Source organism: Camelus dromedarius, unplaced genomic scaffold (assembly GCF_036321535.1).
Source record: "Camelus dromedarius isolate mCamDro1 unplaced genomic scaffold, mCamDro1.pat HAP1_SCAFFOLD_35, whole genome shotgun sequence".
NCBI classification, from domain to species: Eukaryota; Metazoa; Chordata; class Mammalia; order Artiodactyla; family Camelidae; genus Camelus; species Camelus dromedarius.
The window spans coordinates 644752-933109 of record NW_026989813.1 but is presented as its reverse complement, the minus strand read 5'-3'; positions in this window follow the sequence as shown (position 1 = coordinate 933109).

Genomic DNA, 288358 nt, shown 5'->3' with positions numbered 1-288358 from the left:
AAAAGATGCGAACTCAAAATAAATATTTCTAGATGTTTATATGCCTTGAATGGTGTTCGAAAGTTCGGTTATCTGCATGCTCACTACTCAGGAATGAGTGATTTTCGAATCCGTGTTGTGTTTAACGTGATCGGAAGACGGAATGACACAATCAGTTAAGCTATGTAAATTACATATCTATCGGGAAGAACTCGCTACAAGAGCATTTTTCCACGAAATAGGCCTCATTTCCGAAACTGGTGTTAGGAAAAGCTGCGAAACCTGAGTAAATGCTTCTAGGTGACAATATGCCTTTTATGGTGGATGAAAGATCGGTAATCCACATGCACATAACTCAGTAAGTAATGTTTGTCAAATCCGTCATGCATGTAGCGTGCTCGGAACACGGAATAACATGGTGAGGAAAACTATGTAAATAAAAATACTATTTGATAGGACTCGCCCCAAGAGAATTTTTCTGTGAAATCTTCATGATTTTTGAACCTGGCGTTAGGAAAATTCTGCCAATACTGGTTAAATTTTCTAGGTATAAATATGCCTTGCATGGTGGATGAAAGATCACAATACACATACTCACATCTCAGTAATAAATGCTTGTGAAATCCTTGATGCTTGTAGAATGTTCGGAACACGGAATATCACGGTGAGGGAAATTATGTAAATTACATTTCTATTGGGTAGAACTCGCTCCAAGAGCATTTGTCTGCGAAATCTCCCTCATTTTCGAAACTGTCATTATGAAAGAACTGTGAACTAAGAGTAAATGTTTCTTGGTGTAAATATGCCCTGTATGGTGTTGAAAGATTGTTAATCCACATGTTCTCACCTCTGTAATGCATGTTTCTCTTATAAAAGATGCAGGTAACGTGATTGGAACATGGAATATCACGCTGGGAAAATTATGTAAATTATATGCTGATTGGGTAGTACTCGATCCAAGAGAATTTTTCTGTTATATCTACCTCATTTTTGAAAATGGTGTTAGGAAAATGCTGGGAAATCAGAGAAAAATATTCTAGGAGTAACTCTCCCATGTATGGGGATGAAAGTACAGTAATCCACATGCTCACAACTCAGTCATGAATGTTTATTCGAATCCGTGTTTCATGTAGCGTGTTCGTAACATGGAATGTCACGGTGGAGGGAGAAATTTAAATTACATGTCTATTGGTTAGAACTCGCTCCAAGATGTTTTTTTTGAGAAAACTGCCTAATTTTGGAATCCGGCGTTATGAATAACCTGCAAACTGAGAATAAAAATATCTAGGTGTTATTATGCCTTGTATGGTGGATGAAAGTTCGGTAATTCATGAAAAATTCTCACAACTCATTAAATGTTTGTCGAATCCGTGTTGCATGTATCGTGTTCAGATCAAGGATAGTCACGGTGAGTGAAACAATTTAAATAAAAGGTCTAGTGGATACAACACACTCAAAGAGGATTTTTCTGCGCATTATGCCTCATTTTATAAACTGGAGTTAAGAAAATGCTGCGAAATAAGATTAAATGCTTCTCGGTGTAAATATGCCTTACATAGTAGGTGAAAGTTCAGTAATCCACATGCTAACAACTCAGTAGTGAATATGTGTTGGATCCGTGTTGCATGTAGCTTATACGGAACATGGAATTACACTGTGAGGGAATGTATGTCAATTACATTTCTGTTAGATAGAACTCGATCTAAGATGATTTTTGTGTGTTAACTGCCTGTTTTACAAAACTGGCATTAGAAGATAGCTGGAGACTCAGAGTAAATAATTCTAAGTGTTAATATTCCTTGAACGGTGAATGAAAGCTCGGTAATCCACATACTCACAAATCAGTAATAACTGTTTGTCGAATCAATGATGCATGTAATGCGTTCGGAGCACAGAATTTCACGGTCAGGTAAACTATGTAAATTACATGTCTATCGGGTAGAAGTCGATAAAAGAGCATTTTTCTGCAAAATATGCCTCATTTCCGCAACTGGCTTTTGGAAAATCTGTGAAAACAGGGTAAATGTTTCTTGGTGTAAATATACCCTGTATGGTTTTGAAAGTTTGGTAATCCACATGTTCTCACCTCAGTAATGAATGTTTGTCGTATCCTTGATGTATGGAACAGGTTCGGAACGCGGAATATCACGGTGAGGAAACTATGTAAATACAATGTCGATTGGGATGAACTCGCCCCAAGAGAATTTTCCTGTGAAATCTACCTCAATTTCAAAACTGGTGTTAGGAAAAACCTGGGAAATAAGAGTAAAATTTCTTCGGTGTCAATATGCCCATTTTGGTGATGAATGCACATTAATCCTCGTGCTCACAACTCAGTAATGAATGTTTTTTCGAATCCGTGATGCATGTAACGTGTTCGGAACACAGAATATCATGGTGAGGAAACTATGTATACTAGATATCTAGTGGGTACATCAAGCTCAAAGTGTATTTTACTGAGCCATCCTGCTCAATTTTAAACTGGCATTAGAAAAAGCTGCAAAATCAGAGTACATACTGTAGGTGCACATATGCCTTTAATGGTGAGTGAGATTTCGGTAATCCACATGCTCACAACTCAGTAATGAATTTTTTTCAAGTCTGTGATGCAATTAATGTGTTTGGAAGATGGAATGACACGGTCAGGTAAGCTATGGAAATTACATATCTGTCGGGTATTATTTGCTATAAGACATTTTAACTGTGAAATTTTCCTCATATCCAAAACTGGCATTAGGAAAAGCTGCGAAATCTGAGTAAATGCTTCTAGGTGACAATATGCCTTTTATGGTGGATGAAAGTTCGGTACTCCACATGATCACAACTCATTAAAGAATGTGCAATCCGTCATGCATGTAGCGTGTTCGAAACACAGAATATCATGGTTAGGGAAACTGTGTAAATTAAATTTCTATTTGGTAGAACTGGCACCAAGAGTATTTTACTGCAAAAACTTCATGATTTCTGAAACAGGCGTTATGAAAACCTGCGAAATCTGAGTAAATATTTCTAGGAATAAATATGCCATGCATGGTGAATGAAAGTTTGTAATACACATGCTCACATCTCAGTAATGAATTTGTGTCGAATCCGTGATGCTTGTATTGTGTTGGGAACACGGATGTCACGTTCTGGAAAACAATGTAATTTACATGTCTCATGTGTAGAACTCACTCAAAGAGGATTTTTCTGCACAATCTTTCTCATTTTCTAACCTGGTGATAAGAATAAGCTGCAAAATTAAGGTAAATACTTCTATGTGTAAGGATTCTTTTTATGGTGAATGAAAGTTCGGTAATCCACATGCTCACAGCTCAGAAACCATTGTTTGTCGAATCCATAATGCATGTAGCATTTTCGGAACACCGAAAATCACGGTGAGGGAAATAAATTATATTACATGTCTATTGGGTAGAACAAGCTCCAAGAGTATTTTTCTATGAAAACTGCCTGATTTTCGAATCTGACATTAGGGAAAATCTGCGCACACAGACTAAATGTTTCTATGTGTAAATATGCCTTCTATGGTGGATGAAAGTTCAGTAATCCACATGCTCACAACTCAGTAAGTAATGTTTGTCAAATCCGTCATGCATGTAGCATGCTCGGAACACGGAATATCATGGTGAGGGAAACTATGTAAATTAAAATAGTATTTCATGGGTCTCGACCAAGAGAAACTTTCTGCGAAATCTTCATGATTTTTGAAACTGGCGTTAGGAAATTTCTGCGAAATCTGGTAAAAATTTCTAGGTATAAATATGCCTTGCTTGGTGGATGAAAGATCGCAATACACATACTCACATCTCAGTAATGAATGCTTGTGAAATCCTTGATGCTTGTAGAATTTTTGGATCACGGAATGTCACGGTGAGGGAAATTATGTGAATTAGATTTCTATTAGGTAGATGTCACTCCAAAAGCATTTGTCTGTGAAGTCTCCTTCATTTTCGAAACTGTCATTAGGAAAAAACTGTGAACTCAGAGTAAATGTTTCTTGATGTTTATATGCCCTGTAAGGTGTTGAAAGTATGTTTATCCACATGTACTCACCTCTGTAATGCATGTTTGTCTTATCCGTGATGCATGTAACGTGTTCAAAACACAGAATATCACGATGAGGAAACTATGTATACTACATGCTGATTGGGTAGAACTCGCTCCAAGAGTAATTTTCTGTGATATCTACCTAATTTTCAAAAACTGGTGTTAGGAAAAAGCTGGGAAATCAGAGAAAAATTTTCTAGGTGTAACTCTGCCATGTATGGCGATGAAAGTTCTGTAATCCACATGCTCACAACTCAGTCATGAATGTTTTTTCGAATCCGTGTTGCATGTTGCGTGTTCGTAACATGGAATGTCACGGTGGTGGAAGAAATGTAAATTACATGTCTATTGGTTCGAACTCACTCCAAGAGAATTTTTTTGAGAAAACTGCCTGATTTTGTAATCTGGCGTTATGAATAACATGCGAAATGAGAATAAATATATCTAGGTTTAAATATGCCTTGTATGTTGGATGAAATCGGTAATTCATGAAAAATGCTCACAACTCATTAAAAATGTTTGTAGAATCCGTGATGCATGTATCGTGTTCAGAACATGGAAATTCACGTTGAGTGAAACAATTTAAATAAAAGGTCTAGTGGATACAACACACTCAAAGAGGATTTTTCTGCGCAATATGGCTCATTTTCTAAACTGGAGTTAAGAAAATGCTGCGAAATAAGATTAAATGCTTTTCAGTGTAAATATGCCTATCATAGTAGGTGAAAATTCCATAATCCACATGCTAACAACTCAGTAGTGAATATGGGCCGAATCCGTGATGCATGTAGCATATACGGAACATGGAATTACAGGGTGAGTGAATCTCTGTCAATTACATTTCTGTTTGATAAAACTCGATATAAGATGGTTTTTCTGTCAAAACTGACTCTTTTCAAAACTGGCATTAGAAAATAGCTGGGAACTCAGAGTATTTAATTCTAAGTGTTAATATTCCTTGAATGGTGAATGAAAGCTCAGTAATCCACATGCTCACAAATCAGTAATAACTGTTTGTCGAATCTGTGATGCATTTAATGTGTTCGGAGCACAGAATGTCACGGTCAGGTAAACAATGTAAATTGCATGTCTATCAGGTAGAACTCGATAAAAGAGCATTTTTCTGCAAAATATGCCTCATTTCCGAAACTGGCTTTTGGAAAAAACTGTGAAATTAGGGTAAATGTTTCTTGGTGTAAATATGAAGTGAACTGTGTTGAAAGTTTGGTAATCCACATGCTCACTACTCAGGAATGAATGTTTTTCGAATCCGTGTTGTATTTAACGTGTTCGGAAGACGGAATGACACAATCAGTTAAGCTATGTAAACTACATATCTATCGGGAAGAACTCCCTACAAGAGCATTTTTCCACGAAATATGCCTCATTTCCGAAACTGGTGTTAGGGAAAGTGTGAAATCTGAGTAAATGCTTCTAGGTGACAATATGCCTTTTATGGTGGATGAAAGATCAGTAATCCAAATGCTCACAACTCAGTAAGTAATGTTTGTCAAATCTGTCATGCATGTAGCGTGCTCGGAACACGGAATATCATGGTGAGGGAAAGTTTGTAAATTAAAATAGTATTTCATAGGTCTCGCACAAGAGAATTTTTTTGCGAAAACTTCATGATTTTTGAAACTGGCGTTAGGAAATTTCTGCGAAATCTGGTAAAAATTTCTAGGTATAAATATGCCTTGCTTGGTGGATGAAAGATCGCAATACACATACCCCCATCTCAGTAATGAATGCTTGTGAAATCCTTGATGCTTGTAGAATTTTCGGATCACGGAAAGTCACGGTGAGGGAAATTATGTGAATTACATTTCTATTGGGTAGATGTCACTCCAAAAGCATTTGTCTGTGAAATCTCCTTCATTTTCGAAACTGTCATTAGGAAAAAACTGTGAACTCAGAGTAAATGTTTCTTGGTGTAAATATGCACTGTAAGGTGTTGAAAGTATTTTTATCCACATGTTCTCACCTCGGTAATGCATGTTTGTCTTATCCGTGATGAATATATCGTGTTCGAAACACGGAATATCACGCTGAGGAAAGTATGTAAATTACATGCCGATTGGGTAGAACTCGCTCCAAGAGAAATTTTCTGTAATATCTACCTCATTTTCAAAACCTGGTGTTAGGAAAAAGCTGGGAAATCAGAGAAAAATTTTCTAGGTGTAACTCTGCCATGTATGGGGATGAAAGTTCAGTAATCCACATGCTCACAACTCCTTCATGAATGTTTTTTCGAATCCGTGTTGCATGTAGCATGTTCGTAACACGGAATGTCACGGTGGAGGAAGAAATGTAAATTACATGTCTATAGGTTCGAACTCACTCCAAGAGGTTTTTTTTGTGAAAACTGCCTAATTTTGGAATCCGGCGTTATGAATAACCTGCAAAATGAGAATAAAAACTTCTAGGTGTTATTATGCCTTGTATGGTGAATGAAAGTTCGGTAATTCATGAAAAATGCTCACAACTCATTAAATGTTTGTCGAATCCGTGATGCATGTATCGTGTTCAGATCAAGGAAAGTCACGGTGAGTGAAACAATTTAAATAAAAGGTCTAGTGGATACAACACACTCAAAGAGGAATTTACTGCGCATTATGCCTCATTTTATAAACTGGAGTTAAGAAAATGCTGAAAATAAGATTAAATGCTTCTCGGTGTAAATATGCCTTTCATAGTAGGTGAAAGTTCAGTAATCCACACGCTAACAACTCAGTAGTGAATATGTGTTGGATCCGTGTTGCATGTAGCTTATACGGAACACGGAATTTCAGGGTGAGGGAATCTATGTCAATTACATTTCTGTTAGATAGAACTCGATGTAAGACGGTTTTTCTGTGAAAACTGCCTGTTTTTCAAAACTGGCATTAGAAAATAGCTGGGAACTCAGAGTATTTAATTCTAAGTGTTAATATTCCTTGAATGGTGAGTGAAAGCTCAGTAATCCACATGCTCACAAATCAGTAATAACTCTTTTTCGAATCCACGATGCATGTAATGTGTTCGGAGCACAGAATGTCACGGTCAGGTAAACTATGTAAATTACATGTCTATCGGGTAGAACTCGATGAAAGAGCATTTTTCTGCAAAATATGCCTCATTTCCGAAACTGGCTTTTGGAAAAGACTGTGAAATCAGGGTAAATGTTTCTTGGTGTAAATATGCCCTGTATAGTGTTGAAAGTTTGTAAATCCACATGTTCTCACCTCTGTAATGCAAGTTCGTCGTATCCGTAATGCATGTAACGTGTACAGTACACAGAATATCACGCTGAGAAAACTAAGTAAATTACACGCCAATTGGGTAGAACTCGCTCCAAGAGAATTTTTCTGTGATATCTACCTCATTTTCGAAACTGGTGCTAGGAAAAAGCTGGGAAATCAGAGAAAAATTTTCTAGGTGTAACTCTGCCATGTATGGGGATGAAAGTTCAGTAATCCACAGGCTCACAACTCAGTCATGAATGAATTTTCGAATCCGTGTTGCACGTAGCGTGTTCGTAACACGGAATGTCACGGTGGAGGAAGAAATGTAAATTACATGTCTATTGGTTAGAACTCGCTCCAAGAGGATTTTTTTGAGAAAACTGCCTGATTTTGGATTCTGGCTTTATGAATAACCTGCGAACTGAGAATAAATATATCTAGGTGTAAATATGCCTTGTATGGTGGATGAAAGTTCGGTAATTCCTGAAAAATGCTCACAACTCATTAAAAATGTTTGTCGAATCCGTGATGCATGTATCGTTTTCAGAACATGGAAATTCACGTTGAATGAAACAATTTAAATAAAAGGTCTAGTGGAATGCAACACACTCAAAGAGGATTTTTCTGCGCAATATGCCTCATTTTCTAAACTGGAGTTAAGAAAATGCTGCGAAATAACATTAAATACTTCTCAGTGTAAATATGCCTTTCATAGTAGGTGAAAGTTCAGTAATCCACATGCTAACATCTCAGAAGAGAATACGTGTCGAATCCAGGATGCACGTAACATATACGGAACATGGAATTTCAGGTTGAGGGAATCTATGTCAATTACATTTCTGTTGGATAGAACTCGATGTAAGACGGTTTTTCTGTGAAAACTGCCTGTATTTCAAAACTGGCATTAGAAAATAGCTGGGAACTCAGAGTAAATAATTCTAAGTGTTAATATTCCTTGAATGGTGAATGAAAGCTCGGTAATCCACATGCTCACAAATCAGTAATAACTGTTTGTCGAATCCGTGATGCATGTAATGTGTTTAGAGCACAGAATGTCACGGTCAAGTAAACTATGTAAATTACATGTCTATCGGGTAGAACTCGATGAAAGAGCATTTTTCTGCAAAATATGCCTCATTTCCGAAACTGGCTTTTGGAAAAGACTGTGAAATCAGGGTAAATGTTTCTTGGTGTAAATATGCCCTGTATAGTGTTGAAAGTTTGGTAATCCACATGTTCTCACCTCAGTAATGAATGTTTGTCGTAACCTTGATGTATGTAACAGGATTGGAACGCAGAATATCACGGTGAGGAAACTATGTAAATTCAATGTCGATTGGGAAGAACTCGCTCCAAGAGAATTTTTCTGTGAAATCAACCTCAATTTCTAAACTAGTTTTAGGGAAAAGCTGGGAAATAAGAGTAAATATTCTTCGGTGTCAATATGCCCATTTTGGTGATGAATGTTCATTAATCCTCGTGCTCACAACTCAGTAATGAATGTTTTTTTGAAATCGTGATATATGTAACGTGTTCGGAACACAGAATATCATGGTGAGGAGACTATGTAAACTAGATGTCTAGTGGGTACATCAAGCTCAAAGTGTCTTTTACTGAGCCATCTGCCTCATTTTTAAACTGGCATTAGAAAAAGCTGCAAAATCAGAGTAAATGCTGTAGGTGCAAATATGCCTTTAATGGTGAATGAGAATTCGGTAATCCACATTCTCACAATTCTGTAAATAATGTTTGTCAAATCCGTCATGTATGTAGTGTGCTCGGAACACGGAATATCAAAGGTGAGGGAAACTATGTAAAGTAAAATACTATTTGATAGGACTCACCCCAAGAGAATTTTTCTGAGAAATCTTCATGATTTTTGAAACTGGCGTTAGGAAATTTCTGCGAAATCTGGTAAAAATTTCTAGGTATAAATATGCCTTGCATGGTGGATGAAAGATCGCAATACACATACTCACATCTCAGTAATGAATGCTTGTGAAATCCTTGATGCTTGTAGAATTTTCGGAACACGAAATGTCACGGTGATGTAAATTATTTACATTACATTTCTATTGGGTAGAACTCGCTCCAAGAGCATTTATCTGCGAAATCTCCCTCATTTTAGAAACTGTCATTAGGAAAAGCTGTGAACTCAGTGTAAATGTTTCTTGGTGTAAATATGCCCAGTATGGTGTTGAAAGTTTGTTAATCCACATGTTCTCACCTCTGTAATGCATGTTTGTCGTATCCGTAATGCATGTAACGTGTTCGGAACACAGAATATCACGCTGAGGAAACTAAGTAAATTATATGCCGATTGGGTAGAACTCGCTCCAAGAAAATTTTTCTGTGATATCTACCTCATTTTCGAAACTGGTGTTAGGAAATATCTGGGAAATCAGAGAAAAATTTTCTAGGTGTAACTCTGCCATGTATGGGGATGAAAGTTCAATAATCCACATGCTCACAACTCAGTCATGAATGAATTTTCGAATCCGTGTTGCATGTAGCGTGTTCGTAACACGGAATGTCACGGTGGAGGAAGAAATGTAAATTACATGTCTATTGGTTAGAACTCTCTCCAAGAGAATTTTTTTGAGAAAACTGCCTGATTTTGGATTCTGGCGTTATGAATAACCTGCGAACTGATAATAAATATATCTAAGTGTAAATATGCCTTGTATGGTGGATGAAAGTTCGGTAATTCCTGAAAAATGCTCACAACTCATTAAAAATGTTTGTCGAATCCGTGAATCATGTATCGTGTTCAGAACTTGGAAATTCACGGTGAGTGAAACAATTTAAATAAAAAGTCTAGTGGATACAACACACTCAAAGAGGATTTTTCTGCACAATATGGCTCATTTTCTAAACTGGAGTTAAGAAAAAGCTGCGAAATAAGATTATATGCTTCTCGGTGTAAATATGCCTTTCATAGTAGTTGAAAGTTCCGTAATCCACATGCTAACATCTCAGAAGAGAATACGTGTCGAATCCAGGATGCACGTAGCATATACGGAACATGGAATTTCAGGGTGAGGGAATCTATGTGAATTACATTTCTGTTGGATAAAACTCGATGTAAGATGGTTTTTCTGTCAAAAATGCCTGTTTTCAGAACTGGCATTAGAAAAAAGCTGGGAACTCAGAGTAAATACTACTAAGTGTTAATATTCCTTGAATGGTGAATGAAAGCTCGGTAATCCACATGCTCACAAATCAGTAATAACTGTTTCTCGAATCCGTGATGCATGTAATGTGTTCGGAACACAGAATATCATGGTGAGGAGACTATATATACTAGATATCTAGTGGGTACATCAAGATCAAAGTGTATTTTACTGAGCCATCTGCCTCTTTTTTAAACTGGCATTAGAAAAAACTGCAAAATTAGAGTACATACTGTAGGTGCACATATGCGTTTAATGGTGAATGAGATTTCGGTAATCCACATGCTCCCAACTCAGTAATGAATTTTCTTCAAGACTGTGATGCAATTAATGTGTTTGGAAGATGGAATGACACGGTCAGGTAATCTACGAAAATTACATATCTGTCGGGTAGAACTCGCAAAAGACCATTTATCTGTGAAATATTCCTCATATGCAAAACTGGCGTTATCAAAAGCTGTGATATCTGAGTCAATGTTTCTAGGTGACAATATGCCTTTATGGTGGATGAAAGTTCGGTACCCCACATGCTCACAACTCATTAAAGAATGTTTGTGCAATCCGTCATGCATGTAGCGTGTTCGAAACACAGAATATCATGGTTAGGGATACTGTGTAAATTAAATTTCTATTTGGTAGAACACGCACCAAGAGTATTTTACTGTACAAACTTCATGATTTTTGAAACAGGCGTTATGAAAAACCTGCAAAACCTGAGTAAATATTTCTAGGAATAAATATGCCATGCATGGTGAATGAAAGTTTGTATTACACATGCTCACATATCAGTAACGAATTTGTGTCGAATCCGTGATGCTTGTATTGTGTTGGGAACACAGATATCACATTCTGGGAAACAATGTAATTTACATGTCTCGTGTGTAGAACTCACTCAAAGAGGATTTTTCTGCACAATCTTTCTCATTTTCTAACCTGGCGATAAGAATAAGCAGCAAAATCAAGGTAAATACTTCTCTGTGTAAGGATTCCTTTTATGGTGAATGAAAGTTCGGTAATCCACATGCTCACAGCTCAGAAACCATTGTTTGTCGAATCCATAATGCGTGTAGCATTTTCGGAACACCGAATGTCATGGTGAGGGAAACAAATTATATTATATGTCTTTTGGGTAGAACAAGCTCCAAGAGTATTTTTCAATGTAAACTGCCTGATTTTCGAATCTGACATTAGGGAAAATCTGCGCACACAGACTAAATGTTTCTAAGTGTAAAATGCCTTGTATAGTGGATGAAAGTTCTCTAATCCACATTCTCAGAACTCAGTAATGATTGTTTGTCGAATCCGTGATACATAAAGCCTGTACTGAACACGGAAATTCATGGTGAGGGAAACTGTGTACATTACATATCTATTGGTTATAAATCGCTCCAAGAGGATTTTTCTGTGAAATCTACCTCATTTTCTTATGTGGCATTAGGAAAAACCTGCGACACCAGATTAAGTGTTTCTATGTGTAAATATGCCTTCTATGGTGGATGAAAGTTCAGTAATCCACATGTTCACAACTCAGAAATAAATGTTTGACGAATCCGTCATGCATGTAGTGTGTTCAGAACACGGATATTCACGGTGAAGGCAACTATGTAAATTACATGTCTATTGTGTATAACTTCCTCCACAAGGATATTTCTGTGGAAACTGCCTGATTTTTGATACTGGCATTAGGAAAAAGATGCAAACTCAAAATAAATATTTCTAGATGTTTATATGCCTTGAATGGTGTTCGAAAGTTCGGTTATCCGCATGCTCACTACTCAGGAATGAGTGATTTTCGAATCCGTGTTGTGTTTAACGTGATCGGAAGATGGAATGACACAATCAGTTAAGCTATGTAAATTACATATCTATCGGGAAGAACTCGCTACAAGAGCATTTTTCCACGAAATAGGCCTCATTTCCGAAACTGGTGTTAGGAAAAGCTGCGAAACCTGAGTAAATGCTTCTAGGTGACAATATGCCTTTTATGGTGGATGAAAGATCGGTAATCCACATGCACATAACTCAGTAAGTAATGTTTGTCAAATCCGTCATGCATGTAGCGTGCTCGGAACACGGAATAACATGGTGAGGAAAACTATGTAAATAAAAATACTATTTGATAGGACTCGCCCCAAGAGTATTTTTCTGTGAAATCTTCATGAATTTTGAACCTGGCGTTAGGAAAATTCTGCCAATACTGGTTAAATTTTCTAGGTATAAATATGCCTTGCATGGTGGATGAAAGATCACAATACACATACTCACATCTCAGTAATAAATGCTTGTGAAATCCTTGATGCTTGTAGAATGTTCGGAACACGGAATATCACGGTGAGGGAAATTATGTAAATTACATTTCTATTGGGTAGAACTCGCTCCAAGAGCATTTGTCTGCGAAATCTCCCTCATTTTCGAAACTGTCATTATGAAAGAACTGTGAACTAAGAGTAAATGTTTCTTGGTGTAAATATGCCCTGTATGGTGTTGAAAGATTGTTAATCCACATGTTCTCACCTCTGTAATGCATGTTTCTCTTATAAAAGATGCAGGTAACGTGATTGGAACATGGAATATAACGCTGAGAAAATTATGTAAATTATATGCTGATTGGGTAGTACTCGCTCCAAGAGAATTTTTCTGTGATATCTACCTCATTTTTGAAAATGGTGTTAGGAAAATGCTGGGAAATCAGAGAAAAATTTTCTAGGATTAACTCTCCCATGTATGGGGATGAAAGTTCAGTAATCCACATGCTCACAACTCAGTCATGAATGTTTATTTGAATCCGTGTTTCATGTAGCGTGTTCGTAACATGGAATGTCACGGTGGAGGGAGAAATTTAAATTACATGTCTATTGGTTAGAACTCGCTCCAAGAGGTTTTTTTTGAGAAAACTGCCTAATTTTGGAATCCGGCGTTATGAATAACCTGCAAACTGAGAATAAAAATATCTAGGTGTTATTATGCCTTGTATGGTGGATGAAAGTTCGGTAATTCATGAAAAATTCTCACAACTCATTAAATGTTTGTCGAATCCGTGTTGCATGTATCGTGTTCAGATCAAGGATAGTCACGGTGAGTGAAACAATTTAAATAAAAGGTCTAGTGGATACAACACACTCAAAGAGGATTCTTCTGCGCATTATGCCTCATTTTATAAACTGGAGTTAAGAAAATGCTGCGAAATAAGATTAAATGCTTCTCGGTGTAAATATGCCTTTCATACTAGGTGAAAGTTCAGTAATCCACATGCTAACAACTCAGTAGTGAATATGTGTTGGATCCGTGTTGCATGTAGCTTATACGGAACATGGAATTACACTGTGAGGGAATGTATGTCAATTACATTTCTGTTAGATAGAACTCGATCTAAGATGATTTTTGTGTGTTAACTGCCTGTTTTACAAAACTGGCATTAGAAGATAGCTGGAGACTCAGAGTAAATAATTCTAAGTGTTAATATTCCTTGAACGGTGAATGAAAGCTCGGTAATCCACATACTCACAAATCAGTAATAACTGTCGAATCAATGATGCATGTAATGCGTTCGGAGCACAGAATTTCACGGTCAGGTAAACTATGTAAATTACATGTCTATCGGGTAGAAGTCGATAAAAGAGCATTTTTCTGCAAAATATGCCTCATTTCCGCAACTGGCTTTTGGAAAATCTGTGAAAACAGGGTAAATGTTTCTTGGTGTAAATATACCCTGTATGGTTTTGAAAGTTTGGTAATCCACATGTTCTCACCTCAGTAATGAATGTTTGTCGTATCCTTGATGTATGGAACAGGTTCGGAACGCGGAATATCACGGTGAGGAAACTATGTAAATACAATGTCGATTGGGATGAACTCGCCCCAAGAGAATTTTCCTGTGAAATCTACCTCAATTTCAAAACTGGTGTTAGGAAAAACCTGGGAAATAAGAGTAAAATTTCTTCGGTGTCAATATGCCCATTTTGGTGATGAATGCACATTAATCCTCGTGCTCACAACTCAGTAATGAATGTTTTTTCGAATCCGTGATGCATGTAACGTGTTCGGAACACAGAATATCATGGTGAGGAAACTATGTATACTAGATATCTAGTGGGTACATCAAGCTCAAAGTGTATTTTACTGAGCCATCCTGCTCAATTTTAAACTGGCATTAGAAAAAGCTGCAAAATCAGAGTACATACTGTAGGTGCACATATGCCTTTAATGGTGAGTGAGATTTCGGTAATCCACATGCTCACAACTCAGTAATGAATTTTTTTCAAGTCTGTGATGCAATTAATGTGTTTGGAAGATGGAATGACACGGTCAGGTAAGCTATGGAAATTACATATCTGTCGGGTATTATTCGCTATAAGACATTTTAACTGTGAAATTTTCCTCATATCCAAAACTGGCTTTAGGAAAAGCTGCGAAATCTGAGTAAATGCTTCTAGGTGACAATATGCCTTTTATGGTGGATGAAAGTTCGGTACTCCACATGATCACAACTCATTAAAGAATGTGCAATCCGTCATGCATGTAGCATGTTCGAAACACAGAATATCATGGTTAGGGAAACTGTGTAAATTAAATTTCTATTTGGTAGAACTGGCACCAAGAGTATTTTACTGCAAAAACTTCATGATTTCTGAAACAGGCGTTATGAAAACCTGCGAAATCTGAGTAAATATTTCTAGGAATAAATATGCCATGCATGGTGAATGAAAGTTTGTAATACACATGCTCACATCTCAGTAATGAATTTGTGTCGAAACCGTGATGCTTGTATTGTGTTGGGAACACGGATGTCACGTTCTGGAAAACAATGTAATTTACATGTCTCATGTGTAGAACTCACTCAAAGAGGATTTTTCTGCACAATCTTTCTCATTTTCTAACCTGGCGATAAGAATAAGCTGCAAAATTAAGGTAAATACTTCTATGTGTAAGGATTCTTTTTATGGTGAATGAAAGTTCGGTAATCCACATGCTCACAGCTCAGAAACCATTGTTTGTCGAATCCATAATGCATGTAGCATTTTCGGAACACCGAAAATCACGGTGAGGGAAATAAATTATATTACATGTCTATTGGGTAAAACAAGCTCCAAGAGTATTTTTCTATGAAAACTGCCTGATTTTCGAATCTGACATTAGGGATAATCTGCGCACACAGACTAAATGTTTCTATGTGTAAATATGCCTTCTATGGTGGATGAAAGTTCAGTAATCCACATGCTCACAACTCAGTAAGTAATGTTTGTCAAATCCGTCATGCATGTAGCATGCTCGGAACAGGGAATATCATGGTGAGGGAAACTATGTAAATTAAAATAGTATTTCATAGGTCTCGACCAAGAGAAACTTTCTGCGAAATCTTCATGATTTTTGAAACTGGCGTTAGGAAATTTCTGCGAAATCTGGTAAAAATTTCTAGGTATAAATATGCCTTGCTTGGTGGATGAAAGATCGCAATACACATACTCACATCTCAGTAATGAATGCTTGTGAAATCCTTGATGCTTGTAGAATTTTTGGATCACGGAATGTCACGGTGAGGGAAATTATGTGAATTAGATTTCTATTAGGTAGATGTCACTCCAAAAGCATTTGTCTGTGAAGTCTCCTTCATTTTCGAAACTGTCATTAGGAAAAAACTGTGAACTCAGAGTAAATGTTTCTTGATGTTTATATGCCCTGTAAGGTGTTGAAAGTATGTTTATCCACATGTACTCACCTCTGTAATGCATGTTTGTCTTATCCGTGATGCATGTAACGTGTTCAAAACACAGAATATCACGATGAGGAAACTATGTATACTACATGCTGATTGGGTAGAACTCGCTCCAAGAGTAATTTTCTGTGATATCTACCTAATTTTCAAAAACTGGTGTTAGGAAAAAGCTGGGAAATCAGAGAAAAATTTTCTAGGTGTAACTCTGCCATGTATGGCGATGAAAGTTCTGTAATCCACATGCTCACAACTCAGTCATGAATGTTTTTTCGAATCCGTGTTGCATGTTGCGTGTTCGTAACATGGAATGTCACGGTGGTGGAAGAAATGTAAATTACATGTCTATTGGTTCGAACTCACTCCAAGAGAATTTTTTTGAGAAAACTGCCTGATTTTGTAATCTGGCGTTATGAATAACATGCGAAATGAGAATAAATATATCTAGGTTTAAATATGCCTTGTATGTTGGATGAAATCGGTAATTCATGAAAAATGCTCACAACTCATTAAAAATGTTTGTAGAATCCGTGATGCATGTATCGTGTTCAGAACATGGAAATTCACGTTGAGTGAAACAATTTAAATAAAAGGTCTAGTGGATACAACACACTCAAAGAGGATTTTTCTGCGCAATATGGCTCATTTTCTAAACTGGAGTTAAGAAAATGCTGCGAAATAAGATTAAATGCTTTTCAGTGTAAATATGCCTATCATAGTAGGTGAAAATTCCATAATCCACATGCTAACAACTCAGTAGTGAATATGGGCCGAATCCGTGATGCATGTAGCATATACGGAACATGGAATTACAGGGTGAGTGAATCTCTGTCAATTACATTTCTGTTTGATAAAACTCGATATAAGATGGTTTTTCTGTCAAAACTGACTCTTTTCAAAACTGGCATTAGAAAATAGCTGGGAACTCAGAGTATTTAATTCTAAGTGTTAATATTCCTTGAATGGTGAATGAAAGCTCAGTAATCCACATGCTCACAAATCAGTAATAACTGTTTGTCGAATCTGTGATGCATTTAATGTGTTCGGAGCACAGAATGTCACGGTCAGGTAAACAATGTAAATTGCATGTCTATCAGGTAGAACTCGATAAAAGAGCATTTTTCTGCAAAATATGCCTCATTTCCGAAACTGGCTTTTGGAAAAAACTGTGAAATTAGGGTAAATGTTTCTTGGTGTAAATATGAAGTGAACTGTGTTGAAAGTTTGGTAATCCACATGCTCACTACTCAGGAATGAATGTTTTTCGAATCCGTGTTGTATTTAACGTGTTCGGAAGACGGAATGACACAATCAGTTAAGCTATGTAAACTACATATCTATCGGGAAGAACTCCCTACAAGAGCATTTTTCCACGAAATATGCCTCATTTCCGAAACTGGTGTTAGGGAAAGTGTGAAATCTGAGTAAATGCTTCTAGGTGACAATATGCCTTTTATGGTGGATGAAAGATCAGTAATCCAAATGCTCACAACTCAGTAAGTAATGTTTGTCAAATCTGTCATGCATGTAGCGTGCTCGGAACACGGAATATCATGGTGAGGGAAAGTTTGTAAATTAAAATAGTATTTCATAGGTCTCGCACAAGAGAATTTTTTTGCGAAAACTTCATGATTTTTGAAACTGGCGTTAGGAAATTTCTGCGAAATCTGGTAAAAATTTCTAGGTATAAATATGCCTTGCTTGGTGGATGAAAGATCGCAATACACATACCCCCATCTCAGTAATGAATGCTTGTGAAATCCTTGATGCTTGTAGAATTTTCGGATCACGGAAAGTCACGGTGAGGGAAATTATGTGAATTACATTTCTATTGGGTAGATGTCACTCCAAAAGCATTTGTCTGTGAAATCTCCTTCATTTTCGAAACTGTCATTAGGAAAAAACTGTGAACTCAGAGTAAATGTTTCTTGGTGTAAATATGCACTGTAAGGTGTTGAAAGTATTTTTATCCACATGTTCTCACCTCGGTAATGCATGTTTGTCTTATCCGTGATGAATATATCGTGTTCGAAACACGGAATATCACGCTGAGGAAAGTATGTAAATTACATGCCGATTGGGTAGAACTCGCTCCAAGAGAAATTTTCTGTAATATCTACCTCATTTTCAAAACCTGGTGTTAGGAAAAAGCTGGGAAATCAGAGAAAAATTTTCTAGGTGTAACTCTGCCATGTATGGGGATGAAAGTTCAGTAATCCACATGCTCACAACTCCTTCATGAATGTTTTTTCGAATCCGTGTTGCATGTAGCATGTTCGTAACACGGAATGTCACGGTGGAGGAAGAAATGTAAATTACATGTCTATAGGTTCGAACTCACTCCAAGAGGTTTTTTTTGTGAAAACTGCCTAATTTTGGAATCCGGCGTTATGAATAACCTGCAAAATGAGAATAAAAACTTCTAGGTGTTATTATGCCTTGTATGGTGAATGAAAGTTCGGTAATTCATGAAAAATGCTCACAACTCAATAAATGTTTGTCGAATCCGTGATGCATGTATCGTGTTCAGATCAAGGAAAGTCACGGTGAGTGAAACAATTTAAATAAAAGGTCTAGTGGATACAACACACTCAAAGAGGAATTTACTGCACATTATGCCTCATTTTATAAACTGGAGTTAAGAAAATGCTGCGAAATAAGATTAAATGCTTCTCGGTGTAAATATGCCTTTCATAGTAGGTGAAAGTTCAGTAATCCACACGCTAACAACTCAGTAGTGAATATGTGTTGGATCCGTTTTGCATGTAGCTTATACGGAACACGGAATTTCAGGGTGAGGGAATCTATGTCAATTACATTTCTGTTAGATAGAACTCGATGTAAGACGGTTTTTCTGTGAAAACTGCCTGTTTTTCAAAACTGGCATTAGAAAATAGCTGGGAACTCAGAGTATTTAATTCTAAGTGTTAATATTCCTTGAATGGTGAGTGAAAGCTCAGTAATCCACATGCTCACAAATCAGTAATAACTCTTTTTCGAATCAGTGATGCATGTAATGTGTTCGGAGCACAGAATGTCACGGTCAGGTAAACTATGTAAATTACATGTCTATCGGGTAGAACTCGATGAAAGAGCATTTTTCTGCAAAATATGCCTCATTTCCGAAACTGGCTTTTGGAAAAGACTGTGAAATCAGGGTAAATGTTTCTTGGTGTAAATATGCCCTGTATAGTGTTGAAAGTTTGGTAATCCACATGTTCTCACCTCAGTAATGAATGTTTGTCGTAACCTTGATGTATGTAACAGGATTGGAACGCAGAATATCACGGTGAGGAAACTATGTAAATTCAATATCGATTGGGAAGAACTCGCTCCAAGAGAATTTTTCTGTGAAATCTACCTCAATTTCTAAACTGGTTTTAGGGAAAAGCTGGGAAATAAGAGTAAATATTCTTCGGTGTCAATATGCCCATTACGGTGATGAATGATCATTAATCCTCGTGCTCACAACTCAGTAATGAATGTATTTTCGAAACCGTGATGCATGTAACGTGTTCGGAACACAGAATATCATGGTGAGGAGACTATGTAAACTAGATGTCTAGTGGGTACATCAAGCTCAAAGTGTATTTTACTGAGCCATCTGCCTCATTTTTAAACTGGCATTAGAAAAACCTGCAAAATCAGAGTAAATGCTGTAGGTGCAAATATGACTTTAATGGTGAATGAGATTTCGGTAATCCATATTCTCACAAATCTGTAAGTAATGTTTGTCAAATCCGTCATGCATGTAGTGTGCTCGGAACACGGAATATCATGGTGTGGGAAACTACGTAAAGTAAAATACTATTTGATAGACCTCGCCCCAAGAGAGTTTTTCTGCGAAATCTTCATGATTTTTGAAACTAGCGTTAGGAAATTTCTGCGAATACCGGTAAAATTTCTAGTTATATATATGCCTTGCATGGTGGATGAAAGATTGCAATACACATACTCACATCTCAGTAATGATTGGTTGTGAAATCCTTAATGCTTGTAGAATATTCGGAACACAAAATGTCACGGTGAGCTAAATTATTTAAATTACATTTCTATTGGGTAGAACTCGCTCCAAGAGCATTTATCTGCGAAATCTCCATCATTTTAGAAACTGTCATTAGGAAAAACTGTGAACTCAGTGTAAATGTTTCTTGGTGTAAATATGCCCAGTATGGTGTTGAAAGTTTGTTAATCCACATGTTCTCACCTCTGTAATGCATGTTTGTCGTATCCGTAATGCATGTAACGTGTTCGGAACACAGAATATCACGCTGAGAAAACTAAGTAAATTATATGCCGATTGGGTAGAACTCGCTCCAAGAAAATTTTTCTGTGATATCTACCTCATTTTCGAAACTGGTGTTAGGAAATATCTGGGAAATCAGAGAAAAATTTTCTAGGTGTAACTCTGCCATGTATGGGGATGAAAGTTTAATAATCCACATGCTCACAACTCAGTCATGAATGAATTTTCGAATCCGTGTTGCATGTAGCGTGTTCGTAACACGGAATGTCACGGTGGAGGAAGAAATGTAAATTACATGTCTATTGGTTAGAACTCTCTCCAAGAGAATTTTTTTGAGAAAACTGCCTGATTTTGGATTCTGGCGTTATGAATAACCTGCGAACTGATAATAAATATATCTAAGTGTAAATATGCCTTGTATGGTGGATGAAAGTTCGGTAATTCCTGAAAAATGCTCACAACTCATTAAAAATGTTTGTCGAATCCGTGAATCATGTATCGTGTTCAGAACTTGGAAATTCACGGTGAGTGAAACAATTTAAATAAAAAGTCTAGTGGATACAACACACTCAAAGAGGATTTTTCTGCACAATATGGCTCATTTTCTAAACTGGAGTTAAGAAAAAGCTGCGAAATAAGATTATATGCTTCTCGGTGTAAATATGCCTTTCATAGTAGTTGAAAGTTCCGTAATCCACATGCTAACATCTCAGAAGAGAATACGTGTCGAATCCAGGATGCACGTAGCATATACGGAACATGGAATTTCAGGGTGAGGGAATCTATGTGAATTACATTTCTGTTGGATAAAACTCGATGTAAGATGGTTTTTCTGTCAAAAATGCCTGTTTTCAGAACTGGCATTAGAAAAAAGCTGGGAACTCAGAGTAAATACTACTAAGTGTTAATATTCCTTGAATGGTGAATGAAAGCTCGGTAATCCACATGCTCACAAATCAGTAATAACTGTTTCTCGAATCCGTGATGCATGTAATGTGTTCGGAACACAGAATATCATGGTGAGGAGACTATATATACTAGATATCTAGTGGGTACATCAAGATCAAAGTGTATTTTACTGAGCCATCTGCCTCTTTTTTAAACTGGCATTAGAAAAAACTGCAAAATTAGAGTACATACTGTAGGTGCACATATGCGTTTAATGGTGAATGAGATTTCGGTAATCCACATGCTCCCAACTCAGTAATGAATTTTCTTCAAGACTGTGATGCAATTAATGTGTTTGGAAGATGGAATGACACGGTCAGGTAATCTACGAAAATTACATATCTGTCGGGTAGAACTCGCAAAAGACCATTTATCTGTGAAATATTCCTCATATGCAAAACTGGCGTTATCAAAAGCTGTGATATCTGAGTCAATGTTTCTAGGTGACAATATGCCTTTATGGTGGATGAAAGTTCGGTACCCCACATGCTCACAACTCATTAAAGAATGTTTGTGCAATCCGTCATGCATGTAGCGTGTTCGAAACACAGAATATCATGGTTAGGGATACTGTGTAAATTAAATTTCTATTTGGTAGAACACGCACCAAGAGTATTTTACTGTAAAAACTTCATGATTTTTGAAACAGGCGTTATGAAAAACCTGCAAAACCTGAGTAAATATTTCTAGGAATAAATATGCCATGCATGGTGAATGAAAGTTTGTATTACACATGCTCACATATCAGTAACGAATTTGTGTCGAATCCGTGATGCTTGTATTGTGTTGGGAACACAGATATCACATTCTGGGAAACAATGTAATTTACATGTCTCGTGTGTAGAACTCACTCAAAGAGGATTTTTCTGCACAATCTTTCTCATTTTCTAACCTGGCGATAAGAATAAGCAGCAAAATCAAGGTAAATACTTCTCTGTGTAAGGATTCCTTTTATGGTGAATGAAAGTTCGGTAATCCACATGCTCACAGCTCAGAAACCATTGTTTGTCGAATCCATAATGCGTGTAGCATTTTCGGAACACCGAATGTCATGGTGAGGGAAACAAATTATATTATATGTCTTTTGGGTAGAACAAGCTCCAAGAGTATTTTTCAATGAAAACTGCCTGATTTTCGAATCTGACATTAGGGAAAATCTGCGCACACAGACTAAATGTTTCTAAGTGTAAAATGCCTTGTATGGTGGATGAAAGTTCTCTAATCCACATTCTCAGAACTCAGTAATGATTGTTTGTCGAATCCGTGATACATAAAGCCTGTACTGAACACGGAAATTCATGGTGAGGGAAACTGTGTACATTACATATCTATTGGTTATAAATCGCTCCAAGAGGATTTTTCTGTGAAATCTACCTCATTTTCTTATGTGGCATTAGGAAAAACCTGCGACACCAGATTAAGTGTTTCTATGTGTAAATATGCCTTCTATGGTGGATGAAAGTTCAGTAATCCACATGTTCACAACTCAGAAATAAATGTTTGACGAATCCGTCATGCATGTAGTGTGTTCAGAACACGGATATTCACGGTGAGGGCAACTATGTAAATTACATGTCTATTGTGTATAACTTCCTCCACAAGGATATTTCTGTGGAAACTGCCTGATTTTTGATACTGGCATTAGAAAAAAGATGCGAACTCAAAATAAATATTTCTAGATGTTTATATGCCTTGAATGGTGTTCGAAAGTTCGGTTATCTGCATGCTCACTACTCAGGAATGAGTGATTTTCGAATCCGTGTTGTGTTTAACGTGATCGGAAGACGGAATGACACAATCAGTTAAGCTATGTAAATTACATATCTATCGGGAAGAACTCGCTACAAGAGCATTTTTCCACGAAATAGGCCTCATTTCCGAAACTGGTGTTAGGAAAAGCTGCGAAACCTGAGTAAATGCTTCTAGGTGACAATATGCCTTTTATGGTGGATGAAAGATCGGTAATCCACATGCACATAACTCAGTAAGTAATGTTTGTCAAATCCGTCATGCATGTAGCGTGCTCGGAACACGGAATAACATGGTGAGGAAAACTATGTAAATAAAAATACTATTTGATAGGACTCGCCCCAAGAGAATTTTTCTGTGAAATCTTCATGATTTTTGAACCTGGCGTTAGGAAAATTCTGCCAATACTGGTTAAATTTTCTAGGTATAAATATGCCTTGCATGGTGGATGAAAGATCACAATACACATACTCACATCTCAGTAATAAATGCTTGTGAAATCCTTGATGCTTGTAGAATGTTCGGAACACGGAATATCACGGTGAGGGAAATTATGTAAATTACATTTCTATTGGGTAGAACTCGCTCCAAGAGCATTTGTCTGCGAAATCTCCCTCATTTTCGAAACTGTCATTATGAAAGAACTGTGAACTAAGAGTAAATGTTTCTTGGTGTAAATATGCCCTGTATGGTGTTGAAAGATTGTTAATCCACATGTTCTCACCTCTGTAATGCATGTTTCTCTTATAAAAGATGCAGGTAACGTGATTGGAACATGGAATATAACGCTGAGAAAATTATGTAAATTATATGCTGATTGGGTAGTACTCGCTCCAAGAGAATTTTTCTGTGATATCTACCTCATTTTTGAAAATGGTGTTAGGAAAATGCTGGGAAATCAGAGAAAAATTTTCTAGGATTAACTCTCCCATGTATGGGGATGAAAGTTCAGTAATCCACATGCTCACAACTCAGTCATGAATGTTTATTTGAATCCGTGTTTCATGTAGCGTGTTCGTAACATGGAATGTCACGGTGGAGGGAGAAATTTAAATTACATGTCTATTGGTTAGAACTCGCTCCAAGAGGTTTTTTTTGAGAAAACTGCCTAATTTTGGAATCCGGCGTTATGAATAACCTGCAAACTGAGAATAAAAATATCTAGGTGTTATTATGCCTTGTATGGTGGATGAAAGTTCGGTAATTCATGAAAAATTCTCACAACTCATTAAATGTTTGTCGAATCCGTGTTGCATGTATCGTGTTCAGATCAAGGATAGTCACGGTGAGTGAAACAATTTAAATAAAAGGTCTAGTGGATACAACACACTCAAAGAGGATTCTTCTGCGCATTATGCCTCATTTTATAAACTGGAGTTAAGAAAATGCTGCGAAATAAGATTAAATGCTTCTCGGTGTAAATATGCCTTTCATACTAGGTGAAAGTTCAGTAATCCACATGCTAACAACTCAGTAGTGAATATGTGTTGGATCCGTGTTGCATGTAGCTTATACGGAACATGGAATTACACTGTGAGGGAATGTATGTCAATTACATTTCTATTAGATAGAACTCGATCTAAGATGATTTTTGTGTGTTAACTGCCTGTTTTACAAAACTGGCATTAGAAGATAGCTGGAGACTCAGAGTAAATAATTCTAAGTGTTAATATTCCTTGAACGGTGAATGAAAGCTCGGTAATCCACATACTCACAAATCAGTAATAACTGTCGAATCAATGATGCATGTAATGCGTTCGGAGCACAGAATTTCACGGTCAGGTAAACTATGTAAATTACATGTCTATCGGGTAGAAGTCGAAAAAAGAGCATTTTTCTGCAAAATATGCCTCATTTCCGCAACTGGCTTTTGGAAAATCTGTGAAAACAGGGTAAATGTTTCTTGGTGTAAATATACCCTGTATGGTTTTGAAAGTTTGGTAATCCACATGTTCTCACCTCAGTAATGAATGTTTGTCGTATCCTTGATGTATGGAACAGGTTCGGAACGCGGAATATCACGGTGAGGAAACTATGTAAATACAATGTCGATTGGGATGAACTCGCCCCAAGAGAATTTTCCTGTGAAATCTACCTCAATTTCAAAACTGGTGTTAGGAAAAACCTGGGAAATAAGAGTAAAATTTCTTCGGTGTCAATATGCCCATTTTGGTGATGAATGCACATTAATCCTCGTGCTCACAACTCAGTAATGAATGTTTTTTCGAATCCGTGATGCATGTAACGTGTTCGGAACACAGAATATCATGGTGAGGAAACTATGTATACTAGATATCTAGTGGGTACATCAAGCTCAAAGTGTATTTTACTGAGCCATCCTGCTCAATTTTAAACTGGCATTAGAAAAAGCTGCAAAATCAGAGTACATACTGTAGGTGCACATATGCCTTTAATGGTGAGTGAGATTTCGGTAATCCACATGCTCAAAACTCAGTAATGAATTTTTTTCAAGTCTGTGATGCAATTAATGTGTTTGGAAGATGGAATGACACGGTCAGGTAAGCTATGGAAATTACATATCTGTCGGGTATTATTCGCTATAAGACATTTTAACTGTGAAATTTTCCTCATATCCAAAACTGGCTTTAGGAAAAGCTGCGAAATCTGAGTAAATGCTTCTAGGTGACAATATGCCTTTTATGGTGGATGAAAGTTCGGTACTCCACATGATCACAACTCATTAAAGAATGTGCAATCCGTCATGCATGTAGCATGTTCGAAACACAGAATATCATGGTTAGGGAAACTGTGTAAATTAAATTTCTATTTGGTAGAACTGGCACCAAGAGTATTTTACTGCAAAAACTTCATGATTTCTGAAACAGGCGTTATGAAAACCTGCGAAATCTGAGTAAATATTTCTAGGAATAAATATGCCATGCATGGTGAATGAAAGTTTGTAATACACATGCTCACATCTCAGTAATGAATTTGTGTCGAAACCGTGATGCTTGTATTGTGTTGGGAACACGGATGTCACGTTCTGGAAAACAATGTAATTTACATGTCTCATGTGTAGAACTCACTCAAAGAGGATTTTTCTGCACAATCTTTCTCATTTTCTAACCTGGCGATAAGAATAAGCTGCAAAATTAAGGTAAATACTTCTATGTGTAAGGATTCTTTTTATGGTGAATGAAAGTTCGGTAATCCACATGCTCACAGCTCAGAAACCATTGTTTGTCGAATCCATAATGCATGTAGCATTTTCGGAACACCGAAAATCACGGTGAGGGAAATAAATTATATTACATGTCTATTGGGTAGAACAAGCTCCAAGAGTATTTTTCTATGAAAACTGCCTGATTTTCGAATCTGACATTAGGGATAATCTGCGCACACAGACTAAATGTTTCTATGTGTAAATATGCCTTCTATGGTGGATGAAAGTTCAGTAATCCACATGCTCACAACTCAGTAAGTAATGTTTGTCAAATCCGTCATGCATGTAGCATGCTCGGAACACGGAATATCATGGTGAGGGAAACTATGTAAATTAAAATAGTATTTCATAGGTCTCGACCAAGAGAAACTTTCTGCGAAATCTTCATGATTTTTGAAACTGGCGTTAGGAAATTTCTGCGAAATCTGGTAAAAATTTCTAGGTATAAATATGCCTTGCTTGGTGGATGAAAGATCGCAATACACATACTCACATCTCAGTAATGAATGCTTGTGAAATCCTTGATGCTTGTAGAATTTTTGGATCACGGAATGTCACGGTGAGGGAAATTATGTGAATTAGATTTCTATTAGGTAGATGTCACTCCAAAAGCATTTGTCTGTGAAGTCTCCTTCATTTTCGAAACTGTCATTAGGAAAAAACTGTGAACTCAGAGTAAATGTTTCTTGATGTTTATATGCCCTGTAAGGTGTTGAAAGTATGTTTATCCACATGTACTCACCTCTGTAATGCATGTTTGTCTTATCCGTGATGCATGTAACGTGTTCAAAACACAGAATATCACGATGAGGAAACTATGTATACTACATGCTGATTGGGTAGAACTCGCTCCAAGAGTAATTTTCTGTGATATCTACCTAATTTTCAAAAACTGGTGTTAGGAAAAAGCTGGGAAATCAGAGAAAAATTTTCTAGGTGTAACTCTGCCATGTATGGCGATGAAAGTTCTGTAATCCACATGCTCACAACTCAGTCATGAATGTTTTTTCGAATCCGTGTTGCATGTTGCGTGTTCGTAACATGGAATGTCACGGTGGTGGAAGAAATGTAAATTACATGTCTATTGGTTCGAACTCACTCCAAGAGAATTTTTTTGAGAAAACTGCCTGATTTTGTAATCTGGCGTTATGAATAACATGCGAAATGAGAATAAATATATCTAGGTTTAAATATGCCTTGTATGTTGGATGAAATCGGTAATTCATGAAAAATGCTCACAACTCATTAAAAATGTTTGTAGAATCCGTGATGCATGTATCGTGTTCAGAACATGGAAATTCACGTTGAGTGAAACAATTTAAATAAAAGGTCTAGTGGATACAACACACTCAAAGAGGATTTTTCTGCGCAATATGGCTCATTTTCTAAACTGGAGTTAAGAAAATGCTGCGAAATAAGATTAAATGCTTTTCAGTGTAAATATGCCTATCATAGTAGGTGAAAATTCCATAATCCACATGCTAACAACTCAGTAGTGAATATGGGCCGAATCCGTGATGCATGTAGCATATACGGAACATGGAATTACAGGGTGAGTGAATCTCTGTCAATTACATTTCTGTTTGATAAAACTCGATATAAGATGGTTTTTCTGTCAAAACTGACTCTTTTCAAAACTGGCATTAGAAAATAGCTGGGAACTCAGAGTATTTAATTCTAAGTGTTAATATTCCTTGAATGGTGAATGAAAGCTCAGTAATCCACATGCTCACAAATCAGTAATAACTGTTTGTCGAATCTGTGATGCATTTAATGTGTTCGGAGCACAGAATGTCACGGTCAGGTAAACAATGTAAATTGCATGTCTATCAGGTAGAACTCGATAAAAGAGCATTTTTCTGCAAAATATGCCTCATTTCCGAAACTGGCTTTTGGAAAAAACTGTGAAATTAGGGTAAATGTTTCTTGGTGTAAATATGAAGTGAACTGTGTTGAAAGTTTGGTAATCCACATGCTCACTACTCAGGAATGAATGTTTTTCGAATCCGTGTTGTATTTAACGTGTTCGGAAGACGGAATGACACAATCAGTTAAGCTATGTAAACTACATATCTATCGGGAAGAACTCCCTACAAGAGCATTTTTCCACGAAATATGCCTCATTTCCGAAACTGGTGTTAGGGAAAGTGTGAAATCTGAGTAAATGCTTCTAGGTGACAATATGCCTTTTATGGTGGATGAAAGATCAGTAATCCAAATGCTCACAACTCAGTAAGTAATGTTTGTCAAATCTGTCATGCATGTAGCGTGCTCGGAACACGGAATATCATGGTGAGGGAAAGTTTGTAAATTAAAATAGTATTTCATAGGTCTCGCACAAGAGAATTTTTTTGCGAAAACTTCATGATTTTTGAAACTGGCGTTAGGAAATTTCTGCGAAATCTGGTAAAAATTTCTAGGTATAAATATGCCTTGCTTGGTGGATGAAAGATCGCAATACACATACCCCCATCTCAGTAATGAATGCTTGTGAAATCCTTGATGCTTGTAGAATTTTCGGATCACGGAAAGTCACGGTGAGGGAAATTATGTGAATTACATTTCTATTGGGTAGATGTCACTCCAAAAGCATTTGTCTGTGAAATCTCCTTCATTTTCGAAACTGTCATTAGGAAAAAACTGTGAACTCAGAGTAAATGTTTCTTGGTGTAAATATGCACTGTAAGGTGTTGAAAGTATTTTTATCCACATGTTCTCACCTCGGTAATGCATGTTTGTCTTATCCGTGATGAATATATCGTGTTCGAAACACGGAATATCACGCTGAGGAAAGTATGTAAATTACATGCCGATTGGGTAGAACTCGCTCCAAGAGAAATTTTCTGTAATATCTACCTCATTTTCAAAACCTGGTGTTAGGAAAAAGCTGGGAAATCAGAGAAAAATTTTCTAGGTGTAACTCTGCCATGTATGGGGATGAAAGTTCAGTAATCCACATGCTCACAACTCCTTCATGAATGTTTTTTCGAATCCGTGTTGCATGTAGCATGTTCGTAACACGGAATGTCACGGTGGAGGAAGAAATGTAAATTACATGTCTATAGGTTCGAACTCACTCCAAGAGGTTTTTTTTGTGAAAACTGCCTAATTTTGGAATCCGGCGTTATGAATAACCTGCAAAATGAGAATAAAAACTTCTAGGTGTTATTATGCCTTGTATGGTGAATGAAAGTTCGGTAATTCATGAAAAATGCTCACAACTCATTAAATGTTTGTCGAATCCGTGATGCATGTATCGTGTTCAGATCAAGGAAAGTCACGGTGAGTGAAACAATTTAAATAAAAGGTCTAGTGGATACAACACACTCAAAGAGGAATTTACTGCGCATTATGCCTCATTTTATAAACTGGAGTTAAGAAAATGCTGAAAATAAGATTAAATGCTTCTCGGTGTAAATATGCCTTTCATAGTAGGTGAAAGTTCAGTAATCCACACGCTAACAACTCAGTAGTGAATATGTGTTGGATCCGTGTTGCATGTAGCTTATACGGAACACGGAATTTCAGGGTGAGGGAATCTATGTCAATTACATTTCTGTTAGATAGAACTCGATGTAAGACGGTTTTTCTGTGAAAACTGCCTGTTTTTCAAAACTGGCATTAGAAAATAGCTGGGAACTCAGAGTATTTAATTCTAAGTGTTAATATTCCTTGAATGGTGAGTGAAAGCTCAGTAATCCACATGCTCACAAATCAGTAATAACTCTTTTTCGAATCAGTGATGCATGTAATGTGTTCGGAGCACAGAATGTCACGGTCAGGTAAACTATGTAAATTACATGTCTATCGGGTAGAACTCGATGAAAGAGCATTTTTCTGCAAAATATGCCTCATTTCCGAAACTGGCTTTTGGAAAAGACTGTGAAATCAGGGTAAATGTTTCTTGGTGTAAATATGCCCTGTATAGTGTTGAAAGTTTGGTAATCCACATGTTCTCACCTCAGTAATGAATGTTTGTCGTAACCTTGATGTATGTAACAGGATTGGAACGCAGAATATCACGGTGAGGAAACTATGTAAATTCAATGTCGATTGGGAAGAACTCGCTCCAAGAGAATTTTTCTGTGAAATCTACCTCAATTTCTAAACTGGTTTTAGGGAAAAGCTGGGAAATAAGAGTAAATATTCTTCGGTGTCAATATGCCCATTACGGTGATGAATGATCATTAATCCTCGTGCTCACAACTCAGTAATGAATGTTTTTTCGAAACCGTGATGCATGTAACGTGTTCGGAACACAGAATATCATGGTGAGGAGACTATGTAAACTAGATGTCTAGTGGGTACATCAAGCTCAAAGTGTATTTTACTGAGCCATCTGCCTCATTTTTAAACTGGCATTAGAAAAACCTGCAAAATCAGAGTAAATGCTGTAGGTGCAAATATGACTTTAATGGTGAATGAGATTTCGGTAATCCATATTCTCACAAATCTGTAAGTAATGTTTGTCAAATCCGTCATGCATGTAGTGTGCTCGGAACACGGAATATCATGGTGTGGGAAACTATGTAAAGTAAAATACTATTTGATAGACCTCACCCCAAGAGAATTTTTCTGCGAAATCTTCATGATTTTTGAAACTAGCGTTAGGAAATTTCTGCGAATACCGGTAAAATTTCTAGTTATATATATGCCTTGCATGGTGGATGAAAGATTGCAATACACATACTCACATCTCAGTAATGATTGCTTGTGAAATCCTTAATGCTTGTAGAATATTCGGAACACAAAATGTCACGGTGAGCTAAATTATTTAAATTACATTTCTATTGGGTAGAACTCGCTCCAAGAGCATTTATCTGCGAAATCTCCCTCATTTTAGAAACTGTCATTAGGAAAAACTGTGAACTCAGTGTAAATGTTTCTTGGTGTAAATATGCCCAGTATGGTGTTGAAAGTTTGTTAATCCACATGTTCTCACCTCTGTAATGCATGTTTGTCGTATCCGTAATGCATGTAACGTGTTCGGAACACAGAATATCACGCTGAGAAAACTAAGTAAATTATATGCCGATTGGGTAGAACTCGCTCCAAGAAAATTTTTCTGTGATATCTACCTCATTTTTGAAACTGGTGTTAGGAAATATCTGGGAAATCAGAGAAAAATTTTCTAGGTGTAACTCTGCCATGTATGGGGATGAAAGTTCAATAATCCACATGCTCACAACTCAGTCATGAATGAATTTTCGAATCCGTGTTGCATGTAGCGTGTTCGTAAGACGGACTGTCACGGTGGAGGAAGAAATATAAATTACATGTCTATTGGTTAGAACTCTCTCCAAGAGAATTTTTTTGAGAAAACTGCCTGATTTTGGATTCTGGCGTTATGAATAACCTGCGAACTGATAATAAATATATCTAAGTGTAAATATGCCTTGTATGGTGGATGAAAGTTCGGTAATTCCTGAAAAATGCTCACAACTCATTAAAAATGTTTGTCGAATCCGTGAATCATGTATCGTTTTCAGAACTTGGAAATTCACGGTGAGTGAAACAATTTAAATAAAAAGTCTAGTGGATACAACACACTCAAAGAGGATTTTTCTGCACAATATGCCTCATTTTCTAAACTGGATTTAAGAAAAAGCTGCAAAATAAGATTATATGCTTCTCGGTGTAAATATGCCTTTCATAGTAGTTGAAAGTTCCGTAATCCACATGCTAACATCTCAGAAGAGAATATGTGTCGAATCCAGGATGCACGTAGCATATACGGAACATGGAATTTCAGGGTGAGGGAATCTATGTGAATTACATTTCTGTTGGATAAAACTCGATGTAAGATGGTTTTTCTGTCAAAAATGCCTGTTTTCAGAACTGGCATTAGAAAAAAGCTGGGAACTCAGAGTAAATACTACTAAGTGTTAATATTCCTTGAATGGTGAATGAAAGCTCGGTAATCCACATGCTCACAAATCAGTAATAACTGTTTCTCGAATCCGTGATGCATGTAATGTGTTCGGAACACAGAATATCATGGTGAGGAGACTATATATACTAGATATCTAGTGGGTACATCAAGATCAAAGTGTATTTTACTGAGCCATCTGCCTCTTTTTTAAACTGGCATTAGAAAAAACTGCAAAATTAGAGTACATACTGTAGGTGCACATATGCGTTTAATGGTGAATGAGATTTCGGTAATCCACATGCTCCCAACTCAGTAATGAATTTTCTTCAAGACTGTGATGCAATTAATGTGTTTGGAAGATGGAATGACACGGTCAGGTAATCTACGAAAATTACATATCTGTCGGGTAGAACTCGCAAAAGACCATTTATCTGTGAAATATTCCTCATATGCAAAACTGGCGTTATCAAAAGCTGTGATATCTGAGTCAATGTTTCTAGGTGACAATATGCCTTTATGGTGGATGAAAGTTCGGTACCCCACATGCTCACAACTCATTAAAGAATGTTTGTGCAATCCGTCATGCATGTAGCGTGTTCGAAACACAGAATATCATGGTTAGGGATACTGTGTAAATTAAATTTCTACTTGGTAGAACACGCACCAAGAGTATTTTACTGTAAAAACTTCATGATTTTTGAAACAGGCGTTATGAAAAACCTGCAAAACCTGAGTAAATATTTCTAGGAATAAATATGCCATGCATGGTGAATGAAAGTTTGTATTACACATGCTCACATATCAGTAACGAATTTGTGTCGAATCCGTGATGCTTGTATTGTGTTGGGAACACAGATATCACATTCTGGGAAACAATGTAATTTACATGTCTCGTGTGTAGAACTCACTCAAAGAGGATTTTTCTGCACAATCTTTCTCATTTTCTAACCTGGCGATAAGAATAAGCAGCAAAATCAAGGTAAATACTTCTCTGTGTAAGGATTCCTTTTATGGTGAATGAAAGTTCGGTAATCCACATGCTCACAGCTCAGAAACCATTGTTTGTCGAATCCATAATGCGTGTAGCATTTTCGGAACACCGAATGTCATGGTGAGGGAAACAAATTATATTATATGTCTTTTGGGTAGAACAAGCTCCAAGAGTATTTTTCAATGAAAACTGCCTGATTTTCGAATCTGACATTAGGGAAAATCTGCGCACACAGACTAAATGTTTCTAAGTGTAAAATGCCTTGTATGGTGGATGAAAGTTCTCTAATCCACATTCTCAGAACTCAGTAATGATTGTTTGTCGAATCCGTGATACATAAAGCCTGTACTGAACACGGAAATTCATGGTGAGGGAAACTGTGTACATTACATATCTATTGGTTATAAATCGCTCCAAGAGGATTTTTCTGTGAAATCTACCTCATTTTCTTATGTGGCATTAGGAAAAACCTGCGACACCAGATTAAGTGTTTCTATGTGTAAATATGCCTTCTATGGTGGATGAAAGTTCAGTAATCCACATGTTCACAACTCAGAAATAAATGTTTGACGAATCCGTCATGCATGTAGTGTGTTCAGAACACGGATATTCACGGTGAGGGCAACTATGTAAATTACATGTCTATTGTGTATAACTTCCTCCACAAGGATATTTCTGTGGAAACTGCCTGATTTTTGATACTGGCATTAGAAAAAAGATGCGAACTCAAAATAAATATTTCTAGATGTTTATATGCCTTGAATGGTGTTCGAAAGTTCGGTTATCTGCATGCTCACTACTCAGGAATGAGTGATTTTCGAATCCGTGTTGTGTTTAACGTGATCGGAAGACGGAATGACACAATCAGTTAAGCTATGTAAATTACATATCTATCGGGAAGAACTCGCTACAAGAGCATTTTTCCACGAAATAGGCCTCATTTCCGAAACTGGTGTTAGGAAAAGCTGCGAAACCTGAGTAAATGCTTCTAGGTGACAATATGCCTTTTATGGTGGATGAAAGATCGGTAATCCACATGCACATAACTCAGTAAGTAATGTTTGTCAAATCCGTCATGCATGTAGCGTGCTCGGAACACGGAATAACATGGTGAGGAAAACTATGTAAATAAAAATACTATTTGATAGGACTCGCCCCAAGAGAATTTTTCTGTGAAATCTTCATGATTTTTGAACCTGGCGTTAGGAAAATTCTGCCAATACTGGTTAAATTTTCTAGGTATAAATATGCCTTGCTTGGTGGATGAAAGATCACAATACACATACTCACATCTCAGTAATAAATGCTTGTGAAATCCTTGATGCTTGTAGAATGTTCGGAACACGGAATATCACGGTGAGGGAAATTATGTAAATTACATTTCTATTGGGTAGAACTCGCTCCAAGAGCATTTGTCTACGAAATCTCCCTCATTTTCGAAACTGTCATTATGAAAGAACTGTGAACTAAGAGTAAATGTTTCTTGGTGTAAATATGCCCTGTATGGTGTTGAAAGATTGTTAATCCACATGTTCTCACCTCTGTAATGCATGTTTCTCTTATAAAAGATGCAGGTAACGTGATTGGAACATGGAATATAACGCTGAGAAAATTATGTAAATTATATGCTGATTGGGTAGTACTCGCTCCAAGAGAATTTTTCTGTGATATCTACCTCATTTTTGAAAATGGTGTTAGGAAAATGCTGGGAAATCAGAGAAAAATTTTCTAGGATTAACTCTCCCATGTATGGGGATGAAAGTTCAGTAATCCACATGCTCACAACTCAGTCATGAATGTTTATTTGAATCCGTGTTTCATGTAGCGTGTTCGTAACATGGAATGTCACGGTGGAGGGAGAAATTTAAATTACATGTCTATTGGTTAGAACTCGCTCCAAGAGGTTTTTTTTTGAGAAAACTGCCTAATTTTGGAATCCGGCGTTATGAATAACCTGCAAACTGAGAATAAAAATATCTAGGTGTTATTATGCCTTGTATGGTGGATGAAAGTTCGGTAATTCATGAAAAATTCTCACAACTCATTAAATGTTTGTCGAATCCGTGTTGCATGTATCGTGTTCAGATCAAGGATAGTCACGGTGAGTGAAACAATTTAAATAAAAGGTCTAGTGGATACAACACACTCAAAGAGGATTCTTCTGCGCATTATGCCTCATTTTATAAACTGGAGTTAAGAAAATGCTGCGAAATAAGATTAAATGCTTCTCGGTGTAAATATGCCTTTCATACTAGGTGAAAGTTCAGTAATCCACATGCTAACAACTCAGTAGTGAATATGTGTTGGATCCGTGTTGCATGTAGCTTATACGGAACATGGAATTACACTGTGAGGGAATGTATGTCAATTACATTTCTATTAGATAGAACTCGATCTAAGATGATTTTTGTGTGTTAACTGCCTGTTTTACAAAACTGGCATTAGAAGATAGCTGGAGACTCAGAGTAAATAATTCTAAGTGTTAATATTCCTTGAACGGTGAATGAAAGCTCGGTAATCCACATACTCACAAATCAGTAATAACTGTCGAATCAATGATGCATGTAATGCGTTCGGAGCACAGAATTTCACGGTCAGGTAAACTATGTAAATTACATGTCTATCGGGTAGAAGTCGAAAAAAGAGCATTTTTCTGCAAAATATGCCTCATTTCCGCAACTGGCTTTTGGAAAATCTGTGAAAACAGGGTAAATGTTTCTTGGTGTAAATATACCCTGTATGGTTTTGAAAGTTTGGTAATCCACATGTTCTCACCTCAGTAATGAATGTTTGTCGTATCCTTGATGTATGGAACAGGTTCGGAACGCGGAATATCACGGTGAGGAAACTATGTAAATACAATGTCGATTGGGATGAACTCGCCCCAAGAGAATTTTCCTGTGAAATCTACCTCAATTTCAAAACTGGTGTTAGGAAAAACCTGGGAAATAAGAGTAAAATTTCTTCGGTGTCAATATGCCCATTTTGGTGATGAATGCACATTAATCCTCGTGCTCACAACTCAGTAATGAATGTTTTTTCGAATCCGTGATGCATGTAACGTGTTCGGAACACAGAATATCATGGTGAGGAAACTATGTATACTAGATATCTAGTGGGTACATCAAGCTCAAAGTGTATTTTACTGAGCCATCCTGCTCAATTTTAAACTGGCATTAGAAAAAGCTGCAAAATCAGAGTACATACTGTAGGTGCACATATGCCTTTAATGGTGAGTGAGATTTCGGTAATCCACATGCTCACAACTCAGTAATGAATTTTTTTCAAGTCTGTGATGCAATTAATGTGTTTGGAAGATGGAATGACACGGTCAGGTAAGCTATGGAAATTACATATCTGTCGGGTATTATTCGCTATAAGACATTTTAACTGTGAAATTTTCCTCATATCCAAAACTGGCTTTAGGAAAAGCTGCGAAATCTGAGTAAATGCTTCTAGGTGACAATATGCCTTTTATGGTGGATGAAAGTTCGGTACTCCACATGATCACAACTCATTAAAGAATGTGCAATCCGTCATGCATGTAGCATGTTCGAAACACAGAATATCATGGTTAGGGAAACTGTGTAAATTAAATTTCTATTTGGTAGAACTGGCACCAAGAGTATTTTACTGCAAAAACTTCATGATTTCTGAAACAGGCGTTATGAAAACCTGCGAAATCTGAGTAAATATTTCTAGGAATAAATATGCCATGCATGGTGAATGAAAGTTTGTAATACACATGCTCACATCTCAGTAATGAATTTGTGTCGAAACCGTGATGCTTGTATTGTGTTGGGAACACGGATGTCACGTTCTGGAAAACAATGTAATTTACATGTCTCATGTGTAGAACTCACTCAAAGAGTATTTTTCTGCACAATCTTTCTCATTTTCTAACCTGGCGATAAGAATAAGCTGCAAAATTAAGGTAAATACTTCTATGTGTAAGGATTCTTTTTATGGTGAATGAAAGTTCGGTAATCCACATGCTCACAGCTCAGAAACCATTGTTTGTCGAATCCATAATGCATGTAGCATTTTCGGAACACCGAAAATCACGGTGAGGGAAATAAATTATATTACATGTCTATTGGGTAGAACAAGCTCCAAGAGTATTTTTCTATGAAAACTGCCTGATTTTCGAATCTGACATTAGGGATAATCTGCGCACACAGACTAAATGTTTCTATGTGTAAATATGCCTTCTATGGTGGATGAAAGTTCAGTAATCCACATGCTCACAACTCAGTAAGTAATGTTTGTCAAATCCGTCATGCATGTAGCATGCTCGGAACACGGAATATCATGGTGAGGGAAACTATGTAAATTAAAATAGTATTTCATAGGTCTCGACCAAGAGAAACTTTCTGCGAAATCTTCATGATTTTTGAAACTGGCGTTAGGAAATTTCTGCGAAATCTGGTAAAAATTTCTAGGTATAAATATGCCTTGCTTGGTGGATGAAAGATCGCAATACACATACTCACATCTCAGTAATGAATGCTTGTGAAATCCTTGATGCTTGTAGAATTTTTGGATCACGGAATGTCACGGTGAGGGAAATTATGTGAATTAGATTTCTATTAGGTAGATGTCACTCCAAAAGCATTTGTCTGTGAAGTCTCCTTCATTTTCGAAACTGTCATTAGGAAAAAACTGTGAACTCAGAGTAAATGTTTCTTGATGTTTATATGCCCTGTAAGGTGTTGAAAGTATGTTTATCCACATGTACTCACCTCTGTAATGCATGTTTGTCTTATCCGTGATGCATGTAACGTGTTCAAAACACAGAATATCACGATGAGGAAACTATGTATACTACATGCTGATTGGGTAGAACTCGCTCCAAGAGTAATTTTCTGTGATATCTACCTAATTTTCAAAAACTGGTGTTAGGAAAAAGCTGGGAAATCAGAGAAAAATTTTCTAGGTGTAACTCTGCCATGTATGGCGATGAAAGTTCTGTAATCCACATGCTCACAACTCAGTCATGAATGTTTTTTCGAATCCGTGTTGCATGTTGCGTGTTCGTAACATGGAATGTCACGGTGGTGGAAGAAATGTAAATTACATGTCTATTGGTTCGAACTCACTCCAAGAGAATTTTTTTGAGAAAACTGCCTGATTTTGTAATCTGGCGTTATGAATAACATGCGAAATGAGAATAAATATATCTAGGTTTAAATATGCCTTGTATGTTGGATGAAATCGGTAATTCATGAAAAATGCTCACAACTCATTAAAAATGTTTGTAGAATCCGTGATGCATGTATCGTGTTCAGAACATGGAAATTCACGTTGAGTGAAACAATTTAAATAAAAGGTCTAGTGGATACAACACACTCAAAGAGGATTTTTCTGCGCAATATGGCTCATTTTCTAAACTGGAGTTAAGAAAATGCTGCGAAATAAGATTAAATGCCTTTCAGTGTAAATATGCCTATCATAGTAGGTGAAAATTCCATAATCCACATGCTAACAACTCAGTAGTGAATATGGGCCGAATCCGTGATGCATGTAGCATATACAGAACATGGAATTACAGGGTGAGTGAATCTCTGTCAATTACATTTCTGTTTGATAAAACTCGATATAAGATGGTTTTTCTGTCAAAACTGACTCTTTTCAAAACTGGCATTAGAAAATAGCTGGGAACTCAGAGTATTTAATTCTAAGTGTTAATATTCCTTGAATGGTGAATGAAAGCTCAGTAATCCACATGCTCACAAATCAGTAATAACTGTTTGTCGAATCTGTGATGCATTTAATGTGTTCGGAGCACAGAATGTCACGGTCAGGTAAACAATGTAAATTGCATGTCTATCAGGTAGAACTCGATAAAAGAGCATTTTTCTGCAAAATATGCCTCATTTCCGAAACTGGCTTTTGGAAAAAACTGTGAAATTAGGGTAAATGTTTCTTGGTGTAAATATGAAGTGAACTGTGTTGAAAGTTTGGTAATCCACATGCTCACTACTCAGGAATGAATGTTTTTCGAATCCGTGTTGTATTTAACGTGTTCGGAAGACGGAATGACACAATCAGTTAAGCTATGTAAACTACATATCTATCGGGAAGAACTCCCTACAAGAGCATTTTTCCACGAAATATGCCTCATTTCCGAAACTGGTGTTAGGGAAAGTGTGAAATCTGAGTAAATGCTTCTAGGTGACAATATGCCTTTTATGGTGGATGAAAGATCAGTAATCCAAATGCTCACAACTCAGTAAGTAATGTTTGTCAAATCTGTCATGCATGTAGCGTGCTCGGAACACGGAATATCATGGTGAGGGAAAGTTTGTAAATTAAAATAGTATTTCATAGGTCTCGCACAAGAGAATTTTTTTGCGAAAACTTCATGATTTTTGAAACTGGCGTTAGGAAATTTCTGCGAAATCTGGTAAAAATTTCTAGGTATAAATATGCCTTGCTTGGTGGATGAAAGATCGCAATACACATACCCCCATCTCAGTAATGAATGCTTGTGAAATCCTTGATGCTTGTAGAATTTTCGGATCACGGAAAGTCACGGTGAGGGAAATTATGTGAATTACATTTCTATTGGGTAGATGTCACTCCAAAAGCATTTGTCTGTGAAATCTCCTTCATTTTCGAAACTGTCATTAGGAAAAAACTGTGAACTCAGAGTAAATGTTTCTTGGTGTAAATATGCACTGTAAGGTGTTGAAAGTATTTTTATCCACATGTTCTCACCTCGGTAATGCATGTTTGTCTTATCCGTGATGAATATATCGTGTTCGAAACACGGAATATCACGCTGAGGAAAGTATGTAAATTACATGCCGATTGGGTAGAACTCGCTCCAAGAGAAATTTTCTGTAATATCTACCTCATTTTCAAAACCTGGTGTTAGGAAAAAGCTGGGAAATCAGAGAAAAATTTTCTAGGTGTAACTCTGCCATGTATGGGGATGAAAGTTCAGTAATCCACATGCTCACAACTCCTTCATGAATGTTTTTTCGAATCCGTGTTGCATGTAGCATGTTCGTAACACGGAATGTCACGGTGGAGGAAGAAATGTAAATTACATGTCTATAGGTTCGAACTCACTCCAAGAGGTTTTTTTTTGTGAAAACTGCCTAATTTTGGAATCCGGCGTTATGAATAACCTGCAAAATGAGAATAAAAACTTCTAGGTGTTATTATGCCTTGTATGGTGAATGAAAGTTCGGTAATTCATGAAAAATGCTCACAACTCATTAAATGTTTGTCGAATCCGTGATGCATGTATCGTGTTCAGATCAAGGAAAGTCACGGTGAGTGAAACAATTTAAATAAAAGGTCTAGTGGATACAACACACTCAAAGAGGAATTTACTGCGCATTATGCCTCATTTTATAAACTGGAGTTAAGAAAATGCTGAAAATAAGATTAAATGCTTCTCGGTGTAAATATGCCTTTCATAGTAGGTGAAAGTTCAGTAATCCACACGCTAACAACTCAGTAGTGAATATGTGTTGGATCCGTGTTGCATGTAGCTTATACGGAACACGGAATTTCAGGGTGAGGGAATCTATGTCAATTACATTTCTGTTAGATAGAACTCGATGTAAGACGGTTTTTCTGTGAAAACTGCCTGTTTTTCAAAACTGGCATTAGAAAATAGCTGGGAACTCAGAGTATTTAATTCTAAGTGTTAATATTCCTTGAATGGTGAGTGAAAGCTCAGTAATCCACATGCTCACAAATCAGTAATAACTCTTTTTCGAATCCGCGATGCATGTAATGTGTTCGGAGCACAGAATGTCACGGTCAGGTAAACTATGTAAATTACATGTCTATCGGGTAGAACTCGATGAAAGAGCATTTTTCTGCAAAATATGCCTCATTTCCGAAACTGGCTTTTGGAAAAGACTGTGAAATCAGGGTAAATGTTTCTTGGTGTAAATATGCCCTGTATAGTGTTGAAAGTTTGGTAATCCACATGTTCTCACCTCAGTAATGAACGTTTGTCGTAACCTTGATGTATGTAACAGGATTGGAACGCAGAATATCACGGTGAGGAAACTATGTAAATTCAATGTCGATTGGGAAGAACTCGCTCCAAGAGAATTTTTCTGTGAAATCTACCTCAATTTCTAAACTGGTTTTAGGGAAAAGCTGGGAAATAAGAGTAAATATTCTTCGGTGTCAATATGCCCATTACGGTGATGAATGATCATTAATCCTCGTGCTCACAACTCAGTAATGAATGTTTTTTCGAAACTGTGATGCATGTAACGTGTTCGGAACACAGAATATCATGGTGAGGAGACTATGTAAACTAGATGTCTAGTGGGTACATCAAGCTCAAAGTGTATTTTACTGAGCCATCTGCCTCATTTTTAAACTGGCATTAGAAAAACCTGCAAAATCAGAGTAAATGCTGTAGGTGCAAATATGACTTTAATGGTGAATGAGTTTTCGGTAATCCATATTCTCACAAATCTGTAAGTAATGTTTGTCAAATCCGTCATGCATGTAGTGTGCTCGGAACACGGAATATCATGGTGTGGGAAACTATGTAAAGTAAAATACTATTTGATAGACCTCGCCCCAAGAGAGTTTTTCTGCGAAATCTTCATGATTTTTGAAACTAGCGTTAGGAAATTTCTGCGAATACCGGTAAAATTTCTAGTTATATATATGCCTTGCATGGTGGATGAAAGATTGCAATACACATACTCACATCTCAGTAATGATTGCTTGTGAAATCCTTAATGCTTGTAGAATATTCGGAACACAAAATGTCACGGTGAGCTAAATTATTTAAATTACATTTCTATTGGGTAGAACTCGCTCCAAGAGCATTTATCTGCGAAATCTCCCTCATTTTAGAAACTGTCATTAGGAAAAACTGTGAACTCAGTGTAAATGTTTCTTGGTGTAAATATGCCCAGTATGGTGTTGAAAGTTTGTTAATCCACATGTTCTCACCTCTGTAATGCATGTTTGTCGTATCCGTAATGCATGTAACGTGTTCGGAACACAGAATATCACGCTGAGAAAACTAAGTAAATTATATGCCGATTGGGTAGAACTCGCTCCAAGAAAATTTTTCTGTGATATCTACCTCATTTTCGAAACTGGTGTTAGGAAATATCTGGGAAATCAGAGAAAAATTTTCTAGGTGTAACTCTGCCATGTATGGGGATGAAAGTTCAATAATCCACATGCTCACAACTCAGTCATGAATGAATTTTCGAATCCGTGTTGCATGTAGCGTGTTCGTAACACGGAATGTCACGGTGGAGGAAGAAATGTAAATTACATGTCTATTGGTTAGAACTCTCTCCAAGAGAATTTTTTTGAGAAAACTGCCTGATTTTGGATTCTGGCGTTATGAATAACCTGCGAACTGATAATAAATATATCTAAGTGTAAATATGCCTTGTATGGTGGATGAAAGTTCGGTAATTCCTGAAAAATGCTCACAACTCATTAAAAATGTTTGTCGAATCCGTGAATCATGTATCGTTTTCAGAACTTGGAAATTCACGGTGAGTGAAACAATTTAAATAAAAAGTCTAGTGGATACAACACACTCAAAGAGGATTTTTCTGCACAATATGCCTCATTTTCTAAACTGGATTTAAGAAAAAGCTGCGAAATAAGATTATATGCTTCTCGGTGTAAATATGCCTTTCATAGTTGTTGAAAGTTCCGTAATCCACATGCTAACATCTCAGAAGAGAATACGTGTCGAATCCAGGATGCACGTAGCATATACGGAACATGGAATTTCAGGGTGAGGGAATCTATGTGAATTACATTTCTGTTGGATAAAACTCGATGTAAGATGGTTTTTCTGTCAAAAATGCCTGTTTTCAGAACTGGCATTAGAAAAAAGCTGGGAACTCAGAGTAAATACTACTAAGTGTTAATATTCCTTGAATGGTGAATGAAAGCTCGGTAATCCACATGCTCACAAATCAGTAATAACTGTTTCTCGAATCCGTGATGCATGTAATGTGTTCAGAACACAGAATATCATGGTGAGGAGACTATATATACTAGATATCTAGTGGGTACATCAAGATCAAAGTGTATTTTACTGAGCCATCTGCCTCTTTTTTAAACTGGCATTAGAAAAAACTGCAAAATTAGAGTACATACTGTAGGTGCACATATGCGTTTAATGGTGAATGAGATTTCGGTAATCCACATGCTCCCAACTCAGTAATGAATTTTCTTCAAGACTGTGATGCAATTAATGTGTTTGGAAGATGGAATGACACGGTCAGGTAATCTACGAAAATTACATATCTGTCGGGTAGAACTCGCAAAAGACCATTTATCTGTGAAATATTCCTCATATGCAAAACTGGCGTTATCAAAAGCTGTGATATCTGAGTCAATGTTTCTAGGTGACAATATGCCTTTATGGTGGATGAAAGTTCGGTACCCCACATGCTCACAACTCATTAAAGAATGTTTGTGCAATCCGTCATGCATGTAGCGTGTTCGAAACACAGAATATCATGGTTAGGGATACTGTGTAAATTAAATTTCTATTTGGTAGAACACGCACCAAGAGTATTTTACTGTAAAAACTTCATGATTTTTGAAACAGGCGTTATGAAAAACCTGCAAAACCTGAGTAAATATTTCTAGGAATAAATATGCCATGCATGGTGAATGAAAGTTTGTATTACACATGCTCACATATCAGTAACGAATTTGTGTCGAATCCGTGATGCTTGTATTGTGTTGGGAACACAGATATCACATTCTGGGAAACAATGTAATTTACATGTCTCGTGTGTAGAACTCACTCAAAGAGGATTTTTCTGCACAATCTTTCTCATTTTCTAACCTGGCGATAAGAATAAGCAGCAAAATCAAGGTAAATACTTCTCTGTGTAAGGATTCCTTTTATGGTGAATGAAAGTTCGGTAATCCACATGCTCACAGCTCAGAAACCATTGTTTGTCGAATCCATAATGCGTGTAGCATTTTCGGAACACCGAATGTCATGGTGAGGGAAACAAATTATATTATATGTCTTTTGGGTAGAACAAGCTCCAAGAGTATTTTTCAATGAAAACTGCCTGATTTTCGAATCTGACATTAGGGAAAATCTGCGCACACAGACTAAATGTTTCTAAGTGTAAAATGCCTTGTATAGTGGATGAAAGTTCTCTAATCCACATTCTCAGAACTCAGTAATGATTGTTTGTCGAATCCGTGATACATAAAGCCTGTACTGAACACGGAAATTCATGGTGAGGGAAACTGTGTACATTACATATCTATTGGTTATAAATCGCTCCAAGAGGATTTTTCTGTGAAATCTACCTCATTTTCTTATGTGGCATTAGGAAAAACCTGCGACACCAGATTAAGTGTTTCTATGTGTAAATATGCCTTCTATGGTGGATGAAAGTTCAGTAATCCACATGTTCACAACTCAGAAATAAATGTTTGACGAATCCGTCATGCATGTAGTGTGTTCAGAACACGGATATTCACGGTGAGGGCAACTATGTAAATTACATGTCTATTGTGTATAACTTCCTCCACAAGGATATTTCTGTGGAAACTGCCTGATTTTTGATACTGGCATTAGAAAAAAGATGCGAACTCAAAATAAATATTTCTAGATGTTTATATGCCTTGAATGGTGTTCGAAAGTTCGGTTATCTGCATGCTCACTACTCAGGAATGAGTGATTTTCGAATCCGTGTTGTGTTTAACGTGATCGGAAGACGGAATGACACAATCAGTTAAGCTATGTAAATTACATATCTATCGGGAAGAACTCGCTACAAGAGCATTTTTCCACGAAATAGGCCTCATTTCCGAAACTGGTGTTAGGAAAAGCTGCGAAACCTGAGTAAATGCTTCTAGGTGACAATATGCCTTTTATGGTGGATGAAAGATCGGTAATCCACATGCACATAACTCAGTAAGTAATGTTTGTCAAATCCGTCATGCATGTAGCGTGCTCGGAACACGGAATAACATGGTGAGGAAAACTATGTAAATAAAAATACTATTTGATAGGACTCGCCCCAAGAGAATTTTTCTGTGAAATCTTCATGATTTTTGAACCTGGCGTTAGGAAAATTCTGCCAATACTGGTTAAATTTTCTAGGTATAAATATGCCTTGCTTGGTGGATGAAAGATCACAATACACATACTCACATCTCAGTAATAAATGCTTGTGAAATCCTTGATGCTTGTAGAATGTTCGGAACACGGAATATCACGGTGAGGGAAATTATGTAAATTACATTTCTATTGGGTAGAACTCGCTCCAAGAGCATTTGTCTGCGAAATCTCCCTCATTTTCGAAACTGTCATTATGAAAGAACTGTGAACTAAGAGTAAATGTTTCTTGGTGTAAATATGCCCTGTATGGTGTTGAAAGATTGTTAATCCACATGTTCTCACCTCTGTAATGCAAGTTCGTCGTATCCGTAATGCATGTAACGTGTACACTACACAGAATATCACGCTGAGAAAACTAAGTAAATTACACGCCAATTGGGTAGAACTCGCTCCAAGAGAATTTTTCTGTGATATCTACCTCATTTTTGAAACTGGTGTTAGGAAAAAGCTGGGAAATCAGAGAAAAATTTTCTAGGTGTAACTCTGCCATGTATGGGGATGAAAGTTCAGTAATCCACACGCTCACAACTCAGTCATGAATGAATTTTCGAATCCGTGTTGCACGTAGCGTGTTCGTAACACGGAATGTCACGGTGGAGGAAGAAATGTAAATTACATGTCTATTGGTTAGAACTCGCTCCAAGAGGATTTTTTTGAGAAAACTGCCTGATTTTGGATTCTGGTTTATGAATAACCTACGAACTGAGAATAAATATATCTAGGTGTAAATATGCCTTGTATGGTGGATGAAAGTTCGTTAATTCCTGAATAATGCTCACAACTCATTAAAAATGTTTGTCGAATCCGTGATGCATGTATCGTGTTCAGAACATGGAAATTCACGTTGAGTGAAACAATTTAAATAAAAGGTCTAGTGGAATGCAACACACTCAAAGAGGATTTTTCTGCGCAATATGCCTCATTTTCTAAACTGGAGTTAAGAAAATGCTGCGAAATAAGATTAAATACTTCTCAGTGTAAATATGCCTTTCATAGTAGGTGAAAGTTCAGTAATCCACATGCTAACATCTCACAAGAGAATACGTGTCGAATCCAGGATGCACGTAACATATACGGAACATGGAATTTCAGGGTGAGGGAATCTATGTCAATTACATTTCTGTTGGATAGAACTCGATGTAAGACGGTTTTTCTGTGAAAACTGCCTGTTTTTCAAACCTGGCATTAGAAAATAGCTGGGAACTCAGATTAAATAATTCTAAGTGTTAATATTCCTTGAATGGTGAATGAAAGCTCGGTAATCCACATGCTCACAAATCAGTAACAACTGTTTGTCGAATCCGTGATGCATGTAATGTGTTCGGAGCACAGAATGTCACGGTCAAGTAAACTATGTAAATTACATGTCTATCGGGAAGAACTCGGTGAAAGAGCATTTTTCTGCAAAATATGCCTCATTTCCGAAACTGGCTTTTGGAAAAGACTGTGAAATCAGGGTAAATGTTTCCTGGTGTAAATATGCCCTGTATAGTGTTGAAAGATTGGTAATCCACATGTTCTCACCTCAGTAATGAATGTTTGTCGTAACCTTGATGTATGTAACAGGATTGGAACGCAGAATATCACGGTGAGGAATCTATGTAAATTAAATTTCGATTGGGAAGAACTCGCTCCAAGAGGATTTTTCTGTGAAATCTACCTCAATTTCTAAACTGGTTTTAGGGAAAAGCTGGGAAATAAGAGTAAATATTCTTCGGTGTCAATATGCCCATTTCGGTGATGAATGTTCATTAATCCTCGTGCTCACAACTCAGTAATAAATGTTTTTTCGAAACCGTGATGCATGTAACGTGTTCGGAACACAGAATATCATGGTGAGGATACTATGTAAACTAGATGTCTAGTGGGTACATCAAGCTCTGTGTATTTTAATGAGCCATCTGCCTAATTTTTAAACTGTCATTAGAAAAAGCTGAAAAATCAGAGTAAATGTTGTAGGTGCAAATATGCCTTTAATGGTGAATGAGAATTCAGTAATCCACATTCTCACAATTATGTAAGTAATGTTTGACAAATCCGTCATGCATGTAGTGTGCTCGGAACACGGAATATCATGGTGTGGGAAACTATGTAAAGTAAAATACTATTTGATAGGACTCGCCCCAAGAGAGTTTTTCTGCAAAATCTTCATGATTTTGAAACTGGCGTTAGGAAATTTCTGCAAAATCCGGTAAATATTTCTAGGTATATATATGCCTTGCATGGTGGATGAAAGATTGCAATACACATACTCACATCTCAGAAATGATTGCTTGTGAAATCCTTGATGCTTGTAGAATATTCGGAACATGAAATGTCACGGTGAGCTAAATTATTTAAATTACATTTCTATTGGGTAGAACTCACTCCAAGTGCATTTGTCTGCGAAATCTCCCTCATTTTAGAAACAGTCATTAGGAAAAACTGTGAACTCAGAGTAAATGTATCTTGGTGTAAATATGCCCAGTATGGTGTTGAAAGTTTGTTAATCCACATGTTCTCACCTCTGTAATGCATGTTTGTCGTATCCTTAATGCATGTAACGTGTACAGAACACAGAATATCACGCTGAGAATTCTAACTAAATTATATGCCGATTGGGTAGAACTCGCTCCAAGAGAATATTTCTGTGATATCTACCTCATTTTCAAAACTGGAGTTAGGAAATATCTGGGAAATCAGAGAAAAATTTTCTAGGTGTAACTTTGCCATGTATGGGGATGAAAGTTCAGTAATCCACATGCTCACAACTCAGTCATGAATGAATTTTCGAATCCGTGTTGCACGTAGCGTGTTCGTAACACGGAATATCACGGCTGAGGAAGAAATGTAAATTACATGTCTATTGGTTAGAATTCGCTCCAAGAGAATTTTTTTGAGAAAACTGCGTGATTTTGGAATCTGGCGTTATGAATAACCTGCGAACTGAGAATAAATATATCTATGAGTTAATATGCCTTTATGGTGGATGAAAGTTCGTTAATTCCTGAATAATGCTCACAACTCATTAAAAATGTTTCTCGAATCCGTGAATAATGTATCGTGCTCATAACATTGAAAGTCACGGTGAATGAATCAATTTAAATAAAATGTCTAGTGGATACAACACACTTAAAGAGTATTTTTCTGCGCAATATGCCTCATTTTCTAAACTGGAGTTAAGAAAATGCTTCGAAATAAGATTAAAAGCTTCTCGGTGTAAATATGACTTTCACAGTAGGTGAAATTTCCGTAATCCACATGCTAACAACTCAGTAGTGAATATGTGCCGAATCCGTGATTCACGTAACATATACGGAAAATGGAATTACAGGGTGAGGGAATCTATGTCAATTACATTTCTGTTGGGTACAACTCGATGTAAGACGTTTTTTCTGTGAAAACTGCCTCTTTTTCAAAACTGGCATTAGAAAATATCTGGGAACTCAGGGTAAATAATCCTAACTGTTAATATTCCTTGAATGGTTAATGAAAGTTCGGTAATCCACATGCTCACAAATCAGTAATAACTGTTTGTCGAATCCGTGATGCATGTAATGTGTTCGGAGCACAGAATGTCACGGTCAGGTAAACTATGTAAATTGCATGTCTATCAGGTAGAACTCGATAAAAGAGCATTTTTCTGCAAAATATGCCTCATTTCCGAAACTGGCTTTTGGAAAAAACTGTGAAAATAGGGTAAATGTTTCTTGGTATAAATATGAACTGTACGGTGTTGAAAGTTTGGTAATCCACATGCTCACAACTCAGGAATGAATGTTTTTCGAATCCGTGTTTTATTTAACGTGTTCGGAAGACGGAATGACACAATCAGTTAAGCTATGTAAACTAAAAATCTATGGGGAAAAACTCCCTACAAGAGCATTTTTCCACGAAATATGCCTCATTTCCGAAACTGCTGTTAGGAAAAGTGTGAAATCTGAGTAAATGCTTCTAGGTGACATTATGCCTGTTATGGTGGATGAAAGATCAATAATCCAAATGCTCACAACTCAGTAAGTAATGTTTGTCAAAACCGTCATGCATGTAGCGTGCTCGGAACACGGAATATCATGGTGAGGGAAAGTATGTAAATTAAAATATTATTTCATAGGTCTCGCACAAGAGAATTTTTCTGCAAAATATTCATGATTTTTGAAACTGGCTTTAGGAAATTTCTGCAAAATCTGGTAAAAATTTCTACTTATAAATATGCCTTGCTTGGTGGATGAAAGATCGCAATACACATAATCACATCTCAGTAATGAATGCTTGTGCAATCCTTGATGCTTGTAGAATGTTCGCATCACGGAATGTCACGGTGAGGGAAATTATGTGAATTAAATTTCTATTGCGTAGATGTCACTCCAAAAGCATTTGTCTGTGAAATCTCCTTCATTTTTGAAAGTGTCATTAGGGAAAAACTGTGAACACAGAGTAAATGTATCTTGGTGTAAATAAGCCCTGTAAGGTGTTGAAAGTATGTTTATCCACATGTTCTCACCTCGGTAATGCATGTTTGTCTTATCCGTGATGCATGTAACGTGTTCGGAACATGGAATATCACGCTGAGGAAACTATGTAAATTACATGCCGATTGGGTAGATCTCGCTACAAGATAATTTTTCTGTGATATCTACCACATTTTCAAAACCTGGTGTAAGGAAAAAGTTGGGAAATCAGAGAAAAATTTTCTAGGTGTAACTCTGCCATGTATGGGGATGAAATTTCAGTAATCCTCATGCTCACAACTCCTTCATGAATGTTTTTTCGAATCCGTGTTGTATGTAGCGTGTTCGTAACACGGAATGTCACGGTGGAGGAAGAAATGTAAATTACATATCTATTGGTTCGAACTAGCTCCAAGAGGATTTTTTTGAGAAAACTGCCTGATTTTGGATTCTGGCGTTATGAATAACCTGAAAACTGAGAATAAATATATCTAGGTGTAAATATGCCTTGTATGGTGGATGAAATCTGTAATTCATGAAAAATGATCACAACTCATTAAAAATGTTTGTCGAATCCGTGATGCATGTAACGTGTTCGGAACACAGAATATCATGGTGAGGAGACTATGTAAACTAGATGTCTAGTGGGTACATCAAGCTCAAAGTGTCTTTTACTGAGCCATCTGCCTCATTTTTAAACTGGCATTAGAAAAAGCTGCAAAATCAGAGTAAATGCTGTAGGTGCAAATATGCCTTTAATGGTGAATGAGAATTCGGTAATCCACATTCTCACAATTCTGTAAGTAATGTTTGTCAAATCCGTCATGCATGTAGTGTGCTCGGAACACGGAATATCATGGTGAGGGAAACTATGTAAAGTAAAATACTATTTGATAGGACTCGCCCCAAGACAATTTTTCTGCGAAATCTTCATGATTTTTGAAACTGGCGTTAGGAAATTTCTGTGAAATCTGGTAAAAATTTCTAGGTATAAATATGCCTTGCATGGTGGATGAAAGATCGCAATACACATACTCACATCTCAGTAATGAATGCTTTAAAATTCTTTATGCTTGTAGAATTTTCGGAACACGAAATGTCACGGTGAGGTAAATAATTTAAATTACATTTCTATTGGGTAGAACTCGCTCCAAAGCATTTATCTGCCAAATCTCCCTTATTTTATAAACTGTCATTAGGAAAAACTGTGAACTCAGAGTAAATGTTTCTTGGTGTAAATATGCCCAGTATGGTGTTGAAAGTTTGTTAATCCACATGTTCTCACCTGTGTAATGCATGTTTGTCGTATCCGTAATGCATGTAACGTGTTCGGAACACAGAATATCACGCTGAGAAAACTAAGTAAATAACACGCCGATTGGGTAGAACTCGCTCCAAGAGAATTTTTCTGTGATATCTACCTCATTTTCAAAACTGGTGTTAGGAAATATCTGGGAAATCAGAGAAAAATTTTCTAGGTGTAACTCTGCCATGTATGGGGATGAAAGTTCAGTAATCCACATGCTCACAACTCAGTCATGAATGTTTTTTCCAATCCGTGTTGCATGTAGCGTGTTCGTAACACGGAATGTCACGGTGGAGGAAGAAATGTAAATTACATGTCTATAGGTTCGAACTCGCTCCAAGAGTTTTTTTTGAGAAAACTGCCTCATTTTGGAATCCGGCGTTATGAATAACCTGCAAACAGAGAATAAATATATCTAGGTATTAATATGCCTTGTATGGTGGATGAAAGTTCGGTAATTCATGAAAAATGCTCACAACTCATTAAATGTTTGTCGAATCCGTGATGCATGTATCGTGTTCAGATCAAGGAAAGTCACGGTGAGTGAAACAATTTAAAGAAAAGGTCTAGTGGATACAACACACTCAAAGAGGATTTTTCTGCGCATTATACCACATTTTATAAACTGGAGTTAAGAAAATGCTGCGAAATATGATTAAATGCTTCTCGGTGTAAATATGCCTTTCATAGTAGGTGAAAGTTCAGTAATCCACATGCTAACAACTCAGTAGTGAATATGTGTTGGATCCGTGTTGCATGTAGCTTATACAGAACATGGAATTTCAGGGTGTGGGAATCTATGTCAATTACATTTCTGTTAGATAGAACTCGATGTAAGACTGTTTTCTGTGAAAAATGCCTGTTTTTCAAAACTGGCATTAGAAAATAGCTGGGAACTCAGAGTATTTAATTCTAAGTGTTAATATTCCTTGAATGGTGAATGAAAGCTCGGTAATCCACATGCTCACAAATCAGTAACAACTGTTTGTCGAATCCGTGATGCATGTATTGTGTTCGGAGCACAGAATGTCACGGTCACGTAAACTATGTAAATTACATGTCTATCGGGTAGAACTCGATGAAAGAGCATTTTTCTGCAAAATATGCCTCATTTATGAAACTGGCTTTTGGAAAAGTCTGTGAAATCAGGGTAAATGTTTCTTGGTGTAAATATGCCCTGTATAGTGTTGAAAGTTTGGTAATCCACATGTTCTCACCTTAGTAATGTATGTTTATCGTAACCTTGATGTATGTAACAGGACTGGAACGCAGAATATCACGGTGAGGAATCTATGTAAATTCATTGTCAATTGGGTAGAACTCGCTCCAAGAGAATTTTTCTGTGAAATCTACCTCAATTTCTAAACTGGTTTTAGGGAAAAGCTGGGAAATAAGAGTAAATATTCTTCAGTGTCAATATGCCCATTTCGGTGATGAATGTTCATTAATCCTCGTGCTCACAACTCAGTAATGAATGATTTTTCGAAACCGTGATGCATGTAACGTGTTCGGAACACAGAATATCATGGTGAGGAGACTATGTAAACTAGATGTCTAGTGGGTACATCAAGCTCTAAGTGTATTTTACTGAGCCATCTGCCTCATTTTTAAACTGGCATTAGAAAAAGCTGCAAAATCAGAGTAAATGCTATAGGTGCAAATATGCCTTTAATGGTGAATGAGAATTCGGTAATCCACATTCTCACAAATCTGTAAGTAATGTTTGTCAAATCCTTCATGCATGTAGTGTGCTCGGAACACGGAATATCATGGTGTGGGAAACTATGTAAAGTAAAATACTATTTGATAGGACTCGCCCCAAGAGAATTTTTCTGCAAAATCTTCATGATTTTTGAAACTGGCATTAGGAAATTTCTGCGAAATCCGCTAAAATTTCTAGTTATATATATGCCTTGCATGGTGGATGAAAGATTGCAATACACATACTCACATCTCAGTAATGATTGCTTGTGAAATCCTTGATGCTTCTAGAATATTCGGAACACGAAATGTCACGGTGAGCTAAATTATTTAAATTACATTTCTATTGGGTAGAACTCGCTCCAAGAGCATTTATCTGCGAAATCTCCCTCATTTTAGAAACAGTCATTAGGAAAAACTGTGAACTCAGAGTAAATGTATCTTGGTGTAAATATGCCCAGTATGGTGTTGAAAGTTTGTTAATCCACATGTTCTCACCTGTGTAATGCATGTTTTTCGTATCCGTAATGCATGTAACGTGTTCGGAACACAGAATATCACGCTGAGAAAACTAAGTAAATTACAGGCCGATTGGGTAGAACTCGCTCCAAGGGAATATTTCTGTGATATCTACCTCATTTTCAAAACTGGTGTTAGGAAATATCTGGGAAATCAGAGAAAAATTTCCTAGGTGTAACTCTGCCATGTTTCGGGATGAAAGTTCAGTAATCCACATGCTCACAACTCAGTCATGAATGAATTTTCGAATCCGTGTTGCACGTAGCGTGTTCGTAACACGGACTGTCACGGTGGAGGAAGAAATATAAATTACATGTCTATTGGTTAGAATTCCCTCCAAGAGTATTTTTTTGAGAAATCTGCGTGATTATGGAATCTGGCGTTATGAATAACCTGCGAACTGAGAATAAATATATCTAGGTGTAAATATGCCTTTACGGTGGATGAAAGTTCGGTAATTCCTGAAAAATGCTCACAACTCATTAAAAATGTTTGTCGAATCCGTGAATAATGTATCGTGTTCAGAACATGGAAAGTCACGGTGAATGAAACAATTTAAATAAAATGTCTATTGGATACAACACACTCAAAGAGTATTTTTCTGCGCAATATGCCTCATTTTCTAAACTGGAGTTAAGGAAATGCTTCGAAATAAGATTAAAAGCTTCTCGGTGTAAATATGCCTTTCACAGTAGGTGAAAGTTCCGTAATCCACATGCTAACAACTCAGTAGTGAATATGTGCCGAATCCGTGATTCACGTAGCATATACGGAAAATGGAATTACAGGGTGAGGGAATCTATGTGAATTACATTTCTGTTGGGTACAACTCGATGTAAGACGATTTTTCTGTGAAAAATGCCTCTTTTTCAAAACTGGCATTAGAAAATAGCTGGGAACTCAGGGTAAATAATCCTAACTGTTAATATTCCTTGAATGGTTAATGAAAGCTCGGTAATCCACATGCTCACAAATCAGTAATAACTGTTTGTCGAATCCGTGATGCATGTAATGTGTTCGGAGCACAGAATGTCACGGTCAGGTAAACTATGTTAATTGCATGTCTATCAGGTAGAACTCGATAAAAGAGCATTTTTCTGCAAAATATGCCTCATTTCCGAAACTGGCTTTTGGAAAAATCTGTGAAATTCGGGTAAATATTTTTTGGTGTAAATATGAACTGTACGGTGTTGAAAGTTTGGTAATCCACATGCTCACAACTCAGGAATGAAAGTTTTTCGAATCCTTGTTGTATTTAACGTGTACGGAAGACGGAATGACACAATCAGTTAAGCTATGTAAACTACAAATCTATCGGGAAGAACTCCCTACAAGAGCATTTTTCCACGAAATATGCCTCATTTCAGAAACTGCTTTTAGGAAAAGGTGTGAAATCTGAGTAAATGCTTCTAGGTGACAATATGCCTCTTATGGTGGATGAAAGATCAGTAATCCAAATGCTCACAACTCAGTAAGTAATGTTTGTCAAATCCGTCATGCATGTAGCGTGCTCGGAACACGGAAAATCATGGTGAGGGAAAGTATGTAAATTAAAATAGCATTTCATAGGTCTCGCACAAGAGAATTTTTCTGCGAAATATTCATGATTTTTGAAACTGGCTTTAGGAAATTTCTGCAAAATCCGGTAAAAATTTCTAGGTATAAATATTCCTTGCATGGTGGATGAAAGATCGCAATACACATACTCCCATCTCAGTAATGAATGCTTGTGAAATCCTTGATGCTTCTAGAATGTTCGCATTACGGAATGTCACGGTGAGGGAAATTATGTGAATTACATTTCTATTGGGTAGATGTCTCTCCAAAAGCATTTGTCTGTGAATTCTCCTTCATTTTCGAAACTGTCATTATGAAAATACTGTGAACTCAGAGTAAATGTTTCTTGGTGTAAATATGCCCTGTAAGTTGTTGAAAGTATGTTTATCCACATGTTCTCACCTCGGTAATGCATGTTTGTCTTATCCGTGATGCATGTAATGTGTTCGGAACACAGAATATCACGCTGAGGAAACTATGTAAATTACATGCCGATTGGGTAGAACTCGCTCCAAGAGAATTTTTCTGTGATATCTACCTAATTTTCGAAACCTGGTGTTAGGAAAAAGCTGGGAAATCAGAGAAAAATTTTCTAGGTGTAACTCTGCCATGTATGGGGATGAAAGTTCAGTAATCCACATGCTCACAACTCAGTCATGAATGAATTTTCGAATCCGTGTTGCATGTAGCGTGTTCGTAACACAGAATGTCACGGTATAGGAAGAAATGTAAATTAAATTTCTATTCATTCGAACTCGCTCCAAGAGGATATTTTTGAGAAAACTGCCTGATTTTGTATTCTGGGGTTATGAATAACCTGCGAAATGAGAATATATATATCTAGGTGTAAATATGCCTTGTATGGTGGATGAAATCTGTAATTCATGAAAAATGATCACAACTCATTAAAAATGTTTGTCGAATCCATGATGCATGTATCGTGTTCAGAACATGGAAATTGACGTTGAGTGAAACAATCTAAATAAAAAGTCTATTGAATACAACACACTCAAAGAGGATTTTTCTGCGCAATATGCCTCATTTTCAAATCTGGAGTTAAGAAAATGCTGCGAAATAAGATTAAATGCTTCTCAGTGTAAATATGCCTTTCATAGTAGGTGAAAGTTCAGTAATCCACATGCTAACATCTCAGAAGAGAATACGTTTCGAATCCAGGATGCACGTAGCATATACGGAACATGGAATATCAGGGTGAGGGAATCTATGTCAATTACATTTCTGTTGGCTAGAACTCGATGTAAGACGGTTTTTCTGTGAAAACTGCCTGTTTTTCAAAACTGGCATTAGAAAATAGCTGGGAACTCAGAGTAAATAATTCTAAGTGTTAATATTCCTTGAATGGAGAATGAAAGCTCGGTAATCCACATGCTCACAAATCAGTAACAACTGTTTGTCGAATCCATGATGCATGTAATGTGTTCGGAGCACAGAATGTCACGGTCAAGTAAACTATGGAAATTTCATGTCTATTGGGTAGAACTCGATGAAAGAGCATTTTTCTGCAAAATATGCCTCATTTCCGAAGTTGGCTTTTGGAAAAGTCTGTGAAATCTTTGAAAATGTTTCTTGGTGTAAATATGCCCTGTATAGTGTTGAAAGTTTGGTAATCCACATGTTCTCACCTCAGTAATGAATGTTTGTCGTAACCTTGATGTATGTAACAGGACTGGAACGCAGAATATCACGGTGAGGAAACTATGTAAATTCAATGTTGATTGGGAAGAACTCGCTCCAAGAGAATTTTTCTGTGAAATCTACCTCAATTTCTAAACTGGTTTTAGGGAAAAGCTGGGAAATAAGAGTAAATATTCTTCGGTGTCAATATGCCCATTTCGGTGATGAATGTTCATTAATCCTCGTGCTCTCAACTCAGTAATGAATGTTTTTTCGAAACCGTGATGCATGTAACGTGTTCGGAACACAGAATATCATGGTGAGGAGACTATGTAAACTAGATGTCTAGTGGGTACATCAAGCTCAAAGTGTCTTTTACTGAGCCATCTGCCTCATTTTTAAACTGGCATTAGAAAAAGCTGCAAAATCAGAGTAAATGCTGTAGGTGCATATATGCCTTTAATGGTGAATGAGAATTCGGTAATCCACATTCTCACAATTCTGTAAGTAATGTTTGTCAAATCTGTCATGCATGTAGCGTGCTCGGAACACGGAATATCATGGTGAGGGAAACTATGTAAAGTAAAATACTATTTGATAGGACTCGCCCCAAGACAATTTTTCTGCGAAATCTTCATGATTTTTGAAACTGGCGTTAGGAAATTTCTGTGAAATCTGGTAAAAATTTCTAGGTATAAATATGCCTTGCATGGTGGATGAAAGATCGCAATACACATACTCACATCTCAGTAATGATTGCTTGTGATATCTTTAATGCTTGTAGAATATTCGGAACACAAAATGTCACGGTGATCTAAATTATTTAAATTACATTTCTATTGGGTAGGACTCGCTCCAATAGCATTTATCTGCGAAATCTCCCTCATTTTAGAAACTGTCATTAGGAAAAACTGTGAACTCAGAGTAAATGTATCTTGGTGTATATATGCCCAGTATGGTGTTGAAAGTTTGTTAATCCACATGTTCTCACCTCTGTAATGTAAGTTCGTCATATCCGTAATGCATGTAACGTGTACAGAACACAGAATATCACGCTGAGAAAACTAAGTAAATTACACGCCAATTGAGTAGACCTCGCTCCAAGAGAATTTTTCTGTGATATCTACCTCATTTTCGAAACTGGTGTTAGGAAAAAGCTGGGAAATCAGAGAAAAATTTTCTAGGTGTAACTCTGCCATGTATGGGGATGAAAGTTCAGTAAGCCACATGCTCACAACTCCTTCATGAATGTTTTTTCGAATCCGTGTTGCATGTAGCGTGTTCGTAACACGGAATGTCACGGTGGAGGAAGAAATGTAAATTACATGTCTATTGGTTCGAACTCGCTCCAAGAGGATTTTTTTGAGAAAACTGCCTGATTTTGGATTCTGGCTTTATGAATAACCTGCGAACTGAGAATAAATATATCTAGGTGTAAATATGCCTTGTATGTTGGATGAAATCGGTAATTCATGAAAAATGCTCACAACTCATTAAAAATGTTTGTAGAATCTGTGATGCATGTATCGTGTTCAGAACATGGAGATTCACGTTGAGTGAAACAATTTAAATAAAAGGCCTAGTGGATACAACACACTCAAAGAGGATTTTTCTGCGCAATATGGCTCATTTTCTAAACTGGAGTTAAGAAAATGCTGCGAAATAAGATTAAATTCTTTTCAGTGTAAATATGCCTATCATAGTAGGTGAAAATTCCGTAATCCACATGCTAACAACTCAGTAGTGAATATGGGCCGAATCCGTGATGCATGTAGCATATACGGAACATGGAATTACAGGGTGAGTGAATCTCTGTCAATTACATTTCTGTTGGATAAAACTCGATATAAGATGGTTTTTCTGTCAAAACTGACTCTTTTCAATACTGGCATTAGAAAATAGCTGGGAACTCAGAGTATTTAATTCTAAGTGTTAATATTCCTTGAATGGTGAATGAAAGCTCAGTAATCCACATGCTCACAAAGCAGTAATAACTGTTTGTCGAATCTGTGATGCATTTAATGTGTTCGGAGCACAGAATGTCACGGTCAGGTAAACTATGTAAATTGCATGTCTATCAGGTAGAAATCGATAAAAGAGCATTTTCCTGCAAAATATGCCTCATTTCCGAAACTGGCTTTTGGAAAAGACTGTGAAATCAGGGTAAATGTTTCTTGGTGTAAATATGAACTGTACTGTGTTGAAAGTTTGGTAATCCACATGCTCACTACTCAGGAATGAATGTTTTTCGAATCCGTGTTGTATTTAACATGTTCGGAAGACGGAATGACACAATCAGTTAAGCTATGTAAACTACATATCTATCGGGAAGAACTCCCTACAAGAGCATTTTTCCACGAAATATGCCTCATTTCCGAAACTGGTGTTAGGGAAAGTGTGAAATCTGAGTAAATGCTTCTAGGTGACAATATGCCTTTTATGGTGGATGAAAGATCAGTAATCCAAATGCTCACAACTCAGTAAGTAATGTTTGTCAAATCTGTCATGCATGTAGCATGCTCGGAACACGGAATATCATGGTGAGGGAAAGTATGTAAATTAAAATAGTATTTCATAGGTCTCGCACAAGAGAATTTTTTTGCGAAATCTTCATGATTTTTGAAACTGGCGTTAGGAAATTTCTGCGAAATTTGGTAAAAATTTCTAGGTATAAATATGCCTTGCTTGGTGGATGAAAGATCGCAATACACATACTCACATCTCAGTAATTAATGCTTGTGAAATCCTTGATGCTTGTAGAATGTTCGGATCACGGAATGTCACGGTGAGGGAAATTATGTGAATTACATTTCTATTGGGTAGATGTCACTCCAAAAGCATTTGTCTGTGAAATCTCCTTCATTTTCGAAACTGTCATTAGGAAAAAACTGTGAACTCAGGGTAAATGTTTCTTGGTGTAAATATGCCCTGTAAGGTGTTGAAAGTATTTTTATCCACATGTTCTCACCTCGGTAATGCATGTTCGGCGTATCCCTAATGCATGTAACGTGTACAGAACACAGAATATCACGCTGAGAAAACTAAGTAAATTACACGCCAATTGGGTAGAACTCGCTCCAAGAGAATTTTTCTGTGATATCTACCTCATTTTCGAAACTGGTGTTAGGAAAAAGCTGGGAAATCAGAGAAAAATTTTCTAGGTGTAACTCTGCCATGTATGGGGATGAAAGTTCAGTAATCCACATGCTCACAACTCCTTCATGAATGTTTTTTTGAATCCGTGTTGCATGTAGCGTGTTCGTAACACGGAATGTCACGGTGGTGGAAGAAATGTTAATTACATGTCTATAGGTTCGAACTCGCTCCAAGAGGATTTTTTTTAGAAAACTGCCTAATTTTGGAATCCGGCATTATGAATAACCTGCAAAATGTGAATAAAAACATCTAGGTGTTATTATGCCTTGTATGGTGGTTGAAACTTCTTTAATTCATGAAAAATGCTCACAACTCATTAAATGTTTGTCGAATCCGTGATGCAAGTATCGTGTTCAGATCAAGGAAAGTCACGGTGAGTGAAACAATTTAAATAAAAGGTCTAGTGGATACAACACACTCAAAGAGGATTTTTCTGCGCATTATGCCTCATTTTATAAACTGGAGTTAAGAAAATGATGCGAAATAAGATTAAATGCTTCTTGGTGTAAATATGCCTTTCATAGTAGGTGAAAGTTCAGTAATCCACATGCTAACAACTCAGTAGTGGTTATGTGTTGGATCCGTGTTGCATGTAGCTTATACGGAACATGGAAATTCAGGGTGAGGGAATCTATGTCAATTACATTTCTGTTAGATAGAACTCGATGTAAGACGGTTTTTCTGTGAAAACTGTCTGTTTTTCAAAACTGACATTAGAAAATAGCTGGGAACTCAGAGTATTTAATTCTAAGTGTTAATATTCCTTGAATGGTGAATGAAAGCTCAGTAATCCACATGCTCACAAATCAGTAATAACTCTTTTTCGAATCCGCGATGCATGTAATGTGTTCGGAGCACAGAATGTCACGGTCAAGTAAACTATGTAAATTACATGTCTATCGGGTAGAACTCGATGAAAGAGCATTTTTCTGCAAAATATGCCTCATTTCCTAAACTGGCTTTTGGAAAAGACTGTGAAATCAGGGTAAATGTTTCTTTGTGTATATATGCCCTGTATAGTGTTGAAAGTTTGGTAATCCACATGTTCTCACCTCAGTAATGAATGTTTGTCGTAACATTGATGTATGTAACAGGATTGGAACGCAGAATATCACGGTGAGGAAACTATGTAAATTCAATGTCGATTGGGAAGAACTCGCTCCAAGAGAATTTTTCTGTGAAATCTACCTCAATTTCTAAACTGGTTTTAGGGAAAAGCTGGGAAATAAGAGTAAATATTCTTCGGTGTCAATATGCCCATTACGGTGATGAATGTTCATTAATCCTCGTGCTCACAACTCAGTAATGAAAGTTTTTTCGAAACCGTGATGCATGTAACGTGTTCAGAACACAGAATATCATGGTGAGGAGACTATGTAAACTAGATGCCTAGTGGGTACATCAAGCTCAAAGTGTATTTTACTGAGCCATCTGCCTCATTTTTAAACTGGCATTAGAAAAAGCTGCAAAATCAGAGTAAATGCTGTAGGTGCAAATATGCCTTTAATGGTGAATGAGATTTCGGTAATCCACTTTCTCACAAATCTGTAAATAATGTTTGTCAAATCCGTCATGCATGTAGTGTGCTCGGAACACGGAATATCATGGTGTGGGAAACTATGTAAAGTAAAATACTATTTGATAGGACTCGCCCCAAGAGAATTTTTCTGTGAAATCTTCATGATTTTTGAAACTAGCGTTAGGAAATTTCTGCGAATACCGGTAAAATTTCTAGTTATATATATGCCTTGCATGGTGGATGAAAGATCGCAATACACATACTCACATCTCAGTAATGATTGCTTGTGATATCCTTAATGCTTGTAGAATATTCGGAACACAAAATGTCACGGTGAGCTAAATTATTTAAATTACAATTCTATTGGGTAGAACTCGCTCCAATAGCATTTATCTGCGAAATCTCCCTCATTTTAGAAACTGTCATTAGGAAAAACTGTGAACTCAGAGTAAATGTATCTTGGTGTAAATATGCCCAGTATGGTGTTGAAAGTTTGTTAATCCACATGTTCTCACCTCTGTAATGTAAGTTCGTCATATCCGTAATGCATGTAACGTGTACAGAACACAGAATATCACGCTGAGAAAACTAAGTAAATTACACGCCAATTGGGTAGAACTCGCTCCAAGAGAATTTTTCTGTGATATCTACCTCATTTTCGAAACTGGTGTTAGGAAAAAGCTGGGAAATCAGAGAAAAATTTTCTAGGTGTAACTCTGCCATGTATGGGGATGAAAGTTCAGTAATCCACATGCTCACAACTCAGTCATGAATGAATTTTCGAATCCGTGTTGCACGTAGCGTGTTCGTAACACGGAATGTCACGGTGGAGGAAGAAATGTAAATTACATGTCTATTGGTTCGAACTCGCTCCAAGAGGATTTTTTTTAGAAAACTGCCTGATTTTGGATTCTGGCTTTATGAATAACCTGCGAACTGAGAATAAATATATCTAGGTTTAAATATGCCTTGTATGTTGGATGAAATTGGTAATTCATGAAAAATGCTCACAACTCATTAAAAATGTTTGTAGAATACGTGATGCATGTATCGTGTTCAGAACATGGAGATTCACGTTGAGTGAAACAATTTAAATAAAAGGTCTAGTGGATAAAACACACTCAAAGAGGATTTTTCTGCGCAATATGGCTCATTTTCTAAACGGGAGTTAAGAAAATGCTGCGAAATAAGATTAAATGCTTTTCAGTGTAAATATGCCTATCATAGTAGGTGAAAATTCCGTAATCCACATGCTAACAACTCAGTAGTGAATATGGGCCGAATCCGTGATGCATGTAGCTTATACGGAACATGGAATTACAGGGTGAGTGAATCTCTGTCAATTACATTTCTGTTGGATAAAACTCGATATAAGATGGTTTTTCTGTCAAAACTGACTCTTTTCAAAACTGGCATTAGAAAATAGCTGGGAACTCAGAGTATTTAATTCTAAGTGTTAATATTCCTTGAATGGTGAATGAAAGCTCAGTAATCCACATGCTCACAAATCAGTAATAACTGTTTGTCGAATCTGTGATGCATTTAATGTGTTCGGAGCACAGAATGTCACGGTCAGGTAAACTATGTAAATTGCATGTCTATCAGGTAGAAATCGATAAAAGAGCATTTTTCTGCAAAATATGCCTCATTTCCGAAACTGGCTTTTGGAAAAGACTGTGAAATCAGGGTAAATGTTTCTTGGTGTAAATATGAACTGTACTGTGTTGAAAGTTTGGTAAACCACATGCTCACTACTCAGAAATGAATGTTTTTCGAATCCGTGTTGTATTTAACGTGTTCGGAAGACGGAATGACACAATCAGTTAAGCTATGTAAACTACATATCTATCGGGAAGAACTCCCTACAAGAGCATTTTTCCACGAAATATGCCTCATTTCCGAAACTGGTGTTAAGGAAAGTGTGAAATCTGAGTAAATGCTTCTAGGTGACAATATGCCTTTTATGGTGGATGAAAGATCAGTAATCCAAATGCTCACAACTCAGTAAGTAATGTTTGTCAAATCTGTCATGCATGTAGCATGCTCGGAACACGGAATATCATGGTGAGGGAAAGTATGTAAATTAAAATAGTATTTCATAGGTCTCGCACAAGAGAATTTTTTTGCGAAATCTTCATGATTTTTGAAACTGGCGTTAGGAAATTTCTGCGAAATTTGGTAAAAATTTCTAGGTATAAATATGCCTTGCTTGGTGGATGAAAGATCGCAATACACATACTCACATCTCAGTAATGAATGCTTTAAAATTCTTTATGCTTGTAGAATTTTCGGAACAAGAAATGTCACGGTGAGGTAAATTATTTAAATTACATTTCTTTTGGGTAGAACTCGCTCCAAGAGCATTTATCTGCGAAATCTCCCTCATTTTAGAAACTGTCATTCGGAAAAACTGTGAACTCAGAGTAAATGTTTCTTGGTGTAAATATGCCCGGTATGGTGTTGAAAGTTTGTTAATCCACATGTTCTCACCTCTGTAGTGCATGTTTGTCGTATCCGTAATGCATGTATCGTGTTCGGAACACAGAATATCACGCTGAGTAAACTAAGTAAATTACATGCCGATTGGGTAGAACTCGCTCCAAGAGAATTTTTCTGTGATATCTACCTCATTTTCGAAACTGGTGTTAGGAAATATCTGGGAAATCAGAGAAAAATTTTCTAGGTGTAACTCTGCCATGTATGGGGATGAAAGTTCAGTAATCCACATGCTCACAACTCAGTCATGAATGAATTTTCGAATCCGTGTTGCATGTAGCGTGTTCATAACACGGAATGTCACGGTGGAGGAAGAAATGTAAATTACATGTCTATAGGTTCGAACTCGCTCCAAGAGAATTTTTTTGAGAAAACTCCCTGATTTTGGTATCTGGCGTTATGAATAATCTGCGAACTGAGAATAAATATATCTAAGTGTAAATATGCCTTGTATGGTGGATGAAAGTTCGGGAATTCCTGAAAAATGCTCACAACTCATTAAAAATATTTGACTAATCTGTGAGTCATGTATCGTGTTCAGAACATGGAAAGTCACGGTGAGTGAAACAATTTAAATAAAGAGTCTAGTGGATACAAAACACTCAAAGAGTATTTTTCTGCGCAATATGCCTCATTTTCTAAACTGGAGTTAAGAAAATGCTGCGAAATAAGATTAAATGCTTCTCGGTGTAAATATGCCTTTCATAGTAGGTGAAAGTTCCGTAATCCACATGCTAACAACTCAGTAGTGAATATGCGCCAAATCCATGATGCATGTAGCATATACGGAACATGGAATTACAGGGTGAGGGAATCTCTGTCAATTACATTTCTGTTTGATAAAACACGATGTAAGATCGTTTTTCTGTCAAAAATGCCTGTTTTCATAACTGGCATTAGAAAAAAGCTGGGAACTCAGAGTAAATACTTCTAAGTGTTAATATTCCTTGAATGGTGAATGAAAGCTCGGTAATCCACATGCTCACAAATCAGTAATAACTGTTGTCGAATCCGTAATGCATGTAATGTGTTCGGAACACAGAATATAATGGTGATGAGACTATGTATACTAGATATCTAGTTGGTACATCACGATCAAAGTGTATTTTACTGAGCCATCTGCCTGTTTTTTAAATTGGCATTAGAAAAACCTGCAAAATCACAGTACATACTGTAGGTGCACATATGCGTCTAATGGTGATTGAGATTTTGGTAATCCACATGCTCACAACTCAGTAATGAATTTTTTTCAAGTCTGTGATGGATTTAATGTGTTTGGAAGATGGAATGACACGGTCAGGTAAGCTATGGAAATTACAAATCTGTCGGGTAGTACTCGCTATAAGACATTTTATCTGTGAAATTTTCCTCATATCCAAAACTGGCTTTAGGAAAAGCTGTGAAATCTGAGTAAATGCTTCTAGGTGACAATATGCCTTTTATGGTGGATGAAAGTTCGGTACTCCACATGCTCACAACTCATTAAAGAATGTTTGTGCAAACCGTCATGCATGTAGAGTGTTCGAAACATAGAATATCATGGTTAGGGAAACTGTGTAAATTAAATTTCTATTTGGTGGAACTCGCACCAAGAGTATTTTACTGCAAAAACTTCATGATTTCTGAAACAGGCGTTATGAAAAACCTGCGAAATCTGAGTAAATATTTCTAGGAATAAATATGCCATGCATGGTGAATGAAAGTTTGTAATACACATGCTCACATCTCAGTAATGAATTTGTGTCGAATCCATGATGCTTGTATTGTGTTGGGAACACGGATGTCACGTTCTGGAAAAGAATGTAATTTACATGTGTCTTTTGTAGAACTCACTCAAAGAGGATTTTTCTGCACAATCTTTCTCATTTTCTAACCTGGCGATAAGAATAAGCTGCAAAATCAAGGTAAATACTTCTCTGTGTAAGGATTCCTTTTATGGTGAATGAAAGCTCGGTAATCCACATGCTCACAGCTCAGAAACCATTGTTTGTCGAATCCATAATGCGTGTAGCATTTTCGGAACACCGAAAATCACGGTGAGGGAAACAAATTATATTAAATGTCTATTGGGTAGAACAAGCTCCAAGAGTATCTTTCTATGAAAACTGCCTGATTTTCGAATCTGACATTAGGGAAATCCTGCGCACACAGACTAAATGTTTCTATGTGTAAATATGCCTTCTATGGTGGATGAAAGATCAGTAATCCACATGATCACAACTCAGAAATAAATGTCGGACGAACCCGTCATGCATGTAGTGTGTTCAGAACACGGATTTTCACGGTGAGGGCCACTATGTAAATTACATGTCTATTGTGTATAACTTCCTCCACAAGGATAATTCTGTGGAAACTGCCTGATTTTTGATACTGGCATTAGAAAAAATATGCGAACTCAAAATAAATATTTCTAGGTGTTTATATGCCTTGAATGGTGATTGAAAGTTCAGTTATCCACATGCTCACAACTCAGGAATGAATGTTTTTCGAATCCGTGTTGTATTTAACATGTTCGGAATACGGAATGACACAATCAGTTAAGCTATGTAAACTACATATCTATCGGGAAGAACTCCCTACAAGAGCATTTTTCCGCGAAATATGCCTCATTTCTGAAACTGGTGTTAGGAAAAGTTGTGAAATCTGAGTAAATGCTTCTAGGTGACAATATGCCTTTTATGGTGGATGAAAGAACAGTAATCCAAATGCTCACAACTCAGTAAGTAATGTTTGTCAAATCCGTCATGCATGTACCGTGCTCGGAACACGGAATATCATGGTGAGGGAAAGTATGTAAATTAAAATAGTATTTCATAGGTCTCGCACAAGAGAATTTTTCTGCGAAATCTTCATGATTTTTGAAACTGGCGTTAGGAAATTTCTGCAAAATCTGGTAAAAATTTCTAGGTATAAATATGCCTTGCTTGGTGGATGAAAGATCGCAATACACATAATCACATCTCAGTAATGAATGCTTGTGGAATCCTTGATGCTTGTAGAATGTTCGCATCACGGAATGTCACGGTGAGGGAAATTATGTGAATTAAATTTCTATTGCGTAGATGTCACTCCAAAAGCATTTGTCTGTGAAATCTCCTTCATTTTTGAAACTGTCATTAGGGAAAAACTGTGAACCCAGAGTAAATGTTTCTTGGTGTAAATAAGCCGTGTAAGGTGTTGAAAGTATGTTTATCCACATGTTCTCACCTCGGTAATGCATGTTTGTCTTATCCCTGATGCATGTAACGTGTTCGGAACATGGAATATCACGCTGAGGAAACTATGTAAATTACATGCCGATTGGGTAGATCTCGCTCCAAGATAATTTTTCTGTGATATCTAACACATTTTCAAAACCTGGTGTAAGGAATAAGTTGGGAAATCAGAGAAAAATTTTCTAGGTGTAACTCTGCCATGTATGGGGATGAAATTTCAGTAATCCTCATGCTCACAACTCCTTCATGAATGGTTTTTCGAATCCGTGTTGCATGTAGCGTGTTCGTAACACGGAATGTCACGGTGGAGGAAGAAATGTAAATTACATGTCTATTGGTTCGAACTCGCTCCAAGAGGATTTTTTTGAGAAAACTGCCTGATTTTGGATTCTGGCGTTATGAATAACCTGCGAACTGAGAATAAATATATCTAAGTGTAAATATGCCTTGTATGGTGGATGAAACCTGTAATTCATGAAAAATGATCACAACTCATTAAAAATATTTGTCGAATCCGTGATGCATGTATCGTGTTCAGAACATGGAAATTGACGTTGAGTGAAACAATTTAAATAAAAGGTCTAGTGGATACAACACACTCAAAGAGGATTTTTCTGCGCAATATGCCTCATTTTATAAACTGGAGTTAAGAATCTTCTGTGAAATAAGATTAAATGCTTCTCAGTGTAAATATGCTTTTCATAGTAGGTGAAAGTTCAGTAATCCACATGCTAACATCTCAGAAGAGAATACGTTTCGAATCCAGGATGCACGTAGCATATACGGAACATGGAATTTCAGGGTGAGGGAATCTATGTCAATTATATTTCTGTTGGAGAGAACTCGATGTAAGACGGTTTTTCTGTGAAAACTGCCTGTTTTTCAAAACTGGCATTAGAAAATAGCTGGGAACTCAGAGTAAATAATTCTAAGTGTTAATATTCCTTGAATGGTGAATGAAAGCTCAGTAATCCACATGCTCACAAATCAGTAATAACTGTTTGTCGAATCCTTGATGCATGTAATGTGTTCAGAGCACAGAATGTCACGGTCAAGTAAACTATGTAAATTACATGTCTATCGGGTAGAACTCGATGAAAGAGCATTTTTCTGCAAAATATGCCTCATTTCCGAAACTGGCTTTTGGAAAAGACAGTGAATTCAGTGTGAATGTTTCTTGGAGTAAATATGCCCTGTGTAGTGTTGAAAGTTTGGTAATCCACATGTTCTCACCTCAGTAATGAATGTTTGTCGTAACTTTGATGTATGTAACAGGATTGGAATGCAGAATATCACGGTGAGGAAACTATGTAAATTCAATGTCGATTGGGAAGAACTCGCTCCAAGAGAATTTTTCTGTGAAATCTACCTCAATTTCTAAACTGGTTTTAGGGAAAAGCTGGGAAATAAGAGTAAATATTCTTCGGTGTCAATATGTCCATTTCGGTGATGAATGTTCATTAATCCTCGTGCTCACAACTCAGTAATGAATGTTTTTTCGAAACCGTGATGCATGTAACATGTTCGGAACACAGAATATCATGGTGAGGAGACTATATATACTAGATATCTAGTGGGTACATCAAGATCAAAGTGTATTTTAGTGAGCAATCAGCCTGTTTTTTAAATTGGCATTAGAAAAACCTGCAAAATCACAGTACATACTGTAGGTGCACATATGCGTCTAATGGTGATTGAGATTTTGGTAATCCACATGCTCACAACTCAGTAATGAATTTTTTTCAAGTCTGTAATGGATTTAATGTGTTTGGAAGATGGAATGACACGGTCAGGTAAGCTATGGAAATTACAAATCTGTCGGGTAGTACTCGCTATAAGACATTTTATCTGTGAAATTTTCCTCATATCCAAAACTGGCTTTAGGAAAAGCTGTGAAATCTGAGTAAATGCTTCTAGGTGACAATATGCCTTTTATGGTGGATGAAAGTTCGGTACTCCACATGCTCACAACTCATTAAAGAATGTTTGTGCAATCCGTCATGCATGTAGAGTGTTCGAAACATAGAATATCATGGTTAGGGAAACTGTGTAAATTAAATTTCTATTTGGTGGAACTCGCACCAAGAGTATTTTACTGCAAAATCTTCATGATTTCTAAAACAGGCGTTATGAAAAACCTGCGAAATCTGAGTAAATATTTCTAGGAATAAATATGCCATGCATGGTGAATGAAAGCTTGTAATACACATGCTCACATCTCAGTAATGAATTTGTGTCGAATCCATGATGCTTGTATTGTGTTGGGAACACGGATGTCACGTTCTGGAAAAGAATGTAATTTACATGTGTCTTTTGTAGAACTCACTCAAAGAGGATTTTTCTGCACAATCTTTCTCATTTTCTAACCTGGCGATAAGAATAAGCTGCAAAATCAAGGTAAATATTTCTCTGTGTAAGGATTCCTTTTATGGTGAATGAAAGCTCGGTAATCCACATGCTCACAGCTCAGAAACCATTGTTTGTCGAATCCATAATGCGTGTGGCATTTTCGGAACACCGAAAATCACGGTGAGGGAAACAAATTATATTACATGTCTATTGGGTAGAACAAGCTCCAAGAGTATTTTTCTATGAAAACTGCCTGATTTTCGATTCTGACATTAGGGAAAATCTGCGCACACAGACTAAATGTTTCTAGGTGTAAATATGCCTTCTATGGTGGATGAAAGATCAGTAATCCACATGATCACAACTCAGAAATAAATGTCTGACTAACCCGTCATGCATGTAGAGTGTTCAGAACACGGATATTCATGGTGAGTGCAACTATGTAAATTACATGTCTATTGTGTATAACTTCCTCCACAAGGATAATTCTGTGGAAACTGCCTGATTTTTGATACTGGCATTAGAAAAAATATGCGAACTAAAAATAAATATTTCTAGGTGTTTATATGCCTTGAATGGTGATTGAAAGTTCGGTTATCCACATGCTCACAACTCAGGAATGAATGTTTTTCGAATCCGTGTTGTATTTAACGTGTTTGGAATACGGAATGACACAATCAGTTAAGCTATGTAAACTACATATCTATCGGGAAGAACTCCCTACAAGAGCATTTTTCCGCGAAATATGCCTCATTTCTGAAACTGGTGTTAGGAAAAGGTGTGAAATCTGAGTAAATGCTTCTAGGTGACAATATGCCTTTTATGGTGGATGAAAGAACAGTAATCCAAATGCTCACAACTCAGTAAGTAATGTTTGTCAAATCCGTCATGCATGTACCGTGCTCGGAACACGGAATATCATGGTGAGGGAAAGTATGTAAATTAAAATAGTATTTCATAGGTCTCGCACAAGAGAATTTTTCTGCGAAATCTTCATGATTTTTGAAACTGGCGTTAGGAAATTTCTGCAAAATCTGGTAAAAATTTCTAGGTATAAATATGCCTTGCTTGGTGGATGAAAGATCGCAATACACATAATCACATCTCAGTAATGAATGCTTGTGGAATCCTTGATGCTTGTAGAATGTTCGCATCACGGAATGTCACGGTGAGGGAAATTATGTGAATTAAATTTCTATTGCGTAGATGTCACTCCAAAAGCATTTGTCTGTGAAATCTCCTTCATTTTTGAAACTGTCATTAGGGAAAAACTGTGAACCCAGAGTAAATGTTTCTTGGTGTAAATAAGCCGTGTAAGGTGTTGAAAGTATGTTTATCCACATGTTCTCACCTCGGTAATGCATGTTTGTCTTATCCGTGATGCATGTAACGTGTTCGGAACACAGAATATCACGCTGAGAAAACTAAGTAAATAACACGCCGATTGGGTAGAACTCACTCCAAGAGAATTTTTCTGTGATATCTACCTCATTTTTGAAACTGGTTTTAGGAAATATCTGGGAAATCAGAGAAAAATTTTCTAGGTGTTACTCTGCCATGTATGGGGATGAAAGTTCAGTAATCCACATGCTCACAACTCCTTCATGAATGTTTTTTCAAATCCGTGTTGCATGTAGCGTGTTCGTAACACGGAATGTCACGGTGGAGGAAGAAATGTAAATTACCTGTCTATAGGTTCGAACTCGCTCCAAGAGTTTTTTTTGAGAAAACTGCCTGATTTTGGAATCCGGCGTTATGAATAACCTGCAAACAGAGAATAAATATATCTAGGTATTAATATGCCTTGTATGGTGGATGAAAGTTCGGTAATTCATGAAAAATGCTCACAACTCATTAAATGTTTGTCGAATCCGTGATGCATGTATCGTGTTCAGATCAAGGAAAGTCACGGTGAGTGAAACAATTTAAATAAAAGGTCTAGTGGATACAACACACTCAAAGAGGATTTTTCTGCGCATTATGCCTCATTTTATAAACTGGAGTTAAGAAAATGCTGTGAAATATGATTAAATGCTTCTTGGCGTAAATATGCCTTTCATAGTAGGTGAAAGTTCAGTAATCCACATGCTAACAACTCAGTAGTGAATATGTGTTGGATCCGTGTTGCATGTAGCTTATACGGAACATGGAATTTCAGGGTGAGGGAATCTATGTCAGTTACATTTCTGTTAGATAGAACTCTATGTAAGACTGTTTTTCTGTGAAAACTGCCTGTTTTTCTAAACTGGCATTAGAAAATAGCTGGGAACTCAGAGTATTTAATTCTAAGTGTTAATATTCCTTGAATGGTGAATGAAAGCTCGGTAATCCACATGCTCACAAATCAGTAACAACTGTTTGTCGAATCCGTGATGCATGTATTGTGTTCGGAGCACAGAATGTCACGGTCAAGTAAACTATGTAAATTACATGTCTATCGGGTAGAACTCGATGAAAGAGCATTTTTCTGCAAAATATGCCTCATTTCCGAAACTGGCTTTTGGAAAAGACTGTGAAATCAGGGTAAATGTTTCTTGGTGTAAATATGCCCTGTATAGTGTTGAAAGTTTGGTAATCCACATGTTCTCACCTCAGTAATGTATGTTTGTCGTAACCTTGATGTATGTAACAGGATTGGAACGCAGAATATCACGGTGAGGAAACTATGTAAATTCATTGTCGATTGGGTAGAACTCGCTCCAAGAGAATTTTTCTGTGAAATCTACCTCAATTTCTAAACTGGTTTTAGGGAAAAGCTGGGAAATAAGAGTAAATATTCTTCGGTGTCAATATGCCCATTTCGGTGATGAATGTTCATTAATCCTCGTGCTCACAACTCAGTAATGAATGTTTTTTCGAAACCGTGATGCATGTAACGTGTTCGGAACACAGAATATCATGGTGAGGAGACTATGTAAACTAGATTTCTAGTGGGTACATCAAGCTCTAAGTGTATTTTAATGAGCCATCTGCCTCATTTTTAAACTGGCATGAGAAAAAGCTGCAAAATCAGAGTAAATGCTGTAGGTGCAAATATGCCTTTAATGGTGAATGAGATTTCGGTAATCCACATTCTCACAAATCTGTAAGTAATGTTTGTCAAATCCTTCGTGCATGTAGTGTGCTCGGAACACGGAATATCATGGTGTGGGAAACTATGTAAAGTAAAATACTATTTGATAGGACTCGCCCCAAGAGAATTTTTCTGCAAAATCTTCATGATTTTTGAAACTGGCATTAGGAAATTTCTGCGAAATCCGCTAAAATTTCTAGTTATATATATGCCTTGCATGGTGGATGAAAGATTGCAATACACATACTCACATCTCAGTAATGATTGCTTGTGAAATCCTTGATGCTTCTAGAATATTCGGAACACTAAATGTCACGGTGAGCTAAATTATTTAAATTACATTTCTATTGGGTAGAACTCCCTCCAAGAGCATTTATGTGTGAAATCTCCCTCATTTTAGAAACAGTCATTAGGAAAAACTGTGAACTCAGAGTAAATGTATCTTGGTGTAAATATGCCCAGTATGGTGTTGAAATTTGTTAATCCACATGTTGTCACCTGTGTAATGCATGTTTTTCGTATCCGTAATGCATGTAACGTGTTCGGAACACAGAATATCACGCTGAGAAAACTAAGTAAATTACAGGCCGATTGGGTAGAACTCGCTCCAAGAGAATATTTCTGTGATATCTACCTCATTTTCAAAACTGGTGTTAGGAAATATCTGGGAAATCAGAGAAAAATTTCCTAGGTGTAATTCTGCCATGTATGGGGATGAAAGTTCAGTAATCCACATGCTCACAACTCAGTCATGAATGAATTTTCGAATCCGTGTTTCAGGTAGCGTGTTCGTAACACAGACTGTCACGGTGGAGGAAGAAATATAAATTACATGTCTATTGGTTAGAATTCCCTCCAAGAGTATTTTTTTGAGAAATCTGCGTGATTATGGAATCTGGCGTTATGAATAACCTGCGAACTGAGAGTAAATATATCTAGGTGTAAATATGCCTTTATGGTGGATGAAAGTTCGGTAATTCCTGAAAAATGCTCACAACTCATTAAAAATGTTTGTCGAATCCGTGAATAATGTATCGTGTTCAGAACATGGAAAGTCACGGTGAATGAAACAATTTAAATAAAATGTCTATTGGATACAACACACTCAAAGAGTATTTTTCTGCGCAATATGCCTCATTTTCTAAACTGGAGTTAAGGAAATGCTTCGAAATAAGATTAAAAGCTTCTCGGTGTAAATATGCCTTTCACAGTAGGTGAAAGTTCCGTAATCCACATGCTAACAACTCAGTAGTGAATATGTGCCGAATCCGTGATTCACGTAGCATATACGGAAAATGGAATTACAGGGTGAGGGAATCTATGTGAATTACATTTCTGTTGGGTACAACTCGATGTAAGACGATTTTTCTGTGAAAAATGCCTCTTTTTCAAAACTGGCATTAGAAAATAGCTGGGAACTCAGGGTAAATAATCCTAACTGTTAATATTCCTTGAATGGTTAATGAAAGCTCGGTAATCCACATGCTCACAAATCAGTAATAACTGTTTGTCGAATCCGTGATGCATGTAATGTGTTCGGAGCACAGAATGTCACGGTCAGGTAAACTATGTTAATTGCATGTCTATCAGGTAGAACTCGATAAAAGAGCATTTTTCTGCAAAATATGCCTCATTTCCGAAACTGGCTTTTGGAAAAATCTGTGAAATTCGGGTAAATATTTTTTGGTGTAAATATGAACTGTACGGTGTTGAAAGTTTGGTAATCCACATGCTCACAACTCAGGAATGAAAGTTTTTCGAATCCTTGTTGTATTTAACGTGTACGGAAGACGGAATGACACAATCAGTTAAGCTATGTAAACTACAAATCTATCGGGAAGAACTCCCTACAAGAGCATTTTTCCACGAAATATGCCTCATTTCAGAAACTGCTTTTAGGAAAAGGTGTGAAATCTGAGTAAATGCTTCTAGGTGACAATATGCCTCTTATGGTGGATGAAAGATCAGTAATCCAAATGCTCACAACTCAGTAAGTAATGTTTGTCAAATCCGTCATGCATGTAGCGTGCTCGGAACACGGAAAATCATGGTGAGGGAAAGTATGTAAATTAAAATAGCATTTCATAGGTCTCGCACAAGAGAATTTTTCTGCGAAATATTCATGATTTTGGAAACTGGCTTTAGGAAATTTCTGCAAAATCCGGTAAAAATTTCTAGGTATAAATATTCCTTGCATGGTGGATGAAAGATCGCAATACACATACTCACATCTCAGTAATGAATGCTTGTGAAATCCTTGATGCTTCTAGAATGTTCGCATCACGGAATGTCACGGTGAGGGAAAATATGTGAATTAAATTTCTATTGTGTAGATGTCACTCCAAAAGCATTTGTCTGTGAAATCTCCTTCATTTTTGAAACTGTCATTAGGGAAAAACTGTGAACCCAGAGTAAATGTTTCTTGGTGTAAATAAGCCGTGTAAGGTGTTGAAAGTATGTTTATCCACATGTTCTCACCTCGGTAATGCATGTTTGTCTTATCCGTGATGCATGTAACGTGTTCGGAACACAGAATATCACGCTGAGAAAACTAAGTAAATAATACGCCGATTGGGTAGAACTCACTCCAAGAGAATTTTTCTGTGATATCTACCTCATTTTTGAAACTGGTTTTAGGAAATATCTGGGAAATCAGAGAAAAATTTTCTAGGTGTTACTCTGCCATGTATGGGGATGAAAGTTCAGTAATCCACATGCTCACAACTCCTTCATGAATGTTTTTTCAAATCCGTGTTGCATGTAGCGTGTTCGTAACACGGAATGTCACGGTGGAGGAAGAAATGTAAATTACATGTCTATTGGTTCGAACTCGCTCCAAGAGGATTTTTTTGAGAAAACTGCCTGATTTTGGATTCTGGCGTTATGAATAACCTGAAAACTGAGAATAAATATATCTAGGTGTAAATATGCCTTGTATGGTGGATGAAATCTGTAATTCATGAAAAATGATCACAACTCATTAAAAATGTTTGTCGAATCCGTGATGCATGTATCGTGTTCAGAACATGGAAATTGACGTTGAGTGGAACCATTTAAATAAAAGGTCTAGTGGATACAACACACTCAAAGAGGATTTTTCTGCGCAATATGCCTCATTTTATAAACTGGACTAAAGAAAATTCTGTGAAATATGATTAAATGCTTCTCAGTGTAAATATGCCTTTCATATTAGTTGAAAGTTCAGTAATCCACATGATAACATCTCAGAAGGGAATACGTGTCGAATCCAGGATGCACGTAGCATATACGGAACGTGGAATATCAGGGTGAGGGAATCTATGTCAATTACATTTCTGTTGGATAGAACTCGATGTAAGACGGTTTTTCTGTGAAAACTGCCTGTTTTTCAAAAGTGGCATTAGAAAATAGCTGGGAACTCAGAGTAAATAATTCTAAGTGTTAATATTCCATGAATGGTGAATGAAAGCTCGGTAATCCACATGCTCACTAATCAGTAACAACTGTTTGTCGAATCTGTGATGCATGTAATGTGTTCGGAGCACAGAATGTCACGGTCAAGTAAACTATGTAAAGTACATGTCTATCGGGTAGAACTCGATGAAAGAGCATTTTTCTGCAAAATATGCCTCATTTCCGAAACTGGCTTTTGGAAAAGACTGTGAAATCCGGGTAAATGTTTCTTGGTGTAAATATGCCCTGTATAGTGTTGAAAGTTTGGTAATCCACATGTTCTCACCTCAGTAATGAATGTTTGTCGCGACCTTGATGTATGTAACAGGATTGGAACGCAGAATATCACGGTGAGGAAACTATGTAAATTCAATGTCGATTTGGAAGAACTCGCTCGAAGAGAATTTTTCTGTGAAATCTACCTCAATTTCTAAACTGGTTTTAGGGAAAAGCTGGGAAATAAAAGTAAATATTCTTCGGTGTCATTATGCCCATTACGGTGATGAATATTCATTAATCCTCGTGCTCACAACTCAGTAATGAATGTTTTTTCGAAACCGTGATGCATGTAACGTGTTCGGAACACAGAATATCATGGTGAGGAGACTATGTAAACTAGATGTCTAGTGGGTACATGAAGCTCAAAGTGTATTTTACTGAGCCATCTGCCTCATTTTTAAACTGGCATTAGAAAAAGCTGCAAAATCAGAGTAAATGCTGTAGGTGCAAATATGCCTTTAATGGTGAATGAGAATTCGGTAATCCACATTCTCACAATTCTTAAGTAATGTTTGTCAAATCCATCATGCATGTAGGGTGCTCGGAACACGGAATATCATGGTGAGGGAATCTATGTAAAGTAAAATACTATTTGATAGGACTCGCCCAAAGAGAATTTTCCTGCGAAATCTTCATGATGTTTGAAACTGGCGTTAGGAAATTTCTGCGAAATCCGGTAAAAATTTCTAGGTATAAATATGCCTTCCATGGTGGATGAAAGATCGCAATACACATACTCACATCTCAGTAATGAATGCTTTAAAATTCTTTATGCTTGTAGAATTTTCGGAACAAGAAATGTCACGGTGAGGTAAATTATTTTAATTACAATTCTATTGGGTAGAACTTGCTCCAAGAGCATTTATCTGCCAAATCTCCCTCATTTTAGAAACTATCATTAGGAAAACTGTGAACTCAGAGTAAATGATTCTTGGTGAAAATATGCCCAGTATGGTGTTGAAAGTTGTTAATCCACATGTTCTCACCTCTGTAATGCATGCTTGTCGTATCCGTAATGCATGTAACGTGTTCGGAACACAGAATATCACGCTGAGAAAACTTAGTAAATTACATGCCGATTGGGTAGAACTCGCTCCAAGAGAATTTTTCTGTGATATCTACCTCATTTTCGAAACTGGTGTTAGGAAATATCTGGGAAATCAGAGAAAAATTATCTAGGTGTAACTCTGCCATGTATGGGGATGAAAGTTCAGTAATCCACATGCTCACAACTCAGTCATGAATGAATTTTCGAATCCGTGTTGCATGTAGCGTGTTCATAACACGGAATGTCACGGTGGAGGAAGAAATGTAAATTAAATGTCTATTGGTTCGAACTCGCTCCAAGAGAATTTTTTTGAGAAAACTCCCTGATTTTGGTATCTGGCTTTATGAATAACCTGCGAACTGAGAATAAATATATCTAGGTGTAAATATGCCTTGTATGTTGGATGAAAGTTCGGTAATTCCTGAAAAATGAACACAACTCATTAAAAATTTTTGTCGAATCCGTGATGCATGTATCGTGTTCAGAACATGGAAAGTCACGTTGAGTGAAACAATCTAAATAAAAAGTCTATTGAATACAACACACTCAAAGAGGATTTTTCTGCGCAATATGCCTCATTTTCAAAACTGGAGTTAAGAAAATGCTGCGAAATAAGATTAAATGCTTCTCAGTGTAAATATGCCTTTCATAGTAGGTGAAAGTTCAGTAATCCACATGCTAACATCTCAGAAGAGAATAAGTTTCGAATCCAGGATGCACGTAGCATATACGGAACATGGAATATCAGGGTGAGGGAATCTATGTCAATTACATTTCTGTTGGCTAGAACTCGATATAAGACGGTTTTTCTGTGAAAACTGCCTGTTTTTCAAAACTGACATTAGAAAATAGCTGGGAACTCAGAGTAAATAATTCTAAGTGTTAATATTCCTTGAATGGAGAATGAAAGCTCGGTAATCCACATGCTCACAAATCAGTAACAACTGTTTGTCGAATCCGTGATGCATGTAATGTGTTCGGAGCACAGAATGTCACGGTCAAGTAAACTATGTAAATTACATGTCTATTGGGTAGAACTCGATGAAAGAGCATTTTTCTGCAAAATATGCCTCATTTCCGAAACTGGCTTTTGGAAAAGACTGTGAAATCAGGGTAAATGTTTCTTTGTGTATATATGCCCTGTATAGTGTTGAAAGTTTGGTAATCCACATGTTCTCACCTCAGTAATGAATGTTTGTCGTAACATTGATGTATGTAACAGGATTGGAACGTAGAATATCACGGTGAGGAAACTATGTAAATTCAATGTCGATTAGGAAGAACTCGCTCCAAGAGAATTTTTCTGTGAAATCTACCTCAATTTCTAAACTGGTTTTAGGGAAAAGCTGGGAAATAAGAGTAAATATTCTTCGGTGTCAATATGCCCATTACGGTGATGAATGTTCATTAATCCTCGTGCTCACAACTCAGTAATGAAAGTTTTTTCGAAACCGTGATGCATGTAACGTGTTCAGAACACAGAATATCATGGTGAGGAGACTATGTAAACTAGATGCCTAGTGGGTACATCAAGCTCAAAGTGTATTTTACTGAGCCATCTGCCTCATTTTTAAACTGGCATTAGAAAAAGCTGCAAAATCAGAGTAAATGCTGTAGGTGCAAATATGCCTTTAATGGTGAATGAGATTTCGGTAATCCACTTTCTCACAAATCTGTAAATAATGTTTGTCAAATCCGTCATGCATGTAGTGTGCTTGGAACACGGAATATCATGGTGTGGGAAACTATGTAAAGTAAAATACTATTTGATAGGACTCGCCCCAAGAGAATTTTTCTGTGAAATCTTCATGATTTTTGAAACTAGCGTTAGGAAATTTCTGCGAATACCGGTAAAATTTCTAGTTATATATATGCCTTGCATGGTGGATGAAAGATCGCAATACACATACTCACATCTCAGTAATGATTGCTTGTGATATCCTTAATGCTTGTAGAATATTCGGAACACAAAATGTCACGGTGAGCTAAATTATTTAAATTACAATTCTATTGGGTAGAACTCGCTCCAATAGCATTTATCTGCAAAATCTCCCTCATTTTAGAAACTGTCATTAGGAAAAACTGTGAACTCAGAGTAAATGTATCTTGGTGTAAATATGCCCAGTATGGTGTTGAAAGTTTGTTAATCCACATGTTCTCACCTCTGTAATGTAAGTTCGTCATATCCGTAATGCATGTAACGTGTACAGAACACAGAAAATCACGCTGAGAAAACTAAGTAAATTACACGCCAATTGGGTAGAACTCGCTCCAAGAGAATTTTTCTGTGATATCTACCTCATTTTCGAAACTGGTGTTAGGAAAAAGCTGGGAAATCAGAGAAAAATTTTCTAGGTGTAACTCTGCCATGTATGGGGATGAAAGTTCAGTAATCCACATGCTCACAACTCAGTCATGAATGAATTTTCGAATCCGTGTTGCACGTAGCGTGTTCGTAACACGGAATGTCACGGTGGAGGAAGAAATGTAAATTACATGTCTATTGGTTCGAACTCGCTCCAAGAGGATTTTTTTGAGAAAACTGCCTGATTTTGGATTCTGGCTTTATGAATAACCTGCGAACTGAGAATAAATATATCTAGGTTTAAATATGCCTTGTATGGTGGATGAAATCGGTAATTCATGAAAAATGCTCACAACTCATTAAAAATGTTTGTAGAATCCGTGATGCATGTATCGTGTTCAGAACATGGAGATTCACGTTGAGTGAAACAATTTAAATAAAAGGTCTAGTGGATACAACACACTCAAAGAGGATTTTTCTGCACAATATGGCTCATTTTCTAAACTGGAGTTAAGAAAATGCTGCGAAATAAGATTAAATGTTTTTCAGTGTAAATATGCCTATCATAGTAGGTGAAAATTCCGTAATCCACATGCTAACAACTCAGTAGTGAATATGGGCCGAATCCGTGATGCATGTAGCTTATACGGAACATGGAATTACAGGGTGAGTGAATCTCTGTCAATTACATTTCTGTTGGATAAAACTCGATATAAGATGGTTTTTCTGTCAAAACTGACTCTTTTCAAAACTGGCATTAGAAAATAGCTGGGAACTCAGAGTATTTAATTCTAAGTGTTAATATTCCTTGAATGGTGAATGAAAGCTCAGTAATCCACATGCTCACAAATCAGTAATAACTGTTTGTCGAATCTGTGATGCATTTAATGTGTTCGGAGCACAGAATGTCACGGTCAGGTAAACTATGTAAATTGCATGTCTATCAGGTAGAAATCGATAAAAGAGCATTTTTCTGCAAAATATGCCTCATTTCCGAAACTGGCTTTTGGAAAAGACTGTGAAATCAGGGTAAATGTTTCTTGGTGTAAATATGAACTGTACTGTGTTGAAAGTTTGGTAATCCACATGCTCACTACTCAGGAATGAATGTTTTTCGAATCCGTGTTGTATTTAACGTGTTCGGAAGACGGAATGACACAATCAGTTAAGCTATGTAAACTACATATCTATCGGGAAGAACTCCCTACAAGAGCATTTTTCCACGAAATATGCCTCATTTCCGAAACTGGTGTTAAGGAAAGTGTGAAATCTGAGTAAATGCTTCTAGGTGACAATATGCCTTTTATGGTGGATGAAAGATCAGTAATCCAAATGCTCACAACTCAGTAAGTAATGTTTGTCAAATCTGTCATGCATGTAGCATGCTCGGAACACGGAATATCATGGTGAGGGAAAGTATGTAAATTAAAATAGTATTTCATAGGTCTCGCACAAGAGAATTTTTTTGCGAAATCTTCATGATTTTTGAAACTGGCGTTAGGAAATTTCTGCGAAATTTGGTAAAAATTTCTAGGTATAAATATGCCTTGCTTGGTGGATGAAAGATCGCAATACACATACTCACATCTCAGTAATGAATGCTTTAAAATTCTTTATGCTTGTAGAATTTTCGGAACAAGAAATGTCACGGTGAGGTAAATTATTTAAATTACATTTCTTTTGGGTAGAACTCGCTCCAAGAGCATTTATCTGCGAAATCTCCCTCATTTTAGAAACTGTCATTCGGAAAAACTGTGAACTCAGAGTAAATGTTTCTTGGTGTAAATATGCCCGGTATGGTGTTGAAAGTTTGTTAATCCACATGTTCTCACCTCTGTAGTGCATGTTTGTCGTATCCGTAATGCATGTATCGTGTTCGGAACACAGAATATCACGCTGAGTAAACTAAGTAAATTACATGCCGATTGGGTAGAACTCGCTCCAAGAGAATTTTTCTGTGATATCTACCTCATTTTCGAAACTGGTGTTAGGAAATATCTGGGAAATCAGAGAAAAATTATCTAGGTGTAACTCTGCCATGTATGGGGATGAAAGTTCAGTAATCCACATGCTCACAACTCAGTCATGAATGAATTTTCGAATCCGTGTTGCATGTAGCGTGTTCATAACACGGAATGTCACGGTGGAGGAAGAAATGTAAATTACATGTCTATTGGTTCGAACTCGCTCCAAGAGAATTTTTTTGAGAAAACTCCCTGATTTTGGTATCTGGCGTTATGAATAACCTGCGAACTGAGAATAAATATATCTAAGTGTAAATATGCCTTGTATGGTGGATGAAAGTAAAGGAATTCCTGAAAAATGCTCACAACTCATTAAAAATATTTGACTAATCTGTGAGTCATGTATCGTGTTCAGAACATGGAAAGTCACGGTGAGTGAAACAATTTAAATAAAGAGTCTAGTGGATACAAAACACTCAAAGAGTATTTTTCTGCGCAATATGCCTCATTTTCTAAACTGGAGTTAAGAAAATGCTGCGAAATAAGATTAAATGCTTCTCGGTGTAAATATGCCTTTCATAGTAGGTGAAAGTTCCGTAATCCACATGCTAACAACTCAGTAGTGAATATGCGCCAAATCCATGATGCATGTAGCATATACGGAACATGGAATTACAGGGTGAGGGAATCTCTGTCAATTACATTTCTGTTTGATAAAACACGATGTAAGATCGTTTTTCTGTCAAAAATACCTGTTTTCATAACTGGCATTAGAAAAAAGCTGGGAACTCAGAGTAAATACTTCTAAGTGTTAATATTCCTTGAATGGTGAATGAAAGCTCGGTAATCCACATGCTCACAAATCAGTAATAACTGTTGTCGAATCCGTAATGCATGTAATGTGTTCGGAACACAGAATATAATGGTGATGAGACTATGTATACTAGATATCTAGTTGGTACATCACGATCAAAGTGTATTTTACTGAGCCATCTGCCTGTTTTTTAAATTGGCATTAGAAAAACCTGCAAAATCACAGTACATACTGTAGGTGCACATATGCGTCTAATGGTGATTGAGATTTTGGTAATCCACATGCTCACAACTCAGTAATGAATTTTTTTCAAGTCTGTGATGGATTTAATGTGTTTGGAAGATGGAATGACACGGTCAGGTAAGCTATGGAAATTACAAATCTGTCTGGTAGTACTCGCTATAAGACATTTTATCTGTGAAATTTTCCTCATATCCAAAACTGGCTTTAGGAAAAGCTGTGAAATCTGAGTAAATGCTTCTAGGTGACAATATGCCTTTTATGGTGGATGAAAGTTCGGTACTCCACATGCTCACAACTCATTAAAGAATGTTTGTGCAAACCGTCATGCATGTAGAGTGTTCGAAACATAGAATATCATGGTTAGGGAAACTGTGTAAATTAAATTTCTATTTGGTGGAACTCGCACCAAGAGTATTTTACTGCAAAAACTTCATGATTTCTGAAACAGGCGTTATGAAAAACCTGCGAAATCTGAGTAAATATTTCTAGGAATAAATATGCCATGCATGGTGAATGAAAGTTTGTAATACACATGCTCACATCTCAGTAATGAATTTGTGTCGAATCCGTGATGCTTGTATTGTGTTGGGAACACGGATGTCATGTTCTGGAAAAGAATGTAATTTACATGTGTCTTTTGTAGAACTCACTCAAAGAGGATTTTTCTGCACAATCTTTCTCATTTTCTAACCTGGCGATAAGAATAAGCTGCAAAATCAAGGTAAATACTTCTCTGTGTAAGGATTCCTTTTATGGTGAATGAAAGCTCGGTAATCCACATGCTCACAGCTCAGAAACCATTGTTTGTCGAATCCATAATGCGTGTAGCATTTTCGGAACACCGAAAATCACGGTGAGGGAAACAAATTATATTAAATGTCTATTGGGTAGAACAAGCTCCAAGAGTATCTTTCTATGAAAACTGCCTGATTTTCGAATCTGACATTAGGGAAATCCTGCGCACACAGACTAAATGTTTCTATGTGTAAATATGCCTTCTATGGTGGATGAAAGATCAGTAATCCACATGATCACAACTCAGAAATAAATGTCGGACGAACCCGTCATGCATGTAGTGTGTTCAGAACACGGATTTTCACGGTGAGGGCCACTATGTAAATTACATGTCTATTGTGTATAACTTCCTCCACAAGGATAATTCTGTGGAAACTGCCTGATTTTTGATACTGGCATTAGAAAAAATATGCGAACTCAAAATAAATATTTCTAGGTGTTTATATGCCTTGAATGGTGATTGAAAGTTCGGTTATCCACATGCTCACAACTCAGGAATGAATGTTTTTCGAATCCGTGTTGTATTTAACATGTTCGGAATACGGAATGACACAATCAGTTAAGCTATGTAAACTACATATCTATCGGGAAGAACTCCCTACAAGAGCATTTTTCCGCGAAATATGCCTCATTTCTGAAACTGGTGTTAGGAAAAGGTGTGAAATCTGAGTAAATGCTTCTAGGTGACAATATGCCTTTTATGGTGGATGAAAGAACAGTAATCCAAATGCTCACAACTCAGTAAGTAATGTTTGTCAAATCCGTCATGCATGTACCGTGCTCGGAACACGGAATATCATGGTGAGGGAAAGTATGTAAATTAAAATAGTATTTCATAGGTCTCGCACAAGAGAATTTTTCTGCGAAATCTTCATGATTTTTGAAACTGGCGTTAGGAAATTTCTGCAAAATCTGGTAAAAATTTCTAGGTATAAATATGCCTTGCTTGGTGGATGAAAGATCGCAATACACATAATCACATCTCAGTAATGAATGCTTGTGGAATCCTTGATGCTTGTAGAATGTTCGCATCACGGAATGTCACGGTGAGGGAAATTATGTGAATTAAATTTCTATTTGCGTAGATGTCACTCCAAAAGCATTTGTCTGTGAAATCTCCTTCATTTTTGAAACTGTCATTAGGGAAAAACTGTGAACCCAGAGTAAATGTTTCTTGGTGTAAATAAGCCGTGTAAGGTGTTGAAAGTATGTTTATCCACATGTTCTCACCTCGGTAATGCATGTTTGTCTTATCCCTGATGCATGTAACGTGTTCGGAACATGGAATATCACGCTGAGGAAACTATGTAAATTACATGCCGATTGGGTAGATCTCGCTCCAAGATAATTTTTCTGTGATATCTAACACATTTTCAAAACCTGGTGTAAGGAATAAGTTGGGAAATCAGAGAAAAATTTTCTAGGTGTAACTCTGCCATGTATGGGGATGAAAGTTCAGTAATCCACATGCTCACAACTCAGTCATGAATGAATTTTCGAATCCGTGTTGCACGTAGCGTGTTCGTAACACGGAATGTCACGGTGGAGGAAGAAATGTAAATTACATGTCTATTGGTTCGAACTCGCTCCAAGAGGATTTTTTTGAGAAAACTGCCTGATTTTGGATTCTGGCTTTATGAATAACCTGCGAACTGAGAATAAATATATCTAGGTTTAAATATGCCTTGTATGTTGGATGAAATCGGTAATTCATGAAAAATGCTCACAACTCATTAAAAATGTTTGTAGAATCCGTGATGCATGTATCGTGTTCAGAACATGGAGATTCACGTTGAGTGAAACAATTTAAATAAAAGGTCTAGTGGATACAACACACTCAAAGAGGATTTTTCTGCACAATATGGCTCATTTTCTAAACTGGAGTTAAGAAAATGCTGCGAAATAAGATTAAATGTTTTTCAGTGTAAATATGCCTATCATAGTAGGTGAAAATTCCGTAATCCACATGCTAACAACTCAGTAGTGAATATGGGCCGAATCCGTGATGCATGTAGCTTATACGGAACATGGAATTACAGGGTGAGTGAATCTCTGTCAATTACATTTCTGTTGGATAAAACTCGATATAAGATGGTTTTTCTGTCAAAACTGACTCTTTTCAAAACTGGCATTAGAAAATAGCTGGGAACTCAGAGTATTTAATTCTAAGTGTTAATATTCCTTGAATGGTGAATGAAAGCTCAGTAATCCACATGCTCACAAATCAGTAATAACTGTTTGTCGAATCTGTGATGCATTTAATGTGTTCGGAGCACAGAATGTCACGGTCAGGTAAACTATGTAAATTGCATGTCTATCAGGTAGAAATCGATAAAAGAGCATTTTTCTGCAAAATATGCCTCATTTCCGAAACTGGCTTTTGGAAAAGACTGTGAAATCAGGGTAAATGTTTCTTGGTGTAAATATGAACTGTACTGTGTTGAAAGTTTGGTAATCCACATGCTCACTACTCAGGAATGAATGTTTTTCGAATCCGTGTTGTATTTAACGTGTTCGGAAGACGGAATGACACAATCAGTTAAGCTATGTAAACTACATATCTATCGGGAAGAACTCCCAACAAGAGCATTTTTCCACGAAATATGCCTCATTTCCGAAACTGGTGTTAAGGAAAGTGTGAAATCTGAGTAAATGCTTCTAGGTGACAATATGCCTTTTATGGTGGATGAAAGATCAGTAATCCAAATGCTCACAACTCAGTAAGTAATGTTTGTCAAATCTGTCATGCATGTAGCATGCTCGGAACACGGAATATCATGGTGAGGGAAAGTATGTAAATTAAAATAGTATTTCATAGGTCTCGCACAAGAGAATTTTTTTGCGAAATCTTCATGATTTTTGAAACTGGCGTTAGGAAATTTCTGCGAAATTTGGTAAAAATTTCTAGGTATAAATATGCCTTGCTTGGTGGATGAAAGATCGCAATACACATACTCACATCTCAGTAATGAATGCTTTAAAATTCTTTATGCTTGTAGAATTTTCGGAACAAGAAATGTCACGGTGAGGTAAATTATTTAAATTACATTTCTTTTGGGTAGAACTCGCTCCAAGAGCATTTATCTGCGAAATCTCCCTCATTTTAGAAACTGTCATTCGGAAAAACTGTGAACTCAGAGTAAATGTTTCTTGGTGTAAATATGCCCGGTATGGTGTTGAAAGTTTGTTAATCCACATGTTCTCACCTCTGTAGTGCATGTTTGTCGTATCCGTAATGCATGTATCGTGTTCGGAACACAGAATATCACGCTGAGTAAACTAAGTAAATTACATGCCGATTGGGTAGAACTCGCTCCAAGAGAATTTTTCTGTGATATCTACCTCATTTTCGAAACTGGTGTTAGGAAATATCTGGGAAATCAGAGAAAAATTATCTAGGTGTAACTCTGCCATGTATGGGGATGAAAGTTCAGTAATCCACATGCTCACAACTCAGTCATGAATGAATTTTCGAATCCGTGTTGCATGTAGCGTGTTCATAACACGGAATGTCACGGTGGAGGAAGAAATGTAAATTACATGTCTATTGGTTCGAACTCGCTCCAAGAGAATTTTTTTGAGAAAACTCCCTGATTTTGGTATCTGGCGTTATGAATAACCTGCGAACTGAGAATAAATATATCTAAGTGTAAATATGCCTTGTATGGTGGATGAAAGTTCGGGAATTCCTGAAAAATGCTCACAACTCATTAAAAATATTTGACTAATCTGTGAGTCATGTATCGTGTTCAGAACATGGAAAGTCACGGTGAGTGAAACAATTTAAATAAAGAGTCTAGTGGATACAAAACACTCAAAGAGTATTTTTCTGCGCAATATGCCTCATTTTCTAAACTGGAGTTAAGAAAATGCTGCGAAATAAGATTAAATGCTTCTCGGTGTAAATATGCCTTTCATAGTAGGTGAAAGTTCCGTAATCCACATGCTAACAACTCAGTAGTGAATATGCGCCAAATCCATGATGCATGTAGCATATACGGAACATGGAATTACAGGGTGAGGGAATCTCTGTCAATTACATTTCTGTTTGATAAAACACGATGTAAGATCGTTTTTCTGTCAAAAATACCTGTTTTCATAACTGGCATTAGAAAAAAGCTGGGAACTCAGAGTAAATACTTCTAAGTGTTAATATTCCTTGAATGGTGAATGAAAGCTCGGTAATCCACATGCTCACAAATCAGTAATAACTGTTGTCGAATCCGTAATGCATGTAATGTGTTCGGAACACAGAATATAATGGTGATGAGACTATGTATACTAGATATCTAGTTGGTACATCACGATCAAAGTGTATTTTACTGAGCCATCTGCCTGTTTTTTAAATTGGCATTAGAAAAACCTGCAAAATCACAGTACATACTGTAGGTGCACATATGCGTCTAATGGTGATTGAGATTTTGGTAATCCACATGCTCACAACTCAGTAATGAATTTTTTTCAAGTCTGTGATGGATTTAATGTGTTTGGAAGATGGAATGACACGGTCAGGTAAGCTATGGAAATTACAAATCTGTCTGGTAGTACTCGCTATAAGACATTTTATCTGTGAAATTTTCCTCATATCCAAAACTGGCTTTAGGAAAAGCTGTGAAATCTGAGTAAATGCTTCTAGGTGACAATATGCCTTTTATGGTGGATGAAAGTTCGGTACTCCACATGCTCACAACTCATTAAAGAATGTTTGTGCAAACCGTCATGCATGTAGAGTGTTCGAAACATAGAATATCATGGTTAGGGAAACTGTGTAAATTAAATTTCTATTTGGTGGAACTCGCACCAAGAGTATTTTACTGCAAAAACTTCATGATTTCTGAAACAGGCGTTATGAAAAACCTGCGAAATCTGAGTAAATATTTCTAGGAATAAATATGCCATGCATGGTGAAAGAAAGTTTGTAATACACATGCTCACATCTCAGTAATGAATTTGTGTCGAATCCGTGATGCTTGTATTGTGTTGGGAACACGGATGTCATGTTCTGGAAAAGAATGTAATTTACATGTGTCTTTTGTAGAACTCACTCAAAGAGGATTTTTCTGCACAATCTTTCTCATTTTCTAACCTGGCGATAAGAATAAGCTGCAAAATCAAGGTAAATACTTCTCTGTGTAAGGATTCCTTTTATGGTGAATGAAAGCTCGGTAATCCACATGCTCACAGCTCAGAAACCATTGTTTGTCGAATCCATAATGCGTGTAGCATTTTCGGAACACCGAAAATCACGGTGAGGGAAACAAATTATATTAAATGTCTATTGGGTAGAACAAGCTCCAAGAGTATCTTTCTATGAAAACTGCCTGATTTTCGAATCTGACATTAGGGAAAACCTGCGCACACAGACTAAATGTTTCTATGTGTAAATATGCCTTCTATGGTGGATGAAAGATCAGTAATCCACATGATCACAACTCAGAAATAAATGTCGGACGAACCCGTCATGCATGTAGTGTGTTCAGAACACGGATTTTCACGGTGAGGGCCACTATGTAAATTACATGTCTATTGTGTATAACTTCCTCCACAAGGATAATTCTGTGGAAACTGCCTGATTTTTGATACTGGCATTAGAAAAAATATGCGAACTCAAAATAAATATTTCTAGGTGTTTATATGCCTTGAATGGTGATTGAAAGTTCGGTTATCCACATGCTCACAACTCAGGAATGAATGTTTTTCGAATCCGTGTTGTATTTAACATGTTCGGAATACGGAATGACACAATCAGTTAAGCTATGTAAACTACATATCTATCGGGAAGAACTCCCTACAAGAGCATTTTTCCGCGAAATATGCCTCATTTCTGAAACTGGTGTTAGGAAAAGGTGTGAAATCTGAGTAAATGCTTCTAGGTGACAATATGCCTTTTATGGTGGATGAAAGAACAGTAATCCAAATGCTCACAACTCAGTAAGTAATGTTTGTCAAATCCGTCATGCATGTACCGTGCTCGGAACACGGAATATCATGGTGAGGGAAAGAATGTAAATTAAAATAGTATTTCATAGGTCTCGCACAAGAGAATTTTTCTGCGAAATCTTCATGATTTTTGAAACTGGCGTTAGGAAATTTCTGCAAAATCTGGTAAAAATTTCTAGGTATAAATATGCCTTGCTTGGTGGATGAAAGATCGCAATACACATAATCACATCTCAGTAATGAATGCTTGTGGAATCCTTGATGCTTGTAGAATGTTCGCATCACGGAATGTCACGGTGAGGGAAATTATGTGAATTAAATTTCTATTGCGTAGATGTCACTCCAAAAGCATTTGTCTGTGAAATCTCCTTCATTTTTGAAACTGTCATTAGGGAAAAACTGTGAACCCAGAGTAAATGTTTCTTGGTGTAAATAAGCCGTGTAAGGTGTTGAAAGTATGTTTATCCACATGTTCTCACCTCGGTAATGCATGTTTGTCTTATCCCTGATGCATGTAACGTGTTCGGAACATGGAATATCACGCTGAGGAAACTATGTAAATTACATGCCGATTGGGTAGATCTCGCTCCAAGATAATTTTTCTGTGATATCTAACACATTTTCAAAACCTGGTGTAAGGAATAAGTTGGGAAATCAGAGAAAAATTTTCTAGGTGTAACTCTGCCATGTATGGGGATGAAAGTTCAGTAATCCACATGCTCACAACTCAGTCATGAATGAATTTTCGAATCCGTGTTGCACGTAGCGTGTTCGTAACACGGAATGTCACGGTGGAGGAAGAAATGTAAATTACATGTCTATTGGTTCGAACTCGCTCCAAGAGGATTTTTTTGAGAAAACTGCCTGATTTTGGATTCTGGCTTTATGAATAACCTGCGAACTGAGAATAAATATATCTAGGTTTAAATATGCCTTGTATGTTGGATGAAATCGGTAATTCATGAAAAATGCTCACAACTCATTAAAAATGTTTGTAGAATCCGTGATGCATGTATCGTGTTCAGAACATGGAGATTCACGTTGAGTGAAACAATTTAAATAAAAGGTCTAGTGGATACAACACACTCAAAGAGGATTTTTCTGCACAATATGGCTCATTTTCTAAACTGGAGTTAAGAAAATGCTGCGAAATAAGATTAAATGTTTTTCAGTGTAAATATGCCTATCATAGTAGGTGAAAATTCCGTAATCCACATGCTAACAACTCAGTAGTGAATATGGGCCGAATCCGTGATGCATGTAGCTTATACGGAACATGGAATTACAGGGTGAGTGAATCTCTGTCAATTACATTTCTGTTGGATAAAACTCGATATAAGATGGTTTTTCTGTCAAAACTGACTCTTTTCAAAACTGGCATTAGAAAATAGCTGGGAACTCAGAGTATTTAATTCTAAGTGTTAATATTCCTTGAATGGTGAATGAAAGCTCAGTAATCCACATGCTCACAAATCAGTAATAACTGTTTGTCGAATCTGTGATGCATTTAATGTGTTCGGAGCACAGAATGTCACGGTCAGGTAAACTATGTAAATTGCATGTCTATCAGGTAGAAATCGATAAAAGAGCATTTTTCTGCAAAATATGCCTCATTTCCGAAACTGGCTTTTGGAAAAGACTGTGAAATCAGGGTAAATGTTTCTTGGTGTAAATATGAACTGTACTGTGTTGAAAGTTTGGTAATCCACATGCTCACTACTCAGGAATGAATGTTTTTCGAATCCGTGTTGTATTTAACGTGTTCGGAAGACGGAATGACACAATCAGTTAAGCTATGTAAACTACATATCTATCGGGAAGAACTCCCTACAAGAGCATTTTTCCACGAAATATGCCTCATTTCCGAAACTGGTGTTAAGGAAAGTGTGAAATCTGAGTAAATGCTTCTAGGTGACAATATGCCTTTTATGGTGGATGAAAGATCAGTAATCCAAATGCTCACAACTCAGTAAGTAATGTTTGTCAAATCTGTCATGCATGTAGCATGCTCGGAACACGGAATATCATGGTGAGGGAAAGTATGTAAATTAAAATAGTATTTCATAGGTCTCGCACAAGAGAATTTTTTTGCGAAATCTTCATGATTTTTGAAACTGGCGTTAGGAAATTTCTGCGAAATTTGGTAAAAATTTCTAGGTATAAATATGCCTTGCTTGGTGGATGAAAGATCGCAATACACATACTCACATCTCAGTAATGAATGCTTTAAAATTCTTTATGCTTGTAGAATTTTCGGAACAAGAAATGTCACGGTGAGGTAAATTATTTAAATTACATTTCTTTTGGGTAGAACTCGCTCCAAGAGCATTTATCTGCGAAATCTCCCTCATTTTAGAAACTGTCATTCGGAAAAACTGTGAACTCAGAGTAAATGTTTCTTGGTGTAAATATGCCCGGTATGGTGTTGAAAGTTTGTTAATCCACATGTTCTCACCTCTGTAGTGCATGTTTGTCGTATCCGTAATGCATGTATCGTGTTCGGAACACAGAATATCACGCTGAGTAAACTAAGTAAATTACATGCCGATTGGGTAGAACTCGCTCCAAGAGAATTTTTCTGTGATATCTACCTCATTTTCGAAACTGGTGTTAGGAAATATCTGGGAAATCAGAGAAAAATTATCTAGGTGTAACTCTGCCATGTATGGGGATGAAAGTTCAGTAATCCACATGCTCACAACTCAGTCATGAATGAATTTTCGAATCCGTGTTGCATGTAGCGTGTTCATAACACGGAATGTCACGGTGGAGGAAGAAATGTAAATTACATGTCTATTGGTTCGAACTCGCTCCAAGAGAATTTTTTTGAGAAAACTCCCTGATTTTGGTATCTGGCGTTATGAATAACCTGCGAACTGAGAATAAATATATCTAAGTGTAAATATGCCTTGTATGGTGGATGAAAGTTCGGGAATTCCTGAAAAATGCTCACAACTCATTAAAAATATTTGACTAATCTGTGAGTCATGTATCGTGTTCAGAACATGGAAAGTCACGGTGAGTGAAACAATTTAAATAAAGAGTCTAGTGGATACAAAACACTCAAAGAGTATTTTTCTGCGCAATATGCCTCATTTTCTAAACTGGAGTTAAGAAAATGCTGCGAAATAAGATTAAATGCTTCTCGGTGTAAATATGCCTTTCATAGTAGGTGAAAGTTCCGTAATCCACATGCTAACAACTCAGTAGTGAATATGCGCCAAATCCATGATGCATGTAGCATATACGGAACATGGAATTACAGGGTGAGGGAATCTCTGTCAATTACATTTCTGTTTGATAAAACACGATGTAAGATCGTTTTTCTGTCAAAAATGCCTGTTTTCATAACTGGCATTAGAAAAAAGCTGGGAACTCAGAGTAAATACTTCTAAGTGTTAATATTCCTTGAATGGTGAATGAAAGCTCGGTAATCCACATGCTCACAAATCAGTAATAACTGTTGTCGAATCCGTAATGCATGTAATGTGTTCGGAACACAGAATATAATGGTGATGAGACTATGTATACTAGATATCTAGTTGGTACATCACGATCAAAGTGTATTTTACTGAGCCATCTGCCTGTTTTTTAAATTGGCATTAGAAAAACCTGCAAAATCACAGTACATACTGTAGGTGCACATATGCGTCTAATGGTGATTGAGATTTTGGTAATCCACATGCTCACAACTCAGTAATGAATTTTTTTCAAGTCTGTGATGGATTTAATGTGTTTGGAAGATGGAATGACACGGTCAGGTAAGCTATGGAAATTACAAATCTGTCTGGTAGTACTCGCTATAAGACATTTTATCTGTGAAATTTTCCTCATATCCAAAACTGGCTTTAGGAAAAGCTGTGAAATCTGAGTAAATGCTTCTAGGTGACAATATGCCTTTTATGGTGGATGAAAGTTCGGTACTCCACATGCTCACAACTCATTAAAGAATGTTTGTGCAAACCGTCATGCATGTAGAGTGTTCGAAACATAGAATATCATGGTTAGGGAAACTGTGTAAATTAAATTTCTATTTGGTGGAACTCGCACCAAGAGTATTTTACTGCAAAAACTTCATGATTTCTGAAACAGGCGTTATGAAAAACCTGCGAAATCTGAGTAAATATTTCTAGGAATAAATATGCCATGCATGGTGAATGAAAGTTTGTAATACACATGCTCACATCTCAGTAATGAATTTGTGTCGAATCCGTGATGCTTGTATTGTGTTGGGAACACGGATGTCATGTTCTGGAAAAGAATGTAATTTACATGTGTCTTTTGTAGAACTCACTCAAAGAGGATTTTTCTGCACAATCTTTCTCATTTTCTAACCTGGCGATAAGAATAAGCTGCAAAATCAAGGTAAATACTTCTCTGTGTAAGGATTCCTTTTATGGTGAATGAAAGCTCGGTAATCCACATGCTCACAGCTCAGAAACCATTGTTTGTCGAATCCATAATGCGTGTAGCATTTTCGGAACACCGAAAATCACGGTGAGGGAAACAAATTATATTAAATGTCTATTGGGTAGAACAAGCTCCAAGAGTATCTTTCTATGAAAACTGCCTGATTTTCGAATCTGACATTAGGGAAATCCTGCGCACACAGACTAAATGTTTCTATGTGTAAATATGCCTTCTATGGTGGATGAAAGATCAGTAATCCACATGATCACAACTCAGAAATAAATGTCGGACGAACCCGTCATGCATGTAGTGTGTTCAGAACACGGATTTTCACGGTGAGGGCCACTATGTAAATTACATGTCTATTGTGTATAACTTCCTCCACAAGGATAATTCTGTGGAAACTGCCTGATTTTTGATACTGGCATTAGAAAAAATATGCGAACTCAAAATAAATATTTCTAGGTGTTTATATGCCTTGAATGGTGATTGAAAGTTCGGTTATCCACATGCTCACAACTCAGGAATGAATGTTTTTCGAATCCGTGTTGTATTTAACATGTTCGGAATACGGAATGACACAATCAGTTAAGCTATGTAAACTACATATCTATCGGGAAGAACTCCCTACAAGAGCATTTTTCCGCGAAATATGCCTCATTTCTGAAACTGGTGTTAGGAAAAGGTGTGAAATCTGAGTAAATGCTTCTAGGTGACAATATGCCTTTTATGGTGGATGAAAGAACAGTAATCCAAATGCTCACAACTCAGTAAGTAATGTTTGTCAAATCCGTCATGCATGTACCGTGCTCGGAACACGGAATATCATGGTGAGGGAAAGTATGTAAATTAAAATAGTATTTCATAGGTCTCGCACAAGAGAATTTTTCTGCGAAATCTTCATGATTTTTGAAACTGGCGTTAGGAAATTTCTGCAAAATCTGGTAAAAATTTCTAGGTATAAATATGCCTTGCTTGGTGGATGAAAGATCGCAATACACATAATCACATCTCAGTAATGAATGCTTGTGGAATCCTTGATGCTTGTAGAATGTTCGCATCACGGAATGTCACGGTGAGGGAAATTATGTGAATTAAATTTCTATTGCGTAGATGTCACTCCAAAAGCATTTGTCTGTGAAATCTCCTTCATTTTTGAAACTGTCATTAGGGAAAAACTGTGAACCCAGAGTAAATGTTTCTTGGTGTAAATAAGCCGTGTAAGGTGTTGAAAGTATGTTTATCCACATGTTCTCACCTCGGTAATGCATGTTTGTCTTATCCCTGATGCATGTAACGTGTTCGGAACATGGAATATCACGCTGAGGAAACTATGTAAATTACATGCCGATTGGGTAGATCTCGCTCCAAGATAATTTTTCTGTGATATCTAACACATTTTCAAAACCTGGTGTAAGGAATAAGTTGGGAAATCAGAGAAAAATTTTCTAGGTGTAACTCTGCCATGTATGGGGATGAAATTTCAGTAATCCTCATGCTCACAACTCCTTCATGAATGGTTTTTCGAATCCATGTTGCATGTAGCGTGTTCGTAACACGGAATGTCACGGTGGAGGAAGAAATGTAAATTACATGTCTATTGGTTCGAACTCGCTCCAAGAGGATTTTTTTGAGAAAACTGCCTGATTTTGGATTCTGGCGTTATGAATAACCTGCGAACTGAGAATAAATATATCTAAGTGTAAATATGCCTTGTATGGTGGATGAAACCTGTAATTCATGAAAAATGATCACAACTCATTAAAAATATTTGTCGAATCCGTGATGCATGTATCGTGTTCAGAACATGGAAATTGACGTTGAGTGAAACAATTTAAATAAAAGGTCTAGTGGATACAACACACTCAAAGAGGATTTTTCTGCGCAATATGCCTCATTTTATAAACTGGAGTTAAGAAACTTCTGTGAAATAAGATTAAATGCTTCTCAGTGTAAATATGCTTTTCATAGTAGGTGAAAGTTCAGTAATCCACATGCTAACATCTCAGAAGAGAATACGTTTCGAATCCAGGATGCACGTAGCTTATACGGAACATGGAATTTCAGGGTGAGGGAATCTATGTCAATTATATTTCTGTTGGAGAGAACTCGATGTAAGACGGTTTTTCTGTGAAAACTGCCTGTTTTTCAAAACTGGCATTAGAAAATAGCTGGGAACTCAGAGTAAATAATTCTAAGTGTTAATATTCCTTGAATGGTGAATGAAAGCTCAGTAATCCACATGCTCACAAATCAGTAATAACTGTTTGTCGAATCCTTGATGCATGTAATGTGTTCAGAGCACAGAATGTCACGGTCAAGTAAACTATGTAAATTACATGTCTATCGGGTAGAACTCGATGAAAGAGCATTTTTCTGCAAAATATGCCTCATTTCCAAAACTGGCTTTTGGAAAAGACAGTGAATTCAGTGTGAATGTTTCTTGGAGTAAATATGCCCTGTGTAGTGTTGAAAGTTTGGTAATCCACATGTTCTCACCTCAGTAATGAATGTTTGTCATAACCTTGATGTATGTAACAGGATTGGAATGCAGAATATCACGGTGAGGAAACTATGTAAATTCAATGTCGATTGGGAAGAACTCGCTCCAAGAGAATTTTTCTGTGAAATCTACCTCAATTTCTAAACTGGTTTTAGGGAAAAGCTGGGAAATAAGAGTAAATATTCTTCGGTGTCAATATGTCCATTTCGGTGATGAATGTTCATTAATCCTCGTGCTCACAACTCAGTAATGAATGTTTTTTCGAAACCGTGATGCATGTAACATGTTCGGAACACAGAATATCATGGTGAGGAGACTATGTAAATTAGTTGTCTAGTGGGTACATCAAGATCAAAGTGTATTTTACTGAGCAATCAGCCTGTTTTTTAAATTGGCATTAGAAAAACCTGCAAAATCACAGTACATACTGTAGCTGCACATATGCGTCTAATGGTGATTGAGATTTTGGTAATCCACATGCTCACAACTCAGTAATGAATTTTTTTCAAGTCTGTAATGGATTTAATGTGTTTGGAAGATGGAATGACACGGTCAGGTAAGCTATGGAAATTACAAATCTGTCGGGTAGTACTCGCTATAAGACATTTTATCTGTGAAATTTTCCTCATATCCAAAACTGGCTTTAGGAAAAGCTGTGAAATCTGAGTAAATGCTTCTAGGTGACAATATGCCTTTTATGGTGGATGAAAGTTCGGTACTCCACATGCTCACAACTCATTAAAGAATGTTTGTGCAATCCGTCATGCATGTAGAGTGTTCGAAACATAGAATATCATGGTTAGGGAAACTGTGTAAATTAAATTTCTATTTGGTGGAACTCGCACCAAGAGTATTTTACTGCAAAATCTTCATGATTTCTGAAACAGGCGTTATGAAAAACCTGCGAAATCTGAGTAAATATTTCTAGGAATAAATATGCCATGCATGGTGAATGAAAGTTTGTAATACACATGCTCACATCTCAGTAATGAATTTGTGTCGAATCCATGATGCTTGTATTGTGTTGGGAACACGGATGTCACGTTCTGGAAAAGAATGTAATTTACATGTGTCTTTTGTAGAACTCACTCAAAGAGGATTTTTCTGCACAATCTTTCTCATTTTCTAACCTGGCGATAAGAATAAGCTGCAAAATCAAGGTAAATACTTCTCTGTGTAAGGATTCCTTTTATGGTGAATGAAAGCTCGGTAATCCACATGCTCACAGCTCAGAAACCATTGTTTGTCGAATCCATAATGCGTGTGGCATTTTCGGAACACCGAAAATCACGGTGAGGGAAACAAATTATATTACATGTCTATTGGGTAGAACAAGCTCCAAGAGTATTTTTCTATGAAAACTGCCTGATTTTCGAATCTGACATTAGGGAAAATCTGCGCACACAGACTAAATGTTTCTAGGTGTAAATATGCCTTCTATGGTGGATGAAAGATCAGTAATCCACATGATCACAACTCAGAAATAAATGTCTGACGAACCCGTCATGCATGTAGAGTGTTCAGAACACGGATATTCATGGTGAGTGCAACTATGTAAATTACATGTCTATTGTGTATAACTTCCTCCACAAGGATAATTCTGTGGAAACTGCCTGATTTTTGATACTGGCATTAGAAAAAATATGCGAACTAAAAATAAATATTTCTAGGTGTTTATATGCCTTGAATGGTGATTGAAAGTTCGGTTATCCACATGCTCACAACTCAGGAATGAATGTTTTTCGAATCCGTGTTGTATTTAACGTGTTTGGAATACGGAATGACACAATCAGTTAAGCTATGTAAATTACATATCTATCGGGAAGAACTCCCTACAAGAGCATTTTTCCACGAAATATGCCTCATTTCCGAAACTGGTGTTAGGAAAAGGTGTGAAATCTGAGTAAATGCTTCTAGGTGACAATATGCCTTTTATGGTGGATGAAAGAACAGTAATCCAAATGCTCACAACTCAGTAAGTAATGTTTGTCAAATCCGTCATGCATGTACCGTGCTCGGAACACGGAATATCATGGTGAGGGAAAGTATGTAAATTAAAATAGTATTTCATAGGTCTCGCACAAGAGAATTTTTCTGCGAAATCTTCATGATTTTTGAAACTGGCGTTAGGAAATTTCTGCAAAATCTGGTAAAAATTTCTAGGTATAAATATGCCTTGCTTGGTGGATGAAAGATCGCAATACACATAATCACATCTCAGTAATGAATGCTTGTGGAATCCTTGATGCTTGTAGAATGTTCGCATCACGGAATGTCACGGTGAGGGAAATTATGTGAATTAAATTTCTATTGCGTAGATGTCACTCCAAAAGCATTTGTCAGTGAAATCTCCTTCATTTTTGAAACTGTCATTAGGGAAAAACTGTGAACCCAGAGTAAATGTTTCTTGGTGTAAATAAGCCGTGTAAGGTGTTGAAAGTATGTTTATCCACATGTTCTCACCTCGGTAATGCATGTTTGTCTTATCCGTGATACATGTAACGTGTTCGGAACACAGAATATCACGCTGAGAAAACTAAGTAAATAACACGCCGATTGGGTAGAACTCACTCCAAGAGAATTTTTCTGTGATATCTACCTCATTTTCGAAACTGGTGTTAGGAAATATCTGGGAAATCAGAGAAAAATTTTCTAGGTGTTACTCTGCCATGTATGGGGATGAAAGTTCAGTAATCCACATGCTCACAACTCCTTCATGAATGTTTTTTCAAATCCGTGTTGCATGTAGCGTGTTCGTAACACGGAATGTCACGGTGGAGGAAGAAATGTAAATTACCTGTCTATAGGTTCGAACTCGCTCCAAGAGTTTTTTTTGAGAAAACTGCCTGATTTTGGAATCCGGCGTTATGAATAACCTGCAAACAGAGAATAAATATATCTAGGTATTAATATGCCTTGTATGGTGGATGAAAGTTCGGTAATTCATGAAAAATGCTCACAACTCATTAAATGTTTGTCGAATCCGTGATGCATGTATCGTGTTCAGATCAAGGAAAGTCACGGTGAGTGAAACAATTTAAATAAAAGGTCTAGTGGATACAACACACTCAAAGAGGATTTTTCTGCGCATTATGCCTCATTTTATAAACTGGAGTTAAGAAAATGCTGCGAAATATGATTAAATGCTTCTTGGTGTAAATATGCCTTTCATAGTAGGTGAAAGTTCAGTAATCCACATGCTAACAACTCAGTAGTGAATATGTGTTGGATCCGTGTTGCATGTAGCTTATACGGAACATGGAATTTCAGGGTGAGGGAATCTATGTCAGTTACATTTCTGTTAGATAGAACTCGATGTAAGACTGTTTTTCTGTGAAAACTGCCTGTTTTTCAAAACTGGCATTAGAAAATAGCTGGGAACTCAGAGTATTTAATTCTAAGTGTTAATATTCCTTGAATGGTGAATGAAAGCTCGGTAATCCACATGCTCACAAATCAGTAACAACTGTTTGTCGAATCCGTGATGCATCTATTGTGTTCGGAGCACAGAATGTCACGGTCAAGTAAACTATGTAAATTACATGTCTATCGGGTAGAACTCGATGAAAGAGCATTTTTCTGCAAAATATGCCTCATTTCCGAAACTGGCTTTTGGAAAAGACTGTGAAATCAGGGTAAATGTTTCTTGGTGTAAATATGCCCTGTATAGTGTTGAAAGTTTGGTAATCCACATGTTCTCACCTCAGTAATGTATGTTTGTCGTAACCTTGATGTATGTAACAGGATTGGAACGCAGAATATCACGGTGAGGAAACTATGTAAATTCATTGTCGATTGGGTAGAACTCGCTCCAAGAGAATTTTTCTGTGAAATCTACCTCAATTTCTAAACTGGTTTTAGGGAAAAGCTGGGAAATAAGAGTAAATATTCTTCGGTGTCAATATGCCCATTTCGGTGATGAATGTTCATTAATCCTCGTGCTCACAACTCAGTAATGAATGTTTTTTCGAAACCGTGATGCATGTAACGTGTTCGGAACACAGAATATCATGGTGAGGAGACTATGTAAACTAGATTTCTAGTGGGTACATCAAGCTCTAAGTGTATTTTAATGAGCCATCTGCCTCATTTTTAAACTGGCATTAGAAAAAGCTGCAAAATCAGAGTAAATGCTGTAGGTGCAAATATGCCTTTAATGGTGAATGAGATTTCGGTAATCCACATTCTCACAAATCTGTAAGTAATGTTTGTCAAATCCTTCATGCATGTAGTGTGCTCGGAACACGGAATATCATGGTGTGGGAAACTATGTAAAGTAAAATACTGTTTGATAGGACTCGCCCCAAGAGAATTTTTCTGCAAAATCTTCATGATTTTTGAAACTGGCATTAGGAAATTTCTGCGAAATCCGCTAAAATTTCTAGTTATATATATGCCTTGCATGGTGGATGAAAGATTGCAATACACATACTCACATCTCAGTAATGATTGCTTGTGAAATCCTTGATGCTTCTAGAATATTCGGAACACTAAATGTCACGGTGAGCTAAATTATTTAAATTACATTTCTATTGGGTAGAACTCGCTCCAAGAGCATTTATCTGTGAAATCTCCCTCATTTTAGAAACAGTCATTAGGAAAAACTGTGAACTCAGAGTAAATGTATCTTAGTGTAAATATGCCCAGTATGGTGTTGAAATTTGTTAATCCACATGTTGTCACCTGTGTAATGCATGTTTTTCGTATCCGTAATGCATGTAACGTGTTCGGAACACAGAATATCACGCTGAGAAAACTAAGTAAATTACAGGCCGATTGGGTAGAACTCGCTCCAAGAGAATATTTCTGTGATATCTACCTCATTTTCAAAACTGGTGTTAGGAAATATCTGGGAAATCAGAGAAAAATTTCCTAGGTGTAATTCTGCCATGTATGGGGATGAAAGTTCAGTAATCCACATGCTCACAATCAGTCATGAATGAATTTTCGAATCCGTGTTGCACGTAGCGTGTTCGTAACACAGACTGTCACGGTGGAGGAAGAAATATAAATTACATGTCTATTGGTTAGAATTCCCTCCAAGAGTATTTTTTTGAGAAATCTGCGTGATTATGGAATCTGGCGTTATGAATAACCTGCGAACTGAGAGTAAATATATCTAGGTGTAAATATGCCTTTATGGTGGATGAAAGTTCGGTAATTCCTGAAAAATGCTCACAACTCATTAAAAATGTTTGTCGAATCCGTGAATAATGTATCGTGTTCAGAACATGGAAAGTCACGGTGAATGAAACAATTTAAATAAAATGTCTATTGGATACAACACACTCAAAGAGTATTTTTCTGCGCAATATGCCTCATTTTCTAAACTGGAGTTAAGGAAATGCTTCGAAATAAGATTAAAAGCTTCTCGGTGTAAATATGCCTTTCACAGTAGGTGAAAGTTCCGTAATCCACATGCTAACAACTCAGTAGTGAATATGTGCCGAATCCGTGATTCACGTAGCATATACGGAAAATGGAATTACAGGGTGAGGGAATCTATGTGAATTACATTTCTGTTGGGTACAACTCGATGTAAGACGATTTTTCTGTGAAAAATGCCTCTTTTTCAAAACTGGCATTAGAAAATAGCTGGGAACTCAGGGTAAATAATCCTAACTGTTAATATTCCTTGAATGGTGAATGAAAGCTCGGTAATCCACATGCTCACAAATCAGTAATAACTGTTTGTCGAATCCGTGATGCATGTAATGTTTTCGGAGCACAGAATGTCACGGTCAGGTAAACTATGTTAATTGCATGTCTATCAGGTAGAACTCGATAAAAGAGCATTTTTCTGCAAAATATGCCTCATTTCCGAAACTGGCTTTTGGAAAAATCTGTGAAATTAGGGTAAATATTTTTTGGTGTAAATATGAACTGTACGGTGTTGAAAGTTTGGTAATCCACATGCTCACAACTCAGGAATGAAAGTTTTTCGAATCCTTGTTGTATTTAACGTGTAAGGAAAACGGAATGACACAATCAGTTAAGCTATGTAAACTACAAATCTATCGGGAAGAACTCCCTACAAGAGCATTTTTCCACGAAATATGCCTCATTTCAGAAACTGCTTTTAGGAAAAGGTGTGAAATCTGAGTAAATGCTTCTAGGTGACAATATGCCTCTTATGGTGGATGAAAGATCAGTAATCCAAATGCTCACAACTCAGTAAGTAATGTTTGTCAAATCCGTCATGCATGTAGCGTGCTCGGAACACGGAAAATCATGGTGAGGGAAAGTATGTAAATTAAAATAGCATTTCATAGGTCTCGCACAAGAGAATTTTTCTGCGAAATATTCATGATTTTGGAAACTGGCTTTAGGAAATTTCTGCAAAATCCGGTAAAAATTTCTAGGTATAAATATTCCTTGCATGGTGGATGAAAGATCGCAATACACATACTCACATCTCAGTAATGAATGCTTGTGAAATCCTTGATGCTTCTAGAATGTTCGCATCACAGAATGTCACGGTGAGGGAAAATATGTGAATTAAATTTCTATTGCGTAGATGTCACTACAAAAGCATTTGTCTGTGAAATCTCCTTCATTTTTGAAACTGTCATTAGGGAAAAACTGTGAACACAGAGTCAATGTTTCTTGGTGTAAATAAGCCCTGTAAGGTGTTGAAAGTATGTTTATCCACATGTTCTCACCTCAGAAATGCATGTTTGTCTTATCCGTGATGCATGTAACGTGTTCGGAACATGGAATATCACGCTGAGGAAACTAAGTAAATTACATGCCGATTGGGTAGATCTCGCTACAAGATAATTTTTCTGTGATATCTACCACATTTTCAAAACCTGGTGTAAGGAAAAAGTTGGGAAATCAGAGAAAAATTTTCTAGGTGTAACTCTGCCATGTATGGGGATGAAATTTCAGTAATCCTCATGCTCACAACTCCTTCATGAATGTTTTTTCGAATCCGTGTTGCATGTAGCGTGTTCGTAACACGGAATGTCACGGTGGAGGAAGAAATGTAAATTACATGTCTATTGGTTCGAACTCGCTCCAAGAGGATTTTTTTGAGAAAACTGCCTGATTTTGGATTCTGGCGTTATGAATAACCTGAAAACTGAGAATAAATATATCTAGGTGTAAATATGCCTTGTATGGTGGATGAAATCTGTAATTCATGAAAAATGATCACAACTCATTAAAAATGTTTGTCGAATCCGTGATGCATGTATCGTGTTCAGAACATGGAAATTGACGTTGAGTGGAACAATTTAAATAAAAGTTCTAGTGGATACAACACACTCAAAGAAGATTTTTCTGCGCAATATGCCTCATTTTATAAACTGGACTAAAGAAAATTCTGTGAAATATGATTAAATGCTTCTCAGTGTAAATATGCCTTTCATATTAGTTGAAAGTTCAGTAATCCACATGATAACATCTCAGAAGGGAATACGTGTCGAATCCAGGATGCAAGTAGCATATACGGAACGTGGAATATCAGGGTGAGGGAATCTATGTCAATTACATTTCTGTTGGATAGAACTCGATGTAAGACGGTTTTTCTGTGAAAACTGCCTGTTTTTCAAAAGTGGCATTAGAAAATAGCTGGGAACTCAGAGTAAATAATTCTAAGTGTTAATATTCCATGAATGGTGAATGAAAGCTCGGTAATCCACATGCTCACTAATCAGTAACAACTGTTTGTCGAATCTGTGATGCATGTAATGTGTTCGGAGCACAGAATGTCACGGTCAAGTAAACTATGTAAAGTACATGTCTATCGGGTAGAACTCGATGAAAGAGCATTTTTCTGCAAAATATGCCTCATTTCCGAAACTGGCTTTTGGAAAAGACTGTGAAATCCGGGTAAATGTTTCTTGGTGTAAATATGCCCTGTATAGTGTTGAAAGTTTGGTAATCCACATGTTCTCACCTCAGTAATGAATGTTTGTCGCGACCTTGATGTATGTAACAGGATTGGAACGCAGAATATCACGGTGAGGGAAATATGTAAATTAAATGTCGATTTGGAAGAACTCGCTCGAAGAGAATTTTTCTGTGAAATCTACCTCAATTTCTAAACTGGTTTTAGGGAAAAGCTGGGAAATAAAAGTAAATATTCTTCGGTGTCATTATGCCCACTACGGTGATGAATGTTCATTAATCCTCGTGCTCACAACTCAGTAATGAATGTTTTTTCGAAACCGTGATGCATGTAACGTGTTCGGAACACAGAATATCATGGTGAGGAGACTATGTAAACTAGATGTCTAGTGGGTACATGAAGCTCAAAGTGTATTTTACTGAGCCATCTGCCTCATTTTTAAACTGGCATTAGAAAAAGCTGCAAAATCAGAGTAAATGCTGTAGGTGCAAATATGCCTTTAATGGTGAATGAGAATTCGGTAATCCACATTCTCACAATTCTTAAGTAATGTTTGTCAAATCCATCATGCATGTAGGGTGCTCGGAACACGGAATATCATGGTGAGGGAATCTATGTAAAGTAAAATACTATTTGATAGGACTCGCCCAAAGAGAATTTTCCTGCGAAATCTTCATGATGTTTGAAACTGGCGTTAGGAAATTTCTGCGAAATCCGGTAAAAATTTCTAGGTATAAATATGCCTTCCATGGTGGATGAAAGATCGCAATACACATACTCACATCTCAGTAATGAATGCTTTAAAATTCTTTATGCTTGTAGAATTTTCGGAACAAGAAATGTCACGGTGAGGTAAATTATTTTAATTACAATTCTATTGGGTAGAACTTGCTCCAAGAGCATTTATCTGCCAAATCTCCCTCATTTTAGAAACTATCATTAGGAAAACTGTGAACTCAGAGTAAATGTTTCTTGGTGAAAATATGCCCAGTATGGTGTTGAAAGTTGTTAATCCACATGTTCTCACCTCTGTAATGCATGCTTGTCGTATCCGTAATGCATGTAACGTGTTCGGAACACAGAATATCACACTGAGAAAACTTAGTAAATTACATGCCGATTGGGTAGAACTCGCTCCAAGAGAATTTTTCTGTGATATCTACCTCATTTTCGAAACTGGTGTTAGGAAATATCTGGGAAATCAGAGAAAAATTATCTAGGTGTAACTCTGCCATGTATGGGGATGAAAATTCAGTAACCCACATGCTCACAACTCAGTCATGGATGAATTTTCGAATCCGTGTTGCATGTAGCGTGTTCATAACACGGAATGTCACGGTGGAGGAAGAAATGTAAATTAAATGTCTATTGGTTCGAACTCGCTCCAAGAGAATTTTTTTGAGAAAACTCCCTGATTTTGGTATCTGGCTTTATGAATAACCTGCGAACTGAGAATAAATATATCTAGGTGTAAATATGCCTTGTATGTTGGATGAAAGTTCGGTAATTCCTGAAAAATGAACACAACTCATTAAAAATTTTTGTCGAATCCGTGATGCATGTATCGTGTTCAGAACATGGAAATTGACGTTGAGTGAAACAATCTAAATAAAAAGTCTATTGAATACAACACACTCAAAGAGGATTTTTCTGCGCAATATGCCTCATTTTCAAAACTGGAGTTAAGAAAATGCTGCGAAATAAGATTAAATGCTTCTCAGTGTAAATATGCCTTTCATAGTAGGTGAAAGTTCAGTAATCCACATGCTAACATCTCAGAAGAGAATAAGTTTCGAATCCAGGATGCACGTAGCATATACGGAACATGGAATATCAGGGTGAGGGAAGCTATGTCAATTACATTTCTGTTGGCTAGAACTCGATGTAAGACGGTTTTTCTGTGAAAACTGCCTGTTTTTCAAAACTGACATTAGAAAATAGCTGGGAACTCAGAGTAAATAATTCTAAGTGTTAATATTCCTTGAATGGAGAATGAAAGCTCGGTAATCCACATGCTCACAAATCAGTAACAACTGTTTGTCGAATCCGTGATGCATGTAATGTGTTCGGAGCACAGAATGTCACGGTCAAGTAAACTATGTAAATTACATGTCTATTGGGTAGAACTCGATGAAAGAGCATTTTTCTGCAAAATATGCCTCATTTCCGAAGTTGGCTTTTGGAAAAGTCTGTGAAATCATTGAAAATGTTTCTTGGTGTAAATATGCCCTGTATAGTGTTGAAAGTTTGGTAATCCACATGTTCTCACCTCAGTAATGAATGTTTGTCGTAACCTTGATGTATGTAACAGGATTGGAACGCAGAATATCACGGTGAGGAAACTAAGTAAATTCAATGTCGATTGGGAAGAACTCGCTCCAAGAGAATTTTTCTGTGAAATCTACCTCAATTTCTAAACTGGTTTTAGGGAAAAGCTGGGAAATAAGAGTAAATATTCTTCGGTGTCAATATGCCCATTTCGGTGATGAATGTTCATTAATCCTCGTGCTCACAACTCAGTAATGAATGTTTTTTCGAAACCGTGATGCATGTAACGTGTTCGGAACACAGAATATCATGGTGAGGAGACTATGTAAACTAGATTTCTAGTGGGTACATCAAGCTCAAAGTGTCTTTTACTGAGCCATCTGCCTCATTTTTAAACTGGCATTAGAAAAAGGTGCAAAATCTGAGTAAATGCTGTAGGTGCAAATGTGCCTTTAATGGTGAATGAGAATTCGGTAATCCACATTCTCACAATTCTGTAAGTAATGTTTGCCAAATCCGTCATGCATGTAGTGTGCTCGGAACACGGAATATCATGGTGAGGGAATCTATGTAAAGTAAAATACTATTTGATAGGACTCGCCCCAAGAGAATTTTTCTGCAAAATCTTCATGATTTTTGAAACTGGTGTTAGGAAATTTCTGTGAAACCTGGTAAAAATTTCTAGGTATAAATATGCCTTGCATGGTGGATGAAAGATCGCAATACACATACTCACATCTCAGTAATGAATGCTTTAAAATTCTTTATGCTTGTAGAATTTTCGGAACAAGAAATGTCACGGTGAGGTAAATTATTTAAATTACATTTCTTTTGGGTAGAACTCGCTCCAAGAGCATTTATCTGCGAAATCTCCCTCATTTTAGAAACTGTCATTCGGAAAAACTGTGAACTCAGAGTAAATGTTTCTTGGTGTAAATATGCCCGGTATGGTGTTGAAAGTTTGTTAATCCACATGTTCTCACCTCTGTAGTGCATGTTTGTCGTATCCGTAATGCATGTATTGTGTTCTGGAACACAGAATATCACGCTGAGAAAACTAAGTAAATTACATGCCGATTGGGTAGAACTCGCTCCAAGAGAATTTTTCTGTGATATCTACCTCATTTTCGAAACTGGTGTTAGGAAATATCTGGGAAATCAGAGAAAAATTTTCTAGGTGTAACTCTGCCATGTATGGGGATGAAAGTTCAGTAATCCACATGCTCACAACTCAGTCATGAATGAATTTTCGAATCCGTGTTGCATGTAGCATGTTCATAACACGGAATGTCACGGTGGAGGAAGAAATGTAAATTAAATGTCTATTGGTTCGAACTCGCTCCAAGAGAATTTTTTTGAGAAAACTCCCTGATTTTGGTATCTGGCGTTATGAATAACCTGCGAACTGAGAATAAATATATCTAAGTGTAAATATGCCTTGTATGGTGGATGAAAGTTCGGTAATTCCTGAAAAATGCTCACAACTCATTAAAAATATTTGACGAATCTGTGAATCATGTATCGTGTTCAGAACATGGAAAGTCACGGTGAGTGAAACAATTTAAATAAAGAGTCTAGTGGATACAAAACACTCAAAGAGAATTTTTCTGCGCAATAAGCTTCATTTTCTAAACTGGAGTTAAGAAAATGCTGCGAAATAAGATTAAATGCTTCTCGGTGTAAATATGCCTTTCATAGTAGGTGAAAGTTCCGTAATCCACATGCTAACAACTCAGTAGTGAATATGCGCCAAATCCATGATGCATGTAGCATATACGGAACATGGAATTACAGGGTGAGGGAATCTCTGTCAATTACATTACTGTTTGATAAAACAGGATGTAAGATCGTTTTTCTCTCAAAAATGCCTGTTTTCATAACTGGCATTAGAAAAAAGCTGGGAACTCAGAGTAAATACTTCTAAGTGTTAATATTCCTTGAATGGTGAATGAAAGCTCAGTAATCCACATGCTCACAAATCAGTAATAACTGTTGTCGAATCCGTAATGCATGTAATGTGTTCGGAACACAGAATATCATGGTGATGAGACTATGTATACTAGATATCTAGTGGGTACATCAAGATCAAAGTGTATTTTACTGAGCCATCTGCCTGTTTTTTAAATTGGCATTAGAAAAACCTGCAAAATCACAGTACATACTGTAGGTGCACATATGCGTCTAATGGTGATTGAGATTTTGGTAATCCACATGCTCACAACTCAGTAATGAATTTTTTTCAAGTCTGTGATGGATTTAATGTGTTTGGAAGATGGAATGACACGGTCATGTAAGCTATGGAAATACATATCTGTCAGGTAGTACTCGCTATAAGACATTTTATCTGTGAAATTTTCCTCATATCCAAAACTGGCTTTAGGAAAAGCTGTGAAATCTGAGTAAATGCTTCTAGGTGACAATATGCCTTTTATGGTGGATGAAAGTTCGGTACTCCACATGCTCACAACTCATTAAAGAATGTTTGTGCAATCCGTCATGCATGTAGAGTGTTCGAAACATAGAATATCAAGGTTTGGGAAAATGTTTAAATTAAATTTCTATTTGGTGGAACTCGCACCAAGAGTATTTTACTGCAAAAACTTCATGATTTCTGAAACAGGCGTTATGAAAATCCTGCGAAATCTGAGTAAATATTTCTAGGAATAAATATGCCATGCATGGTGAATGAAAGTTTGTAATACACATGCTCACATCTCAGTAATGAATTTGTGTCGAATCCGTGATGCTTGTATTGTGTTGGGAACACGGATGTCATGTTCTGGAAAAGAATGTAATTTACATGTGTCTTTTGTAGAACTCACTCAAAGAGGATTTTTCTGCACAATCTTTCTCATTTTCTAACCTGGCGATAAGAATAAGCTGCAAAATCAAGGTAAATACTTCTCTGTGTAAGGATTCCTTTTATGGTGAATGAAAGCTCGGTAATCCACATGCTCACAGCTCAGAAACCATTGTTTGTCGAATCCATAATGCGTGTAGCATTTTCGGAACACCGAAAATCACGGTGAGGGAAACAAATTATATTACATGTCTATTGGGTAGAACAAGCTCCAAGAGTATTTTTCTATGAAAACTGCCTGATTTTCGAATCTGACATTAGGGAAAATCTGCGCACACAGACTAAATGTTTCTATGTGTAAATATGCCTTCTATGGTGGATGAAAGATCAGTAATCCACATGATCACAACTCAGAAATAAATGTCTGACGAACCCGTCATGCATGTAGTGTGTTCAGAACACGGATTTTCACGGTGATGGCCACTATGTAAATTACATGTCTATTGTGTATAACTTCCTCCACAAGGATAATTCTGTGGAAACTGCCTGATTTTTGATACTGGCATTAGAAAAAATATGCGAACTCAAAATAAATATTTCTAGGTGTTTATATGCCTTGAATGGTGATTGAAAGTTCGGTTATCCACATGCTCACAACTCAGGAATGAATGTTTTTCGAATCCGTGTTGTATTTAGCGTGTTCGGAAGACGGAATGACACAGTCAGTTAAGCTATGTAAACTACATATCTGTCGGGAAGAACTCCCTACCAGAGCATTTTTCCATGAAATATGCCTCATTTCCGAAACTGGTGTTAGGAAAAGGTGTGAAATCTGAGTAAATGCTTCTGGGTGACAATATGCCTTTTATGGTGGATGAAAGATCGGTAATCCACATGCTCACAACTCAGTAAGTAATGTTTGTCATATCCGTCATGCATGTAGCCTGCTCGGAACACGGAATATCATGGTGAGGGAAAGTATGTAAATTAAAATAGTATTTCATAGGTCTCGCACAAGAGAATTTTTCTGCGAAATCTTCATGATTTTTGAAACTGGCGTTAGGAAATTTCTGCAAAATCTGGTAAAAATTTCTAGGTATAAATATGCCTTGCTTGGTGGATGAAAGATCGCAATACACATAATCACATCTCAGTAATGAATGCTTGTGGAATCCTTGATGCTTGTAGAATGTTCGCATCACGGAATGTCACGGTGAGGGAAATTATGTGAATTAAATTTCTATTGCGTAGATGTCACTCCAAAAGCATTTGTCTGTGAAATCTCCTTCATTTTTGAAACTGACATTAGGGAAAAACTGTGAACTGAGAGTAAATATTTCTTGGTGTAAATAAGCCCTGTAAGGTGTTGAAAGTATGTTTATCCACATGTTCTCACCTCGGTAATGCATGTTTGTCTTATCCGTGATGCATGTAACGTGTTCGGAACATGGAATATCACGCTGAGGAAACTATGTAAATTACATGCCGATTGGGTAGAACTCGCTCCAAGATAATTTTTCTGTGATATCTACCTCATTTTCAAAACCTGGTGTAAGGAAAAAGTTGGGAAATCAGAGAAAAATTTTCTAGGTGTAACTCTGCCATGTATGGGGATGAAATTTCAGTAATCCTCATGCTCACAACTCCTTCATGAATGTTTTTTCGAATCCGTGTTGCATGTAGCTTGTTCGTAACAAGGAATGTCACGGTGGAGGAAGAAATGTAAATTACATGTCTATATTTTCGAACTCGTTCTAAGAGGTTTTTTTTGAGGAAACTGCCTGATTTTGAATTCTGGGGTTATGAATAACCTGAAAACTGAGAATAAATATATCTAGGTGTATATATGCCTTGTATGGTGGATGAAATCTGTAATTCATGAAAAATGATCACAACTCATTAAAAATGTTTGTCGAATTACTGATGCATGTATCGTGTTCAGAACATGGAAATTGACGTTGAGTGAAACAATTTAAATAAAATGTCGAGAGGATACAACACACTCAAAGAGGATTTTTCTGCGCAATATGCCTCATTTTATAAACTGGACTAAAGAAAATTCTGTGAAATAAAATTAAATGCTTCTCAGTGTAAATATGCCTTTCATAGTAGGTGAAAGTTCAGTAATCCACATGCTAACATCTCAGAAGAGAATACGTTTCGAATCCAGGATGCACGTAGCATATACGGAAAATGGAATTTCAGGGTGAGGGAATCTATGTCAATTACATTTCTGTTGGATAGAACTCGATGTAAGACGGTTTTTCTGTGAAAACTGCCTGTTTTTCAATACTGGCATTAGAAAATAGCTGGGAACTCAGAATAAATAATTCTAAGTGTTAATATTCCTTGAATGGTGAATGAAAGCTCGGTAATCCACATGCTCACAAAGCAGTAATAACTGTTTGTCGAATCCTTGATGCATGTAATGTGTTCAGAGCACAGAATGTCACGGTCAAGTAAACTATGTAAATTACATGTCTATTGGGTAGAACTCGATGAAAGAGCATTTTTCTGCAACATATGCCTCATTTCCGAAACTGGGTTTTGGAAAAGACTGTGAAATCAGTGTGAATGTTTCTTGGAGTAAATATGCCCTGTGTAGTGTTGAAAATTTGGTAATCCACATGTTCTCACCTCAGTAATGAATGTTTGTCGTAACCTTGATGTATGTAACAGGATTGGAACGCAGAATATCACGGTGAGGAAACTATGTAAATTCAATGTCGATTGGGAAGAACTCGCTCCAAGAGAATTTTTCTGTGAAATCTACCTCAATTTCTAAACTGGTTTTAGGGAAAAGCTGGGAAATAAGAGTAAATATTCTTCGGTGTCAATATGCCCATTTCGGTGATGAATGTTCATTAATCCTCGTGCTCACAACTCAGTAATGAATGTTTTTTCGAAACCGTGATGCATGTAACGTGTTCGGAACACAGAATATCATGGTGAGGAGACTATGTAAATTAGATGTCTAGTGGGTACATCAAGATCAAAGTGTATTTTACTGAGCAATCTGCCTCATTTTTAAACTGGCATTAGAAAAAGCTGCAAAATCAGAGTAAATGCTGCAGGTGCAAATATGCCTTTAATGGTGAATGAGAATTCGGTAATCCACATTCTCACAATTCTGTAAGTAATGTTTGTCAAATGCGTCATGCATGTAGTGTGCTCGGAACACGGAATATCATGGTGAGGGAAACTATGTAAAGTAAAATACTATTTGATAGGACTCGCCCCAAGAGAATTTTTCTGCGAAATCTTCATGATTTTTGAAATTGACATTAGGAAATTTCTGCGAAATCTGGTAAAAATTTCTAGGTATAAATATGCCTTGCATGGTGGATGAAAGATCGCAATACACATACTCACATCTCAGTAATGAATGCTTGTGAAATCCTTGATGATTGTAGAATTTTCGGAACACGAAATGTCATGGTGAGATAAATTATTTAAATTACTTTTCTATTGTGTAGAACTCGCTCCAAGGGCATTTATCTGCCAAATCTCCCTCATTTTAGAAACTGTCTTTAGTAAAAACTGTGAACTTAGAGTAAATGTTTCTTGGTGTAAATATGCACAGTATGGTGTTGAAAGTTTGTTAATCCACATGTTCTCACCTCTGTAATGCATGTTTGTCGTATCCGTAATGCATGTAACATGTTCGGAACACAGAATATCACGCTGAGAAAACTAAGTAAATTACATGCCGATTGGGTAGAACTCGCTCCTAGAGAATTTTTCTGTGATATCTACCACATTTTCGAAACTGTTGTTAGGAAATATCTGGGAAATCAGAGAAAAATTTTCTAGGTGTAACTCTGCACTGTATGGGGATGAAAGTTCAGTAATCCACATGTTCACATCTCAGTCATGAATGTTTATTCGAATCCGAGTTGCATGTAGCGTGTTCGTAACACGGAATGTCACGGTGTAGGAACAAATGTAAATTACATGTCTATTGGTTCGAACTCGCTCCAAGAGAATTTTTTTGAGAAAACTGCCTGATTTTGGAATCTGGCTTTATGAATAACCTGCGAACTGAGAATAAATATATCTAAGTGTAAATATGCTTTGTGTGGTGGATGAAAGTTCGGTAATTCATGAAAAATGTTCACAACTCATTAAAAATATTTGTCGAATCCGTGAATAATGTATCGTGTTCAGAACATGGAAAGTCACGGTGAGTGAAACAATTTAAATAAAAGGTCTAGTGGATACAACACACTCAAAGAGTATTTTTCTGCGCAATAAGCCTCATTTTCTAAACTGGATTTAAGAAAATGCTGCGAAATAAGATTATATGCTTCTCGGTGTAAATATGCCTTTCATAGTACGTGAAATTTCCGTAATCCACATGCAAACAACTCAGAAGTGAATATGTGTCGAATCCATGATGCATGTAGCATATACGGAACATGTAATTACAGGGTGAGGGAATCTCTGTCAATTACCTTTCTGTTTGATAAAACTCGATGTAAGATGATTTTTCTGTCAAAAATGCCTGTTTTCAAAACTGGCATTAGAATAAAGCAGGGAACTCAGAGTTAATACTTCTAAGTGTTAATATTCCTTGAATGGTGAATGAAAGCTCGGTAATCCACATGCTCACAAATCAGTAATAACTGTTTGTCGAATCCGTGATGCATGTAATTTGTTCGGAACGCAGAATATCATGGTGAGGAGACTATGTTAACTAGAGGTCTAGTGGGTACATCAAGATCAAAGTTTATTTTACTGAGCCATCTGCCTCTTTTTTAAACTGGCATTAGAAAAACCTGCAAAATTAGAGAACATACTGTAGGTGCACATATGCGTTTAATGGTGAATGAGATTTCGGTAATCCACATGCTCCCAACTCAGTAATGAATGTTTTTCAAGTCTGTGATGCAATTAATGTGTCTGGAAGATGGAATGACACGGTCAGGTAAGCTACGAAAATTACATATCTGTCAGGTAGAACTCGCTATAAGACCATTTATCTGAGAAATATTCCTCATATCCAAAACTGGCGTTAGGAAAAGCTGTGATATCTGAGTCAATGTTTCTAGGTGACAATATGCCTTTTATGGTGGATAAAAGTTCGGTACCCCACATGATCACAACTCATTAAAGAATGTTTGTGCAATCCGTCATGCATGTAGAGTGTTCGAAACATAGAATATCATGGTTAGGGAAACTGTGTAAATTAAATTTCTATTTGGTAGAACACGCACCAAGAGTATTTTACTGTAAACACTTCATGATTTTTGAAACAGGCGTTATGAAAAACCTGCAAAATCTGAGTAAATATTTCTACGAATAAATATGCCATGCATGGTGAATGAAAGTTTGTAATACACATGCTCACATCTCAGTAATGAATTTGTGTCGAATCCGTGATGCTTGTATTGTGTTGGGAACACGGATATCACGTTCTGGGAAACAATGTAATTTACATGTCTCGTGTGTAGAACTCACTCAAGGAGGATTTTTCTGCACAATCTTTCTCACTTTCTAAACTGGCGATAAGAATAAGTTGCAAAATCAAGGTAAATACTTCTCTGTGTAAGGATTCCTTTTATGGTGAATGAAAGTTTGGTAATCCACATGCTCACAGCTCAGAAACCATTGTTTGTTGAATCCATAATGCGTGTAGCATTTTCGGAATACCGAATGTCACGGTGAGGGAAACAAATTATATTACATGTCTATTGGGTAGAACAAGCTCCAAGAGTATTTTTCTATGAAAACTGCCTGATTTTCGAATCTGACATTAGGGAAAATCTGCGAACACAGACTAAATATTTCTAGGTGTAAAATGCCTTGTATAGTGGATGAAAGTTCTCTAATCCACATTCTCAGAACTCAGTAATGATTGTTTGTCGAATCCGTGATACATAAAGCCTGTTCTGAACACGGAAATTCATGGTGAGGGAAACTGTGTATATTAAATGTCTATTGGTTATAAATCGCTCCAAGAGGATTTTTCTGTGAAATCTACCTCATTTTCGTATGTGGCATTAGGAAAAACATGTGACACCAGAGTAAGTGTTTCTATGTGTAAATATGCCTTCTATGGTGGATGAAATTTCAGTAATCCACATGTTCACACCTCAGGAATAAATGTTTGACGAATCCGTCATGCATGTATTGTGTTCAGAACACGGATATTTACGGTGAAGGCAACTATATAAATTACATATCTATTGTGTATAACTACCTCCACAAGGATATTTCTGTGGAAACTGCCTGATTTTTGATACTGGCATTAGAAAAAAGATGCAAACTCAAAATAAATATTTCTAGGTGTTTATATGCCTTGAATGGTGTTCGAAAGTTCGGTTATCCACATGCTCACTACTCAGGAATGAGTGATTTTCGAATCCGTGTTGTATATAATGTGATCGGAAGACAGAATGACACAATCAGTTAAGCTATATAAATTACATATCTATCGGGAAGAACTCCCTACAAGAGCATTTTTCCACGAAATATGCCTCATTTACGAAACTGGTGTTAGGAAAAGCTATGAAACCTGAGTAAAAGCTTCTAGGTGACAGTATGCCTTTTATGGTGGATGAAAGACCGGTAATCCACATGCTCACAACTCAGTAAGTAATGTTTGTCAAATCCGTCATGCATGTAGCGTGCTCGGAACACGGAATATCATGGCGAGGGAAACTATGTAAATAAAAATACTATTTGATAGGACTCGCCCCAAGAGAATTTTTCTGCGAAATCTACATGAATTTTGAAACTGGCGTTAGGAAAATTCTGCCAAATCTGGTAAAATTTTCTAGGTATAATTATGCCTTGAATGGTGGATGAAATATCGCAATACACATACTCACATCTCAGTAATGAATGCTTGTGAAATCCGTGATGCTTGTAGAATGTTCGGAACACGGGATGTCATGGTGAGGGAAATTATGTAAATTACATTTCTATCTGGTAGAACTCGCTCCAAGAGCATTTGTCTGCGAAATCTCCCTCATTTTCGAAACTGTCATTATGAAAAATCTGTGAACTCAGAGTAAATGTTTCTTGGTGTAAATATGCCCAGTATGGTGTTGAAAGATTGTTAATCCACATGTTCTCCCCTATGTAATGCATGTTTGTCGTATTTGAAATGCATGTAACGTGTTCGGAACACAGAAAATCACGCTGAGAAAATTAAGTAAATTACATGCCGATTGGGTAGAAGTCGCTCCAAGAAAATTTTTCTGTGATATCTACCTCATTTTCGAAACTGGTATTAGGAAATATCTGGGAAATCAGAGAAAAATTTTCTAGGTGTAACTCTGCCATGTATGGGGATGAAAGTTCAATAATCCACATGCTCACAACTCAGTCATGAATGTTTTTTCGAATCCGAGTTGCATGTAGCGTGTTCGTAACACGGAATGTCACGGTGTAGGAACAAATGTAAATTACATGTCTATTGGTTCGAACTCGCTCCAAGAGGATTTTTTTGAGAAAACTGCCTGATTTTGGATTCTGGGGTTATGAATAACCTGCAAACAGTGTATAAATATACCTAGGTATAATTATGCTTGCATGGTGGATGCAAGTTCAGTAATTCCTAAAAAATGCTCACAACTCATTAAAAATATTTGTCGAATCCGTGAATAATGTATCGTGTTCAGAACATGGAAAGTCACGGTGAGTGAAACAATTTAAATAAAAAGTCTAGTGGATACAACACACTCAAAGAGGATTTTTCTGCGCAATATGCCTCATTTTCAAAACTTGAGTTAAGAAAATGCTGCGAAATAAGATTAAATGCTTCTCAGTGTATATATGCCTTTCATAGTAGGTGAAAATTCCGTAATCCACATGCTTACAACTCAGTAATGTATATGTGCCGAATCCATGATGCATGTAGCATATACGGAACATGGAATTACAGGGTGAGGGAATCTCTGTCAATTAAATTTCTGTTTGATAAAACTCCATGTAAGATGGTTTTTCTGTCAAAAATGCCTTTTTTCAAAATTGGCATTAGAAAAAAGCTGGGAACTCAGAGTAAATATTTTTAAGTGTTAATATTCCTTGAATGGTGAATGAAAGCTCGGTAATCCACATGCTCACAAATGAGTAATAACTGTTTGTTGAATCCGTGATGCATGTAATTTGTTCGGAACACAGAATATCATGGTGAGGAGACTATGTATACTAGATATCTAGTGGGTACATCAAGATCAAAGTGTATTTTTGAGCCATCTGCCTCTTTTTTAAATTGGCATTAGAAAAACCTGCAAAATCAGAGTACATACTGTAGGTGCACATATGCGTTTAATGGTGAAAGAGTTTTCGGTAATCCACATGCTCACAACTCAGTAATGAATTTTTTTCAAGTCTGTGATGCAATTAATGTGTTTGGCAGATGGAATGACACGGTCATGTAAGCTATGGAAATTACATATCTGTCGGGTAGTACTCGCTATAAGACATTTTATCTGTGAAATTTTCCTCATATCCAAAACTGGCTTTAGGAAATTTGTGAAATCTGAGTAAATGCTTCTAAGTGACAATCTGCCTTTTATGGTGGATGAAAGTTCGTTACTCCACATGCTCACAACTCATTAAAGAATGTTTGTGCAATCAGTCATGCATGTAGCGTGTTCGAAACACAGAATATTATGGTTAGGGAAACTGTGTGAATTAAATTTCTATTTGGTAGAACTCGCACCAAGAGTATTTTACTGCAAAAACTTCATGATTTCTGAAACAGGCGTTATGAAAAACCTGCGAAATCTGAGTAAATATTTCTAGGAATAAATATGCCATGCATGGTGAATGAAAGTTTGTAATACACATGCTCACATCTCAGTAATGAATTTGTGTCGAATCCGTGATGCTTGTATTGTGTTGGGAACACGGATGTCATGTTTTGGAAAAGAATGTAATTTACATGCCTCGTGTGTAGAACTCACTCAAAGAGGATTTTTCTGCACAATCTTTCTCATTTTCAAACCTGGCCATAAGAATAAGCTGCAAAATCAAGGTAAATATTTCTCTGTGTAAGGATTCCTTTTATGGTGAATGAAAGCTCGGTAATCCACATGCTCACAGCTCAGAAACCATTGTTTGTCGAATCCATAATGCGTGTAGCATTTTCGGAACACCGAAAATCACGGTGAGGGAAACAAATTATATTACATGTCTATTGGGTAGAACAAGCTCCAAGAGTATTTTTCTATGAAAACTGCCTGATTTTCGAATCTGACATTAGGGAAAATCTGCACACACAGACTAAATGTTTCTATGTGTAAATATGCCTTCTATGGTGGATGAAAGATCAGTAATCCACATGTTCACAACTCAGAAATAAATGTCTGACGAATCCGTCATGCATGTAGTGTGTTCAGAACACGGATATTCACGGTGAGGGCCACTATGTAAATTACTTGTCTATTGTGTATAACTTCCTCCACAAGGATAATTCTGTGGAAACTGCCTGATTTTTGATACTGGCATTAGAAAAAATATGCGAACTAAAAATAAACATTTCTAGGTGTTTATATGCCTTGAATGGTGATTGAAAGTTCGGTTATCCACATGCTCACAACTCAGGAATGAATGTTTTTCGAATCCGTGTTGTATTTAACGTGTTCGGAAGACGGAATGACACAATCAGTTAAGCTATGTAAACTACATATCTGTCGGGAAGAACTCCCTACAAGAGCATTTTTCCACGAAATATGCCTCATTTCCGACACTGGTGTTAGGAAAAGGTGTGAAATCTGAGTAAATGCTTCTAGGTCACAATATGCCTTTTATGGTGGATGAAAGAACAGTAATCCAAATGTTCACAACTCAGTAAGTAATGTTTGTCAAATCCGTCATGCATGTACCGTGCTCGGAACACGGAATATCATGGTGAGGGAAAGTATGTAAATTAAAATAGTATTTCATAGGTCTCGCACAAGAGAATTTTTCTGTGAAATCTTCATGATTTTTGAAACTGGCGTTAGGAAATTTCTGCAAAATCTGGTAAAACTTTCTAGGTATAAATATGCCTTGCTTGGTGGATGAAAGATCGCAATACACATACTCACATCTCAGTAATGAATGCTTGTGGAATCCTTGATGCTTGTAGAATGTTCGCATCACGGAATGTCACGGTGAGGGAAATTATGTGAATTAAATTTCTATTGCGTAGATGTCACTCCAAAAGCATTTGTCTGTGAAATCTCCTTCATTTTTGAAACTGTCATTAGGGAAAAACTGTGAACTCAGAGTAAATGTTTCTTGGTGTAAATAAGCCCTGTAAGGTGTTGAAAGTATGTTTATCCACATGTACTCACCTCAGTAATGCATGTTTGTCTTATCCGTGATGCATGTAACGTGTTCGGAACATGGAATATCACGCTGAGGAGACTATGTAAATTACATGCCGATAGGGTAGAACTCGCTCCAAGATAATTTTTCTGTGATATCTACCTCATTTTCAAAACCTGGTGTAAGGAGAGTTGGGAAATCAAAGAAAAATTTTCTAGGTGTAACTCTGCCATGTATGGGGATGAAATTTCAGTAATCCTCATGCTCAAAACTCCTTCATGAATGTTTTTTCGAATCCGTGTTGCATGTAGCTTGTTCGTAACACGGAATGTCACGGTGGAGGAAGAAATTTAAATTACATGTCTATTGGTTCGAACTCGCTCTAAGAGGATTTTTTTGAGGAAACTGCCTGATTTTGGATTCTGGGTTTATGAATAACCTGAAAAATGAGAATAAATATATCTAGGTGTAAATATGCCTTGTATGGTGGATGAAAGTACGGTAATTCTTGAAAAATGATCACAAATCATTAAAAATGTTTGTCGAATCCGTGATGCATGTATCGTGTTCAGAACATGGAAATTGACGTTCAGTGAAACAATTTAAATAAAAGGTCTAGTGGATACAACAAACTCAAATAGGATTTTTCTGCGCAATATGCCTCATTTTATAAACTGGAGTTAAGAAAATGCTGTGAAATAAGATTAAATGCTTCTCAGTGTAAATATGCCTTTCATAGTAGGTGAAAGTTCAGTAATAAACATGCTAACATCTCAGAAGAGAATACGTGTCGAATGCAGGATGCACGTAGCATATACGGAACATGGAATTTCAGGGTGAGGGAATCTATGTCAATTACATTTCTGTTTGATAAATCTCTATGTTAGATGATTTTTCTGTCAAAAATGCCTGTTTTCAAAACTGGCATTAGAAAATAGCTGGGAACTCAGATTTAATACTTCTAAGTGTTAATATTCCTTGAATGGTGAATGAAAGCTCGGTAATCCATATGCTCACAAATCAGTAATAACTGTTTGTCGAATCCGTGATGCATGTAATTTGTTCGGAACGCAGAATATCATGTTGAGGAGACTATGTTAACTAGAGGTCTAGTGGGTACATCAAGATCAAAGTGTATTTTACTGAGCCATCTGCCTCTTTTTTAAACTGGCATTAGAAAAACCTGCAAAATTAGAGAACATACTGTAGGTGCACATATGCGTTTAATGGTGAATGAGATTTCGGTAATCCACATGCTCCCAACTCAGTAATGAATGTTTTTCAAGTCTGTGATGCAATTAATTTGTTTGGAAGATGGAATGACACGGTCAGGTAAGCTACGAAAATTACATATCTGTCAGGTAGAACTCGCTATAAGACCATTTAACTGAGAAATATTCCTCATATCCAAAACTGGCGTTAGGAAAAGCTGTGATATCTGAGTCAATGTTTCTAGGTGACAATATGCCTTTTATGGTGGATAAAAGTTCGGTACCCCACATGATCACAACTCATTAAAGAATGTTTGTGCAATCCGTCATGCATGTAGAGTGTTCGAAACATAGAATATCATGGTTAGGGAAACTGTTTAAATTAAATTTCTATTTGGTAGAACACGCACCAAGAGTATTTTACTGTAAACACTTCATGATTTTTGAAACAGGCGTTATGAAAAACCTGCAAAATCTGAGTAAATATTTCTACGAATAATTATGCCATGCATGGTGAATGAAAGTTTGTAATACACATGCTCACATCTCAGTAATGAATTTGTGTCGAATCCGTGATGCTTGTATTGTGTTGGGAACACGGATATCACGTTCTGGGAAACAATGTAATTTACATGTCTCGTGTGTAGAACTCACTCAAGGAGGATTTTTCTGCACAATCTTTCTCACTTTCTAAACTGGCGATAAGAATAAGTTGCAAAATCAAGGTAAATACTTCTCTGTGTAAGGATTCCTTTTATGGTGAATGAAAGTTTGGTAATCCACATGCTCACAGCTCAGAAACCATTGTTTGTTGAATCCATAATGCGTGTAGCATTTTCGGAATACCGAATGTCACGGTGAGGGAAACAAATTATATTACATGTCTATTGGGTAGAACAAGCTCCAAGAGTATTTTTCTATGAAAACTGCCTGATTTTCGAATCTGACATTAGGGAAAATCTGCGAACACAGACTAAATATTTCTAGGTGTAAAATGCCTTGTATAGTGGATGAAAGTTCTCTAATCCACATTCTCAGAACTCAGTAATGATTGTTTGTCGAATCCGTGATACATAAAGCCTGTTCTGAACACGGAAATTCATGGTGAGGGAAACTGTGTATATTAAATGTCTATTGGTTATAAATCGCTCCAAGAGGATTTTTCTGTGAAATCTACCTCATTTTCGTATGTGGCATTAGGAAAAACATGTGACACCAGAGTAAGTGTTTCTATGTGTAAATATGCCTTCTATGGTGGATGAAATTTCAGTAATCCACATGTTCACACCTCAGGAATAAATGTTTGACGAATCCGTCATGCATGTATTGTGTTCAGAACACGGATATTTACGGTGAAGGCAACTATATAAATTACATATCTATTGTGTATAACTACCTCCACAAGGATATTTCTGTGGAAACTGCCTGATTTTTGATACTGGCATTAGAAAAAAGATGCAAACTCAAAATAAATATTTCTAGGTGTTTATATGCCTTGAATGGTGTTCGAAAGTTCGGTTATCCACATGCTCACTACTCAGGAATGAGTGATTTTCGAATCCGTGTTGTATATAATGTGATCGGAAGACAGAATGACACAATCAGTTAAGCTATATAAATTACATATCTATCGGGAAGAACTCCCTACAAGAGCATTTTTCCACGAAATATGCCTCATTTACGAAACTGGTGTTAGGAAAAGCTATGAAACCTGAGTAAAAGCTTCTAGGTGACAGTATGCCTTTTATGGTGGATGAAAGACCGGTAATCCACATGCTCACAACTCAGTAAGTAATGTTTGTCAAATCCGTCATGCATGTAGCGTGCTCGGAACACGGAATATCATGGTGAGGAAAACTATGTAAACAAAAATACTATTTGATAGGACTCGCCCCAAGAGAATTTTTCTGTGAAATCTACATGAATTTTGAAACTGGCGTTAGGAAAATTCTGCCAAATCTGGTAAAATTTTCTAGGTATAATTATGCCTTGAATGGTGGATGAAATATCACAATACACATAATCACATCTCAGTAATAAATGCTTGTGAAATCCGTGATGCTTGTAGAATGTTCGGAACACGGGATGTCATGGTGAGGGAAATTATGTAAATTACATTTCTATCTGGTAGAACTCGCTCCAAGAGCATTTGTCTGCTAAATCTCCCTCATTTTCGAAACTGTCATTGTGAAAAATCTGTGAACTCAGAGTAAATGTTTCTTGGTGTAAATATGCCCGGTATGGTGTTGAAAGTTTGTTAATCCACATGTCCTCCCCTATGTAATGCATGTTTGTATTACTCAAGATGCATGTAACGTGTTCGGAACATGGAATATCACGCTGAGAAAATTATGTAAATTATATGCCGATTGGGTAGAACTCGCTCCAAGAGAGTATTTCTGTGATATCTACCTCATTTTTGAAAATGGTGTTCAGAAAATGCTGGGAAATCAGAGAAAAATTTTCTAGGTGTAACTCTGCCATGTATGGGGATGAAAGTTCAGTAATCCACATGCTCACAACTCAGTCATGAATGAATTTTCGAATCCGTGTTGCATGTAGCGTGTTCGTAACACGGAATGTCACGGTGGATGAAGAAATGCAAATTAAATGTCTATTGGTTCGAACTCGCTCCAAGAGAATTTTTTTGAGAAAACTGCCTGATTTTGGTATCTGGCGTTATCAATAACCTGCGAAATGAGAATAAATATATCTAGGTGTAAATATGCCTTGTATGGTGGATGAAAGTTCGGTAATTCATGAAAAATGCTCACAACTCATTAAAAATTTTTGTCGAATCCGTGAATCTATTATCGTGTTCAGAACATGGAAATTCACGTTGAGTGAAACAATTAAAATAAAAGGTCTAGTGGATACAAAACACTCAAAGAGCATTTTTCTGCGCAATATGCCTCATTTTCTAAACTGGAGTTAAGAAAATGCTGTGAAATAAGATTAAATGCTTCTCAGTGTAAATATGCCTTTCATAGTAGGTGAAAGTTCAGTAATCCACATGCTAACATCTCAGAAGAGAATACGTGTCAAATCCAGGATGCACGTAGCATATACGGAACATGGAATTTCAGGGTGAGGGAATCTATGTCAATTACATTTCTGTTGGATAGAACTCGATGTAAGACGGTTTTTCTGTGAAAACTGCCTGTTTTTCAAAACTGGCATTAGAAAATAGCTGGGAACTCAGAGTAAATAATTCTAAGTGTTAATATTCCTTGAATGGTGAATGAAAGCTCGGTAATCCACATGCTCACAAATCAGTAACAACTGTTTGTCGAATCCGTGATGCATGTAATGTGTTCGGAGCACAGAATGTCACGGTCAAGTAAACTATGTAAATTACATGTCTATCGGGTAGAACTCGATGAAAGAGCACTTTTCTGCAAAATATGCCTCATTTCCGAAACTGGCTTTTGGAAAAAAATTTGAAATCTTGGTAAATTTTTCTTGGTGTAAATATGCCCTGTATAGTGTTAAAAGTTTTGTAATCCACATGTTCTCACCTCAGTAATGAATGTTTGTCCTAACTTTGATGTATGTAACAGGATTGGAACGCAGAATATCACGGTGAGGAAACTATGTAAATTCAATGTCGATTGGGAAGAACTCGCTCCAAGAGAATTTTTCTGTGAAATCTACCTCAATTTCTAAACTGGTTTTAGGGAAATGCTGGGAAATAAGAGTAAATATTCTTCGGTGTCAATATGCCCATTTAGGTGATGAATGTTCATTAATCCTCGTGCTCCCAACTCAGTAATGAATGTTTTTTCGAAACCATGATGCATGTAACGTGTTCGGAACACAGAATATCATGGTGAGGAGACTATGTAAACTAGATATCTAGTGGGTACATCAAGCTCAAAGTGTATTTTTCTGAGCCATCTGCCTCATTTTTAAACTGGCATTAGAAAAAGCTGCAAAATCAGAGTAAATGCTGTAGGTGCAAATATGCCTTTAATGGTGAATGAGATTTCGGTAATACACATTCTCACAACTCAGTAAGTAATGTTTTTCAAATCCATCATGCATGTATTGTGCTCGGAACACGGAATGTCATGGTGAGGGAAACTATGTAAATTAAAATACTATTTGATAGGACTCGCCCCAAGAGAATATTTCTTTGAAATCTTCATGATTTTTGAAACTGGCGTTAGGAAATTTCTATAAAATCCGGTAAATTTTCTAGTTATAAATATGCCTTGCATTGTGGATGAAAGATTTCAATGCACATACTCACATCTCAGTAATGATTGCTTGTGAAATCATTGATGCTTGTAGAATATTCGGAACACGAAATGTCACGGTGAGGTAAATTATTTAAATTACATTTCTATTGCGTAGAACTCGCTCCAAGAGCATTTATCTGCGAAATCTCTCTCATTTTAGAAACTGTAATTAGGAAAAACTGTGAACTCAGAGTAAATGTATCTTTGTGTAAATATGCCCAGTATGATGTTGAAAGTTTGTTAATCCACATGTTCTCACCTCAGTAATGCATGTTTGTCGTATCCGTAATGCATGTAACGTGTTCGGAACACAGAATATCACGCTGAGAAAACTAAGTAAATTACATGCCGATTGGGTAGAACTCGCTCCAAGAGAATTTTTCCGGGATATCTACCTCATTTTCGAAACTGGTGTTAGGAATTATCTGGGAAATCAGAGAAAAATTTTCTAGGTGTAACTCTGCCATGTATGGGAATGAAATTTCAGTAATCCACATGCTAACAACTCAGTCATGAATGAATTTTCGAATCCGTTTTGCACGTAGCGTGTTCGTAACACGGAATGTCACGGTGGAGGAAGAAATGTAAATTACATGTCTATTGGTTCGAACTAGCTCCAAGAGAATTTTTTTGAGAAAAATGCCTGATTTTGGAATCTGGCTTTATGAATAACCTGCGAAATGAGAATAAATATATCTAGGTGTAAATATGCCTTGTATGGTGGATGAAATCTGAAATTCATGTAAAATGCTCACAACTCATTAATAATGTTTGTCGAATCCGTGATGCATGTATCGAGTTCATATCATGGAAATTCACGTTGACTGAAACAATTTAAATAAAAGGTCTAGTGGATACAACACACTGAAAGAGGATTTTTCTGCGCAATATGCCTCATTTTCTAAACTGGATTTAAGAAAATGCTGCGAAATAATTTTAAATGCTTCTCAGTGTAAGTATGCCTTTCATAGGAGGTGAAAGTTCAGTAATTCACATGCTAACATCTCAGAAGAAAATACGTGTCGAATCCAGGATGCACGTAGCGTATACGGAACATGGAATTACAGGGTGAGGGAATCTATGTCAATTACATTTCTTTTGGGTAGCACTCGATGTAAGAGTTTTTTTATGAGAAAACTGCCTCTTTTTCAAAACTGGCATTAGAAATTAGATGGGAACTCAGGGTAGATAATCCTAACTGTTAATATTCCTTGAATGGTGAATGAAAGCTCGGTAATCCACATGCTCACAAATCAGTAATAACTGTTTGTCGAATCCGTGATGCATGTAATGTGTTCGGAGCACAGAATTTCACGGTCATTTAAACTATGTAAATTACATGTCTATTGGGTAGAAGTCGATAAAATAGCATTTTTCTGCAAAATATGCCTCATTTCCGAAACTGGTGTTAGGAAAAGCTGCGAAACCTGAGGTAATGCTTCTAGGTGACAATATGCCTTTTATGGTGGATGAAAGATCGGTAATCCACATGCTCACAACTCAGTAAGTAATGTTTGTCAAATCCATCATGCATGTAGCGTGCTCGGAACACGGAATATCATGGTGAGGAAAACTATGTAAATTAAAATACTATTTGATAGAACTAGCCCCAAGAGTATTTTTCTGCGAAATCTTCATGATTTTTGAAACTGTCGTTAGGAAGTTTCTGCCAAATCTGGTAAAAATTTTTTAGGTATAAATATGCCTTGCATGGTGGATGAAAAATCGCAATACACATAATCACATCTCAGTAATAAATGCTTGTGAAATCCTTGATGCTTCTAGAATGTTCGGAACACGGAATGTCATGGTGAGGGAAATTATGAAAATTACTTTTCTTTTGGGTAGAACTCGCTCCAAGAGCATTTGTCTGCGAAATCTCCCTCATTTTTGAAACTGTCTTTAGGAAAGTACTGTGAACTCAGAGTAAATGTTTCTTGGTGTAAATATGCCCTGTATGGTGTTAAAAGTTTGTTAATCCACATGTTCTCACCTCTGTAATGCATGTTTGTCTTCTCCGAGATGCATGTATCGTGTTCAGAACACGGAATATCACGCTGAGGAAATTATGTAAATTATATGCCGATTGGGTAGAACTCGCTCCAAGAGAATTTTTCTGTGATATCTACCTCATTTTTGAAAATGGTGTTAGGAAAATGCTGGGAAATCAGAGAAAAATTTTCTAGGTGTAAATCTGCCATGTATGGGGATGAAAGTTCACTAATCCACATGCTCACAACTCAGTCATGAATGTTTTTTCGAATCCGTGTTGCATGTAGCGTGTTCGTAACACGGAATATCACGGTGGAGGGAGAAATGTAAATTACATGTCTATTGGTTAGAACTCGCTCCAAGAGGATGTTTTTGAGAAAACTGCCTGATTTTGGAATCCGGCGTTATGAATAACCTGCAAACTGGGAATAAAATTATCTAGGTGTTAATATGCCTTGTATGGTGGATGAAAGTTCGGTAATTCAAGAAAAATGCTCACAACTCATTAAATGTTTGTCGAATCTGTGATGCATGTATCGTGTTCAGATCATGGAAAGTCACGGTGAGTGAAACAATTTAAATAAAAGGTCTAGTGGATACAACACACTCAAAGAGGATTTTTCTGTGCATTATGCCTCATTTTATAAACTGGAGTTAAGAAAATGCTGCGAAATAAGATTAAATGTTTCTCGGTGTAAATATGCCTTTCATAGTAGGTGAAAGTTCAGTAATAGACATGCTAACAACTCAGTAGTGAATATGTGTCGGATCCATGTTGCATGTAGCTTATACGGAACATGGAATTACACGGTGAGGGAATGTATGTCAATTACATTTCTGTTAGATAGAACTCGATGTAAGACGGTTTTTCTCTGTAAACTGCCTGTTTTTCAAAACTGGCATTAGAAAATAGCTGGGAACACAGAGTAAATAATTCTAAGTGTTAATATTCCTTGAATGGTGAATGAAAGCTCGGTAATCCACATGCTCACAAATCAGTAACAACTGTTTGTCGAATCCGTGATGCATGTAATGTGTTCGGAGCACAGAATGTCACGGTCAAGTAAACTATGTAAATTACATGTCTATCGGGTAGAACTCGATGAAAGAGCATTTTTCTGCAAAATATGCCTCATTTCCGAAACTGGCTTTTGGAAAAGACTGTGAAATCAGGGTAAATGTTTCTTGGTGTAAATATGCCCTGTATAGTGTTGAAAGTTTGGTAATCCACATGTTCTCACCTCAGTAATGAATGTTTGTCTTAACCTTGATGTATGTAAGAGGATTGGAACGCAGAATATCACGGTGAGGAATCTATGTAAATTAAATTTCTATTGGGAAGAACTCGCTCCAAGAGAATTTTTCTGTGAAATCTACCTCAATTTCTAAACTGGTTTTAGGGAAAAGCTGGGAAATAAGAGTAAATATTCTTCAGTGTCAATATGCCCATTTCAGTGATGAATGTTCATTAATCCTCGTGCTCACAACTCAGTAATGAATGTTTTTTCGAAACCGTGATGCATGTAATGTGTTCAGAACACAGAATATCACGCTGAGAAAACTAAGTAAATTACATTCCGATTGGGTAGATCTCGGTCCAAGAGAATTTTTCTGTGATATCTACCTCATTTTCGAAACTGTTGTTATTAAACAGCTGGGAATTCAGAGAAAAATTTTCTAGGTGTAACTCTGCCATGTATGGGGATGAAAGTTCAGTAATACACAAGCTCACAACTCCTTCATGAATGTATTTACGAATCCGTGTTTCATGTAGCGTGTTCGTAACTGGAATGTCACGGTGGGGGAAGAAATTTAAATTACATGTCTATTGGTTCGATCTCGCTCCAAGAGGATTTTTTTGAGAAAACTGCCTGATTTTGGAATCTGTCATTATGAATAACCTGCGAACTGAGAATAAATATATCTAGGTGTAAATATGCCTTGTATGGTGTGTGAAATCTGTAATTCAAGAAAAATGCTCACAACTCATTAAAAATGTTTTTCGAATCAGTGATGAATGTATCGTGTTCAGAACATGGAAATTCACGTTTAGTGTAACAATTTAAATAAAAGTCTAGTGGATACAACACACTCAAAGAGGATTTTTCTGCGCAATATGCCTCATTTTCTAACCTGGATTTAAGAAAATGCTGCGAAATAAGATTAAATGCTTCCCAGTGTAAATATGCCTTTCATAGTAGGTGAAAGTTCAGTAATCCACATGCTAACATCTCAGAAGAGAATACGTGTCGAATCCAGGATGCACGTAGCGTATACGGAACATGGAATTACAGGGTGAGGGAATCTATGTCAATTACATATCTGTTGGGTAGAACTCGATGTAAGACGGTTTTTATGTGAAAACTGCCTCTTTATCAAAACAGGCATTAGAAAAAAGCTGGGAACTCAGGGTACATAATCCTAACTGTTAATATTCCTTGATTGGTTAATGAACGCTCGGTAATCCACATGCTCACAAATCAGTAATAACTGTTTGTCGAAACCATGATGCATGTAATGTGTTTGGAGCACACAATGTCACGGTCAGGTAAACTATGTAAATTACATGTCGATCGGGTAGAACTCGATGAAAGAGCATTTTTCCGCGAAATATTCCTCAATTCCGAAACTGCTGTTAGGAAAACCTGCGAAACTTTAGTAAATGCTCCTAGGTGACAATATGCCTTTTATGTTGGGTGAAAGATCGGTAATCCACATGCTCACAACTCAGTAAGTAATGTTTGTCAAATCCATCATGCATGTAGCGTGCTCGGATCACGGAATATCATGGTGAGGAAAACTATGTAAATTAAAATATTATTTGAAAGGACTCTCCCCAAGAGAATTTTTCTGCGAAATGTTCATGATTTTTCAAACTGGCGTTAGAAAATTTCTGCCAAATCTGGTAAAAATTTCTAGTTATAAAAATGCCTTTCTTGCTGGATGAAAAATCGCAATACACAAAAACTCATCTCAGTAATGAATGCTTGTGAAATCCTTGATAATTGTAGAATGTTTGGAACACGGAATGTCATGGTGAGGGAAATTATGTAAATTACATTTCTATTGGGTAGAACTCGCTCCAAGAGCATTTGTCTGCGAAATCTCCCTCATTTTCAAAACTGTCATTAGGAAATAACTGTGAACACAGAGTAAATGTTTCTTGGCGTAAATATGCCCTGTATGGTGTTGAAAGTTTGTTAATCCACATGTTCTCACCTCTGTAATGCATGTTTGTCTGATCCGAGATGCATGTAACATGTTCGGAACATGGAATATCACGCTGAGGAAATTATGTAAATTATATGCCGATTGGGTAGAACTCGCTCCAAGAGAATTTTTCTGTGATATCTACCTCATTTTTGAAAATGGTGTTAGGAAAATGCTGGGAAATCAGAGAAAAATTTTCTAGGTGTAACTCTGCCATGTATTGGGATGAAAGTTCACTAATCCACATGCTCACAACTCAGTCATGAATGTTTTTTCGAATCCGTGTTGCATGTAGCGTGTTCTTAACACGGAATGTCACGGTGGAGGGAGAAATGTAAATTACATGTCTATTGGTTAGAACTCGCTCCAAGAGTTTTTTTTGAGAAAACTGCCTGATTTTGGAATCCGGCGATATGAATAACATGCAAACTGATAATAAAAATATCTAGGTGTTAATATGCCTTGTATGGTGAATGAAAGTTCGGTAATTCATGAAAAATGCTCACAACTCATTAAAAATGTTTGTCGAATCCGTGATGCATGTATCGTGTTCAGATCATGGAATGTCACGGTGAGTGAAACAATTTAAATAAAAGGTCTAGTGGATACAACACACTCAAAGAGGATTTTTCTGAGCAATATGCCTCATTTTCTAAACTGGAGTTAAGGAAATGCTGCAAAATAAGATTAAATGCTTCTCGGTTTAAATATGCCTTTCATATAGGTGAAAGTTCAGTAATAAACATGCTAACATCTCAGTAGTGAATATGTGTCGGATCCATGTTGCATGTAGCTTATACGGAACATGGAATTACACGGTGAGGGAATGTATGTCAATTACATTTCTGTTAGATAGAACTCGATGTAAGACGGTTTTTCTGTGTAAACTGCCTGTTTTACAAACTGACATTAGAAGATAGCTGGGGACTCAGAGTAAATAATTCTAAGTGTTAATATTCCTTGAATGGTGAATGAAAGTTCGGTAATCCACATGCTCACAGCTCAGAAATCATTGTTTGTCGAATCCATAATGCGTGTAGCATTTTCGGAACACACAGTCGAGCGCTGCGTGAAACAAATTATATTACATGTCTATTGGGTAGAACAAGCTCCAAGAGTATTTTTCTGAGAAAACTGCCTGTTTTTCAAAACTGGCATTAGAAAATAGCTGGGAACTCAGAGTAAATAATTCTAAGTGTTAATATTCCTTGAATGGTGAATGAAAGCTCGGTAATCCACATGCTCACAAATTAGTAATAAGTGTTTGTCGAATCCGTGATGCATGTAATGTGTTCGGAGCACAAAATTTCACGGTCAGGTAAATTATGTAAATTACATGTCTATCGGGTAGAATTTGATAAAATAGCATTTTTCTGCAAAATATTCCTCATTTCAGAAACTGGCTTTTGGAAAAGTCTGTGAAATCAGGGTAAATGTTTCTTGGTGTAAATATGCCCTGTATGGTTTTGAAAGATTGGTAATCCACATGTCCTCACCTCAGTAATGAATGTTTGTCGTATCTTTGATGCATGTAACAGGTTCAGAACGCGGAATATCACGGTGAGGAAACTATGTAAATAAAATGTCGATTGGGAAGAACACGCTCCAAGAGAATTTTCCTGTGAAATCTACCTCAATTTCAAAACTGTGTTAGGAAAAACCTGGGAAAAAAGAGTAAAATTTTTCGGTGTCAATATGCCCATTTTGGTGATGAATGTCCATTAATCCTCGTGCTCACAACTCAGTAATGAATGTTTTTTCGAATCCGTGATGCATGTAATGTGTTCAGAACACAGAATATATTGGTGAGGACACTATGTATACTAGATATCTAGTGGGTACATCAAGCTCAAAATGTATTTTACTGAGCCATCTGCCTCATTTTTAAACTGGCATTAGAAAAACCTGCAAAATAAGAGTACATACTGTAGGTGCACATATGCCTTTAATGGTGAGTGAGATTTCGGTAATCCACATGCTCACAACTCAGTAATGAATTTTTTTCAAGTCTGTGATGCAATTAATGTGTTTGGAAGATGGAATGACACGGTCAGGTAAGCTATGGAAATTAGATATCTGTCGGGTAGTACTCGCTATAAGACATTTTATCTGTGAAATTTTCCTCATATCCAAAACTGACTTTAGGAAAAGCTGTGAAATCTGTGTAAATGCTTCTAGGTGACAATATGCCTTTTATGGCGTATGAAAGTTCGGTACTCCACATGCTCACAACTCATTAAAGAATGTTTGTGCAATCCGTCATGCATGTATTGTGTTCGAAACACAGAATATTATGGTTAGGGAAACTGTGTAAATTAAATTTCTATTTGGTAAAACTCGCACCTAGAGTATTTTACTGTAAAAACTTCATGATTTCTGAAACAGGCGTTATGAAAAACCTGCGAAATCTGAGTAAATATTTCTAGGAATAAATATGCCATGCATGGTGAATGAAAGTTTGTAATACACAAGCTCACATATCAGTAATGAATTTGTGTCGAATCCGTGATGCCTGTATTCTGTTGGGAACACGGATGTCACATTCTGGAAAACAATGTAATTTACATGTGTCTTTTGTAGAACTCACTCAAAGAGGATTTTTCTGCACAATCTTTCTCTTTTTCTAACCTGGCGATAAGAATAAGCTGCAAAATCAAGGTAAATAATTCTCTGTTTAAGGATTCCTTTTATGGTGAATGAAAGTTCGGTAATCCACATGCTCACAGCTCAGAAACCATTGTTTGTCGAATCCATAAATCGTGTAGCATTTTCGGAACACCGAATGTCACGGTGAGGGAAACAAATTATATTACATGTCTATTGGGTAGAATAAGCTCCAAGAATATTTTTCTATGAAAACTGCCTGATTTTCGAATCTGACATTAGGGAAAATCTGCTCACACACACTAAATGTTTCTATGTGTAAATATGCCTTCTATGGTGGATGAAAGTTCAGTAATCCACATGTTCACAACTCAGAAATAAATGTCTGACGAATCCCTCATGCATGTACTGTGTTCAGAACACGGATATTCAAGGTGAGGGCCACTATGTAAATTACATGTCTATTGTGTATAACTTCCTCCACAAGAATATTTCTGTGGAAACTGCCTGATTTTTGATACTGGCATTAGAAAAAATATGCGAACTCAAAATAAATATTTCTAGGTGTTTATATGCCTTGAATGGTGATTGAATGTTCGGTTATCCACATGCTCACAACTCAGGAATGAATGTTTTTCGAATCCGTGTTGTATTTAACGTGTTAGGAAGATGGAATGACACAATCAGTTAAGCTATGTAAACTACATATCTATAGGGAAGAAATCCCTACAAGAGCATTTTTCCGCAAAATATGCCTCATTTCTGAAACTGGTTTTAGGAAAAGCTGCGAAATCTGAGTAAATGCTTCTAGGGGACAATATGCCTTTTATGGTGGATGAAAGATCAGTAATCCAAATGCTCACAACTCAGTAAGTAATGTTTGTCAAATCCGTCATGCATGTAGCGTGCTCGGAACACGGAATATCTTGGTGAGGGAAACTATGTAAATTAAAGTAGTATTTCATAGGTCACGCCCAAGAGAATTTTTCTGCGAAATCTTCATGAATTTTGAAACTGGCGTTAGGAAATTTCTGCGAAATCTGGTAAAAATTTCTAGGTATAAATATGCCTTGCATGGTGGATGAAACATCACAATACACATACTCACAACTCAGTAATGAATGCTTGTGAAATCCTTGATGCTTGTAGAATTTTTGGATCACGGAATGTCACGGTGAGGGAAATTATATGAATTACATTTCTATTGGGTAGATGTCGCTCCAAAAGCATTTGTCTGTGAAGTCTCCTTCATTTTCGAAACTGTCATTAGGAAAAAACTGTGAACTCAGAGTAAATGTTTCTTGGTGTATATATGCCCTGTAAGGTGTTGAAAGTATCATTATCCACATGTTCTCACCTCTGTAATGCATGTTTGTCTTATCCATGATGCATTGAACATGTTCGGAACACGGAATATCACGCTGAGGAAACTAGGTATATTACATGCCGATTGGGTAGAACTCGTTCCAAGGGAATTTTTCTGTGATATCTACCTCATTTTCAAAAACTGGTGTTAGGAAAAAGCTGGGAAATCAGAGAAAAATTTTCTAGGTGTAACTCTGCCATGTATGGGGATGAAAGTTCAGTAATCCACATGCTCACAACTCAGTCATGAATGTTTTTTCGAATCCGAGTTGCATGTAGCGTGTTCGTAACATAGAATGTCACGGTATAGGAAGAAATTTAAATTACATGTCTATTGGTTCGAACTCGGTCCAAGCGTATTTTTTTGAGAAAACTGCCTGATTTTGGAATCTGGTGTTATGAATTACAATCGAACTGAGAATAAATATATCTAGGTGTAAATATGCCTTGTATGGTGGATGAAAACTGTTATTCAAGAAAAATGCTCACAACTCATTAATAATGTTTGTCGAATCCGTGATGCATGTATCGAGTTCATATCATGGAAATTCACGTTGACTGAAACAATTTAAATAAAAGGTCTAGTGGATACAACACACTGAAAGAGGATTTTTCTGCGCAATATGCCTCATTTTCTAAACTGGATTTAAGAAAATGCTGTGAAATAATTTTAAATGCTTCTCAGTGTAAGTATGCCTTTCATAGGAGGTGAAAGTTCAGTAATTCACATGCTAACATCTCAGAAGAAAATACGTGTCGAATCCAGGATGCACGAAGCATATACGGAACATGGAATTACAGGGTGAGGGAATCTATGTCAATTACATTTCTTTTGGGTAGCACTCGATGTAAGAGTTTTTTTATGAGAAAACTGCCTCTTTTTCAAAACTGGCATTAGAAATTAGATGGGAACTCAGGGTAGATAATCCTAACTGTTAATATTCCTTGAATGGTGAATGAAAGCTCGGTAATCCACATGCTCACAAATCAGTAATAACTGTTTGTCGAATCCGTGATGCATGTAATGTGTTCGGAGCACAGAATTTCACGGTCATTTAAACTATGTAAATTACATGTCTATTGGGTAGAAGTCGATAAAATAGCATTTTTCTGCAAAATATGCCTCATTTCCGAAACTGGTGTTAGGAAAAGCTGCGAAACCTGAGGTAATGCTTCTAGGTGACAATATGCCTTTTATGGTGGATGAAAGATCGGTAATCCACATGCTCACAACTCAGTAAGTAATGTTTGTCAAATCCGTCATGCATGTAGTGTGCTCGGAACACGGAATATCATGGTGAGGAAAACTATGTAAATTAAAATACTATTTGATAGAACTAGCCCCAAGAGTATTTTTCTGCGAAATCTTCATGATTTTTGAAACTGTCGTTAGGAAGTTTCTGCCAAATCTGGTAAAAATTTTTTAGGTATAAATATGCCTTGCATGGTGGATGAAAAATCGCAATACACATAATCACATCTCAGTAATAAATGCTTGTGAAATCCTTGATGCTTCTAGAATGTTCGGAACACGGAATGTCATGGTGAGGGAAATTATGAAAATTACTTTTCTTTTGGGTAGAACTCGCTCCAAGAGCATTTGTCTGCGAAATCTCCCTCATTTTTGAAACTGTCTTTAGGAAAGTACTGTGAACTCAGAGTAAATGTTTCTTGGTGTAAATATGCCCTGTATGGTGTTAAAAGTTTGTTAATCCACATGTTCTCACCTCTGTAATGCATGTTTGTCTTCTCCGAGATGCATGTATCGTGTTCAGAACACGGAATATCACGCTGAGGAAATTATGTAAATTATATGCCGATTGGGTAGAACTCGCTCCAAGAGAATTTTTCTGTGATATCTACCTCATTTTTGAAAATGGTGTTAGGAAAATGCTGGGAAATCAGAGAAAAATTTTCTAGGTGTAAATCTGCCATGTATGGGGATGAAAGTTCACTAATCCACATGCTCACAACTCAGTCATGAATGTTTTTTCGAATCCGTGTTGCATGTAGCGTGTTCGTAACACGGAATATCACGGTGGAGGGAGAAATGTAAATTACATGTCTATTGGTTAGAACTCGCTCCAAGAGGATGTTTTTGAGAAAACTGCCTGATTTTGGAATCCGGCGTTATGAATAACCTGCAAACTGGGAATAAAATTATCTAGGTGTTAATATGCCTTGTATGGTGGATGAAAGTTCGGTAATTCAAGAAAAATGCTCACAACTCATTAAATGTTTGTCGAATCTGTGATGCATGTATCGTGTTCAGATCATGGAAAGTCACGGTGAGTGAAACAATTTAAATAAAAGGTCTAGTGGATACAACACACTCAAAGAGGATTTTTCTGTGCATTATGCCTCATTTTATAAACTGGAGTTAAGAAAATGCTGCGAAATAAGATTAAATGTTTCTCGGTGTAAATATGCCTTTCATAGTAGGTGAAAGTTCAGTAATAGACATGCTAACATCTCAGTAGTGAATATGTGTCGGATCCATGTTGCATGTAGCTTATACGGAACATGGAATTACACGGTGAGGGAATGTATGTCAATTACATTTCTGTTAGATAGAACTCGATGTAAGACGGTTTTTCTCTGTAAACTGCCTGTTTTTCAAAACTGGCATTAGAAAATAGCTGGGAACACAGAGTAAATAATTCTAAGTGTTAATATTCCTTGAATGGTGAATGAAAGCTCGGTAATCCACATGCTCACAAATCAGTAACAACTGTTTGTCGAATCCGTGATGCATGTAATGTGTTCGGAGCACAGAATGTCACGGTCAAGTAAACTATGTAAATTACATGTCTATCGGGTAGAACTCGATGAAAGAGCATTTTTCTGCAAAATATGCCTCATTTCCGAAACTGGCTTTTGGAAAAGACTGTGAAATCAGGGTAAATGTTTCTTGGTGTAAATATGCCCTGTATAGTGTTGAAAGTTTGGTAATCCACATGTTCTCACCTCAGTAATGAATGTTTGTCTTAACCTTGATGTATGTAAGAGGATTGGAACGCAGAATATCACGGTGAGGAATCTATGTAAATTAAATTTCTATTGGGAAGAACTCGCTCCAAGAGAATTTTTCTGTGAAATCTACCTCAATTTCTAAACTGGTTTTAGGGAAAAGCTGGGAAATAAGAGTAAATATTCTTCGGTGTCAATATGCCCATTTCAGTGATGAATGTTCATTAATCCTCGTGCTCACAACTCAGTAATGAATGTTTTTTCGAAACCGTGATGCATGTAATGTGTTCAGAACACAGAATATCACGCTGAGAAAACTAAGTAAATTACATTCCGATTGGGTAGATCTCGGTCCAAGAGAATTTTTCTGTGATATCTACCTCATTTTCGAAACTGTTGTTATTAAACAGCTGGGAATTCAGAGAAAAATTTTCTAGGTGTAACTCTGCCATGTATGGGGATGAAAGTTCAGTAATACACAAGCTCACAACTCCTTCATGAATGTATTTACGAATCCGTGTTTCATGTAGCGTGTTCGTAACTGGAATGTCACGGTGGGGGAAGAAATTTAAATTACATGTCTATTGGTTCGATCTCGCTCCAAGAGGATTTTTTTGAGAAAACTGCCTGATTTTGGAATCTGTCATTATGAATAACCTGCGAACTGAGAATAAATATATCTAGGTTTAAATATGCCTTTTATGGTGTGTGAAATCTGTAATTCAAGAAAAATGCTCACAACTCATTAAAAATGTTTTTCGAATCAGTGATGAATGTATCGTGTTCAGAACATGGAAATTCACGTTTAGTGTAACAATTTAAATAAAAGTCTAGTGGATACAACACACTCAAAGAGGATTTTTCTGCGCAATATGCCTCATTTTCTAACCTGGATTTAAGAAAATGCTGCGAAATAAGATTAAATGCTTCCCAGTGTAAATATGCCTTTCATAGTAGGTGAAAGTTCAGTAATCCACATGCTAACATCTCAGAAGAGAATACGTGTCGAATCCAGGATGCACGTAGCGTATACGGAACATGGAATTACAGGGTGAGGGAATCTATGTCAATTACATATCTGTTGGGTAGAACTCGATGTAAGACGGTTTTTATGTGAAAACTGCCTCTTTATCAAAACAGGCATTAGAAAAAAGCTGGGAACTCAGGGTACATAATCCTAACTGTTAATATTCCTTGATTGGTTAATGAACGCTCGGTAATCCACATGCTCACAAATCAGTAATAACTGTTTGTCGAAACCATGATGCATGTAATGTGTTTGGAGCACACAATGTCACGGTCAGGTAAACTATGTAAATTACATGTCGATCGGGTAGAACTCGATGAAAGAGCATTTTTCCGCGAAATATTCCTCATTTCCGAAACTGCTGTTAGGAAAACCTGCGAAACTTTAGTAAATGCTCCTAGGTGACAATATGCCTTTTATGTTGGGTGAAAGATCGGTAATCCACATGCTCACAACTCAGTAAGTAATGTTTGTCAAATCCGTCATGCATGTAGCGTGCTCGGATCACGGAATATCATGGTGAGGAAAACTATGTAAATTAAAATATTATTTGAAAGGACTCTCCCCAAGAGAATTTTTCTGCGAAATGTTCATGATTTTTCGAACTGGCGTTAGGAAATTTCTGCCAAATCTGGTAAAAATTTCTAGTTATAAAAATGCCTTTCTTGCTGGATGAAAAATCGCAATACACATAAACTCATCTCAGTAATGAATGCTTGTGAAATCCTTGATGCTTGTAGAATGTTTGGAACACGGAATGTCACGGTGAGGGAAATTATGTAAATTACATTTCTATTGGGTAGAACTCGCTCCAAGAGCATTTGTCTGCGAAATCTCCCTCATTTTCAAAACTGTCATTAGGAAATAACTGTGAACACAGAGTAAATGTTTCTTGGCGTAAATATGCCCTGTATGGTGTTGAAAGTTTGTTAATCCACATGTTCTCACCTCTGTAATGCATGTTTGTCTGATCCGAGATGCATGTAACATGTTCGGAACATGGAATATCACGCTGAGGAAATTATGTAAATTATATGCCGATTGGGTAGAACTCGCTCCAAGAGAATTTTTCTGTGATATCTACCTCATTTTTGAAAATGGTGTTAGGAAAATGCTGGGAAATCAGAGAAACATTTTCTAGGTGTAACTCTGCCATGTATTGGGATGAAAGTTCACTAATCCACATGCTCACAACTCAGTCATGAATGTTTTTTCGAATCCGTGTTGCATGTAGCGTGTTCTTAACACGGAATGTCACGGTGGAGGGAGAAATGTAAATTACATGTCTATTGGTTAGAACTCGCTCCAAGAGTTTTTTTTGAGAAAACTGCCTGATTTTGGAATCCGGCGATATGAATAACATGCAAACTGATAATAAAAATATCTAGGTGTTAATATGCCTTGTATGGTGAATGAAAGTTCGGTAATTCATGAAAAATGCTCACAACTCATTAAAAATGTTTGTCGAATCCGTGATGCATGTATCGTGTTCAGATCATGGAATGTCACGGTGAGTGAAACAATTTAAATAAAAGGTCTAGTGGATACAACACACTCAAAGAGGATTTTTCTGAGCAATATGCCTCATTTTCTAAACTGGAGTTAAGGAAATGCTGCAAAATAAGATTAAATGCTTCTCGGTTTAAATATGCCTTTCATATAGGTGAAAGTTCAGTAATAAACATGCTAACATCTCAGTAGTGAATATGTGTCGGATCCATGTTGCATGTAGCTTATACGGAACATGGAATTACACGGTGAGGGAATGTATGTCAATTACATTTCTGTTAGATAGAACTCGATGTAAGACGGTTTTTCTGTGTAAACTGCCTGTTTTACAAACTGACATTAGAAGATAGCTGGGGACTCAGAGTAAATAATTCTAAGTGTTAATATTCCTTGAATGGTGAATGAAAGTTCGGTAATCCACATGCTCACAGCTCAGAAATCATTGTTTGTCGAATCCATAATGCGTGTAGCATTTTCGGAACACCGAAAATCACGGTCAGTGAAACAAATTATATTACATGTCTATTGGGTAGAACAAGCTCCAAGAGTATTTTTCTGAGAAAACTGCCTGTTTTTCAAAACTGGCATTAGAAAATAGCTGGGAACTCAGAGTAAATAATTCTAAGTGTTAATATTCCTTGAATGGTGAATGAAAGCTCGGTAATCCACATGCTCACAAATTAGTAATAAGTGTTTGTCGAATCCGTGATGCATGTAATGTGTTCGGAGCACAAAATTTCACGGTCAGGTAAATTATGTAAATTACATGTCTATCGGGTAGAATTTGATAAAATAGCATTTTTCTGCAAAATATTCCTCATTTCAGAAACTGGCTTTTGGAAAAGTCTGTGAAATCAGGGTAAATGTTTCTTGGTGTAAATATGCCCTGTATGGTTTTGAAAGATTGGTAATCCACATGTCCTCACCTCAGTAATGAATGTTTGTCGTATCTTTGATGCATGTAACAGGTTCGGAACGCGGAATATCACGGTGAGGAAACTATGTAAATAAAATGTCGATTGGGAAGAACACGCTCCAAGAGAATTTTCCTGTGAAATCTACCTCAATTTCAAAACTGGTGTTAGGAAAAACCTGGGAAAAAAGAGTAAAATTTTTCGGTGTCAATATGCCCATTTTGGTGATGAATGTCCATTAATCCTCGTGCTCACAACTCAGTAATGAATGTTTTTTCGAATCCGTGATGCATGTAATGTGTTCAGAACACAGAATATATTGGTGAGGACACTATGTATACTAGATATCTAGTGGGTACATCAAGCTCAAAATGTATTTTACTGAGCCATCTGCCTCATTTTTAAACTGGCATTAGAAAAACCTGCAAAATAAGAGTACATACTGTAGGTGCACATATGCCTTTAATGGTGAGTGAGATTTCGGTAATCCACATGCTCACAACTCAGTAATGAATTTTTTTCAAGTCTGTGATGCAATTAATGTGTTTGGAAGATGGAATGACACGGTCAGGTAAGCTATGGAAATTAGATATCTGTCGGGTAGTACTCGCTATAAGACATTTTATCTGTGAAATTTTCCTCATATCCAAAACTGACTTTAGGAAAAGCTGTGAAATCTGTGTAAATGCTTCTAGGTGACAATATGCCTTTTATGGCGTATGAAAGTTCGGTACTCCACATGCTCACAACTCATTAAAGAATGTTTGTGCAATCCGTCATGCATGTATTGTGTTCGAAACACAGAATATTATGGTTAGGGAAACTGTGTAAATTAAATTTCTATTTGGTAAAACTCGCACCTAGAGTATTTTACTGTAAAAACTTCATGATTTCTGAAACAGGCGTTATGAAAAACCTGCGAAATCTGAGTAAATATTTCTAGGAATAAATATGCCATGCATGGTGAATGAAAGTTTGTAATACACAAGCTCACATATCAGTAATGAATTTGTGTCGAATCCGTGATGCCTGTATTCTGTTGGGAACACGGATGTCACATTCTGGAAAACAATGTAATTTACATGTGTCTTTTGTAGAACTCACTCAAAGAGGATTTTTCTGCACAATCTTTCTCTTTTTCTAACCTGGCGATAAGAATAAGCTGCAAAATCAAGGTAAATAATTCTCTGTTTAAGGATTCCTTTTATGGTGAATGAAAGTTCGGTAATCCACATGCTCACAGCTCAGAAACCATTGTTTGTCGAATCCATAAATCGTGTAGCATTTTCGGAACACCGAATGTCACGGTGAGGGAAACAAATTATATTACATGTCTATTGGGTAGAATAAGCTCCAAGAATATTTTTCTATGAAAACTGCCTGATTTTCGAATCTGACATTAGGGAAAATCTGCTCACACACACTAAATGTTTCTATGTGTAAATATGCCTTCTATGGTGGATGAAAGTTCAGTAATCCACATGTTCACAACTCAGAAATAAATGTCTGACGAATCCCTCATGCATGTACTGTGTTCAGAACACGGATATTCAAGGTGAGGGCCACTATGTAAATTACATGTCTATTGTGTATAACTTCCTCCACAAGAATATTTCTGTGGAAACTGCCTGATTTTTGATACTGGCATTAGAAAAAATATGCGAACTCAAAATAAATATTTCTAGGTGTTTATATGCCTTGAATGGTGATTGAATGTTCGGTTATCCACATGCTCACAACTCAGGAATGAATGTTTTTCGAATCCGTGTTGTATTTAACGTGTTAGGAAGATGGAATGACACAATCAGTTAAGCTATGTAAACTACATATCTATAGGGAAGAAATCCCTACAAGAGCATTTTTCCGCAAAATATGCCTCATTTCTGAAACTGGTTTTAGGAAAAGCTGCGAAATCTGAGTAAATGCTTCTAGGGGACAATATGCCTTTTATGGTGGATGAAAGATCAGTAATCCAAATGCTCACAACTCAGTAAGTAATGTTTGTCAAATCCGTCATGCATGTAGCGTGCTCGGAACACGGAATATCTTGGTGAGGGAAACTATGTAAATTAAAGTAGTATTTCATAGGTCACGCCCAAGAGAATTTTTCTGCGAAATCTTCATGAATTTTGAAACTGGCGTTAGGAAATTTCTGCGAAATCTGGTAAAAATTTCTAGGTATAAATATGCCTTGCATGGTGGATGAAACATCACAATACACATACTCACAACTCAGTAATGAATGCTTGTGAAATCCTTGATGCTTGTAGAATTTTTGGATCACGGAATGTCACGGTGAGGGAAATTATATGAATTACATTTCTATTGGGTAGATGTCGCTCCAAAAGCATTTGTCTGTGAAGTCTCCTTCATTTTCGAAACTGTCATTAGGAAAAAACTGTGAACTCAGAGTAAATGTTTCTTGGTGTATATATGCCCTGTAAGGTGTTGAAAGTATCATTATCCACATGTTCTCACCTCTGTAATGCATGTTTGTCTTATCCATGATGCATTGAACATGTTCGGAACACGGAATATCACGCTGAGGAAACTAGGTATATTACATGCCGATTGGGTAGAACTCGTTCCAAGGGAATTTTTCTGTGATATCTACCTCATTTTCAAAAACTGGTGTTAGGAAAAAGCTGGGAAATCAGAGAAAAATTTTCTAGGTGTAACTCTGCCATGTATGGGGATGAAAGTTCAGTAATCCACATGCTCACAACTCAGTCATGAATGTTTTTTCGAATCCGAGTTGCATGTAGCGTGTTCGTAACACAGAATGTCACGGTATAGGAAGAAATGTAAATTACATGTCTATTGGTTCGAACTCGGTCCAAGCGTATTTTTTTGAGAAAACTGCCTGATTTTGGAATCTGGTGTTATGAATTACAATCGAACTGAGAATAAATATATCTAGGTGTAAATATGCCTTGTATGGTGGATGAAAACTGTTATTCAAGAAAAATGCTCACAACTCATTAATAATGTTTGTCGAATCCGTGATGCATGTATCGAGTTCATATCATGGAAATTCACGTTGACTGAAACAATTTAAATAAAAGGTCTAGTGGATACAACACACTGAAAGAGGATTTTTCTGCGCAATATGCCTCATTTTCTAAACTGGATTTAAGAAAATGCTGCGAAATAATTTTAAATGCTTCTCAGTGTAAGTATGCCTTTCATAGGAGGTGAAAGTTCAGTAATTCACATGCTAACATCTCAGAAGAAAATACGTGTCGAATCCAGGATGCACGTAGCGTATACGGAACATGGAATTACAGGGTGAGGGAATCTATGTCAATTACATTTCTTTTGGGTAGCACTCGATGTAAGAGTTTTTTTATGAGAAAACTGCCTCTTTTTCAAAACTGGCATTAGAAATTAGATGGGAACTCAGGGTAGATAATCCTAACTGTTAATATTCCTTGAATGGTGAATGAAAGCTCGGTAATCCACATGCTCACAAATCAGTAATAACTGTTTGTCGAATCCGTGATGCATGTAATGTGTTCGGAGCACAGAATTTCACGGTCATTTAAACTATGTAAATTACATGTCTATTGGGTAGAAGTCGATAAAATAGCATTTTTCTGCAAAATATGCCTCATTTCCGAAACTGGTGTTAGGAAAAGCTGCGAAACCTGAGGTAATGCTTCTAGGTGACAATATGCCTTTTATGGTGGATGAAAGATCGGTAATCCACATGCTCACAACTCAGTAAGTAATGTTTGTCAAATCCATCATGCATGTAGCGTGCTCGGAACACGGAATATCATGGTGAGGAAAACTATGTAAATTAAAATACTATTTGATAGAACTAGCCCCAAGAGTATTTTTCTGCGAAATCTTCATGATTTTTGAAACTGTCGTTAGGAAGTTTCTGCCAAATCTGGTAAAAATTTTTTAGGTATAAATATGCCTTGCATGGTGGATGAAAAATCGCAATACACATAATCACATCTCAGTAATAAATGCTTGTGAAATCCTTGATGCTTCTAGAATGTTCGGAACACGGAATGTCATGGTGAGGGAAATTATGAAAATTACTTTTCTTTTGGGTAGAACTCGCTCCAAGAGCATTTGTCTGCGAAATCTCCCTCATTTTTGAAACTGTCTTTAGGAAAGTACTGTGAACTCAGAGTAAATGTTTCTTGGTGTAAATATGCCCTGTATGGTGTTAAAAGTTTGTTAATCCACATGTTCTCACCTCTGTAATGCATGTTTGTCTTCTCCGAGATGCATGTATCGTGTTCAGAACACGGAATATCACGCTGAGGAAATTATGTAAATTATATGCCGATTGGGTAGAACTCGCTCCAAGAGAATTTTTCTGTGATATCTACCTCATTTTTGAAAATGGTGTTAGGAAAATGCTGGGAAATCAGAGAAAAATTTTCTAGGTGTAAATCTGCCATGTATGGGGATGAAAGTTCACTAATCCACATGCTCACAACTCAGTCATGAATGTTTTTTCGAATCCGTGTTGCATGTAGCGTGTTCGTAACACGGAATATCACGGTGGAGGGAGAAATGTAAATTACATGTCTATTGGTTAGAACTCGCTCCAAGAGGATGTTTTTGAGAAAACTGCCTGATTTTGGAATCCGGCGTTATGAATAACCTGCAAACTGGGAATAAAATTATCTAGGTGTTAATATGCCTTGTATGGTGGATGAAAGTTCGGTAATTCAAGAAAAATGCTCACAACTCATTAAATGTTTGTCGAATCTGTGATGCATGTATCGTGTTCAGATCATGGAAAGTCACGGTGAGTGAAACAATTTAAATAAAAGGTCTAGTGGATACAACACACTCAAAGAGGATTTTTCTGTGCATTATGCCTCATTTTATAAACTGGAGTTAAGAAAATGCTGCGAAATAAGATTAAATGTTTCTCGGTGTAAATATGCCTTTCATAGTAGGTGAAAGTTCAGTAATAGACATGCTAACAACTCAGTAGTGAATATGTGTCGGATCCATGTTGCATGTAGCTTATACGGAACATGGAATTACACGGTGAGGGAATGTATGTCAATTACATTTCTGTTAGATAGAACTCGATGTAAGACGGTTTTTCTCTGTAAACTGCCTGTTTTTCAAAACTGGCATTAGAAAATAGCTGGGAACACAGAGTAAATAATTCTAAGTGTTAATATTCCTTGAATGGTGAATGAAAGCTCGGTAATCCACATGCTCACAAATCAGTAACAACTGTTTGTCGAATCCGTGATGCATGTAATGTGTTCGGAGCACAGAATGTCACGGTCAAGTAAACTATGTAAATTACATGTCTATCGGGTAGAACTCGATGAAAGAGCATTTTTCTGCAAAATATGCCTCATTTCCGAAACTGGCTTTTGGAAAAGACTGTGAAATCAGGGTAAATGTTTCTTGGTGTAAATATGCCCTGTATAGTGTTGAAAGTTTGGTAATCCACATGTTCTCACCTCAGTAATGAATGTTTGTCTTAACCTTGATGTATGTAAGAGGATTGGAACGCAGAATATCACGGTGAGGAATCTATGTAAATTAAATTTCTATTGGGAAGAACTCGCTCCAAGAGAATTTTTCTGTGAAATCTACCTCAATTTCTAAACTGGTTTTAGGGAAAAGCTGGGAAATAAGAGTAAATATTCTTCGGTGTCAATATGCCCATTTCAGTGATGAATGTTCATTAATCCTCGTGCTCACAACTCAGTAATGAATGTTTTTTCGAAACCGTGATGCATGTAATGTGTTCGGAACACAGAATATCACGCTGAGAAAACTAAGTAAATTACATTCCGATTGGGTAGATCTCGGTCCAAGAGAATTTTTCTGTGATATCTACCTCATTTTCGAAACTGTTGTTATTAAACAGCTGGGAATTCAGAGAAAAATTTTCTAGGTGTAACTCTGCCATGTATGGGGATGAAAGTTCAGTAATACACAAGCTCACAACTCCTTCATGAATGTATTTACGAATCCGTGTTTCATGTAGCGTGTTCGTAACTGGAATGTCACGGTGGGGGAAGAAATTTAAATTACATGTCTATTGGTTCGATCTCGCTCCAAGAGGATTTTTTTGAGAAAACTGCCTGATTTTGGAATCTGTCATTATGAATAACCTGCGAACTGAGAATAAATATATCTAGGTGTAAATATGCCTTGTATGGTGTGTGAAATCTGTAATTCAAGAAAAATGCTCACAACTCATTAAAAATGTTTTTCGAATCAGTGATGAATGTATCGTGTTCAGAACATGGAAATTCACGTTTAGTGTAACAATTTAAATAAAAGTCTAGTGGATACAACACACTCAAAGAGGATTTTTCTGCGCAATATGCCTCATTTTCTAACCTGGATTTAAGAAAATGCTGCGAAATAAGATTAAATGCTTCCCAGTGTAAATATGCCTTTCATAGTAGGTGAAAGTTCAGTAATCCACATGCTAACATCTCAGAAGAGAATACGTGTCGAATCCAGGATGCACGTAGCGTATACGGAACATGGAATTATAGGGTGAGGGAATCTATGTCAATTACATATCTGTTGGGTAGAACTCGATGTAAGACGGTTTTTATGTGAAAACTGCCTCTTTATCAAAACAGGCATTAGAAAAAAGCTGGGAACTCAGGGTACATAATCCTAACTGTTAATATTCCTTGATTGGTTAATGAACGCTCGGTAATCCACATGCTCACAAATCAGTAATAACTGTTTGTCGAAACCATGATGCATGTAATGTGTTTGGAGCACACAATGTCACGGTCAGGTAAACTATGTAAATTACATGTCGATCGGGTAGAACTCGATGAAAGAGCATTTTTCCGCGAAATATTCCTCAATTCCGAAACTGCTGTTAGGAAAACCTGCGAAACTTTAGTAAATGCTCCTAGGTGACAATATGCCTTTTATGTTGGGTGAAAGATCGGTAATCCACATGCTCACAACTCAGTAAGTAATGTTTGTCAAATCCATCATGCATGTAGCGTGCTCGGATCACGGAATATCATGGTGAGGAAAACTATGTAAATTAAAATATTATTTGAAAGGACTCTCCCCAAGAGAATTTTTCTGCGAAATGTTCATGATTTTTCAAACTGGCGTTAGGAAATTTCTGCCAAATCTGGTAAAAATTTCTAGTTATAAAAATGCCTTTCTTGCTGGATGAAAAATCGCAATACACATAAACTCATCTCAGTAATGAATGCTTGTGAAATCCTTGATACTTGTAGAATGTTTGGAACACGGAATGTCATGGTGAGGGAAATTATGTAAATTACATTTCTATTGGGTAGAACTCGCTCCAAGAGCATTTGTCTGCGAAATCTCCCTCATTTTCAAAACTGTCATTAGGAAATAACTGTGAACACAGAGTAAATGTTTCTTGGCGTAAATATGCCCTGTATGGTGTTGAAAGTTTGTTAATCCACATGTTCTCACCTCTGTAATGCATGTTTGTCTGATCCGAGATGCATGTAACATGTTCGGAACATGGAATATCACGCTGAGGAAATTATGTAAATTATATGCCGATTGGGTAGAACTCGCTCCAAGAGAATTTTTCTGTGATATCTACCTCATTTTTGAAAATGGTGTTAGGAAAATGCTGGGAAATCAGAGAAACATTTTCTAGGTGTAACTCTGCCATGTATTGGGATGAAAGTTCACTAATCCACATGCTCACAACTCAGTCATGAATGTTTTTTCGAATCCGTGTTGCATGTAGCGTGTTCTTAACACGGAATGTCACGGTGGAGGGAGAAATGTAAATTACATGTCTATTGGTTAGAACTCGCTCCAAGAGTTTTTTTTGAGAAAACTGCCTGATTTTGGAATCCGGCGATATGAATAACATGCAAACTGATAATAAAAATATCTAGGTGTTAATATGCCTTGTATGGTGAATGAAAGTTCGGTAATTCATGAAAAATGCTCACAACTCATTAAAAATGTTTGTCGAATCCGTGATGCATGTATCGTGTTCAGATCATGGAATGTCACGGTGAGTGAAACAATTTAAATAAAAGGTCTAGTGGATACAACACACTCAAAGAGGATTTTTCTGAGCAATATGCCTCATTTTCTAAACTGGAGTTAAGGAAATGCTGCAAAATAAGATTAAATGCTTCTCGGTTTAAATATGCCTTTCATATAGGTGAAAGTTCAGTAATAAACATGCTAACATCTCAGTAGTGAATATGTGTCGGATCCATGTTGCATGTAGCTTATACGGAACATGGAATTACACGGTGAGGGAATGTATGTCAATTACATTTCTGTTAGATAGAACTCGATGTAAGACGGTTTTTCTGTGTAAACTGCCTGTTTTACAAACTGACATTAGAAGATAGCTGGGGACTCAGAGTAAATAATTCTAAGTGTTAATATTCCTTGAATGGTGAATGAAAGTTCGGTAATCCACATGCTCACAGCTCAGAAATCATTGTTTGTCGAATCCATAATGCGTGTAGCATTTTCGGAACACCGAAAATCACGGTCAGTGAAACAAATTATATTACATGTCTATTGGGTAGAACAAGCTCCAAGAGTATTTTTCTGAGAAAACTGCCTGTTTTTCAAAACTGGCATTAGAAAATAGCTGGGAACTCAGAGTAAATAATTCTAAGTGTTAATATTCCTTGAATGGTGAATGAAAGCTCGGTAATCCACATGCTCACAAATTAGTAATAAGTGTTTGTCGAATCCGTGATGCATGTAATGTGTTCGGAGCACAAAATTTCACGGTCAGGTAAATTATGTAAATTACATGTCTATCGGGTAGAATTTGATAAAATAGCATTTTTCTGCAAAATATTCCTCATTTCAGAAACTGGCTTTTGGAAAAGTCTGTGAAATCAGGGTAAATGTTTCTTGGTGTAAATATGCCCTGTATGGTTTTGAAAGATTGGTAATCCACATGTCCTCACCTCAGTAATGAATGTTTGTCGTATCTTTGATGCATGTAACAGGTTCGGAACGCGGAATATCACGGTGAGGAAACTATGTAAATAAAATGTCGATTGGGAAGAACACGCTCCAAGAGAATTTTCCTGTGAAATCTACCTCAATTTCAAAACTGGTGTTAGGAAAAACCTGGGAAAAAAGAGTAAAATTTTTCGGTGTCAATATGCCCATTTTGGTGATGAATGTCCATTAATCCTCGTGCTCACAACTCAGTAATGAATGTTTTTTCGAATCCGTGATGCATGTAATGTGTTCAGAACACAGAATATATTGGTGAGGACACTATGTATACTAGATATCTAGTGGGTACATCAAGCTCAAAATGTATTTTACTGAGCCATCTGCCTCATTTTTAAACTGGCATTAGAAAAACCTGCAAAATAAGAGTACATACTGTAGGTGCACATATGCCTTTAATGGTGAGTGAGATTTCGGTAATCCACATGCTCACAACTCAGTAATGAATTTTTTTCAAGTCTGTGATGCAATTAATGTGTTTGGAAGATGGAATGACACGGTCAGGTAAGCTATGGAAATTAGATATCTGTCGGGTAGTACTCGCTATAAGACATTTTATCTGTGAAATTTTCCTCATATCCAAAACTGACTTTAGGAAAAGCTGTGAAATCTGTGTAAATGCTTCTAGGTGACAATATGCCTTTTATGGCGTATGAAAGTTCGGTACTCCACATGCTCACAACTCATTAAAGAATGTTTGTGCAATCCGTCATGCATGTATTGTGTTCGAAACACAGAATATTATGGTTAGGGAAACTGTGTAAATTAAATTTCTATTTGGTAAAACTCGCACCTAGAGTATTTTACTGTAAAAACTTCATGATTTCTGAAACAGGCGTTATGAAAAACCTGCGAAATCTGAGTAAATATTTCTAGGAATAAATATGCCATGCATGGTGAATGAAAGTTTGTAATACACAAGCTCACATATCAGTAATGAATTTGTGTCGAATCCGTGATGCCTGTATTCTGTTGGGAACACGGATGTCACATTCTGGAAAACAATGTAATTTACATGTGTCTTTTGTAGAACTCACTCAAAGAGGATTTTTCTGCACAATCTTTCTCTTTTTCTAACCTGGCGATAAGAATAAGCTGCAAAATCAAGGTAAATAATTCTCTGTTTAAGGATTCCTTTTATGGTGAATGAAAGTTCGGTAATCCACATGCTCACAGCTCAGAAACCATTGTTTGTCGAATCCATAAATCGTGTAGCATTTTCGGAACACCGAATGTCACGGTGAGGGAAACAAATTATATTACATGTCTATTGGGTAGAACTCGCTCCAAGAGTATTTTTCTATGAAAACTGCCTGATTTTCGAATCTGACTTTAGGGAAAATCTGCGCACACAGACGAAATGTTTCTAGGTTTAAAATGCCTTGTATGGTGGATGAAAGTTCTCTAATCCACATTCTCAGAACTCAGTAATGATTGTTTGTCGAATGCATGATACATAAAGCCTGTTCTGAACACGGAACTTCATGGTGAGGGAAACTGTGTAAATTACATGTCTATTGGTTATAAATCGCTCCAAGAGAATTTTTCTGTGAAATCAACCTCATTTTCGGATGTGGCATTAGGAAACAATTGCGACACAATTGTAAGTGTTTCTATGTGTAAATATGCCTTCTATGGTGGAGGAAAGTTCAGTAATCCACATGTTCACAACTCAGAAATAAATGTTTGACGAATCCATCATGCATGTAGTGTGTTCGGAACACGGATATTCACGGTGAGGGCAACTATGTAAATTACATGTCTATTGTGTATAAATTCCTCCACAAGGATATTTCTGTGGAAACTGCCTGATTTTTGATACTGGCATTAGAAAAAAGATGCGAACTCAAAATAAATATTTCTAGGTTTTTATATGCCTTGAATGGTGATTGACAGTTCGGTTATCCACATGCTCGCAAATCAGTAATGAATGTTTTTCGAATCCATGTTGTATTTAACGTGATCGGAAGACGGAATGACACAATAAGTTAAGCTATGTAAATTACATATCTATCGGGAAGAACACCCTACAAGAGCATTTTTCCGCAAAATATGCCTCATTTCCGAAACTGGTGTTAGGAAAAGCTGCGAAATCTGAGTAAATGCTTCTAGGTGACAATATGCCTTTTATGGTGGATTAAAGATCGGTAATCCACATGCTCACAACTCAGTAAGTAATGATTTTCAAATCCGTCATGCATGTAGCGTGCTCGGAACACGGAATATCATGGTGAGGGAAACTATGTAAATTAAAATACTATTTGATAGGACTCGCCCCAAGAGAATTTTTCTGCGAAATCTTCATGATTTCTGAAAGTGGCGTTAGGAAATTTCTGCGAAATATGTTAAAAAATTCTAGGTATAAATATGCCTTGCATGGTGGATGAAAGATCGCAATACACATACTCACATCTCAGTAATGAATGCTTGTGAAATCCTTGATGCTTGTAGAATGTTCGGAACACGGAATGTCACGGTGAGGGAAACAATGTAAATTACATTTCTATTGGGTAGAACTCGCTCCAAGAGCATTTGTCTGCGAAATCTCCCTCATTTTCGAAACTGTCATTAGGAAAAACCTGTGAACTCAGAGTAAATGTTTCTTGGTGTAAATATGCCCTTTATGGTGTTGAAAGTTTGTTAATCCACATGTTCTCACCTCTGTAATGCATGTTTGTGGTATCCGTGATGCATGTAACTTGTTCGGAACACGGAATATCACGCTGAGGAAACTATGTAAATTACATGCCGATTGGGTAGAACTCGCTCCAGGAGAATTTTTCTGTGATATCTACCTCATTTTCAAATCTGGTGTTAGGAAAAAGCTGGGAAATCAGAGAAAAATTTTCTAGGTGTAACTCTGCCATGTATGGGGATGAAAGTTCAGTAATCCACATGCTCACATCTCAGTCATGGATGTTTTATGAATCCGTGTTGCATGTAGCGTGTTCTTAACACGGAATGTCACAGTGGAGGAAGAAATTTAAATTAAATGTCTATTGGTTAGAACACGCTCCAAGAGGATTTTTTTGAGAAAACTGCCTGATTTTGGATTCTGGCTTTATGAATAAACTGCGAACTGAGAATAAATATATCTAGGTGTAAATATGCCTTGTATGGTGGATGAAAGTTCGGTAATTCATGAAAAATTCTCACAACTCATTAAAAATATTTGTCGAATCAGTGATGCATGTATTGTGTTCAGAACATGGAAAGTCAAGGTGAGTGAAACAATTTAAATAAAATGTCTAGTGGATACATCACACTCAAAGAGGATTTTTCTGTGCAATATGCCTCATTTTCTAAACTGGAATTAAGAAAATGCTGCGAAATAAGATTAAATGCTTCTCGGTGTAAATATGCCTTTCATACTAGGTGGAAGTTCAGTAATCCACATGCTAACAACTCAGTAGTGAATATGTGTCGAATCTGTAATGCATGTAGCATATACGGAACATGGAATTACACGGTGAGGGAATCTATGTCAATTAAATTTCTGTTGGATAGAACTCGATGTAAGACGGTTTTTCTGTGAAACATGCATGTTTTTCAAAATGGCCGTAGAAAATAGCTGGGAACTCAGAGTAAATAATTCTAAGTGCCAATATTTCTTGAACGGTGAATGAAAGCTCTGTTATCCACATGCTCACAAATCAGTAATAACTGTTTTTTGAATCCGTGATGCATATAATGTGTTTGGAGCACAGAGTGTCACGGTCAGGTAAACTATGTAAATTACATGTCTATTGGGTAGAAGTCGATAAAAGAGCATTTTCCTTCAAAATATGCCTCATTTCCGAGACTGGCTTTTGGAAAATACTGTGAAATCAGGGTAAAAGGTCTTGGTGTAAATATGCCCTGTATGGTGTTCAAAGATAGGTAATCCACGTGTTCTCACCTCACTAATGAATGTTTGTCTTATCCTAGATGTATGTAACAGGTTCGGAACGCGGAATATCACTGTGTGGAAACTATGTAAATGCAATGTCGATTGGGAAGAACTCGCTCCAAGAGAATTTTTTTGTGAAATCTACCTCAATTTCAAAATTGGTGTTAGGGAAAAGCGGGGAAATAAGAATAAAATTTCTTGGGTGTCAATATGCCCATTTTGGTGATGAATGTTCATTAATCCTCGTGCTCACAACTCAGTAATGAATGTTTTATCGAATCCGTGATGCATGTAATGTGTTCAGAACACAGAATATCATGGTGAGGAGACTATGTAAACTAGATGTCTAGTGGGTACATCAAGCTCAAAGTGTATTTTACTGAGCCACCTGCCTCATTTTTAAATGGCATAAAAAAAGTTGCAAAATCAGAGTAAATTCTGTAGGTGCACATATGCCTTTAATGCTGAATGAGATTTCGGTAATCCACATGCTCACAACTCAGTAATGAATGTTTTTCAAGTCTGTGATGCAATTAATGTGTTTGGAAGAAGGAATGACACGGTCAGTTAAACTATGGAAATTACACATCTGTCGGGTAGAACTCGCTATAAGAACATTTAACTGTGAAATATTCCTCATATCCAAAACTGGCATTAGGAAAAGCTGCGAAATCTGAGTCAATGCTTCTAGGTGACAATATGCCTTTTATGGTGGATGAAAGTTCGGTACTCCACATGCTCACAACTCATTAAAGAATGTTTGTGCAATCCGTCATGCATGTAGCGTGTTCGAAACACAGAATATCATGGTTAGGGAAACTGAGTAAATTAAATTTCTATTTGGTAGAACTCGCACCAAGAGGATTTTACTGCAAAAACTTCATGATTCCTGAAACAGGCGTTATAAAATCCTGCGAAATCTGAGTAAATATTTCTAGGAATAAATATGCCATGCATGGTGAATGAAAGTTTGTAATACCCATGCTCACATCTCAGTAATGAATTTTTGTCGAATCCGTGATCCTTTTATTGTGTTGGGAACACGGATGTCACGTGCTGGAAAACAATGTAATTTACATGTGTCGTGTGTAGAACTCACTCAAAGAGTATTTTTCTGCACAATCTTTCTCATTTTCTAACCTGGCGATAAGAATAAGCTGCAAAATCAAAGTAAATACTTCTATGTGTAAGGATTCCTTTTATGGTGAATGAAAGTTCGGTCATCCTCATGCTCACAGATCAGTAACCATTGTTTGTCGAATCCGTAATGCGTGTAGCATTTTCGGAACACCGAATGTCACGGTGAGGGAAACAAATTATATTACATGTCTATTGGGTAGAACTCGCTCCAAGAGTATTTTTCTATGAAAACTGCCTGATTTTCGAATCTGACTTTAGGGAAAATCTGCGCACACAGACGAAAAGTTTCTAGGTTTAAAATGCCTTGTATGGTGGATGAAAGTTCTCTAATCCACATTCTCAGAACTCAGTAATGATTGTTTGTCGAATGCATGATACATAAAGCCAGTTCTGAACACGGAACTTCATGGTGAGGGAAACTGTGTAAATTACATGTCTATTGTTATAAATCGCTACAAGAGAATTTTTCTGTGAAATCAACCTCATTTTCGGATGTGGCATTAGGAAACAATTGCGACACAATTGTAAGTGTTTCTATGTGTAAATATGCCTTCTATGGTGGAGGAAAGTTCAGTAATCCACATGTTCACAACTCAGAAATAAATGTTTGACGAATCCATCATGCATGTAGTGTGTTCGGAACACAGATATTCACGGTGAGGGCAACTATGTAAATTACATGTCTATTGTGTATAAATTCCTCCACAGAATATTTCTGTGGAAACTGCCTGATTTTTGATACTGGCATTAGAAAAAAGATGCGAACTCAATAAAATATTTCTAGGTGTTTATATGCCTTGAATGGTGATTGACAGTTCGGTTATCCACATGCTCGCAAATCAGTAATGAATGTTTTTCGAATCCGTGTTGTATTTAACGTGATCGGAAGACGGAATGACACAATAAGTTAAGCTATGTAAATTACATATCTATCGGGAAGAACACCCTACAAGAGCATTTTTCCGCAAAATATGCCTCATTTCCGAAACTGGTGTTAGGAAAAGCTGCGAAATCTGAGTAAATGCTTCTAGGTGACAATATGCCTTTTATGGTGGATGAAAGATCGGTAATCCACATGCTCACAACTCAGTAAGTAATGATTTTCAAATCCGTCATGCATGTAGCGTGCTCGGAACACGGAATATCATGGTGAGGGAAACTATGTAAATTAAAATACTATTTGATAGGACTCGCCCCAAGAGAATTTTTCTGCGAAATCTTCATGATTTTTGAAAGTGGCGTTAGGAAATTTCTGCGAAATCTGGTAAAAAATTCTAGGTATAAATATGCCTTGCATGGTGGATGAAAGATCGCAATACACATACTCACATCTCAGTAATGAATGCTTGTGAAATCCTTGATGCTTGTAGAATGTTCGGAACACGGAATGTCACGGTGAGGGAAACTATGTAAATTACATTTCTATTGGGTAGAACTCGCTCCAAGAGGATTTATCTGCAAAATCTCCCTCATTTTCGAAACTCGTGTTAGGATAAATCTGGGAAATCAGAGAAAAATTTTCTAGGTGTAACTCTGCCATGTATCGGGATGAAAGTTCAGTAATCCACATGCTCACAACTCAGTCATGAATGTTTTTTCGAATCCGTTTTGCATGTAACGTGTTCGTAACACAGAATGTCACGGTGGAGGAAGAAATGTAAATTACATGTCTATTGGTTAGAAATCGCTCCGAGAGGATTTTTTTGAGAAAACGGCCTGATTTTGGAATCTGGCATTATGAATAAACTGCGAACTGAGAATAAATATATCTAGGTGTAAATATGCCTTGTATGGTGAATGAAATCTGTAATACATGTAAAATGCTCACAACTCATTAAAAAAGTTTGTCGAATCCGTGATGCATGTATCGTGTTCAGAACATGGAAAGTCACGGTGAGTGAAACAATTTAAATAAAAGGTCTAGTGGATACGACACACTCAAAGAGAATTTTTCTGCACAATATGCCTCATTTTCTAAACTGGATTTAAGTAAATGCTGCGAAATAAGATTAAAGGCTTCTCAGTGTAAATATGCCTTTCATAGTAGGTGAAAGTTCAGTAATCCACATGCGAACAACTCAGTATTGAATATGTGTCGAATCCGTGATGCACGTAGGATATACGGAACATGGAATTACACGGTGAGGGAATCTATGTCAATTACAATTCTGTTGGATAGAACTCGATGTAAGACGGTTTTCCTGTGTAAACTGCCTGTTTTTCAAAACTGGCTTTAGAAAATAGCTGGGAACACATAGTAAATAATTCTAAGTGTTAATATTCCTTGAATGGTGAATGAAAGCTCGGTAATCCACATGCTCACAAATCTGTAATAACTGTTTGTCGAATCTGTGATGCATGTAATGTGTTAGGAGCACAGAATGTCACGGTCATTTAAACTATGTAAATTACATGTCTATCGGGTAGAACTCGATAAAAGAGAATTTTCCTGCAAAATATGCCTCATTTCTGAAACTGGCTTTTGGAAAAGACTGTGAAATCAGGGTAAATGTTTCTTGGTGTAAATATGCCTTGTATGGTGTTGAAAGTTTGGTAATCCACATGTTCTCACCTCAGTAATGAATGTTTGTCTTATCCTTGATGCATGTAACAGGTTCGGAACGCAGAATATCACGGTGAGGAAACTATGTAAATTCAGTGTTGATTAGGTAGAAACCGCTCCAATGAATTTTTCTGTGAAATCTACCTCAATTTCAAAACTGGTGATAGGAAAAAGCTGGGAAATAAGAGTAAAATTTCTTCGGTGTCAATATGCCCATTTTGGTGATGAATGTTCATTAATCCTCGTGCTCACAACTCAATAATGAATGTTTTTTCGAATCCGTGATGCATGTAACGTGTTCGGAACACAGAATATCATGGTTAGGATACTATGTTAACTAGAGGTCTAGTGGGTACATCAAGCTCAAAGTGTATTTTACTGTGCCATCTGCCTCATTTTTAAACTGGCATTAGCAAAAGCTGCAAAATCAGAGTAAATTCTGTAGGTGCACATATGCCTTTAATGGTGAATGAAATTTCGGAAATCCACATGCTCATAACTCAGTAATGAACGTTTTTCAAGTCTGTGATGCAATTAATGTGTTTGGAAGATGGTATGACACGGTCAGGTAAGCTACGGAAATTACATATCTGTCGGGTAGAACTCGCTATAAGACCATTTATCTGTGAAATATTCCTCATATCCAAAACTGGTGTTAGGAAAAGCTGCGAAATCTGAGTCAATGCTTCTAGGTGACAATATGCCTTTTATGGTGGATGAAAGTTCGGTACTCCACATGCTCACAACACATTAAAGAATGTTTGTGCAATCCGTCATGCATGTTGCATGTTCGAAACAGAGAATATCATGGTTAGGGAAACTGTGAAAATTAAATTTCTATTTGGCAGAACTCGCACCAAGAGGATTTTACTGCAAAAGCTTCATGATTTCTGAAACTGGCGTTATAAAATCCTGCAAAATCTGAGTAAATATTTCTAGGAATAAATATGCCATGCATGGTGAATGAACGTTTGTAATACCCATGCTCACATCTCAGTAATGCATTTTTGTCGAATCCGTGATCCTTTTATTGTGTTGGGAACACGGATGTCACGTGCTGGAAAACAATGTAATTTACATGTGTCGTGTGTAGAACTCACTCAAAGAGTATTTTTCTGCACAATCTTTCTCATTTTCTAACCTGGCGATAAGAATAAGCTGCAAAATCAAAGTAAATACTTCTATGTGTAAGGATTCCTTTTATGGTGAATGAAAGTTCGGTCATCCTCATGCTCACAGATCAGTAACCATTGTTTGTCGAATCCGTAATGCGTGTAGCATTTTCGGAACACCGAATGTCACGGTGAGGGAAACAAATTATATTACATGTCTATTGGGTAGAACTCGCTCCAAGAGTATTTTTCTATGAAAACTGCCTGATTTTCGAATCTGACATTAGGGAAAATCTGCGCACACAGACGAAATGTTTCTAGGTTTAAAATGCCTTGTATGGTGGATGAAAGTTCTCTAATCCACATTCTCAGAACTCAGTAATGATTGTTTGTCGAATCCGTGATACATAAAGCCTGTTCTGAACACGGAACTTCATGGTGAGGGAAACTGTGTAAATTACATGTCTATTGGTTATAAATCGCTCCAAGAGGATTTTTCTGTGAAATCAACCTCATTTTCGGATGTGGCATTAGGAAACAATTGCGACACAATTGTAAGTGTTTCTATGTGTAAATATGCCTTCTATGGTGGAGGAAAGTTCAGTAATCCACATGTTCACAACTCAGAAATAAATGTTTGACGAATCCATCATGCATGTAGTGTGTTCGGAACACGGATATTCACGGTGAGGGCAACTATGTAAATTACATGTCTATTGTGTATAAATTCCTCCACAAGGATATTTCTGTGGAAACTGCCTGATTTTTGATACTGGCATTAGAAAAAAGATGCGAACTCAAAATAAATATTTCTAGGTGTTTATATGCCTTGAATGGTGATTGACAGTTCGGTTATCCACATGCTCGCAAATCAGTAATGAACGGTTTTCGAATCCGTGTTGTATTTAACGTGATCGGAAGACGGAATGACACAATAAGTTAAGCTATGTAAATTACATATCTATCGGGAAGAACACCCTACAAGACCATTTTTCCGCAAAATATGCCTCATTTCCGAAACTGGTGTTAGGAAAAGCTGAGAAATCTGAGTAAATGCTTCTAGGTGACAATATGCCTTTTATGGTGGATGAAAGATCGGTAATCCACATGCTCACAACTCATTAAAGAATGTTTGTGCAATCCGTCATGCATGTAGCGTGTTCGAAACACAGAATATCATGGTTAGGGAAACTGAGTAAATTAAATTTCTATTTGGTAGAACTCGCACCAAGAGGATTTTACTGCAAAAACTTCATGATTTCTGAAACAGGCGTTATAAAATCCTGCGAAATCTGAGTAAATATTTCTAGGAATAAATATGCCATGCATGGTGAATGAAAGTTTGTAATACCCATGCTCACATCTCAGTAATGAATTTTTGTCGAATCCGTGATGCTTGTATTGTGTTGGGAACACGGATGTCACGTGCTGGAAAACAATGTAATTTACATGTGTCGTGTGTAGAACTCACTCAAAGAGTATTTTTCTGCACAATCTTTCTCATTTTCTAACCTGGCGATAAGAATAAGCTGCAAAATCAAAGTAAATACTTCTATGTGTAAGGATTCCTTTTATGGTGAATGAAAGTTCGGTCATCCTCATGCTCACAGATCAGTAACCATTGTTTGTCGAATCCGTAATGCGTGTAGCATTTTCGGAACACCGAATGTCACGGTGAGGGAAACAAATTATATTAAATGTCTATTGGGTAGAACTCGCTCCAAGAGTATTTTTCTATGAAAACTGCCTGATTTTCGAATCTGACCTTAGGGAAAATCTGCGCACACAGACGAAATGTTTCTAGGTTTAAAATGCCTTGTATGGTGGATGAAAGTTCTCTAATCCACATTCTCAGAACTCAGTAATGATTGTTTGTCGAATCCGTGATACATAAAGCCTGTTCTGAACACGGAACTTCATGGTGAGGGAAACTGTGTAAATTACATGTCTATTGGTTATAAATCGCTCCAAGAGGATTTTTCTGTGAAATCAACCTCATTTTCGGATGTGGCATTAGGAAACAATTGCGACACAATTGTAAGTGTTTCTATGTGTAAATATGCCTTCTATGGTGGAGGAAAGTTCAGTAATCCACATGTTCACAACTCAGAAATAAATGTTTGACGAATCCATCATGCATGTAGTGTGTTCGGAACACGGATATTCACGGTGAGGGCAACTATGTAAATTACATGTCTATTGTGTATAAATTCCTCCACAAGGATATTTCTGTGGAAACTGCCTGATTTTTGATACTGGCATTAGAAAAAAGATGCGAACTCAAAATAAATATTTCTAGGTGTTTATATGCCTTGAATGGTGATTGACAGTTCGGTTATCCACATGCTCGCAAATCAGTAATGAATGTTTTTCGAATCCGTGTTGTATTTAACGTGATCGGAAGACGGAATGACACAATAAGTTAAGCTATGTAAATTACATATCTATCGGGAAGAACACCCTACAAGAGCATTTTTCCGCAAAATATGCCTCATTTCCGAAACTGGTGTTAGGAAAAGCTGAGAAATCTGAGTAAATGCTTCTAGGTGACAATATGACTTTTATGGTGTATGAAAGATCGGTAATCCACATGCTCACAACTCAGTAAGTAATGATTGTCAAATCCGTCATGCATGTAGCGTGCTCGGAACACGGAATATCATGGTGAGGGAAACTATGTAAATTAAAATACTATTTGATAGGACTCGCCCCAAGAGTATTTTTCTGCGAAATCTTCATGATTTCTGAAAGTGGCGTTAGGAAATTTCTGCGAAATCTGGTAAAAAATTCTAGGTATAAATATGCCTTGCATGGTGGATGAAAGATCGCAATACACATACTCACATCTCAGTAATGAATGCTTGTGAAATCCTTGATGCTTGTAGAATGTTCGGAACACGGAATGTCACGGTGAGGGAAACTATGTAAATTACATTTCTATTGGGTAGAACTCGCTCCAAGAGCATTTGTCTGCGAAATCTCCCTCATTTTCGAAACTGTCATTAGGAAAAACCTGTGAACTCAGAGTAAATGTTTCTTGGTGTAAATATGCCCTTTATGGTGTTGAAAGTTTGTTAATCCACATGTTCTCACCTCTGTAATGCATGTTTGTGGTATCCGTGATGCATGTAACTTGTTCGGAACACGGAATATCACGCTGAGGAAACTATGTAAATTACATGCCGATTGGGTAGAACTCGCTCCAGGGGAATTTTTCTGTGATATCTACCTCATTTTCAAATCTGGTGTTAGGAAAAAGCTGGGAAATCAGAGAAAAATTTTCTAGGCGTAACTCTGCCATGTATGGGGATGAAAGTTCAGAAATCCACATGCTCACATCTCAGTCATGGATGTTTTACGAATCCGTGTTGCATGTAGCGTGTCCTTAACACGGAATGTCACAGTGGAGGAAGAAATTTAAATTAAATGTCTATTGGTTAGAACACGCTCTAAGAGGATTTTTTTGAGAAAACTGCCTGATTTTGGATTCTGGCTTTATGAATAAACTGCGAACTGAGAATATATATATCGAGGTGTAAATATGCCTTGTATGGTGGATGAAAGTTCGGTAATTCATGAAAAATTCTCACAACTAATTAAAAATATTTGTCGAATCCGTGATGCATGTATCGTGTTCAGAACATGGAAAGTCAAGGTGAGTGAAACAATTTAAATAAAATGTCTAGTGGATACATCACACTCAAAGAGGATTTTTCTGTGCAATATGCCTCATTTTCTAAACTGGAATTAAGAAAATGCTGCGAAATAAGATTAAATGCTTCTCGGTGTAAATATGCCTTTCATACTAGGTGGAAGTTCAGTAATCCACATGCTAACAACTCAGTAGTGAATATGTGTCGAATCTATAATGCATGTAGCATATACGGAACATGGAATTACACGGTGAGGGAATCTATGTCAATTAAATTTCTGTTGGATAGAACTCGATGTAAGACGGTTTTTCTGTGAAACATGCATGTTTTTCAAAATGGCCGTAGAAAATAGCTGGGAACTCAGAGTAAATAATTCTAAGTGCCAATATTCCTTGAACGGTGAATGAAAGCTCGGTTATCCACATGCTCACAAATCAGTAATAACTGTTTTTTGAATCCGTGATGCATATAATGTGTTTGGAGCACAGAGTGTCACGGTCAGGTAAACTATGTAAATTACATGTCTATTGGGTAGAAGTCGATAAAAGAGAATTTTCCTGCAAAATATGCCTCATTTCCGAGACTGGCTTTTGGAAAATACTGTGAAATCAGGGTAAAAGTTCTTGGTGTAAATATGCCCTGTATGGTGTTCAAAGATAGGTAATCCACGTGTTCTCACCTCACTAATGAATGTTTGTCGTATCCTAGATGTATGTAACAGGTTCGGAACGCGGAATATCACTGTGTGGAAACAATGTAAATGCAATGTCGATTGGGAAGAACTCGCTCCAAGAGAATTTTTTTGTGAAATCTACCACAATTTCAAAATTGGTGTTAGGGAAAAGCGGGGAAATAAGAATAAAATTTCTTTGGTGTCAATATGCCCATTTTGGTGATGAATGTTCATTAATCCTCGTGCTCACAACTCAGTAATGAATGTTTTATCGAATCCGTGATGCATGTAATGTGTTCAGAACACAGAATATCATGGTGAGGAGACTATGTAAACTAGATGTCTAGTGGATACATCAAGCTCAAAGTGTATTTTACTGAGCCACCTGCCTCATTTTTAAATGGCATAAAAAAAGTTGCAAAATCAGAGTAAATTCTGTAGGTGCACATATGCCTTTAATGGTGAATGAGATTTCGGTAATCCACATGCTCACAACTCAGTAATGAATGTTTTTCAAGTCTGTGATGCAATTAATGTGTTTGGAAGATGGAATGACACGGTCAGTTAAACTATGGAAATTACACATCTGTCGGGTAGAACTCGCTATAAGAACATTTAACTGTGAAATATTCCTCATATCCAAAACTGGCATTAGGAAAAGCTGCGAAATCTGAGTCAATGCTTCTAGGTGACAATATGCCTTTTATGGTGGATGAAAGTTCGGTACTCCACATGCTCACAACTCATTAAAGAATGTTTGTGCAATCCGTCATGCATGTAGCGTGTTCGAAACACAGAATATCATGGTTAGGGAAACTGAGTAAATTAAATTTCTATTTGGTAGAACTCGCACCAAGAGGATTTTACTGCAAAAACTTCATGATTCCTGAAACAGGCGTTATAAAATCCTGCGAAATCTGAGTAAATATTTCTAGGAATAAATATGCCATGCATGGTGAATGAAAGTTTGTAATACCCATGCTCACATATCAGTAATGAATTTTTGTCGAATCCGTGATGCTTGTATTGTGTTGGGAACACGGATGTCACATGCTGGAAAACAATGTAATTTACATGTGTCGTGTGTAGAACTCACTCAAAGAGTATTTTTCTGCACAATCTTTCTCATTTTCTAACCTGGCGATAAGAATAAGCTGCAAAATCAAAGTAAATACTTCTATGTGTAAGGATTCCTTTTATGGTGAATGAAAGTTCGGTCATCCTCATGCTCACAGATCAGTAACCATTGTTTGTCGAATCCGTAATGCGTGTAGCATTTTCGGAACACCGAATGTCACGGTGAGGGAAACAAATTATATTTCATGTCTATTGGGTAGAAGTCGCTCCAAGAGTATTTTTCTATGAAAACTGCCTGATTTTCGAATCTGACTTTAGGGAAAATCTGCGCACACAGACGAAAAGTTTCTAGGTTTAAAATGCCTTGTATGGTGGATGAAAGTTCTCTAATCCACATTCTCAGAACTCAGTAATGATTGTTTGTCGAATGCATGATACATAAAGCCTGTTCTGTACACGGAACTTCATGGTGAGGGAAACTGTGTAAATTACATGTCTATTGGTTATAAATCGCTCCAAGAGAATTTTTCTGTGAAATCTACCTCATTTTCGGATGTGGCATTAGGAAACAATTGCGACACAATTGTAAGTGTTTCTATGTGTAAATATGCCTTCTATGGTGGAGGAAAGTTCAGTAATCCACATGTTCACAACTCAGAAATAAATGTTTGACGAATCCATCATGCATGTAGTGTGTTCGGAACACGGATATTCACGGTGAGGGCAACTATGTAAATTACATGTCTATTGTGTATAAATTCCTCCACAAGGATATTTCTGTGGAAACTGCCTGATTTTTGATACTGGCATTAGAAAAAAGATGCGAACTCAAAATAAATATTTCTAGGTGTTTATATGCCTTGAATGGTGATTGACAGTTCGGTTATCCACATGCTCGCAAATCAGTAATGAATGTTTTTCGAATCCGTGTTGTATTTAACGTGATCGGAAGACGGAATGACACAATAAGTTAAGCTATGTAAATTACATATCTATCGGGAAGAACACCCTACAAGAGCATTTTTCCGCAAAATATGCCTCATTTCCGAAAGTGGTGTTAGGAAAAGTTGCGAAATCTGAGTAAATGCTTCTAGGTGACAATATGCCTTTTATGGTGGATGAAAGATCGGTAATCCACATGCTCACAACTCAGTAAGTAATGATTGTCAAATCCGTCATGCATGTAGCGTGCTCGGAACACGGAATTTCATGGTGAGGGAAACTATGTAAATTAAAATACTATTTGATAGGACTCGCCCCAAGAGAATTTTTCTGCGAAATCTTCATGATTTCTGAAAGTGGCGTTAGGAAATTTCTGCGAAATCTGGTAAAAAATTCTAGGTATAAATATGCCTTGCATGGTGGATGAAAGATCGCAATACACATACTCACATCTCAGTAATGAATGCTTGTGAAATCCTTGATGCTTGTAGAATGTTCGGAACACGGAATGTCACGGTGAGGGAAACTATGTAAATTACATTTCTATTGGGTAGAACTCGCTCCAAGAGCATTTGTCTGCGAAATCTCCCTCATTTTCGAAACTGTCATTAGGAAAAACCTGTGAACTCAGAGTAAATGTTTCTTGGTGTAAATATGCCCTTTATGGTGTTGAAAGTTTGTTAATCCACATGTTCTCACCTCTGTAATGCATGTTTGTGGTATCCGTGATGCATGTAACTTGTTCGGAACACGGAATATCACGCTGAGGAAACTATGTAAATTACATGCCGATTGGGTAGAACTCGCTCCAGGGGAATTTTTCTGTGATATCTACCTCATTTTCAAATCTGGTGTTAGGAAAAAGCTGGGAAATCAGAGAAAAATTTTCTAGGTGTAACTCTGCCATGTATGGGGATGAAAGTTCAGAAATCCACATGCTCACATCTCAGTCATGGATGTTTTACGAATCCGTGTTGCATGTAGCGTGTCCTTAACACGGAATGTCACAGTGGAGGAAGAAATTTAAATTAAATGTCTATTGGTTAGAACACGCTCTAAGAGGATTTTTTTGAGAAAACTGCCTGATTTTGGATTCTGGCTTTATGAATAAACTGCGAACTGAGAATATATATATCGAGGTGTAAATATGCCTTGTATGGTGGATGAAAGTTCGGTAATTCATGAAAAATTCTCACAACTAATTAAAAATATTTGTCGAATCCGTGATGCATGTATCGTGTTCAGAACATGGAAAGTCAAGGTGAGTGAAACAATTTAAATAAAATGTCTAGTGGATACATCACACTCAAAGAGGATTTTTCTGTGCAATATGCCTCATTTTCTAAACTGGAATTAAGAAAATGCTGCGAAATAAGATTAAATGCTTCTCGGTGTAAATATGCCTTTCATACTAGGTGGAAGTTCAGTAATCCACATGCTAACAACTCAGTAGTGAATATGTGTCGAATCTATAATGCATGTAGCATATACGGAACATGGAATTACACGGTGAGGGAATCTATGTCAATTAAATTTCTGTTGGATAGAACTCGATGTAAGACGGTTTTTCTGTGAAACATGCATGTTTTTCAAAATGGCCGTAGAAAATAGCTGGGAACTCAGAGTAAATAATTCTAAGTGCCAATATTCCTTGAACGGTGAATGAAAGCTCGGTTATCCACATGCTCACAAATCAGTAATAACTGTTTTTTGAATCCGTGATGCATATAATGTGTTTGGAGCACAGAGTGTCACGGTCAGGTAAACTATGTAAATTACATGTCTATTGGGTAGAAGTCGATAAAAGAGAATTTTCCTGCAAAATATGCCTCATTTCCGAGACTGGCTTTTGGAAAATACTGTGAAATCAGGGTAAAAGTTCTTGGTGTAAATATGCCCTGTATGGTGTTCAAAGATAGGTAATCCACGTGTTCTCACCTCACTAATGAATGTTTGTCGTATCCTAGATGTATGTAACAGGTTCGGAACGCGGAATATCACTGTGTGGAAACAATGTAAATGCAATGTCGATTGGGAAGAACTCGCTCCAAGAGAATTTTTTTGTGAAATCTACCACAATTTCAAAATTGGTGTTAGGGAAAAGCGGGGAAATAAGAATAAAATTTCTTTGGTGTCAATATGCCCATTTTGGTGATGAATGTTCATTAATCCTCGTGCTCACAACTCAGTAATGAATGTTTTATCGAATCCGTGATGCATGTAATGTGTTCAGAACACAGAATATCATGGTGAGGAGACTATGTAAACTAGATGTCTAGTGGATACATCAAGCTCAAAGTGTATTTTACTGAGCCACCTGCCTCATTTTTAAATGGCATAAAAAAAGTTGCAAAATCAGAGTAAATTCTGTAGGTGCACATATGCCTTTAATGGTGAATGAGATTTCGGTAATCCACATGCTCACAACTCAGTAATGAATGTTTTTCAAGTCTGTGATGCAATTAATGTGTTTGGAAGATGGAATGACACGGTCAGTTAAACTATGGAAATTACACATCTGTCGGGTAGAACTCGCTATAAGAACATTTAACTGTGAAATATTCCTCATATCCAAAACTGGCATTAGGAAAAGCTGCGAAATCTGAGTCAATGCTTCTAGGTGACAATATGCCTTTTATGGTGGATGAAAGTTCGGTACTCCACATGCTCACAACTCATTAAAGAATGTTTGTGCAATCCGTCATGCATGTAGCGTGTTCGAAACACAGAATATCATGGTTAGGGAAACTGAGTAAATTAAATTTCTATTTGGTAGAACTCGCACCAAGAGGATTTTACTGCAAAAACTTCATGATTCCTGAAACAGGCGTTATAAAATCCTGCGAAATCTGAGTAAATATTTCTAGGAATAAATATGCCATGCATGGTGAATGAAAGTTTGTAATACCCATGCTCACATATCAGTAATGAATTTTTGTCGAATCCGTGATGCTTGTATTGTGTTGGGAACACGGATGTCACATGCTGGAAAACAATGTAATTTACATGTGTCGTGTGTAGAACTCACTCAAAGAGTATTTTTCTGCACAATCTTTCTCATTTTCTAACCTGGCGATAAGAATAAGCTGCAAAATCAAAGTAAATACTTCTATGTGTAAGGATTCCTTTTATGGTGAATGAAAGTTCGGTCATCCTCATGCTCACAGATCAGTAACCATTGTTTGTCGAATCCGTAATGCGTGTAGCATTTTCGGAACACCGAATGTCACGGTGAGGGAAACAAATTATATTTCATGTCTATTGGGTAGAAGTCGCTCCAAGAGTATTTTTCTATGAAAACTGCCTGATTTTCGAATCTGACTTTAGGGAAAATCTGCACACACAGACGAAAAGTTTCTAGGTTTAAAATGCCTTGTATGGTGGATGAAAGTTCTCTAATCCACATTCTCAGAACTCAGTAATGATTGTTTGTCGAATGCATGATACATAAAGCCTGTTCTGTACACGGAACTTCATGGTGAGGGAAACTGTGTAAATTACATGTCTATTGGTTATAAATCGCTCCAAGAGAATTTTTCTGTGAAATCTACCTCATTTTCGGATGTGGCATTAGGAAACAATTGCGACACAATTGTAAGTGTTTCTATGTGTAAATATGCCTTCTATGGTGGAGGAAAGTTCAGTAATCCACATGTTCACAACTCAGAAATAAATGTTTGACGAATCCATCATGCATGTAGTGTGTTCGGAACACGGATATTCACGGTGAGGGCAACTATGTAAATTACATGTCTATTGTGTATAAATTCCTCCACAAGGATATTTCTGTGGAAACTGCCTGATTTTTGATACTGGCATTAGAAAAAAGATGCGAACTCAAAATAAATATTTCTAGGTGTTTATATGCCTTGAATGGTGATTGACAGTTCGGTTATCCACATGCTCGCAAATCAGTAATGAATGTTTTTCGAATCCGTGTTGTATTTAACGTGATCGGAAGACGGAATGACACAATAAGTTAAGCTATGTAAATTACATATCTATCGGGAAGAACACCCTACAAGAGCATTTTTCCGCAAAATATGCCTCATTTCCGAAACTGGTGTTAGGAAAAGTTGCGAAATCTGAGTAAATGCTTCTAGGTGACAATATGCCTTTTATGGTGGATGAAAGATCGGTAATCCACATGCTCACAACTCAGTAAGTAATGATTGTCAAATCCGTCATGCATGTAGCGTGCTCGGAACACGGAATATCATGGTGAGGGAAACTATGTAAATTAAAATACTATTTGATAGGACTCGCCCCAAGAGAATTTTTCTGCGAAATCTTCATGATTTCTGAAAGTGGCGTTAGGAAATTTCTGCGAAATCTGGTAAAAAATTCTAGGTATAAATATGCCTTGCATGGTGGATGAAAGATCGCAATACACATACTCACATCTCAGTAATGAATGCTTGTGAAATCCTTGATGCTTGTAGAATGTTCGGAACACGGAATGTCACGGTGAGGGAAACTATGTAAATTACATTTCTATTGGGTAGAACTCGCTCCAAGAGCATTTGTCTGCGAAATCTCCCTCATTTTCGAAACTGTCATTAGGAAAAACCTGTGAACTCAGAGTAAATGTTTCTTGGTGTAAATATGCCCTTTATGGTGTTGAAAGTTTGTTAATCCACATGTTCTCACCTCTGTAATGCATGTTTGTGGTATCCGTGATGCATGTAACTTGTTCGGAACACGGAATATCACGCTGAGGATACTATGTAAATTACATGCCGATTGGGTAGAACTCGCTCCAGGAGAATTTTTCTGTGATATCTACCTCATTTTCAAATCTGGTTTTAGGAAAAAGCTGGGAAATCAGAGAAAAATTTTCTAGGTGTAACTCTGCCATGTATGGGGATGAAAGTTCAGTAATCCACATGCTCACATCTCAGTCATGGATGTTTTACGAATCCGTGTTGCATGTAGCGTGTTCTTAACACGGAATGTCACAGTGGAGGAAGAAATTTAAATTAAATGTCTATTGGTTAGAACACGCTCCAAGAGGATTTTTTTGAGAAAACTGCCTGATTTTGGATTCTGGCTTTATGAATAAACTGCGAACTGAGAATAAATATATCTAGGTGTAAATATGCCTTGTATGGTGGATGAAAGTTCGGTAATTCATGAAAAATTCTCACAACTCATTAAAAATATTTGTCGAATCATTGATGCATGTATCGTGTTCAGAACATGGAAAGTCAAGGAGAGTGAAACAATTTAAATAAAATGTCTAGTGGATACATCACACTCAAAGAGGATTTTTCTGTGCAATATGAATCATTTTCTAAACTGGAGTTAAGAAAATGCTGCGAAATAAGATTAAATGCTTCTCGGTGTAAATATGCCTTCCATAGTAGTTGGAAGTTCAGTAATCCACATGCTAACAACTCAGTAGTGAATATGTGTCGAATCTGTAATGCATGAAGCATATACGGAACATGGAATTACACGGTGAGGGAATATATGTCAATTAAATTTCTGTTGGATAGAACTCGATGTAAGACGGTTTTTCTGTGAAACATGCATGTTTTCCAAAATGGCCTTAGAAAAGGGCTGGGAACTCAGAGTAAATAATTCTAAGTGCCAATAATCCTTGAATGGTGAATGAAAGCTCGGTTATTCACATGCTCACAAATCAGTAATAACTGTTTGTCGAATCTGTGATGCATGTAATGTGTTAGGATCACAGACTGTCACGGTCAGGTAAACTATGTAAATTACATGTCGATCGGGTAGAAGTCGATAAAAGAGCATTTTCCTGCAAAATATGCCTCATTTCCGAAACTGCCTTTGGAAAAGACTGTGAAATCAGGGTAAATGTTTCTTGGTGTAAATATGCCTTGTATGGTGTTGAAAGTTTGGTAATCCACATGTTCTCACCTCAGTAATGAATGTTTGTCTTATCCTTGATGCATGTAAGAGGTTCGGAACGCAGAATATCACGGTGAGGAAACTATGTAAATTCAGTGTTGATTAGGTAGAACCCGCTCCAAGTGAATTTTTCTGTGAAATCTACCTCAATTTCAAAACTGGTGTTAGGAAAAAGCTGGGAAATAAGAGTAAAATTTCTTCGGTGTCAATATGTCCATTTTGGTGATGAATGTTCATTAATCCTCGTGCTCACAACTCAGTAATGAATGTTTCTTCGAATCCGTGATGCATGTAACGTGTTCGGAACACAGAAAATCATGGTTAGGATACTATGTTAACTAGAGTTCTAGTGGGTACATCAAGCTCAAAGTGTATTTTACTGAGCCATCTGCCTCATTTTTAAACTGGCATTAGAAAAAGCTGCAAAATCAGAGTAAATTCTGTAGGTGCACATATGCCTTTAATGGTGAATGAGATTTCGGTAATCCACATGCTCACAACTCAGTAATGAATGTTTTACAAGTCTGTGATGCAATTAATGTGTTTGGAAGATGGTATGACACGGTCAGGTAAGCTACGGAAATTACATATCTGTCGTGTAGAACTCGCTATAAGACCATTTATCTGTGAAATATTCCTCATATCCAAAACTGGCGTTAGGAAAAACTGCGAAATTTGAGTCAATGCTTCTAGGTGACAATATGCCTTTTATGGTGGATGAAAGTTCGGTACTCCACATGCTCACAACTCATTAAAGAATGTTTGTGCAATCCGTCATGCATGTAGCGTGTTCGAAACACAGAATATCATGGTTAGGGAAACTTTGTAAGTTAAATTTCTATTTGGCAGAACTCGCACCAAGAGGATTTTACTGCAAAAGCTTCATGATTTCTGAAACTGGCGTTATGAAAAACCTGCGAACTCTGAGTAAATATTTCTAGGAATAAATATGCCATGCATGGTGAATGAAAGTTTATAATACACATGCTCACATCTCAGTAATGCATTTTTGTCGAATCCTTGATGCTTGTATTGTGTTGGGAACACGGATGTCACGTTCTGGAAAACAATGTAATTTACATGCCTCATGTGTAGAACTCACTCAAAGAGGATTTTTCAGCACAATCTTTCTCATTTTCTAACCTGGCGATAAGAATAAGCTGCAAAATCAAGGTAAATACTTCTATGTGTAAGGATTCCTTTTATGGTGAATGAAAGTTCGGTAATCCACATGCTCACAGCTCAGTAACCATTGTTTGTTGAATCCGTAATGCGTGTAGCATTTTCGGAACACCGAATGTCACGGTGAGGGAAACAAATTATATTACGTGTCTATTGGGTAGAACTCGCTCCAAGAGTATTTTTCTATGAAAACTGCCTGATTTTCGAATCTGACATTAGGGAAAATCTGCGCACACAGACTAAATGTTTCTAGGTGTAAAATGCCTTGTATGGTGGATGAAAGTTCTCTAATCCACATTCTCAGAACTCAGAAATGATTGTTTGTTGAATCCATGATACATAAAGACTGTTCTGAACACGGAACGTCATGGTGAGGGAAACTGTGTAAATTACATGTCTATTGGTTATAAATCGCTCCAAGAGGATTTTTCTGTGAAATCTACCTCATTTTCGGATGTGGCATTAGGAAAAACCTGGGACACCAGAGTAAGTGTCTCTATGTGTAAATATGCCTTCTATGGTTGATGAAAGTTCAGTAATCCACATGTTCACAACTCAGAAATAAATGTTTGACGAATCCGTCATGCATGTAGAGTGTTCAGAACACGGATATTCACGGTGAGAGCAACTATGTAAATAACAAGTCTATTCTGTATAACTACCTCCACAAGGATATTTCTGTGGAAACTTCCTGATTTTTGATACTAGCATTAGAAAAAAGATGCGAACTCAATAAAATATTTCTAGGTGTTTATGTGCCTTGAATGGTGATTGAAATTTCGGTTATCCACATGCTCACAATGCAGGAATGAATGTTTTTCGAATCCGTGTTGTATTTAACTTGTTCGGAAGACGGAATGACACAAACAGTTAAGCTATGTAAACTACATATCTATTGGGAAGAACTCCCTACAAGAGCATTTTTCTACGAAATATGCCTCATTTCCGAAACTGGTGTTAGGAAAAGTTGCGAAATCTGAGTAAATGCTTCTAGGTGACAATATGCCTTTTATGGTGGATGAAAGGTCGGTAATCCACATGCTCACAACTCAGTAAGTAATGTTTGTCAAATCCGTCATGCATAGAGCGTGCTCGGGACAAGAATATCATGGTGAGGGAAATTATGTAAATTAAAATACTATTTCATAGGACTCGCCCAAGAGAATTTTTCTGCAAAATCTTCATGATTTTTGAAACTGGCGTTAGGAAATTTCTGCGAAATCTGGTAAAAATTTCTAGGTATAAATATGCCTTGCATGGTGGATGAAAGATCGCAATACACATACTCACATCTCAGTAATGAATGCTTGTGAAATCCTTGATGCTTGTAGAATGTTCGGAACACGAAATGTCACGGTGAGGGAAATTATGTAAATTACATTTGTATTGGGTAGAACTCGCTCCAAGAGGATTTATCTGCAAAATCTCCCTCATTTTCGAAACTCGTGTTAGGATAAATCTGGGAAATCAGAGAAAAATTTTCTAGGTGTAACTCTGCCATGTATCGGGATGAAAGTTCAGTAATCCACATGCTCACAACTCAGTCATGAAAGTTTTTTCGAATCCGTTTTGCATGTAACGTGTTCGTAACACAGAATGTCACGGTGGAGGAAGAAATGTAAATTACATGTCTATTGGTTAGAACTCGCTCCAAGAGGATTTTTTTGAGAAAACTGCCTGATTTTGGAATCTGGCGTTATGAATAAACTGCGAACTGAGAATAAATATATCTAGGTGTAAATATGCCTTGTATGGTGAATGAAATCTGTAATTCATGTAAAATGCTCACAACTCATTAAAAAAGTTTGTCGAATCCGTGATGCATGTATCGTGTTCAGAACATGGAAAGTCACGGTGAGTGAAACAATTTAAATAAAAGGTCTAGTGGATACGACACACTCAAAGAGAATTTTTCTGCACAATATGCCTCATTTTCTAAACTGGAGTTAAGTAAATGCTGCGAAATAAGATTAAAGGCTTCTCAGTGTAAATATGCCTTTCATAGTAGGTGAAAGTTCAGTAATCCACATGCGAACAACTCAGTATTGAATATGTGTCGAATCCGTGATGCACGTAGGATATACGGAACATGGAATTACACGGTGAGGGAATCTATGTCAATTACAATTCTGTTGGATAGAACTCGATGTAAGACGGTTTTCCTGGGTAAACTGCCTGTTTTTCAAAACTGGCTTTAGAAAATAGCTGGGAACTCAGAGTAAATAATTCTAAGTGTTAATATTCCTTGAATGGTGAATGAAAGCTCGGTAATCCACATGCTCACAAATCTGTAATAACTGTTTGTCGAATCTGTGATGCATGTAATTTGTTAGGAGCACAGAATGTCACGGTCATTTAAACTATGTAAATTACATGTCTATCGGGTAGAACTCGATAAAAGAGAATTTTCCTGCAAAATATGCCTCATTTCTGAAACTGGCTTTTGGAAAAGACTGTGAAATCAGGGTAAATGTTTCTTGGTGTAAATATGCCTTGTATGGTGTTGAAAGTTTGGTAATCCACATGTTCTCACCTCAGTAATGAATGTTTGTCTTATCCTTGATGCATGTAACAGGTTCGGAACGCAGAATATCACGGTGAGGAAACTATGTAAATTCAGTGTTGATTAGGTAGAAACCGCTCCAATGAATTTTTCTGTGAAATCTACCTCAATTTCAAAACTGGTGTTAGGAAAAAGCTGGGAAATAAGAGTAAAATTTCTTCGGTGTCAATATGCCCATTTTGGTGATGAATGTTCATTAATCCTCGTGCTCACAACTCAGTAATGAATGTTTTTCGAATCCGTGATGCATGTAACGTGTTCGGAGCACAGAATATCATGGTTAGGATACTATGTTAACTAGAGTTCTAGTGGGTACATCAAGCTCAAAGTGTATTTTACTGAGCCATCTGCCTCATTTTTAAACTGGCATTAGCAAAAGCTGCAAAATCAGAGTAAATTCTGTAGGTGCACATATGCCTTTAATGGTGAATGAGATTTCGGAAATCCACAAGCTCATAAATCAGTAATGAATGTTTTTCAAGTCTGTGATGCAATTAATGTGTTTGGAAGATGATATGACACGGTCAGTTAAGCTACGGAAATTACATATCTGTCGGGTAGAACTCGCTATAAGACCATTTATCTGTGAAATATTCCTCATATCCAAAACTGGTGTTAGGAAAAGCTGCGAAATCTGAGTCAATGCTTCTAGGTGACAATATGCCTTTTATGGTGGATGAAAGTTCGGTACTCCACATGCTCACAACACATTAAAGAATGTTTGTGCAATCCGTCATGCATGTTGCATGTTCGAAACACAGAATATCATGGTTAGGGAAACTGTGTAAATTAAATTTCTATTTGGCAGAACTCGCACCAAGAGGATTTTACTGCAGAAGCTTCATGATTTCTGAAACTGGCGTTATGAAAAACCTGCGAACTCTGAGTAAATATTTCTAGGAATAAATATGCCATGCATGGTGAATGAAAGTTTATAATACACATGCTCACATCTCAGTAATGCATTTTTGTCGAATCCGTGATGCTTGTATTGTGTTGGGAACACGGATGTCACGTTCTGGAAAACAATGTAATTTACATGCCTCGTGTGTAGAACTCACTCAAAGAGGATTTTTCAGCACAATCTTTCTCATTTTCTAACCTGGCGATAAGAATAAGCTGCAAAATCAAGGTAAATAGTACTATGTGTAAGGATTCCTTTTATGGTGAATGAAAGTTCGGTAATCCACATGCTCACAGCTCAGTATCCATTGTTTGTCGAATCCGTAATGCGTGTAGCATTTTCGGAACACCGAATGTCACGGTGAGGGAAACAAATTATATTACATGTCTATTGGGTAGAACTCGCTCCAAGAGTATTTTTCTATGAAAACTGCCTGATTTTCGAATCTGACATTAGGGAAAATCTGCGCACACAGACTAAATGTTTCTAGGTGTAAAATGCCTTGTATGGTGGATGAAAGTTCTCTAATCCACATTCTCAGAACTCAGTAATGATTGTTTGTCGAATCCATGATACATAAAGCCTGTTCTGAACACGGAACGTCATGGTGAGGGAAACTGTGTAAATTACATGTCTATTGGTTATAAATCGCTCCAAGAGGATTTTTCTGTGAAATCTACCTCATTTTCGGATGTGGCATTAGGAAAAACCTGGGACACCAGAGTAAGTGTCTCTATGTGTAAATATGCCATCTATGGTTGATGAAAGTTCAGTAATCCACATGTTCACAACTCAGAAATAAATGTTTGACGAATCCGTCATGCATGTAGTGTGTTCAGAACACGGATATTCACGGTGAGGGCAACTATGTAAATTACACAAGTCTATTCTGTATAACTACCTCCACAAGGATATTTCTGTGGAAACTTCCTGATTTTTGATACTAGCATTAGAAAAAATATGCGAAATCAATAAAATATTTCTAGGTGTTTATATGCCTTGAATGGTGATTGAAAGTTCGGTTATCCACATGCTCACAACTCAGGAATGAATGTTTTTCGAATCAGTGTTGTATTTAACTTGTTCGGAAGATGGAATGACACAAACAGTTAAGCTATGTAAACTACATATCTATTGGGAAGAACTCCCTACAAGAGCATTTTTCTACAAAATATGCCTCATTTCCGAAACTGGTGTTAGTAAAAGTTGCGAAATCTGAGTAAATGCTTCTAGGTGACAATATGCCTCTTATGGTGGATGAAAGATCGGTAATCCACATGCTCACAACTCAGTAAGTAATGTTTGTCAAATCCGTCATGCATATAGCGTGCTCGGGACAAGAATATCATGGTGAGGGAAATTATGTAAATTAAAATACTATTTCATAGGACTCGCCCAAGAGAATTTTTCTGCGAAATCTTCATGATTTTTGAAACTGGCGTTAGGAAATTTCTGCGAAATCTGGTAAAAATTTCTAGGTATAAATATGCCTTGCATGGTGGATGAAAGATCGCAATACACATACTCACATCTCAGTAATGAATGCTTGTGAAATCCTTGATGCTTGTAGAATGTTCGGAACACGAAATGTCACGGTGAGGGAAATTATGTAAATTACATTTGTATTGGGTAGAACTCGCTCCAAGAGGATTTATCTGCAAAATCTCCCTCATTTTCGAAACTCGTGTTAGGATAAATCTGGGAAATCAGAGAAAAATTTTCTAGGTGTAACTCTGCCATGTATCGGGATGAAAGTTCAGTAATCCACATGCTCACAACTCAGTCATGAATGTATTTTCGAATCCGTTTTGCATGTAACGTGTTCGTAACACAGAACGTCACGGTGGAGGAAGAAATGTAAATTACATGTCTATTGGTTAGAACTCGCTCCAAGAGGATTTTTTTGAGAAAACTGCCTGATTTTGGAATCTGGCATTATGAATAAACTGCGAACTGAGAATAAATATATCTAGGTGTAAATATGCCTTGTATGGTGAATGAAATCTGTAATTCATGTAAAATGCTCACAACTCATTAAAAAAGTTTGTCGAATCCGTGATGCATGTATCGTGTTCAGAACATGGAAAGTCACGGTGAGTGAAACAATTTAAATAAAAGGTCTAGTGGATACGACACGCTCAAAGAGAATTTTTCTGCACAATATGCCTCATTTTCTAAACTGGAGTTAAGTAAATGCTGCGAAATAAGATTAAAGGCTTCTCAGTGTAAATATGCCTTTCATAGTAGGTGAAAGTTCAGTAATCCACATGCGAACAACTCAGTATTGAATATGTGTCGAATCGGTGATGCACGTAGGATATACGGAACATGGAATTACACGGTGAGGGAATCTATGTCAATTACAATTCTGTTGGATAGAACTCGATGTAAGACGGTTTTCCTGGGTAAACTGCCTGTTTTTCAAAACTGGCTTTAGAAAATAGCTGGGAACTCAGAGTAAATAATTCTAAGTGTTAATATTCCTTGAATGGTGAATGAAAGCTCGGTAATCCACATGCTCACAAATCTGTAATAACTGTTTGTCGAATCTGTGATGCATGTAATGTGTTAGGAGCACAGAATGTCACGGTCATTTAAACTATGTAAATTACATGTCTATCGGGTAGAACTCGATAAAAGAGAATTTTCCTGCAAAATATGCCTCATTTCTGAAACTGGCTTTTGGAAAAGACTGTGAAATCAGGGTAAATGTTTCTTGGTGTAAATATGCCTTGTATGGTGTTGAAAGTTTGGTAATCCACATGTTCTCACCTCAGTAATGAATGTTTGTCTTATCCTTGATGCATGTAACAGGTTCGGAACACAAAATATCACGGTGAGGAAACTATGTAAATTCAGTGTTGATTATATAGAACCTGCTCCAAGTGAATTTTTCTGTGAAATCTACCTCAATTTCAAAACTGGTGTTAGGAAAAAGCTGGGAAATAAGAGTAAAATTTCTTCGGTGTCAATATGCCCATTTTGGTGATGAATGTTCATTAATCCTCGTGCTCACAACTCAGTAATGAATGTTTCTTAAAATCCGTGATGCATGTAACGTGTTCGGAACACAGAATATCATGGTTAGGATACTATGTTAACTAGAGTTCTAGTGGGTACATGAAGCTCAAAGTGTATTTTACTGAGCCATCTGCCTCATTTTTAAACTGGCATTAGCAAAAGCTGCAAAATCAGAGTAAATTCTGTAGGTGCACATATGCCTTTAATGGTGAATGAAATTTCGGTAATCCACATGCTCACAACTCAGTAATGAATGTTTTACAAGTCTGTGATGCAATTAATGTGTTTGGAAGATGGTATGACACGGTCAGGTAAGCTACGGAAATTACATATCTGTCGGGTAGAACTCGCTATAAGACCATTTATCTGTGAAATATTCCTCATATCCAAAACTGGCGTTAGGAAAAACTGCGAAATCTGAGTCAATGCTTCTAGGTGACAATATGCCTTTTATGGTGGATGAAAGTTCGGTACTCCACATGCTCACAACTCATTAAAGAATGTTTGTGCAATCCGTCATGCATGTTGCACGTTCGAAACACAGAATATCATGGTTAGGGAAACTGTGTAAATTAAATTTCTATTTGGCAGAACTCGCACCAAGAGGATTTTACTGCAAAAGCTTCATGATTTCTGAAACTGGCGTTATGAAAAACCTGCGAACTCTGAGTAAATATTTCTAGGAATAAATATGCCATGCATGGTGAATGAAAGTTTATAATACACATGCTCACATCTCAGTAATGAATTTTTGTCGAATCCGTGATGCTTGTATTGTGTTGGGAACACGGATGTCACGTTCTGGAAAACAATGTAATTTACATGCCTCGTGTGTAGAACTCACTCAAAGAGGATTTTTCAGCACAATCTTTCTCATTTTCTAACCTGGTGATAAGAATAAGCTGCAAAATCAAGGTAAATACTTCTATGTGTAAGGATTCCTTTTATGGTGAATGAAAGTTCGGTAATCCACATGCTCACAGCTCAGTAACCATTGTTTGTCGAATCCGTAATGCGTGTAGCATTTTCGGAACACCGAAAGTCACGGTGAGGGAACCAAATTATATTACATGTCTATTGGGTAGAACTCGCTCCAAGAGTATTTTTCTATGAAAACTGCCTGATTTTCGAATCTGACATTAGGGAAAATCTGCGCACACAGACTAAATGTTTCTAGGTGTAAAATGCCTTGTATGGTGGATGAAAGTTCTCTAATCCACATTCTCAGAACTCAGTAATGATTGTTTGTCGAATCCATGATACATAAAGCCTGTTCTGAACACGGAACGTCATGGTGAGGGAAACTGTGTAAATTACATGTCTATTGGTTATAAATCGCTCCAAGAGGATTTTTCTGTGAAATCTACCTCATTTTCGGATGTGGCATTAGGAAAAACCTGGGACACCAGAGTAAGTGTCTCTATGTGTAAATATGCCTTCTATGGTTGATGAAAGTTCAGTAATCCACATGTTCACAACTCAGAAATAAATGTTTGACGATTCCTTCATGCATTTAGTGTGTTCAGAACATGGATATTCACGGTGAGGGCAACTATGTAAATCACAAGTCTATTCTGTATAACTACCTCCACAAGGATATTTCTGTGGAAACTTCCTGATGTTTGATACTAGCATTAGAAAAAAGATGCGAACTCAATAAAATATTTCTAGGTGTTTATATGCCTTGAATGGTGATTGAAAGTTCGGTTATCCACATGCTCACAACTCAGGAATGAATGTTTTTCGAATCCGTGTTGTATTTAACTTGTTCGGAAGACGGAATGACACAAACAGTTAAGCTATGTAAACTACATATCTATTGGGAAGAACTCCCTACAAGAGCATTTTTCTACGAAATATGCCTCATTTCCGAAACTGGTGTTAGGAAAAATTGCGAAATCTGAGTAAATGCTTCTAGGTGACAATATGCCTTTTATGGTGGATGAAAGATCGGTAATCCACATGCTCACAACTCAGTAAGTAATGTTTGTCAAATTCGTCATGCATATAGCGTGCTCGGGACAAAGAATATCATGTGAGGGAAACTAAGTAAATTAAAATACTATTTCATAGGACTCGCCCAAGAGAATTTTTCTGCGAAATCTTCATGATTTTTGAAACTGGCGTTAGAAGATTTCTGCGAAATCTGGTTAAAATTTCTAGGTATAAATATGCCTTGCATGGTGGATGAAAGATCGCAATACACATAATCACATCTCAGTAATGAATGCTTCTGAAATCCTTGATGCTTGTAGAATGTTCGGAACACGAAATGTCACGGTGAGGGAAATTATGTAAATTACATTTGTATTGGGTAGAACTCGCTCCAAGAGTATTTATCTGCAAAATCTCCCTCATTTTCGAAACTTGTGTTAGGATAAATCTGGGAAATCAGAGAAAAATTTTCTAGGTGTAACTCTGCCATGTATCGGGATGAAAGTTCAGTAATCCACATGCTCACAACTCAGTCATGAATGTTTTTTCGAATCCATGTTGCATGTAGCATGTTCGTAACACAGAATGTCACGGTGGAGGAAGAAATGTAAGTTAAATGTCTATTGGTTAGAACTCGCTCCAAGAGGATTTTTTTTGAGAAAACTGCCTGATTTTGGAATCTGGCGTTATGAATAAACTGCGAACTGGGAATAAATATATCTAGGTGTAAATATGCCTTGTATGGTGAATGAAATCTGTAATTCATGTAAAATGCTCACAACTCATTAAAAAAGTTTGTCGAATCCGTGATGCATGTATCGTGTTCAGAACATGGAAAGTCACGGTGAGTGAAACAATTTAAATAAAAGGTCTAGTGGATACGACACACTCAAAGAGAATTTTTCTGCACAATATGCCTCATTTTCTAAACTCTAGTTAAGTAAATGCTGCGAAATAAGATTAAAGGCTTCTCAGTGTAAATATGCCTTCCATAGTAGGTGAAAGTTCAGTAATCCACATGCGAACAACTCAGTAGTGAATATGTGTCGAATCCGTGATGCACGTAGGATATACGGAACATGGAATTTCAAGGTGAGGGAATCTATGTCAATTACAATTCTGTTGGATAGAACTTGATGTAAGACGACTTTCCTGTGTAAACTGCCTGTTTTTCAAACCTGGCATTAGAAAATAGCTGGGAACTCAGAGTAAATAATTCTAAGTGTTAATATTCCTTGAATGGTGAATGAAAGCTCGGTAATCCACATGCTCACAAATCTGTAATAACTGTTTGTCGAATCTGTGATGCATGTAATGTGTTAGGAGCACAGACTGTCACGGTCAGTTAAACTATGTAAATTACATGTCGATCGGGTAGAACTTGATAAAAGAGCATTTTCCTGCAAAATATGCCTCATTTCCGAAAATGGCTTTTGGAAAAGACTGTGAAATCTGGGTAAATGTTTCTTGGTGTAAATATGCCTTGTATGGTGTTGAAAGTTTGGTAATCCACATGTTCTCACCTCAGTAATGAATGTTTGTCTTATCCTTGATGCATGTAACAGGTTCGGAACGCAGAATATCACGGTGAGGAAACTATGTAAATTCAGTGTTGATTAGGTAGAACCCGGTCCAAGTGAATTTTTCTGTGAAATCTACCTCAATTTCAAAACTGGTGTTAGGAAAAAGCTGGGAAATAAGAGTAAAATTTCTTCGGTGTCAATATGCCCATTTTGGTGATGAATGTTCATTAATCCTCGTGCTCACAACTCAGTAATGAATGTTTTTCGAATCCGTGATGCATGTAACGTGTTCGGAACACAGAATATCATGGTTAGGATACTATGTTAACTAGAGTTCTAGTGGGTACATCAAGCTCAAAGTGTATTTTACTGAGCCATCTGCCTCATTTTTAAACTGGCATTAGCAAAATCTGCAAAATCAGAGTAAATTCTGTAGGTGCACATATGCCTTTAATGGTGAATGAAATTTCGGTAATCCACATGCTCACAACTCAGTAATGAATGTTTTACAAGTCTGTGATGCAATTAATGTGTTTGGAAGATGGTATGACACGGTCAGGTAAGCTACGGAAATTACATATCTGTCGGGTAGAACTCGCTATAAGACCATTTATCTGTGAAATATTCCTCATATCCAAAACTGGCGTTAGGAAAAACTGCGAAATCTGAGTCAATGCTTCTAGGTGACAATATGCCTTTTATGGTGGATGAAAGTTCGGTACTCCACATGCTCACAACTCATTAAAGAATGTTTGTGCAATCCGTCATGCATGTTGCACGTTCGAAACACAGAATATCATGGTTAGGGAAACTGTGTAAATTAAATTTCTATTTGGCAGAACTCGCACCAAGAGGATTTTACTGCAAAAGCTTCATGATTTCTGAAACTGGCGTTATGAAAAACCTGCGAACTCTGAGTAAATATTTCTAGGAATAAATATGCCATGCATGGTGAATGAAAGTTTATAATACACATGCTCACATCTCAGTAATGAATTTTTGTCGAATCCGTGATGCTTGTATTGTGTTGGGAACACGGATGTCACGTTCTGGAAAACAATGTAATTTACATGCCTCGTGTGTAGAACTCACTCAAAGAGGATTTTTCAGCACAATCTTTCTCATTTTCTAACCTGGCGATAAGAATAAGCTGCAAAATCAAGGTAAATACTTCTATGTGTAAGGATTCCTTTTATGGTGAATGAAAGTTCGGTAATCTACATGCTCACAGCTCAGTAACCATTGTTTGTCGAATCCGTAATGCGTGTAGCATTTTCGGAACACCGAATGTCACGGTGAGGGAACCAAATTATATTACATGTCTATTGGGTAGAACTCGCTCCAAGAGTATTTTTCTATGAAAACTGCCTGATTTTCGAATCTGACATTAGGGAAAATCTGCGCACAAAGACTAAATGTTTCTAGGTGTAAAATGCCTTGTATGGTGGATGAAAGTTCTCTAATCCACATTCTCAGAACTCAGTAATGATTGTTTGTCGAATCCATGATACATAAAGCCTGTTCTGAACACGGAATGTCATGGTGAGGGAAACTGTGTAAATTACATGTCTATAGGTTATAAATCGCTCCAAGAGGATTTTTCTGTGAAATCTACCTCATTTTCGGATGTGGCATTAGGAAAAACCTGGGACACCAGAGTAAGTGTCTCTATGTGTAAATATGCCTTCTATGGTTGATGAAAGTTCAGTAATCCACATGTTCACAACTCAGAAATAAATGTTTGATGAATCCGTCATGCATGTAGTGTGTTCAGAACATGGATATTCACGGTGAGGGCAACTATGTAAATCACAAGTCTATTCTGTATAACTACCTCCACAAGGATATTTCTGTGGAAACTTCCTGATGTTTGATACTAGCATTAGAAAAAAGATGCGAACTCAATAAAATATTTCTAGGTGTTTATATGCCTTGAATGGTGATTGAAAGTTCGGTTATCCACATGCTCACAACTCAGGAATGAATGTTTTTCGAATCCGTGTTGTATTTAACTTGTTCGGAAGACGGAATGACACAAACAGTTAAGCTATGTAAACTACATATCTATTGGGAAGAACTCCCTACAAGAGCATTTTTCTACAAAATATGCCTCATTTCCAAAACTGGTGTTAGGAAAAGTTGCGAAATCTGAGTAAATGCTTCTAGGTGACAATATGCCTTTTATGGTGGATGAAAGATCAGTAATCCACATGTTCACAACTCAGTAAGTAATGTTTGTCAAATCCGTCATGCATATAGCGTGCTCGGGACAAAGAATATCATGGTGAGGGAAATTATGTAAATTAAAATACTATTTCATAGGACTCGCCCAAGAGAATTTTTCTGCGAAATCTTCATGATTTTTGAAACTGGCGTTAGGAAATTTCTGCGAAATCTGGTAAAAATTTCTAGGTATAAATATGCCTTGCATGGTGGATGAAAGATCGCAATACACATACTCACATCTCAGTAGTGAATGCTTGTGAAATCCTTGATGCTTGTAGAATGTTCGGAACACGAAATGTCACGGTGAGGGAAATAATGTAAATTAAATTTGTATTGGGTAGAACTCGCTCCAAGAGGATTTATCTGCAAAATCTCCCTCATTTTCGAAACTGGTGTTAGGATAAAGCTGGGAAATCAGAGAAAAATTTTCTAGGTGTAACTCTGCCATGTATCGGGATGAAAGTTCAGTAATCCACATGCTCACAACTCAGTCATGAATGTTTTTTCGAATCCATGTTGCATGTAGCATGTTCGTAACACAGAATGTCACGGTGGAGGAAGAAATGTAAGTTAAATGTCTATTGGTTAGAACTCGCTCCAAGAGGATTTTTTTGAGAAAACTGCCTGATTTTGGAATCTGGCATTATGAATAAACTGCGAACTGGGAATAAATATATCTAGGTGTAAATATGCCTTGTATGGTGAATGAAATCTGTAATTCATGTAAAATGCTCACAACTCATTAAAAAAGTTTGTCGAATCCGTGATGCATGTATCGTGTTCAGAACATGGAAAGTCACGGTGAGTGAAACAATTTAAATAAAAGGTCTAGTGGATACGACACACTCAAAGAGAATTTTTCTGCACAATATGCCTCATTTTCTAAACTCTAGTTAAGTAAATGCTGCGAAATAAGATTAAAGGCTTCTCAGTGTAAATATGCCTTCCATAGTAGGTGAAAGTTCAGTAATCCACATGCGAACAACTCAGTAGTGAATATGTGTCGAATCCGTGATGCACGTAGGATATACGGAACATGGAATTTCAAGGTGAGGGAATCTATGTCAATTACAATTCTGTTGGATAGAACTTGATGTAAGATGACTTTCCTGTGTAAACTGCCTGTTTTTCAAACCTGGCATTAGAAAATAGCTGGGAACTCAGAGTAAATAATTCTAAGTGTTAATATTCCTTGAATGGTGAATGAAAGCTCGGTAATCCACATGCTCACAAATCTGTAATAACTGTTTGTCGAATCTGTGATGCATGTAATGTGTTAGGAGCACAGACTGTCACGGTCAGTTAAACTATGTAAATTACATGTCGATCGGGTAGAACTGGATAAAAGAGCATTTTCCTGCAAAATATGCCTCATTTCCGAAACTGGCTTTTGGAAAAGACTGTGAAATCTGGGTAAATGTTTCTTGGTGTAAATATGCCTTGTATGGTGTTGAAAGTTTGGTAATCCACATGTTCTCACCTCAGTAATGAATGTTTGTCTTATGCTTGATGCATGTAACAGGTTCGGAACGCAGAATATCACGGTGAGGAAACTATGTAAATTCAGTGTTGATTAGGTAGAACCCGCTCCAAGTGAATTTTTCTGTGAAATCTACCTCAATTTCAAAACTGGTGTTAGGAAAAATCTGGGAAATAAGAGTAAAATTACTTCGGTGTCAATATGCCCATTTTGGTGATGAATGTTCATTAATCCTCGTGCTCACAACTCAGTAATGAATGTTTTTTCGAATCCGTGATGCATGTAACGTGTTCAGAACACAGAATATCATGGTTAGGATACTATGTTAACTAGAGGTCTAGTGGGTACATCAAGCTCAAAGTGTATTTTACTGAGCCATCTGCCTCATTTTTAAACTGGCATTAGAAAAAGCTGCAAAATCAGAGTAAATTCTGTAGGTGCACATATGCCTTTAATGGTGAATGAGATTTCGGTAATCCACATGCTCACAACTCAGTAATGAATGTTTTACAAGTCTGTGATGCAATTAATGTGTTTGGAAGATGAAATGCCACGGTCAGGTAAGCTACGGAAATTACATATCTGTCGGGTAGAACTCGCTATAAGACCATTTATCTGTGAAATATTCCTCATATCCAAAACTGGCGTTAGGAAAAGCTGCGAAATCTGAGTCAATGCTTCTAGGTGACAATATGCCTTTTATGGTGGATGAAAGTTCGGTACTCCACATGCTCACAACTCATTAAAGAATGTTTGTGCAATCCGTCATGCATGTAGCGTGTTCGAAACACAGAATATCATGGTTAGGGAAACTGTGTAAATTAAATTTCTATTTGGCAGAACTCGCACCAAGAGGATTTTACTGCAAAAGCTTCATGATTTCTGAAACTGGCGTTATGAAAAACCTGCGAACTCTGAGTAAATATTTCTAGGAATAAATATGCCATGCATGGTGAATGAAAGTTTATAATACACATGCTCACATCTCAGTAATGAATTTTTGTCGAATCCGTGATGCTTGTATTGTGTTAGGAACACGGATGTCACGTTCTGGAAAACAATGTAATTTACATGCCTCGTGTGTAGAACTCACTCAAAGAGGATTTTTCAGCACAATCTCATTTTCTAACCTGGCGATAAGAATAAGCTGCAAAATCAAGGTAAATACTTCTATGTGTAAGGATTCCTTTTATGGTGAATGAAAGTTCGGTAATCCACATGCTCACAGCTCAGTAACCATTGTTTGTCGAATCCGTAATGCGTGTAGCATTTTCGGAACACTGAAAGTCACGGTGAGGGAACCAAATTATATTACATGTCTATTGGGTAGAACTCGCTCCAAGAGTATTTTTCTATGAAAACTGCCTGATTTTCGAATCTGACATTAGGGAAAATCTGCGCACACAGACGAAATGTTTCTAGGTGTAAAATGCCTTGTATGGTGGATGAAAGTTCTCTAATCCACATTCTCAGAACTCAGTAATGATTGTTTGTCGAATCCATGATACATAAAGCCTGTTCTGAACACGGAACGTCATGGTGAGGGAAACTGTGTAAATTACATGTCTATTGGTTATAAATCGCTCCAAGAGGATTTTTCTGTGAAATCTACCTCATTTTCGGATGTGGCATTAGGAAAAACCTGGGACACCAGAGTAAGTGTCTCTATGTGTAAATATGCCTTCTATGGTTGATGAAAGTTCAGTAATCCACATGTTCACAACTCAGAAATAAATGTTTGACGAATCCGTCATGCATGTAGTGTGTTCAGAACATGGATATTCACGGTGAGGGCAACTATGTAAATCACAAGTCTATTCTGTATAACTACCTCCACAAGGATATTTCTGTGGAAACTTCCTGATGTTTGATACTAGCATTAGAAAAAAGATGCGAACTCAATAAAATATTTCTAGGTGTTTATATGCCTTGAATGGTGATTGAAAGTTCGGTTATCCACATGCTCACAACTCAGGAATGAATGTTTTTCGAATCCGTGTTGTATTTAACTTGTTCGGAAGACGGAATGACACAAACAGTTAAGCTATGTAAACTAAATATCTATTGGGAAGAACTCCCTACAAGAGCATTTTTCTACGAAATATGCCTCATTTCCGAAACTTGTGTTAGGAAAAGTTGCAAAATCTGAGTAAATGCTTCTAGGTGACAATATGCCTTTTATGGTGGATGAAAGATCGGTAATCCACATGCTCACAACTCAGTAAGTAATGTTTGTCAAATTCGTCATGCATATAGCGTGCTCGGGACAAAGAATATCATGGTGAGGGAAACTAAGTAAATTAAAATACTATTTCATAGGACTCGCCCAAGAGAATTTTTCTGCGAAATCTTCATGATTTTTGAAACTGGCGTTAGGAAATTTCTGCGAAATCTGGTTAAAATTTCTAGGTATAAATATGCCTTGCATGGTGGATGAAAGATCGCAATACACATAATCACATCTCAGTAATGAATGCTTGTGAAATCCTTGATGATTGTAGAATGTTCGGAACACGAAATGTCACGGTGAGGGAAATTATGTAAATTACATTTGTATTGGGTAGAACTCGCTCCAAGAGGATTTATCTGCAAAATCTCCCTCATTTTCGAAACTTGTGTTAGGATAAATCTGGGAAATCAGAGAAAAATTTTCTAGGTGTAACTCTGCCATGTATCGGGATGAAAGTTCAGTAATCCACATGCTCACAACTCAGTCATGAATGTTTTTTCGAATCCATGTTGCATGTAGCATGTTCGTAACACAGAATGTCACGGTGGAGGAAGAAATGTAAGTTAAATGTCTATTGGTTAGAACTCGCTCCAAGAGGATTTTTTTGAGAAAACTGCCTGATTTTGGAATCTGGCGTTATGAATAAACTGCGAACTGGGAATAAATATATCTAGGTGTAAATATGCCTTGTATGGTGAATGAAATCTGTAATTCATGTAAAATGCTCACAACTCATTAAAAAAGTTTGTCGAATCCGTGATGCATGTATCGTGTTCAGAACATGGAAAGTCACGTTGAGTGAAACAATTTAAATAAAAGGTCTAGTGGATACGACACACTCAAAGAGAATTTTTCTGCACAATATGCCTCATTTTCTAAACTCTAGTTAAGTAAATGCTGCGAAATAAGATTAAAGGCTTCTCAGTGTAAATATGCCTTCCATAGTAGGTGAAAGTTCAGTAATCCACATGCGAACAACTCAGTAGTGAATATGTGTCGAATCCGTGATGCACGTAGGATATACGGAACATGGAATTTCAAGGTGAGGGAATCTATGTCAATTACAATTCTGTTGGATAGAACTTGATGTAAGACGACTTTCCTGTGTAAACTGCCTGTTTTTCAAACCTGGCATTAGAAAATAGCTGGGAACTCAGAGTAAATAATTCTAAGTGTTAATATTCCTTGAATGGTGAATGAAAGCTCGGTAATCCACATGCTCACAAATCTGTAATAACTGTTTGTCGAATCTGTGATGCATGTAATGTGTTAGGAGCACAGACTGTCACGGTCAGTTAAACTATGTAAATTACATGTCGATCGGGTAGAACTTGATAAAAGAGCATTTTCCTGCAAAATATGCCTCATTTCCGAAACTGGCTTTTGGAAAATACTGTGAAATCTGGGTAAATGTTTCTTGGTGTAAATATGCCTTGTATGGTGTTGAAAGTTTGGTAATCCACATGTTCTCACCTCAGTAATGAATGTTTGTCTTATCCTTGATGCATGTAACAGGTTCGGAACGCAGAATATCACGGTGAGGAAACTATGTAAATTCAGTGTTGATTAGGTAGAACCCGCTCCAAGTGAATTTTTCTGTGAAATCTACCTCAATTTCAAAACTGGTGTTAGGAAAAATCTGGGAAATAAGAGTAAAATTTCTTCGGTGTCAATATGCCCATTTTGGTGATGAATGTTCATTAATCCTCGTGCTCACAACTCAGTAATGAATGTTTTTTCGAATCCGTGATGCATGTAACGTGTTCGGAACACAGAATATCATGGTTAGGATACTATGTTAACTAGAGGTCTAGTGGGTACGTCAAGCTCAAAGTGTATTTTACTGAGCCATCTGCCTCATTTTTAAACTGGCATTAGAAAAAGCTGCAAAATCAGAGTAAATTCTGTAGGTGCACATATGCCTTTAATGGTGAATGAGATTTCGGTAATCCACATGCTCACAACTCAGTAATGAATGTTTTACAAGTCTGTGATGCAATTAATGTGTTTGGAAGATGAAATGCCACGGTCAGGTAAGCTACGGAAATTACATATCTGTCGGGTAGAACTCGCTATAAGACCATTTATCTGTGAAATATTCCTCATATCCAAAACTGGCGTTAGGAAAAGCTGCGAAATCTGAGTCAATGCTTCTAGGTGACAATATGCCTTTTATGGTGGATGAAAGTTCGGTACTCCACATGCTCACAACTCATTAAAGAATGTTTGTGCAATCCGTCATGCATGTAGCGTGTTCGAAACACAGAATATCATGGTTAGGGAAACTGTGTAAATTAAATTTCTATTTGGCAGAACTCGCACCAAGAGGATTTTACTGCAAAACTTCATGATTTCTGAAACTGGCGTTATGAAAAACCTGCGAACTCTGAGTAAATATTTCTAGGAATAAATATGCCATGCATGGTGAATGAAAGTTTATAATACACATGCTCACATCTCAGTAATGAATTTTTGTCGAATCCGTGATGCTTGTATTGTGTTGGGAACACGGATGTCACGTTCTGGAAAACAATGTAATTTACATGCCTCGTGTGTAGAACTCACTCAAAGAGGATATTTCAGCACAATCTTTCTCATTTTCTAACCTGGCGATAAGAATAAGCTGCAAAATCAAGGTAAATACTTCTATGTGTAAGGATTCCTTTTATGGTGAATGAAAGTTCGGTAATCCACATGCTCACAGCTCAGTAACCATTGTTTGTCGAATCCGTAATGCATGTAGCATTTTCGGAACACTGAAAGTCACGGTGAGGGAACCAAATTATATTACATGTCTATTGGGTAGAACTCGCTCCAAGAGTATTTTTCTATGAAAACTGCCTGATTTTCGAATCTGACATTAGGGAAAATCTGCGCACACAGACGAAATGTTTCTAGGTGTAAAATGCCTTGTATGGTGGATGAAAGTTCTCTAATCCACATTCTCAGAACTCAGTAATGATTGTTTGTCGAATCCATGATACATAAAGCCTGTTCTGAACACGGAACGTCATGGTGAGGGAAACTGTGTAAATTACATGTCTATTGGTTATAAATCGCTCCAAGAGGATTTTTCTGTGAAATCTACCTCATTTTCGGATGTGGCATTAGGAAAAACCTGGGACACCAGAGTAAGTGTCTCTATGTGTAAATATGCCTTCTATGGTTGATGAAAGTTCAGTAATCCACATGTTCACAACTCAGAAATAAATGTTTGACGAATCCGTCATGCATGTAGTGTGTTCAGAACATGGATATTCACGGTGAGGGCAACTATGTAAATCACAAGTCTATTCTGTATAACTACCTCCACAAGGATATTTCTGTGGAAACTTCCTGATGTTTGATACTAGCATTAGAAAAAAGATGCGAACTCAATAAAATATTTCTAGGTGTTTATATGCCTTGAATGGTGATTGAAAGTTCGGTTATCCACATGCTCACAACTCAGGAATGAATGTTTTTCGAATCCGTGTTGTATTTAACTTGTTCGGAAGACGGAATGACACAAACAGTTAAGCTATGTAAACTACATATCTATTGGGAAGAACTCCCTACAAGAGCATTTTTCTACGAAATATGCCTCATTTCCGAAACTTGTGTTAGGAAAAGTTGCGAAATCTGAGTAAATGCTTCTAGGTGACAATATGCCTTTTATGGTGGATGAAAGATCGGTAATCCACATGCTCACAACTCAGTAAGTAATGATTGTCAAATCCGTCATGCATGTAGCGTGCTCGGAACACGGAATATCATGGTGAGGGAAACTATGTAAATTAAAATACTATTTGATAGGACTCACCCCAAGAGGATTTTTCTGCGAAATCTTCATGATTTCTGAAAGTGGCGTTAGGAAATTTCTGCGAAATCTGGTAAAAAATTCTAGGTATAAATATGCCTTGCATGGTGGATGAAAGATCACAATACACATAATCACATCTCAGTAATGAATGCTTGTGAAATCCTTGATGCTTGTAGAATGTTCGGAACACGGAATGTCACGGTGAGGGAAATTATGTAAATTACATTTCTATTGGGTAGAACTCGCTCCAAGAGCATTTGTCTGCGAAATCTCCCTCATTTTCGAAACTGTCATTAGGAAAAACCTGTGAACTCAGAGTAAATGTTTCTTGGTGTAAATATGCCCTTTATGGTGTTGAAAGTTTGTTAATCCACACGTTCTCACCTCTGTAATGCATGTTTGTGGTATCCGTGATGCATGTAACGTGTTCGGAACACGGAATATCACGCTGAGGAAACTATGTAAATTACATGCCGATTGGGTAGAACTCGCTCCAGAATTTTTCTGTGATATCTACCTCATTTTCAAAACTGGTGTTAGGAAAAAGCTGGGAAATCAGAGAAAAATTTTCTAGGTGTAACTCTGCCATGTATGGGGATGAAAGTTCAGTAATCCACATGCTCACATCTCAGTCATGGATGTTTTACGAATCCGTGTTGCATGTAGCATGTTCATAACACGGAATGTCACAGTGGAGGAAGAAATTTAAATTAAATGTCTATTGGTTAGAACACGCTCCAAGAGGATTTTTTTGAGAAAACTGCCTGATTTTGGATTCTGGCTTTATGAATAAACTGCGAACAGAGAATAAATATATCTAGGTGTAAATATGCCTTGTATGGTGGATGAAAGTTCGGTAATTCATGAAAAATGCTCACAACTCATTAAAAATATTTGTCGAATCCGTGATGCATGTATCGTGTTCAGAACATGGAAAGTCAAGGTGAGTGAAACAATTTAAATAAAATGTCTAGTAAATACATCACACTCAAAGAGGATTTTTCTGTGCAATATGCCTCATTTTCTAAACTGGAGTTAAGAAAATGCTGCGAAATAAGATTAAATGCTTCTCGGTGTAAATATGCCTTTCATAGTAGGTGGAAGTTCAGTAATCCACATGCTAACATCTCAGTAGTGAATATGTGTCGAATCTGTAATGCATGTAGCATATACGGAACATGGAATTACACGGTGAGGGAATCTATGTCAATTAAATTTCTGTTGGATAGAACTCGATGTAAGACGGTTTTTCTGTGAAACATGCATGTTTTTCAAAATGGCCGTAGAAAATAGCTGGGAACTCAGAGTAAATAATTCTAAGTGCCAATATTCCTTGAACGGTGAATGAAAGCTCGGTTATCCACATGCTCACAAATCAGTAATAACTGTTTGTTGAATCCTTGATGCATATAATGTGTTTGGAGCACAGAGTGTCACGGTCAGGTAAACTATGTAAATTACATGTCTATTGGGTAGAAGTCGATAAAAGAGCATTTTCCTGCAAAATATGCCTCATTTCTGAGACTGACTTTTGGAAAATACTGTGAAATCAGGATAAAATTTTCTTGGTGTAAATATGCCCTGTATGGTGTTCAAAGATATGTAATCCACATATTCTCACGTCAGTAATGAATGTTTGTCATATCCTTGATGTATGGAACAGGTTCGGAACGTGGAAAATCACGGTGAGGAAACTATGTAAATGCAATGTCGATTGGGAAGAACTCGCTCCAAGAGAATTTTTTTGTGAAATCTACCTCAATTTCAAAACTGGTGTAAGGGAAAAGCTGGGAAATAAGAATAAAATTTCTTTGGTGTCAATATGCCCATTTTGGTGATGAATGTTCATTAATCCTCGTGCTCACAACTCAGTAATGAATGTTTTATCGAATCCGTGATGCATGTAATGTGTTCAGAACACAGAATATCATGGTGAGGAGGCTATGTAAACTAGATGTCTAGTGGGTACATCAAGCTCAAAGTGTATTTTACTGAGCCACCTGCCTCATTTTTAAATGGCATAAAAAAAGGTGCAAAATCAGAGTAAATTCTGTAGGTGCACATATGCCTTTAATGGTGAATGAGATTTCGGTAATCCACATGCTCACAACTCAGTAATGAATGTTTTTCAAGTCTGTGATGCAATTAATGTGTTTGGAAGATGGAATGACACGGTCAGTTAAACTATGGAAATTACACATCTGTCGGGTAGAACTCGCTATAAGAACATTTAACTGTGAAATATTCCTCATATCCAAAACTGGCATTAGGAAAAGCTGCGAAATCTGAGTCAATGCTTCTAGGTGACAATATGCCTTTTATGGTGGATGAAAGTTCGGTACTCCACATGCTCACAACTCATTAAAGAATGTTTGTGCAATCCGTCATGCATGTAGCGTGTTCGAAACACAGAATATCATGGTTAGGGAAACTGAGTAAATTAAATTTCTATTTGGTAGAACTCGCACCAAGAGGATTTTACTGCAAAAACTTCATGATTCCTGAAACAGGCGTTATAAAATCCTGCGAAATCTGAGTAAATATTTCTAGGAATAAATATGCCATGCATGGTGAATGAAAGTTTGTAATACCCATGCTCACATCTCAGTAATGAATTTTTGTCGAATCCGTGATGCTTGTATTGTGTTGGGAACACGGATGTCACGTGCTGGAAAACAATGTAATTTACATGTGTCGTGTGTAGAACTCACTCAAAGAGTATTTTTCTGCACAATCTTTCTCATTTTCTAACCTGGCGATAAGAATAAGCTGCAAAATCAAAGTAAATACTTCTATGTGTAAGGATTCCTTTTATGGTGAATGAAAGTTCGGTCATCCTCATGCTCACAGATCAGTAACCATTGTTTGTCGAATCCGTAATGCGTGTAGCATTTTCGGAACACCGAATGTCACGGTGAGGGAAACAAATTATATTACATGTCTATTGGGTAGAACTCGCTCCAAGAGTATTTTTCTATGAAAACTGCCTGATTTTCGAATCTGACCTTAGGGAAAATCTGCGCACACAGACGAAATGTTTCTAGGTTTAAAATGCCTTGTATGGTGGATGAAAGTTCTCTAATCCACATTCTCAGAACTCAGTAATGATTGTTTGTCGAATCCGTGATACATAAAGCCTGTTCTGAACACGGAACTTCATGGTGAGGGAAACTGTGTAAATTACATGTCTATTGGTTATAAATCGCTCCAAGAGGATTTTTCTGTGAAATCAACCTCATTTTCGGATGTGGCATTAGGAAACAATTGCGACACAATTGTAAGTGTTTCTATGTGTAAATATGCCTTCTATGGTGGAGGAAAGTTCAGTAATCCACATGTTCACAACTCAGAAATAAATGTTTGACGAATCCATCATGCATGTAGTGTGTTCGGAACACGGATATTCACGGTGAGGGCAACTATGTAAATTACATGTCTATTGTGTATAAATTCCTCCACAAGGATATTTCTGTGGAAACTGCCTGATTTTTGATACTGGCATTAGAAAAAAGATGCGAACTCAAAATAAATATTTCTAGGTGTTTATATGCCTTGAATGGTGATTGACAGTTCGGTTATCCACATGCTCGCAAATCAGTAATGAATGTTTTTCGAATCCGTGTTGTATTTAACGTGATCGGAAGACAGAATGACACAATAAGTTAAGCTATGTAAATTACATATCTATCGGGAAGAACACCCTACAAGAGCATTTTTCCGCAAAATATGCCTCATTTCCGAAACTGGTGTTAGGAAAAGCTGAGAAATCTGAGTAAATGCTTCTAGGTGACAATATGACTTTTATGGTGTATGAAAGATCGGTAATCCACATGCTCACAACTCAGTAAGTAATGATTGTCAAATCCGTCATGCATGTAGCGTGCTCGGAACACGGAATATCATGGTGAGGGAAACTATGTAAATTAAAATACTATTTGATAGGACTCGCCCCAAGAGGATTTTTCTGCGAAATCTTCATGATTTCTGAAAGTGGCGTTAGGAAATTTCTGCGAAATCTGGTAAAAAATTCTAGGTATAAATATGCCTTGCATGGTGGATGAAAGATCGCAATACACATACTCACATCTCAGTAATGAATGCTTGTGAAATCCTTGATGCTTGTAGAATGTTCGGAACACGGAATGTCACGGTGAGGGAAACTATGTAAATTACATTTCTATTGGGTAGAACTCGCTCCAAGAGCATTTGTCTGCGAAATCTCCCTCATTTTCGAAACTGTCATTAGGAAAAACCTGTGAACTCAGAGTAAATGTTTCTTGGTGTAAATATGCCCTTTATGGTGTTGAAAGTTTGTTAATCCACATGTTCTCACCTCTGTAATGCATGTTTGTGGTATCCGTGATGCATGTAACTTGTTCGGAACACGGAATATCACGCTGAGGAAACTATGTAAATTACATGCCGATTGGGTAGAACTCGCTCCAGGGGAATTTTTCTGTGATATCTACCTCATTTTCAAATCTGGTGTTAGGAAAAAGCTGGGAAATCAGAGAAAAATTTTCTAGGTGTAACTCTGCCATGTATGGGGATGAAAGTTCAGTAATCCACATGCTCACATCTCAGTCATGGATGTTTTACGAATCCGTGTTGCATGTAGCGTGTTCTTAACACGGAATGTCACAGTGGAGGAAGAAATTTAAATTAAATGTCTATTGGTTAGAACACGCTCCAAGAGGATTTTTTTGAGAAAACTGCCTGATTTTGGATTCTGGCTTTATGAATAAACTGCGAACTGAGAATATATATATCGAGGTGTAAATATGCCTTGTATGGTGGATGAAAGTTCGGTAATTCATGAAAAATGCTCACAACTCATTAAAAATATTTGTCGAATCCGTGATGCATGTATCGTGTTCAGAACATGGAAAGTCAAGGTGAGTGAAACAATTTAAATAAAATGTCTAGTGGATACATCACACTCAAAGAGGATTTTTCTGTGCAATATGCCTCATTTTCTAAACTGGAATTAAGAAAATGCTGCGAAATAAGATTAAATGCTTCTCGGTGTAAATATGCCTTTCATACTAGGTGGAAGTTCAGTAATCCACATGCTAACAACTCAGTAGTGAATATGTGTCGAATCTGTAATGCATGTAGCATATACGGAACATGGAATTACACGGTGAGGGAATCTATGTCAATTAAATTTCTGTTGGATATAACTCGATGTAAGACGGTTTTTCTGTGAAACATGCATGTTTTTCAAAATGGCCGTAGAAAATAGCTGGGAACTCAGAGTAAATAATTCTAAGTGCCAATATTCCTTGAACGGTGAATGAAAGCTCGGTTATCCACATGCTCACAAATCAGTAATAACTGTTTGTTGAATCCTTGATGCATATAATGTGTTTGGAGCACAGAGTGTCACGGTCAGGTAAACTATGTAAATTACATGTCTATTGGGTAGAAGTCGATAAAAGAGCATTTTCCTGCAAAATATGCCTCATTTCTGAGACTGGCTTTTGGAAAATACTGTGAAATCAGGATAAAATTTTCTTGGTGTAAATATGCCCTGTATGGTGTTCAAAGATATGTAATCCACATGTTCTCACGTCAGTAATGAATGTTTGTCATATCCTTGATGTATGGAACAGGTTCGGAACGTGGAAAATCACGGTGAGGAAACTATGTAAATGCAATGTCGATTGGGAAGAACTCGCTCCAAGAGAATATTTTTGTGAAATCTACCTCAATTTCAAAACTGGTGTAAGGGAAAAGCTGGGAAATAAGAATAAAATTTCTTTGGTGTCAATATGCCCATTTTGGTGATGAATGTTCATTAATCCTCGTGCTCACAACTCAGTAATGAATGTTTTATCGAATCCGTGATGCATGTAATGTGTTCAGAACACAGAATATCATGGTGAGGAGGCTATGTAAACTAGATGTCTAGTGGGTACATCAAGCTCAAAGTGTATTTTACTGAGCCACCTGCCTCATTTTTAAATGGCATAAAAAAAGGTGCAAAATCAGAGTAAATTCTGTAGGTGCACATATGCCTTTAATGGTGAATGAGATTTCGGTAATCCACATGCTCACAACTCAGTAATGAATGTTTTTCAAGTCTGTGATGCAATTAATGTGTTTGGAAGATGGAATGACACGGTCAGTTAAACTATGGAAATTACACATCTGTCGGGTAGAACTCGCTATAAGAACATTTAACTGTGAAATATTCCTCATATCCAAAACTGGCATTAGGAAAAGCTGCGAAATCTGAGTCAATGCTTCTAGGTGACAATATGCCTTTTATGGTGGATGAAAGTTCGGTACTCCACATGCTCACAACTCATTAAAGAATGTTTGTGCAATCCGTCATGCATGTAGCGTGTTCGAAACACAGAATATCATGGTTAGGGAAACTGAGTAAATTAAATTTCTATTTGGTAGAACTCGCACCAAGAGGATTTTACTGCAAAAACTTCATGATTCCTGAAACAGGCGTTATAAAATCCTGCGAAATCTGAGTAAATATTTCTAGGAATAAATATGCCATGCATGGTGAATGAAAGTTTGTAATACCCATGCTCACATCTCAGTAATGAATTTTTGTCGAATCCGTGATGCTTGTATTGTGTTGGGAACACGGATGTCACGTGCTGGAAAACAATGTAATTTACATGTGTCGTGTGTAGAACTCACTCAAAGAGTATTTTTCTGCACAATCTTTCTCATTTTCTAACCTGGCGATAAGAATAAGCTGCAAAATCAAAGTAAATACTTCTATGTGTAAGGATTCCTTTTATGGTGAATGAAAGTTCGGTCATCCTCATGCTCACAGATCAGTAACCATTGTTTGTCGAATCCGTAATGCGTGTAGCATTTTCGGAACACCGAATGTCACGGTGAGGGAAACAAATTATATTACATGTCTATTGGGTAGAACTCGCTCCAAGAGTATTTTTCTATGAAAACTGCCTGATTTTCGAATCTGACCTTAGGGAAAATCTGCGCACACAGACGAAAAGTTTCTAGGTGTAAAATGCCTTGTATGGTGGATGAAAGTTCTCTAATCCACATTCTCAGAACTCAGTAATGATTGTTTGTCGAATCCGTGATACATAAAGCCTGTTCTGAACACGGAACTTCATGGTGAGGGAAACTGTGTAAATTACATGTCTATTGGTTATAAATCGCTCCAAGAGGATTTTTCTGTGAAATCAACCTCATTTTCGGATGTGGCATTAGGAAACAATTGCGACACAATTGTAAGTGTTTCTATGTGTAAATATGCCTTCTATGGTGGAGGAAAGTTCAGTAATCCACATGTTCACAACTCAGAAATAAATGTTTGACGAATCCATCATGCATGTAGTGTGTTCGGAACACGGATATTCACGGTGAGGGCAACTATGTAAATTACATGTCTATTGTGTATAAATTCCTCCACAAGGATATTTCTGTGGAAACTGCCTGATTTTTGATACTGGCATTAGAAAAAAGATGCGAACTCAAAATAAATATTTCTAGGTGTTTATATGCCTTGAATGGTGATTGACAGTTCGGTTATCCACATGCTCGCAAATCAGTAATGAAAGTTTTTCGAATCCGTGTTGTATTTAACGTGATCGGAAGACGGAATGACACAATAAGTTAAGCTATGTAAATTACATATCTATCGGGAAGAACACCCTACAAGAGCATTTTTCCGCAAAATATGCCTCATTTCCGAAACTGGTGTTAGGAAAAGCTGAGAAATCTGAGTAAATGCTTCTAGGTGACAATATGACTTTTATGGTGTATGAAAGATCGGTAATCCACATGCTCACAACTCAGTAAGTAATGATTGTAAAATCCGTCATGCATGTAGCGTGCTCGGAACACGGAATATCATGGTGAGGGAAACTATGTAAATTAAAATACCATTTGATAGGAATCGCCCCAAGAGTATTTTTCTGCGAAATCTTCATGATTTCTGAAAGTGGCGTTAGGAAATTTCTGCGAAATCTGGTAAAAAATTCTAGGTATAAATATGCCTTGCATGGTGGATGAAAGATCGCAATACACATACTCACATCTCAGTAATGAATGCTTGTGAAATCCTTGATGCTTGTAGAATGTTCGGAACACGGAATGTCACGGTGAGGGAAACTATGTAAATTACATTTCTATTGGGTAGAACTCGCTCCAAGAGCATTTGTCTGCGAAATCTCCCTCATTTTCGAAACTGTCATTAGGAAAAACCTGTGAACTCAGAGTAAATGTTTCTTGGTGTAAATATGCCCTTTATGGTGTTGAAAGTTTGTTAATCCACATGTTCTCACCTCTGTAATGCATGTTTGTGGTATCCGTGATGCATGTAACTTGTTCGGAACACGGAATATCACGCTGAGGAAACTATGTAAATTACATGCCGATTGGGTAGAACTCGCTCCAGGGGAATTTTTCTGTGATATCTACCTCATTTTCAAATCTGGTGTTAGGAAAAAGCTGGGAAATCAGAGAAAAATTTTCTAGGTGTAACTCTGCCATGTATGGGGATGAAAGTTCAGTAATCCACATGCTCACATCTCAGTCATGGATGTTTTACGAATCCGTGTTGCATGTAGCGTGTTCTTAACACGGAATGTCACAGTGGAGGAAGAAATTTAAATTAAATGTCTATTGGTTAGAACACGCTCCAAGAGGATTTTTTGAGAAAACTGCCTGATTTTGGATTCTGGCTTTATGAATAAACTGCGAACTGAGAATATATATATCGAGGTGTAAATATGCCTTGTATGGTGGATGAAAGTTCGGTAATTCATGAAAAATGCTCACAACTCATTAAAAATATTTGTCGAATCCGTGATGCATGTATCGTGTTCAGAACATGGAAAGTCAAGGTGAGTGAAACAATTTAAATAAAATGTCTAGTGGATACATCACACTCAAAGAGGATTTTTCTGTGCAATATGCCTCATTTTCTAAACTGGAGTTAAGAAAATGCTGCGAAATAAGATTAAATGCTTCTCGGTGTAAATATGCCTTTCATAGTAGGTGGAAGTTCAGTAATCCACATGCTAACATCTCAGTAGTGAATATGTGTCGAATCTGTAATGCATGTAGCATATACGGAACATGGAATTACACGGTGAGGGAATCTATGTCAATTAAATTTCTGTTGGATAGAACTCGATGTAAGACGGTTTTTCTGTGAAACATGCATGTTTTTCAAAATGGCCGTAGAAAATAGCTGGGAACTCAGAGTAAATAATTCTAAGTGCCAATATTCCTTGAACGGTGAATGAAAGCTCGGTTATCCACATGCTCACAAATCAGTAATAACTGTTTGTTGAATCCTTGATGCATATAATGTGTTTGGAGCACAGAGTGTCACGGTCAGGTAAACTATGTAAATTACATGTCTATTGGGTAGAAGTCGATAAAAGAGCATTTTCCTGCAAAATATGCCTCATTTCCGAGACTGGCTTTTGGAAAATACTGTGAAATCAGGGTAAAAGTTCTTGGTGTAAATATGCCCTGTATGGTGTTCAAAGATAGGTAATCCACGTGTTCTCACCTCACTAATGAATGTTTGTCGTATCCTAGATGTATGTAACAGGTTCGGAACGCGTAATATCACTGTGTGGAAACTATGTAAATGCAATGTCGATTGGGAAGAACTCGCTCCAAGAGAATTTTTTTGTGAAATCTACCTCAATTTCAAAATTGGTGTTAGGGAAAAGTGGTGAAATAAGAATAAAATTCCTTTGGTGTCAATATGCCCATTTTGGTGATGAATGTTCATTAATCCTCGTGCTCACAACTCAGTAATGAATGTTTTATCGAATCCGTGATGCATGTAATGTGTTCAGAACACAGAATATCATGGTGAGGAGACTATGTAAACTAGATGTCTAGTGGGTACATCAAGCTCAAAGTGTATTTTACTGAGCCACCTGCCTCATTTTTAAATGGCATAAAAAAAGGTGCAAAATCAGAGTAAATTCTGTAGGTGCACATATGCCTTTAATGGTGAATGAGATTTCGGTAATCCACATGCTCACAACTCAGTAATGAATGTTTTTCAAGTCTGTGATGCAATTAATGTGTTTGGAAGATGGAATGACACGGTCAGTTAAACTATGGAAATTACACATCTGTCGGGTAGAACTCGCTATAAGAACATTTAACTGTGAAATATTCCTCATATCCAAAACTGGCATTAGGAAAAGCTGCGAAATCTGAGTCAATGCTTCTAGGTGACAATATGCCTTTTATGGTGGATGAAAGTTCGGTACTCCACATGCTCACAACTCATTAAAGAATGTTTGTGCAATCCGTCATGCATGTAGCGTGTTCGAAACACAGAATATCATGGTTAGGGAAACTGAGTAAATTAAATTTCTATTTGGTAGAACTCGCACCAAGAGGATTTTACTGCAAAAACTTCATGATTCCTGAAACAGGCGTTATAAAATCCTGCGAAATCTGAGTAAATATTTCTAGGAAAAAATATGCCATGCATGGTGAATGAAAGTTTGTAATACCCATGCTCACATATCAGTAATGAATTTTTGTCGAATCCGTGATGCTTGTATTGTGTTGGGAACACGGATGTCACGTGCTGGAAAACAATGTAATTTACATGTGTCGTGTGTAGAACTCACTCAAAGAGTATTTTTCTGCACAATCTTTCTCATTTTCTAACCTGGCGATAAGAATAAGCTGCAAAATCAAAGTAAATACTTCTATGTGTAAGGATTCCTTTTATGGTGAATGAAAGTTCGGTCATCCTCATGCTCACAGATCAGTAACCATTGTTTGTCGAATCCGTAATGCATGTAGCATTTTCGGAACACCGAATGTCACGGTGAGGGAAACAAATTATATTACAAGTCTATTGGGTAGAACTCGCTCCAAGAGTATTTTTCTATGAAAACTGCCTGATTTTCGAATCTGACTTTAGGGAAAATCTGCGCACACAGACGAAAAGTTTCTAGGTTTAAAATGCCTTGTATGGTGGATGAAAGTTCTCTAATCCACATTCTCAGAACTCAGTAATGATTGTTTGTCGAATGCATGATACATAAAGCCTGTTTTGAATACGAAACTTCATGGTGAGGGAAACTGTGTAAATTACATGTCTATTGGTTATAAATCGCTCCAAGAGAATTTTTCTGTGAAATCAACCTCATTTTCGGATGTGGCATTAGGAAACAATTGCGACACAATTGTAAGTGTTTCTATGTGTAAATATGCCTTCTATGGTGGAGGAAAGTTCAGTAATCCACATGTTCACAACTCAGAAATAAATGTTTGACGAATCCATCATGCATGTAGTGTGTTCGGAACACGGATATTCACGGTGAGGGCAACTATGTAAATTACATGTCTATTGTGTATAAATTCCTCCACAAGGATATTTCTGTGGAAACTGCCTGATTTTTGATACTGGCATTAGAAAAAAGATGCGAACTCAAAATAAATATTTCTAGGTGTTTATATGCCTTGAATGGTGATTGACAGTTCGGTTATCCACATGCTCGCAAATCAGTAATGAATGTTTTTCGAATCCGTGTTGTATTTTACGTGATCGGAAGACGGAATGACACAATAAGTTAAGCTATGTAAATTACATATCTATCGGGAAGAACACCCTACAAGAGCATTTTTCCGCAAAATATGCCTCATTTCCGAAACTGGTGTTAGGAAAAGCTGCGAAATCTGAGTAAATGCTTCTAGGTGACAATATGCCTTTTATGGTGGATGAAAGATCGGTAATCCACATGCTCACAACTCAGTAAGTAATGATTTTCAAATCCGTCATGCATGTAGCGTGCTCGGAACACGGAATATCATGGTGAGGGAAACTATGTAAATTAAAATACTATTTGATAGGACTCGCCCCAAGAGAATTTTTCTGCGAAATCTTCATGATTTTTGAAAGTGGCGTTAGGAAATTTCTGCGAAATCTGGTAAAAAATTCTAGGTATAAATATGCCTTGCATGGTGGATGAAAGATCGCAATACACATACTCACATCTCAGTAATGAATGCTTGTGAAATCCTTGATGCTTGTAGAATGTTCGGAACACGGAATGTCACGGTGAGGGAAACTATGTAAATTACATTTCTATTGGGTAGAACTCGCTCCAAGAGCATTTGTCTGCGAAATCTCCCTCATTTTCGAAACTGTCATTAGGAAAAACCTGTGAACTCAGAGTAAATGTTTCTTGGTGTAAATATGCCCTTTATGGTGTTGAAAGTTTGTTAATCCACATGTTCTCACCTCTGTAATGCATGTTTGTGGTATCCGTGATGCATGTAACTTGTTCGGAACACGGAATATCATGCTGAGAAACTATGTAAATTACATGCCGATTGGGTAGAACTCGCTCCAGGGGAATTTTTCTGTGATATCTACCTCATTTTCAAATCTGGTGTTAGGAAAAAGCTGGGAAATCAGAGAAAAATTTTCTAGGTGTAACTCTGCCATGTATGGGGATGAAAGTTCAGTAATCCACATGCTCACATCTCAGTCATGGATGTTTTACGAATCCGTGTTGCATGTAGCGTGTTCTTAACACGGAATGTCACAGTGGAGGAAGAAATTTAAATTAAATGTCTATTGGTTAGAACACGCTCCAAGAGGATTTTTTTGAGAAAACTGCCTGATTTTGGATTCTGGCTTTATGAATAAACTGCGAACTGAGAATAAATATATCTAGGTGTAAATATGCCTTGTATGGTGGATGAAAGTTCGGTAATTCATGAAAAATTCTCACAACTCATTAAAAATATTTGTCGAATCAGTGATGCATGTATCGTGTTCAGAACATGGAAAGTCAAGGAGAGTGAAACAATTTAAATAAAATGTCTAGTGGATACATCACACTCAAAGAGGATTTTTCTGCGCAATATGAATCATTTTCTAAACTGGAGTTAAGAAAATGCTGCGAAATAAGATTAAATGCTTCTCGGTGTAAATATGCCTTCCATAGTAGTTGGAAGTTCAGTAATCCACATGCTAACAACTCAGTAGTGAATATGTGTCGAAACTGTAATGCATGAAGCATATACGGAACATGGAATTACACGGTGAGGGAATATATGTCAATTAAATTTCTGTTGGATAGAACTCGATGTAAGACGGTTTTTCTGTGAAATATGCATGTTTTCCAAAATGGCCTTAGAAAAGGGCTGGGAACTCAGAGTAAATAATTCTAAGTGCCAATATTCCTTGAACGGTGAATGAAAGCTCGGTTATCCACATGCTCACAAATCAGTAATAACTGTTTGTCGAATCTGTGATGCATGTAATGTGTTAGGATCACAGACTGTCACGGTCAGTGAAACTATGTAAATTACATGTCGATCGGGTAGAACTCGATAAAAGAGCATTTTCCTGCAAAATATGCCTCATTTCCGAAACTGGCTTTTGGAAAAGACTGTGAAATCAGGGTAAATGTTTCTTGGTGTAAATATGCCTTGTATGGTGTTGAAAGTTTGGTAATCCACATGTTCTCACCTCAGTAATGAATGTTTGTCTTATCCTTGATGCATGTAACAGGTTCGGAACGCAGAATATCACGGTGAGGAAACTATGTAAATTCAGTGTTGATTAGGTAGAACCCGCTCCAAGTGAATTTTTCTGTGAAATCTACCTCAATTTCAAAACTGGTGTTAGGAAAAAGCTGGGAAATAAGAGTAAAATTTCTTCGGTGTCAATATGTCCATTTTGGTGATGAATGTTCATTAATCCTCGTGCTCACAACTCAGTAATGAATGTTTCTTAAAATCCGTGATGCATGTAACGTGTTCGGAACACAGAAAATCATGGTTAGGATACTATGTTAACTAGAGTTCTAGTGGGTACATCAAGCTCAAAGTGTATTTTACTGAGCCATCTGCCTCATTTTTAAACTGGCATTAGAAAAAGCTGCAAAATCAGAGTAAATTCTGTAGGTGCACATATGCCTTTAATGGTGAATGAGATTTCGGTAATCCACATGCTCACAACTCAGTAATGAATGTTTTACAAGTCTGTGATGCAATTAATGTGTTTGGAAGATGGTATGACACGGTCAGGTAAGCTACGGAAATTACATATCTGTCGGGTAGAACTCGCTATAAGACCATTTATCTGTGAAATATTCCTCATATCCAAATCTGGCGTTAGGAAAGCTGCGAAATCTGAGTCAATGCTTCTAGGTGACAATATGCCTTTTATGGTGGATGAAAGTTCGGTATTCCACATTCTCACAACTCATTAAAGAATGTTTGTGCAATCCGTCATGCATGTTGCACGTTCGAAACACAGAATATCATGGTTAGGGAAACTGTGTAAATTAAATTTCTATTTGGCAGAACTCGCACCAAGAGGATTTTACTGCAAAAGCTTCATGATTTCTGAAACTGGCGTTATGGAAAACCTGCGAATTCTGAGTAAATATTTCTAGGAATAAATATGCCATGCATGGTGAATGAAAGTTTATAATACACATGCTCACATCTCAGTAACGAATTTTTGTCGAATCCGTGATGTATTGTTTTGGGAACACGGATGTCACGTTCTGGAAAACAATGTAATTTACATGCGTCGTATGTAGAACTCACTCAAAGAGGATTTTTCAGCACAATCTTTCTCATTTTCTAACCTGGCGATAAGAATAAGCTGCAAAATCAAGGTAAATTCTTCTATGTGTAAGGATTCCTTTTATGGTGAATGAAAGTTCGGTCATCCTCATGCTCACAGATCAGTAACCATTGTTTGTCGAATCCGTAATGCATGTAGCATTTTCGGAACACCGAATGTCACGGTGAGGGAAACAAATTATATTACAAGTCTATTGGGTAGAACTCGCTCCAAGAGTATTTTTCTATGAAAACTGCCTGATTTTCGAATCTGACTTTAGGGAAAATCTGCGCACACAGACGAAAAGTTTCTAGGTTTAAAATGCCTTGTATGGTGGATGAAAGTTCTCTAATCCACATTCTCAGAACTCAGTAATGATTGTTTGTCGAATGCATGATACATAAAGCCTGTTCTGAATACGAAACTTCATGGTGAGGGAAACTGTGTAAATTACATGTCTATTGGTTATAAATCGCTCCAAGAGAATTTTTCTGTGAAATCAACCTCATTTTCGGATGTGGCATTAGGAAACAATTGCGACACAATTGTAAGTGTTTCTATGTGTAAATATGCCTTCTATGGTGGAGGAAAGTTCAGTAATCCACATGTTCACAACTCAGAAATAAATGTTTGACGAATCCATCATGCATGTAGTGTGTTCGGAACACGGATATTCACGGTGAGTGCAACTATGTAAATTACATGTCTATTGTGTATAAATTCCTCCACAAGGATATTTCTGTGGAAACTGCCTGATTTTTGATACTGGCATTAGAAAAAAATGCGAACTCAAAATAAATATTTCTAGGTTTTTATATGCCTTGAATGGTGATTGACAGTTCGGTTATCCACATGCTCGCAAATCAGTAATGAATGTTTTTCGAACCCGTGTTGTATTTAACGTGATCGGAAGACGGAATGACACAATAAGTTAAGCTATGTAAATTACATATCTATCGGGAAGAACACCCTACAAGAGCATTTTTCCGCAAAATATGCCTCATTTCCGAAACTGGTGTTAGGAAAAGCTGCGAAATCTGAGTAAATGCTTCTAGGTGACAATATGCCTTTTATGGTGGATGAAAGATCGGTAATCCACATGCTCACAACTCAGTAAGTAATGATTTTCAAATCCGTCATGCATGTAGCGTGCTCGGAACACGGAATATCATGGTGAGGGAAACTATGTAAATTAAAATACTATTTGATAGGACTCGCCCCAAGAGAATTTTTCTGCGAAATCTTCATGATTTTTGAAAGTGGCGTTAGGAAATTTCTGCGAAATCTGGTAAAAAATTCTAGGTATAAATATGCCTTGCATGGTGGATGAAAGATCGCAATACACATACTCACATCTCAGTAATGAATGCTTGTGAAATCCTTGATGCTTGTAGAATGTTCGGAACACGGAATGTCACGGTGAGGGAAACTATGTAAATTACATTTCTATTGGGTAGAACTCGCTCCAAGAGCATTTGTCTGCGAAATCTCCCTCATTTTCGAAACTGTCATTAGGAAAAACCTGTGAACTCAGAGTAAATGTTTCTTGGTGTAAATATGCCCTTTATGGTGTTGAAAGTTTGTTAATCCACATGTTCTCACCTCTGTAATGCATGTTTGTGGTATCCGTGATGCATGTAACTTGTTCGGAACACGGAATATCATGCTGAGAAACTATGTAAATTACATGCCGATTGGGTAGAACTCGCTCCAGGGGAATTTTTCTGTGATATCTACCTCATTTTCAAATCTGGTGTTAGGAAAAAGCTGGGAAATCAGAGAAAAATTTTCTAGGTGTAACTCTGCCATGTATGGGGATGAAAGTTCAGTAATCCACATGCTCACATCTCAGTCATGGATGTTTTACGAATCCGTGTTGCATGTAGCGTGTTCTTAACACGGAATGTCACAGTGGAGGAAGAAATTTAAATTAAATGTCTATTGGTTAGAACACGCTCCAAGAGGATTTTTTTGAGAAAACTGCCTGATTTTGGATTCTGGCTTTATGAATAAACTGCGAACTGAGAATAAATATATCTAGGTGTAAATATGCCTTGTATGGTGGATGAAAGTTCGGTAATTCATGAAAAATTCTCACAACTCATTAAAAATATTTGTCGAATCAGTGATGCATGTATCGTGTTCAGAACATGGAAAGTCAAGGAGAGTGAAACAATTTAAATAAAATGTCTAGTGGATACATCACACTCAAAGAGGATTTTTCTGCGCAATATGAATCATTTTCTAAACTGGAGTTAAGAAAATGCTGCGAAATAAGATTAAATGCTTCTCGGTGTAAATATGCCTTCCATAGTAGTTGGAAGTTCAGTAATCCACATGCTAACAACTCAGTAGTGAATATGTGTCGAAACTGTAATGCATGAAGCATATACGGAACATGGAATTACACGGTGAGGGAATATATGTCAATTAAATTTCTGTTGGATAGAACTCGATGTAAGACGGTTTTTCTGTGAAATATGCATGTTTTCCAAAATGGCCTTAGAAAAGGGCTGGGAACTCAGAGTAAATAATTCTAAGTGCCAATATTCCTTGAACGGTGAATGAAAGCTCGGTTATCCACATGCTCACAAATCAGTAATAACTGTTTGTCGAATCTGTGATGCATGTAATGTGTTAGGATCACAGACTGTCACGGTCAGTGAAACTATGTAAATTACATGTCGATCGGGTAGAACTCGATAAAAGAGCATTTTCCTGCAAAATATGCCTCATTTCCGAAACTGGCTTTTGGAAAAGACTGTGAAATCAGGGTAAATGTTTCTTGGTGTAAATATGCCTTGTATGGTGTTGAAAGTTTGGTAATCCACATGTTCTCACCTCAGTAATGAATGTTTGTCTTATCCTTGATGCATGTAACAGGTTCGGAACGCAGAATATCACGGTGAGGAAACTATGTAAATTCAGTGTTGATTAGGTAGAACCCGCTCCAAGTGAATTTTTCTGTGAAATCTACCTCAATTTCAAAACTGGTGTTAGGAAAAAGCTGGGAAATAAGAGTAAAATTTCTTCGGTGTCAATATGTCCATTTTGGTGATGAATGTTCATTAATCCTCGTGCTCACAACTCAGTAATGAATGTTTCTTAAAATCCGTGATGCATGTAACGTGTTCGGAACACAGAAAATCATGGTTAGGATACTATGTTAACTAGAGTTCTAGTGGGTACATCAAGCTCAAAGTGTATTTTACTGAGCCATCTGCCTCATTTTTAAACTGGCATTAGAAAAAGCTGCAAAATCAGAGTAAATTCTGTAGGTGCACATATGCCTTTAATGGTGAATGAGATTTCGGTAATCCACATGCTCACAACTCAGTAATGAATGTTTTACAAGTCTGTGATGCAATTAATGTGTTTGGAAGATGGTATGACACGGTCAGGTAAGCTACGGAAATTACATATCTGTCGGGTAGAACTCGCTATAAGACCATTTATCTGTGAAATATTCCTCATATCCAAATCTGGCGTTAGGAAAGCTGCGAAATCTGAGTCAATGCTTCTAGGTGACAATATGCCTTTTATGGTGGATGAAAGTTCGGTATTCCACATTCTCACAACTCATTAAAGAATGTTTGTGCAATCCGTCATGCATGTTGCACGTTCGAAACACAGAATATCATGGTTAGGGAAACTGTGTAAATTAAATTTCTATTTGGCAGAACTCGCACCAAGAGGATTTTACTGCAAAAGCTTCATGATTTCTGAAACTGGCGTTATGGAATACCTGCGAATTCTGAGTAAATATTTCTAGGAATAAATATGCCATGCATGGTGAATGAAAGTTTATAATACACATGCTCACATCTCAGTAACGAATTTTTGTCGAATCCGTGATGTATTGTTTTGGGAACACGGATGTCACGTTCTGGAAAACAATGTAATTTACATGCCTCGTGTGTAGAACTCACTCAAAGAGGATTTTTCAGCACAATCTTTCTCATTTTCTAACCTGGCGATAAGAATAAGCTGCAAAATCAAGGTAAATTCTTCTATGTGTAAGGATTCCTTTTATGGTGAATGAAAGTTCGGTAATCCACATGCTCACAGCTCAGTAACCATTGTTTGTCGAATCCGTAATGCGTGTAGCATTTTCGGAACACCGAATGTCACGGTGAGGGAAACAAATTATATTACATGTCTATTGGGTAGAACTCGCTCCAAGAGTATTTTTCTATGAAAACTGCCTGATTTTCGAATCTGACATTAGGGAAAATCTGCGCACACAGACTAAATGTTTCTAGGTGTAAAATGCCTTGTATGGTGGATGAAAGTTCTCTAATCCACATTCTCAGAACTCAGTAATGATTGTTTGTCAAGTCCATGTTACATAAAGCCTGTTCTGAACACGGAACGTCATGGTGAGGGAAACTGTGTAAATTACATGTCTATTGGTTATAAATCGCTCCAAGAGGATTTTTCTGTGAAATCTACCTCATTTTCGGATGTGGCATTAGGAAAAACCTGGGACACCAGAGTAAGTGTCTCTATGTGTAAATATGCCTTCTATGGTTTATGAAAGTTCAGTAATCCACATGTTCACAACTCAGAAATAAATGTTTGACGAATCCGTCATGCATGTAGTGTGTTCAGAACACGGATATTCACGGTGAGGGCAACTATGTAAATTACACAAGTCTATTCTGTATAACTACCTCCACAAGGATATTTCTGTGGAAACTTCCTGATTTTTGATACTAGCATTAGAAAAAAGATGCGAACTCAATAAAATATTTCTAGGTGTTTATATGCCTTGAATGGTGATTGAAAGTTCGGTTATCCACATACTCACAACTCAGGAATGAAAGTTTTTCGAATCCGTGTTGTATTTAACTTGTTCGGAAGACGGAATGACACAAACAGTTAAGCTATGTAAACTACATATCTATTGGGAAGAACTCACTACAAGAGCATTTTTCTAAAAATATGCCTCATTTCCGAAACTGGTGTTAGGAAAAGTTGCGAAATCTGAGTAAATGCTTCTAGGTGACAATATGCCTTTTATGGTGGATGAAAGATCGGTAATCCACATGCTCACAACTCAGTAAGTAATGTTTGTCAAATCCGTCATGCATATAGCGTGCTCGGGACAAGAATATCATGGTGAGGGAAATTATGTAAATTAAAATACTATTTCATAGGACTCGCCCAAGGGAATTTTTCTGCAAAATCTTCATGATTTTTGAAACTGGCGTTAGGAAATTTCTGCGAAATCTGGTAAAAATTTCTAGGTATAAATATGCCTTGCATGGTGGATGAAAGATCGCAATACACATACTCACATCTCAGTAATGAATGCTTGTGAAATCCTTGATGCTTGTAGAATGTTCGGAACACGAAATGTCACGGTGAGGGAAATTATGTAAATTACATTTGTATTGGGTAGAACTCGCTCCAAGAGGATTTATCTGCAAAATCTCCCTCATTTTCGAAACTCGTGTTAGGATAAATCTGGGAAATCAGAGAAAAATTTTCTAGGTGTAACTCTGCCATGTATCGGGATGAAAGTTCAGTAATCCACATGCTCACAACTCAGTCATGAATGTTTTTTCGAATCCGTTTTGCATGTAACGTGTTCGTAACACAGAACGTCACGGTGGAGGAAGAAATGTAAATTACATGTCTATTGGTTAGAAGTCGCTCCAAGAGGATTTTTTTGAGAAAACTGCCTGATTTTGGAATCTGGTGTTATGAATAAACTGCGAACTGAGAATAAATATATCTAGGTGTAAATATGCCTTGTATGGTGAATGAAATCTGTAATTCATGTAAAATGCTCACAACTCATTAAAAAAGTTTGTCGAATCCGTGATGCATGTATCGTGTTCAGAACATGGAAAGTCACGGTGAGTGAAACAATTTAAATAAAAGGTCTAGTGGATACGACACACTCAAAGAGAATTTTTCTGCACAATATGCCTCATTTTCTAAACTGGAGTTAAGTAAATGCTGCGAAATAAGATTAAAGGCTTCTCAGTGTAAATATGCCTTTCATAGTAGGTGAAAGTTCAGTAATCCACATGCGAACAACTCAGTAGTGAATATGTGTCGAATCCGTGATGCACGTAGGATATACGGAACATGGAATTACACGGTGAGGGAATCTATGTCAATTACAATTCTGTTGGATAGAACTCGATGTAAGACGGTTTTCCTGTGTAAACTGCCTGTTTTTCAAAACTGGCTTTAGAAAATAGCTGGGAACTCAGAGTAAATAATTCTAAGTGTTAATATTCCTTGAATGGTGAATGAAAGCTCGGTAATCCACATGCTCACAAATCTGTAATAACTGTTTGTCGAATCTGTGATGCATGTAATGTGTTAGGAGCACAGAATGTCACGGTCATTTAAACTATGTAAATTACATGTCTATCGGGTAGAACTCGATAAAAGAGCATTTTCCTGCAAAATATGCCTCATTTCTGAAACTGGCTTTTGGAAAAGACTGTGAAATCAGGGTAAATGTTTCTTGGTGTAAATATGCCTTGTATGGTGTTGAAAGTTTGGTAATCCACATGTTCTCACCTCAGTAATGAATGTTTGTCTTATCCTTGATGCATGTAACAGGTTCGGAACGCAGAATATCACGGTGAGTAAACTATGTAAATTCAGTGTTGATTAGGTAGAAACCGCTCCAATGAATTTTTCTGTGAAATCTACCTCAATTTCAAAACTGGTGTTAGGAAAAAGCTGGGAAATAAGAGTAAAATTTCTTCGGTGTCGATATGCCCATTTTGGTGATGAATGTTCATTAATCCTCGTGCTCACAACTCAGTAATGAATGTTTTTCGAATCCGTGATGCATGTAACGTGTTCGGAACACAGAATATCATGGTTAGGATACTATGTTAACTAGAGTTCTAGTGGGTACATCAAGCTCAAAGTGTATTTTACTGAGCCATCTGCCTCATTTTTAAACTGGCATTAGAAAAAGCTGCAAAATCAGAGTAAATTCTGTAGGTGCACATATGCCTTTAATGGTGAATGAGATTTCGGAAATCCACAAGCTCATAAATCAGTAATGAATGTTTTTCAAGTCTGTGATGCAATTAATGTGTTTGGAAGATGATATGACACGGTCAGTTAAGCTACGGAAATTACATATCTGTCGGGTAGAACTCGCTATAAGACCATTTATCTGTGAAATATTCCTCATATCCAAAACTGGTGTTAGGAAAAGCTGCGAAATCTGAGTCAATGCTTCTAGGTGACAATATGCCTTTTATGGTGGATGAAAGTTCGGTACTCCACATGCTCACAACACATTAAAGAATGTTTGTGCAATCCGTCATGCATGTTGCATGTTCGAAACACAGAATATCATGGTTAGGGAAACTGTGTAAATTAAATTTCTATTTGGCAGAACTCGCACCAAGAGGATTTTACTGCAAAAGCTTCATGAATTCTGAAACTGGCGTTATGAAAAACCTGCGAACTCTGAGTAAATATTTCTAGGAATACATATGCCATGCATGGTGAATGAAAGTTTATAATACACATGCTCACATCTCAGTAATGAATTTTTGTCGAATCCGTGATGCTTGTATTGTGTTGGGAACACGGATGTCACGTTCTGGAAAACAATGTAATTTACATGCCTCGTGTGTAGAACTCATTCAAAGAGGATTTTTCAGCACAATCTTTCTCATTTTCTAACCTGGGGATAAGAATAAGCTGCAAAATCAAGGTAAATACTTCTATGTGTAAGGATTCCTTTTATGGTGAATGAAAGTTCGGTAATCCACATGCTCACAGCTCAGTATCCATTGTTTGTCGAATCCGTAATGCGTGTAGCATTTTCGGAACACTGAATGTCACGGTGAGGGAAACAAATTATATTACATGTCTATTGGGTAGAACTCGCTCCAAGAGTATTTTTCTATGAAAACTGCCTGATTTTTGAATCTGACATTAGGGAAAATCTGCGCACAGAGACTAAATGTTTCTAGGTGTAAAATGCCTTGTATGGTGGATGAAAGTTCTCTAATCCACATTCTCAGAACTCAGTAATGATTGTTTGTCGAATCCATGATACATAAAGCCTGTTCTGAACACGGAACGCCATGGTGAGGGAAACTGTAAATTACATGTCTATTGGTTATAAATCGCTCCAAGAGGATTTTTCTGTGAAATCTACCTCATTTTCGGATGTGGCATTAGGAAAAACCTGGGACACCAGAGTAAGTGTCTCTATGTGTAAATATGCCTTCTATGGTTGATGAAAGTTCAGTAATCCACATGTTCACAACTCAGAAATAAATGTTTGACGAATCCGTCATGCATGTAGTGTGTTCAGAACACGGATATTCACGGTGAGGGCAACTATGTAAATTACACAAGTCTATTCTGTATAACTACCTCCACAAGGATATTTCTGTGGAAACTTCCTGATTTTTGATACTAGCATTAGAAAAAAGATGCGAACTCAATAAAATATTTCTAGGTGTTTATATGCCTTGAATGGTGATTGAAAGTTCGGTTATCCACATGCTCACAACTCAGGAATGAATGTTTTTCGAATCCGTGTTGTATTTAACTTGTTCGGAAGACGGAATGACACAAAGAGTTAAGCTATGTAAACTACATATCTATTGGGAAGAACTCCCTACAAGAGCATTTTTCTACAAAATATGCCTCATTTCCGAAACTGGTGTTAGGAAAAGTTGCGAAATCTGAGTAAATCCTTCTAGGTGACAATATGCCTCTTATGGTGGATGAAAGATCGGTAATCCACATGCTCACAACTCAGTAAGTAATGTTTGTCAAATCCGTCATGCATATAGCGTGCTCGGGACAAGAATATCATGGTGAGGGAAATTATGTAAATTAAAATACTATTTCATAGGACTCGCCCAAGAGAATTTTTCTGCGAAATCTTCATGATTTTTGAAACTGGCGTTAGGAAATTTCTGCGAAATCTGGTAAAAATTTCTAGGTATAAATATGCCTTGCATGGTGGATGAAAGATCGCAATACACATACTCACATCTCAGTAATGAATGCTTGTGAAATCCTTGATGCTTGTAGAATGTTCGGAACACGAAATGTCACGGTGAGGGAAATTATGTAAATTACATTTGTATTGGGTAGAACTCGCTCCAAGAGGATTTATCTGCAAAATCTCCCTCATTTTCGAAACTCGTGTTAGGATAAATCTGGGAAATCAGAGAAAAATTTTCTAGGTGTAACTCTGCCATGTATCGGGATGAAAGTTCAGTAATCCACATGCTCACAACTCAGTCATGAATGTTTTTTCGAATCCGTTTTGCATGTAACGTGTTCGTAACACAGAACGTCACGGTGGAGGAAGAAATGTAAATTACATGTCTATTGGTTAGAACTCGCTCCAAGAGGATTTTTTTGAGAAAACTGCCTGATTTTGGAATCTGGCATTATGAATAAACTGCGAACTGAGAATAAATATATCTAGGTGTAAATATGCCTTGTATGGTGAATGAAATCTGTAATTCATGTAAAATGCTCACAACTCATTAAAAAAGTTTGTCGAATCCGTGATGCATGTATCGTGTTCAGAACATTGAAAGTCACCGTGAGTGAAACAATTTAAATAAAAGGTCTAGTGGATACGACACACTCAAAGAGAATTTTTCTGCACAATATGCCTCATTTTCTAAACTGGAGTTAAGTAAATGCTGCGAAATAAGATTAAAGGCTTCTCAGTGTAAATATGCCTTCCATAGTAGGTGAAAGTTCAGTAATCCACATGCGAACAACTCAGTATTGAATATGTGTCGAATCCGTGATGCAAGTAGGATATACGGAACATGGAATTACACGGTGAGGGAATATATGTCAATTACAATTCTGTTGGATAGAACTCGATGTAAGACGGTTTTCCTGTGTAAACTGCCTGTTTTTCAAAACTGGCTTTAGAAAATAGCTGGGAACTCAGAGTAAATAATTCTAAGTGTTAATATTCCTTGAATGGTGAATGAAAGCTCGGTAATCCACATGCTCACAAATCTGTAATAACTGTTTGTCGAATCTCTGATGCATGTAATGTGTTAGGAGCACAGAATGTCACGGTCATTTAAACTATGTAAATTACATGTCTATCGGGTAGAACTCGATAAAAGAGAATTTTCCTGCAAAATATGCCTCATTTCTGAAACTGGCTTTTGGAAAAGACTGTGAAATCAGGGTAAATGTTTCTTGGTGTAAATATGCCTTGTATGGTGTTGAAAGTTTGGTAATCCACATGTTCTCACCTCAGTAATGAATGTTTGTCTTATCCTTGATGCATGTAACAGGTTCGGAACGCAGAATATCACGGTGAGGAAACTATGTAAATTCAGTGTTGATTAGGTAGAAACCGCTCCAAAGAATTTTTCTGTGAAATCTACCTCAATTTCAAAACTGGTGTTAGGAAAAAGCTGGGAAATAAGAGTAAAATTTCTTCGGTGTCAATATGCCCATTTTGGTGATGAATGTTCATTAATCCTCGTGCTCACAACTCAGTAATGAATGTTTTTTCGAATCTGTGATGCATGTAACGTGTTCGGAACACAGAATATCATGGTTAGGATACTATGTTAACTAGAGTTCTAGTGGGTACATCAAGCTCAAAGTGTATTTTACTGAGCCATCTGCCTCATTTTTAAACTGGCATTAGAAAAAGCTGCAAAATCAGAGTAAATTCTGTAGGTGCACATATGCCTTTAATGGTGAATGAGATTTCGGTAATCCACAAGCTCATAAATCAGTAATGAATGTTTTTCAAGTCTGTGATGCAATTAATGTGTTTGGAAGATGATATGACACGGTCAGTTAAGCTACGGAAATTACATATCTGTCGGGTAGAACTCGCTATAAGACCATTTATCTGTGAAATATTCCTCATATCCAAAACTGGTGTTAGGAAAAGCTGCGAAATCTGAGTCAATGCTTCTAGGTGACAATATGCCTTTTATGGTGGATGAAAGTTCGGTACTCCACATGCTCACAACACATTAAAGAATGTTTGTGCAATCCGTCATGCATGTTGCATGTTCGAAACACAGAATATCATGGTTAGGGAAACTGTGTAAATTAAATTTCTATTTGGCAGAACTCGCACCAAGAGAATTTTACTGCAAAAGCTTCATGATTTCTGAAACTGGCTTTATGAAAAATCTGCGAACTCTGAGTAAATATTTCTAGGAATAAATATGCCATGCATGGTGAATGAAAGTTTATAATACACATGCTCACATCTCAGTAATGAATTTTTGTCGAATCCGTGATGCTTGTATTGTGTTGGGAACACGGATGTCACGTTCTGGAAAACAATGTAATTTACATGCCTCGTGTGTAGAACTCACTCAAAGAGGATTTTTCAGCACAATCTTTCTCATTTTCTAACCTGGCGATAAGAATAAGCTGCAAAATCAAGGTAAATACTTCTATGTGTAAGGATTCCTTTTATGGTGAATGAAAGTTCGGTAATCCACATGCTCACAGCTCAGTATCCATTGTTTGTCGAATCCGTAATGCGTGTAGCATTTTCAGAACACCGAATGTCACGGTGAGGGAAACAAATTATATTACATGTGTATTGGGTAGAACTCGCTCCAAGAGTATTTTTCGATGAAAACTGCCTGATTTTCGAATCTGACATTAGGGAAAATCTGCGCACACAGACTAAATGTTTCTAGGTGTAAAATGCCTTGTATGGTGGATGAAAGTTCTCTAATCCACATTCTCAGAACTCAGTAATGATTGTTTGTCGAATCCATGATACATAAAGCCTGTTCTGAACACGGAACGTCATGGTGAGGGAAACTGTGTAAATTACATGTCTATTGGTTATAAATCGCTAAAGAGGATTTTTCTGTGAAATCTACCTCATTTTCGGATGTGGCATTAGGAAAAACCTGGGACACCAGTGTAAGTGTCTCTATGTGTAAATATGCCATCTATGGTTGATGAAAGTTCAGTAATCCACATGTTCACAACTCAGAAATAAATGTTTGACGAATCCGTCATGCATGTAGTGTGTTCAGAACACGGATATTCACGGTGAGGGCAACTATGTAAATTACACAAGTCTATTCTGTATAACTACCTCCACAAGGATATTTCTGTGGAAACTTCCTGATTTTTGATACTAGCATTAGAAAAAAGATGCGAACTCAATAAAATATTTCTAGGTGTTTATATGCCTTGAATGGTGATTGAAAGTTCGGTTATCCACATGCTCACACCTCAGGAATGAATGTTTTTCGAATCCGTGTTGTATTTAACTTGTTCGGAAGACGGAATGACACAAACAGTTAAGCTATGTAAACTACATATCTATTGGGAAGAACTCCCTACAAGAGCATTTTTCTACAAAATATGCCTCATTTCCGAAACTGGTGTTAGGAAAAGTTGCGAAATCTGAGTAAATCCTTCTAGGTGACAATATGCCTCTTATGGTGGATGAAAGATCGGTAATCCAGATGCTCACAACTCAGTAAGTAATGTTTGTCAAATCCTCATGCATATAGCGTGCTCGGGACAAGAATATCATGGTGAGGGAAATTATGTAAATTAAAATACTATTTCATAGGACTCGCCCAAGAGAATTTTTCTGCGAAATCTTCATGATTTTTGAAACTGGCGTTAGGAAATTTCTGCGAAATCTGGTAAAAATTTCTAGGTATAAATATGCCTTGCATGGTGGATGAAAGATCGCAATACACATACTCACATCTCAGTAATGAATGCTTGTGAAATCCTTGATGCTTATAGAATGTTCGGAACACGAAATGTCACGGTGAGGGAAATTATGTAAATTACATTTGTATTGGGTAGAACTCGCTCCAAGAGGATTTATCTGCAAAATCTCCCTCATTTTCGAATCTCGTGTTAGGATAAATCTGGGAAATCAGAGAAAAATTTTCTAGGTGTAACTCTGCCATGTATCGGGATGAAAGTTCAGTAATCCACATGCTCACAACTCAGTCATGAATGTTTTTTCGAATCCGTTTTGCATGTAACGTGTTCGTAACACAGAACGTCACGGTGGAGGAAGAAATGTAAATTACATGTCTATTGGTTAGAACTTGCTCCAAGAGGATTTTTTTGAGAAAACTGCCTGATTTTGGAATCTGGCATTATGAATAAACTGCGAACTGAGAATAAATATATCTAGGTGTAAATATGCCTTGTATGGTGAATGAAATCTGTAATTCATGTAAAATGCTCACAACTCATTAAAAAAGTTTGTCGAATCCGTGATGCATGTATCGTGTTCAGAACATGGAAAGTCAAGGTGAGTGAAACAATTTAAATAAAAGGTCTAGTGGATACGACACACTCAAAGAGAATTTTTCTGCACAATATGCCTCATTTTCTAAACTGGAGTTAAGTAAATGCTGCGAAATAAGATTAAAGGCTTCTCAGTGTAAATATGCCTTCCATAGTAGGTGAAAGTTCAGTAATCCACATGCGAACAACTCAGTATTGAATATGTGTCGAATCCGTGATGCACGTAGGATATACGGAACATGGAATTACACGGTGAGGGAATCTATGTCAATTACAATTCTGTTGGATAGAACTCGATGTAAGACGGTTTTCCTGTGTAAACTGCCTGTTTTTCAAAACTGGCTTTAGGATATAGCTGGGAACTCAGAGTAAATAATTCTAAGTGTTAATATTCCTTGAATGGTGAATGAAAGCTCGGTAATCCACATGCTCACAAATCTGTAATAACTGTTTGTCGAATCTCTGATGGATGTAATGTGTTAGGAGCACAGAATGTCACGGTCATTTAAACTATGTAAATTACATGTCTATCGGGTAGAACTCGATAAAAGAGAATTTTCCTGCAAAATATGCCTCATTTCTGAAACTGGCTTTTGGAAAAGACTGTGAAATCAGGGTAAATGTTTCTTGGTGTAAATATGCCTTGTATGGTGTTGAAAGTTTGGTAATCCACATGTTCTCACCTCAGTAATGAATGTTTGTCTTATCCTTGATGCATGTAACAGGTTCGGAACGCAGAATATCACGGTGAGGAAACTATGTAAATTCAGTGTTGATTAGGTAGAAACCGCTCCAATGAATTTTTCTGTGAAATCTACCTCAATTTCAAAACTGGTGTTAGGAAAAAGCTGGGAAATAAGAGTAAAATTTCTTCGGTGTCAATATGCCCATTTTGGTGATGAATGTTCATTAATCCTCGTGCTCACAACTCAGTAATGAATGTTTTTCGAATCCGTGATGCATGTAACGTGTTCGGAACACAGAATATCATGGTTAGGATACTATGTTAACTAGAGTTCTAGTGGGTACATCAAGCTCAAAGTGTATTTTACTGAGCCATCTGCCTCATTTTTAAACTGGCATTAGAAAAAGCTGCAAAATCAGAGTAAATTCTGTAGGTGCACATATGCCTTTAAAGGTGAATGAGATTTCGGAAATCCACAAGCTCATAAATCAGTAATGAATGTTTTTCAAGTCTGTGATGCAATTAATGTGTTTGGAAGATGATATGACACGGTCAGTTAAGCTACGGAAATTACATACCTGTCGGGTAAAACTTGCTATAAGACCATTTATCTGTGAAATATTCCTCATATCCAAAACTGGTGTTAGGAAAAGCTGCGAAATCTGAGTCAATGCTTCTAGGTGACAATATGCCTTTTATGGTGGATGAAAGTTCGGTACTCCACATGCTCACAACACATTAAAGAATGTTTGTGCAATCCGTCATGCATGTTGCATGTTCGAAACACAGAATATCATGGTTAGGGAAACTGTGTAAATTAAATTTCTATTTGGCAGAACTCGCACCAAGAGGATTTTACTGCAAAAGCTTCATGAATTCTGAAACTGGCGTTATGAAAAACCTGCGAACTCTGAGTAAATATTTCTAAGAATAAATATGCCATGCATGGTGAATGAAAGTTTATAATACACATGCTCACATCTCAGTAATGAATTTTTGTCGAATCCGTGATGCTTGTATTGTGTTGGGAACACGGATGTCACGTTCTGGAAAACAATGTAATTTACATGCCTCGTGTGTAGAACTCACTCAAAGAGTATTTTTCAGCACAATCTTTCTCATTTTCTAACCTGGCGATAAGAATAAGCTGCAAAATCAAGGTAAATTCTTCTATGTGTAAGGATTCCTTTTATGGTGAATGAAAGTTCGGTAATCCACATGCTCACAGCTCAGTAACCATTGTTTGTCGAATCCGTAATGCGTGTAGCATTTTCGGAACACCGAATGTCACGGTGAGGGAAACAAATTATATTACATGTCTATTGGGTAGAACTCGCTCCAAGAGTATTTTTCTATGAAAACTGCCTGATTTTCGAATCTGACACTAGGGAAAATCTGCGCACACAGACTAAATGTTTCTAGGTGTAAAATGCCTTGTATGGTGGATGAAAGTTGTCTAATCCACATTCTCAGAACTCAGTAATGATTGTTTGTCGAATCCATGATACATAAAGCCTGTTCTGAACACGGAACGTCATGGTGAGGGAAACTGTGTAAATTACATGTCTATTGGTTATAAATCGCTCCAAGAGGATTTTTCTGTGAAATCTACCTCATTTTCGGATGTGGCATTAGGAAAAACCTGGGACACCAGAGTAAGTGTCTCTATGTGTAAATATGCCTTCTATGGTTGACGAAATTTCAGTAATCCACATGTTCACAACTCAGAAATAAATGTTTGACGAATCCGTCATGCATGTAGTGTGTTCAGAACACGGATATTCACGGTGAGTGCAACTATGTAAATTACAAGTCTATTCTGTATAACTACCTCCACAAGGATATTTCTGTGGAAACTTCCTGATTTTTGATACTAGCATTAGAAAAAAGATGCGAACACAATAAAATATTTCTAGGTGTTTATATGCCTTGAATGGTGATTGAAAGTTCGGTTATCCACATGCTCACAACGCAGGAATGAAAGTTTTTCGAATCCGTGTTGTATTTAACTTGTTCGGAAGACGGAATGACACAAACAGTTAAGCTATGTAAACTACATATCTATTGGGAATAACTCCCTACAAGAGCATTTTTCTACAAAATATGCCTCATTTCCAAAACTGGTGTTAGGAAAAGTTGCGAAATCTGAGTAAATGCTTCTAGGTGACAATATGCCTTTTATGGTGGATGAAAGATCAGTAATCCACATGCTCACAACTCAGTAAGTAATGTTTGTCAAATCCGTCATGCATATAGCGTGCTCGGGACAAGAATATCATGGTGAGGGAAATTATGTAAATTAAAATACTATTTCATAGGACTCGCCCAAGAGAATTTTTCTGCGAAATCTTCATGATTTTTGAAACTGGCGTTAGGAAATTTCTGCGAAATCTGGTAAAAATTTCTAGGTATAAATATGCCTTGCATGGTGGATGAATGATCGCAATACACATACTCACATCTCAGTAATGAATGATTGTGAAATCCTTGATGCTTGTAGAATGTTCGGATCACGAAATGTCACGGTGAGGGAAATAATGTAAATTACATTTGTATTGGGTAGAACTCGCTCCAATAGGATTAATCTGCAAAATCTCCCTCATTTTCGAAACTGGTGTTAGGATAAATCTGGGAAATCAGAGAAAAATTTTCTAGGTGTAACTCTGCCATGTATCGGGATGAAAGTTCAGTAATCCACATGCTCACAACTCAGTCATGAATGTTTTTTCGAAACCATGTTGCATGTAGCGTGTTCGTAACACAGAATGTCACGGTGGAGGAAGAAATGTAAATTACATGTCTATTGGTTAGAAGTTGCTCCAAGAGGATTTTTTTGAGAAAACTGCCTGATTTTGGAATCTGGCGTTATGAATAAACTGCGAACTGAGAATAAATGTATCTAGGTGTAAATATGCCTCGTATGGTGAATGAAATCTGTAATTCATGTAAAATGCTCACAACTCATTAAAAAAGTTTGTCGAATCCGTGATGCATGTATCGTGTTCAGAACATGGAAAGTCACGGTGAGTGAAACAATTTAAATAAAAGGTCTAGTGGATACGACACACTCAAAGAGAATTTTTCTGCACAATATGCCTCATTTTCTAAACTGGAGTTAAGTAAATGCTGCGAAATAAGATTAAAGGCTTCTCAGTGTAAATATGCCTTTCATAGTAGGTGAAAGTTCAGTAATCCACATGCGAACAATTCAGTAGTGAATATGTGTCGAATTCGTGATGCACGTAGGATATACGGAACATGGAATTTCAAGGTGAGGGAATCTATGTCAATTACAATTCTGTTGGATAGAACTTGATGTAAGACGACTTTCCTGTGTAAACTGCCTGTTTTTCAAACCTGGCATTAGAAAATAGCTGGGAACTCAGAGTAAATAATTCTAAGTGTTAATATTCCTTGAATGGTGAATGAAAGCTCGGTAATCCACATGCTCACAAATCTGTAATAACTGTTTGTCGAATCTGTGATGCATGTAATGTGTTAGGAGCACAGACTGTCACGGTCAGTTAAACTATGTAAATTACATGTCGATCGGGTAGAACTTGATAAAAGAGCATTTTCCTGCAAAATATGCCTCATTTCCGAAACTGGCTTTTGGAAAAGACTGTGAAATCTTGGTAAATGTTTCTTGGTGTAAATATGCCTTGTATGGTGTTGAAAGTTTGGTAATCCACATGTCCTCACCTCAGTAATGAATGTTTGTCTTATCCTTGATGCATGTAACAGGTTCGGAACACAGAATATCACGGTGAGGAAACTATGTAAATTCAGTGTTGATTAGGTAGAACCTGCTCCAAGTGAATGTTTCTGTGAAATCTACCTCAATTTCAAAACTGGTGTTAGGAAAAAGCTGGGAAATAAGAGTAAAATTTCTTCGGTGTCAATATGCCCCAGTCGAGCGCTGCGTTTCATTAATCCTCGTGCTCACAACTCAGTAATGAATGTTTTTTCGAATCCGTGATGCATGTAACGTGTTCGGAACACAGAATATCATGGTTAGGATACTATGTTAACTAGAGTTCTAGTGGGTACATCAAGCTCAAAGTGTATTTTACTGAGCCATCTGCCTCATTTTTAAACTGGCATTAGCAAAAGCTGCAAAATCAGAGTAAATTCTGTAGGTGCACATATGCCTTTAATGGTGAATGAAATTTCGGTAATCCACATGCTCACAACTCAGTAATGAATGTTTTACAAGTCTGTGATGCAATTAATGTGTTTGGAAGATGGTATGACACGGTCAGGTAAGCTACGGAAATTACATATCTGTCGGGTAGAACTCGCTATAAGACCATTTATCTGTGAAATATTCCTCATATCCAAAACTGGCGTTAGGAAAAACTGCGAAATCTGAGTCAATGCTTCTAGGTGACAATATGCCTTTTATGGTGGATGAAAGTTCGGTACTCCACATGCTCACAACTCATTAAAGAATGTTTGTGCAATCCGTCATGCATGTTGCACGTTCGAAACACAGAATATCATGGTTAGGGAAACTGTGTAAATTAAATTTCTATTTGGCAGAACTCGCACCAAGAGGATTTTACTGCAAAAGCTTCATGATTTCTGAAACTGGCGTTATGGAATACCTGCGAATTCTGAGTAAATATTTCTAGGAATAAATATGCCATGCATGGTGAATGAAAGTTTATAATACACATGCTCACATCTCAGTAACGAATTTTTGTCGAATCCGTGATGTATTGTTTTGGGAACACGGATGTCACGTTCTGGAAAACAATGTAATTTACATGCCTCGTGTGTAGAACTCACTCAAAGAGGATTTTTCAGCACAATCTTTCTCATTTTCTAACCTGGCGATAAGAATAAGCTGCAAAATCAAGGTAAATTCTTCTATGTGTAAGGATTCCTTTTATGGTGAATGAAAGTTCGGTAATCCACATGCTCACAGCTCAGTAACCATTGTTTGTCGAATCCGTAATGCGTGTAGCATTTTCGGAACACCGAATGTCACGGTGAGGGAAACAAATTATATTACATGTCTATTGGGTAGAACTCGCTCCAAGAGTATTTTTCTATGAAAACTGCCTGATTTTCGAATCTGACATTAGGGAAAATCTGCGCACACAGACTAAATGTTTCTAGGTGTAAAATGCCTTGTATGGTGGATGAAAGTTCTCTAATCCACATTCTCAGAACTCAGTAATGATTGTTTGTCGAATCCATGATACATAAAGCCTGTTCTGAACACGGAACGTCATGGTGAGGGAAACTGTGTAAATTACATGTCTATTGGTTATAAATCGCTCCAAGAGGATTTTTCTGTGAAATCTACCTCATTTTCGGATGTGGCATTAGGAAAAACCTGGGACACCAGAGTAAGTGTCTCTATGTGTAAATATGCCTTCTATGGTTGATGAAAGTTCAGTAATCCACATGTTCACAACTCAGAAATAAATGTTTGACGAATCCGTCATGCATGTAGTGTGTTCAGAACACGGATATTCACGGTGAGGGCAACTATGTAAATTACACAAGTCTATTCTGTATAACTACCTCCACAAGGATATTTCTGTGGAAACTTCCTGATTTTTGATACTAGCATTAGAAAAAAGATGCGAACTCAATAAAATATTTCTAGGTGTTTATATGCCTTGAATGGTGATTGAAAGTTCGGTTATCCACATACTCACAACTCAGGAATGAAAGTTTTTCGAATCCGTGTTGTATTTAACTTGTTCGGAAGACGGAATGACACAAACAGTTAAGCTATGTAAACTACATATCTATTGGGAAGAACTCACTACAAGAGCATTTTTCTAAAAATATGCCTCATTTCCGAAACTGGTGTTAGGAAAAGTTGCGAAATCTGAGTAAATGCTTCTAGGTGACAATATGCCTTTTATGGTGGATGAAAGATCGGTAATCCACATGCTCACAACTCAGTAAGTAATGTTTGTCAAATCCGTCATGCATATAGCGTGCTCGGGACAAGAATATCATGGTGAGGGAAATTATGTAAATTAAAATACTATTTCATAGGACTCGCCCAAGGGAATTTTTCTGCAAAATCTTCATGATTTTTGAAACTGGCGTTAGGAAATTTCTGCGAAATCTGGTAAAAATTTCTAGGTATAAATATGCCTTGCATGGTGGATGAAAGATCGCAATACACATACTCACATCTCAGTAATGAATGATTGTGAAATCCTTGATGCTTGTAGAATGTTCGGAACACGAAATGTCACGGTGAGGGAAATTATGTAAATTACATTTGTATTGGGTAGAACTCGCTCCAAGAGGATTTATCTGCAAAATCTCCCTCATTTTCGAAACTCGTGTTAGGATAAATCTGGGAAATCAGAGAAAAATTTTCTAGGTGTAACTCTGCCATGTATCGGGATGAAAGTTCAGTAATCCACATGCTCACAACTCAGTCATGAATGTTTTTTCGAATCCGTTTTGCATGTAACGTGTTCGTAACACAGAACGTCACGGTGGAGGAAGAAATGTAAATTACATGTCTATTGGTTAGAAGTCGCTCCAAGAGGATTTTTTTGAGAAAACTGCCTGATTTTGGAATCTGGTGTTATGAATAAACTGCGAACTGAGAATAAATATATCTAGGTGTAAATATGCCTTGTATGGTGAATGAAATCTGTAATTCATGTAAAATGCTCACAACTCATTAAAAAAGTTTGTCGAATCCGTGATGCATGTATCGTGTTCAGAACATGGAAAGTCACGGTGAGTGAAACAATTTAAATAAAAGGTCTAGTGGATACGACACACTCAAAGAGAATTTTTCTGCACAATATGCCTCATTTTCTAAACTGGAGTTAAGTAAATGCTGCGAAATAAGATTAAAGGCTTCTCAGTGTAAATATGCCTTTCATAGTAGGTGAAAGTTCAGTAATCCACATGCGAACAACTCAGTAGTGAATATGTGTCGAATCCGTGATGCAAGTAGGATATACGGAACATGGAATTACACGGTGAGGGAATCTATGTCAATTACAATTCTGTTGGATAGAACTCGATGTAAGACGGTTTTCCTGTGTAAACTGCCTGTTTTTCAAAACTGGCTTTAGAAAATAGCTGGGAACTCAGAGTAAATAATTCTAAGTGTTAATATTCCTTGAATGGTGAATGAAAGCTCGGTAATCCACATGCTCACAAATCTGTAATAACTGTTTGTCGAATCTGTGATGCATGTAATGTGTTAGGAGCACAGAATGTCACGGTCATTTAAACTATGTAAATTACATGTCTATCGGGTAGAACTCGATAAAAGAGAATTTTCCTGCAAAATATGCCTCATTTCTGAAACTGGCTTTTGGAAAAGACTGTGAAATCAGGGTAAATGTTTCTTGGTGTAAATATGCCTTGTATGGTGTTGAAAGTTTGGTAATCCACATGTTCTCACCTCAGTAATGAATGTTTGTCTTATCCTTGATGCATGTAACAGGTTCGGAACGCAGAATATCACGGTGAGGAAACTATGTAAATTCAGTGTTGATTAGGTAGAAACCGCTCCAAAGAATTTTTCTGTGAAATCTACCTCAATTTCAAAACTGGTGTTAGGAAAAAGCTGGGAAATAAGAGTAAAATTTCTTCGGTGTCAATATGCCCATTTTGGTGATGAATGTTCATTAATCCTCGTGCTCACAACTCAGTAATGAATGTTTTTTCGAATCCGTGATGCATGTAACGTGTTCGGAACACAGAATATCATGGTTAGGATACTATGTTAACTAGAGTTCTAGTGGGTACATCAAGCTCAAAGTGTATTTTACTGAGCCATCTGCCTCATTTTTAAACTGGCATTAGAAAAAGCTGCAAAATCAGAGTAAATTCTGTAGGTGCACATATGCCTTTAATGGTGAATGAGATTTCGGTAATCCACAAGCTCATAAATCAGTAATGAATGTTTTTCAAGTCTGTGATGCAATTAATGTGTTTGGAAGATGATATGACACGGTCAGTTAAGCTACGGAAATTACATATCTGTCGGGTAGAACTCGCTATAAGACCATTTATCTGTGAAATATTCCTCATATCCAAAACTGGTGTTAGGAAAAGCTGCGAAATCTGAGTCAATGCTTCTAGGTGACAATATGCCTTTTATGGTGGATGAAAGTTCGGTACTCCACATGCTCACAACACATTAAAGAATGTTTGTGCAATCCGTCATGCATGTTGCATGTTCGAAACACAGAATATCATGGTTAGGGAAACTGTGTAAATTAAATTTCTATTTGGCAGAACTCGCACCAAGAGAATTTTACTGCAAAAGCTTCATGATTTCTGAAACTGGCTTTATGAAAAATCTGCGAACTCTGAGTAAATATTTCTAGGAATAAATATGCCATGCATGGTGAATGAAAGTTTATAATACACATGCTCACATCTCAGTAATGAATTTTTGTCGAATCCGTGATGCTTGTATTGTGTTGGGAACACGGATGTCACGTTCTGGAAAACAATGTAATTTACATGCCTCGTGTGTAGAACTCACTCAAAGAGGATTTTTCAGCACAATCTTTCTCATTTTCTAACCTGGCGATAAGAATAAGCTGCAAAATCAAGGTAAATACTTCTATGTGTAAGGATTCCTTTTATGGTGAATGAAAGTTCGGTAATCCACATGCTCACAGCTCAGTATCCATTGTTTGTCGAATCCGTAATGCGTGTAGCATTTTCAGAACACCGAATGTCACGGTGAGGGAAACAAATTATATTACATGTGTATTGGGTAGAACTCGCTCCAAGAGTATTTTTCGATGAAAACTGCCTGATTTTCGAATCTGACATTAGGGAAAATCTGCGCACACAGACTAAATGTTTCTAGGTGTAAAATGCCTTGTATGGTGGATGAAAGTTCTCTAATCCACATTCTCAGAACTCAGTAATGATTGTTTGTCGAATCCATGATACATAAAGCCTGTTCTGAACACGGAACGTCATGGTGAGGGAAACTGTGTAAATTACATGTCTATTGGTTATAAATCGCTAAAGAGGATTTTTCTGTGAAATCTACCTCATTTTCGGATGTGGCATTAGGAAAAACCTGGGACACCAGTGTAAGTGTCTCTATGTGTAAATATGCCATCTATGGTTGATGAAAGTTCAGTAATCCACATGTTCACAACTCAGAAATAAATGTTTGACGAATCCGTCATGCATGTAGTGTGTTCAGAACACGGATATTCACGGTGAGGGCAACTATGTAAATTACACAAGTCTATTCTGTATAACTACCTCCACAAGGATATTTCTGTGGAAACTTCCTGATTTTTGATACTAGCATTAGAAAAAAGATGCGAACTCAATAAAATATTTCTAGGTGTTTATATGCCTTGAATGGTGATTGAAAGTTCGGTTATCCACATGCTCACACCTCAGGAATGAATGTTTTTCGAATCCGTGTTGTATTTAACTTGTTCGGAAGACGGAATGACACAAACAGTTAAGCTATGTAAACTACATATCTATTGGGAAGAACTCCCTACAAGAGCATTTTTCTACAAAATATGCCTCATTTCCGAAACTGGTGTTAGGAAAAGTTGCGAAATCTGAGTAAATCCTTCTAGGTGACAATATGCCTCTTATGGTGGATGAAAGATCGGTAATCCAGATGCTCACAACTCAGTAAGTAATGTTTGTCAAATCCTCATGCATATAGCGTGCTCGGGACAAGAATATCATGGTGAGGGAAATTATGTAAATTAAAATACTATTTCATAGGACTCGCCCAAGAGAATTTTTCTGCGAAATCTTCATGATTTTTGAAACTGGCGTTAGGAAATTTCTGCGAAATCTGGTAAAAATTTCTAGGTATAAATATGCCTTGCATGGTGGATGAAAGATCGCAATACACATACTCACATCTCAGTAATGAATGCTTGTGAAATCCTTGATGCTTATAGAATGTTCGGAACACGAAATGTCACGGTGAGGGAAATTATGTAAATTACATTTGTATTGGGTAGAACTCGCTCCAAGAGGATTTATCTGCAAAATCTCCCTCATTTTCGAATCTCGTGTTAGGATAAATCTGGGAAATCAGAGAAAAATTTTCTAGGTGTAACTCTGCCATGTATCGGGATGAAAGTTCAGTAATCCACATGCTCACAACTCAGTCATGAATGTTTTTTCGAATCCGTTTTGCATGTAACGTGTTCGTAACACAGAACGTCACGGTGGAGGAAGAAATGTAAATTACATGTCTATTGGTTAGAACTTGCTCCAAGAGGATTTTTTTGAGAAAACTGCCTGATTTTGGAATCTGGCATTATGAATAAACTGCGAACTGAGAATAAATATATCTAGGTGTAAATATGCCTTGTATGGTGAATGAAATCTGTAATTCATGTAAAATGCTCACAACTCATTAAAAAAGTTTGTCGAATCCGTGATGCATGTATCGTGTTCAGAACATGGAAAGTCAAGGTGAGTGAAACAATTTAAATAAAAGGTCTAGTGGATACGACACACTCAAAGAGAATTTTTCTGCACAATATGCCTCATTTTCTAAACTGGAGTTAAGTAAATGCTGCGAAATAAGATTAAAGGCTTCTCAGTGTAAATATGCCTTCCATAGTAGGTGAAAGTTCAGTAATCCACATGCGAACAACTCAGTATTGAATATGTGTCGAATCCGTGATGCACGTAGGATATACGGAACATGGAATTACACGGTGAGGGAATCTATGTCAATTACAATTCTGTTGGATAGAACTCGATGTAAGACGGTTTTCCTGTGTAAACTGCCTGTTTTTCAAAACTGGCTTTAGGATATAGCTGGGAACTCAGAGTAAATAATTCTAAGTGTTAATATTCCTTGAATGGTGAATGAAAGCTCGGTAATCCACATGCTCACAAATCTGTAATAACTGTTTGTCGAATCTCTGATGGATGTAATGTGTTAGGAGCACAGAATGTCACGGTCATTTAAACTATGTAAATTACATGTCTATCGGGTAGAACTCGATAAAAGAGAATTTTCCTGCAAAATATGCCTCATTTCTGAAACTGGCTTTTGGAAAAGACTGTGAAATCAGGGTAAATGTTTCTTGGTGTAAATATGCCTTGTATGGTGTTGAAAGTTTGGTAATCCACATGTTCTCACCTCAGTAATGAATGTTTGTCTTATCCTTGATGCATGTAACAGGTTCGGAACGCAGAATATCACGGTGAGGAAACTATGTAAATTCAGTGTTGATTAGGTAGAAACCGCTCCAATGAATTTTTCTGTGAAATCTACCTCAATTTCAAAACTGGTGTTAGGAAAAAGCTGGGAAATAAGAGTAAAATTTCTTCGGTGTCGATATGCCCATTTTGGTGATGAATGTTCATTAATCCTCGTGCTCACAACTCAGTAATGAATGTTTTTCGAATCCGTGATGCATGTAACGTGTTCGGAACACAGAATATCATGGTTAGGATACTATGTTAACTAGAGTTCTAGTGGGTACATCAAGGTCAAAGTGTATTTTACTGAGCCATCTGCCTCATTTTTAAACTGGCATTAGAAAAAGCTGCAAAATCAGAGTAAATTCTGTAGGTGCACATATGCCTTTAAAGGTGAATGAGATTTCGGGAATCCACAAGCTCATAAATCAGTAATGAATGTTTTTCAAGTCTGTGATGCAATTAATGTGTTTGGAAGATGATATGACACGGTCAGTTAAGCTACGGAAATTACATACCTGTCGGGTAAAACTTGCTATAAGACCATTTATCTGTGAAATATTCCTCATATCCAAAACTGGTGTTAGGAAAAGCTGCGAAATCTGAGTCAATGCTTCTAGGTGACAATATGCCTTTTATGGTGGATGAAAGTTCGGTACTCCACATGCTCACAACACATTAAAGAATGTTTGTGCAATCCGTCATGCATGTTGCATGTTCGAAACACAGAATATCATGGTTAGGGAAACTGTGTAAATTAAATTTCTATTTGGCAGAACTCGCACCAAGAGGATTTTACTGCAAAAGCTTCATGAATTCTGAAACTGGCGTTATGAAAAACCTGCGAACTCTGAGTAAATATTTCTAAGAATAAATATGCCATGCATGGTGAATGAAAGTTTATAATACACATGCTCACATCTCAGTAATGAATTTTTGTCGAATCCGTGATGCTTGTATTGTGTTGGGAACACGGATGTCACGTTCTGGAAAACAATGTAATTTACATGCCTCGTGTGTAGAACTCACTCAAAGAGGATTTTTCAGCACAATCTTTCTCATTTTCTAACCTGGCGATAAGAATAAGCTGCAAAATCAAGGTAAATTCTTCTATGTGTAAGGATTCCTTTTATGGTGAATGAAAGTTCGGTAATCCACATGCTCACAGCTCAGTAACCATTGTTTGTCGAATCCGTAATGCGTGTAGCATTTTCGGAACACCGAATGTCACGGTGAGGGAAACAAATTATATTACATGTCTATTGGGTAGAACTCGCTCCAAGAGTATTTTTCTATGAAAACTGCCTGATTTTCGAATCTGACACTAGGGAAAATCTGCGCACACAGACTAAATGTTTCTAGGTGTAAAATGCCTTGTATGGTGGATGAAAGTTGTCTAATCCACATTCTCAGAACTCAGTAATGATTGTTTGTCGAATCCATGATACATAAAGCCTGTTCTGAACACGGAACGTCATGGTGAGGGAAACTGTGTAAATTACATGTCTATTGGTTATAAATCGCTCCAAGAGGATTTTTCTGTGAAATCTACCTCATTTTCGGATGTGGCATTAGGAAAAACCTGGGACACCAGAGTAAGTGTCTCTATGTGTAAATATGCCTTCTATGGTTGACGAAATTTCAGTAATCCACATGTTCACAACTCAGAAATAAATGTTTGACGAATCCGTCATGCATGTAGTGTGTTCAGAACACGGATATTCACGGTGAGTGCAACTATGTAAATTACAAGTCTATTCTGTATAACTACCTCCACAAGGATATTTCTGTGGAAACTTCCTGATTTTTGATACTAGCATTAGAAAAAAGATGCGAACACAATAAAATATTTCTAGGTGTTTATATGCCTTGAATGGTGATTGAAAGTTCGGTTATCCACATGCTCACAACGCAGGAATGAAAGTTTTTCGAATCCGTGTTGTATTTAACTTGTTCGGAAGACGGAATGACACAAACAGTTAAGCTATGTAAACTACATATCTATTGGGAATAACTCCCTACAAGAGCATTTTTCTACAAAATATGCCTCATTTCCAAAACTGGTGTTAGGAAAAGTTGCGAAATCTGAGTAAATGCTTCTAGGTGACAATATGCCTTTTATGGTGGATGAAAGATCAGTAATCCACATGCTCACAACTCAGTAAGTAATGTTTGTCAAATCCGTCATGCATATAGCGTGCTCGGGACAAGAATATCATGGTGAGGGAAATTATGTAAATTAAAATACTATTTCATAGGACTCGCCCAAGAGAATTTTTCTGCGAAATCTTCATGATTTTTGAAACTGGCGTTAGGAAATTTCTGCGAAATCTGGTAAAAATTTCTAGGTATAAATATGCCTTGCATGGTGGATGAATGATCGCAATACACATACTCACATCTCAGTAATGAATGATTGTGAAATCCTTGATGCTTGTAGAATGTTCGGATCACGAAATGTCACGGTGAGGGAAATAATGTAAATTACATTTGTATTGGGTAGAACTCGCTCCAATAGGATTAATCTGCAAAATCTCCCTCATTTTCGAAACTGGTGTTAGGATAAATCTGGGAAATCAGAGAAAAATTTTCTAGGTGTAACTCTGCCATGTATCGGGATGAAAGTTCAGTAATCCACATGCTCACAACTCAGTCATGAATGTTTTTTCGAAACCATGTTGCATGTAGCGTGTTCGTAACACAGAATGTCACGGTGGAGGAAGAAATGTAAATTGCATGTCTATTGGTTAGAAGTTGCTCCAAGAGGATTTTTTTGAGAAAACTGCCTGATTTTGGAATCTGGCGTTATGAATAAACTGCGAACTGAGAATAAATGTATCTAGGTGTAAATATGCCTCGTATGGTGAATGAAATCTGTAATTCATGTAAAATGCTCACAACTCATTAAAAAAGTTTGTCGAATCCGTGATGCATGTATCGTGTTCAGAACATGGAAAGTCACGGTGAGTGAAACAATTTAAATAAAAGGTCTAGTGGATACGACACACTCAAAGAGAATTTTTCTGCACAATATGCCTCATTTTCTAAACTGGAGTTAAGTAAATGCTGCGAAATAAGATTAAAGGCTTCTCAGTGTAAATATGCCTTTCATAGTAGGTGAAAGTTCAGTAATCCACATGCGAACAATTCAGTAGTGAATATGTGTCGAATTCGTGATGCACGTAGGATATACGGAACATGGAATTTCAAGGTGAGGGAATCTATGTCAATTACAATTCTGTTGGATAGAACTTGATGTAAGACGACTTTCCTGTGTAAACTGCCTGTTTTTCAAACCTGGCATTAGAAAATAGCTGGGAACTCAGAGTAAATAATTCTAAGTGTTAATATTCCTTGAATGGTGAATGAAAGCTCGGTAATCCACATGCTCACAAATCTGTAATAACTGTTTGTCGAATCTGTGATGCATGTAATGTGTTAGGAGCACAGACTGTCACGGTCAGTTAAACTATGTAAATTACATGTCGATCGGGTAGAACTTGATAAAAGAGCATTTTCCTGCAAAATATGCCTCATTTCCGAAACTGGCTTTTGGAAAAGACTGTGAAATCTGGGTAAATGTTTCTTGGTGTAAATATGCCTTGTATGGTGTTGAAAGTTTGGTAATCCACATGTCCTCACCTCAGTAATGAATGTTTGTCTTATCCTTGATGCATGTAACAGGTTCGGAACACAGAATATCACGGTGAGGAAACTATGTAAATTCAGTGTTGATTAGGTAGAACCTGCTCCAAGTGAATGTTTCTGTGAAATCTACCTCAATTTCAAAACTGGTGTTAGGAAAAAGCTGGGAAATAAGAGTAAAATTTCTTCGGTGTCAATATGCCCATTTTGGTGATGAATGTTCATTAATCCTCGTGCTCACAACTCAGTAATGAATGTTTTTTCGAATCCGTGATGCATGTAACGTGTTCGGAACACAGAATATCATGGTTAGGATACTATGTTAACTAGAGTTCTAGTGGGTACATCAAGCTCAAAGTGTATTTTACTGAGCCATCTGCCTCATTTTTAAACTGGCATTAGCAAAAGCTGCAAAATCAGAGTAAATTCTGTAGGTGCACATATGCCTTTAATGGTGAATGAAATTTCGGTAATCCACATGCTCACAACTCAGTAATGAATGTTTTACAAGTCTGTGATGCAATTAATGTGTTTGGAAGATGGTATGACACGGTCAGGTAAGCTACGGAAATTACATATCTGTCGGGTAGAACTCGCTATAAGACCATTTATCTGTGAAATATTCCTCATATCCAAAACTGGCGTTAGGAAAAGCTGCGAAATCTGAGTCAATGCTTCTAGGTGACAATATGCCTTTTATGGTGGATGAAAGTTCGGTACTCCACATGCTCACAACTCATTAAAGAATGTTTGTGCAATCCGTCATGCATGTTGCACGTTCGAAACACAGAATATCATGGTTAGGGAAACTGTGTAAATTAAATTTCTATTTGGCAGAACTCGCACCAAGAGGATTTTACTGCAAAAGCTTCATGATTTCTGAAACTGGCGTTATGAAAAACCTGCGAAATCTGAGTAAATATTTCTAGGAATAAATATGCCATGCATGGTGAATGAAAGTTTATAATACACATGCTCACATCTCAGTAATGAATTTTTGTCGAATCCGTGATGCTTGTATTGTGTTGGGAACACGGATGTCACGTTCTGGAAAACAATGTAATTTACATGCCTCGTGTGTAGAACTCACTCAAAGAGGATTTTTCAGCACAATCTTTCTCATTTTCTAACCTGGCGATAAGAATAAGCTGCAAAATCAAGGTAAATACTTCTATGTGTAAGGATTCCTTTTATGGTGAATGAAAGTTCGGTAATCCACATGCTCACAGCTCAGTAACCATTGTTTGTCGAATCCGTAATGCGTGTAGCATTTTCGGAACACCGAAAGTCACGGTGAGGGAACCAAATTATATTACATGTCTATTGGGTAGAACTCGCTCCAAGAGTATTTTTCTATGAAAACTGCCTGATTTTCGAATCTGACATTAGGGAAAATCTGCGCACACAGACTAAATGTTTCTAGGTGTAAAATGCCTTGTATGGTGGATGAAAGTTCTCTAATCCACATTCTCAGAACTCAGTAATGATTGTTTGTCGAATCCATGATACATAAAGCCTGTTCTGAACACGGAACGTCATGGTGAGGGAAACTGTGTAAATTACATGTCTATTGGTTATAAATCGCTCCAAGAGGATTTTTCTGTGAAATCTACCTCATTTTCGGATGTGGCATTAGGAAAAACCTGGGACACCAGAGTAAGTGTCTCTATGTGTAAATATGCCTTCTATGGTTGATGAAAGTTCAGTAATCCACATGTTCACAACTCAGAAATAAATGTTTGACGAATCCGTCATGCATGTAGTGTGTTCAGAACATGGATATTCACGGTGAGGGCAACTATGTAAATCACAAGTCTATTCTGTATAACTACCTCCACAAGGATATTTCTGTGGAAACTTCCTGATGTTTGATACTAGCATTAGAAAAAAGATGCGAACTCAATAAAATATTTCTAGGTGTTTATATGCCTTGAATGGTGATTGAAAGTTCGGTTATCCACATGCTCACAACTCAGGAATGAATGTTTTTCGAATCCGTGTTGTATTTAACTTGTTCGGAAGACGGAATGACACAAACAGTTAAGCTATGTAAACTACATATCTATTGGGAAGAACTCCCTACAAGAGCATTTTTCTACGAAATATGCCTCATTTCCGAAACTTGTGTTAGGAAAAGTTGCGAAATCTGAGTAAATGCTTCTAGGTGACAATATGCCTTTTATGGTGGATGAAAGATCGGTAATCCACATGCTCACAACTCAGTAAGTAATGTTTGTCAAATTCGTCATGCATATAGCGTGCTCGGGACAAAGAATATCATGGTGAGGGAAACTAAGTAAATTAAAATACTATTTCATAGGACTCGCCCAAGAGAATTTTTCTGCGAAATCTTCATGATTTTTGAAACTGGCGTTAGGAAATTTCTGCGAAATCTGGTTAAAATTTCTAGGTATAAATATGCCTTGCATGGTGGATGAAAGATCGCAATACACATAATCTCATCTCAGTAATGAATGCTTGAGAAATCCTTGATGCTTTTAGAATGTTCGCAACACGAAATGTCACGGTGAGGGAAATTATGTAAATTACATTTGTAGTGGGTAGAACTCGCTCCAAGAGTATTTATCTGCAAAATCTCCCTCATTTTCGAAACTGGTGTTAGTATAAAGCTGGGAAATCAGAGAAAAATTTTCTAGGTGTAACTCTGCCATGTATCGGGATGAAAGTTCAGTAATCCACATGCTCACAACTCAGTCATGAATGTTTTTTCGAATCCATGTTGCATGTAGCATGTTCGTAACACAGAATGTCACGGTGGAGGAAGAAATGTAAGTTAAATGTCTATTGGTTAGAACTCGCTCCAAGAGGATTTTTTTGAGAAAACTGCCTGATTTTGGAATCTGGCGTTATGAATAAACTGCGAACTGGGAATAAATATATCTAGGTGTAAATATGCCTTGTATGGTGAATGAAAACTGTAATTCATGTAAAATGCTCACAACTCATTAAAAAAGTTTGTCGAATCCGTGATGCATGTATCGTGTTCAGAACATGGAAAGTCACGGTGAGTGAAACAATTTAAATAAAAGGTCTAGTGGATACGACACACTCAAAGAGTATTTTTCTGCACAATATGCCTCATTTTCTAAACTCTAGTTAAGTAAATGCTGCGAAATAAGATTAAAGGCTTCTCAGTGCAAATATGCCTTTCATAGTAGGTGAAAGTTCAGTAATCCACATGCGAACAATTCAGTAGTGAATATGTGTCGAATTCGTGATGCACGTAGGATATACGGAACATGGAATTTCAAGGTGAGGGAATATATGTCAATTACAATTCTGTTGGATAGAACTTGATGTAAGACGACTTTCCTGTGTAAACTGCCTGTTTTTCAAACCTGGCATTAGAAAAGAGCTGGGAACACTGAGTAAATAATTCTAAGTGTTAATATTCCTTGAATGGTGAATGAAAGCTCGGTAATACACATGCTCACAAATCTGTAATAACTGTTTGTCGAATCTGTGATGCATGTAATGTGTTAGGAGCACAGACTGTCACGGTCAGTTAAACTATGTAAATTACATGTCGATCGGGTAGAACTTGATAAAAGAGCATTTTCCTGCAAAATATGCCCCATTTCCGAAACTGGCTTTTGGAAAATACTGTGAAATCTGGGTAAATGTTTCTTGGTGTAAATATGCCTTGTATGGTGTTGAAAGTTTGGTAATCCACATGTTCTCACCTCAGTAATGAATGTTTGTCTTATCCTTGATGTATGTAACAGGTTCGGAACACAGAATATCACGGTGAGGAAACTATGTAAATTCAGTGTTGATTAGGTAGAACCTGCTCCAAGTGAATTTTTCTGTGAAATCTACCTCAATTTCAAAACTGGTGTTAGGAAAAAGCTGGGAAATAAGAGTAAAATTTCTTCGGTGTCAATATGCCCATTTTGGTGATGAATGTTCATTAATCCTCGTGCTCACAACTCAGTAATGAATGTTTTTCGAATCCGTGATGCATGTAACGTGTTCGGAACACAGAATATCATGGTTAGGATACTATGTTAACTAGAGTTCTAGTGGGTACATCAAGCTCAAAGTGTATTTTACTGAGCCATCTGCCTCATTTTTAAACTGGCATTAGCAAAAGCTGCAAAATCAGAGTAAATTATGTAGGTGCACATATGCCTTTAATGGTGAATGAAATTTCGGTAATCCACATGCTCACAACTCAGTAATGAATGTTTTACAAGTCTGTGATGCAATTAATGTGTTTGGAAGATGGTATGACACGGTCAGGTAAGCTACGGAAATTACATATCTGTCGGGTAGAACTCGCTATAAGACCATTTATCTGTGAAATATTCCTCATATCCAAAACTGGCGTTAGGAAAAACTGCGAAATCTGAGTCAATGCTTCTAGATGACAATATGCCTTTTATGGTGGATGAAAGTTCGGTACTCCACATGCTCACAACTCATTAAAGAATGTTTGTGCAATCCGTCATGCATGTTGCACGTTCGAAACACAGAATATCATGGTTAGGGAAACTGTGTAAATTAAATTTCTATTTGGCAGAACTCGCACCAAGAGGATTTTACTGCAAAAGCTTCATGATTTCTGAAACTGGCGTTATGAAAAACCTGCGAAATCTGAGTAAATATTTCTAGGAATAAATATGCCATGCATGGTGAATGAAAGTTTATAATACACATGCTCACATCTCAGTAATGAATTTTTGTCGAATCCGTGATGCTTGTATTGTGTTGGGAACACGGATGTCACGTTCTGGAAAACAATGTAATTTACATGCCTCGTGTGTAGAACTCACTCAAAGAGGATTTTTCAGCACAATCTTTCTCATTTTCTAACCTGGCGATAAGAATAAGCTGCAAAATCAAGGTAAATACTTCTATGTGTAAGGATTCCTTTTATGGTGAATGAAAGTTCGGTAATCCACATGCTCACAGCTCAGTAACCATTGTTTGTCGAATCCGTAATGCGTGTAGCATTTTCGGAACACCGAAAGTCACGGTGAGGGAACCAAATTATATTACATGTCTATTGGGTAGAACTCGCTCCAAGAGTATTTTTCTATGAAAACTGCCTGATTTTCGAATCTGACATTAGGGAAAATCTGCGCACACAGACTAAATGTTTCTAGGTGTAAAATGCCTTGTATGGTGGATGAAAGTTCTCTAATCCACATTCTCAGAACTCAGTAATGATTGTTTGTCGAATCCATGATACATAAAGCCTGTTCTGAACACGGAACGTCATGGTGAGGGAAACTGTGTAAATTACATGTCTATTGGTTATAAATCGCTCCAAGAGGATTTTTCTGTGAAATCTACCTCATTTTCGGATGTGGCATTAGGAAAAACCTGGGACACCAGAGTAAGTGTCTCTATGTGTAAATATGCCTTCTATGGTTGATGAAAGTTCAGTAATCCACATGTTCACAACTCAGAAATAAATGTTTGACGAATCCGTCATGCATGTAGTGTGTTCAGAACATGGATATTCACGGTGAGGGCAACTATGTAAATCACAAGTCTATTCTGTATAACTACCTCCACAAGGATATTTCTGTGGAAACTTCCTGATGTTTGATACTAGCATTAGAAAAAAGATGCGAACTCAATAAAATATTTCTAGGTGTTTATATGCCTTGAATGGTGATTGAAAGTTCGGTTATCCACATGCTCACAACTCAGGAATGAATGTTTTTCGAATCCGTGTTGTATTTAACTTGTTCGGAAGACGGAATGACACAAACAGTTAAGCTATGTAAACTACATATCTATTGGGAAGAACTCCCTACAAGAGCATTTTTCTACAAAATATGCCTCATTTCCAAAACTTGTGTTAAGAAAAGTTGCGAAATCTGAGTAAATGCTTCTAGGTGACAATATGCCTTTTATGGTGGATGAAAGATCAGTAATCCACATGTTCACAACTCAGTAAGTAATGTTTGTCAAATCCGTCATGCATATAGCGTGCTCGGGACAAAGAATATCATGGTGAGGGAAATTATGTAAATTAAAATACTATTTCATAGGACTCGCCCAAGAGAATTTTTCTGCGAAATCTTCATGATTTTTGAAACTGGCGTTAGGAAATTTCTGCGAAATCTGTTAAAAATTTCTAGGTATAAATATGCCTTGCATGGTGGATGAAAGATCGCAATACACATACTCACATCTCAGTAGTGAATGCTTGTGAAATCATTGATGCTTGTAGAATGTTCGCAACACGAAATGTCACGGTGAGGGAAATAATGTAAATTAAATTTGTATTGGGTAGAACTCGCTCCAAGAGGATTTATCTGCAAAATCTCCCTCATTTTCGAAACTCGTGTTAGGATAAAGCTGGGAAATCAGAGAAAAATTTTCTAGGTGTAACTCTGCCATGTATCGGGATGAAAGTTCAGTAATCCACATGCTCACAACTCAGTCATGAATGTTTTTTCGAATCCATGTTGCATGTAGCGTGTTCGTAACACAGAATGTCACGGTGGAGGAAGAAATGTAAATTACATATCTATTGGTTAGAACTCGCTCCAAGAGGATTTTTTTGAGAAAACTGCCTGATTTTGGAATCTGGCGTTATGAATAAACTGCGAACTAGGAATAAATATATCTAGGTGTAAATATGCCTTGTATGGTGAATGAAATCTGTAATTCATGTAAAATGCTCACAACTCATTAAAAAATTTTGTCGAATCCGTGATGCATATATCGTGTTCAGAACATGGAAAGTCACGGTGAGTGAAACAATTTAAATAAAAGGTCTAGTGGATACGACACACTCAAAGAGAATTTTTCTGCACAATATGCCTCATTTTCTAAACTGGAGTTAAGTAAATGCTGCGAAATAAGATTAAAGGCTTCTCAGTGTAAATATGCCTTTCATAGTAGGTGAAAGTTCAGTAATCCACATGCGAACAACTCAGTAGTGAATATGTGTCGAATCCGTGATGCACGTAGGATATACGGAACATGGAATTTCAAGGTGAGGGAATCTATGTCAATTACAATTCTGTTGGATAGAACTTGATGTAAGACGACTTTCCTGTGTAAACTGCCTGTTTTTCAAACTTGGCATTAGAAAATAGCTGGGAACTCAGAGTAAATAATTCTAAGTGTTAATATTCCTTGAATGGTGAATGAAAGCTCGGTAATCCACATGCTCACAAATCTGTAATAACTGTTTGTCGAATCTGTGATGCATGTAATGTGTTAGGAGCACAGACTGTCACGGTCAGTTAAACTATGTAAATTACATGTCGATCGGGTAGAACTTGATAAAAGAGAATTTTCCTGCAAAATATGCCTCATTTCCGAAACTGGCTTTTGGAAAAGTCTGTGAAATCTGGGTAAATGTTTCTTGGTGTAAATATGCCTTGTATGGTGTTGAAAGTTTGGTAATCCACATGTTCTCACCTCAGTAATGAATGTTTGTCTTATCCTTGATGCATGTAACAGGTTCGGAATGCAGAATATCACGGTGAGGAAACTATGTAAATTCAGTGTTGATTAGGTAGAACCCGCTCCAAGTGAATTTTTCTGTGAAATCTACCTCAATTTCAAAACTGGTGTTAGGAAAAAGCTGGGAAATAAGAGTAAAATTTCTTCGGTGTCAATATGCCCATTTTGGTGATGAATGTTCATTAATCCTCGTGCTCACAACTCAGTAATGAATGTTTTTTCGAATCCGTGATGCATGTAACGTGTTCGGAACACAGAATATCATGGTTAGGATACTATGTTAACTAGAGTTCTAGTGGGTACATCAAGCTCAAAGTGTATTTTACTGAGCCATCTGCCTCATTTTTAAACTGGCATTAGAAAAAGCTGCAAAATCAGAGTAAATTCTGTAGGTGCACATATGCCTTTAATGGTGAATGAGATTTCGGTAATCCACATGCTCACAAATCAGTAATGAATGTTTTACAAGTCTGTGATGCAATTAATGTGTTTGGAAGATGAAATGCCACGGTCAGGTAAGCTACGGAAATTACATATCTGTCGGGTAGAACTCGCTATAAGACCATTTATCTGTGAAATATTCCTCATATCCAAAACTGGCGTTAGGAAAAGCTGTGAAATCTGAGTCAATGCTTCTAGGTGACAATATGCCTTTTATGGTGGATGAAAGTTCGGTACTCCACATGCTCACAACTCATTAAAGAATGTTTGTGCAATCCGTCATGCATGTAGCGTGTTCGAAACACAGAATACCATGGTTAGGGAAACTGTGTAAATTAAATTTCTATTTGGCAGAACTCGCACCAAGAGGATTTTACTGCAAAAGCTTCATGATTTCTGAAACTGGCGTTATGAAAAACCTGCAAACTCTGAGTAAATATTTCTAGGAATAAATATGCCATGCATGGTGAATGAAAGCTTATAATACACATGCTCACATCTCAGTAATGAATTTTTGTCGAATCCGTGATGCTTGTATTGTGTTGGGAACACGGATGTCACGTTCTGGAAAACAATGTAATTTACATGCCTCGTGTGTAGAACTCACTCAAAGAGGATTTTTCAGCACAATCTTTCTCATTTTCTAACCTGGCGATAAGAATAAGCTGCAAAATCAAGGTAAATACTTCTATGTGTAAGGATTCCTTTTATGGTGAATGAAAGTTCGGTAATCCACATGCTCACAGCTCAGTAACCATTGTTTGTCGAATCCGTAATGCGTGTAGCATTTTCGGAACACCGAAAGTCACGGTGAGGGAACCAAATTATATTACATGTCTATTGGGTAGAACTCGCTCCAAGAGTATTTTTCTATGAAAACTGCCTGATTTTCGAATCTGACATTAGGGAAAATCTGCGCACACAGACTAAATGTTTCTAGGTGTAAAATGCCTTGTATGGTGGATGAAAGTTCTCTAATCCACATTCTCAGAACTCAGTAAAGATTGTTTTTCGAATCCATGATACATAAAGCCTGTTCTGAACACAGAACGTCATGGTGAGGGAAACTGTGTAAATTACATGTCTATTGGTTATAAATCGCTCCAAGAGGATTTTTCTGTGAAATCTACCTCATTTTCGGATGTGGCATTAGGAAAAACCTGGGACACCAGAGTAAGTGTCTCTATGTGTAAATATGCCTTCTATGGTTGATGAAAGTTCAGTAATCCACATGTTCACAACTCAGAAATAAATGTTTGACGAATCCGTCATGCATGTAGTGTGTTCAGAACATGGATATTCACGGTGAGGGCAACTATGTAAATCACAAGTCTATTCTGTATAACTACCTCCACAAGGATATTTCTGTGGAAACTTCCTGATGTTTGATACTAGCATTAGAAAAAAGATGCGAACTCAATAAAATATTTCTAGGTGTTTATATGCCTTGAATGGTGATTGAAAGTTCGGTTATCCACATGCTCACAACTCAGGAATGAATGTTTTTCGAATCCGTGTTGTATTTAACTTGTTCGGAAGACGGAATGACACAAACAGTTAAGCTATGTAAACTACATATCTATTGGGAAGAACTCCCTACAAGAGCATTTTTCTACGAAATATGCCTCATTTCCGAAACTTGTGTTAGGAAAAGTTGCAAAATCTGAGTAAATGCTTCTAGGTGACAATATGCCTTTTATGGTGGATGAAAGATCGGTAATCCACATGCTCACAACTCAGTAAGTAATGTTTGTCAAATTCGTCATGCATATAGCGTGCTCGGGACAAAGAATATCATGGTGAGGGAAACTAAGTAAATTAAAATACTATTTCATAGGACTCGCCCAAGAGAATTTTTCTGCGAAATCTTCATGATTTTTGAAACTGGCGTTAGGAAATTTCTGCGAAATCTGGTTAAAATTTCTAGGTATAAATATGCCTTGCATGGTGGATGAAAGATCGCAATACACATACTCACATCTCAGTAATGAATGCTTGTGAAATCCTTGATGCTTGTAGAATGTTCGGAACACGAAATGTCACGGTGAGGGAAATTATGTAAATTACATTTGTATTGGGTAGAACTCGCTCCAAGAGGATTTATCTGCAAAATCTCCCTCATTTTCGAAACTGGTGTTAGGATAAAGCTGGGAAATCAGAGAAAAATTTTCTAGGTGTAACTCTGCCATGTATCGGGATGAAAGTTCAGTAATCCACATGCTCACAACTCAGTCATGAATGTTTTTTCGAATCCATGTTGCATGTAGCATGTTCGTAACACAGAATGTCACGGTGGAGGAGAAATGTAAGTTAAATGTCTATTGGTTAGAACTCGCTCCAAGAGGATTTTTTTGAGAAAACTGCCTGATTTTGGAATCTGGCGTTACGAATAAACTGCGAACTGGGAATAAATATATCTAGGTGTAAATATGCCTTGTATGGTGAATGAAATCTGTAATTCATGTAAAATGCTCACAACTCATTAAAAAAGTTTGTCGAATCCGTGATGCATGTATCGTGTTCAGAACATGGAAAGTCACGGTGAGTGAAACAATTTAAATAAAAGGTCTAGTGGATACGACACACTCAAAGAGAATTTTTCTGCACAATATGCCTCATTTTCTAAACTCTAGTTAAGTAAATGCTGCGAAATAAGATTAAAGGCTTCTCAGTGTAAATATGCCTTCCATAGTAGGTGAAAGTTCAGTAATCCACATGCGAACAACTCAGTAGTGAATATGTGTCGAATCCGTGATGCACGTAGGATATACGGAACATGGAATTTCAAGGTGAGGGAATCTATGTCAATTACAATTCTGTTGGATAGAACTTGATGTAAGACGACTTTCCTGTGTAAACTGCCTGTTTTTCAAACCTGGCATTAGAAAATAGCTGGGAACTCAGAGTAAATAATTCTAAGTGTTAATATTCCTTGAATGGTGAATGAAAGCTCGGTAATCCACATGCTCACAAATCTGTAATAACTGTTTGTCGAATCTGTGATGCATGTAATGTGTTAGGAGCACAGACTGTCACGGTCAGTTAAACTATGTAAATTACATGTCGATCGGGTAGAACTTGATAAAAGAGCATTTTCCTGCAAAATATGCCTCATTTCCGAAACTGGCTTTTGGAAAATACTGTGAAATCAGGGTAAATGTTTCTTGGTGTAAATATGCCTTGTATGGTGTTGAAAGTTTGGTAATCCACATGTTCTCACCTCAGTAATGAATGTTTGTCTTATCCTTGATGCATGTAACAGGTTCGGAACGCAGAATATCACGGTGAGGAAACTATGTAAATTCAGTGTTGATTAGGTAGAACCCGCTCCAAGTGAATTTTTCTGTGAAATCTACCTCAATTTCAAAACTGGTGTTAGGAAAAAGCTGGGAAATAAGAGTAAAATTTCTTCGGTGTCAATATGCCCATTTTGGTGATGAATGTTCATTAATCCTCGTGCTCACAACTCAGTAATGAATGTTTTTTCGAATCCGTGATGCATGTAACGTGTTCGGAACACAGAATATCATGGTTAGGATACTATGTTAACTAGAGGTCTAGTGGGTACCTCAAGCTCAAAGTGTATTTTACTGAGCCATCTGCCTCATTTTTAAACTGGCATTAGAAAAAGCTGAAAAATCAGAGTAAATTCTGTAGGTGCACATATGCCTTTAATGGTGAATGAGATTTCGGTAATCCACATGCTCACAACTCAGTAATGAATGTTTTACAAGTCTGTGATGCAATTAATGTGTTTGGAAGATGAAATGCCACGGTCAGGTAAGCTACGGAAATTACATATCTGTCGGGTAGAACTCGCTATAAGACCATTTATCTGTGAAATATTCCTCATATCCAAAACTGGCGTTAGGAAAAGCTGCGAAATCTGAGTCAATGCTTCTAGGTGACAATATGCCTTTTATGGTGGATGAAAGTTCGGTACTCCACATGCTCACAACTCATTAAAGAATGTTTGTGCAATTCATCATGCATGTAGCGTGTTCGAAACACAGAATATCATGGTTAGGGAAACTGTGTAAATTTAATTTCTATTTGGCAGAACTCGCACCAAGAGGATTTTACTGCAAAAGCTTCATGATTTCTGAAACTGGCGTTATGGAAAACCTGCGAACTCTGAGTAAATATTTCTAGGAATAAATATGCCATGCATGGTGAATGAAAGTTTATAATACACATGCTCACATCTCAGTAATGAATTTTTGTCGAATCCGTGATGCTTGTATTGTGTTGGGAACACGGATGTCACGTTCTGGAAAACAATGTAATTTACATGCCTCGTGTGTAGAACTCACTCAAAGAGGATTTTTCAGCACAATCTTTCTCATTTTCTAACCTGGCGATAAGAATAAGCTGCAAAATCAAGGTAAATACTTCTATGTGTAAGGATTCCTTTTATGGTGAATGAAAGTTCGATAATCCACATGCTCACAGCTCAGTAACCATTGTTTGTCGAATCCGTAATGCGTGTAGCATTTTCGGAACACCGAAAGTCACGGTGAGGGAACCAAATTATATTACATGTCTATTGGGTAGAACTCGCTCCAAGAGTATTTTTCTATGAAAACTGCCTGATTTTCGAATCTGACATTAGGGAAAATCTGCGCACACAGACTAAATGTTTCTAGGTGTAAAATGCCTTGTATGGTGGATGAAAGTTCTCTAATCCACATTCTCAGAACTCAGTAATGATTGTTTGTCGAATCCATGATACATAAAGCCTGTTCTGAACACAGAACGTCATGGTGAGGGAAACTGTGTAAATTACATGTCTATTGGTTATAAATCGCTCCAAGAGGATTTTTCTGTGAAATCTACCTCATTTTCGGATGTGGCATTAGGAAAAACCTGGGACACCAGAGTAAGTGTCTCTATGTGTAAATATGCCTTCTATGGTTGATGAAAGTTCAGTAATCCACATGTTCACAACTCAGAAATAAATGTTTGACGAATCCGTCATGCATGTAGTGTGTTCAGAACATGGATATTCACGGTGAGGGCAACTATGTAAATCACAAGTCTATTCTGTATAACTACCTCCACAAGGATATTTCTGTGGAAACTTCCTGATGTTTGATACTAGCATTAGAAAAAAGATGCGAACTCAATAAAATATTTCTAGGTGTTTATATGCCTTGAATGGTGATTGAAAGTTCGGTTATCCACATGCTCACAACTCAGGAATGAATGTTTTTCGAATCCGTGTTGTATTTAACTTGTTCGGAAGACGGAATGACACAAACAGTTAAGCTATGTAAACTACATATCTATTGGGAAGAACTCCCTACAAGAGCATTTTTCTACGAAATATGCCTCATTTCCGAAACTTGTGTTAGGAAAAGTTGCGAAATCTGAGTAAATGCTTCTAGGTGACAATATGCCTTTTATGGTGGATGAAAGATCGGTAATCCACATGCTCACAACTCAGTAAGTAATGTTTGTCAAATTCGTCATGCATATAGCGTGCTCGGGACAAAGAATATCATGGTGAGGGAAACTAAGTAAATTAAAATACTATTTCATAGGACTCGCCCAAGAGAATTTTTCTGCGAAATCTTCATGATTTTTGAAACTGGCGTTAGGAAATTTCTGCGAAATCTGATAAAAATTTCTAGGTATAAATATGCCTTGCATGGTGGATGAAAGATCGCAATACACATACTCACATCTCAGTAATGAATGCTTGTGAAATCCTTGATGCTTGTAGAATGTTTGGAACACGAAATGTCACGGTGAGGGAAATTATGTAAATTACATTTGTATTGGGTAGAACTCGCTCCAAGAGTATTTATCTTCAAAATCTCCCTCATTTTCGAAACTGGTGTTAGGATAAAGCTGGGAAATCAGAGAAAAGTTTTCTAGGTGTAACTCTGCCATGTATCGGGATGAAAGTTCAGTAATCCACATGCTCACAACTCAGTCATGAATGTTTTTTCGAATCCATGTTGCATGTAGCATGTTCGTAACACAGAATGTCACGGTGGAGGAAGAAATGTAAGTTAAATGTCTATTGGTTAGAACTCGCTCCAAGAGGATTTTTTTGAGAAAACTGCCTGATTTTGGAATCTGGCGTTACGAATAAACTGCGAACTGGGAATAAATATATCTAGGTGTAAATATGCCTTGTATGGTGAATGAAATCTGTAATTCATGTAAAATGCTCACAACTCATTAAAAAAGTTTGTCGAATCCGTGATGCATGTATCGTGTTCAGAACATGGAAAGTCACGGTGAGTGAAACAATTTAAATAAAAGGTCTAGTGGATACGACACACTCAAAGAGAATTTTTCTGCACAATATGCCTCATTTTCTAAACTCTAGTTAAGTAAATGCTGCGAAATAAGATTAAAGGCTTCTCAGTGTAAATATGCCTTCCATAGTAGGTGAAAGTTCAGTAATCCACATGCGAACAACTCAGTAGTGAATATGTGTCGAATCCGTGATGCACGTAGGATATACGGAACATGGAATTTCAAGGTGAGGGAATCTATGTCAATTACAATTCTGTTGGATAGAACTTGATGTAAGACGACTTTCCTGTGTAAACTGCCTGTTTTTCAAACCTGGCATTAGAAAATAGCTGGGAACTCAGAGTAAATAATTCTAAGTGTTAATATTCCTTGAATGGTGAATGAAAGCTCGGTAATCCACATGCTCACAAATCTGTAATAACTGTTTGTCGAATCTGTGATGCATGTAATGTGTTAGGAGCACAGACTGTCACGGTCAGTTAAACTATGTAAATTACATGTCGATCGGGTAGAACTTGATAAAAGAGCATTTTCCTGCAAAATATGCCTCATTTCCGAAAATGGCTTTTGGAAAATACTGTGAAATCTGGGTAAATGTTTCTTGGTGTAAATATGCCTTGTATGGTGTTGAAAGTTTGGTAATCCACATGTTCTCACCTCAGTAATGAATGTTTGTCTTATCCTTGATGCATGTAACAGGTTCGGAACGCAGAATATCACGGTGAGGAAACTATGTAAATTCAGTGTTGATTAGGTAGAACCCGCTCCAAGTGAATTTTTCTGTGAAATCTACCTCAATTTCAAAACTGGTGTTAGGAAAAAGCTGGGAAATAAGAGTAAAATTTCTTCGGTGTCAATATGCCCATTTTGGTGATGAATGTTCATTAATCCTCGTGCTCACAACTCAGTAATGAATGTTTTTTCGAATCCGTGATGCATGTAACGTGTTCGGAACACAGAATATCATGGTTAGGATACTATGTTAACTAGAGGTCTAGTGGGTACATCAAGCTCAAAGTGTATTTTACTGAGCCATCTGCCTCATTTTTAAACTGGCATTAGAAAAAGCTGCAAAATCAGAGTAAATTCTGTAGGTGCACATATGCCTTTAATGGTGAATGAGATTTCGGTAATCCACATGCTCACAACTCAGTAATGAATGTTTTACAAGTCTGTGATGCAATTAATGTGTTTGGAAGATGAAATGCCACGGTCAGGTAAGCTACGGAAATTACATATCTGTCGGGTAGAACTCGCTATAAGACCATTTATCTGTGAAATATTCCTCATATCCAAAACTGGCGTTAGGAAAAGCTGCGAAATCTGAGTCAATGCTTCTAGGTGACAATATGCCTTTTATGGTGGATGAAAGTTCGGTACTCCACATGCTCACAACTCATTAAAGAATGTTTGTGCAATCCGTCATGCATGTAGCGTGTTCGAAACACAGAATATCATGGTTAGGGAAACTGTGTAAATTAAATTTCTATTTGGCAGAACTCGCACCAAGAGGATTTTACTGCAAAAGCTTCATGATTTCTGAAACTGGCGTTATGAAAAACCTGCGAACTCTGAGTAAATATTTCTAGGAATAAATATGCCATGCATGGTGAATGAAAGTTTATAATACACATGCTCACATCTCAGTAATGAATTTTTGTCGAATCCGTGATGCTTGTATTGTGTTGGGAACACGGATGTCACGTTCTGGAAAACAATGTAATTTACATGCCTCGTGTGTAGAACTCACTCAAAGAGGATTTTTCAGCACAATCTTTCTCATTTTCTAACCTGGCGATAAGAATAAGCTGCAAAATCAAGGTAAATACTTCTATGTGTAAGGATTCCTTTTATGGTGAATGAAAGTTCGGTAATCCACATGCTCACAGCTCAGTAACCATTGTTTGTCGAATCCGTAATGCGTGTAGCATTTTCGGAACACCGAAAGTCACGGTGAGGGAACCAAATTATATTACATGTCTATTGGGTAGAACTCGCTCCAAGAGTATTTTTCTATGAAAACTGCCTGATTTTCGAATCTGACATTAGGGAAAATCTGCACACACAGACTAAATGTTTCTAGGTGTAAAATGCCTTGTATGGTGGATGAAAGTTCTCTAATCCACATTCTCAGAACTCAGTAATGATTGTTTGTCGAATCCATGATACATAAAGCCTGTTCTGAACACGGAACGTCATGGTGAGGGAAACTGTGTAAATTACATGTCTATTGGTTATAAATCGCTCCAAGAGGATTTTTCTGTGAAATCTACCTCATTTTCGGATGTGGCATTAGGAAAAACCTGGGACACCAGAGTAAGTGTCTCTATGTGTAATTATGCCTTCTATGGTTGATGAAAGTTCAGTAATCCACATGTTCACAACTCAGAAATAAATGTTTGACGAATCCGTCATGCATGTAGTGTGTTCAGAACATGGATATTCACGGTGAGGGCAACTATGTAAATCACAAGTCTATTCTGTATAACTACCTCCACAAGGATATTTCTGTGGAAACTTCCTGATGTTTGATACTAGCATTAGAAAAAAGATGCGAACTCAATAAAATATTTCTAGGTGTTTATATGCCTTGAATGGTGATTGAAAGTTCGGTTATCCACATGCTCACAACTCAGGAATGAATGTTTTTCGAATCCGTGTTGTATTTAACTTGTTCGGAAGACGGAATGACACAAACAGTTAAGCTATGTAAACTACATATCTATTGGGAAGAACTCCCTACAAGAGCATTTTTCTACGAAATATGCCTCATTTCCGAAACTGGTGTTAGGAAAAGTTGCGAAATCTGAGTAAATGCTTCTAGGTGACAATATGCCTTTTATGGTGGATGAAAGATCGGTAATCCACATGCTCACAACTCAGTAAGTAATGTTTGTCAAATTCGTCATGCATATAGCGTGCTCGGGACAAAGAATATCATGGTGAGGGAAACTAAGTAAATTAAAATACTATTTCATAGGACTCGCCCAAGAGAATTTTTCTGCGAAATCTTCATGATTTTTGAAACTGGCGTTAGGAGATTTCTGCGAAATCTGGTTAAAATTTCTAGGTATAAATATGCCTTGCATGGTGGATGAAAGATCGCAATACACATAATCACATCTCAGTAATGAATGCTTGTGAAATCCTTGATGCTTGTAGAATGTTCGGAACACGAAATGTCACGGTGAGGGAAATTATGTAAATTACATTTGTATTGGGTAGAACTCGCTCCAAGAGTATTTATCTGCAAAATCTCCCTCATTTTCGAAACTGGTGTTAGGATAAAGCTGGGAAATCAGAGAAAAATTTTCTAGGTGTAACTCTGCCATGTATCGGGATGAAAGTTCAGTAATCCACATGCTCACAACTCAGTCATGAATGTTTTTTCGAATCCATGTTGCATGTAGCATGTTCGTAACACAGAATGTCACGGTGGAGGAAGAAATGTAAGTTAAATGTCTATTGGTTAGAACTCGCTCCAAGAGGATTTTTTTGAGAAAACTGCCTGATTTTGGAATCTGGCGTTACGAATAAACTGCGAACTGGGAATAAATATATCTAGGTGTAAATATGCCTTGTATGGTGAATGAAATCTGTAATTCATGTAAAATGCTCACAACTCATTAAAAAAGTTTGTCGAATCCGTGATGCATGTATCGTGTTCAGAACATGGAAAGTCACGGTGAGTGAAACAATTTAAATAAAAGGTCTAGTGGATACGACACACTCAAAGAGAATTTTTCTGCACAATATGCCTCATTTTCTAAACTCTAGTTAAGTAAATGCTGCGAAATAAGATTAAAGGCTTCTCAGTGTAAATATGCCTTCCATAGTAGGTGAAAGTTCAGTAATCCACATGCGAACAACTCAGTAGTGAATATGTGTCGAATCTGTGATGCACGTAGGATATACGGAACATGGAATTTCAAGGTGAGGGAATCTATGTCAATTACAATTCTGTTGGATAGAACTTGATGTAAGACGACTTTCCTGTGTAAACTGCCTGTTTTTCAAACCTGGCATTAGAAAATAGCTGGGAACTCAGAGTAAATAATTCTAAGTGTTAATATTCCTTGAATGGTGAATGAAAGCTCGGTAATCCACATGCTCACAAATCTGTAATAACTGTTTGTCGAATCTGTGATGCATGTAATGTGTTAGGAGCACAGACTGTCACGGTCAGTTAAACTATGTAAATTACATGTCGATCGGGTAGAACTTGATAAAAGAGCATTTTCCTGCAAAATATGCCTCATTTCCGAAACTGGCTTTTGGAAAAGACTGTGAAATCTGGGTAAATGTTTCTTGGTGTAAATATGCCTTGTATGGTGTTGAAAGTTTGGTAATCCACATGTTCTCACCTCAGTAATGAATGTTTGTCTTATCCTTGATGCATGTAACAGGTTCGGAACGCAGAATATCACGGTGAGGAAACTATGTAAATTCAGTGTTGATTAGGTAGAACCCGCTCCAAGTGAATTTTTCTGTGAAATCTACCTCAATTTCAAAACTGGTGTTAGGAAATAGCTGGGAAATAAGAGTAAAATTTCTTCGGTGTCATTATGCCCATTTTGGTGATGAATGTTCATTAATCCTCGTGCTCACAACTCAGTAATGAATGTTTTTTCGAATCCGTGATGCATGTAACGTGTTCGGAACACAGAATATCATGGTTAGGATACTATGTTAACTAGAGGTCTAGTGGGTACATCAAGCTCAAAGTGTATTTTTCTGAGCCATCTGCCTCATTTTTAAACTGGCATTAGAAAAAGCTGCAAAATCAGAGTAAATTCTGTAGGTGCACATATGCCTTTAATGGTGAATGAGATTTCGGTAATCCACATGCTCACAACTCATTAATGAATGTTTTACAAGTCTGTGATGCAATTAATGTGTTTGGAAGATGAAATGCCACGGTCAGGTAAGCTACGGAAATTACATATCTGTCGGGTAGAACTCGGTATAAGACCATTTATCTGTGAAATATTCCTCATATCCAAAACTGGCGTTAGGAAAAGCTGCGAAATCTGAGTCAATGCTTCTAGGTGACAATATGCCTTTTATGGTGGATGAAAGTTCGGTACTCCACATGCTCACAACTCATTAAAGAATGTTTGTGCAATCCGTCATGCATGTAGCGTGTTCGAAACACAGAATATCATGGTTAGGGAAACTGTGTAAATTAAATTTCTATTTGGCAGAACTCGCACCAAGAGGATTTTACTGCAAAAGCTTCATGATTTCTGAAACTGGCGTTATGAAAAACCTGCAAACTCTGAGTAAATATTTCTAGGAATAAATATGCCATGCATGGTGAATGAAAGTTTATAATACACATGCTCACATCTCAGTAATGAATTTTTGTCGAATCCGTGATGCTTGTATTGTGTTGGGAACACGGATGTCACGTTCTGCAAAACAATGTAATTTACATGCCTCGTGTGTAGAACTCACTCAAAGAGGATTTTTCAGCACAATCTTTCTCATTTTCTAACCTGGCGATAAGAATAAGCTGCAAAATCAAGGTAAATACTTCTATGTGTAAGGATTCCTTTTATGGTGAATGAAAGTTCGGTAATCCACATGCTCACAGCTCAGTAACCATTGTTTGTCGAATCCGTAATGCGTGTAGCATTTTCGGAACACCGAAAGTCACGGTGAGGGAACCAAATTATATTACATGTCTATTGGGTAGAACTCGCTCCAAGAGTATTTTTCTATGAAAACTGCCTGATTTTCGAATCTGACATTAGGGAAAATCTGCGCACACAGACTAAATGTTTCTAGGTGTAAAATGCCTTGTATGGTGGATGAAAGTTCTCTAATCCACATTCTCAGAACTCAGTAATGATTGTTTGTCGAATCCATGATACATAAAGCCTGTTCTGAACACGGAACGTCATGGTGAGGGAAACTGTGTAAATTACATGTCTATTGGTTATAAATCGCTCCAAGAGGATTTTTCTGTGAAATCTACCTCATTTTCGGATGTGGCATTAGGAAAAACCTGGGACACCAGAGTAAGTGTCTCTATGTGTAAATATGCCTTCTATGGTTGATGAAAGTTCAGTAATCCACATGTTCACAACTCAGAAATAAATGTTTGACGAATCCGTCATGCATGTAGTGTGTTCAGAACATGGATATTCACGGTGAGGGCAACTATGTAAATCACAAGTCTATTCTGTATAACTACCTCCACAAGGATATTTCTGTGGAAACTTCCTGATGTTTGATACTAGCATTAGAAAAAAGATGCGAACTCAATAAAATATTTCTAGGTGTTTATATGCCTTGAATGGTGATTGAAAGTTCGGTTATCCACATGCTCACAACTCAGGAATGAATGTTTTTCGAATCCGTGTTGTATTTAACTTGTTCGGAAGACGGAATGACACAAACAGTTAAGCTATGTAAACTACATATCTATTGGGAAGAACTCCCTACAAGAGCATTTTTCTACGAAATATGCCTCATTTCCGAAACTGGTGTTAGGAAAAGTTGCGAAATCTGAGTAAATGCTTCTAGGTGACAATATGCCTTTTATGGTGGATGAAAGATCGGTAATCCACATGCTCACAACTCAGTAAGTAATGTTTGTCAAATTCGTCATGCATATAGCGTGCTCGGGACAAAGAATATCATGGTGAGGGAAACTAAGTAAATTAAAATACTATTTCATAGGACTCGCCCAAGAGAATTTTTCTGCGAAATCTTCATGATTTTTGAAACTGGCGTTAGGAGATTTCTGCGAAATCTGGTTAAAATTTCTAGGTATAAATATGCCTTGCATGGTGGATGAAAGATCGCAATACACATAATCACATCTCAGTAATGAATGCTTGTGAAATCCTTGATGCTTGTAGAATGTTCGGAACACGAAATGTCACGGTGAGGGAAATTATGTAAATTACATTTGTATTGGGTAGAACTCGCTCCAAGAGTATTTATCTGCAAAATCTCCCTCATTTTCGAAACTGGTGTTAGGATAAAGCTCGGAAATCAGAGAAAAATTTTCTAGGTGTAACTCTGCCATGTATCGGGATGAAAGTTCAGTAATCCACATGCTCACAACTCAGTCATGAATGTTTTTTCGAATCCATGTTGCATGTAGCATGTTCGTAACACAGAATGTCACGGTGGAGGAAGAAATGTAAGTTAAATGTCTATTGGTTAGAACTCGCTCCAAGAGGATTTTTTTGAGAAAACTGCCTGATTTTGGAATCTGGCGTTACGAATAAACTGCGAACTGGGAATAAATATATCTAGGTGTAAATATGCCTTGTATGGTGAATGAAATCTGTAATTCATGTAAAATGCTCACAACTCATTAAAAAAGTTTGTCGAATCCGTGATGCATGTATCGTGTTCAGAACATGGAAAGTCACGGTGAGTGAAACAATTTAAATAAAAGGTCTAGTGGATACGACACACTCAAAGAGAATTTTTCTGCACAATATGCCTCATTTTCTAAACTCTAGTTAAGTAAATGCTGCGAAATAAGATTAAAGGCTTCTCAGTGTAAATATGCCTTCCATAGTAGGTGAAAGTTCAGTAATCCACATGCGAACAACTCAGTAGTGAATATGTGTCGAATCCGTGATGCACGTAGGATATACGGAACATGGAATTTCAAGGTGAGGGAATCTATGTCAATTACAATTCTGTTGGATAGAACTTGATGTAAGACGACTTTCCTGTGTAAACTGCCTGTTTTTCAAACCTGGCATTAGAAAATAGCTGGGAACTCAGAGTAAATAATTCTAAGTGTTAATATTCCTTGAATGGTGAATGAAAGCTCGGTAATCCACATGCTCACAAATCTGTAATAACTGTTTGTCGAATCTGTGATGCATGTAATGTGTTAGGAGCACAGACTGTCACGGTCAGTTAAACTATGTAAATTACATGTCGATCGGGTAGAACTTGATAAAAGAGCATTTTCCTGCAAAATATGCCTCATTTCCGAAACTGGCTTTTGGAAAAGACTGTGAAATCTGGGTAAATGTTTCTTGGTGTAAATATGCCTTGTATGGTGTTGAAAGTTTGGTAATCCACATGTTCTCACCTCAGTAATGAATGTTTGTCTTATCATTGATGCATGTAACAGGTTCGGAACGCAGAATATCACGGTGAGGAAACTATGTAAATTCAGTGTTGATTAGGTAGAACCCGCTCCAAGTGAATTTTTCTGTGAAATCTACCTCAATTTCAAAACTGGTGTTAGGAAAAAGCTGGGAAATAAGAGTAAAATTTCTTCGGTGTCAATATGCCCATTTTGGTGATGAATGTTCATTAATCCTCGTGCTCACAACTCAGTAATGAATGTTTTTTCGAATCCGTGATGCATGTAACGTGTTCGGAACACAGAATATCATGGTTAGGATACTATGTTAACTAGAGGTCTAGTGGGTACATCAAGCTCAAAGTGTATTTTACTGAGCCATCTGCCTCAATTTTAAACTGACATTAGAAAAATCTGCAAAATCAGAGTAAATTCTGTAGGTGCACATATGCCTTTAATGGTGAATGAGATTTCGGTAATCCACATGCTCACAACTCAGTAATGAATGTTTTACAAGTCTGTGATGCAATTAATGTGTTTGGAAGATGAAATGCCACGGTCAGGTAAGCTACAGAAATTACATATCTGTCGGGTAGAACTTGCTATAAGACCATTTATCTGTGAAATATTCCTCATATCCAAAACTGGCGTTAGGAAAAGCTGCGAAATCTGAGTCAATGCTTCTAGGTGACAATATGCCTTTTATGGTGGATGAAAGTTCGGTACTCCACATGCTCACAACTCATTAAAGAATGTTTGTGCAATCCGTCATGCATGTAGCGTGTTCGAAACACAGAATATCATGGTTAGGGAAACTGTGTAAATTAAATTTCTATTTGGCAGAACTCGCACCAAGGGGATTTTACTGCAAAAGCTTCATGATTTCTGAAACTGGCGTTATGAAAAACCTGCAAACTCTGAGTAAATATTTCTAGGAATAAATATGCCATGCATGGTGAATGAAAGTTTATAATACACATGCTCACATCTCAGTAATGAATTTTTGTCGAATCCGTGATGCTTGTATTGTGTTGGGAACACGGATGTCACGTTCTGGAAAACAATGTAATTTACATGCCTCGTGTGTAGAACTCACTCAAAGAGGATTTTTCAGCACAATCTTTCTCATTTTCTAACCTGGCGATAAGAATAAGCTGCAAAATCAAGGTAAATACTTCTATGTGTAAGGATTCCTTTTATGGTGAATGAAAGTTCGGTAATCCACATGCTCACAGCTCAGTAACCATTGTTTGTCGAATCCATAATTCGTGTAGCATTTTCGGAACACAGAAAGTCACGGTGAGGGAACCAAATTATATTACATGTCTATTGGGTAGAACTCGCTCCAAGAGTATTTTTCTATGAAAACTGCCTGATTTTCGAATCTGACATTAGGGAAAATCTGCGCACACAGACTAAATGTTTCTAGGTGTAAAATGCCTTGTATGGTGGATGAAAGTTCTCTAATCCACATTCTCAGAACTCAGTAATGATTGTTTGTCGAATCCATGATACATAAAGCCTGTTCTGAACACGGAACGTCATGGTGAGGGAAACTGTGTAAATTACATGTCTATTGGTTATAAATCGCTCCAAGAGGATTTTTCTGTGAAATCTACCTCATTTTCGGATGTGGCATTAGGAAAAACCTGGGACACCAGAGTAAGTGTCTCTATGTGTAAATATGCCTTTTATGGTTGATGAAAGTTCAGTAATCCACATGTTCACAACTCAGAAATAAATGTTTGACGAATCCGTCATGCATGTAGTGTGTTCAGAACATGGATATTCACGGTGAGGGCAACTATGTAAATCACAAGTCTATTCTGTATAACTACCTCCACAAGGATATTTCTGTGGAAACTTCCTGATGTTTGATACTAGCATTAGAAAAAAGATGCGAACTCAATAAAATATTTCTAGGTGTTTATATGCCTTGAATGGTGATTGAAAGTTCGGTTATCCACATGCTCACAACTCAGGAATGAATGTTTTTCGAATCCGTGTTGTATTTAACTTGTTCGGAAGACGGAATGACACAAACAGTTAAGCTATGTAAACTACATATCTATTGGGAAGAACTCCCTACAAGAGCATTTTTCTACGAAATATGACTCATTTCCGAAACTGGTGTTAGGAAAAGTTGCGAAATCTGAGTAAATGCTTCTAGGTGACAATATGCCTTTTATGGTGGATGAAAGATCGGTAATCCACATGCTCACAACTCAGTAAGTAATGTTTGTCAAATTCGTCATGCATATAGCGTGCTCGGGACAAAGAATATCATGGTGAGGGAAACTAAGTAAATTAAAATACTATTTCATAGGACTCGCCCAAGAGAATTTTTCTGCGAAATCTTCATGATTTTTGAAACTGGCGTTAGGAGATTTCTGCGAAATCTGGTTAAAATTTCTAGGTATAAATATGCCTTGCATGGTGGATGAAAGATCGCAATACACATAATCACATCTCAGTAATGAATGCTTGTGAAATCCTTGATGCTTGTAGAATGTTCGGAACACGAAATGTCACGGTGAGGGAAATTATGTAAATTACATTTGTATTGGGTAGAACTCGCTCCAAGAGTATTTATCTGCAAAATCTCCCTCATTTTCGAAACTGGTGTTAGGATAAAGCTGGGAAATCAGAGAAAAATTTTCTAGGTGTAACTCTGCCATGTATCGGGATGAAAGTTCAGTAATCCACATGCTCACAACTCAGTCATGAATGTTTTTTCGAATCCATGTTGCATGTAGCATGTTCGTAACACAGAATGTCACGGTGGAGGAAGAAATGTAAGTTAAATGTCTATTGGTTAGAACTCGCTCCAAGAGGATTTTTTTGAGAAAACTGCCTGATTTTGGAATCTGGCGTTATGAATAAACTGCGAACTGGGAATAAATATATCTAGGTGTAAATATGCCTTGTATGGTGAATGAAATCTGTAATTCATGTAAAATGCTCACAACTCATTAAAAAAGTTTGTCGAATCCGTGATGCATGTATCGTGTTCAGAACATGGAAAGTCACGGTGAGTGAAACAATTTAAATAAAAGGTCTAGTGGATACGACACACTCAAAGAGAATTTTTCTGCACAATATGCCTCATTTTCTAAACTCTAGTTAAGTAAATGCTGCGAAATAAGATTAAAGGCTTCTCAGTGTAAATATGCCTTCCATAGTAGGTGAAAGTTCAGTAATCCACATGCGAACAACTCAGTAGTGAATATGTGTCGAATCCGTGATGCACGTAGGATATACGGAACATGGAATTTCAAGGTGAGGGAATCTATGTCAATTACAATTCTGTTGGATAGAACTTGATGTAAGACGACTTTCCTGTGTAAACTGCCTGTTTTTCAAACCTGGCATTAGAAAATAGCTGGGAACTCAGAGTAAATAATTCTAAGTGTTAATATTCCTTGAATGGTGAATGAAAGCTCGGTAATCCACATGCTCACAAATCTGTAATAACTGTTTGTCGAATCTGTGATGCATGTAATGTGTTAGGAGCACAGACTGTCACGGTCAGTTAAACTATGTAAATTACATGTCGATCGGGTAGAACTTGATAAAAGAGCATTTTCCTGCAAAATATGCCTCATTTCCGAAACTGGCTTTTGGAAAATACTGTGAAATCTGGGTAAATGTTTCTTGGTGTAAATATGCCTTGTATGGTGTTGAAAGTTTTGTAATCCACATGTTCTCACCTCAGTAATGAATGTTTGTCTTATCCTTGATGCATGTAACAGGTTCGGAACGCAGAATATCACGGTGAGGAAACTATGTAAATTCAGTGTTGATTAGGTAGAACCCGCTCCAAGTGAATTTTTCTGTGAAATCTACCTCAATTTCAAAACTGGTGTTAGGAAAAAGCTGGGAAATAAGAGTAAAATTTCTTCGGTGTCAATATGCCCATTTTGGTGATGAATGTTCATTAATCCTCGTGCTCACAACTCAGTAATGAATGTTTTTTCGAATACGTGATGCATGTAACGTGTTCGGAACACAGAATATCATGGTTAGGATACTATGTTAACTAGAGGTCTAGTGGGTACATCAAGCTCAAAGTGTATTTTACTGAGCCATCTGCCTCATTTTTAAACTGGCATTAGAAAAAGCTGCAAAATCAGAGTAAATTCTGTAGGTGCACATATGCCTTTAATGGTGAATGAGATTTCGGTAATCCACATGCTCACAACTCAGTAATGAATGTTTTACAAGTCTGTGATGCAATTAATGTGTTTGGAAGATGAAATGCCACGGTCAGGTAAGCTACGGAAATTACATATCTGTCGGGTAGAACTCGCTATAAGACCATTTATCTGTGAAATATTCCTCATATCCAAAACTGGCGTTAGGAAAAGCTGCGAAATCTGAGTCAATGCTTCTAGGTGACAATATGCCTTTTATGGTGGATGAAAGTTCGGTACTCCACATGCTCACAACTCATTAAAGAATGTTTGTGCAATCCGTCATGCATGTAGCGTGTTCGAAACACAGAATATCATGGTTAGGGAAACTGTGTAAATTAAATTTCTATTTGGCAGAACTCGCACCAAGAGGATTTTACTGCAAAAGCTTCATGATTTCTGAAACTGGCGTTATGAAAAACCTGCAAACTCTGAGTAAATATTTCTAGGAATAAATATGCCATGCATGGTGAATGAAAGCTTATAATACACATGCTCACATCTCAGTAATGAATTTTTGTCGAATCCGTGATGCTTGTATTGTGTTGGGAACACGGATGTCACGTTCTGGAAAACAATGTAATTTACATGCCTCGTGTGTAGAACTCACTCAAAGAGGATTTTTCAGCACAATCTTTCTCATTTTCTAACCTGGCGATAAGAATAAGCTGCAAAATCAAGGTAAATACTTCTATGTGTAAGGATTCCTTTTATGGTGAATGAAAGTTCGGTAATCCACATGCTCACAGCTCAGTAACCATTGTTTGTCGAATCCATAATGCGTGTAGCATTTTTGGAACACCGAATGTCACGGTGAGGGAAACAAATTATATTACATGTGTATTGGGTAGAACTCGCTCCAAGAGTATTTTTCTATGAAAACTGCCTGATTTTCGAATCTGACATTAGGGAAAATCTGCGCACACAGACTAAATGTTTCTAGGTGTAAAATGCCTTGTATGGTGGATGAAAGTTCTCTAATCCACATTCTCAGAACTCAGTAATGATTGTTTGTCGAATCCATGATACATAAAGCCTGTTCTGAACACGGAACATCATGGTGAGGGAAACTGTGTAAATTACATGTCTATTGGTTATAAATCGCTCCAAGAGGATTTTTCTGTGAAATCTACCTCATTTTCGGATGTGGCATTAGGAAAAACCTGGGACACCAGAGTAAGTGTCTCTATGTGTAAATATGCCTTCTATGGTTGATGAAAGTTCAGTAATCCACATGTTCACATCTCAGAAATAAATGTTTGACGAATCCGTCATGCATATAGTGTGTTCAGAACATGGATATTCACGGTGAGGGCAACTATGTAAATCACAAGTCTATTCTGTATAACTACCTCCACAAGGATATTTCTGTGGAAACTTCCTGATGTTTGATACTAGCATTAGAAAAAAGATGCGAACTCAATAAAATATTTCTAGGTGTTTATATGCCTTGAATGGTGATTGAAAGTTTGGTTATCCACATGCTCACAACTCAGGAATGAATGTTTTTCGAATCCGTGTTGTATTTAACTTGTTCAGAAGACGGAATGACACAAACAGTTAAGCTATGTAAACTACATATTTATTGGGAAGAACTCCCTACAAGAGCATTTTTCTACGAAATATGCCTCATTTCCGAAACTTGTGTTAGGAAAAGTTGCGAAATCTGAGTAAATGCTTCTAGGTGACAATATGCCTTTTATGGTGGATGAAAGATCGGTAATCCACATGCTCACAACTCAGTAAGTAATGTTTGTCAAATTCGTCATGCATATAGCGTGCTCGGGACAAAGAATATCATGGTGAGGGAAACTAAGTAAATTAAAATACTATTTCATAGGACTCGCCCAAGAGAATTTTTCTGTGAAATCTTCATGATTTTTGAAACTGGCGTTAGGAAATTTCTGCGAAATCTGGTTAAAATTTCTAGGTATAAATATGCCTTGCATGGTGGATGAAAGATCGCAATACACATAATCACATCTCAGTAATGAATGCTTGTGAAATCCTTGATGCTTGTAGAATGTTCGGAACACGAAATGTCACGGTGAGGGAAATTATGTAAATTACATTTGTATTGGGTAGAACTCGCTCCAAGAGTATTTATCTGCAAAATCTCCCTCATTTTCGAAACTGGTGTTAGGATAAAGCTGGGAAATCAGAGAAAAATTTTCTAGGTGTAACTCTGCCATATATCGGGATGAAAGTTCAGTAATCCACATGCTCACAACTCAGTCATGAATGTTTTTTCGAATCCATGTTGCATGTAGCATGTTCGTAACACAGAATGTCACGGTGGAGGAAGAAATGTAAGTTAAATGTCTATTGGTTAGAACTCGCTCCAAGAGGATTTTTTTGAGAAAACTGCCTGATTTTGGAATCTGGCGTTACGAATAAACTGCGAACTGGGAATAAATATATCTAGGTGTAAATATGCCTTGTATGGTGAATGAAATCTGTAATTCATGTAAAATGCTCACAACTCATTAAAAAAGTTTGTCGAATCCGTGATGCATGTATCGTGTTCAGAACATGGAAAGTCACGGTGAGTGAAACAATTTAAATAAAAGGTCTAGTGGATACGACACACTCAAAGAGAATTTTTCTGCACAATATGCCTCATTTTCTAAACTCTAGTTAAGTAAATGCTGCGAAATAAGATTAAAGGCTTCTCAGTGTAAATATGCCTTCCATAGTAGGTGAAAGTTCATTAATCCACATGCGAACAACTCAGTAGTGAATATGTGTCGAATCCATGATGCACGTAGGATATACGGAACATGGAATTTCAAGGTGAGGGAATCTATGTCAATTACAATTCTGTTGGATAGAACTTGATGTAAGACGACTTTCCTGTGTAAACTGCCTGTTTTTCAAACCTGGCATTAGAAAATAGCTGGGAACTCAGAGTAAATAATTCTAAGTGTTAATATTCCTTGAATGGTGAATGAAAGCTCGGTAATCCACATGCTCACAAATCTGTAATAACTGTTTGTCGAATCTGTGATGCATGTAATGTGTTAGGAGCACAGACTGTCACGGTCAGTTAAACTATGTAAATTACATGTCGATCGGGTAGAACTTGATAAAAGAGCATTTTCCTGCAAAATATGCCTCATTTCCGAAACTGGCTTTTGGAAAATACTGTGAAATCTGGGTAAATGTTTCTTGGTGTAAATATGCCTTGTATGGTGTTGAAAGTTTGGTAATCCACATGTTCTCACCTCAGTAATGAATGTTTGTCTTATCCTTGATGCATGTAACAGGTTCGGAACGCAGAATATCACGGTGAGGAAACTATGTAAATTCAGTGTTGATTAGGTAGAACCCGCTCCAAGTGAATTTTTCTGTGAAATCTACCTCAATTTCAAAACTGGTGTTAGGAAAAAGCTGGGAAATAAGAGTAAAATTTCTTCGGTGTCAATATGCCCATTTTGGTGATGAATGTTCATTAATCCTCGTGCTCACAACTCAGTAATGAATGTTTTTTCGAATCCGTGATGCATGTAACGTGTTCGGAACACAGAATATCATGGTTAGGATACTATGTTAACTAGAGGTCTAGTGGGTACATCAAGCTCAAAGTGTATTTTACTGAGCCATCTGCCTCATTTTTAAACTGGCATTAGCAAAAGCTGCAAAATCAGAGTAAATTCTGTAGGTGCACATATGCCTTTAATGGTGAATGAGATTTCGGTAATCCACATGCTCACAACTCAGTAATGAATGTTTTACAAGTCTGTGATGCAATTAATGTGTTTGGAAGATGAAATGCCACGGTCAGGTAAGCTACGGAAATTACATATCTGTCGGGTAGAACTCGCTATAAGACCATTTATCTGTGAAATATTCCTCATATCCAAAACTGGCGTTAGGAAAAGCTGCGAAATCTGAGTCAATGCTTCTAGGTGACAATATGCCTTTTATGGTGGATGAAAGTTCGGTACTCCACATGCTCACAACTCATTAAAGAATGTTTGTGCAATCCGTCATGCATGTTGCACGTTCGAAACACAGAATATCATGGTTAGGGAAACTGTGTAAATTAAATTTCTATTTGGCAGAACTCGCACCAAGAGGATTTTACTGCAAAAGCTTCATGATTTCTGAAACTGGCGTTATGAAAAACCTGCAAACTCTGAGTAAATATTTCTAGGAATAAATATGCCATGCATGGTGAATGAAAGCTTATAATACACATGCTCACATCTCAGTAATGAATTTTTGTCGAATCCGTGATGCTTGTATTGTGTTGGGAACACGGATGTCACGTTCTGGAAAACAATGTAATTTACATGCCTCGTGTGTAGAACTCACTCAAAGAGGATTTTTCAGCACAATCTTTCTCATTTTCTAACCTGGCGATAAGAATAAGCTGCAAAATCAAGGTAAATACTTCTATGTGTAAGGATTCCTTTTATGGTGAATGAAAGTTCGGTAATCCACATGCTCACAGCTCAGTAACCATTGTTTGTCGAATCCGTAATGCGTGTAGCATTTTCGGAACACCGAAAGTCACGGTGAGGGAACCAAATTATATTACATGTCTATTGGGTAGAACTCGCTCCAAGAGTATTTTTCTATGAAAACTGCCTGATTTTCGAATCTGACATTAGGGAAAATCTGCGCACACAGACTAAATGTTTCTAGGTGTAAAATGCCTTGTATGGTGGATGAAAGTTCTCTAATCCACATTCTCAGAACTCAGTAATGATTGTTTGTCGAATCCATGATACATAAAGCCTGTTCTGAACACGGAACGTCATGGTGAGGGAAACTGTGTAAATTACATGTCTATTGGTTATAAATCGCTCCAAGAGGATTTTTCTGTGAAATCTACCTCATTTTCGGATGTGGCATTAGGAAAAACCTGGGACACCAGAGTAAGTGTCTCTATGTGTAAATATGCCTTCTATGGTTGATGAAAGTTCAGTAATCCACATGTTCACAACTCAGAAATAAATGTTTGACGAATCCGTCATGCATGTAGTGTGTTCAGAACATGGATATTCACGGTGAGGGCAACTATGTAAATCACAAGTCTATTCTGTATAACTACCTCCACAAGGATATTTCTGTGGAAACTTCCTGATGTTTGATACTAGCATTAGAAAAAAGATGCGAACTCAATAAAATATTTCTAGGTGTTTATATGCCTTGAATGGTGATTGAAAGTTCGGTTATCCACATGCTCACAACTCAGGAATGAATGTTTTTCGAATCCGTGTTGTATTTAACTTGTTCGGAAGACGGAATGACACAAACAGTTAAGCTATGTAAACTACATATCTATTGGGAAGAACTCCCTACAAGAGCATTTTTCTACGAAATATGCCTCATTTCCGAAACTTGTGTTAGGAAAAGTTGCGAAATCTGAGTAAATGCTTCTAGGTGACAATATGCCTTTTATGGTGGATGAAAGATCGGTAATCCACATGCTCACAACTCAGTAAGTAATGTTTGTCAAATTCGTCATGCATATAGCGTGCTCGGGACAAAGAATATCATGGTGAGGGAAACTAAGTAAATTAAAATACTATTTCATAGGACTCGCCCAAGAGAATTTTTCTGTGAAATCTTCATGATTTTTGAAACTGGCGTTAGGATATTTCTGCGAAATCTGGTTAATATTTCTAGGTATAAATATGCCTTGCATGGTGGATGAAAGATCGCAATACACATAATCACATCTCAGTAATGAATGCTTGTGAAATCCTTGATGCTTGTAGAATGTTCGGAACACGAAATGTCACGGTGAGGGAAATTATGTAAATTACATTTGTATTGGGTAGAACTCGCTCCAAGAGAATTTATCTGCAAAATCTCCCTCATTTTCGAAACTGGTGTTAGGATAAAGCTGGGAAATCAGAGAAAAATTTTCTAGGTGTAACTCTGCCATGTATCGGGATGAAAGTTCAGTAATCCACATGCTCACAACTCAGTCATGAATGTTTTTTCGAATCCATGTTGCATGTAGCATGTTCGTAACACAGAATGTCACGGTGGAGGAAGAAATGTAAGTTAAATGTCTATTGGTTAGAACTCGCTCCAAGAGGATTTTTTTGAGAAAACTGCCTGATTTTGGAATCTGGCGTTATGAATAAACTGCGAACTGGGAATAAATATATCTAGGTGTAAATATGCCTTGTATGGTGAATGAAATCTGTAATTCATGTAAAATGCTCACAACTCATTAAAAAAGTTTGTCGAATCCGTGATGCATGTATCGTGTTCAGAACATGGAAAGTCATGGTGAGTGAAACAATTTAAATAAAAGGTCTAGTGGATACGACACACTCAAAGAGAATTTTTCTGCACAATATGCCTCATTTTCTAAACTCTAGTTAAGTAAATGCTGCGAAATAAGATTAAAGGCTTCTCAGTGTAAATATGCCTTCCATAGTAGGTGAAAGTTCAGTAATCCACATGCGAACAACTCAGTAGTGAATATGTGTCGAATCCGTGATGCACGTAGGATATACGGAACATGGAATTTCAAGGTGAGGGAATCTATGTCAATTACAATTCTGTTGGATAGAACTTGATGTAAGACGACTTTCCTGTGTAAACTGCCTGTTTTTCAAACCTGGCATTAGAAAATAGCTGGGAACTCAGAGTAAATTATTCTAAGTGTTAATATTCCTTGAATGGTGAATGAAAGCTCGGTAATCCACATGCTCACAAATCTGTAATAACTGTTTGTCGAATCTGTGATGCATGTAATGTGTTAGGAGCACAGACTGTCACGGTCAGTTAAACTATGTAAATTACATGTCGATCGGGTAGAACTTGATAAAAGAGCATTTTCCTGCAAAATATGCCTCATTTCCGAAACTGGCTTTTGGAAAATACTGTGAAATCTGGGTAAATGTTTCTTGGTGTAAATATGCCTTGTATGGTGTTGAAAGTTTGGTAATCCACATGTTCTCACCTCAGTAATGAATGTTTGTCTTATCCTTGATGCATGTAACAGGTTCGGAACGCAGAATATCACGGTGAGGAAACTATGTAAATTCAGTGTTGATTAGGTAGAACCCGCTCCAAGTGAATTTTTCTGTGAAATCTACCTCAATTTCAAAACTGGTGTTAGGAAAAAGCTGGGAAATAAGAGTAAAATTTCTTCGGTGTCAATATGCCCATTTTGGTGATGAATGTTCATTAATCCTCGTGCTCACAACTCAGTAATGAATGTTTTTTCGAATCCGTGTTGAGAACTATGTAAATCACAAGTCTATTCTGTATAACTACCTCCACAAGGATATTTCTGTGGAAACTTCCTGATGTTTGATACTAGCATTAGAAAAAAGATGCGAACTCAATAAAATATTTCTAGGTGTTTATATGCCTTGAATGGTGATTGAAAGTTCGGTTATCCACATGCTCACAACTCAGGAATGAATGTTTTTCGAATCCGTGTTGTATTTAACTTGTTCGGAAGACGGAATGACACAAACAGTTAAGCTATGTAAACTACATATTTATTGGGAAGAACTCCCTACAAGAGCATTTTTCTACGAAATATGCCTCATTTCCGAAACTTGTGTTAGGAAAAGTTGCGAAATCTGAGTAAATGCTTCTAGGTGACAATATGCCTTTTATGGTGGATGAAAGATCGGTAATCCACATGCTCACAACTCAGTAAGTAATGTTTGTCAAATTCGTCATGCATATAGCGTGCTCGGGACAAAGAATATCATGGTGAGGGAAACTAAGTAAATTAAAATACTATTTCATAGGACTCGCCCAAGAGAATTTTTCTGTGAAATCTTCATGATTTTTGAAACTGGCGTTAGGAAATTTCTGCGAAATCTGGTTAAAATTTCTAGGTATAAATATGCCTTGCATGGTGGATGAAAGATCGCAATACACATAATCACATCTCAGTAATGAATGCTTGTGAAATCCTTGATGCTTGTAGAATGTTCGGAACACGAAATGTCACGGTGAGGGAAATTATGTAAATTACATTTGTATTGGGTAGAACTCGCTCCAAGAGTATTTATCTGCAAAATCTCCCTCATTTTCGAAACTGGTGTTAGGATAAAGCTGGGAAATCAGAGAAAAATTTTCTAGGTGTAACTCTGCCATGTATCGGGATGAAAGTTCAGTAATCCACATGCTCACAACTCAGTCATGAATGTTTTTTCGAATCCATGTTGCATGTAGCATGTTCGTAACACAGAATGTCACGGTGGAGGAAGAAATGTAAGTTAAATGTCTATTGGTTAGAACTCGCTCCAAGAGGATTTTTTTGAGAAAACTGCCTGATTTTGGAATCTGGCGTTATGAATAAACTGCGAACTGGGAATAAATATATCTAGGTGTAAATATGCCTTGTATGGTGAATGAAATCTGTAATTCATGTAAAATGCTCACAACTCATTAAAAAAGTTTGTCGAATCCGTGATGCATGTATCGTGTTCAGAACATGGAAAGTCACGGTGAGTGAAACAATTTAAATAAAAGGTCTAGTGGATACGACACACTCAAAGAGAATTTTTCTGCACAATATGCCTCATTTTCTAAACTCTAGTTAAGTAAATGCTGCGAAATAAGATTAAAGGCTTCTCAGTGTAAATATGCCTTCCATAGTAGGTGAAAGTTCAGTAATCCACATGCGAACAACTCAGTAGTGAATATGTGTCGAATCCGTGATGCACGTAGGATATACGGAACATGGAATTTCAAGGTGAGGGAATCTATGTCAATTACAATTCTGTTGGATAGAACTTGATGTAAGACGACTTTCCTGTGTAAACTGCCTGTTTTTCAAACCTGGCATTAGAAAATAGCTGGGAACTCAGAGTAAATTATTCTAAGTGTTAATATTCCTTGAATGGTGAATGAAAGCTCGGTAATCCACATGCTCACAAATCTGTAATAACTGTTTGTCGAATCTGTGATGCATGTAATGTGTTAGGAGCACAGACTGTCACGGTCAGTTAAACTATGTAAATTACATGTCGATCGGGTAGAACTTGATAAAAGAGCATTTTCCTGCAAAATATGCCTCATTTCCGAAACTGGCTTTTGGAAAATACTGTGAAATCTGGGTAAATGTTTCTTGGTGTAAATATGCCTTGTATGGTGTTGAAAGTTTGGTAATCCACATGTTCTCACCTCAGTAATGAATGTTTGTCTTATCCTTGATGCATGTAACAGGTTCGGAACGCAGAATATCACGGTGAGGAAACTATGTAAATTCAGTGTTGATTAGGTAGAACCCGCTCCAAGTGAATTTTTCTGTGAAATCTACCTCAATTTCAAAACTGGTGTTAGGAAAAAGCTGGGAAATAAGAGTAAAATTTCTTCGGTGTCAATATGCCCATTTTGGTGATGAATGTTCATTAATCCTCGTGCTCACAACTCAGTAATGAATGTTTTTTCGAATCCGTGATGCATGTAACGTGTTCGGAACACAGAATATCATGGTTAGGATACTATGTTAACTAGAGGTCTAGTGGGTACATCAAGCTCAAAGTGTATTTTACTGAGCCATCTGCCTCATTTTTAAACTGGCATTAGCAAAAGCTGCAAAATCAGAGTAAATTCTGTAGGTGCACATATGCCTTTAATGGTGAATGAGATTTCGGTAATCCACATGCTCACAACTCAGTAATGAATGTTTTACAAGTCTGTGATGCAATTAATGTGTTTGGAAGATGAAATGCCACGGTCAGGTAAGCTACGGAAATTACATATCTGTCGGGTAGAACTCGCTATAAGACCATTTATCTGTGAAATATTCCTCATATCCAAAACTGGCGTTAGGAAAAGCTGCGAAATCTGAGTCAATGCTTCTAGGTGACAATATGCCTTTTATGGTGGATGAAAGTTCGGTACTCCACATGCTCACAACTCATTAAAGAATGTTTGTGCAATCCGTCATGCATGTTGCACGTTCGAAACACAGAATATCATGGTTAGGGAAACTGTGTAAATTAAATTTCTATTTGGCAGAACTCGCACCAAGAGGATTTTACTGCAAAAGCTTCATGATTTCTGAAACTGGCGTTATGAAAAACCTGCAAACTCTGAGTAAATATTTCTAGGAATAAATATGCCATGCATGGTGAATGAAAGCTTATAATACACATGCTCACATCTCAGTAATGAATTTTTGTCGAATCCGTGATGCTTGTATTGTGTTGGGAACACGGATGTCACGTTCTGGAAAACAATGTAATTTACATGCCTCGTGTGTAGAACTCACTCAAAGAGGATTTTTCAGCACAATCTTTCTCATTTTCTAACCTGGCGATAAGAATAAGCTGCAAAATCAAGGTAAATACTTCTATGTGTAAGGATTCCTTTTATGGTGAATGAAAGTTCGGTAATCCACATGCTCACAGCTCAGTAACCATTGTTTGTCGAATCCGTAATGCGTGTAGCATTTTCGGAACACCGAAAGTCACGGTGAGGGAACCAAATTATATTACATGTCTATTGGGTAGAACTCGCTCCAAGAGTATTTTTCTATGAAAACTGCCTGATTTTCGAATCTGACATTAGGGAAAATCTGCACACACAGACTAAATGTTTCTAGGTGTAAAATGCCTTGTATGGTGGATGAAAGTTCTCTAATCCACATTCTCAGAACTCAGTAATGATTGTTTGTCGAATCCATGATACATAAAGCCTGTTCTGAACACGGAACGTCATGGTGAGGGAAACTGTGTAAATTACATGTCTATTGGTTATAAATCGCTCCAAGAGGATTTTTCTGTGAAATCTACCTCATTTTCGGATGTGGCATTAGGAAAAACCTGGGACACCAGAGTAAGTGTCTCTATGTGTAAATATGCCTTCTATGGTTGATGAAAGTTCAGTAATCCACATGTTCACAACTCAGAAATAAATGTTTGACGAATCCGTCATGCATGTAGTGTGTTCAGAACATGGATATTCACGGTGAGGGCAACTATGTAAATCACAAGTCTATTCTGTATAACTACCTCCACAAGGATATTTCTGTGGAAACTTCCTGATGTTTGATACTAGCATTAGAAAAAAGATGCGAACTCAATAAAATATTTCTAGGTGTTTATATGCCTTGAATGGTGATTGAAAGTTCGGTTATCCACATGCTCACAACTCAGGAATGAATGTTTTTCGAATCCGTGTTGTATTTAACTTGTTCGGAAGACGGAATGACACAAACAGTTAAGCTATGTAAACTACATATTTATTGGGAAGAACTCCCTACAAGAGCATTTTTCTACGAAATATGCCTCATTTCCGAAACTTGTGTTAGGAAAAGTTGCGAAATCTGAGTAAATGCTTCTAGGTGACAATATGCCTTTTATGGTGGATGAAAGATCGGTAATCCACATGCTCACAACTCAGTAAGTAATGTTTGTCAAATTCGTCATGCATATAGCGTGCTCGGGACAAAGAATATCATGGTGAGGGAAACTAAGTAAATTAAAATACTATTTCATAGGACTCGCCCAAGAGAATTTTTCTGTGAAATCTTCATGATTTTTGAAACTGGCGTTAGGAAATTTCTGCGAAATCTGGTTAAAATTTCTAGGTATAAATATGCCTTGCATGGTGGATGAAAGATCGCAATACACATAATCACATCTCAGTAATGAATGCTTGTGAAATCCTTGATGCTTGTAGAATGTTCGGAACACGAAATGTCACGGTGAGGGAAATTATGTAAATTACATTTGTATTGGGTAGAACTCGCTCCAAGAGTATTTATCTGCAAAATCTCCCTCATTTTCGAAACTGGTGTTAGGATAAAGCTGGGAAATCAGAGAAAAATTTTCTAGGTGTAACTCTGCCATGTATCGGGATGAAAGTTCAGTAATCCACATGCTCACAACTCAGTCATGAATGTTTTTTCGAATCCATGTTGCATGTAGCATGTTCATAACACAGAATGTCACGGTGGAGGAAGAAATGTAAGTTAAATGTCTATTGGTTAGAACTCGCTCCAAGAGGATTTTTTTGAGAAAACTGCCTGATTTTGGAATCTGGCATTACGAATAAACTGCGAACTGGGAATAAATATATCTAGGTGTAAATATGCCTTGTATGGTGAATGAAATCTGTAATTCATGTAAAATGCTCACAACTCATTAAAAAAGTTTGTCGAATCCGTGATGCATGTATCGTGTTCAGAACATGGAAAGTCACGGTGAGTGAAACAATTTAAATAAAAGGTCTAGTGGATACGACACACTCAAAGAGAATTTTTCTGCACAATATGCCTCATTTTCTAAACTCTAGTTAAGTAAATGCTGCGAAATAAGATTAAAGGCTTCTCAGTGTAAATATGCCTTCCATAGTAGGTGAAAGTTCAGTAATCCACATGCGAACAACTCAGTAGTGAATATGTGTCGAATCCGTGATGCACGTAGGATATACGGAACATGGAATTTCAAGGTGAGGGAATCTATGTCAATTACAATTCTGTTGGATAGAACTTGATGTAAGACGACTTTCCTGTGTAAACTGCCTGTTTTTCAAACCTGGCATTAGAAAATAGCTGGGAACTCAGAGTAAATTATTCTAAGTGTTAATATTCCTTGAATGGTGAATGAAAGCTCGGTAATCCACATGCTCACAAATCTGTAATAACTGTTTGTCGAATCTGTGATGCATGTAATGTGTTAGGAGCACAGACTGTCACGGTCAGTTAAACTATGTAAATTACATGTCGATCGGGTAGAACTTGATAAAAGAGCATTTTCCTGCAAAATATGCCTCATTTCCGAAACTGGCTTTTGGAAAATACTGTGAAATCTGGGTAAATGTTTCTTGGTGTAAATATGCCTTGTATGGTGTTGAAAGTTTGGTAATCCACATGTTCTCACCTCAGTAATGAATGTTTGTCTTATCCTTGATGCATGTAACAGGTTCGGAACGCAGAATATCACGGTGAGGAAACTATGTAAATTCAGTGTTGATTAGGTAGAACCCGCTCCAAGTGAATTTTTCTGTGAAATCTACCTCAATTTCAAAACTGGTGTTAGGAAAAAGCTGGGAAATAAGAGTAAAATTTCTTCGGTGTCAATATGCCCATTTTGGTGATGAATGTTCATTAATCCTCGTGCTCACAACTCAGTAATGAATGTTTTTTCGAATCCGTGATGCATGTAACGTGTTCGGAACACAGAATATCATGGTTAGGATACTATGTTAACTAGAGGTCTAGTGGGTACATCAAGCTCAAAGTGTATTTTACTGAGCCATCTGCCTCATTTTTAAACTGGCATTAGCAAAAGCTGCAAAATCAGAGTAAATTCTGTAGGTGCACATATGCCTTTAATGGTGAATGAGATTTCGGTAATCCACATGCTCACAACTCAGTAATGAATGTTTTACAAGTCTGTGATGCAATTAATGTGTTTGGAAGATGAAATGCCACGGTCAGGTAAGCTACGGAAATTACATATCTGTCGGGTAGAACTCGCTATAAGACCATTTATCTGTGAAATATTCCTCATATCCAAAACTGGCGTTAGGAAAAGCTGCGAAATCTGAGTCAATGCTTCTAGGTGACAATATGCCTTTTATGGTGGATGAAAGTTCGGTACTCCACATGCTCACAACTCATTAAAGAATGTTTGTGCAATCCGTCATGCATGTTGCACGTTCGAAACACAGAATATCATGGTTAGGGAAACTGTGTAAATTAAATTTCTATTTGGCAGAACTCGCACCAAGAGGATTTTACTGCAAAAGCTTCATGATTTCTGAAACTGGCGTTATGAAAAACCTGCAAACTCTGAGTAAATATTTCTAGGAATAAATATGCCATGCATGGTGAATGAAAGCTTATAATACACATGCTCACATCTCAGTAATGAATTTTTGTCGAATCCGTGATGCTTGTATTGTGTTGGGAACACGGATGTCACGTTCTGGAAAACAATGTAATTTACATGCCTCGTGTGTAGAACTCACTCAAAGAGGATTTTTCAGCACAATCTTTCTCATTTTCTAACCTGGCGATAAGAATAAGCTGCAAAATCAAGGTAAATACTTCTATGTGTAAGGATTCCTTTTATGGTGAATGAAAGTTCGGTAATCCACATGCTCACAGCTCAGTAACCATTGTTTGTCGAATCCGTAATGCGTGTAGCATTTTCGGAACACCGAAAGTCACGGTGAGGGAACCAAATTATATTACATGTCTATTGGGTAGAACTCGCTCCAAGAGTATTTTTCTATGAAAACTGCCTGATTTTCGAATCTGACATTAGGGAAAATCTGCGCACACAGACTAAATGTTTCTAGGTGTAAAATGCCTTGTATGGTGGATGAAAGTTCTCTAATCCACATTCTCAGAACTCAGTAATGATTGTTTGTCGAATCCATGATACATAAAGCCTGTTCTGAACACGGAACGTCATGGTGAGGGAAACTGTGTAAATTACATGTCTATTGGTTATAAATCGCTCCAAGAGGATTTTTCTGTGAAATCTACCTCATTTTCGGATGTGGCATTAGGAAAAACCTGGGACACCAGAGTAAGTGTCTCTATGTGTAAATATGCCTTCTATGGTTGATGAAAGTTCAGTAATCCACATGTTCACAACTCAGAAATAAATGTTTGACGAATCCGTCATGCATGTAGTGTGTTCAGAACATGGATATTCACGGTGAGGGCAACTATGTAAATCACAAGTCTATTCTGTATAACTACCTCCACAAGGATATTTCTGTGGAAACTTCCTGATGTTTGATACTAGCATTAGAAAAAAGATGCGAACTCAATAAAATATTTCTAGGTGTTTATATGCCTTGAATGGTGATTGAAAGTTCGGTTATCCACATGCTCACAACTCAGGAATGAATGTTTTTCGAATCCGTGTTGTATTTAACTTGTTCGGAAGACGGAATGACACAAACAGTTAAGCTATGTAAACTACATATCTATTGGGAAGAACTCCCTACAAGAGCATTTTTCTACGAAATATGCCTCATTTCCGAAACTTGTGTTAGGAAAAGTTGCGAAATCTGAGTAAATGCTTCTAGGTGACAATATGCCTTTTATGGTGGATGAAAGATCGGTAATCCACATGCTCACAACTCAGTAAGTAATGTTTGTCAAATTCGTCATGCATATAGCGTGCTCGGGACAAAGAATATCATGGTGAGGGAAACTAAGTAAATTAAAATACTATTTCATAGGACTCGCCCAAGAGAATTTTTCTGTGAAATCTTCATGATTTTTGAAACTGGCGTTAGGAAATTTCTGCGAAATCTGGTTAAAATTTCTAGGTATAAATATGCCTTGCATGGTGGATGAAAGATCGCAATACACATAATCACATCTCAGTAATGAATGCTTGTGAAATCCTTGATGCTTGTAGAATGTTCGGAACACGAAATGTCACGGTGAGGGAAATTATGTAAATTACATTTGTATTGGGTAGAACTCGCTCCAAGAGTATTTATCTGCAAAATCTCCCTCATTTTCGAAACTGGTGTTAGGATAAAGCTGGGAAATCAGAGAAAAATTTTCTAGGTGTAACTCTGCCATGTATCGGGATGAAAGTTCAGTAATCCACATGCTCACAACTCAGTCATGAATGTTTTTTCGAATCCATGTTGCATGTAGCATGTTCATAACACAGAATGTCACGGTGGAGGAAGAAATGTAAGTTAAATGTCTATTGGTTAGAACTCGCTCCAAGAGGATTTTTTTGAGAAAACTGCCTGATTTTGGAATCTGGCATTACGAATAAACTGCGAACTGGGAATAAATATATCTAGGTGTAAATATGCCTTGTATGGTGAATGAAATCTGTAATTCATGTAAAATGCTCACAACTCATTAAAAAAGTTTGTCGAATCCGTGATGCATGTATCGTGTTCAGAACATGGAAAGTCACGGTGAGTGAAACAATTTAAATAAAAGGTCTAGTGGATACGACACACTCAAAGAGAATTTTTCTGCACAATATGCCTCATTTTCTAAACTCTAGTTAAGTAAATGCTGCGAAATAAGATTAAAGGCTTCTCAGTGTAAATATGCCTTCCATAGTAGGTGAAAGTTCAGTAATCCACATGCGAACAACTCAGTAGTGAATATGTGTCGAATCCGTGATGCACGTAGGATATACGGAACATGGAATTTCAAGGTGAGGGAATCTATGTCAATTACAATTCTGTTGGATAGAACTTGATGTAAGACGACTTTCCTGTGTAAACTGCCTGTTTTTCAAACCTGGCATTAGAAAATAGCTGGGAACTCAGAGTAAATAATTCTAAGTGTTAATATTCCTTGAATGGTGAATGAAAGCTCGGTAATCCACATGCTCACAAATCTGTAATAACTGTTTGTCGAATCTGTGATGCATGTAATGTGTTAGGAGCACAGACTGTCACGGTCAGTTAAACTATGTAAATTACATGTCGATCGGGTAGAACTTGATAAAAGAGCATTTTCCTGCAAAATATGCCTCATTTCCGAAACTGGCTTTTGGAAAATACTGTGAAATCTGGGTAAATGTTTCTTGGTGTAAATATGCCTTGTATGGTGTTGAAAGTTTGGTAATCCACATGTTCTCACCTCAGTAATGAATGTTTGTCTTATCCTTGATGCATGTAACAGGTTCGGAACGCAGAATATCACGGTGAGGAAACTATGTAAATTCAGTGTTGATTAGGTAGAACCCGCTCCAAGTGAATTTTTCTGTGAAATCTACCTCAATTTCAAAACTGGTGTTAGGAAAAAGCTGGGAAATAAGAGTAAAATTTCTTCGGTGTCAATATGCCCATTTTGGTGATGAATGTTCATTAATCCTCGTGCTCACAACTCAGTAATGAATGTTTTTTCGAATCCGTGATGCATGTAACGTGTTCGGAACACAGAATATCATGGTTAGGATACTATGTTAACTAGAGGTCTAGTGGGTACATCAAGCTCAAAGTGTATTTTACTGAGCCATCTGCCTCATTTTTAAACTGGCATTAGCAAAAGCTGCAAAATCAGAGTAAATTCTGTAGGTGCACATATGCCTTTAATGGTGAATGAGATTTCGGTAATCCACATGCTCACAACTCAGTAATGAATGTTTTACAAGTCTGTGATGCAATTAATGTGTTTGGAAGATGAAATGCCACGGTCAGGTAAGCTACGGAAATTACATATCTGTCGGGTAGAACTCGCTATAAGACCATTTATCTGTGAAATATTCCTCATATCCAAAACTGGCGTTAGGAAAAGCTGCGAAATCTGAGTCAATGCTTCTAGGTGACAATATGCCTTTTATGGTGGATGAAAGTTCGGTACTCCACATGCTCACAACTCATTAAAGAATGTTTGTGCAATCCGTCATGCATGTTGCACGTTCGAAACACAGAATATCATGGTTAGGGAAACTGTGTAAATTAAATTTCTATTTGGCAGAACTCGCACCAAGAGGATTTTACTGCAAAAGCTTCATGATTTCTGAAACTGGCGTTATGAAAAACCTGCAAACTCTGAGTAAATATTTCTAGGAATAAATATGCCATGCATGGTGAATGAAAGCTTATAATACACATGCTCACATCTCAGTAATGAATTTTTGTCGAATCCGTGATGCTTGTATTGTGTTGGGAACACGGATGTCACGTTCTGGAAAACAATGTAATTTACATGCCTCGTGTGTAGAACTCACTCAAAGAGGATTTTTCAGCACAATCTTTCTCATTTTCTAACCTGGCGATAAGAATAAGCTGCAAAATCAAGGTAAATACTTCTATGTGTAAGGATTCCTTTTATGGTGAATGAAAGTTCGGTAATCCACATGCTCACAGCTCAGTAACCATTGTTTGTCGAATCCGTAATGCGTGTAGCATTTTCGGAACACCGAAAGTCACGGTGAGGGAACCAAATTATATTACATGTCTATTGGGTAGAACTCGCTCCAAGAGTATTTTTCTATGAAAACTGCCTGATTTTCGAATCTGACATTAGGGAAAATCTGCGCACACAGACTAAATGTTTCTAGGTGTAAAATGCCTTGTATGGTGGATGAAAGTTCTCTAATCCACATTCTCAGAACTCAGTAATGATTGTTTGTCGAATCCATGATACATAAAGCCTGTTCTGAACACGGAACGTCATGGTGAGGGAAACTGTGTAAATTACATGTCTATTGGTTATAAATCGCTCCAAGAGGATTTTTCTGTGAAATCTACCTCATTTTCGGATGTGGCATTAGGAAAAACCTGGGACACCAGAGTAAGTGTCTCTATGTGTAAATATGCCTTCTATGGTTGATGAAAGTTCAGTAATCCACATGTTCACAACTCAGAAATAAATGTTTGACGAATCCGTCATGCATGTAGTGTGTTCAGAACATGGATATTCACGGTGAGGGCAACTATGTAAATCACAAGTCTATTCTGTATAACTACCTCCACAAGGATATTTCTGTGGAAACTTCCTGATGTTTGATACTAGCATTAGAAAAAAGATGCGAACTCAATAAAATATTTCTAGGTGTTTATATGCCTTGAATGGTGATTGAAAGTTCGGTTATCCACATGCTCACAACTCAGGAATGAATGTTTTTCGAATCCGTGTTGTATTTAACTTGTTCGGAAGACGGAATGACACAAACAGTTAAGCTATGTAAACTACATATCTATTGGGAAGAACTCCCTACAAGAGCATTTTTCTACGAAATATGCCTCATTTCCGAAACTGGTGTTAGGAAAAGTTGCGAAATCTGAGTAAATGCTTCTAGGTGACAATATGCCTTTTATGGTGGATGAAAGATCGGTAATCCACATGCTCACAACTCAGTAAGTAATGTTTGTCAAATTCGTCATGCATATAGCGTGCTCGGGACAAAGAATATCATGGTGAGGGAAACTAAGTAAATTAAAATACTATTTCATAGGACTCGCCCAAGAGAATTTTTCTGTGAAATCTTCATGATTTTTGAAACTGGCGTTAGGAAATTTCTGCGAAATCTGGTTAAAATTTCTAGGTATAAATATGCCTTGCATGGTGGATGAAAGATCGCAATACACATAATCACATCTCAGTAATGAATGCTTGTGAAATCCTTGATGCTTGTAGAATGTTCGGAACACGAAATGTCACGGTGAGGGAAATTATGTAAATTACATTTGTATTGGGTAGAACTCGCTCCAAGAGTATTTATCTGCAAAATCTCCCTCATTTTCGAAACTGGTGTTAGGATAAAGCTGGGAAATCAGAGAAAAATTTTCTAGGTGTAACTCTGCCATGTATCGGGATGAAAGTTCAGTAATCCACATGCTCACAACTCAGTCATGAATGTTTTTTCGAATCCATGTTGCATGTAGCATGTTCATAACACAGAATGTCACGGTGGAGGAAGAAATGTAAGTTAAATGTCTATTGGTTAGAACTCGCTCCAAGAGGATTTTTTTGAGAAAACTGCCTGATTTTGGAATCTGGCATTACGAATAAACTGCGAACTGGGAATAAATATATCTAGGTGTAAATATGCCTTGTATGGTGAATGAAATCTGTAATTCATGTAAAATGCTCACAACTCATTAAAAAAGTTTGTCGAATCCGTGATGCATGTATCGTGTTCAGAACATGGAAAGTCACGGTGAGTGAAACAATTTAAATAAAAGGTCTAGTGGATACGACACACTCAAAGAGAATTTTTCTGCACAATATGCCTCATTTTCTAAACTCTAGTTAAGTAAATGCTGCGAAATAAGATTAAAGGCTTCTCAGTGTAAATATGCCTTCCATAGTAGGTGAAAGTTCAGTAATCCACATGCGAACAACTCAGTAGTGAATATGTGTCGAATCCGTGATGCACGTAGGATATACGGAACATGGAATTTCAAGGTGAGGGAATCTATGTCAATTACAATTCTGTTGGATAGAACTTGATGTAAGACGACTTTCCTGTGTAAACTGCCTGTTTTTCAAACCTGGCATTAGAAAATAGCTGGGAACTCAGAGTAAATAATTCTAAGTGTTAATATTCCTTGAATGGTGAATGAAAGCTCGGTAATCCACATGCTCACAAATCTGTAATAACTGTTTGTCGAATCTGTGATGCATGTAATGTGTTAGGAGCACAGACTGTCACGGTCAGTTAAACTATGTAAATTACATGTCGATCGGGTAGAACTTGATAAAAGAGCATTTTCCTGCAAAATATGCCTCATTTCCGAAACTGGCTTTTGGAAAATACTGTGAAATCTGGGTAAATGTTTCTTGGTGTAAATATGCCTTGTATGGTGTTGAAAGTTTGGTAATCCACATGTTCTCACCTCAGTAATGAATGTTTGTCTTATCCTTGATGCATGTAACAGGTTCGGAACGCAGAATATCACGGTGAGGAAACTATGTAAATTCAGTGTTGATTAGGTAGAACCCGCTCCAAGTGAATTTTTCTGTGAAATCTACCACAATTTCAAAACTGGTGTTAGGAAAAAGCTGGGAAATAAGAGTAAAATTTCTTCGGTGTCAATATGCCCATTTTGGTGATGAATGTTCATTAATCCTCGTGCTCTCACCTCAGTAATGAATGTTTATTCGAATCCGTGATGCATGTAACGTGTTCGGAACACAGAATATCACGGTTAGGATACTATGTCAACTAGAGTTCTACAGGGTACATCAAGCTCAAAGTGTATTTTACTGAGCCATCTGCCTCATTTTTATACTGGCATTAGAAAAAGCTGCAAAATCAGAGTAAATTCTGTAGGTGCACATATGCCTTTAATGGTGAATGAGATTTCGGTAATCCACAAGCTCATAAATCAGTAATGAATGTTTTTCAAGTCTGTGACGCAATTAATGTGTTTGGAAGATGGTATGACACGGTCAGGTAAGCTACGGAAATTACATATCTGTCGGGTAGAACTCGCTATAAGACCATTTATCTGTGAAATATTCCTCATATCCAAAACTGGTGTTAGGAAAATCTGCGAAATCTAAGTCAATGCTTCTAGGTGACAATATGCCTTTTATGGTGGATGAAAGTTCGGTACTCCACATGCTCACAACTCATTAAAGAATGTTTGTGCAATCCGTCATGCATGTAGCGTGTTCGAAACACAGAATATCATGGTTAGGGAAACTGTGTAAATTAAATTTCTATTTGGCAGAACTCGCACCAAGAGGATTTTACTGCAAAAGCTTCATGATTTCTGAAACTGGCGTTATGAAAAACCTGCAAACTCTGAGTAAATAATTCTAGGAATAAATATGCCATGCATGGTGAATGAAAGTTTATAATACACATGCTCACATCTCAGTAATGAATTTTTGTCGAATCCGTGATGCTTGTATTGTGTTGGGAACACAGATGTCACGTTCTGGAAAACAATGTAATTTACATGCCTCGTGTGTAGAACTCACTCAAAGAGGATTTTTCAGCACAATCTTTCTCATTTTCTAACCTGGCGATAAGAATAAGCTGCAAAATCAAGGTAAATACTTCTATGTGTAAGGATTCCTTTTATGGTGAATGAAAGTTCGGTAATCCACATGCTCACAGCTCAGTAACCATTGTTTGTCGAATCCGTAATGCGTGTAGCATTTTCGGAACACCGAATGTCACGGTGAGGGAAACAAATTATATTACATGTCTATTGGGTAGAACTCGCTCCAAGAGTATTTTTCGATGAAAACTGCCTGATTTTCGAATCTGACATTAGGGAAAATCTGCGCACACAGACTAAATGTTTCTAGGTGTAAAATGCCTTGTATGGTGGATTAAAGTTCTCTAATCCACATTCTCAGAACTCACTAATGATTGTTTGTCGAATCCATGATACATAAAGCCTGTTCTGAACACGGAAAGTCATGGTGAGGGAAACTGTGTAAATTACATGTCTATTGGTTATAAATCGCTCCAAGAGGATTTTTCTGTGAAATCTACCTCATTTTCGGATGTGGCATTAGGAAAAACCTGGGACACCAGAGTAAGTGTCTCTATGTGTAAATATGCCTTCTATGGTTGATGAAAGTTCAGTAATCCACATGTTCACAACTCAGAAATAAATGTTTGACGAATCCATCATGCATGTAGTGTGTTCAGAACACGGATATTCACGGTGAGTGCAACTATGTAAATAACACAAGTCTATTCTGTATAACTACCTCCACAATGATATTTCTGTGGAAACTTCCTGATTTTTGATACTAGTATTAGAAAAAAGATGCGAACTCAATAAAATATTTCTAGGTGTTTATATGCCTTGAATGGTGATTGAAAGTTCGGTTATCCACATGCTCACAACTCAGGAATGAATGTTTTTCGAATCCGTGTTGTATTTAACTTGTTCGGAAGACGGAATGACACAAACAGTTAAGCTATGTAAACTACATATCTATTGGGAAGAACTCCCTACAAGAGCATTTTTCTACGAAATATGCCTCATTTCCGAAACTGGTGTTAGGAAAAGTTGCGAAATCTGAGTAAATGCTTCTAGGTGACAATATGCCTTTTATGGTGGATGAAAGATCGGTAATCCACATGCTCACAACTCAGTAAGTAATGTTTGTCAAATTCGTCATGCATATAGCGTGCTCGGGACAAAGAATATCATGGTGAGGGAAACTAAGTAAATTAAAATACTATTTCATAGGACTCGCCCAAGAGAATTTTTCTGTGAAATCTTCATGATTTTTGAAACTGGCGTTAGGAAATTTCTGCGAAATCTGGTTAAAATTTCTAGGTATAAATATGCCTTGCATGGTGGATGAAAGATCGCAATACACATAATCACATCTCAGTAATGAATGCTTGTGAAATCCTTGATGCTTGTAGAATGTTCGGAACACGAAATGTCACGGTGAGGGAAATTATGTAAATTACATTTGTATTGGGTAGAACTCGCTCCAAGAGTATTTATCTGCAAAATCTCCCTCATTTTCGAAACTGGTGTTAGGATAAAGCTGGGAAATCAGAGAAAAATTTTCTAGGTGTAACTCTGCCATGTATCGGGATGAAAGTTCAGTAATCCACATGCTCACAACTCAGTCATGAATGTTTTTTCGAATCCATGTTGCATGTAGCATGTTCGTAACACAGAATGTCACGGTGGAGGAAGAAATGTAAGTTAAATGTCTATTGGTTAGAACTCGCTCCAAGAGGATTTTTTTGAGAAAACTGCCTGATTTTGGAATCTGGCGTTACGAATAAACTGCGAAATGGGAATAAATATATCTAGGTGTAAATATGCCTTGTATGGTGAATGAAATCTGTAATTCATGTAAAATGCTCACAACTCATTAAAAAAGTTTGTCGAATCCGTGATGCATGTATCGTGTTCAGAACATGGAAAGTCACGGTGAGTGAAACAATTTAAATAAAAGGTCTAGTGGATACGACACACTCAAAGAGAATTTTTCTGCACAATATGCCTCATTTTCTAAACTCTAGTTAAGTAAATGCTGCGAAATAAGATTAAAGGCTTCTCAGTGTAAATATGCCTTCCATAGTAGGTGAAAGTTCAGTAATCCACATGCGAACAACTCAGTAGTGAATATGTGTCGAATCCGTGATGCACGTAGGATATACGGAACATGGAATTTCAAGGTGAGGGAATCTATGTCAATTACAATTCTGTTGGATAGAACTTGATGTAAGACGACTTTCCTGTGTAAACTGCCTGTTTTTCAAACCTGGCATTAGAAAATAGCTGGGAACTCAGAGTAAATAATTCTAAGTGTTAATATTCCTTGAATGGTGAATGAAAGTTCGGTAATCCACATGCTCACAAATCTGTAATAACTGTTTGTCGAATCTGTGATGCATGTAATGTGTTAGGAGCACAGACTGTCACGGTCAGTTAAACTATGTAAATTACATGTCGATTGGGTAGAACTTGATAAAAGAGCATTTTCCTGCAAAATATGCCTCATTTCAGAAACTGGCTTTTGGAAAATACTGTGAAATCTGGGTAAATGTTTCTTGGTGTAAATATGCCTTGTATGGTGTTGAAAGTTTGGTAATCCACATGTTCTCACCTCAGTAATGAATGTTTGTCTTATCCTTGATGCATGTAACAGGTTCGGAACGCAGAATATCACGGTGAGGAAACTATGTAAATTCAGTGTTGATTAGGTAGAACCCGCTCCAAGTGAATTTTTCTGTGAAATCTACCTCAATTTCAAAACTGGTGTTAGGAAAAAGCTGGGAAATAAGAGTAAAATTTCTTCGGTGTCAATATGCCCATTTTGGTGATGAATGTTCATTAATCCTCGTGCTCTCACCTCAGTAATGAATGTTTATTCGAATCCGTGATGCATGTAACGTGTTCGGAACACAGAATATCACGGTTAGGATACTATGTCAACTAGAGTTCTACAGGGTACATCAAGCTCAAAGTGTATTTTACTGAGCCATCTGCCTCATTTTTATACTGGCATTAGAAAAAGCTGCAAAATCAGAGTAAATTCTGTAGGTGCACATATGCCTTTAATGGTGAATGAGATTTCGGTAATCCACATGCTCACAACTCAGTAATGAATGTTTTTCAAGTCTGTGACGCAATTAATGTGTTTGGAAGATGGTATGACACGGTCAGGTAAGCTACGGAAATTACATATCTGTCGGGTAGAACTCGCTATAAGACCATTTATCTGTGAAATATTCCTCATATCCAAAACTGGTGTTAGGAAAATCTGCGAAATCTAAGTCAATGCTTCTAGGTGACAATATGCCTTTTATGGTGGATGAAAGTTCGGTACTCCACATGCTCACAACTCATTAAAGAATGTTTGTGCAATCCGTCATGCATGTAGCGTGTTCGAAACACAGAATATCATGGTTAGGGAAACTGTGTAAATTAAATTTCTATTTGGCAGAACTCGCACCAAGAGGATTTTACTGCAAAAGCTTCATGATTTCTGAAACTGGCGTTATGAAAAACCTGCGAACTCTGAGTAAATAATTCTAGGAATAAATATGCCATGCATGGTGAATGAAAGTTTATAATACACATGCTCACATCTCAGTAATGAATTTTTGTCGAATCCGTGATGCTTGTATTGTGTTGGGAACACGGATGTCACGTTCTGGAAAACAATGTAATTTACATGCCTCGTGTGTAGAACTCACTCAAAGAGGATTTTTCAGCACAATCTTTCTCATTTTCTAACCTGGCGATAAGAATAAGCTGCAAAATCAAGGTAAATACTTCTATGTGTAAGGATTCCTTTTATGGTGAATGAAAGTTCGGTAATCCACATGCTCACAGCTCAGTAACCATTGTTTGTCGAATCCGTAATGCGTGTAGCATTTTCGGAACACCGAATGTCACGGTGAGGGAAACAAATTATATTACATGTCTATTGGGTAGAACTCGCTCCAAGAGTATTTTTCGATGAAAACTGCCTGATTTTCGAATCTGACATTAGGGAAAATCTGCGCACACAGACTAAATGTTTCTAGGTGTAAAATGCCTTGTATGGTGGATGAAAGTTCTCTAATCCACATTCTCAGAACTCACTAATGATTGTTTGTCGAATCCATGATACATAAAGCCTGTTCTGAACACGGAAAGTCATGGTGAGGGAAACTGTGTAAATTACATGTCTATTGGTTATAAATCGCTCCAAGAGGATTTTTCTGTGAAATCTACCTCATTTTCGGATGTGGCATTAGGAAAAACCTGGGACACCAGAGTAAGTGTCTCTATGTGTAAATATGCCTTCTATGGTTGATGAAAGTTCAGTAATCCACATGTTCACAACTCAGAAATAAATGTTTGACGAATCCATCATGCATGTAGTGTGTTCAGAACACGGATATTCACGGTGAGTGCAACTATGTAAATAACACAAGTCTATTCTGTATAACTACCTCCACAATGATATTTCTGTGGAAACTTCCTGATTTTTGATACTAGTATTAGAAAAAAGATGCGAACTCAATAAAATATTTCTAGGTGTTTATATGCCTTGAATGGTGATTGAAAGTTCGGTTATCCACATGCTCACAACTCAGGAATGAATGTTTTTCGAATCCGTGTTGTATTTAACTTGTTCGGAAGATGGAATGACACAAACAGTTAAGCTATGTAAACTACATATCTATTGGGAAGAACTCCCTACAAGAGCATTTTTCTACGAAATATGCCTCATTTCCGAAACTGGTGTTAGGAAAAGTTGCGAAATCTGAGTAAATGCTTCTAGGTGACAATATGCCTTTTATGGTGGATGAAAGATCGGTAATCCACATGCTCACAACTCAGTAAGTAATGTTTGTCAAATCCGTCATGCATATAGAGTGCTCGGGACAAAGAATATCATGGTGAGGGAAACTATGTAAATTAAAATACTATTTCATAGGACTCGCCCAAGAGAATTTTTCTGCGAAATCTTCATGATTTTTGAAACTGGCATTAGGAAATTTCTGCGAAATCTGGTAAAAATTTCTAGGTATAAATATGCCTTGCATGGTGGATGAAAGATCGCAATACACATACTCACATCTCAGTAATGAATGCTTGTGAAATCCTTGATGCTTGTAGAATGTTCGGAACACGAAATGTCACGGTGAGGGAAATTATGTAAATTACATTTGTATTGGGTAGAACTCGCTCCAAGAGGATTTATCTGCAAACTTTCCCTCATTTTCTAAACTCGTGTTAGGATAAAGCTGGGAAATCAGAGAAAAATTTTCTAGATGTAACTCTGCCATGAATCGGGATGAAAGTTCAGTAATCCACATGCTCACAACTCAGTCATGAATGTTTTTTCGAATCCGTGTTGCATGTAGCGTGTTCGTAACACGGAATGACACGGTGGAGGAAGAAATGTAAATTACATGTCTATTGGTTAGAACTCGCTCCAAGAGGATTTTTTTGAGAAAACTTCCTGATTTTGGAATCTGGCGTTATGAATAAACTGCGAACTGAGAATAAATATATCTAGGTGTAAATATGCATTGTATGGTGAATGAAATCTGTAATACATGAAAAATGCTCACAACTCATTAAAAATGTTTGTCGAATCCATGATGCATTTATCGTGTACAGAACATGGAATGTCACGGTGAGTGAAACAATTTAAATAAAAGGTCTAGAGGATACAACACACTCAAAGAGAATTTTTCTGCACAATATACCTCATTTTCTAAACTGGAGTTAAGTAAATGCTGCGAAATAAGATTAAAGGCTTCTCAGTGTAAATATGCCTTACATAGTAGGTGAAAGTTCAGTAATCCACATGCGAACAACTCAGTAGTGAATATGTGTCGAATCCGTGATGCACGTAGGATATACGGAACATGGAATTTCAAGGTGAGGGAATCTATGTCAATTACAATTCTGTTGGATAGAACTTGATGTAAGACGACTTTCCTGTGTAAACTGCCTGTTTTTCAAACCTGGCATTAGAAAATAGCTGGGAACTCAGAGTAAATAATTCTAAGTGTTAATATTCCTTGAATGGTGAATGAAAGCTCGGCAATCCACATGCTCACAAATCTGTAATAACTGTTTGTCGAATCTGTGATGCATGTAATGTGTTAGGAGCACAGACTGTCACGGTCAGTTAAACTATGTAAATTACATGTCGATCGGGTAGAACTTGATAAAAGAGCATTTTCCTGCAAAATATGCCTCATTTCAGAAACTGGCTTTTGGAAAATACTGTGAAATCTGGGTAAATGTTTCTTGGTGTAAATATGCCTTGTATGGTGTTGAAAGTTTGGTAATC